At 33.6% G+C, this 288,358-nt stretch overlaps 1 pseudogene across 1 annotated transcript; it reads right to left on the bottom strand.

The window, feature by feature from the left end:
• Positions 1-138,479: 138,479 nt before the first annotated feature.
• LOC307053817 (multifunctional methyltransferase subunit TRM112-like protein) lies at positions 138,480-273,088 on the bottom strand (annotated as a pseudogene). The gene is made up of 2 exons: positions 272,996-273,088; positions 138,480-138,858 (listed from the first exon to the last, which is right to left on the bottom strand). The product of its transcript is annotated as a multifunctional methyltransferase subunit TRM112-like protein (transcript).
• Between the last annotated feature and the right edge of the window lie 15,270 nt (positions 273,089-288,358).

Raw genomic sequence — 288,358 nt, 5'->3', positions numbered from 1 at the left:
TTTTCAATTATTTTTCTGGCTTGATGAGTTGACAAACCAAAGTGAGATTGTCAGATTGTAGCTAATACAAACAGGTTTATGGCTGCAAGTATGTTAATTAGACACCCACAGATTTCTAGGTTGCATGTAACAAGTTAATTAGATACATTGTTCAAATAATATATAATCTTACACAGATTATACACAGACTATGAAAGTACTGAATATCTCCAATTTAAAGAAAATAAAATGTAAGCTAAGTGATATACCCAAGGATATTTTAATGGATACTACAAATTTAATGGATATTACATATCCCAAATCACTAATTGGCATACAGATAATGTTTTGAAATTTTGTCAGAAATTCATGAGAATTTTTTTTTAATTTGGAAGTAGAATTTTCTTTTTCTGATTACACTTTCACAGTCTCATGACTGCATACACTCCAACCTCCTTTTTTCAATGTGATAACTCACATAGAATTTTCTATATGACTAAAGTTATATTCCAAGGAGCCCATTTCATTAGGAGGTTTAGTAGGAAAAATAAAAGATAAAACAGTCTATACTTCCATGAAAGTACATAAAGTATATCCCCAAAATAAAGAAAGGCTACTGGAGGAATTACTTTGTTACTTCTACCTATTTAAGACTACTCAATTATCTTAATTATTTACTTCTGATCAGAATCACAGATTACATGTGATATGAAAACTATCTCTTATTAGTCAAGCCACTGGGCAAGTTGTAGAATATCAACTAACAAATACAAAAAAAAACCACTATCTTTATGGATAGTTGTATACTGTATATTTTGATATATACAATTAAGTGTGTGCATGATTGCTATACAGATGTACATCTAACTCTCTATGTGAAAAGAAAATTTGTTTTCTGATATACAAGGGAAGCGTACAACTGTAGTGTAACTTCACAATTTTCTCTTTTTTTCTTAGTTTGTCTGGTAATTTTAAAAACTGGAAAATGATGTTCTTGGTATAAAGAACATGAGGGAGTTAGCATCTGACCAATTAGGATCTCATCACTTAGGTTCTCACAGTATCACTGTGACCTGTTCTATTTTGAGAGATAATCAGTTCTTTCCTAATATAGTACTTGTATATCTAAGGAAAATTACATGGGTGAACCTTTATTTCTCATTCAGAAATAACCTCCAAATCATAAATATGATTAATGACACTTAAAAATTATACTTTTGTTTTGAATGAATAAAAATAAATATCTAAAATGTAATACCCACAGCCTTTAAATGATTCTATTTCTTGCTCTAGGAACAAAACATACACTGTGAATGTACTTATTATTATATAAATATACAACTGTGAAGTGCCATGCATTGGACTTAATTTAGTGAACTTGCTACAGAAAGAATTATCTATGTAATTTTTTTTGTTATTATTTAAAAAATTTGAGTCCTCATGCTGTGGAAACATAAAGGGGCATGGCTTAAACATTTGAAAAAATTAGGCAATATGACCAAGTTATTTAGCTAATGTCTCTATTTCTCTGAATAATTTTCCATTAGGAAACAGATTATTTCTATGGTTATAATTAATCTTGATATGTAATAGAATGTAATCAAAATATTGTAGTAGTTACTTAGATTATTTTTCATTATATTTGTGTTTTAAGGGAAGTCTTGACTAAACATCTGGAGAGAACCCTAATTTTTCCTGAAGAAGTAAGTATTGTCACATGTAAAAGAACCAGAAATCTTGACTCGAAAGACAAGATATTTTTTTAGGGATGCTTTGGTATGCATTGCAGTAGTGTTAATTCATAATAAAGAAAAAAGAAAAAAAAAATACTCATCCCCAAATTCTTCTCTTTATTGATTTTATTCCTTCTAATCTAGAATTGTGTGGACCACTTTCAGAATATATACAATTGAGTAAAACCAAATAATTAAAGTAAATCCATTTGATTTTGTGTATATATGTTTGTATTTCCTTGTGAATCACTTAAAACTATTATATGGTGATGTGCACGTCGAAAACTTCCAGGGTACATTAACCATAGTTCAATATACAGACTATGTATTTAATGTTGAGTTTTTGGTAGAAGTATTGGACAGAGATAAAAAGTCTTTAATACGTCATGTATGTTTATGGGGCAGAAATAGAAAATAGATTATCTGATGTGAAGAGGGAGAATGTAGAACATACCTGGTGTACAGCAAAAAAAGATAGAAATAAACCCAGAGAGTTTATATTTTACTGCTGAATAGGGGAAAGAGAAATATCCCTATCATAATTTAGCATTAACAAGGAAATATGTGAAAATTAATAATTTATAAATGTTATTAGTGTGTAGGGACCAATAAACACAATAATGTGGCCAAAGACTAATTTTAATAGATGTAGTGGAGTAAATTTTCCTGTAGGATATAAGCAAAGCATTTTTGTTTTTTAGCTTACACATGTTTCACTATCTGGTGAAAAGTAAATATAGGACTACCTAGCAACATAACATTATCTATAGATGCAGTAAAGGGACATTATTTTCTCTTTTACAATTTGAAGCATTATATACAGAGGCAATCTATAGAGCTTTCCATCGTATACTCTGTGTAAACTGCTAGAGGTATATTTTATTTTTTTTAAATCTTCTATGTATCTCCACTTACCAAAAATATTCTGTTGTGATTTATTATATTAAGTTTATTACTTTTTTCTGTCCAAATACATAGGCATATTTAAATAGTGAATATGAATCAGGAAAGATATATTATTTGAAAATAATGATAGCATAACTTGCATTGTACTATGTGTCTTGTTTTTTTCTTTTTTTTTTAATATATTTTTTTCTTGTGCTGTCCATACTGGTTTTATTTATTTATTTTTTAACTTTTACTTTATGTTGGAGTATAGTTGATTAACAATGTTACATTAGTTTCAGGTGTATGGCATATTGATTCATGTATACATGTATCTATTCTTTTTCAAATTCTTTTCCTACTTAGGTTGTTACAGAATATTAAGCAGAGTTACCTGTGTTATACAGTAGGGCCTTGTTGGTTATCCATTTTAAATGTTGCAATGGGTACATGTGAATCCCAAACTCCCAGTCTACCCCTCCCCCCCTTACCCCTGGTAACCATAAGTTTGTTCTTTAAGTCTGTGAGTCAGTTTCTATTTTGTAAATAAGTTCATTTTTATCATTTTTTTTAGATTCTGCATATAAGCAATATCATATGATATCTGTCTTTGTCTAACTTCCTTCACTTAGTGTGATAATCTCCATGTCCACCCATGTTGCTGCAAATGGCATTATTTCATTCGTTTTTAATTGCTCAGTAATATTCCATTGTTTATATGTACCATATCTTCTTTATCAATTCCTCTATTGATGGACATTTAGGTTGCTTCCATGTCTTGGCTATTGTAAACAGTGCTGCAGTGAACATTGGGTGTATGTATACTTTTGAACCAAGTTTTTCTCCAGATATATGCCCAGGATTGGGATTGCTAGATCATATGGTAGCTCTATTTTTAGTTTTTTAAGGAATATCCATACTGTTCTCCATTGTGGCTGTACTAATTTACATTCCCACCAACAGTCTTTGAGAGTTCCCTTTTCTCCACACCCACTCCAGCATTTTTTTTTTTGTAGATTTCTGATGATGGACATTCTGACTTGTGTGAGGTGATATCTCATTATAGTTTTGATATGCATTTCTCTAATAATTAGTGATATTGGGCATCTTTTCACATGCCACTTGGCCATCTGTACGTCTTCTTTGGAGAAATGTCTGTTTAGGTCTTCTGCCCATTTTTTTATTGAGTTGTTTGCTTTTATGATATTGAACCACATAAGCTGTCTCTAAATTTTGGAGACTACTCCTTTGTTGGTTGCATCATTTGCAAATATTTTCTCCCATTCTGTGGGTTGTATTTTCATTTGTTTTAAGGTTTCCTGTGCTGTGCAAAAGCTTCTGAGTTTAATTAGGTCCAACTTGTTTATTTTTGTTTTTATTTCCAATATTCTGGAAGATGGATTGAAAAAGATATTGCTGCAATTTATGTCAGAGGGTGTTCTGTCTATGTTTTCCTCTAAGAGTTTCATAGTATCTGGTCTTACATTTAGGTCTTTAATCCATTTTGAGTTTACTTTTGTATGTGGTGTTAAAGAGTGTTCTAATTTCATTTTAGTTTTTTACATGCAACAATTCAGTTTTCCCAGCACCATTTATTAAAGAGACTGTCTTTCCTCCGTTGTATAGTCTTGCCTCCTTTCTCACAAATTAATTAACCATAGGTGCATGGGTTCATTTCTGGGCTTTCTATCCTGTTCCATCGATCTATATTTCTGTTTTTGTGCCAGTATCATATTGTCTTAATTACTGTAGCTTTGTAGTATAGTCTGAAGTCAGGGAGCCTGTTTCCTCCAGCTCTATTTTTCTTTCTCAAGATTGCTTTGGCTATTCGGGGTCTTTTGTGTCTCCTTACAAATTTTAAGATTTTTTGTTCTAGTCCCATGAAAAATGCCATTGGTAATTTGATAGGGATTGCATTGAATCCATAGATTGCCCTGGGCAGTATAGTCATTTTAAAAATATTGATTCTGCCAATCCAAGAACATGGTATATCTTTCCATCTGTTTGTGTTGCCTTCAATTTCTTTCACCAGGGTCTTATAGTTTTCAGATTACAAGTCTTTTGTCTCTGCAGGTAGATTTATTCCTAGGTATTTTATCCTTTTTGATGTGGTGGTGAATGGGATTGTTTCTTTAATTTATCTTTTGGATCTTTCATTGTTAATGTATAGAAATGCAACATATTTCTGTGTATTAATTTTGTATTCTGCCATTTTACCAAATTCGTTGATGAGCTCTAGTAGTTTTCTGGTAGCATCTTTAGGATTTTCCTTGTATAATATCATGTCTTCTGCAAACAGTGACAGATTTATTTCTTCTTTTCCAATTTGGATTCCTTTTATTTCTTTTTCTTCTCTTATTGCTGTGGCTAGGACTTCCAAAACTGTGTGGAATAAAAGCGGCAAGAGTGGACATCCCTGTCTTGTTCCTGATCTTAGAGGAAATGCTTTCAGCTTTTCACCATCTTATGTGATGTTAGCTTTAGGTTTGTCATAGATGGCCCTTATTACATTGAGGTATGTTCCTTCTATGCCCACTTTCTGGAGAGTTTTTATCATAAATTGGTGTTGAATTTTGTCAAAAGCTTTTTCTGCCTCTATTGAGATGATCATATGGTTTTTACTCTTTAATTTGTTGATGTGGTGTATCACACTGATTGATTTGCAGATGCTGAAAAATCCTTGCATTCCTAGAATAAATCCCACTTGATCGTGGTGTATGATCCTTTTAATGTATTGTTAGATTCAGATTGCTAGTATTTTGTTGTGGATTTTGGAATCTATGTTCATCAGTGATATTGACCTCTAATTTTCTCTTTTTTATTTATTTTACTTTTTATTTTTTTGGTATCTTTGTCTGGTTTTAGTATCAGGGTGATGGTGGCCTCATAGAATGAGTTTAAGAGTATTTCTTTCTCTGAATTTTTTTGGAATAGTTTCAGAGGGATAGGTGTTAACTCTTCTCTAAATGTTTGATAAAATTCACCTGTTAAGCCATCTGGCCATGGACTTTTGTTTGTTAGGAGTTTCTTAATCACAATTTCAATTTCAGTGCTTGTAACTGGTCTGTTCATATTTTCTATTTCTTCCTAGTTCAGTCTTGGGAGATTGTATCTTTGTAAGAATTTGTCCATTTCTTCCATGTGCTCTATTTTATTGGCATATAGTTGCTTGTAGTAGTCTTTTATGACTCTTACATTGCAACTTCTCCTTTTTCATTTCTACCGTTATTGATTTGAGTTCTCTCCTTTTTTTTTCTTGATGAGTCTGGCTCAAGGTTTATCAATTTTGTTTATCTTCTCATAGAACCAGCTTTTAGTTTCATTGATCTTTTCTATTGTTTTCTTCATTTCTATTTCATTTATTTCTGCTCTGATCATTGTGAGTTCTTTCCATCTGCTAACTTTGGATTTTGTTTGTTCTTATTTCTCTAGGTTGCTTTAGGTGCAGCGGTCCCCAACCTTTTTGGCACCATGGACTGGTTTCATGGAAGACAATTTTTCCATGGACTGGGGTTGGGGAGATGGTTTCAGGATGATTCCAGCACATTACATTTATTGTGCACTTTATTTCTATTGTTATTACATTGTAAAATATAATGAAATAATTATACAACTTACCATAATGCAGAATCAGTGGGAGCCCTGAGCTTGTTTTCCTGCAACTAGATGGTCCCATCTGGGGGTGATGGGAGACAGTGGCACCCAAAGTGTGTTGCTTATGTCCAGTCTACTCTGTAATCTCATTTTGGTTGCTGTCACTGCAGAAAACCCTGCTTCACAAAGATAGGATGTTGGAAATGGAAGCAGGCTTTTCAATGCTTTTGCAGCAGTCTCAGGATATTCCACCTTGACTTTAATCCAGAACTTAAGGAGATTTGAAGTTGTCTCAAACATACTTTTAAGGCCACTGTCATTTGCGATCTCAAACAGTTGATCCTCTTCTAGCACAGACAAAGTTGATTGACCTGGCTTATTCACAAATGGGTTGTGGATCCATTCCTTCCCAGTTTGTTTTTTTGTTGTTGTTGAGAAGTAATGCTTAACAATTCTTTTGAAAGCTGAGATGGTGATCATGCACCAGCTGGGAGAAAGAAGGCCCTGGCTAAGTCTCTTTCAAAATCTCTGCTAATATTTGAAATATGTCAAAACTACCTATGTTCATTTGTCACCCCCATAATTCCAGTTTGACTTTGAACACAGTCACTTTATCTTCTGACTTGAACACAGTTGTCATTTTCCCCTGAAGTGACAGATTGAGTTTGTTGAGCAGGTTGAATATGTCACACAAGTAAGCAAGTTTTGTGACCCCCCCCCCATTCTGTGTCACTGAAGTGTGCTGCCAGTGGTGATTTCCTAAAATAAATCTCTGGAGCAGTTCTCATAACTCAAAAACTCTGGCCAGTGATCTACTTTTAGAAAGCCATCTCACTTCTGTGTATAAGAGAAGACTTGTGTGCTCTGCATCCATCTCCTCATGGAGCTCCTCACAGAACAGACTTGAGTTAAGGGCATGTACTTTAATGTGGTTGAGAATTTTAATCACGTCCTGCAAAACATTAAGTTCAGGTGACATTTTCTGGCCAGGCTGCATTTCTCTATGGATGACTCAGTGTGTAGACTCACATTCAGAAGCGACCTCTTTGACCCGAGTGGTGAAACCAAAAAGGTGTCCAGTCATGGCAGCCGCTCCACCCAGGCATATACTGACACAAAATGACCAATTCAGTTTTCTTGCTATGTAATCATTCAAAGACTTGAATAGTTCTGCAGCTGTGGTGCTGGTTGGCAACAAAAGTGCACATGACATATCCTCATGCACATCCTCCTGAAAAATATATCACAAAAAAACAAACATTGTTGCCTGTTGTCAACATCAGTATACTCGTCAACCTGGATTGACGTGACTCATTAGTACCATGGTGACTCATTAATCCTCTCTAAAGATTGTGCATCAGTATCCTCTGCTGTTTAATCAATTCATCTAGTTATGGTGCTAGCTGAAAGAGGAACATGTGTTACCTTTTGACTGAAGCCTCTCCTAAAAGTTCATGACAAATGTCCTTAGCAGCAAGCAGCATCAACTCTTCACCAATAGTAAAGGGCTTCTTAGCTTTAGCAATGTGGTCAGCCACTAAGAATGATGCTCTCAGTGCAGACACATTTGATGAAGTGGTGGCCTTCAATAATTGCTTCTGTTCTTTGTGTTCACGTTTTTTTCTTTTGAAAAACTGCTAAGGCTTGTCTTTTAATGCAGGGTGCTTTGTCTCCATGTGGCAAAGCAGTTTTGAAGGTTTCATGGCTTTGTTGGATAGCCAGTTGCCGCATATTTATACAAAGCGGGCTTGGAGAATGTGAATAACCTGTTGCAATGAACCCATAATTTAAGTAAGGCTCTTGATATTTTCTTTTAAATGAAGCTTTCTTTTTGTTGGAAGTCTTAGAGTCTTCTGCTGTCTCATCATTGGGTCTTGCCCCCTTTTCAAAGAAGCTCTCCAGTGATATTTGTTTTGTTTTGTTTTGTTTTTTACTCAGTTTGGCTAGGGTTAGCTTTTGGGCTTACCAAAACTGTGACTAAGACAAATACACAGTGAGGGAAAGAGGCACAGATGGAAGTGGTAAATAAAATAATGGGCGGGCCATGAACAGACTAATACATGTCAGATTCTGACTTAAAGCCTGCCACCAGATGCAACTGTACAGTTAAAGTACATCAACTCACTTGCCACTTTAAAGCCTGCCACCAGATGCAGCTTAATTGTCACTTGCCACTCACTGATATGGTTTTGATATGAGTCTGCAAGCAATTGATCTGTTATGGTCTCTGTACAGTCAAACCTCTCTGCTAACGATAATTTGCAGCTTCTCCCCAGTGCTAGCAATCACTGCCTCAACTTCACCTCAGATCATCAGGGATTACATTCTCTTAAGGAGCACACAGCCTAGATCCCTTGCATGCACAGTTCACAGTAGGGTTTGTGCTCCTATGAGAATCTAATGCCACCACTGATCTGACAGGAGGTGGAACTCAGGTGGTAATGCGAGCTATAGGGAATGGCTATAAATACAGATGAAGCTTCGTTAGCTCACCCACTGCTCACCTCCTGCTGTGCAGCCCAGTTCCTAACAGGTCACGGACCAGTACTTGTCCATAGTCCAGGGGTTGGGCAACCCTGTTTAGGTGTAAGATTACATTATTTATTTGAGATTTATTGTGTTTCCTGAGGAAAGATTATATTGCTATAAAGTTCCCTCTTAGAACTGCTTTTCCTGCATCCCATAAATTTTGGACCATTGTGATCTTGTTGTCATTTGTCTCTAGGCATTTTTTTAATTTCCTCTTTGATTTCTTCAGTGATCTATTAATTCTTTAGTAGCATATTGTTTACCCTCCATGTATTTGCGGGGTTTTAGTGGTTTTTTTTTTTTTTTTTTCCTTGTAGTTGATTTCTAATACCATAGCATTGTGGTTGGAAAAGAAGCTTGATATGATTTCAATATTCTTAAATTTACTGAGGCTTGCTTTGTGGCCCAGCATGTGGTCAGTCCTGGAGAGTGTTCCATTTGCACATGGGAAGAATGTGTATTCTGCTGCTTTTGGATTGAATGCTCTATAAAGGTCAGTTAAGTCCATCTGGTCTAATGTGTCATTAAATGCCTCTGTTTCTTTATTGATCTTCTGTCTGGATGATCTATCCATTGATGAAAGTGGGGTGTTAAAGTCTCAATATTATTGTGTTACTGTTGATTTCTCCCTTTATGGTTGTTAGTATTTGCCTTATATATTGAAGTGCTCTTATATTGGGTGCATATAATTTACAATTGTTATATCTTCTTGGATTGATCCCTTGATCATTATGCACTCTCTTTCTTTGTCTCTTGTAACAGTCTTTATTTTAAAGTCTGTTTTGTTTAATATGAGTTTTGCTACTCCAGCTTTCTTTTGATTTCCATTTGCATGGAATACCTTTTTCCATCCCCTCACTTTCAGTCTGTATGTGTCCCTAGGTCTGAAGTGGGTCTCTTGTAGACAGCATATGTTTGGATCTTGTTTTTGTATCCATTCAGCCAGTCTGCATCTTTTGGTTGGAGCATTTAATCCATTTACATTTAAAGTAATTATCGATATGTATGTTCTTATTGCTATTTTGTTAATTGTTTTGGATTTGTTTTTGCAGGTCTTTTTTCTTCCCTTCCTCTTTTGTACTCTTCTCTTGTGATTTGATGACTAAATTTAGTGTTGTGTTTTGATACCTTTTTATTTTTGTGTGTGTATCTATTTTAGATTTTTGGTTTGCAGTTATCATGAGGTTTTGATATAGCAGTCTACATATAAACAAGATTGTTTTAAATTACTGGCCTTTTAATTTCAAATGCATTTCCAATATCCTGCATTTGTTTTCTCCCCTTCTCACAACTGCTGGTTTTGATATAATTTTTATGTGTGGATGATTTCCTACCTTTACAGTCAGTGTATTTGCCTTTACAGGTGAACTTTTCCATTCATAATTTTCTTGTTTCTAGTTATGGCCTTTTCTTTTCCACTTAAAGAAGTTCCTTTAGCATTTGTTGCAAAACCGGTCTGGTGATGCTGAATTCTGTTAGCTTTTGTTTGTCTGTAAAGCTTTTGATTTCTTCATTGAATCTTAATGAGAGCCTTGCTGTGTAGAGTATTATTGGTTGTAGGTACTTCTTTTCATGACTTTAAATATATCATGCCACTCCCTTCTGCCCTGCAGACTTTCTGCTGAGAAATCAGCTGATAACCTATGGGATTTCCCTTGTGTGTTATTTGTTGCTTTTCCCTTTTTTGCTTTATGTGTCCTTTTTTAGATACATAGACTTAAAAGCAAAATATGCTCCAGGGAATTAAAATATAACATTATTTGCTAGGAATGTTTTCCTCTTTTTAAAATTTATTTATTTTTGGCTGAGTTGCATCTTTGTTGCTGCATGTGGGCTTTCTACAGTTGTGGTGAGTGGTGGCTACACTTGTTGTGGTGTGTGGGTTTCTCATTGTGGTAGCTTCTCTTGTTGCGTAGCATGGGCTCTAGGTGCATGGTCTTCAGTAGTTGTGGCTTGCGGGCTCTAGAGTGCAGGCTCAGTAGTTGTGGTGCACAGGCTTAGTTGCTCCACGGCATGTGGGATCTTCCCAGACCAAGGCTTGAACCTGTGTCCCCTGCATTGGCAGGCAGATTCTTAACCACTGTGCCACCAGGGAAGTCCCGTATTTTTTTTTTAAATATAAACAGGAGGTCTTATTGAGACAAATTTCAAAAGAATAATTTAAAATAGGCTCTTGCTTTTGTGTTCAATGTGACTGTAAAATTATTTGATTTCTAAGCTTTAATTTTCAAACAACTGAAAATATTCACTGATGAAATTAGTCTCTGAGTTTTATAGCATATACTTATCAGTGCATTTATCTAGTGTTTGTATTTAAATATTTTTTTTTATTTCTTTGTACATCTTTTAAATCGAACTCAACTCTACCAAGTGGGGTATTCTCTACTTTAAAATAATCCAAGAAAACTTGTTTAAATAATGGCTTATGGTAAATAAAAGTATTTATCATAGGAGACATTGTTCAAAGTCTTCTAGTCTAGTTTTTTTTTCATATTATAGATGAGATAAATTGATTCCTACAGAAGTTTAACAATTTTTTTAAGTCAGAGAATTAAGTGTTAATTAAGCTAGATCTAAGATCAAGGCCATCTTATTTCTAAGTTAATGCTCTTTCTATAACAGTAGCTGCAACAATTAAATAGTAATAAAACAACAGCAAGAACAATAACAACAAAAATAAGCCCAGAGCTAATATTTATTGTTTATTATGAATTGGTCAGTTTTTTGAATGTTTATAGTAGCTCATATAATCATATGCAACATTATTATGTAGGTATAATTAGTATCCTAATCTTAATTATTTAGAAGGTGAGACACCATTCCTCATCCTATATATACACATATCAGATTTTGTTTCTTATATAAAAGTGAAAAAAATATTTTAAGCAAATAAGTAAACTAAAGTAACAGTGTCAGTCTTAAGGGATACAAGGCTTAAAATGCAATTGAACTATCAGCAAAAAAGTTATTTTTTTCATAAATAAGTATAGGAAATACTACAAAATAAAATAATATAAAAATGTAAATACAATTTATTACTAATCTTGCTGTAACTAGCTGTGTAGCACAGGCAAGTTACATAAGAGATTTTCACTTTTCCCCCATCTAATAGTTTCTGACTCTATGAAAACTCTTTTTTCAATAATTATGTACCCTGTCTCTATAAAATTATGGCTTTGGAAAAAGTATTTATAGTAAAAGAGGAATGTGTTTATTGTAGTATAAGAAACAAATGAATTTTAATTTGGTATGTTTTTCTAATATTCATCTTAAATTTGAAATCACACAAATATCATTTAAAGTACTACAGTTGATCAATAAATATTTTTTTAAAGATCAGATGAGCAAAGCATTATGCTTATGAGCATAACTAGAGTTAGGATAAGTCAGTTTTCTATAGTTTTTAGCATAACATTTAAGGAAGAATTTCTGTCAGAAAGAACTTGCACAGAAATAGATTCAACAAATTATGCATATATGGAATTAGGACTCCTCTTTTCTTCCATTAATCTAGTTCATTTTATTGTACAGAGTTCTCTTATAAATGCATCTGTGCACTGTGGAAATGTCAGTGAATGTAATAGAGAAAATTCCTGGGAGATTTAACATGGGATGTAATTTTCAAATTACCCATATTTTTGTGCTGGGCAGGATCACAGCTTAAACTTATTTAAAATCACTATTTCTTAGATGATCTTGAAAAGCTTAAAAGGTCATCCACCTCCCTATTGTGACTGAAAGTTAAAACATAAGTTGGAATGTTAAAGAGAAATATTTAACCAAGCTATAACCATCCCTATTTTTTAATGTGTGATACCATTGCCTTCTGCTGAGTTTTTTTCAATTATAAAGCCCAGTTTACTTATTTTTTAATTAGCAACACTATAGAATGAAGGTGAGTATAGTGAATTGGTATGTTTAATCAAAACTACAAGTGCTTAGTCCAAAATGTTGACTTATTGAATATTGAATCCTATACAAATAAATGAAGATACATCCCTGCCCTCTGAGATATCAGTTAAAGGCAGTGGATAAAAGCATGTGAATAAGTTTTAAGATACATGAGGATAATACAAATATTTATAACAATTTAAATGAACTCGAGGATTACAGATATATAGGCTAATGAAGTCCTGACTGAAGATTATTTATATTTGTGTATATGTATACACAAACATTTGGTTGAGTGCACTGAGTTACCCAGAGAAACCTTAAGCCAAGCTTTCACTCCCTGAAGTAAGAATACAAATCAAGGTTATGGATAAAGCAAGAAATAGAGAAAACACTAAATAATGTTCTGAGAACAACTGAGTCTCTTTGCATGAATGAAAGATAAGCTTTTGATTAAGTTTAGTTGAAAATTTGGAAGTTGTTATTAAGGACATTTCATAAGTTTTCTTTCTGTAAATTACACCTAACTATGATATATTTATAAGAATGTAACCCTTAATCTTATTGTGTATTATTAAATTCTACTAAGTAATTATTAAATTTGGAAATTCATAAGAAATTTAACAGAATTGGGCAGGAAGTACCAGGAGAGGAAATTGATAAAAAAGGTTTAAATAAGAAAGAAAATATTACTCAGCAAAAACCAAAGTAGGCTGCTGTATTGCCAACTTACTCTTCTTCCCCTAGAAAAAGTAGAGATGGTTTAAAATCTATTTGCTTCTAAAGAATTAATGCATAAATAGATGAGATACAGTATCCAGTGTCAAGAGAAAAAATAAAATGCATTGTTCTATTTAAGATAGATCTTTTTTGAGTGAATGAATTTATGTTTATGATTACTAAGTTCATATTTATTTTCACATTCTGTTAAGGCTTGCTGAGTAATGTGTCAGTTGGTACCACCTATCAAAAACCAAGGGTATGTGCAAATTAAAAAGATAAAAATAAAAAAGTGTATCACTCGTATTTTACCAGAAAGCAGATATTTACATCCAAATAAAACTACTGTCAAACAAATATTCAGATTTTTCATTAGATTTCATTTTTTAAGCACTCTAATTGCCTGAAAGCTACAAAATCAGAAAAGAACAATAACAATGTAAGGAAAATTGTAAATGACATACAAACAACTATATTAGAAAAAGAAATAAACATGTATCAAGCTCTATGCACTATGGTAGATATAAAGTATTTGGAGAATAAATGTTCTTTTGTAAATGAAACAATTAAAATACAACTAAAATATCCTTAAATGTTTCTGAGAATGGCTGTTATAATGTATTTAAGAACAAAAAGTGGCCAAAGTACACTTTCTCTCAAAATTCCTGAAGAGTACAAAGCAGAAGGATTTATACTATTTTCTATATTGTAGTCTTCTCCAATAAAGTGAGTCTAATTCCTTTTTTTCCCTTACAGAACAAATATTAAAATTGTCAATGTAATTATCAATATTTGGGAAATTAAAATAATTTTTATGCTCAAAAAGTCTTCCAATGTTCTATTAAAGCCTGGTTGTTTTAGGTCTGTTTCAAAATCCAATAGTGGAAAATGATCATATAAATATAAGTGGAGACATTTGAGAGAAATACACTCATGCCCCCAACATGTGAAGGCAAGTCATCAGACAGCTTGGTCTATTTTTGTCTTTATTTGTTTTATTAATTGTGGGAGGCAGCTGTCCTCTGTTTAATGTGGAAATATGGTAGATATGATTATACTTGTCCCTTTTATATCAGGATTTATAGATTATATTGTACCTTAGAGATTTCCTCAGTAATCCCCTTGTGTCCAGTCTGTGCCGTATTTATGAGCAAATTTCTCTAAAGACTTCATTTCCTTTTTTGTCTTATGACTAATCTAAAAAAAAACTGCTAAAGCGAAGAACTACCAAAAACTTGAAGACATTTCAGCGACCAAATTTGTTTTTGTTTGTATCTCAGATAAGATCATGAGAGGATGGCCTATCTATCATTGTTGTTAGGGCAAATGAAACAGGTAATACAGCAAATGAATCACTTGTAAATATATCTAAGACTTGTTCTGCTCTGCCTAGAAAGTCTTCTTGCTCAGTCTTCAAGATTTATATTCTCTATCTATAGCTACATCTATCTCTTTATCAATGATTAAGATTCAGTTATTTTTTGTTGTTGTTCTAGAATTCTGATAGCAAAATAAGACACAAGAAGAAATACTCAGAACTTTAAAATATCAGGGTTATAAGGAACGTTAGAGTTTTTATTTTATGTATAATGAAATCAATACTGAAAGTTTTATGTGATTTTTCCAGGGCATAAAATTATTGATAGCAATTGCACTACAGCAGAAATTTCTTAACTCATTTTCTATGGTCCATTTCTCTAAGCCATAAACTCTCTCTTTATAAATAATATCACTTCTAATGTGCCATATACTATTCTGAATGCTTAGATATGTTAATTTATTTACCTTTTATAGCAACATTATAAAGTAGCTACTGATCACCGTCATTTAGCCAATGAAGAACCTGTGGGACTAGGTGTTACATGATTTTGCCAAGATCACATCAAAAGTCATAATCAGGGGCTTCCCTGGTGGCGCAGTGGTTGAGAGCCTGCCTGCTGATGCAGGGGACATGGGTTTGTGCCCCGGTCCGGAAAGATCCCACATGCCGTGGAGCGGCTGGGCCCGTGAGCCATGACCGCTGAGCCTGCGCGTCCGGAGCCTGTGCTCCGCAACGGGAGAGGCCACAACAGTGAGAGGCCCGTGTACCGCAAATCAGACAAACAAAGAAAAAAGGCATATTCAGAAGCCAGAGGCATGTACTTAATCATTAGGCCAGGTTGCCCCTCTTTTGCGGGTAATATTTTAAACTGAAAGCTAGATTTTTATGTAAAAAAAAGTCTGATCCCAAATTTAGTAGCAGAATAATTGACCATACAAGCCTTCTCTCTTTTTCAAAAGGCAATAATTTCTTTAAAATATTATAGGATCAGGAAAGCATAAGACTGAAGCATTAAATACACTGAGAGACTGAATATACAAATAGACAATGGCCAGGCCATATATAAAATTAGAAATTTGACCTGCAGCAACAAACCCAGGAAACCAACCACTTATCTACAGAGACTAGCCCAGAAATTAAGTCGGTTGTCTATAAGTCAGACTTGTAGGAAGTCAGATTGCTGTGCTTAGCTACAAGCACTGAGAACCTCTGCAACAGTCAAGCCAAAATGGCCAAGACTTGATTAATGACTGACAGCTTCTCTGATTTTTGTCTGTGTTTCCAACTTAGAACCTATCAGAGAAAGCCAAATATGTACCCTTAACCAATCATATAGGATGCCCCTCTTCTAATTAGTCCGCCTAAACGTTCTCTGTGCCGAAACCTCTGATCAGGATATACCTGAAGCTTTCTTCTTTTCCCTTACAAAGTTTTACCATTCTGTCTGCCTGTGACTCTCTGCCGAAACAGAAGTGACAGTAGCTGACTCAATTCTTAGCCAAGCTCTTTGTTTGTTCTTATTTTTGTGGTCTTTGTTTATTTCCATAATCCTATATTATTTGAACCTGACTTGACTTTACTTGCTTTGGGTAAGGTTGGTCCAGATTATGTTACAGTTAATACTATTCTTACTCTATGTGACAACCCATGCCAGACTGCATTTTTTAAGATAGTTTCTGGTATGTGTGGTTGCGTGTTTTATAGAAATGGAACAAGCAGTTTTGACGTGGGTGAGGTGACTGAATTTATGTTTAGACAATTAAAAACACAATTAAATAGTAGCAAATCGCAAGACTTTCTCATTATTTTTCCTTGTGATACCTAATTCCCTTGCATATTATTTTTTTTTTAATTTCATCATATTTATTTTCCCTTCCCAGCGTAACTCTGGTTACCAACAAAACACAGGACTGGAAATTGGCTCAGTAGTTCGGGAGGTTAGTCTTTCCCCTATGTCTGAGGTTAATCAATTACTTTTCTTGTGTATGGATGGATTATTTGAGATGAAAATTTTTTTCTTCATCCTCTCTGTTTTGTCCAATGATCCTTAAATTGTAAGACTATAGCCAGAATGTTGTATTTCTTTGATTCAGGGAAAGTTCATGGAACAGAAAACAAAAGATAGTTTGAAGTCAATGAATCTATAGGACTGAAGAAAAATATATGAATTTGAAGATGTTTCAATTGGTGCCTTAGACAAAGAGATGAAAAATAAGAATGCCTGTATGAGATGTGACAGTGGTAGAATAGATTCTCATGGTCTTAGGAGCTGATATACTCAAAGTTTCCTCAATGAGTTAAAACTGATTTTATACTCCAGAGCTGTGTCTGCTGGAGGTGATTGAAGCATGGGAGAGAAGCTGGCCTGGTCATCTGCAAATCTGTAGCAGACAATATGGATTTATAGAGTTTGTTATACACATGGGGAATCAAAGAAAAACCTGATATGCAGTCTATGTGCTAGTTATGTTCCTCAGTTATCAGTAACCAATTGAATTCATAAGACAGCAGAAAAGCTGATGTTTGGTACATTAAATGTCTTTCCTTGTTTAACCTTTTTCCTATTCTCTGGTATTCAATTGTTCTAATACTGAACTCTAGTCAGTCTAAAATCCTCACCACAATGTAGTTTTGTTTCCTAGTTGGAGAATTGCCTCTGCTTTCTTTTCTTTCCAAAGAATCACAGTTCTTGAGTGCTGCTTCAGCACTTTCCTCCAGTTACAGTGAGATAGATTATCAGGCTCATAGTAGATGAGCTGTCAAGAATATTGAACCTGTATTGTGCAAATAAGTCTCAAATACCAAAATGACAAAGATTGTTCCAGAAAAAGACTCACAGATTCAGTAATTTTAGGCACAACTTAATTATACTATAAATGAAAACCATAGTTATCTAAGAAACACAGTTGTGAGCATTTGATTTTACAAAATGAGAGTTGTATCTTGAAATGGGAAAATAGATTTTTTTTAACATTAATGATTTCTTTTTGATAAAACTGTGGTTATTTCTAAATAACATGAATTTTGTTACAGAGTCTGTAGATCAACAAAGTATTCTGATTTTTAGGAAAATGGGTTTAAGTTATTCTTATTTAACTTAGGCTTAAATGGTTTTCTTTTGACCATATTTGTAAAAATAAACTGAAATTAATAATAGAGAGTTCTTACAAAGCAATATCTGTCCTTTGCCATAGTGTAAATATCAAAGTCTCTAATGGATTTGTAAAAGGTTATTCCACTCATTTTGTTGAAGATGCTTATAGGTAAAAATTAATGATAAGAATAAATTTAATGTTAGCATTAACACGAATGGCAGTGTATAGCTTTCAATATTGCAGCAGAAAAAAAACCACAGTCAATGTGTATAAAAAGATAGGTTACCAGGATAAAGTTTGCCACTGTTGTCTCCAAGTCTAGATATTGAACTCAATACAAAGAATCCCTGTAATCAGCCACTACATAAGCATATTACATTTATGGAATTCCAGCCTAGCTCTGCATTTAAAACAGGCAATCTAAACATGTTCTCAGTGGATAAGGATAAGCCCTGAAGAGCTACTTTTTAACTTTATATTTTTCCACAGAAACTAGACTTCAAAGATACTCTGAAAAACCCATAACGTTTCGAACTTCAGGGCCTATAAACTTCTCACTTGGTTCCCATTGACATCAATCAGAATCTATGTGCATGGACTGAGGGTAAAGCCTAACCTTTTATATGGCTGACAATATGTTTGAAATGACTATAAAAATGTCTGAAACTTCAAGCACTGTTCTGACTTTACACTCTGAAAGGACACTTAGTTTTAAGCACTCAGCAAATGTCTAAATATGCTGGGTTTTACGAGTTTAATTTCAAATTTTAAAAACTTCAGGGGAATTTTCTTTACAATTTGAAAGTTGCAATTACATTTAACTGAAAACATCAAAAATGTTGAAGTAATTTATGGTGGCTTTTATATATCTTTTTGAGGAATTTCTTCTTACACAAAGTATTGATTTATTAAATATTTAATAATAGCAAAAGGAAATTCCTGCTCACTCATTTGGGAAAACCAAACCCACCAATAATAATTAAACACTGTGAAAGCAAGAACAGAAAAAAACATATATAAAGTGTAAGGAGATATTTACAAATAAACACAACATTTTAGGTACCATCAGCTAATCATTTGTATATAAACTTCATGAAATTTTAATGCCTCTGGCTCCCTGTGTTGTAGGTCTGTGCTTATTCATCAGATGCTATAAACCTCAAAGGTGGGCACTGTCTTCTCTAAGACATTTTTAGTGCTCTTCCTGTGCATAGAATTGTGTAGAATTCCTTTGTGTGTCGTATAAAGATTGAAGAGTTCGCTTTTAAGCATCTTTCTCATTGTTTCTCTCAGATCATGGAATTCCATATTCAATACTTTATGTTGGCTCAAAGGATCTTCTCATCTCCAAAACTGACTACTAAAATGCAAGTATTACTTGGAAACTCATTAGTGACGTTTAGTTGGTCTAAAGGAAAAAAGAAAATTATCTGAAACTGATGTCTCTTCAAGTAGAATATAAGATAAGGACGGGAGGTTTAGAAAACTTTGGAAGTAGAAAAAAGAGAGGGAAGTGGAAATAAAAGATCTCCAAAATGAGCTTTAACTACTATCTTGTTTCTTATCCTAACTTTTCATCTAATTAAAATTTGACCTGAGAGTTTTAACATGGGGTTTCTTGTTATTTACAGTTTTCTAACTGAGAAAACAAACTGCATGATATATTGACTTTTCATGTTGGTCTGGATTCCATTAACAACTCAACATAAGATTCAGGAAACAGGCTAGTGAAATTTGGAGGAAAGTTATATTTTATGGACTTATCAGGAAATCTTTTTTTATTACAAGAAGTATTTAAATAAAGACTTCAGTGGACAGTTATTCCAGGAGTTAGGAAATGTAATAAAGAAGCTTCATTCTGGGACAATAGAAAACTACTTAACAGTAAGTATAGGACAGTCACACTGCTCTGAAAAGATGCATGATCCCAGATATGGAGCTAAAGTAGACTTCTGGAATCCCTGTTATGCAAGGTTTTTAACCCTTTTAGTGACTTTAATTTGAGAGTTCCTGGAACAGAGGCTTAGCATCTGGGTTAGTGAAGGATTTGAGGGAAGATTGATGAAGCAATTACTTGCCAACAGTACTGAAGTGTTTCAACTTTCTTCAAACTGATTTCATCTTTATTGTACACTATAAAGAATATCAAGTCTCCATCACACGTGTAAAAATTTTACTTGGCATACAATTTCTATCTACAAGTGCAATAAAATATATTCAAAGATATGTTTTGTCCTTGCCCATCTGTTATCACACTACAACTCAGGTCAGCAATGTGCTATTATGCATGGTATGGAGTGAGTGTTTGTGTCCCTGTAAAATTCATATGTTGAAGCCCTATTGTGATAGCATTTGGGAGGTAATTAGGTCATGAGAGTGGAGCCCTAATGCTGAAAGTCTATAGTTTTTATAGGCAAGATTGATGCCTAGTAGGAAATAGGGCTCAGAGGAGCCTGACTAAGGTTTGGGCAAGGGGAGAACTTTTGTCAACATGCACTGCACTCAGTGCTGACATTGGTCTTACTTTTATGCAACGAAATGAAATCTTACTTTTTTCAAATCTTTCTAACACACATTGCTCCAACAAATTCTTTTTAAAAGTACCTACCCTAAGTTAATAACAAATAAGACTGGATCAAGAGAGATTTTTTTTAAAAAGTGAAATATTGCCATTGTGTGTGGTTTATGATTTATTATTGATTGTTTAGTTTTTTTACACAAACTGGGTTTTTAATATGTTCTGTGGTCTGTATTATATACAAATTTATGTAAATAAATGAATAAGTGAATGGTCACAAAATGCTTCAAAAATGTGTACTTTGTATTTTAAAATAATCAGACACAGATATAATAGTATCATGAATTTATAATAGTTATGGCATTCTGGAACATGCATTGTTTTACATAGTGCAGCCTTAGTTTAGATTTCCCTGAAGGCACACCTTGAGACAAGTAGAAAATTTACAAGGAATTCCCAGTAAACGTAGGTTTGATAGGGAAGTAGAGAAGTGAGATAGGGGGAGAAGGAAGCCAACCGAGGATACACATGTGAGCTTCAAGGGGATATTAGGGCTTAATTTGTGAGAACTTGCTGAATACTGAGAAAATATACCTTAAAATTATGGCTCTTGGACAGAGGATGCTGGGGTATCTATTCACCAACTATTTCCTTTCATTAATGTAGATCCCTCTGGGGTCATTTCCTCTTTGGCACTTTCAGTCCACCCACTATAAGGACCAAAGAAATTGTCTGTGGCCAAAGATGCACTTAGGCTGAGAGAGAGATATGAGTACATTTGTGTGTGTAGAAAATATTTGAAAGAGGCTCTCAGTGTTGAGCTAAATGTATACAGACTGGCTACTGACAGCATCTTCTTGAAATACTTTAAATTAGAACTATTCTGAGGTGTCCAAATGTAATTAATATTATATATGAAGCAACATTTTCACTTGTGCAGTTTGTAATAGAAAAGATAAAATGTCCAGAAAATTATCAGATTTATGGGCTAATTTTAAGACAGATGAAGAATGATTTACTAATAGATCCTGCACTTTCTTTTTTCTCTCTTACTGACCTTAAGGTAGCATTTACACAAACTAAGAAGCCTCTTAAGTCAGCAAAAGAGGGTTACTATATTTTGTTATACTCTCCTAGAATAAAAACCTTAGATGCTCAGAGATAATAATGCATCTGAAAAGAAAAAATGAAATGTTGAAATTGGTAAATGAAATTAGGTGATGATTATTGGAACAAAAACTGGCATTGTTGTGATGGAGTGTTACCAGGCAGCAGAACCAGATAATGCCAGTATGAAAATGGACCCATTAAACTTCAAAATCTATTTTAGTAGAGCCTGTATCTATAAATGAGTTGAAATGGGAACAAACATAAATAAATTAGCTTTCAAAATATTTAATACTATCAAAATATTTCTGGTTTTATCCCTGTTTATTTTTATGAATTATTTTGTATGCATTTCTGACCATTATTCTTAGTAGTCTTTTAATAAGGCAATGTGAAAAATTAATCTTGTTCTTAAGCCATATTTTTAAAAATGCCTTCATTTATGATATTTAGTCATACAATAATTATATTTCCAAGTTAATTCCGTGCATTGTTTATTACAGGGTTCATTCAGTACTATAAATGTCTGGATTAATATCTGGATTCAATTTAAAGAAAGCTGTTTATCCACATAATGGATGTTAAGTGAACAGGTAGCTTAAGATTTTCTCTTTTTTTCCTTGAAGAATGATACATAAATCACATGCTGTGGTCATACAATTTGGAAATATATGTAAAGGTTATGTATTACTATAAAATATTATTCCTTATATTAAATATAATCCTCTTTGACATGCTACCAAATGCATGTTCGAGTGCTCAATGCACAGTGAGGCCAAACGCTACTGAAACGTTGGAGTTTGGAGCAGAGAAAGGTTTATTTCAGGGCTATGCAAGGAGATGGGTGGCTCATGCCCACAAAACCCCAAACTCCCCCAAGGGTTTCAGCAAATCATTTTGTTGTTATTGTTAGTTAGTTAGTTTCTGCTTTATAACGAAGTGAATCAGTTATACATGTACATATACCCCCATATCTCTTCCTTCTTGCATCTCCCTCCCTCCCACCCTCCCTATCCCACCCTTCTAGCTGGTCACAAAGCACAGAGCTGATCTCCCTGTGCTATGCGACTGCTTCCCACTAGTTATCTATTTTACATTTGGTAGTGTATATACGTCCAAATATATACTACCACTCTCTCGCATTGTCCCAGCTAACCCTTACGCCTCCCTGTGTCCTCAAGTCCATTCTCTAGTAGGTCTGCGTCTTTATTCCCATCTTGCCCTTAGGTTCTTCATGACCATTTTATTTTTCTTTTAGATTCCATATATATGTGTTAGCATATGGTATTTATTTTTCTCTTTCTGACTTACTTCACTCTGTTTGACAGTCCCTAGGTCCATCGACCTCACTACAGATAACTCAATTTCATTTCCTTTTATGGCTTAGTAATATTCCATTGTATGTATGTGTCACATCTTCTTTATCCATTCATCTGTCGATGGACACATAGGTTGCTTCCATGTCCTGGCTATTGTAAATAGAGCTGCAATGAACATTGTGGTACATGCCTCTTTTTGAATTATGGTTTTCTCAGGGTATATGCCAAGTAGTGGGATTACTGGGTCGTATGGTAGTTCTATTTTTAGTTTTTTAAGGAACCTCCATACTGTTCTCCATAGTGGCTGTATCAATTTACATTCCCACCAACAGTGTATGAGGGTTCCCTTAGCAAAGCATTTTTAAAGGCCAGGTGAGGGAGTGAGGGTTGTGGAGTATGTGATCAGTTCATGCACAATTTTCTGGTTGATGGTTGATGTTGAGGTAACAGGGTGGTATGTGACACAGGGTGTCACATTATCAGTCCTTAGGAGCCAGTAGGTTGGGGCTATGTGCTCATGATCATCAAGTAGTTAATTTCTTCCATTTGGTGGTGATTTTAGCATCTGAAATACCCAGGAAATATGCATGTGATACTATTATCTGGGTACTTCAGAGAGAAGCTACAGCAGAGGATATGGGGGAGGGGTCTGTCCTGGGAATACCCCAAAGGGTCATGCTTACTTGCAGATAGGCTTCAAAACTGACTCTACTTTACAGTAAAACCTATATATATATAATATTACTATAGAAAAAATACAGGTCATTGGATATTTGAAATTATTTTATTGTAATATGTTATATACTAATATTTTTAGAACTTAGAAGATTAAAAATATAAATATTTAAAATATATGAAAAAAATAGAATAAGTTTCTTATCTCATACCTATGCAGAATTCATGCTTGGTAGATACTAAAAAATATTTTGAAATGAAGCATATACATATCTATATTCCTTTTAACCTCAAATTTAAAGGTAATCTTTTGTTATAAATATTTTCCGATAAATTTTATTTAGAATCATCAAGTGATAATTGATGCCGCATAGGTGGCCTTTATATTTAAATAGTGACATCTCATTATTAAATAACTAAATTTAAAAAAATGTCTGAAAATTATTTATCAATCCTGATATTATGAAAATGTATGTGTGCGTCTAAAGAAAGTTTTATTTCTTCCTTTCCAATTTGGTTCCTTTCTTTTTTTTTCTTCTACCTTTTTCTCCTGGCTAGAATCTCCAGTACAGAGTTGAAGAGAATTGGTGAGAGTGACCATCATTGTCTTGCTCCTGAACTTACCAGTAACACTGTTGGTTCAAAATTTTCTGGAGTTTCCTGGTGAAAGCTGAAATTAGCCATTGTGTACAGAAGGCAAGGAGAGATCAAAGAAAGAGGCAGACCACTCCAGATTGGTAAGTGTCATTTAATAAGCAAGAGAACTTACGTATGAGGCTTGTTTTGGGTGGTTGTAAGACAAGCAGATCTCTGCCCCTTCCCACCAGAATATTAAAAGTTTATATGGAGGCCATAATTTGGTTCATTACATATAACCTTCCCAATAGTCCAGCAACATGTTGCCCTCTCAAGGTTGCATCCTTCAAATGGCTACTACTGTGGGAAAGGTGGGCAGAACATACATTCTAAGGACAGGGGAGGGGTGAGGTTCCTCAGGTTGTCCATGTCCAGTTCTTGGGTCAACCGCAGTCAAGTCCTCTCCGTGACCTCCTTCAACAAACCCTTAATTTGATCACCACTAACTATTGATATTTTGTTAGCCATTGAGCCATGATAGATGGTCTACCATGTTGACAAAGTTCCTTCTATTCCTAATTGCTAAAACATTTAATAAGAAATAGATGTTGGATTTTGCCAAATGCTTTGTTTGAATTTTCAAATGATCACTTTTTTTCTTATGTTAATTTGATAAATTACATTGATTTTGTAATCAACCTTGCATTCCTTGGATAAACTTCACTTGATCATAATGCATTATCATTTTTATGATGTCTGAAGTCAGTTTGCTAAAAGGTTCAGAGTTTCTGTATCTATTTTCATATGGGATATTAATCTGTAACTTTAAAAAAATTGCTTTCTGTAATCTTATCCAGTTTTTTTGGTTCTGTTTTGTTTTTTAATAAATATATTTATTTATTTATTTTTGGCTGTGTTGGGAATTCGTTTCTGTGCGAGGGCTTTCTCTAGTTGCGGCGAGCGGGAGCCACTCTTCATCGCGGTGTGCGGGTCTCTCACTATCTCGGGCTCTCTTGTTGCAGAGCACAGGCTCCAGACGCACAGGCTCAGTAGTTCTGGCTCATGGGCCCAGTTGCTCTGTGGCATGTGAGATCTTCCCAGACTAGGGCTCGAAACCATGTTCCCTGAATTGGCAGGCAAATTCTCAACCACTGTGCCACCGGATAAGCCCCTTATCTAGTTTTAATATCAGGATAATAACTACTTCATAGGGTGAGTTGGGAAATATTTTATCTATTTAATTTTCTGGAGGAGTTCATATAGAATTGGTACCATATCAACTTTAGATATTTCATAAAATTCACTGCTTGCACTAGTGTGAACAGCTGGACCTGGAACTACAAAGTTAATACATTTCATAAATATACTACTAGTCATGTTACATATTTTTTCTTGAGGTCACTTCTCTAGTTTGTATTTTTTCAAGGAATGTGTTCTTGTCATATGAGCTGTCAAATTTCTTGGCAAAAAGTTGTTTATAATATTCCCTTTGTTAACCTTTGGTTATCTGTATAATCTGTAATGAAAGCACCTCTCTCATTTCAGATGGGTCATTTTAGCTGTCTTTTTTTCTTTCTTTTTCTTCTTTCCTCCCATCAGTCTAGTTAGAGGTTTATCAACTTTAGTGATCTTTTCAAAGAATTTGCTTTTGGTTACACCTATGTTGTCAGTTTTTTTTTATTTTTCTGGTTTCTATTATCTTGGTTTCCACCTTGATCTTTATTACTTTCTTCCTTTTACTTACTTAGAGTTTCATATGCTGTTTTTGTTGGGAACTCTACTGAGTTGGGGAGTAATGAGCTGCAAGGTGTCAGGATAGCTAATTAAAACAAGTCAAAATGCATGTAACAGTCAGGCATGTATTCACTTACTCCTGTAGTACAAGTAAGTGGCTAAACTGCAGAAAGCTCTGCTCCTCCACACCTGTTCCTTCTTTCTCCATTTGTGGCCCCGCCCCTGGAGGCGGGTTAGGTGGATTGGCAAGCAGGTGAAAGTCATCTCACTGTTGAATAGCCCAGAACTAAAGTCTGCTACAGTTTTACGGCATTAGAGGTGGGGAGGTACTTGAAGTGGAAAACGTATAAGTAGCAAGTCAGAGTAGAGAAAAGTATCTTCCAAGTTTCTCTCTCCTTCCCCCATAAAGGGGTCTCCATTTGAGCTTCCTGAGGAAAGCCTCAGCAGAAAACTCCAGATAACAAGGCCTCTAAATGGAGACACCTGAGCTAGGAGTTCAACTATATAAAAGAGCACAGCCTACCAGTGGGGCCTGAGTCTTTGAGTGCAGCTCCCTTCAGAGGCAGCAAGGCGCTGGTTGTGCATGCAGCAGGACTGCTGTGGGGTGAGTAGTATTTCCCCGGGTGTGAGGACTGTCAGGTAAGACTTTTGTAATTGTCTGTGGTTGGGCCTTATAAAAAAATCATACTTTGGTTTTTAACAAAGAGATGAACTCTTGGGTTTCCGGCCTCCTACATTTTGTTAGAAGCTGAAGTCATTTATTTGCAACCTTTCCTCTTTCTAATATGGTGATTAATTGCTATGAATTACCCCAATTACTGCTTTAGTGGCACTCCATAAATATCAATATATTTTGTGAACATTTTTATTCATACAAAATACTCTAATTTTCCTTTTAAATAATTTGAGCACAGATATTTCTTGTTCTGATTTTTAGTTTCATTGCATAACTTGAGTGATATTACATTTATGAGACTTGTTTTATGACCCAGAATATAGTCTATCTTGGCAAATGTTCTGTATATATTTGAAATAGATCTGTTATTAGCTGTGTGTTCTACAACAGTGTTAATTAGGTCCAGCTGCTTGATATTTGTAGTCACATTTTCTATATCCTTGTTGATTTTTAATCTATTTGTGCTATCAATTATTGAAGGTAAGTAATGAAAGCTCCAACTATATTTTGTGGACTTTGTTTCTCTGTGCAGTTCTATCAGGTTTTGTTTCTTGTTTTATGAAATTGTCATTAGGGTTGTAAACATTGAGAGTTTTTAATTACTCATGATAAATTAACTGCTTGTATAGGTGGTATTTTAAATTTAAAACATATTTAATTACCTTATTTTAAAATTTTAAAATGATAATCGAATATCTGAAGAAAGGAAAGCTGAAGAATATTCAATGCTTGAATACAGTTTTCTGCACGTTTTTGGTCTCAAAGCAGGGTGTCCTTTGATTTGAATAATTTTCCTTTCCTTAATTTTAAGAAAATTCTCATAGAGCATTGAAAGCATGAGTTTCTAGTAGTTTGCTATTTTATGTTGGATTAATTTGATTTGTCTGTTTGCTTAAGTAAGTTGCTTCAAAGTCCTTGAAATTCTTTTTGCTTTTACTTTGATGATCACCATCCTTTTCAATAGATCTGTGTTTTGATATTCAGTAGTGGTTTTTCTCCTTATTGTGGTTTCAGATTTATTAACTACTTCTCTAAATATGTTGTTTCATTTTAAAACATTTCCTTCAATCTATAGTTTTACTTTCATCTCATTATTTTGTGTATCCACTCTTATGGTTTTGCTTTACCATTTTCATACTTTTATTTTTTTTTTAAGAATGAAGACCCCGAGAAAATTGCCTTCCTTGAGTTTTCTTCTATACTCAACTTTTAAAAAAACATTTGTTATTTTTCTTTTATTTTGCTCATATGTGATGGTTTTCCTTGGCAATATCTTCTATCTGATATTGACTTGCTTTTTCTAGTTAATATTTGGCAACTGAGGTGTTTTTTGCTATTTTTGTTGTTTTTTGTTGTTGTTGTTGACTGAGCTGAAACATTGATAAATGAAGGAAAAAGACTGTAATAAGTCTCAGTCTTTGTTCTTTTTCTGAAATTTGATCAAGTGTTTTTGAAATAAACTAATAAGTTGACAACTAGAAACCTACACTTTTTTTTTTTAATTCCTTGAATGGTCATGGATCCTTTACATATGCAGTTTGGAGTCAGATATATTGTTCATATCTTCAATTCAGTGGTTTCTCTGTAAAAGCTATTCTCATTATTTATCAATCTGAAATAGAAAATGTTAATCAGCCTGTTTTATTGTTACAAAATCTGGGGACATTACCGAGAATTCTCAGGATCTTGCCAAGTTGCCTGTCCAGCTTCTGGGGGTTAAGCAGTAGTGGGGCATGTGGCCTTTCTGTTATGTGCTCTCCGTCTTTGAATCACCCACTAACTGTTCATTTGTTTGAATTTTTGAAGGATGTTATACAGTTGACCCTAGAACAACTTGGGGTTAGGGTGCCAACCCTCCATGCAGTTAAAAATCCAAGTTTAATTTAGAGTAGGCCCTTCATATACACAGTTCTCCACATCCACGGTTCAATATTCACTGAATCACTGATTCAGCCAATTGTGAATTATGCAGTACTTTCATATATACTATTGGGGAAGGAATAAAACCAAAACAAAAGAACTTTAAGTGCACTCCTGCAGTTCAAATCCATTCTATTGAAGAGTTGACTGTATAAGATTATGTCCCTTCATTTGTTTAGTTGGATGTTTTATCACTGCTTCATTTTTAGTTCACTCATAATTATAGATATCAGAGGAAGACAGTTCTTTGCAGTTTCATTCTGATATCCTAATCTATTCTTCTCATGCAATTGTATTTATTTCTTTTTTAGAGAAAACTCAACTGTAAAACCAGTGGTGATTGTTTCTCCACCAAAATTAATAATTCACCTACCTCTAAACTCAGTATATTCACACAAGATGAGAAAGAAAAAATGCACAGTCTATTTAGTTAATACTGGAATAGTGGTCAATGAAGGTGATTTTTATTATTTGAGGATTTTAACTCGTAAAGGTTTTTAACTGAAAAGAATAGTATGTTTCACTTGCAGTGTGAATTGAAACAGAAAAGATAACCAGTGTTGATTTAATTGTCTGTGATAATAGAATAATAAATAATCGGAATGCTGTGCAATTAGAATCTTACTTTATCAAAATGGTCTTAGAAAAATACAGCAGTTTCAAGCTCTGAATTTCAAAAATTGAGCTTCCAACCAGTTGTAACGTTTGATATTTCCTGTAACCTAACATTGCCAAGTATGATTAGCAATACATTCAATACATGAAAAAAAAAAGAATAATAAGGTAAGTTTTAATATATATGTATTAGTTTAGTGGGTGAAAAATTAAGTTCTACCAAAGACATGTCTCTAGATATTCATAAATCAAGGAATAAAGTCTATAAAGTGTGACCCTGTTATTTTCTCACCATAACCAATAATACATATAATGGTTCACTTACTGATAAATTAGTATTTTTCTAATCATCCGAGACAATTACACTACTTAACTTCTAAAAGGCAAAGGATACTTTACAAGTCTTCAATTTTTACTATCATGTAACTGATCTCTATTCACAAAATAATTTAAAATCAAGCTATATATGTGAAGTTTTTACCAACCTGATTTACTTGTACTTTATTTTCATGCCTAAGTTTTGGACCAAATAATGCATTTAAGCAAAATGAAATATTTTCTTGCTTTCTCGGACACACTATTTACCAAGATTTTCATATTCATACATTGTCTGTTTAGGTGAGAAAAAATATAAGGTACTCATAATGGAAGGTTGAGAAAATAATAACCTGGGAAGAGACAGCATTGTTGTAGCCATATGCTCAGTGGCTGTTACGTTCTTCAGTGGGCATTGAGATACAGCCACACTGGAGTGTGAGGCTGCCATGACTGGCTGCCTGTTTTCTACTATACCAGGTGTAATTTCTGCTGTTGTGTTCTGAAGGCTCTGCTCTAGAGGCATCAGTCTGACCTCAGGGAAATCTCGGCTGGTAGAAGTGAACGTTTTCCTCCACTTTTGAACCCGTGAGGGTGAAGTAATAATGTATTTCTGGTTCCAAAAGAGCAAGTTACACTGACTGAAATTCACACTTGATATTTACTCTAATTTACACATAGGAGCTTCTTAAGTTGTGTGAAATATGATGTGTTATGTAAAAAGTAGATAACTTTAAGTTGAAATTTTGGAAGATCAGGTAAGAGAATACAGGCACTCATATAAACTCAAAGAAAAATCATTCTCTATGTAGGAAGAAATCAAGAGATACAAACCCAGGTACAGTGATTTAAGCAATTAAATAATGTACAATTATTTGATTGTGAAATGTGAGGATATTAAATAAGAACTAAATTTATGCCACATGCCAGCCTGTAATTAACCTAGATTGAATTTTCAGGTACAGACTGAGGTAAAGATCCCTATACTTTTGGAAGTACGTATCTATCAAAGCACTATTTTTCTCTGATTTTCAGTGTCAGCTTGAATACACACAACTCGATACATATGGACCTATTTCTCAGTTTGTTCTTTGTTTCTACTTCTCTAAGCCTTCAATATTATCTTTTAAGCTGATAGGGGAAGGCTCACAGACTGTTTCTTTATGGACAATTATAGTGTCCGCTTAAGAAGAAATAGCTTCTTAAATTAACTCAAAATTGTGTAAGGATTTTGATGGGCATCTGTAGATCAGTTTGGAAAGTATTTAATATCTTTAAAATATTGATTTGTTTTATCCAAAAACATAGTATATTTTCATTTTCTCCAGTGAAGGACTGCATATATTTTGTAGACTTTTTCCTATATGTTTTATATATTTTAATTGCCAGCTTCAATTTTAATAAACTACATCTTCCAACATCCTGTTATCAAAGTAAAGAAAATTGCCTTTGCATATCAAGTATGTAGTGTGTGTGTATATGTGTGAATGTGTTTTATTCAGCCTACTGCTGCATTATCTTAGATTCTGTTACGTTATTAGTGGGGAGCAGGGAAGTATGACTCTATATGTGGAAAATATATAATTTTTAATTCCCCTAAGTATATGTAACTTTTTAGTACAAAATAGAATACGAACACTGTATTTTTTACTTAATGTACAAAGGCAGTCATTTCAATATTTCACAATGAGGTAACACAGATAATAGCTTTTTAGAAACCTTTCGTTAGATGTTTCCTTTCATCCATAGTATACAAAGGGTTTTTTCATTAATATATGTTAGACAATATCAAACACATTTACAGTATCTATTTAGATAAATGTGCTTTATCCTTTAATTCTTAATGTGATAAATTACATATGGATTTCTAATATTAAAAAGCAAACTTCTATTCAGGGGATAATCAATTTGGTCTTGATACATTAATATTTTTGTAAAATGCTGAATTCATTTTTGTAATTTATTTAGAAGCATTTAAAATACATCAATGTATACAGTTGGACCTTAATTTTCTTACCTACTTTTTTGTAAGAAAGTTATATTACCATATAAATTAATATGGAATATTAATGTTCATACATTAGTTTCAGGATATTATCTTTTTATATTCCATAGAAAAGTTTAAAATAAAATTGGCATTATTTCATGAATGCGTGATAGTATATTAACATCAAACTGACCTGGATGAGAGTTTTCTTTGTCAAAAATTTTTGAAAAGATTTTATTGACTCAAAAGTTTTAATGAGTCTGTTTTTCTGTTTTCCCAATATTTTGAGGTCAGTTTTGACAGCATCACAACTTTCCATGACTTCTACAGTTCTCAAAATTACTGTTATAGTTTTAGATATAATCCTTGTATCATTTAACCTTTACAATGCGTGTGTATATATATGTATTTTTCATATATATATATATATATATATATATATATATATATATATATATATATATTATTCCTAATTTTAGAAATGTAATATTCTTCTTGAAGTTTCAATGTTCAGGGTTATTCTTATTATATTTTAATATTTAATTTGAACAATTTTTGCTTTTATAATTTCTTATTCTGTTTGCATTTATTCTGCTACATTTTTCTAATTACTTAGGTTGGATTCTAAACTCCTGAAATTTGAGCTTTTCTTTCCTTTGTTTTTCCCTCTCTCCCTTTCTTTCTTCCTTTCTATTTTTAGTATATTAAGAATGAAGTTTTTACTTAAAGTACCAATTTCTCTGCATTTTTCGGTATTTGACTTTGCACAGAGAATTAACCTTATATTGATTTCAAGTGCAGTAGTACTGGTCTGAAGTATTGTGGATCCTAGTGATCATTCATTAAAATAATTAATATTTTGTTTTTGAAGGGGGAAATGTTGTATGAATTGCAGTAAAGCCAATTTATTAATACTTTTGTCAAAGTCTCTTCTCACCTTACTGAGTTTTATTCCTACTTGCTGTTTAAATTACTAAGAGACTTGAAATAGTTAAAAATCTGTTCTGGTTTTTGAATGATTATTGCTAAATTATTACTTAACATATTTTAAAGCTCTTTTGCTAGGCACATACACATTTAGTATTTTTTATAAAAGATCCTGCTTTAAGGGTTTCTGCTGTAACTTTCCTGTCTTGGTGTCTATCAAACAGGATAGAGTAAGGAGGAATATTTGTTTAAGGAATTTTGGGAATACTTGATATGTAGTTTATTTTTTGGGGGAAACTTTTCAGCCACTATTTTTTTTTCTTGTAGGTCTTCTACTCTCTAAATAATAAGCTTAACTGTATTAAATATCCATTTTAAATGTATAAATTTCTTTATATATTATTTTTTGTTGTTTGTTCCCAAGCTCCAACAAACACTATTTGACCTTAGTTGTATTACTGAGTATCTCTTTGGCTCAAGATCTTTATGTATAAAAGAGAATATATTTCTCGTAGTGTTTATATATTAGAATTAATTGCAATTATCCATATCAGATAATTAGAGGCATATTTATAGTAGATGGCCTTGATCTTTATCATTTGTTTATATTCGGAATAGGTGGACATTTCAGAATGATCTATAAAATCATTTGTCTAATACATAGGATCTAGCATGAACTCACTGGGATTAGCTGATATCAATAGATTGAGGTGGAATATTTTCTAACTTTTGTGCTATCTTCTGATAATCTTATTTTTAAAAAGTATGCTACAAAATTAGTTAGCCCTACTAAACATGGCTCTTCTTTATACTTATAATTCAAATAATTAATTATTTTATAAATCCCTTCATATTAATACAACACAAATCCCAACTTCTGTCCACTGATTCCTGGATTTGCTTCATATAGTTCTTTATGTGTGAATTATATTATAAGGGTGATGGGTAGAGTTGGAAAAAATAGCAGTCACAGTAAAAAAGAAAAAAAAAAACAATGTAACAGGGTTATGGTTATAGACATTTAGATAAATATAAGCTATCACCACTCTCAGTCTTGCATAATTTTGTATATTTATCCCTTTCAATGGTAAATATGTGTCAGTTTTGCAAGGTGTCTATTAACCTAATGCAAAAGATTTTCTATCAGTGCCATTTCTTTAAGTGTTGGGTAAAAATTTGAAGAAGTGTTTCACTTTATTATGGTTTTTAGTTTATATGTCTTCAAAAATATTTTAGTGAAAACAAATTATGTGTTTAGGAAACATTAGCTAAATCTCTTTCAAACTGGAAATCTTTGTTAGTTTTGAAATCATCTTGAACCTGGTTCCTCCAAACTGAGTGATTCATTGGTTCTCAGTTTTTTCTGTCTTAAATATGATAAATCACAATTTTTTATTAACAATTAAAATGCTTATACTAGAGTTTTGAAAGTCAATGTGGTTTTCTTTACTTGAGAAAATGAAAGGAAATATGCTACATGTATGGTTACTACATAGCATGTATGGTTACTAGTCTTTTCTAATTGCCTTAATTTGAAATTACTTTTCTTGACCTGAGTCCCTATTGGTCTCAGTTTGTTCAGTTATTTTGACTATCACATAATGAGCTCCCAAAATAATAATTTATCTGTAATTATAAAAGGTAGTTGAGAGCTATCACTGCAATGTCAGCAGAGGAGGATAACATTTTCAGATCATGTACAAATAGCCAGTTCTCTAGCATCATATTCTTACTTGGATCTGCCCTCTTAAAATCACCTCAGTTCCCACCATACTTTCATACCTACTGCTGTATTTCTTCAGAGGATTTATCTCTAAGTCAAATCAATTAAAATTGTGTAGCTAAGTTTTGGTGATAGTAGAATAATGCATTACTTTCAACAAATACCCAGTTACTATTATTTTTAAATGGTCTCCTTAGTTGTTATTATTTTTATTGAAGTGTTGTTGATTTACAATATTTTCAGGTGTACAGACTTAGTGATTTGAAAGTTTTGTAGGTTATACTCAGTTAAAGTTGTTATAAAACATCAGCTATATTCCCTATACTGTACAATGAATTCTTGCATCATATATATTTTATGCATGATAGTTTGTAACTCTTAATCCTCTACCCCTATAATGCCCTTCTTCTCCTCCTTTTCCCCACGTGAAATCACCTGTTCTTTATATCTGTGAGTCTGTTTGTTTTACAATACTCGTTCGTTTTAATTTTTTAGATTCCACACCTAAGTGATAACATACAGTTTTTGTCTTTCTCTGACTTATTCACTAAGAATTAATACCTTCTAGGTCAATCAATCTTGTTTCAAATGGCAAATTTTTATTCTTTTTATGGCTGAGTAGTATTCCTGGTGTGTGTGTGTGTGTGTGTGTGTGTGTGTATACATACACCAAATCTTTATAAATTCATCTGTTGGTGAACACTTAAGTTGCCTCATAACTTGGCTATTGTAAATAGTTCTGGTATGAACATTGGGGTGCATGTCTATTTTAAATTACTGTTTTTGTTTTCTTTCAATATTTACTCTGGTATGGAATTACTGGGCCATATGGTAGTTCTATTTTTAGGTTTTTGAGGAACCTCCATACTGTTTTCCATAGTGGCTACACCATTTACATTTCCACCAACAGCGTACCAGGGCATCCGTTTCTCCACATCCTTGCCAACATTTGTTATGTGTGGTATTCCTGATAATAGCCATCCTGACAGGTGAAAGGTGGTAATTCATTGTGGGTTAGATTTGCATTTTTCTGATTCATGATGTTGAGCATCTTTTTATGTGCCTGTTGGGCATCTGCATCTCCTCTTTGGAAAAATGTCCATTCATAACTTTTGCCCATTTTAAAATTGTGTTTTTTTTGACATTGAATTATATATGTTGTTTATGCTTTGGTTATTAACCCTGTATCAGTCATATCATTTGCAAATATTTTCTCCCATTCATAGGTTGTCCTTTTGTCAACAGTTTTCTTTGCTGTGCAAAAGTTTTTAAGTTTAATTAGACACTATTTGTTTATGTTTGGATCTTATTTCCTTTACTTTAGGAGATAGGTTTGAAAAAATATTGCTATGATTTATGTCAAAAAGTACTCTACCTATGTTTTCTTCTAGGAGTTTTATGATTTATGGCCTTATTTTTAGGTCTTTATTCCATTTTGAATTTACTTTTGTGTATGGTATGAGAAAATGTTCTATATTAATTTACATAGAATTGTTCAGTTTTCCCAGCATCAATTATTGAAGAGTCTGTTTTCTCCACATTGTATATTCTTGCTTCTTTTTTCAAAGATTTTTGTGACCATAAGTGCATGGTTTTATTTATGTGCTCTGTATTCTGTTCAGTTGATCTATGTGTCTGTTTCTGTGCCAGTACCATATAATTTTGATTACTGTAGCTTTGTAGTCTAGTCTGAAGTAAGGGAGCACATCTGTTATTTTTTTTCAAGATTTCTTTGACTATTTGGGATCTTTTTTGTTTCTATACAAACTTTAGAATTATTCTAATTTTGTGAAAAGTGCCATAGGTATTTTTATACAGATTGCATTAAATCTGTAATTGTCTTGGGTAGTATGCCCATGTTAACCTTCTTCAATCCACGAACACAGCGTATATTTCCAACTGTTTGCTTCACCTTCAGTTTCTTTCATCAGTGTCTTATAGCTTTCCAAGTACAGCTCTTTTACCTCCAGTTAGATTTATTCCTAGGTATTATTTTTGATGCAATGGTAAATGGAATTTTCTTAATTTCAAATTCTGATAATTCATTGTTAGTGTATAGAAATGCAACAGATTTCTGTATATAATTTTGTATTCTGCACCTTTACCTAATTCATTGAGCTCTAGTATTTTTTTTTTGTGTGTGGTGTCTTTAGGATTTTCTACATATAGTATCATGTCTTCTACAAACATGACAGCTTTACTTTCCAATTTGGATTTTTTTATTTTTCATGTCTGATTGCTGAGGCTAGGACTTGGAATGTTATATTGAATAAAACTTTTGAGAGTGAGCATCCTTGTCTTGTCCCTGATCTTAGAGCTAAATACTTGCAGCTTTTCACCATCCAGTATGATGTTAGCTGTGGGCTTATTGTATATGGCCTTTTTTTTTTTTTTCCTTTTTTTTTTTTTTTTTTTACATCTTTTTTGGAGTATAATTGCTTTACAATGGTATGTTAGTTTCTGCTTTATAACAAAGTGAATCAGCTATACATATGTATATGGCCTTTATTATGTTGAGGTATGTTTCCTCTATATCCACTTTGTTGAGAGTTTTTACCATCAATGAATGTTGAATTGCATTAAAAGTTTTTTCTGCATTTATTGAGATAAGATTTTTATGCTTTAATTTGTTAATGTGGTACCACATTGGTTTTTTTCTGGATATTGAACTGTTTTGCATCCCTGGGATAAATCCCACTTGACCTTGGTATATGATCCTTTTAAAGTATTGTTGGATTCTGTTTGCTATTTTGTTGAGGAGTTTTACATCTATGTTCATCAGTGATATTGGCCTGGAATTTTCTTTGTAATATCTTTGACTGGTTTTGGTTTCAGGGTATTGCTGACCTCATAGAATGAGCACTTAATATGCATTCCTTCCTCTGCAGATTTTTGGAATAATTTGAAAAAAATAGGTGTTAATTCTTCTCTAAATGTTTGGTAGAATTCACCTGTGAGACCTTCTGGGTCTGGACTTTTGTTTATTGGCAGCTTTTTATTTTTTTATTATTATTTTTTTAATTGGAGTATAATTTCTTTACAATGTTGTGTTAGTTTCTTCTGTAAAATGAAGTGAATCAGCTATATGTATACATATATCCCCTCCCTCTTTGTCCTCCCTCCCACCTGCACCATCACAACCATCTAGGTCATCGCAGAGCACTGAGCTGAGTGAGTTTCCTGTGCTTTATATCAGGTTTCCACTAGCTATCTATCTTACATATGGTAGTGTATATATGTCAATCCTAATCTCCCAATTCATCATCCTCCTCCCCTTCCACCCCTGTGTCCACATGTCCGTCCTCTACGTTTGTGTCTCTATTCCTGCCCTGGAAATAGGTTCATCTGTACCATTTTTCTAGATTCCACATATATATGTTAACATATGATATTTGTTTTTCTGACTTACTTCACTCTGTATGACAGACTGTAGGTCCATCCACATCTTTACAAATGATCCAATTTCATTCCTTTTTTATGGCTGAGTAATATTCCATTGTATATATGTACCACATCTTCATCCATTCATCTGCTGTGGGACGTTTAGGTTGTTTCCATGTCCTGAAAGCTTTTAAAATTACTGATTCAATTTCATTGCTGGTAATTGGACTGTTCATATTTTCTGTTTCTTCCTGGTTCAGTTGAAAGTGTGTACATTTCCAGGTATTTGTCCATTTCTTCTAGATTGTCAATTTTATTGGAGTATCCTTGTTTATAGTAATCTCCTATGATCCTTTGTATTTCTGTTGTACTAGTTGTAACTTCTCTTTCATTTCTGATTTTATTGATTTGGGCCCTCTGATTTTTTTTCTTCATGAGTCTGACTAAAGGTTTATAAATTGTGTTTATCTTTTCAAATAACCAGCTCTTAATTTCAATGGTCTTTGCCCTTTTTGTCTCTGTTTTGATAATTCATGCTCTGGTTTTTTACTTCTGTTTCGTTTGTTCTCCCAGTTCCTTTAGGTATAAGGTTACCAATTATTAAAGAAATCTATATAAAATTACTGCTTTGGAGAATGTAATACTTTGTCAGTTATTGAGCTTTAAAGTACTTTCAGATTCTAGCTGTCCAAGATCCTATCTTTCTTCCTGTGGATAATTTATACATTACATCCCATGGTTTTAGGTAATAAAAACAGTCATGCACACATTTTAAGTATAAACAACTAGCAAGTCTCCTATATAGTAGGTATTCAAGAGATGATAGCTCTGAAGTTTAAGATGACCTCTGACTTCAAGAAATATTTAACTCTTTTTTCCCCTGCAAAGCCCTATTTATCCTTCCAACTATTTTCTTTTGCTTTCCCTATATTAAGCACTACACTTCTTCTTTTAGACTGGTGGGTCCATTTTTATTTTACTTTATTATTTGCAAAGTGACTGAAGGGCACTCAAAATGAAGGGTGGTTTTAGGGACCCATATTTAACTTACTGCTCAAAGTAATGGGGAAAGTCTGTAATAGTTTCAGAAAAGCTCTGAAGATGTTAGAATTTAAAAAAAAAGAGCTCCATGATTTTCAAGAAAAAAAAATCTGAATTTTTGATATATTTAATATATACATTTGATGGTAACTTTAGAGAAAAGACCTGGAATAGTAAAGCAGAATGTGTAACAATAATGTATGAAATTAAATATACAAAGATTTGGGTCTGAAGTTAAACTCCAAATACCAAAAGTGATTTTTATATGTTTTGAGTGACAAAAATATTTCTTAATTAGGTAAAGTTTCTTGGTGGTTTAGTTAAGGAACTGAGACAAAAATTAAAAAAAAGAAAATAATAAAATATAGAAATATAGAGCTTAGGAAATAATACCAACCATCTGATCTTTTGGGACTTATGCCAAACCAAATCATTTGAATTTCCTTTCCCACTATCCTGCAATGAACATGCTAATGATAGTATAATACAGGCAGCAATAACTATATACTTTATGATTTAGTGCACTCTACCTGCTAATTTTGTGTCCAGACAGATGTATAAACAGTTGAAAATTACACTTTCAGAAGCAAAACTGGAAATGGATATATCTTGGAAGCAAATCTACCTAAAGAAAAAAAATGTTTTCCTCTTGATATAAGAAGAATAGTTTAGGAAGAAATTTAAAATAAAAGAATGTTTTTCTATGATTTAGAGAGCTTTTCATTAATTTAAGCTATTTGAGCCTCTTACTTATATCCAAAATGCCTAGAGTGATAGTCACCATATTGCAAATGCTCGGTTAGTATTTTTTGATGGTAAGAGTAGAAAAATACAGAAAAAAAATGTATACAATAAAATGGATAGTGCTAAAGTCTGCTTATACTACATGCTAACATAGTCAAATGTCTGTGATCTTATCTCTTAAAATATATAATCAGATGAGATATTAGCAGGGGATTATTGTGATAGAATGCAAACAGGTTGTTAAAGTACCATTTGCTGTTTTCTTGTTTGTTTGTCTGCTCTGTATGCATTTGTTTCTGTGTATATTGGGGGACATGTCTGAGAATTAAGATTCAGTAAGGGTAGGGACAAAAGTGAATTAAATAGACCTCTACTAAAACAAACTATCTGTTAAAACTGGTATACATTGTATTACTTCAGTTGTTTATATGTAAATATCTAAGTACTTATGTTATTTCTGTATGAAATGCAGAGGTGTGTATGTGTGAGGAGAGTATATGTATGAATTAAATTTTCAGGCAGGGATAGAATGAGTAACAAGGTAATAATGTATAGAACAAGTATAAATGAGAAGACAAAGTGGGGAGTTTGGAGTATTCATCACAGAGAAATGTCAGTGCGTTTCAGCTGGGGACAAAACATAGGCAGCAGATGGACAATCTAAAATCGTATAAATCAAAGGGGTGTAGATATTGGGGTGCATAGCTATGAATGATGTGGAAACAGCTCTACTGAGAATGTTTCTACCGTAGCTACGTCACCCTCAGCTCATGGATCAGTTGCCTCAGTGTAGGCATTAGTGTTTAAATCACCAAATCAACATAGAATGTTCACCTAATTTAGACAAAAATAACTTTTAAAAAGTGTAACTAATCACTCCAAGTATCCATTTCCCAGTAGTAATCTAGCTTCATGAGCTTTCTGAAGTACAGTTAAGAATAAAGATGTAATAAGCCATTTCCAGAGTGATTACCTCAGACTATATTAGGAGCGAGGTAGTAAAATGACTTCTAGATAAATATAAATTCCATCAATAAAAATATAACTAAACTAAAAGGGTATAAAGGTGAAAAATTAACTTTTTGTAATAGATTTCACATTTATATGTAAGTATTCTATTTATTTCACTTGAGCTGTTTACCTGAGTATAAAAAGCAAAATTCTCACAGGAAAAACTAAAAGTATACTTTTCTTGACAAAGCAAAATTGTATATTCCCCATGTCTTGAGCAGCTTGCCGAGACTCATCTTTGACTATACAATGTTTATGGTTCTGATTAGAGACATATGTTAAATTTATAAATTCATGATTTCCTGCCAAATGACATAACCGAGGAGGAATGCACCTGCCAGGAGGAAGGAAACTGGAAGCAATGCAAATGTGTGAATCTGCCCAGACAGCTAGAAATCTCAAACCCCAGACCCGTTCTATGTGTACATAATTGGCTGAGATCACAGCTTTTTAACCTGAAGTCGGTCCATTGATGATGGACACATCATGTTATTTTAATATTCATGACCAATGCCAAGAAGAAATTTTATCTCACTTTTATATGAGCATTTGGGGAAAATTTGATACATTCTAATCTCCTTCTCTACATATATATAGAAATGGTGATTCCACTGTGAAACAGATTCAGATCAGTTATGATGCCCTGCACAGCCTTCTGGAACTTATCTCTCCGTACAAGTAGGAGATGGGGTGGCACGTACCCAGTATCATGCTGGTAGATGCGTAATGTGTTTACCTAGACCTGTGAGGTGAGGTTCTATAGTATCATGAACATTTATCTTAAAAATCATAAACAGGCTGAGCTGAAAGCTCCTAGGCAACTAAGATTTATCAAAGCTCTTTGGGAGGCACATTAATGTCACTTTTAATTCATATTTAATATCTAATTGAGAAAGGTATAAAACTCAGTGGACATGTTACACACACATACACACACATACACACACATACACACTCACACAGTGGTCAAAACAAATTATTCTCTCTGAATCAGATAAAGGAAGAACTGCCCTGAATTGCTTTTTCCTGTAGTTCTACATGACTCAGTTTATTAAACCAGTAGTATGTGGGATTTTTATGTCCCACAGTAGGAAGGATTATTCTTTCCCAGTATAAAAGTAGTCATGTTGTCTGGTTGTTGTATAACTGAAATTAAAAAAAAAAAATCTCATTGAAGTAAGGAAAAGAGTCTAAGTGCAAGATGTTCCCATTCAGTCAGAAAAAGCTTTTGATTGCTTTATGCATGCAGCAATTAAGATATAAAAAGTTGGTCTATTGTTTCCTAGAGAAGTACTAAATAGATAAATAAAATTCATCCTTTAGGAAAGGAGAAACTACTAGCAGATGAGAACTTTAGCCATGAAATCACCCTTACACCATACTGCTTTTTGCAGTATGAAAGTAAAACTGAGAAACCATTTTGTGAGGGAGAATAAAAATTGGTAAGAAGAAGAAACAGAAATAGGAAAAAGTTACTTGGGAAACTATAATAAAACAACTCTTCTCAAAATTCTCCTTTTCATAAACGTCTGATAATAGTTACATCACAATTATATAATTACTCTACCTTAGGTTATATATGGGTAGATGTTATGAGAATATATATACTTGTGCACAGTATAAAGAAAGACAATAGCTAGCTTTGTGAAAATATTTATAATAGATTAAGTAAGAAATCGTGTCTGCTCCTTTCTTTTTAACCCAAGGTTCAAATATAACTTCATCAATAATATTAACTATTAAATATTCTATTTCTAAAGTGGGGCTTGAAGTTTGGATCAGAAAACAGCTATTCGAACTACTTCTGCAACCTAATTCTGACTCACTGGATGAAATCTATAGTAGGTTCTGTGAGATTTATCATCATTTAAAGATAATAAAACTTTATTCAGCTACTTCATTACAAGAAACAGTTTAGTAATTATTGTGCCCACCTTAGGGTAATATCAGAATTATGAACTTCAGGTTTTGAATTTTTCCTCTAAATCCTAGAATACTCTGTTCAAACAGACTGCTGAAAATGGGTGTTATTGTTCATCTTTAACTTGTCAGGACCTCCCCACCCAAACATGCCTTCTCTGGCTCCAACTTTTGACTGCTTTAGTTGGAGAATGGGAGAGTAGGGAGGTAAGAAGACAGGAAAAATCTATTCTAGAGTCTAGAGATACTGCAGGTAAAAAAAAAAAAGAGAGAGAGAGGGAGGAACAGAGTGTAAAATACCAGTCTAAAGTAGGCCTACAAGTTCCAAACATGGTGAGGAAGCCAGTGTGTGTGGAACACTTTCAGCTTGAGTGAAATGATATAGACAGGTAACCAGAGTCAGATTACATATAGGATGCATAGGAAAAAAGAGTGACTGGCCACATCCCCCAGAGATTCTGATATATATACCTATATATATAGGAGGGAGCTTTGCATTTGAAAATGTTTAAACCTTCCAGTGAGCTTACTGTATAGCCAAATGTGAGTACTGTTGTTCAAGGATGCTGCCAGCTATTTTCACTCCGAGAAAATGAAAGATTACTCAAGGGGCCTCAACTAAATTACATTTTTAAAGTTTCCTTCTGGTTACTGTTTTGGTGAAAGGCCGGAGGGGATCAGGGACAGAACTGTGATACCAATTAAGTGGCTATGGCAAAATTCTACATAAAGATGATGTGTTTGATCAAGATGATATGGAGAAGTAGGGAGAAGTTGACATGTTCTAACTGTGGACCTGACAGAATATTCTGGAAAATTAAATATCATGTATGAGTACAAGAAAGGAGTCAAGGATGATTTTAAATGTTGTGGCCTGTGCAACAGGAGGAATGAAGTTGCTGTTTCCTAAAATGGATATGCACTCAAGGGACAGGCATACAGAAAGTGATTTTGATATTTTCAAGTCAGACAGGCATGGATAGGTATTTAGATTATGGACAGTACCCTTAAAAACAGGAACACAGGTGTCCCTAACTTCTTCAGTGTTAGAGGTGGAGGACAAGGAAGGATTTCACTGGGAACACTCAGATATGTGGTTTCTTCTTGAATCTTGATGAAGAAGACAGGAAGTTTGAGGAGTGGCAGTTTAAGTGGAACACTCTGAACTATTGCTGATGAAGTTATGGAGGCCAAAGTAACTATAGCTAAATCAACCCCATGGAGACTCTGTCTCACAAAACTCTCATAAAACCTAGGCATGGTACTTGGGGGGAAAAAAGAGCTTTGGATCATTTCTTGGGAGTTAAGTTAATTTCTGAGCAGAACTGTCAATTTACATTCTGCCACAGGCAGAACTTCTCTATCCACAGTGTTTGGATTTAGCCTTAAGAATGAGTTGGAACATTTTTTGGTGCCCCCCATCCCCAGTATTTTTTTTAAATTAATTTATTTATTTACTTTTGGCTGCATTGGGTCTTCATTTGGTTGTGTGGGCTTCTCATTGCAGTGGCTTCTCTTGTTGTGGAGCACGGGCTCTAGGCTCGAGGGCTTTAGTAGTTGTGGCTCTTGGGCTCTAGAGCACAGGCTCAGTTGTAGCACATGGGCTTAGTTGCTTCCCGGCAAGTGGGATCTTCCCGGACCAGGGCTCGAACCCATGTCCCCCACATTGGCAGGCGGATTCTTAACCACTGCACCATCCCTGGAAGCCCCCTTCTCCCCCCCCACCAAGTTTTTAAGACATGCAAATAACTCTCAACTTTGTCTCCTTCAAGTCTGATTCAATTTTTTGAGATGAAGATAAAACCTTCCATCAAGAGCCACCCTTAATAGAGAGTGAAGGACATACATGGTCCACGTGTAGTACAAATTTTTGCATCTGCTATCCATGCAGACCCTTTAATACATTCTCTGTGGTTAAGAATAATAGAATTATGACCATCTAGAGGGGTGGGATAGGGAGGGTGGGAGGGAGGGAGACACAAGGGGGAAGAGATATGAGGATATATGTATATGTATATATATAGCTGATTCACTTTGTTATACAGCAGAAACTAACACACACACACACACACACAAAGTGAAGAAAAAAGTAATAGAAGACTCACTTTCATTCACCTTCTTACAGGTCAAGTGTGGTGGCATCATGGTGAATTTGGAAACTTGGAGTTGACACATTGATTTGGAAGCTTTGCCAAAACCAAAATTGCCATAGGTTTATTTTAATATATTGTTACATGAACATAGTTCTTTTATTTTCCTTATGTCACTTGACCTTCATAATGGCTTACGAGTCAAATATGACATATTTATTATCCTCATTTATAGAGATGAAAATTGGAGTCAGAAGTTCAGTGACTTGCTTCAGGTGATATATCAGAAAATGAAGAAATCATATTTGAACTCAGATTTTGTGATTTTAGAAAAAAAATCTTTAATAACACAGGGATGCTCTGTTTCCTACTTTTTTCCCTCAAAAGTGAGTCATATAACTATTCCTTTTAAAAGAAAAATAATCTTGTGTTCTTAGTATCTCTATATATTTCCTTTACTGCGGTGCTATTCAAACACATACACATATCCTAGGTGTTGTAAAATTTTAAAGCTTATATCTCTCAGATATTTATAAAACAAAAGTATAAAAGTCAAACTTAATGATATTTGGCATCTTATAATGACATATCAACTTTTATTTGACTAATTTTCTGCAATAAACATTAATAAAACCTGGATAAAATATTAAGATTTTAAAAATAATTAGTTAATTAATTTTTGGCTGCATTGGGTCTTTGTTGCTGTGCGTGGGCTTTCTCTAGTTGTGACAAGCAGGGGCTACTCCTTATTGTGGTGCATGGGCTTCTCATTGTGGTAGCTTCTCTTGTTGCAGAGCACGGGCTCTAGGCACGTGGGCTCAGTAGTTGCGGCTCGCAGGGTCTAGAGTGCAGTCTCAGTAGTTGTAGCTCATGAGCTTAGTTGCTCCATAGCATGTGGGATCTTCCTGGGACAGGACTCGAACCCATGTCCCCTGCATTGGCAGGCGGATTCTTAATCACTGCATCACCAGGGAAGTCCCTAAGATATTTTAAGTAATAAAATTTCATAAACTAGAAGTTAATATTGAAACAAAATGACCACTCTGGGTACAATTTACACATATAGCTTTTAGTCACAGGATACCACACAGAATGAGGTATGTAGGATCAAAGTCAGTCTTATTCGTTTCAGGAGTCAAATGGTAACTTTTGAGGCAAAAGGAGGAATGAAAAAATTAAAAATGAGATCCCATGAATGGGGGATTCATACAGGGAGAGCTCCAAAATCTGTTCATAAATCCTCTCCAAATTGCTGGTAGGACCCCACAATATGTATCTTCGAAGGAGAATCTAAGGTCCCAGCTAATGATAATGGCTGGGAAGATAAAGAAACTGAGACGTTTCTGCTGTTGCCATCTTCAGGAATCAGTTTGACATTTGAGTTAATTCAAAGTTAACTGCTTGCTAGAATAAAAACATTATTTAAAGGAAGATAACAATCTTCAGTGTATTATACATAACATCCATTACACAAGCAAGTGTTACTAGGCATACAGAGTATATCAAAATGTGACCCATTGGCAAGAATAAAAATATTGAATAGAAACCTATCATAGGATGATGAAACATTGTATTCAGGGGACAAATTTCAGGCATTTATTTTTCATATTTTCAAGAACTAAAAATTTTCCTTATATTCTGAGTCTCATGAGAAGATATTTTTTCCAGGTGCATACAATTTTCGTCAAGAAACATGAAATATAAGCTATCAATTTCAGAAGTAAAAAATGAAAAAAATCAGTTTATATAAACATTAAAGCATTTATTTAAAATATTATAAAAATTTTAGGCTGATAAATTCAACAATCTAGAGGAAAGACAAATTTCTAAAATAGCAAAGCCAAACATTATATAATCTTAAACCTATAAACAAGATATTAGCCTTCATTAAAAACCTTTCTGTGCGGTATTTCCAGTCCTATGTGGCTTCATTGATATATTTTACCTCTGTAAGAAGATTGTTATTCCTTTGTAAAGACAGTCATTTCCAAAGAAGTACTTGCCAGCACATATAAACAAGACTAATAGAAAAGCCTTAAAGACTAGAGTGGGAGAAATAAAACTATCTCTACTCATAGGTAACATGATTTAAGAGTAGAACTTTAAGAAGTTTACAAAAAAATAGTAAATTTAATAAGTAAATTTACAATGTCTGCAAAATAAAAGATCAACATAAAATCAATTTCATTTCTATACATTAACAGCAAACAATTGGAAAATGTAACTTAAAATATCCTTATAATAGCATAAAAAAGCACATTTTTGGAATAGACTTAATAATAGATGTAAGACTCTTCAATGAAAAACAGAAAATACTTCTGAGAAAAATTTAAAGAAAACTTTATGAAATGGAGTGCCATACAATGTATATGGGTTAGATGATTTGATGTTAAATTTTAATTATTCCAAAATTGCTTTATAGGTTAAAGTAATCCCCAAATTTCTACAGATTTTTTTAATGAAAATTGACAATGTGATCCTAAATTTATGTCAAAATTTAGATGTCTCTTTGCCTCATTTGGATATTTTGTTGACCTCTTTTCCAGTTCACTAATTCTTCTGGTGAATCCAAGACAACTCACCTCTCAAATTCTTAATTTTAAGTAATTTCTTTTCAATTTTAACATTTCCATGCACCTCATTTTATTGTATCATGAAAATCTTACTCTTTCCTCTTATTCCTGTTTCCTTTATTTCAGGGTTTCTCGGTTTCAGGAATAATAGTATTTGGGGATGAGTGATTCTTTGCTGTGGGGAGAGTTCTCCTGTGCACTATAACATATTTAGCAAAATTTGTAACCTCCACTAAATGGATGACATAGAAACCTCCTCCCCAATTAAGACAATCAAAACTCTCCAGAAATTGCTAAATAGTCCAAAGGGGAAAAAATTCACCCACTGTTGAGAACCACTGCTTTATTTTATTTAATGTATCAATTGTAATTTTTGAAATTGTGTGTATACATGTGCACTTATTCCAATAATTGGATCTTTTTTTTTTAACTTTTTATTTTATATTGGAGAATAGTTGAGTAACAATATTGCAGTAGTTTCAGGTGTAGAGCAAAGTGATTCAGTTATACATATACATGTATCTATTGTTTTTCAAATTCTTTTCCCATCCAGCTTGTTCCTTAATATTGAGCATAGTTCCCTGTGCTCTACAGCAGGTCCTTGCTGGTTTAAATATAGCAGTGTGTACATGTCAATCCCAAACTCCCTAACTATCCCTCTCTTACACTTTCCCCCTTGGTAACCATAAGTTCCTTCTCTAAGCCTGTGAGTCTGTTTCTGTTTTGTATATAAATTCATTTGTATCATTTCTTTTTAGATTCCACATATAAGCGATATCATGATATTTCTTTCTCTGTGTGACCGACTTCACTCAGTATGCCAATCTCTAGGTCCATCGATGTTGCTGCAAGTGGCATTGTTTCATTCTTTTTAAAGGTTGAATAATATTCCATTGTATAAATGTACTACATCTTCTTTATCCATTCCTTTGTCGATGGCCATTTAGGTTGCTTCCATGTCTCGGCTATTGTAAACAGTTCTGCAATGAACATTGGGGTACATGTATCCTTTCGGACTGATTTTCTCCAGATATATGCATAGGAGTGAGATTGCAGTATCATATAGTATTTCTATTTTTAGTTTTCTGAGGAAATCTCCATACCATTCTCCACAGTGGCTGTATCAATTTACATTCCCACCAACAGTGTAGGAGGTTCCCCTTCTCTCCACAACCTCTACAGCATTTATTGTTTGTGGATATTTTCTGATGATATGATAGTCATGTTGACTGTTGTGAGATGATATCTCATTGTAGTTTTGATTCACATTTCTCTAATATTTAGCAACGTTGAACATCTTTTCATGTGCCTCTTGGCCATCTGTATGTCTTTGGAGAAATGTTAATTTAGGTCTTCTGCCCAGTTTTTGATTGGGTTGTTTGTTTTGATGATATTAAGCCACATGAACCGTTTGTAAATTTTGGAGACTAACCCCTTTTCAATCACATTGTTAGCACATATTTTCTTCCAATCTGTGGGTTGTCTTTTCATTTTGCTTATGGTTTCCTTTGCTATGTAAAAGCTTTTGAGTTTAATTAGGTTCCATTTGTTTATTTTTGTTTTTATCTCCATTACTTTTGGAGACAGATCAAAAAAAATATTTCTGAGACTTATGTCAGAGTGTTCTGCCTATGTTTTCCTCTGGATCATTTATGCTTTTTAAAGTCTTTCTCTTGGTTTTAGCCATAACTTCCTGCTTCTTTTCTTGAATTCAGTTTACTCAGAATACTTATTAAATGAACTATACTACTGTTTATTTTAACATTCACCCAAATTTATATTTTTTATGTTCCTCTTAGAGGGTTCAGTCTTCACTTCCTTTTCAGTAACTTCTGTGTAATTTTAGCCTCTCTAGCCCCAGTTGCTTCTTGAAATCCCTTTATATTTTTAAATGTTTTTAAAAAATCATACTCTAAGCTCAGCAAAGATGGTATTCTGTTGTATAAGACTTCATCTTACATAGAGTCAGAGTAAATTTTGTTATTAGGTTGTATATATATTTTGATAAGACTGAGATCTGTAAATCCTGGTCCATGTATAAACTTTTCAGCTCTATCCAATATTATATTTACAACACCCATTCATTTTTTCACAAGTAGTCTGTATGTTATTTAAAAATCTACTTAGTTTTTTTTTCTTAGTTGGTTTTATTTCTGCTCTTCAAATATTTTATATTTCTTTACCTCATTAGAATCATATTTAAAAGGAGTGTTTAGCTTGTTTATAGTTTAGTGTTCTTGGGTTGCTAAACTAAACCTTACTGTTTTTTGTTGGGATTTTCCTTGAGGATTGCTGCCTTATTTTCAACAGAATAAATATCACTCCATCACACATAGTAGAGGAATGGGAATCACTGAACGAAGAGAAAACTTGCAAAGCCAATGACAGCAAGTGAAAAAAAAAAAAAAAGACATCCACCCTTAACCCCTCAGCCACAGAGTAGTATATCAGGGTTTGGATGATCTTCTAGATGGCGGTTTTGTTAAATCTTCCAGTAGAGAGAACATAACTGCTTGTGGGTATCCTTTTTAAATAAGGAAAAATTTAGGGCATAGACTTGTCAGTGATATCTTGGCTATGCTTATATTTAATACAGTGCATTGTCTTTTCCAAGCCTTAACTAAGTAAATCTTACTGATCATCATTTCTCTGGGTTCACCTCTGTAAAAATGAGGGGGAATAAAGTAGAATTCTTCAAACCAGGAGTTAGTCACATATTCCTGAAATAATTCAATATCATTTATGACAGTGAATGATGTCAAAGGATGTATTTTTATATTTGATAGTGATACTTCCAATTTACATTACATTGAATAACCTCAGTTTTTATTCACCTTCAATATTTTCAACTTTATCTTGGCTTTATTCTTTCATTATCTTTGAGGGGGACGTTGTTTGTAGTATAATTTTCCATACTGAGATGGAAAATAGTTTCTGAGATGTTTGTTGCCCTCCTATCTTCAGAGCTTTAGAATATGTCAAATTATCAAAGCTTGCACAGACCTATTAGAATTGCAATGGTCATTTTTCTGATTGACATCATAAATTTAAGAGGCCAGTTTTCTTTCTCTTAAAGATTTTATTGCTGACCACTTGTTTCTTTGCAAACAATAAAGTTACCTAGTTGCTATGTAGGGTTTGTTGTTAAAGTACTTCAATCACCAATATTTTATGGTTAATCCATGAAGAACTGTGTTTATCTAGGCATCTTTAGTAATGAGAGTTCTGATATTACTTTGGGTATTTCAAGTTCATGTATGCATTACCTCAATTAATATTTGAGTACATATTGCATATCCACTGCTTAGATAAACAAAATATCAATAGATCAAACTGTGAATTAATTTTATTTTATTTTTTAAATTATTTTTTATTGGAGTAGAGTTGCTTTACAGTGTTGTGTTAGTTTCTACTGTACAGCAAAATGAATCAGCCATACATATACATATATCCCCTCCCTTCTGGACTTCCCATTCAGGTCACCACAGTGAATTAAATAGAGTTCCCTGTGCTATACAGTATGTTCTCATTAGTTATCTATTTTTCACATAGTATCCCTAGTGTATATGTGTCAATCCCAATCTCCCAATTCCTCCCACCCCGCCTTCCCTCTTGGTATCCATACATTTGTTCTCTACTTTATGTACTGCAATAGACTTTGTTTTATTTGCCTTAAGACTCTTGATCTTTTTAAAGTTTTATATTTTATAAGGTTTACTTTTGTCATGAATGGCATTTTCCATTGTTACATCATTAGTGAGAATATGCCACTAATTTTTCTAAGTTGACTATATCCTTACATGTTAGAAAATTTATCTTGTTCCTCTCTTAAATATATTTTATTTACTATGATGTAACCAATTTTTTTAAATATTCTGGTTTTCCCTATTTATTCTGAAGAACCTTTATTGTGCCTTTTTTTATTAGCTTTTACCTCCAGGAAAATGTTGATAGGATGAATTCTTGGGTTTAATGGATGGTCCCTAAAGTTTTACCTTAACTAATATGTTTTACTAATGAAACATGTTTACTAATGAAACATATTTACTAATTTAATACCCTTTAAAAGAATAAGAGTTTTACATTATAAATTGTTATTTTTTATCAAAAGGTTTTTATATCTGTTCAAAACAGCATATGGTATTTTTCTTAGTGGATAGATCATATTATTGGCCTTTATGTTGAACCATCTTATTGATTGATTATCATGAAATTGTCATTATTACTGAAATTTTTGCAAAACAGATTCTTTAAACCACCTACAATTGTACTCTTCTGTAGTATGATATTTTTTTTTCACTAAGGCTTGGATATTCTCATATTTTATAGTGTTTCATATTAAAATTGATAGTTTTATAAAGAAATTATTTTTGTTTCCTTAGGATTTATTAAGGCTTGTCTTTTTTAGTTATTTAAGACACTTAAGTATGTGTTCCATTCTGACTATTTTCTATATTATCACATATGTGTCTTCTGCAGTGTTTTTAAAAATGGTTTCTGACCTCAGTATTTTGCACTCCTGTGAATTCATTTGTGTCACAATTTGCAAAGAGACTATCGAAGAGTTCTGAGACTAAGGAATCAGAATGGTCATAGGGAAGATTAAATTACAATGTTCAGTAAGTGGAAGAATCACACACAGATTTCTTGTTTAGAAGAGGAATAGACGATTGACAGAAACATACTCCTGGTGTTTTCTTCAAGTAATTTTTCCTGTTTCAGCTGTTTTTACTTGTCTAGTCCCAGAAAGCTACTCCAGCTTAAGCGGCACATTCAGAGAAGCCCCAGGGATCTGGAAAACCCTGGTTGGATACTTAAGCAGCAGCTGAGAATAAGGTTCCCATATAAAAGGGAAAGTCAGTACATATTAGTGTCTATTGCCATATACATACATACATATATATATATATATATATATATATATATATAGGAGCGAATGATCTAAAATTTGTAAGTTGAAATCTTTGACCTTAAATATATGTGAATTAAAGCTCACATCATCTGCAAATTGCCTTGGAGTTTAGAAACTGGATTCCTAGTCTGCTTCTCAAATTTGATTAGCAGTAGGGCTCACAACTTTGGTATAATGGCAGAGGTAGAGAACAAACCCAGGAATTGACTTTCTGCTTCAGTGGATCCTTAGAGAAATGATTTGAAGTGTGAGTGTCTCCTTCCGGAGTTCTAGTTTCTGGAGGCCATCCACAAGAAATTTGCAAGTCAATTTCAATGATAGTTGTAAGATATAGACTATATGACCATTACTTAAAACTGATTCTGATTAAAGTTTGCTGGAGATGAGAAAAATTGGCTGTACTCAGAAAACATAGCCCTTGTATATTCAGACTTGAGTCACCTGCTATGTATCTAGTCATAGCCATCCCTTCAAGGCTTCCTTCTTGATCTGTGTGGCAAAGGACTACAAAGACACTCCACTCACCTTCTTCCAAGGTGGTGATAACTAATTCATTTGAGTTTCTCATCCGAATTAATGTTGCATTTCACATGCATTCAATACTAACACTATAATTTGAAGTTCCTATCACTGGGGAAATTGGAATGGGTATATGTGCAGTTACAACTTTGACCAAGGCAGTGATCTCCAATTAGCAGGAATAATAAGGTGCTTTTGACTGTCACTGATTCCTGTGAGTAAAAGAATATAAATCATTCTGAATTTATTCTAGGTTTCTTATTTAATCCCCTTTCTTTCGGAAGGTCTGGGTTACCCCGGCTTTTTCTATTTACTAATTCAAGTTCTATTTCAGTTAGCTAATATTAATGTCTTGCCTTTCTCCTATTCAATATGAACATTCTTTGATCAATACTAAATCACATCATCTTCCACTCTTAGCTTCCTCACTCTTTTTACTTGGCCAATTATGAAAGTCAAATTTGTCTCCATTGCTCAGAATAACGTGCAGGATGAATACATATATAGAGGTTGGAGATAAAAATATGAAAGATGTTTTTTTCTTCCCAGTTTTCATTTTCAGCCAGGTTTATAAAGCATGGATTCTAATTTATTAAAGATATAAATAACTAAAATTGGTTGAATAGTTTTAGTAGAGTTGACAGGGTAGTACAAGAGTCTCTTTTAACAACTTATAGATCTTATTTATAATGCAATTAGTTAAAATCAGGAGAGAACAATATGAATTGCATGCATGGTTTAGCAAAGGCATATTTTGTATTCTTATTTTTTCCTACATCTCTAGAGTTTACAGATTCTGGATCAACTTTAAGCTTTAGCCTTCTACAGGGAATTTTTCTGTTAAGATTGTGTTGCTAATGTTTGAATTCTTCTAGAGAGAAAAAAGTCAAAATTTATTTTTATTTTTCAGTGTTTTATTTTCAATATAAAATCAAAATAATGTTAGTTCCTCCAGGGAGAGAAAGTGACAGAAAATTGATAATGTATCCTGTGAACAGTGCTGAAAAGGGAGAAGAAATAAATTATCCCTGACCATTCAAAGTCTAATTGTTAGGTGTTTTAAGTCAGTAAGTTCTAGTGAATCTATAAGATATTTTTATTCCTTTGGATGATGGAGCAGCACATCGGTACTCTTTCCCATATCATTTGTTCTGTTAAGTAGATATTTTGCAACAAATGAATGAACATGTTTTTCTTATGTCTATTGATAAAATTAGTCATAAATATAATCATTTAAATTGTTTCAAATGGTTTTTAGCCCCTTTAATTGTGACACATAATGATACTACAAATCCTTAAATATATTGCTTTTCTTGGATAAGAATTATCTTTTCTGAGGAGATAGACTGAGAATGTAGTAAGAACACCTACAGTTAAAACAGTAATTATGAGAATAATCAGATCATAGAAGCCTATACTTAAAACAATTTCCAAAAAAAGTCTTTTATAATACAAAGAAAACTTATTTCTCATAAACTTACCTTCATATTTATATAATTATGTCTTATGTTTTTTTTAATGTATGATTGTGGCAAATTAAAAAGTCTACCAGAAGAGTCTTCTGAGATTATGGTTGGGTTAAAAACGGTGGTGGTTTTAAAGCTCACTGGCAGCAGAGAGCTTCCTAGAGATGAAAAGTATTTTAGTTCTCTTGCTACTTATAGAAGCATCCCAAAATTTAGTAATTTAAACATTAGCCACTTAATCAGCTCATAGTTGAATCTGCTGGCTCGTTATGTCAGAGCTGAGCTGAAAGCTGCTGGACTTGCCCATGCAGCTGTTGTCAACTCATGGTGTGGCTTGTGTCTGGGTGCCCTCCTTCACACATATGGCTTTTGTAGGCTGTTGGATTGTGTGATAGAGGCACCTGACTTATAACCCAGCAAGCTAGCTTGTGTTTCTTCAAAAAGTGATTGAATGGTTACAAAAGCTGTGAGAGAAGACATCCCCAATGTATAAGTCCTTGTTAAGACTTTGCTTGTATCACATTTACTAGTAAAGTACAATAAATTCACCAAAGAAAGTCATATGGCTATTCCAGGTGCAAGAGACAGAGCAATATGTCCCACCTGCTCATACTGGTCACGTCAATAGAAAGGAAGGAATTTGTGGGCATTTGGTAATCAATCACAACCTTCCTCTGGCTGTAATTTATTCCTATTTCTCTCATGTGGAAACATGCTCAATCTTATCCCAGAGACCTAAAATGTCTCATAAAATTCTGCCCTTAGGGTGGAAGTACAAAATCTTGCTATCTAAAAGTCATATTTAAAAGGCAGTCTTAGATGTGTTTCTATTGGCCTAGAGAGACAAGTTACTTGCAAGGATATGTAAGGATATGGTAGACGTGTATGTTACACATGAGCTCCAACCTTCCAATTAGAGTGGGTGATAATTTTGCCAGCTCTTTTACTATAAAATAAGATGGGTTGTCCTTTTTCCAGCTTGTCATAATTTCCTTATTTTTTTTTTGTAGCCTCCATGAACAGATGATTCAACATTTTTCCAGTCTCACTTAATAGTTTCTTCACTGTTTTTTTTCCAGCCATAGCCACCTCTCATTCTCCAGATCAATGCCACTTATACATGCAGTATTTCTATTAATTATATATTGCTAAATAACAAACTGCATCCAAAATATCAGTGGCTTAAAACAGTAATCATGTGTTTAGCTAATTCTGTGGGTTGGCTGGGAATTCTTGACTGGACCAGGCTTGCTGTTCTCTGCTGGCAGCTTATGCAGCTGGCAGGGTTAGCTAATAGCTCGATGATTTGTGATGAACTAGTTACACGACTGGTACTTGACAGACTCTTGACAAATTGGAGGGGGCTGGGCCAGGTGTCTCTTGTTATCTGGAGGGATAGCCAGGGATTCTTTACATGGTAGTTGAAAAGTTAAAAACACCGTAAGATAAGGTAAACTTCAACGCTCAGGCACTTTCCAAGTTTCTGAGTTTATCATATTTGCTAGAGTTCTATTGGCCAAAAAATAAATCACATAACCATCACAGATTAAACACTGGAGAAAGAGACTCCACATCTTTAAGAATGAATGTATACCCACTCTTCAAATCTAGCATCAAAGATTACAGAAAATAGTATTTCTTCTTGTTCATAGTAACAGGGATACTTTCAATTTTTCTATGAGCACATATAGTCACAAAGAAGATAGGAAATGCAATACATCAAGTCTCATTCACATACCTGCCATATCAACTCTAGCTTTCCAATTCCTTGTTCTTTCATCAGTCATAAAATTTTTCTTCCTCCACACTCCATACTCTAGTGTTCTCATACTTCAGTGTTTATCATTGCCAGTTATTGCAGTCCTCCAGAAGTTTAGGTTAATGATTTTCTGCTATGAATTACAATGTCTGTGTTTCTAGCTTATTTCTTTTAATTCACACACTTATGAAAAATAGAACAAAATTTGACCTCATTTGAACTTTGTTGCATTAACTCTATCACCTTTTTCTACTCTTCATCCTCCCCTTATTACCCAGCTTAGATTTTGTGGTATATTAATATAATTACTATCTCTCAGATAACCTCAATCTTCTGTCCTTCACCTGAGCAAACCCCAAACTTGGATAAATGCATTTCTCCATAAACTGGTAACTATGTTGCTGCATTTGCATGGAGCCATACACATGCAGTACTCACAGTCATAAGGACTTGTCTCACTTTGAATTTGTGAACACAAACATCAAGTGTACCCTCAGGATTGTTTGCCAGCATTATTACATTTCCTGACTAATTCGCTTAGCCAATCAGAACTTGTCAAATTTTTTCACTTCCCCACTCACTCAAAGGTCACCTTATCTTACTAAGAATATAGAAACAATTAGAAGTGAATTCCCGATCTTGCCAATTTACCCCAATCTGTAGACACATCTATTCTTTGCCTTCTGTTACAACAGATGCATTGCTCTTTCTTCCATCTAAAGTCACTCCCCCTGTTTTTTTCACTGGATCTCATATCATCATGCCTAATCCATGTCTTGGTAGTTGTCATCTATCCCTCCTGCCATAACATATTTAAATTATTTATTGGATCATTTCTATCATTACTTAACTTGATGTTTATACTAATAAAATTTAAAATAATGTGAATGCTTGTCCTTACTTACTAAATGAGAATTGTAAGCAATATGTATGTCCCTGTCTCTAAGGCATAGACATACACACATATATATTCACCATCTCTATTGATGCTTCTCTCATTCTCTCTTGACCTCTGAAATTAAACATTCATCAGGGTCAAACCATGGAAATCAGTCTTGTCATTTTTTAAATTCCTACAGTAAATTTGACGCCTTTCAACAATACTCGAAAAAGTTGATTGTTGCCACCTCATTAAGCATTTTCTTGGTTTCTGAGATAGGGAAGCCTTCTGCTTTTCCATCAAATACACTGACTCATTCTATCATTCTCTTAGTATTTCTTCCAACCCATAAACACTAAGATTCTTCAAGAATATATTCTCAGAAATGTTCTTTTCTCCCTGTACTTACTACTTTCTAGTGATACCAAATTCCCATAACTTCAAGTAAGATCTATTTATTGACTCTTCTTAAATTCATATAGCGAATTCCAATTTCTCCTGAAGCTTTATTTTTGTATACAACTTTTTACCTTACATTTGCACTTGAATGTCAGTGAAATAAGCATCCTTCACAGGCCTAAAAAGAAAATTCAAATTCAACATTCCCATATGCCTGCCAGTCTTCTACATACTAGTAAATCAGTCCAACATCCATTTGGTTAATCGAGGGAGAAAAAAATAAAACCACCTCAGGGTCACTGTTATGAACTTACGTTCTCCCCACACCACATGTTGGCCCTACTTCCAAAATTCACATCACATTAAGTGGCTCTTCACTACCTCCACTGGTGCCACTAGTCATCCACTCATGTTTGGATGACTTATGCAGCCTTCTGTTGGTCTCCTTACTGCCACTTTTTATTCTTCACCCAGAGTTATATTTTAAGAATATAAATTGTGTCACTTTCCTGTTGACATCACCCCAAAAATGCCTTCCCAAAAAACTTCAAAAAATCTAAAATCCATTTGGAATTCTGATTTCTGGATCCACATGTAACAAGCTTGGGACGTCACCATTCCCCCATTAGAACAAGTATAATGCTGAACGGATTAAAAAAAGAAAATCAGCAACCCTTCTTGAATCCATAAGAGAAGAAAATTAATGACAAACCATTGTCCCCAAGATTTGAGAGACTGGGATAAATACAGAGCAGATTCATGACTAAAACCAGCTGTGGGAAAAAGTGCTGGCATAGGTAAACCAGAACCAGAGCTTAACATAAAGGGGTTTTATTAGAGACTAACTGACCTGGGGAAAGGGAAATAGTCACCTTCAGCCTACTCTAGCAATCTTGTCTCACCTAAGGAAGGAAAAAAAAATACTGAGAAACATCTGTGAAGTTCACTGTTCAGAGGCATAATCTCCTTAAAAGATTGAATCCCAATTATAGAACTATGGAATGTTTTCTCTTCCTTCTTCCACCTTACTACTACATTACAAAAGGGCTATTTATAGCAGTTTATTTTACTTAGTACATCATGTCCAGTGAAGGAGGAATAAGTAAAGATAACAAAAACTTTTTTCTTTATGGATCTAAGTAGATAACAGCACAAAATAATGGCAGCAGTGTATTCAATTATGTGTATGTGTGTATGTACCTTACATGTGTTTGTATACCTATTGTATATAAGTTAAATGAATGACAGCAGTGATACAAGGGACAGGAGGAAAACTAGAATTATTTTGATATAAGGTACTTAAACTACTATGAAGTGGTATAGTGTTCAAAAGTAGACTTGGATTAGCTGTAAATATGTATTGCAAACTCTAGGTCAACAATTATAAAATAGAGTATAACTGATATGCTAATAAAGAAGAAAAAATCATATAAAAGGCTCAATTAAAACTACAAAGGCTGAAAAATAGTGGAAGACAATGAAAGGGACAAAGAGCAAGGGCAACAAATAGAAACAGTAAAAAATATGGTAGATATTAGCCCAACAGTGTCAGTAATTATTTTGAACATCAGTGGTCTAAATATACCAGTGAAGACAGATTTTTCAGAATGGATAAGAAAATAAGACTGAACTATATGTTGCCTACAAGAAACCCACTTTAAAATCACATACAGACTTAAAGTAACTGGAAGAAGACAAATATACTATGCTAATGCCAATCAAAAGAAAGCAGGAGTAGCTATAGTTATTTCATATAGAACAAATTTCAAAGTAAGTAAAGTTTTCAGGGATGAAGAAGGTTATTACATAAATAATGATAAAGGGATACTATAAACATCCTAGACTTATGCCATAACCTGTGACCCATGGGGAGTGATGTTTATAATTAAGTATTCCTTTCTTCTAGCCCTTATTGGACAACCCTAAAGTATATTTTATACTATTCCTCAGAGGATCCTAGATGGATTATGCCTCAGTTGCCCCATTATGAAGAACAAAATTACTAATTCATCCTTGGATTGGCTTTCCCTCTTTCACTGAATCATTGTGACACTTTTCCTTGCCTCTCACTCCTACTTCACCTGCATGCTAACTTTTTATCAGGACCCTTTTTTTAGGGTAACACTAAAACAATTAGTAACAGTAGTAGCCCTTTTTGTTTAGGTGAGTGATATTCTATGATTCTCTAATTAGGTGCTAACTGTAGCATTATAATTACTAAGTTTTTGTGTAAGAGGTGGATTGGAATTTGGTACAGATAGAGCATGATGCATTGGTTTGTACAATACAGCACACTTTATCAATATGTGAGCAATAATAATATTAAGGGCTATACAATTAGCCAACCTTCATCAACATCTATTTTAGAAGCCCAGGGGACAAAAAATGACAGGTTTAAATCAGCCACCTATCAATCCTCTGGTAGAACAGAGGACATTGATGAAAATCAGCCCCAGGATTTAAATTACAGGATTTAAACTGTAATCCTTTGAATTACAAAGGATATAGTGAACAGCCTCCATGGGTCTCCTTATGCCAAAGAAGGGACTAACTTTGAAGAAAAGAAAGACTTAGAGACCCAGGGTGTGGGCAATTAGGTGAGGAAGCTTGATGATTCTGAATTTCTACATATATCTTAAATATCTTCTTAGGAAGAAGCAGCCCCCTCCTCCATGCTAAATCTTTTCCTCACTTAGAGCTCCAGGGGAGGCCTCATCTGGTTTGGGTGCCTTGCAAGATGATGCTGGATTAGTCAGTGTTTGAGATAATTTTCTCTTACTGTATCCTCATCTGTAAGTAAGGACAGGTGAAACCAAGCAAAGGCAAATTAATACAGTAATTTATCCAGGAGGAGAAAGAAAAATACACACAAATAACTAAAATATCTGATGAATAAGTACTAGAAAATATTGGGGAGTACATGTTGGGGGGTGTATTGGGAAGTTGGGTTTGGAATAGGACTACAAAATACATGGCTTACTGTTGACATGAGAGTACTCTGTTGTGGCTCAGTGTTTAAATGTTCTGACAGAGACACCTGGAGACTGTTTAGAGTTGCTTTTTAAATCTTGGAAAGAATGATGCTATATGGCGAATGAAATAAAGTATTTAGAACAGTGTCAGATGACTCAGGTAGGTGAGCAATGCAGAAGGAGTCCAATATGTGAGATCAAGTCATCCACTACTGAAATATGTTCTATGAGAAATCTAAGACTTTATTTCACTAACAGTAAGAATTAAACTGCTAAGGAAGACACTGACATGTCTGAACAGCTCATTGTTGCTTCCTTCTTTAGGCCAAAGTTGACATTAGCAGATTTGCCTTGGGACTGAGCTTCCTAGTACCACTGGGGGTGGATTCTGAAATTGAAGAGGCTAAGAGGTCAATATTTATCATCAGGGATCATCTCTAGGAAGCTGTCATAAGAATAATAGATGAGATATTTAACCAGGTGCCTTTATTCATAAGGATCTATAGTCATGACTAATAGATTATTATATTCCTAATGTTGAGGTAGATGGTGAGCTAACTAGAGTATTAATTGACTTCTATAATAAAAAATTGACAGCTGCTGAGCATATATCTAGCACAGCTGCCATAGTACAAATTGAGATCTATCGCCCAGTTTCAAGATGAAAGTCAGAAAATTCTACCATTAAAATGGAGCCTTAACTCTCTTAACAAGATACTGAGATGGTTCCTGTACAATGGTAGCAGGAAGAAGTATGTCTGAGTCCCAAGGCATCCCCGAGGGTGTTCATGGGTGCTTCATGGCCAGTGATAACAAGTTTAAAGCAACTGAAAACTCCAACTCCTTTATTGAAAAGTTCAGCACCACCCCACTTTGCCAGAAATATAGACATGTTCAAGTGCTGGAAAAATGTGATAAAACTCTAAAATGGGTGGTGGAAAAGAGGTGAATATTAAGTATGGTATTCGAATCCAGCTTTAACAAGCTTGTTTCACTCAACTGTGGTCATGGAATATTTCACAGATAATGAAGCCAGCCAATATATGGAAGGCTCTGGAATGTAACAAAGTTAACACACCGTTGACTTAAGCTGATGAGTACAAAAGATGGAGTGTATAAAACACTTCTTACATCCTATCCCAATCCTTCCCCAGCCTACCTTTGTACTCATGCCATTGCTTCAATGACCATCTGTACCCAAGTAGAAGTAGAATACATGCCTGATATTTGCTACATGTAAATCTTACAGGCTTCTCTTCTACTTCCATGTAGAAAGTGTTTGCCATCCTGAGAACTGTCAAACACAGAAATATGAAGGAGTTAATCCATAGGAGTGAATCTTGACCAATGAGACATGGGTGCTGATGGATTAAATTGTCTCTTCTGAATTCTTTTGTGGAAAATTCTGAGATCCATTTTACATGTTCATAAAAGACTCCCTAGTATGACTGAACTACATTTTTTCACAGCAATGATCATCTTGATAACATCCTTGAATTAGCTTTCTTTACTTGCCTGTTTCACTTTTCCTGACCTCCACTCTTGACCAATGGATCATTTCCAAAATAAAACTTACTAAGTTCAAGCCTTTGTCTTAGCGTTTGTTTTTGAGGAAACTCAATCTAAGACACTAGCATTTTTTAATGCCTCTAACACACACAACAAACTCCTTTCCACCTCAGTTGATGAGTTCTCTCCTCTCTGCCTAGTATTCTATTGCTGGAAAGATGCATTGCTTAATTATTCAACTTATTCAGAATTTCAGACAAATAACTATTTTAGAGAGTTCTTTCTTGACCTGTCCATCATATCCTATTCTCTCTTTACTCCAACACTGCTTTACTTTACATGTTATCTTAGTCATTTAATTTTAATATCATGGTATTTAAAATTTACCTAGAAAAATATCTAAATTTTTCAGCACCCAAGATCTTTCTATCAGCAAATAATTAAAAAATGTCCATTTAGACCAAGAATTATGAAGTCCCAAGTATCCTATTCTAATAGAATAGAACAAAAAACTGCCAAAAACTGTTAAAACTAGAATATGATCATATGAAGAATTGTTAAATAAGGCTCAAATGAGTCATAGATCTTATTACGGAAACCAATGCCAAATTTAATAATGAGATAGGCAACAGGTGAAAATTTCACTTGGAGAAATCTGAGACTCTCCTGTGTAGCTCCACTTTAAAGTTCCTTTCTCTACAGCATTAGGATGCTTCCTAGTTTCAGGCTTAACATGTGACATAAGTTTGGAATAATATATGTGCTGATTTGCTTCACAGGGTAAGCCATTTGGTTATGGAATACCTTTATCCTATATCGAGGCAAGAATTTCAACTCCTCAAAATCCCCAGCTCCAAGACTCTCTCCTAGAGAGAGTCTATCTAGTTTGCCAACTAGCATGTCATAAATAATCACTCTCTATTTCATGTTATATACCTGTTTGTGTGTCTACAAGGACATCTTCTTTTTAGCATGTTGACTAGGTTTGTTTAGAGTTGTTCCTTTTTTCCAGGAATCACTGAAAATAAGAAGAATTGAGTTACAGTATTACTCTTCAGTCTTTATGTGCCAGAACTCATAATATTCCAAGTATAAGACAGCAATGGGAAAGGGGAATAATAGAGAAAATAACAGAGTCGGCAGTCTTAACCTTATGTTACACGTTTTTTTTTTTTTCCATATTTCCATTTTCAGATGAGCTCTTGCTGCTTCTGATAACTAGCATCCATCCACAAGCAGTGAATGAGCTGAGTTATTGACTTCTTCAGTTTATCAATTACATCAGTTAGAACATGAGAAGCAGACAGGTTCAGACATTTTATTTTATTATTTGTATTGAACTACCACAAAATTCTATGTGATAAAAGGTTACCATTTCTTTGTCCTAATTTCTCCCATGAATACCTCATGAGATCTTCCTGACACAGATAATACTAAATCAGTCCTTCCCCACCTAATACTTAGAAACCATTTTCTATGTTGTTATTGGTATAAGGAATGACTCTGTAGTCAGCTACCAGTTAGTTCAGTCTGTGCCCCAGCTCTGCTTCACCATGCCTTGTGTTTGGGCTCTTATTTTTTCCTTTGGACACAGCAATGTGAAATCTGTTACATTTAAGAAGAGAAATATGCTGAAATTTATCATTTTCCAGAGATGTTGTGAGAATGCCGATCCTTACTGGAAGTTACTACTTTTGTTTCCAACCTAACATCATACTGTTCACTGCTCCTTCAATAATGTAAGTTTCCCTATAATTATTTTTCTCATGTTACAAATATCAAATCTATATGTAAACTGCAAAATGTGGGTGGTAACAGTAAAAGTATTTTATAGAGGGGGTAAACATTATTGATAATAGAGAAATATAGAAGAATACAATATTGATTATTAACATAACTTTACCTTTAGTTTTCTAATTTTTCACATAACCCTTCAAATAAGATATGATCAATAGAAATATATCATTTGTTTCCATAAAATATGCTTTCCTATTTGTATATAACAAGAACACCAATAACATTTGAATTTACTTTTTTTGTGGATTTTTTCCCTCTGTTCAAATGTGGGGAAACTTGAAATATCCTTATTGAAACCTTCCTTTCTGTCTTCATATATCTTGAATAATTGTTTAAACAAAGAATAATAAGAGAATAGATTTGGAGAATTAATATATTTAAGGGAAGACCAAATACTCTCTTTGAAATTAGAATTAATATTCCTAGGTCTTTGTCAATGTCACCATAGTTTTTGTATTGATTTCTTTCTCCTGATAGATGATTCTTATGTCAGTTCTATATAAAATGTTATATTCAGAATTAGAAATTACATTGCAATGGTATTTAAAAGTCTAAAACTTCTTATCCCCTTTAAGGAGTACAGACATATCTAAGTTCATATCTTATAAGAAATAGACCCTGAAACAAGGATTATGGTTCAATGAGTTTATTTAGTTAGTAATCCTATGAAAAAAGCACTGATGAGAGAGAGATGGACAGGAAAGGAAGAAAACAAAAAGTTTTGGTTAATGGGTAGGTTACTCATTAACCTTTCTGGCTAATTGTCCTGGGCAATTGATGCTCGGTATTGCTGGAATATTTATCCTTTCTCATTTTTGAAGGTGACTACAAAGAGTGTTAAATTTCACCCTTGAAATTCCAGTCCGTCCATCTAGACCAAAAGCACTTTCAGGAAGAGACCTAAGTGCTTGAGGTAAGAAGTCCTTTGCATGAATGGGAACAAGTCACAGAAACTTCTCGTGAACTCAGTTAAGTTAACAGGCTGTGGATGAAGCATGTACAGAGCTTGATGCCAGAGGGTAAAGTATAAACCTGAATGGTTCCTAAAATGAGTACTCCCACTATAATTTTCTTGTAATATATATTTTAAAATAAAGTCCTTGATGGGCATTATCTTATAGATGTGTTTTGCCTAAGCAGTTATATAGTACAAGCAAACTGCTAAGACTTGGGGGTGAACTAAGAAAGGGCTAGTTAAACAAGGAAACCAGGCATTCCATGGTAAAAGTTTGCAATTTTCTCTCCTAGAACATCTTCCTGTTGAGAACACCTATATTTGTAACTGCATTCCTACTCTGCCATCTCACACCTGCTCTATCTGCTACATATATTCGTAACAGTTTATTCATAAGAAGCAAGGCAGGCAGTGCAATAGGTTAGTGCTAATGGGATTCCTCCTTCAATTTTTTTTTTCATTTATTTATTTATTTACATCTTTATTGGACTATAATTGCTTTACAATGGTGTGTTAGTTTCTGCTGTATAACAAAGTGAATCAGCTATACATATACTTATATCCCCATATCTCTTCCCTCTTACATCTCCTTCCCTCCCACCCTCCCTATCCCACCCCTCTAGGTGGTCACAAAGCACTGAGCTGATCCTCCTTCAGTATTTTTATGTACATGCTTAAGATATTTGCTCTTAGTTTTAACTAGCTGCTCTAGCTAGCTGTTATTCTTAAAGATGAGGGGGAAAATTGTTAAGTTGTGAGGTTTCCTCATACTGAAATTGTTTTTTTTTTCACTAGAGTACTACTTTTTTTTTCTCCCTCATACTGAAATTTGATTTGATTTGTCTTTATCACCCAGGACTCTATTTGAAACAGCAAATAATTCTTAGGCTGAAGTATCAGGGTGATGTTCATATTCTTTGACTGGAAGAATCTATAGAAAGAATCACTAGCCAGTCAGTATTGACAATATTTTCACTCTTAATGGAGTTCTCAGGTGTGACTTACCATTAGTTCTACTTTCTTTCTTCTATTGTGACAATGACAGCAATGACGCTGATGATGATCCTAAGCATTGTCACTATCAGTCATGATCATGATATATTAAAATTTTTTATGCTACATTTGGCCAAGAGTGAGATTCATGGGCAGGTGTTTGCCAACTCTATATAATAGTTGATATATAATTTTAAAAAATAGACTTTATTTTTTAGAACAGTTTTAAATTTACTGAAATTGAGATGATAAAATGTCTCCACATATCCTACCTTCAGTTTACCCTATTATTGACATATTAGTATGGTACACTTGTTACAAATAATAAACCAATATCATGCATTGTTATTAACTGAAGTATGCTTTTTATTCAGAATTCATTAATGTCTAATGTCCTTTGTTTCAGGATCCTATCCAGAATACCACATTCTATTTAGGTGTAATGTGTATTACTTTTTAATAATTCAAGTAGGCATTTGTATGCTTCCACTAAAGAACTAAGGTACTGTTTTGTAATTCAGAAAAAATATATAGTAACTTTTAACAAATATTTTTCCTATTTTCCACTACGTTGTTTTGGGCACTTAGAAAGCAGAGTGGAGAAGCTGATGCATGACTGATGGGGTTACATGTGTCTGCCCAGACTGCACGTCTAGGCTGGACTGGACAGCATCTCTGGAGGGAATAAGACTGCTTTTCTCTACTTTCCAGCCCGCCCAGAATATCTATGCAACCAGCTTAATTTTTTTTTTTTGGGGGGGGCATACCACGCTGCATGCAGGTTCCTATTTCCTTGACCAAGGATCAAACTCGCCCCACCTCCCACCACCCCGGCACCTGCAGTGGAAGCGCGGTCTTAACCACTGGACTGCCAGGGAAGTCCCTATGCCATCAACTTAGATAAACTTTCTGGGCAGTCACCAAGTGAATTTTGTTCCCTCAATTCATCTGTTCAAACAATCCAAGGGTTAATCATCTGAATAATGCCATTTCTTCCAATTACTCTATTGGGAATGACAAAAATATGTTGAGTCTGTGTTCAGTATAGGATCTTCAGTAGCTGAGAAACTAGGGATATCTGTATTTGTGGTTATTTCCTATGTTCTTAACTATATTTATATATGTACCTAGATTTGTTAATGTATTTTTTCTACATTTAAACACATTTTATAGTCAAGTGTTAACTTAAAATATCATTGAGAGAAATAAAAATATAGAACTATACAAACTATACACATATATATATATATATATTATATATATATATATACTATACAAAGTAGTCCTAATCTTATAGAAAATCATTAAAATACTTTAAAATTAGCCTCATGGTCTTGCAGGGAAAACCAGAGGTTGATGTGAGGGTAATTACATTAAGAAATTAGAAAAATCATATTAAGAGACTAGAAAAACAATCCATTAGAATGGTTAATTATGTAGAAAAATAACAGTATCTTCATCTGTCAAAAGCTTTATTATTTGATGAAACTAACTCAATTGGCAATTAAAAACAAATATTTCTTGGATGTGAGAAATCACAGAGTAGGAAGTTTGGTCTTATATATTTGCTGAGAAATGATGTTGATAATCACTTAGAATAAAGTAAATGTGGAAGCAAAGATAGAAATACCTCATAGACTGGCTGGATGTTAAGCAAACCCACTTCTTATTCTCAAACATTTTCCAAGTTTTCTTGAGGTTAGGTATGGTAATGTGACTTACTTCTGTTCAGTGTATGTGTCTGGATATCTTGTGTAGTATCTTCATGCCCAGACCAAATATTCTCCCATAAACAATTCTTTGTTTTCCCCCAACACCGTGCTATACTTTGATATCCATACCTTGGAATCCTTGTGGCAAAGATGACAGACTCTATCATCTTATTGGATACCTGGATACTTCATGGAATTGAGGACTACCCCATTCCTATGTATTTTTAATTTATATGAACAAAACATATCTGTTTATTTGAGCAGCAGATTTTTCTCACTTTCTTTGTTAGAACAGCTATAATTCCCTTAACTAGTAGAAAGTGATACATTGAAGTTGATTGTAGCCATAAATAAAACCTGAAATTCAAGGCTTTGGTTTAGAGGTCAGAATAGTGGTCACTGAGGAAGATGATAGGAGATATTGGAAAGATGGAGAACCTAATGGAAGACAATTCTCCTTGTATTATTCAATGCTTATGTATTGTCTGGGCTTTCTGAGCAAAGGAAATAGATAAACCACAATATAGAGCATTTCTATACCTTCTCTATCCTGCTCTCTTCCTTTACCCCTGTAGACATGTGCTCACATTCCAGAATAATAAATTGAGTGATACCTTTTTTTTTTTTTTCTCACTCCTTTCTTGCTTACTTTCTAGAGCAAAAGATAAGGTCTTTATTTCCAGAAGGGAAGATGGGCAATTGTGTTAGAAGCTCTATACAAGAACTGACATCATTTGGGGGTTCCTTTTCTACTGTGCAACACTACTGCATACATAGGTACACGTCACCCTGTGGAAAAATGTGCATGGGAAACCAACACATGACGCTCTGAAAATGGTCAGTTTTCTGGTCCAGAGATCTGTTTCCTGTCAGAATATGAATATATAAATCGTAATAGCTCCATGCTGTGCAGTAGCAAAGTATCGGATTGGCCAAACATTCAGTAGGATGTTACAGAAAAACACGAAGAAACTTTTTGGCCAACCCAATACTTGGTAAAAGTATCCCTTTTGGTATTCAGCTAAGGTTTTATCGAGTTTGTTGCTTTGAAAATGGGGGTGGAAAAGAATATTAGAAATGTGTATTGATTATTACTGGCTGTTTTTAACTAAAGTAGAAAGAGATGAGCTCAGACAGTAAGAACTGGTTTATTTGCAAACTGAAAGGACAGACAGTAGAGCGTTCAAGATACTTGAAGCCTGAAAAATATGGAGAGTATCTATTGTTTTCAGAATCCAAAGAGTAGGAAAGAATTGGCTTTTCATAATAATAAAAACATGACAATGTCAAATTTTGAAAAGGATTTGTAAAGTTTGCTTCTTTGAGACTTCAAGTAGTAGAAATGACATTTTAAAAGCTTCTGAATGGCAGAGCCCCATTTATATTCAGCCCTGCCACGAATATAAGATTGTAGCCTTCCTATTCCATCTCGATACTTCAAGATTGCCATCATTAGATTGGGGAAGAAGGGGATGTTTTAGTCTATTTTGGCTGCTGTGGCAAAAGACCACACACTGCGTGGTTTAGAAACAACAAAAAATCATTTCTCATCGTTCTGGAGGCTGGAAAGTCCAAGTCAAGGCACATGCACATCAAGTGTGTGGTAGGGATCTGCCTTCCTAGTTCATAGACAGCTAGATGTCTTTCCTGTATCCTCATGTGATGAATGAGCTCTCTCTGGGGTCCCTTTCATTAAGGACACTGATTTCATTCATGAGGGCTCCCCTGTCATGACTTAATCACTTCTCAAAGGTTGGGCCTCCAAACACCATTACATTGGGGATTAGGTTTTTAGGTTTCAACACTTGAATTGTGTGAAGAGGGGCACAAACATTCAGTCTATAGCAGGGGGAACAAAGGAACAAAAACAAATGGAGACCTATGATTAGGAAATAACTTTGTGTGTAGCTATAAGTACATGGAACTAACTAGAAATGAAAAGAAGTCTAATACATTTTATAGGAACAATGTAAAAGTCAGGGATTAAAAAAGCTTTAACTGTTAGAAATTTAGAACATCCCTTTAATCCCCGAATTTATGTAAGGATAACATATAAGCTGTACTTATCAGAAGAAAATTATATTTCCAGAAACTTTTCCTAAATTTAAGAATCCATTATTGGATTTACTATTAGTTATACAAAGTATAGTAGTTTTGTAATGCATTAATCTTATCTGTCCATTTGATACCAACCTCCTCTTTATTTTAGTTAATTCTATAACTTATTTTTAACTACTTACAACACCTGCCTTACATTTTTCTTAGATTTTAAAATATTCAATATGTTTAACTCCATGATTTTTAGTTCTGAGCAGAGAGGAAGTTTAGAACTTGAAGAGGTTTTGAAGAATTGTTTTCCTCTTTAACATAATTGTGGATTGATCTTATTTTGTGTTATTTCACATTTATCTGCATTTTTGTTGCTTAAAACTTTATCAACTTCTTTTCCCTTTCATAATATTGTAACTTGATTATTAAACTCCTGTATGGTTTGATTTTCTTGATTTTTAAGCTTATAACGAGTCTTTCACATGACAATTCAATTGAAGTTTTTTTTAAGTGAAAGTGTAGGTCTCTGTAGATTTTGACTGATAGCATTTAAACTTATTGATAATTTCACTCAGTTTCTGACTGATAGTGTTTAAACTTATTGATAATTTCATTCAGTTTCTGTTTATAATTACTGATTACTTAAATTATATTACAAAGACCAAATGGTACTGTATCTGTCAATTCTTTCTTGCTTACCTTAGGATATGCTTATTTAGCTGCTATAGTGTTTACTGAATAAATGCTATAAACAGTCTGGCTCTAAAACTTATGCTTTTGACATTTGGTCAAAATACGATTTTAGATTATATTAGTATTGTTACCTTTGTTTTCATTTTAATTAAAATTGTCACCTAAGTATTTGCAAGGTATACATTTGTAAATATTTAGTTTTAAAATTCATGTGTCTTTTTTTATTCAGTGGCCTATATATAAAAAATTAAAAAAAAAAAGCAGTCCTACTTTGCATAGAACCATGTCAACTGAAACTTGGAACTGTATCCTCCAGACATCTCCAATATGCTCAAGTTCCAGTTAATACGGTTCTGTCCAAAATAGGGAATGCTTACAGTTGAATATGGCATTTCCTGTCAAGTACTGAACAAAAATCTTTTATCAGGGTGGGAGAGTCAAATGTGTTATCTTTTTATTTATATAATTGAAATAATTCCTCATTTATAGTGTATATTCACTGTTTTGTACTTTATTTTTTTCCCATTAACTTGTTCATTTATGGCTAACTAAATGAAATGATCTGTATCTTGTCAAATTAATAGGATTGTCATTGTTTTTAAAGGTGTTTGTAATATTTCTAATTCTACTAGAAGTTATGATTACATTAATAGTCACTTTTGAAATTGTAAATATATATCCAAAACCCAAAATTATTTAGACAATATTTACTTCAAATCCCATGAAAGATTTTTATCATATTTTGGCCTTACACTGTTTACCCCTCCTTCTAAGATTCTGATCATGGCCAATCTGATCTGGGATGCTTAACACAAATCAGCTTTTCCATTACCCGTAGACTAAGGGTGATTTATTTATTCAGATACTGAGCAATTATGCCCTTATTTATAGATGGAAAGTAGATGACTATTTGTGACACACTGACCTAAAAGCAAACAAACTGAACAAAAATCATCCACAGATTTATTAGCTACAAAAACATGCTGAAGCAAAGATGTGAGGAAAATGTAAATCTGACTCTGTTTATTTAAGAAAAAATTACAAAGTATTTATATGTTCATAATGCAAGCATCTTGCCTATAAACTCTAGAATTTTATAAAATATATTTATTATAAAGAATTACATGAATAATACATGATTTTTATCAGAAAGAATGTTACTTTATACAAGCTTATCCTCTGTCATATACATCTAGGTTTTTGAAATGTCATGCCCTTTTTAAAAGCATATAACCTAGAATATTTTTAAGCCTAACTTTTATACATGCGTATAATTTCTGAAATTTCCCTCCCATTTTTACACAATTTCATTCCCGTTGCCTCCCCCTGCTGGTGATAAAGTGAAGGTACAAAGAAAATCAGTTTTTTCCACACGTTGGTATCTTAGTATCTTGCCACCTATTTCTGAGCAAAGGGATTATGCATGGACTGCTAACTGTAGATTTCAGAAAAATAAGAAAACATTTTAAGCATGATTTTTGCTAGCCTGAATTCATTTTAAATTGACTTTTCCCACTACAACATAACAGAGTGATACAGTATATAGGAAAATTAATAGGACCAAAAATTCAAGTATTGTTTTCTCCATATAGACGGAAGCTAATCAGGAAATTAGGAGAGAAATTGGTCTCATTTCAGATAGTGAATGAGTACTTTACCTTGCATGACTTAGGGAGAATAAACAAATGACATGGTCTGCTTAGGGCTTCTTGAGACTTCAGAATAATTCAGTTTGAGTGTGTTATGGTTGAGAGTAGAGTTACAGTGTCTCCCTGGGGAACATGTAAAGTTGTTTGTGAACTGCAATAGTGGACTGCAGTAGTCTCCTAAGTCTTCTAATAGGGTCCCATTGGTCAGCCGTGCCAGCTCTCCTCAAAAGAAATTCCATCTCTTGAGAATAAAATCATAGAAAGACTTAATGTTCTGCAGGATTTAGGTTGTTTATATGGCTGATGCTCTCCGTATGTTTTCCTCTTGTACCCTGAGTAAAGACCGACGTGCAGAAAAGGATAGATAAATTCACAATTAGCTTGAACAGTGTCATGATAGGCCAGCCTCTGCTAGTGCAAACTTGAGCTTTATGAAATAATCTGAAATCCTCTCTACTCTCCAGTTCTTCTGAATTTACAAGAAGTGTCTGATGGGAAGCATTGCTATGTGTGCCGATATTAAAACTGTGGGTTAGGCCCTAGCAAATCACGCACTTTATCATCAGATGAGCTTCCTTCACTACATAATCACTCTCAACAGATGCCCATCCGTATTGGCTCTGTTAAGGAAACTCCTTGGCCAGGGGTAATATCATACCATATCATATTTCTCCATGAAACTCAAAATATCTCAAAACTATAATAAAAATACCCCTAAAATCTGAAGTGAAACTAAAAATTGCAAGACAGAAAATATAGTCTGCACACAGATCTTCCTTAACTTATGCAGGTATACATTCTCCAATGCCAGGAACTTGACAGGAGAAAAATTAAAATCCTAGTCCCAATCCCAGTAACAGTGCTACTCTTACCCTGGCCTGAGAGCTCTTAAAAGATGTTAGGTATGTGCTTTAAAGAGATTTGTGGATCTAAATTTATGTATATGTGTGTGTGTGTGTGTATATATGCACACACACAATGTTTGTATTTATTCATATGTATATATACTTTATAAATTAAGAGAAAAAAAGAAAGAAAATCAGCTATTTGAAAGAATAAAACGCTGTTTTGATAAACATTGAGGCATCAGCCATGGGGAGTTCTCCTGAAGCACTAATGTGTGTTTTTTGCTCTGATTTACTAAGATGCTAAAATAAAATCCACCTGATCAAGTAGCAGAGACACAAGTTATCTTATCATGTTAGTAATTATTGTACCTCTTGTTAAAATAATGTAAAAAAAACTCTGAAATAAATTCATGACTTTAGAGAATCAGAATTTCAAAACCTAAGAAAGACAAGGTGGAAACTTTAGAGGTATGAGAAATGGTCAGGCTACCCCAAAGATTTTATGATTCAAAATTAAAGGTCCAGAGCCTAGAGCCTTTTATGTCTCTGCAGAGGCAGTGTTTAAATTGTCAAAAGACAATTTAAAAGACATGTAAAAATGCACCCCAAAATTTAGTAGCTTAAAAAAGCCAACCGTATTTGCTCATGATTCTGCACTATAGGCTGGGTTCAGGTAAGGAGATATTTTGCTGGTCGTGTCTTGAGTCACCATGTGGTTAGTCATCTGGAAGCATGACTGTGACTTGAAATCCAAGTAAACATACTGGTCTATTTGCTGCCTCAATGGGAAAACCTGGGGGCTTCCCAGGTCACCCTCTCCTTTTTTGTCCTCTCCGCCCCCCCCCCCCCCCGAGGAAAGGCAACTCTCTTCACAGATAAATCACATGTCCAAGGTGAAAACAACAAACTGCCAGGACTCTTAAAACCCAGGTCCAGAACTGGCGGAGTATTGCTGGCACACTGCTGGACAAACTCATCACAAGTTCAGGCAAGACTCAAGTAAAAGGGAAAGAAACTCTATTTCTCTATGGGAGGACTAGCACATATTGTTATTTTAATCTCCAGTAATTTGCCTTCTACAACCTTTGTACATTGTAATGACATGCAAACTCATGTTTTCCCAAGATCCCCAAAGTTTCATCTTATTGTAACATTGATACTGACTTAAAGTTCAGATGAGGATGAGACCCTTGGGTGTAGCTTCTTAGAAAAATGTTCTAGATACTAAAAGAGATGTTACTCAACCTCCCTGCCTTTTCCACAGTAGACCTAACTTAAAATTGTGAGTGAAGGACAGGATAATCAAAGTAGCCCAGGTGGCTTATAAACAATAGAAATTGGTTTTCCACAGTTCTGGAGCCTGCGAATTCTAAGATCAAGGTGTGGACAGAGTTGGTGTCTGGTCACCTGTTCCCTAATGCAGGTACAGCCTTCTTCTCACTGTGTCCTCCCAAGGTGGAAGGAGTCTGGGGCTCTCTGGGGCCCCTTTTATAAGGACTCCACAATCATAACCTAACCACTTCTAAAGCCCTTACTTCCAAATACCATTACATTGGGGATTAAGTTTCAACATATGAACTTTGGGAGGACGAAAACAGTCTACAGCAAATAATGTTTTGGTTTATCTAGTGATTTCTTGTTTTATTTTTTTAGTAAAAATGGAGGTTCTTAACATCCTTCTATATTATAACCAGAAATAGAGCACAAATTGAACTGCATTCCATAGTGTGTGTATGTGTATCTATCTAATTCTAAAAATTCATTTTCTTAATATCCTGGGTATATTTTATTCACCTCTTATTTCTCCCTCATATTTCAATTCCTTATTTTTATTAAACAAATTTAAATCCATATCTGATTCTGCAAGCTTTTATTTAATCTATAGCGGCTTGCTTTCTCAATGTTTTTCAGTGATATGTAGTTAGGAGTTTATAATTCTTGGAATATTTACATATAACTTTTATTTGAGGATACTTTCTAAAATTAATTTCTTTTGAGGATTTGCACGTGATTCTGCCACGGGTCTGGTGGCACAGCCAACGATGGATTTTCACATGCAAAATCATCTTTTGACTCCCCACAGGCCTGTGAATTTTAGGTTTCAGTCTGAGTGCAACCCCAAATCAAGGATAGGAATTGAAAATAGGATTTCTGAGGAGAGCCTTAGTTTTTCTTTCTACTCAAAGCAAAAAGTGTTGTGTTGATGACGTTTGTTGGCTGGTTTGATTTTGTCTTTTATTCTGCATTGATGTTGTAACCCTTTGTTTTTCTTCAGGGGTGTTTTTGTCTTTGCAAAATTCATTTAGCCTCCTAACTTGGACTGCTTCAGTGTAGCCCAAACCCTGAGAAATTATGCTTTCTTTCTTTGCTTTGCATATCTGATCAGTTACTTTATCATAAGCCTTGTACATGCTTAAAAATATATATTCATTTATCATATTTAATGCAGTATTTTAGGTGTGCTTTACTAGATGTTTCTGTATGAATCTCATCAGATATTAAAGAGACAAAATTTCTCAATTTTGAAACCATACAAAACCACATTTTAAAACATCTCTTATTAAAGAAGTAACAAAATCATCCTGCATTAAAAAAAAAAAAGATTAGACCCCTGATCACTGTAGAATAGCATTCTTACTCCTTATTATATTCACGAAACTTATTTTGCTATTCCACCCACATAAATTATTCCCATTACCTGTACTTTCAGTTTTATTTTTTGTTCAGGTTATGTTATCACAATAAACTACATACCTCTACTTAAACATATTTCAATATATCTGAATTATGTCTTGATGCCCATGTGTCTAGTTGCTAAATCCTATTCCCATGACTCTAGAAGGCAGAATATATTTTGATATCAAAAATAGGCTTGAATGCATGTCTCATATTTTACTATAATGAATATGTCTTAGACATATTTAAGTGACGTGGCAATTTGACGGTGTATAAATTGCAAAATACTTTTATTTTAATGTTGCTTTCAAGCATACTCTGTTCTCCCAATATCCATGGTCAATACTAAAGCAAAGCCCCCAGTTACTTTTAGATATGAGAAAATGTATTCTAGTTGAATTTGTTTTTATTGATGTATAGTTGATTTGCAGTATTACGTAAGTTTCAGGTGTATACTATAGTGATTTGTTGCATTTTTCTCATCAAATTATATTCCATTATAGATTATTACAAGATATTGGGTATAATTCCCTGTGCTATACAGTAAATCCATGTTGCTTATATATTTTATGTATAGTAGTTTCTATCTGTTAATCCCATACTCCTTAATTTGTCCCTCACTCCACCCCTCTCCTCTTTGGTAAACATAAGTTTGTTTTCTATATCAGTCAGTCAAATTCTGTTTTGAATATAGATTCATTTGGATTTTTAAAATTCCACATGTGAGAAATATAGTATTTGTTTTTCTCTGACTTCTTTCACTAAGTGTAAATTCTCTAGGTCCATCCATGTTGCTGCAAATGACAATATTTCATTCATTTTTATGGCTAATACTCCATTGTGTATATTTGTGTGTGAGTGTGCATGTGTGTATACACACATATACATACCACTTCTTTATCCATTTATCTGTCAATGGATACTTAGGTTGCTTCCATATCTTGGCTTTTACAAATAGTGCTGCTATGAACATTGGGGTGCATGTATTTTTTTTAATTAGATTTTTAATTTTTTCTGCATATATCAAAAAGTGGGATTGCTGGATCATATGGTAGCTCTATTTTTAGTTTCTGAAGGAACCTCCTTACTGTTTGCCATCATGGCTGTACCAAGTTACAGTCCCACCAACAGTATATGAAGTTTCCTTTTCCTCCACACCCTCTTCAGCATTTAATATTCAGATTTTCTGATGATAGCCTTTCTGACTGGTGTGAAGTAATACCTTGTTTTGATTTGAACTTCTCTAACAATTAGCGATGTTGGGCAAATTTCATGTGCCTGTTAGCAATCAGTATATCTTTTTTGGAGAAATGTTTATGCAAGTCTTCTGCCCATTTGTTGATTGGATTTTTTTTTTTTTTTGACATTAAGTTGTATGAGCTGCTTGTATATTTTGGATATTTTACCCCTTGTTGTTTGCAGCGTTTACAAATATATTCTCTCCCATTCTGTATGTTATCTTTTTATTTTGTTGATGGTTTCCTTTGCTGTGCAAAGCTTTTAATTTGATAAGGACCCATTTTTTTATCTTCACTTTTATTTATTTTGCCTTGGGAGACTGATCTAAGAAAATATTGCTACAATTTATGATAAGCATGTTTTACCTAGGTTCTTGGAGTTTTATGGTGTCATGTCTTATAATTAGGTCTTTAAACCATTTTGAGTTTATTTTTGTATACGGTTTGAGGGAATGTTCTAATTTCACTGATTTATATATAGCTGCACAGCATTCCCAACACCATATGTTTTGAAAAGAATGTCTTTTCTCCATTGTATATTCTTGCCTCGTTTGTCAAAGATTAAGTTACCATATAACTGTGGATTTATTTCTGGTCTCTCTATTCTGTTTCATATATATATATATATCTGTTGTTGTGCCAGTACCATGCTGTTTTGATTACTGTAGATTTGTAGTATATGCTGAAGTCTGGGAGGGTTATGCTTCCAGCTTTGTTCTTTTTCTTTTCTCAGGATTGCTTTGGCAATTCTTGGTCACTTGTTGTTCCACAGAAATTTTAAGATTATTTTTTCTAGTTCTGTGAAAAGTGACATTGGTAATTTGATAGGGATTACATTAAATCTGTACATTACTTTGGGCAATATGGTTATTTTAACAATATTAATTCTTCCAATCCAAGAACACGGAATATCTTTCCATTTCTTGAATCATTCAATTTGTTTTATAGTTTGCAGCATATAGGGCTTTCACCTCCTTGATTAAGTTTATTCCTAGGTATTTCACTTTTTTTGATGTGAGTTTAAATGGAATTTTTTTTAACTTTCTCTTTTTGACATTTCATTATTAGTGTATAGAAATGCAACAGATTTCTGTATATTATTCTTGTATCCTGCTACCTCGCTGAATTAATTTATCCTAATAGTTTTTGTGGTGAGACTTTAGGATTCTCTATACAGTTTCATGTAATCTGAAAATAGTGAGTTATACTTCTTCCCTTCTAATTTGAATACCCTTTCTTTTTCTTTCTTCCTTCCTTTCTTCCTTTTCTTCCTTTCCTTTCTTCCTTTCCTTTCTTCCTTCCCTTGCTTCCTTTCTTTTTTGATTCCTGTGACTAGGACTGCCAGTACTATGTTGAATAGAAGTGGTGGGAGAGGGTGTCCTTGTTTTGTTCCAGAATGTAGCAGGAAGGTTTTCAACTTTTCACCACTGAGTATTATGTTGGCTATGGGTTTGTCATAAATGGCCTTTTTTATGTTGAGATATGTTCCCTCTATACCCACTTTGATAGTTTTTATCATTCATGGATGTTGAACTTTACTTTGTCATGTGCAATTTCTGCTTCTATCGAGATGTTCATGTGGTTTCTGTCTTTTGTTAATGTGGTGTATAACATTGATTTGCATATGTTGAACCATCCTTGTAACCCTGTAATAAGTCCAACTTAATGTGTGCGGTCCTTTTTATGTATTGTTGGATTCAGTTTGCTAATATTTTGTTGAGAAATTTGACATGTATCTTCATCAAAGATACTTGCCCGTAATTTCTTTTTTTGTAGTGTCTTTATCTGATATTGGTATCAGGGTGATGGTGGCCTCATAGAGTGGATTTGGGAGTACACCCTCCTCTTCATTTTTTTGCAATAATTTGAGTAGGATAGGTATACATTCTTCTTTATGTGTTAGGTAGAATTCTCCAGTGAAACTGTCCTGTCCTGAAATTTCGTTTGAAGGGAGTTCATTTATCACAGTTTCTATTTCACTTCTAGTCATCGATCTGGTCAAAATTACTGTTTCTTTTTGACTCAGTCTTGACATGATATATGTTTGTAGAAACTTGTCCTTTTCTTCTAGGTTGTCCTATTTGTTGGCATATAACTGGTCATAGTATTATTTTTTGTATTTCTGTAGTTTTGGTTGTTGTTTCTCTTCTTTGATTTCTTTATTTGGGTCCTCCTTTCTTCTTGGTGAGCCTGAATAGAGGTTTATCAATCTTGTTTATCTTCTCAGAAAACCAGCTCTTGGTTTTATTGATCTTTTATTTATTTATTTATTTATTTATTTATTTATTTGCGGTACACGGGCTCCTCACAGCTGTGGCCTCTCCCGCTGCAGAGCACAGGCTCTGGATGCACAGACCCAGTGGCCATGGCTCACGGGCCCAGCTGCTCCGCAGCATGTGGGATCTTCCCAGACCAGGGCACGAACCCGTGTCCCCTGCATCGGCAGGTGGACTCTAAACCACTACACCACCAGGGAAGCCCTATTTTGTATTTTTGATCTCTATTTTATTTGTTTCCTCTCAGATCTTTATTTTCTTCTGTTGACTTTGGGGTTTGTTCTTTTTCTAATTCTTTCAGGTGTTAGGTTAGGTTGTTTATTTTAATTCATTTTTGTTCTTGAAGAAGGCCTGTATCACTACGAAATTCCCTCTTAGAACGGATTTGCTGTATCCCATAGATTTTGTAATGTTGTTTTCATTTTCAATTGTTTCAAGGTATTTTCTTTGATTTCATCATTGACCTTTTTTTTTTTTTTTTTTTTTTTTTGGTAAACGGGCCTCTCACTGTTGTGGCCTCTCCTGTTGCAGAGAACAGGCTCTGGATGTGCAGGCTCAGCGGCCATGGCTCATGAGCCTAGTCACTCTGCAGCAAGTGGGATCTTCCTGGACTGGGACACGAACCCATGCCCCCTGCATTGGCAGGCAGACTCTCAACCACTGTGCCACCAGGGAAGCCCAATCTATTGTATTTTTTAGTAGAATGTTGTTTAGTTTCTATGTTTTCATTCTTTTACAGTTTTTCTTTCTGTAGTTGATTTCTAATTTCATACTGTTGTGGTCAGAAAAGAGGCTGGATAAAATTCCTATCTTCTTAAATTTGTTGAGGCTTGTTTTGTGACTTAGTACATAGTCTATCCTAGAGAACATTCCATGTGCACTGGAAAAGAATGTGCATTCTGCACTTGTTTTGGATGTAGTGTCCTAGAGATATCAATTAATTCCAACTGATCTGTTGTGTCATTTAGGACCTTCATTACCTTATTTATTTTCTGTCTGGATGATCTCTCCATTGATGTCAGTGTGGTGTTAAAATTTTCTACTATTATTGTATCATTGTCAATTTCTCTTTGTCAGTATTTGCTTTTTATATTTAGGTGCTTCTATATTGGGTGCATATGTCAATGAGTGTAATATCCTCTTCTTATATTGATCCATTTGTTATATGATGTCCTTCTTTGTCTTTCTTTATGGCCTTAGTTTTAAAATCTATTTTGTCAGATATGGGTATTGCTACCCTTGCTTTCTTGTTATTTCCATTTGGTGAAATACCTTTTTCCATCCCCTCATTTTGAATCTGTGTGTCTTTCGCCCTGAAGTGAGTCTTTTGTAGGCAGCATATTTCAGGTTCTTGTTTTATTATACAATCAACCACTCTGTCTTTTGATCTGGGCACTTAGTTTGTTGCCATTTAAAGTAAAATTATTGATAGATATGTCCTTATTATCATTTTAATCCTTGTTTTCCAGTTTTATAGTTCATTTCTTGTTTTTTGTATTTCCCCTTTGTGGTTTGTTTTGTTTTTCCCTTTGTGGTTTGATTTTATTTTGTATTATGCTTGATTTCCGTTCTTTCTAGTTTTTGTGAATGTATTGTATGTTTTTCATTTGTGATTATCATGGAGTTTATGCATGTTGACCCATAACTATATCTACTTACTTTAAACTGATAGTTATTCAAGTTTAAACACATTCTATAATATCTATATTTTTATACTCTACTCCCCTACATTTTGTGATTTTTTGTTCTATTTTACATATTCGTGCTTATCTTTTTACTGTTTGTAGTAATCACTTTTACATTTTTTTAAATTTTAATGTATGTACTGGCTTATATAAATGATCATCAATCATTTTATATCTTTGCCTTTCCTATTGTGATTTTCCCTTTCCTATAGGTTCTTGCTGCTTTTGTATATAGAGAAGACTCTTCAATATTTCTTCTAGGGTGGGTTTTGTTTTTTTCTTGTCTGAGATATTCTTTCTCTCTCCTTCTATTCTAAATGATAATTTTGCTGAGTAGAGTATCCTAGCTTGCAGGGTTTCTTTTCTTTTCAGGACTTAGAATATAACATGTTACTATTTTCTGCTTGCAGGGTTTCTATAAAGAAATCAGCTGATAGCCTTATGGGGGTTACCCTTGTAACTCTTTTTCTCTTATTGTCTTTAGAATCCTCTCTTTATATTTTACTTTTGCCATTTTAATTATGATAGGTCTTGGTGTGGGTCCATTTGTGTTCATCTTTTGTTGGGACCCTCTGTTCTTCCTGTACCTGTATATCTGTTTCCTTCTTTAGGTTTGGGAACTTTTCAGCCATAATTTTTTCAAATACATTTTTTATGCCCTTCTCTAGTCTCATTCTGGAACATCTATTATGCATAGGTTTGCACATTTTGTATTATCCCATAGATCTCATAAGTTTTTCATTATATATTTCATTTGTCTTTCTGTCTGCTCTTCTGATTGGGTGATTTCCAGTATTCTGTCTTCCAGATAACTTATTCATTCTCTGTGTCATTTAGTCAGCTATTCATTGCTTCTAGATTGCCTTTTACCTCAGTAATTGAATTGTTTATTTTTGATTTGTTCATCTTTATATGTATGATGTATTTTTGATGTGTTGTGCAGGGAGTTGAGTTCCATATCCTCCTACTCTGCCATCATGATCCCTCTGCTTAGTCCAGTTCCATTCAAACCTTTCATCTCTTATCCAATTTAAGCATTATATCTCTCCTCAACATTGAATTGGACTAATGACTGACTTGCAACCTGCAGTAGGAAAGGGAAGATTGATTCCGCCTTCTAATCTTGTCCCACCTTACACTTCTATACTTCTGTTTTCCTGTCTGCGTCTCCTATGGTCAGGGCATTGGGAGAGAAGACGAGTGCAAGATACAACAATGTGACATCATTTAGTGCTGCTAAATGGATGACAAATAGATTTCTCCAACTCTATTGACCCCAAACTGAACTCCAGATAGTCCCTCTCCCAAATCACATATATGCACTCATGCACACTTATCCCTCTCCATTGATAATTTCATCTTTCCAGTTGATGAGGTTCAAACTCTACAATAAAATTATCATTGACCCTCCCTTTTTCTTTCCCTCTCTCCCTCCCACACAACACACAGTTTTCTCCCTCTCATTCCACATCTAATCTATCATAAAATCATCCAATCCTGTCTTCAAAATATAATCAGAAATTTACTGCTTCTCCTCACCTACTCTGGTAGTGCAATCAACCATCATTACTTTCAGGGATGATTTAAATTGCATCTAGCAGTTTCTGTGCTTCCCCCTACCACCACCACCCATGCTTCCTATAATCTATTCCCCTCATAGTAAACAGAATTATCTACTTTAAGTAAGGGAAAATATTATGCTGCTCTACTTCCCCATACAACACAATGCAGTGGCTTTGAAAAGTAATAGCCAAAGGTCCATGAGTTTCTGCAGTACCTTGTGTCTGTTATTTTTTTACTCTCCTATACTTTGCTCCTCTTTACTTTTCCTCCTGTGGTCTCTGCTCTCCTTCATGTGGACCAAGCACTCCTGCTCCAGGACATTTACTCTAGCTGGTTATTCTGCCCAGGAAGCTCTTGCCTTGGATCTCTATTTGGCCACCTGCCTAACCTTCTTTATACCTTTGCTCAGATTTTATCTTCAGCCAGGTCTGCCCTATTTACTCTCCTTAATATTCTCACCTGCTTCTGCCCTATTTGTAACTTCTAAGTCCCCTTCTATTTATTTTATTGATTTCACGGCTAGGTAAGTTGCATGACACTTTGGGTCATGAATATATATTCTAGCACTATCTGCCTTTCAAATTAAGTATGGCTGTGAGTCTACATCTCCCAGCCAACACATTTCAAGAGGACTCCTTTGCTTTATTAATAAACTTCAGAAAGATACCTTTTCCTCTGTGATTCTTATAGCAGTCTCTATTATTAACATGGCACAAATCTAATAGCCAAAACTGATAAGTGTATTAAATAACTTTACAGTAGTTCATTAAATTTTTGTTTGGAAACTTGGGAAAAAATCAATTTATGAGTAATCCAAGAGCAATTTTTCCCCTTTTATTTTGTCAAGTAAATTGAAGACCTGTGACATAGATGTCTAATTTGTTATCAGAAACTGAACTATAAAATGGAAAATTTGATAGGACTAATTTTATCCTGTCACTTTCCATTTAGTAGGCATCTGGGGTGGGGTGTTAAAACTTCTCTTGATATACAAAACAAAAATTAATAGTATTGCAGTCACTGTAGCATTTTTGTTTAGAATTTAGCATTTTCATCATCCATCAAATACAAAAAGAGACATGAATGCAGACATTACAAAACCTGCTTTCTCCTAAGGCATTAGTTTTCCCAATCAGAGTCCGTTTTCCAAATCAATAGCATGACTTACTTTTTTAATAGTTCACTTCACATATTGCTTCAAAGGACACAATATATAAAAGCAGGAAGAATGTTTTGTTATTTTTCCCATCAACAACTGATGGAAAGGGCCAGAGTTTGTTTCTATAATATTTAATATCTCATATGCTTTGAAGCTTAATAAACTAACTACATGGAGATCATGTTTTTAAGATTTTTTCTGTCTATAGTAATTACATTGTATACTTCAAAAATGAAGAAAACAGAAAAAAACTTTCTACATGATAATACAATGGTAAGTGTAGAATTTCTATAATTATTTGGAGTCTTTCTAGATTTTTAAATCAAAGGTCAGAGGATACATAAATTGAAGAAAGAAAAGATTACAGTATTGGCTGGGATGGTATTACATTTCTTGAAATAGAAAGTGTCACAGATTGAATTGTGCCCCCCAAGCATATTTTGTCCTAATCCCTGGTACCTGTGAATGTGACTTTATTTAAAAATATGGTCTTTGCAAATGTAATCCAGTTAATATGAGGTCATTAGTAGGGGCCTTAATCCAATATGACTGTTGCCCTTATAAGAAGGGAAGACGTGTAAACAGAGACACAGAGGTAAAATAGCCATGTGAAGATCTAGAAAAAGATTGGAGTTACATAGCTGTAAGCCAAAGAAAGACAAGAATTGCCAGTGACACAGAAGCCAAGAGAAAACAGATTCTCCCCTAGAGGTTTTGGAGAGAGCATGACCCTGTCAATACCTTGATTTCAGACTTCTAGCCTCCAGAACTTTGAGAAAATAAATTTCAGTTGCTTTAAGCTACCCAGTTTGTAGTACTTTGTTATGGCAGCCCTGGAAAACTGATACAGAAAGAAAAATGCATTTTCACTTCTGTGAGAGAGAGAGGGAAAAGTTTTTCCATGTATATTTGGAAATATTTAAAAAATGACATTGAAAGCATACTAAATACCGAGTTTTTAATACATATCTCATTCAATTCTCATAATTCAGTGAACAAGATACAATTTCATCTTACAATTAAGTAAATTGATAACTATTCCAGAGCTAATAAATGACAGAGAAAATATTTGAACACAGATCTGTCAGACTGAAAAGCCTATGTGCCTTCCTATACTAAATGTATTACAAGTTTTTAGTGTACAGAATGTGTAAATGACAATGGCATTGTATGACAAGACATACATGGCAGAGATGCATTATTTTCCTACCTCGAGTAGAGCCATTTCTTAAGAATCAGTAAATTTTACTTAAATGGTACATATTTGGCTCCATAAAACTTTTAATTATATACCAACCTAGAATATTTAAAAATGTAACAAGAAGCCCTTCTTAAGATAAGGAATCTAAAATGAGCATAAAAAAACACTAATAATGGGGCGTTTAGCAATTATATAAAGTGCAGGTAATTTCTTTTACATGATTTATAAATGCATTTTACTGATAAAGAATAACATTTAGCTAGACTCAGCAGAATAGCTAATTTTATTTGAATTCTAAAGATGGCCTAAAAACTGAATCTATTTAGCAAGGAAAAATGTACTACAGCAATGTCTGAACTTCATTAGTGACCAAAAGAACTTGAAAAAAACTGAGAAAATGCCTTGGAAGATAAGAAAAAACAGTACAAAAGGGGAAGTAATTCATATTACTGTGTTTCCTTTTCAATGTTTTAAAGGTTTCATGACATTTTTTGAACAGCCAGGAAACTTCTAAATTTTTCCCCAGAGATGCTAATAATGTTATTTTTTTCTTAAAAAATATAAATACATATTTTTACCTTATTTGTCATCTTATTTGATGCAATAGTTTGTGCATGTGACATGTACGTTTGCAGGAGTTATGTTTTGTTGATCTCCCTTTTTTTTCCTCTTTAACCATCCAATAACTATGTGTTGAAAATGTAATATAGAACCCGATTTGGAGCAGCGGTGATAGTACAAATATGATACCTGATTTTTTGTCACAAAAATCTGACCAGCTAAGGATTAAATTTGGGATTCCCTAATTCTTTAAAAGATTCAGAAACTCTAAAGTTCATCATGGCAAAAGAAAGTGGCTAATGAACACAGAAGTTTAAAAGAGGAATTATTGAACATGTACAAATTATTTGATATGAGTCCATAAATGATAGTGTAATTCTAAATAACTTAAACAAGAGTGACAAGAAAATACACTATGTACAATAAAATATTTTAGGATTAATGAATTTCTGAAATAAAGATAGACAATGCCTTCAACAGATTATTTGTTAGTATAAATAATATTTTAAGAAGAATATGCTGTATCCACCAGAGACATACTACTGTTAATGCCAGTTACCCTACAAAGGGAAAGTATTTGAAATCTGAAGAGAATGACACAAAAATCATAACTAAGATTTCAAGAAATATTCAAGAAATAATTCAGTGAGGGATTACTTCACTATTTTAAGTGATGTTTCCAAATTAAAATTAACCCCACTTCCAGCATATCAAATACCTTGCACATATGCTTGCAGAGTGCTTCTTTGTAGTGTATTAATTGTGGAGTATTGTTTAACTAGCTAAAATATAGAGAGGAAAATATTCCACAGAGGGAAGAATACAGCAAATTCTATAAATTATAGCTCAACATGATGGATATTTAACTGTCTATGATGAAATATATTATTTAAATATATACTTAGAGGTGATTACTAAGATCCAGCAAAGATTGACTAATATATACATGTAATTTTACCACATACTATTGCAAAATGGTTACACTTGTAAAAATTATGTAGATATATATATGCATACATACAAATTTATCTTAATTTTACAGGATACTTCAAAATGATTAATGTGCTATAGTGGGTATGATCAAGTTAAAGTTGTACTTGGTTTATTGTAATATAGCTGGGAACACTTAAATATTATATAGCAGAATGTAAACTTGAAGTACAGATCTTAGCCACACTCTCAGATGTGCATTCACGGACTTTTTATTCATATATTTGAAAATAAAAGGTAAAGGGAAAAGATCTAAATAATGAAAGGATAAAATTAAAAACTAAATGTATAAAAATCTCAAAGACTTGAGTAATTAATTCAGACAATTAAAATGAATACATGCAAAATTCTTCATTTAGGGAAAAATATATCCAATTAACCATGTAGACTTGGCTTGATAGTATTCCATATAAGAAATTTAAAGAATATATTTTAACCTGAAGATATGTGCTAATTTAACACAACTTTAAGAATGGAAGTTGATATGACTACAAAGATAATTATAAATTCATGCTGCAAGAAGAAATGGTGTCATTTCAGAAGTATTAGATTCAATCTTCCATTCTAATTCATATTTATATTCCATAGCTAGAGGATTTCAGTTCTAATTTTGTCGATTTTAATGGATAAAATATTAAGATAAAGTGCAGTTAGGAGGAAAATAAGCAGGATATTGGGGTATGAATACAGTGAGGAAAAAATAACATGCATAATATAGAATACCTCTTCACAGGCTTGAATATGTAATACTTGTAATGGACAATTGCCTGGCATAGCTCCAGATTCAGAACAAAGTCTAATTGGTAGGGTTTCCTTAAATTTAAATGCCCTTTATTCTTATAAAGTTTGTAACTGTTCAGAAATGGAATGAGTTGGCTCAAACACTATTCATGAGCCATTATGGAGGATATTCATGCTGCCCTTTGACTAGAGCGCATCTCTTCTCAGAACTGCCCTTCACTTTGCTCCAACCAGGTGGGGTAAATAGGATGTACCAATTTCCTAACTACACAAACAGACCTAATCTTTGCTAGCGTTTGCTTACAGAGACTACCACAATTTAGAGGTCTTAGGTGGGTTTTAAATTAAACTAGCCAACAGATTTTTTCCCCCATTGGGATATTTTATTGTGAATAACAATATCACCAAATACTTCTGTGGTTATAGAAGTTAAATGATTTAATTTGGCACCTTTTATGTTCCCCAAGATATTGAGAATGCAAATATGCAGCAGAAAAGGAGTCAGATATATACAAAAGAGATGAGAGATGGAAAGCAAGACTACTGAAGCCAATACTTCTTTGATGTCCAGCTATTTTCCTTCACATCCTATGACTTGGTATTTAAATCCTTTGTTTCCTTTGGCTACACCTCTAACATTTCAGTAAAGTATCCTGTCACTAAGCTGGTTTGTGTTGTTTTTCTATGTTTTTCTTCCAAAGAGCATTGTCTAAAATACTCATCACGGAAGGACTGAAGTAATATTTCTCAGCCACAACTTGGCAAATAGGAGGATGCTATGGGACAGTAATTGGACACCCAAAGGACTTATTACTTTGTAACAAAAATTTCATTCCTGTGAATTCCATGCATGATTAAATCCCTGATCATGGAGCTCTAAATATAAAACCACACTTGTATTTTTCAGGATTGCTGCAATTCTTAGTTTAATATTTTTCTTTAAATGTAACAATGCTGGGCTTCCCTGGTGGTGCAGTGGTACAGAGACCGCCTGCCGATGCAGGGGACACGGGTTCGTGCCCTGATCCAGGAAGGTCACACATGTCACGGAACAGCTAGTCCTGTGAGCCATGGCCGCTGAGCCTGCATGTCCGGAGCCTGTGCTCTGCAACGGGAGAGGCCACAACAGTGAGAGGTCCACATACCACACACAAAAAAATAAATAAATAAAGTAACAATGCTAATATATAATTAAATGTGTATTTTATATTTAGGTTGCTATTTTCTTCAAATTATTTTGAAAATAGAACAGTCACACTTGCAATTGTTAGACAAAATTGTTTCATAACTAATTTATAGATATTCTGAAATGCTTCATTTTAACATGTGACAAATCTTCTTTGACTGACCAAACTTTAGTCAGGATTCTGAACCTTCTCCTAGGTCCATTTATGCACTGTCTTATAAAGTCACTTTTAGCAAAACCCCTGCTAAGTCAGTTTAACTAGAACCTGCACCCTTGATATCTGATCACCCTGGATATCTAACTTTGTCCCTCATCCTCTGCCATCTTTCAGGCGATGCCTTATCACCCTGGCCTATCTTCAAATAATCCTGTCAGGTTGGTGTAGACAGAATTTCCCACACCCCCTAGGTTTCCGCTTAGTAATCTTTCATCCACTGACCCCCTGACCCTGTTCTATGGCTTTAAATCTCAACTTGCTCATGCTATATTCAGAACTGAGCCCAGTTCTATTCTGAGATCTCTTGGTCCTCTATTACAATAGTCTTGAATAAAATTTGCTCTTACTGCTTTAACTACTGTCCAGGTTTGGTTTTTCTTTGACATTTGCTTAGATTTTAGAAATGGTATTTAAATATATTACCAACTATTTAAATATATTATCTTCATAAATGCACACGTATATGTGCATGTAAAATTTTAAGAGGTACACAATCAAGGGTAAACTTGCATCTAACATAGGTATACAGTGACCAACATCAGGGCTGCAATTGATCTCAGCTGTCACTAAGATCTCCAGGTATTTCTAACAGTCTAAACAGATAAATTTCAACTGCAGACAATTGGGCAGCCAAGCTCACAGTAGTTGACACCTAATGACAAGGTCATCCACGCCTTTGTATTTTAAGAAGGTAGAGCCATAGTGGGGGAGGGACTGATGGAGCATAGACCTATGCCCTTACCAGCAGTGCACAGGGCCTAGCTCTCCTGTCCACGGGGGACTAAGTGAACAGTGGCCCTCCATTTGCTTACCCTCTGCACTTGAATTCTGAAAATGTGAAACTGAGAGAAAAAGATTTTATGACTCTTAAAGGAAGAACCTTTTACATGTTGTCTGACCTAACCTCATTCCCAGTGCAGACATTCCCCTTTTGCCAAACCCATTGCTCCTCTTTATTATTTTTTTTCCCTCTCTCCAGTAAGCCTTCATTCTGAAACACATTCTCCCAAGATTTCATAGAAAGGAGATTTTTTAAAAAATTGTTAAGGAATTTGGTCCAGAAAAGTATGTCATGTTCTTCTTCATCCATTTAATTAACTTGTTTTCTCTCTCATGACCTCTTATCTCTTCACGAGGAAGAAATTTAAACTAGAACTGAAGATAAAATATATCCACTAGCCTCAAGACATTTACCTTCTGTCCTAGGCATCTAAGAACTTGAAACACGTGATCCAGATTATTTTTTTCCAGGTCATATTGGCAGAGTGGGCAGGAATTGATGAATCTGACAACTCTTGGCTTAATCTCTGTCACAATTTGGAAAAACATTCCAAGATGTTTCCATCTCCCAACTGGTCGTGTCATTATCTCCACTGACAAAAATATATGGTACCATCACTTGAATTATATTATTGATGTATAGGAAATGATTTTTCTGCTCACATGCTACTGCCCCTAACCTCTGCATTGTTCAAGGGTCAACTGTAGAAAAACTTTTCTGCTTAAAAGAATTTTGGGAGAATATGAGATAACAATCATACATTTATAAGAATGTATTTGACAGTTAAATTAAACTTAGCTAGAATACTCTATATTTGAGTTTCTTCACCAAATTTCCATTTGCTAATTTCTGTTTTCCTAGAAATTAAACTGCTTTATTCTTATCCTTAAATCTATTTTAATTATTAAAGGATTCGCCAATAATTAACACATCCATCGCCTCACATATTTATCTATTTTGTTGTTGAGAATATGTAAATTCTACTCACTCAGCAAACTACAATTATACAATATCAACTATAGTCAGTATGTTTTACAATAGATCCTCAGACCTTATTCATCTTAGAGCTGAAAGTTTATACTCTCTAACCAACCTCTTTTTATTCCCCCATCACTTAGCAACCACCTTTCTACTTTTTTTTATGAGTTTGACCTTTTTTGTTTTGTATTTTTTTTTTTTTATGATTCCACTTATAACTGATACCATGCAGTGTTTATCTTTTTCTGGCTTATTTCACTTAGCATAATGACTTCAAGATCCATCCGTATTATCACAAATGGCAGGATTTCCTTTTTTCTTATGGTTTAATAATATTCCATTGTATATTTATGAATTTATCTTTATCCATTCATCTGTTGACAAACACCTCTTTGAATATCTTGGCTAATGTGAATAATGCTGCAGTGAACATGGGCGTGCAGATATCTCCTTGATAGTCTCTTTTTATTTCCCTTTGGTATATACCCAGAAGTGTGATTGCTGGATCATATTCTAATTCTATTTTTAATTTTTGAGGAAGCTCCCTGCTGTTTTCTACAGTAGTGGCATCAATTTACACTTCTATAAACAGTGAACAAGGGTGTCCTTTTCTCTGCATTCTTGATAACACTAGTAATCTCTTGTATTTTTGATGACAGACATTCTTAAAGGTGTAAAGTGATACCTCATAGTGGTTTTGATTTGCATTCCCTGATGATGAGTGCATGTCTTTAGAAAAATTTCTGTTCAGTTTCTCTGCCAATTTTATAATTGGGTTGCTTGTTATTTTTGCTATTGTAGTATTCTCCCCTAATGCCATCTTTCTTAGCTCATCCTTTTGACTCCTTCTTTCCATAAATCACTTAGAAACACATGTACATAACTAATAATCAAATATGTTCTTCTAATGTCTATCTATTGCTGATAGACAAAAGAAGACAATTCTTAGCTCAAAATGATGAATTAAACCTAATGTAATTTTACATACCAATATCTTCAGCTAGGGTGGTTCCCTTGGTGCTAGCTGCTACACCTATCTAACATTCTTAATTTGCATAAATCTCTTATCTCTGAATTCATAAACAGTAAACTAAGAAATTCCTAACCTTTGTTTCTTAATTCTTGGTAAAGGTGAAAGAGAAGTTCTCAATTCATGGTTGGGGGCAGGAAGGAAAAAGTAACTGAAGACACCTTGTTTAACTGATATGATATTTATTTCCAGATCTACAGATAGTTTTATGATAATGACCTCATTATTTGGTTGACATAGTTAGGGTATTGTGCTGACAACTCAAAATTGATGAGCCTTTTCAAATTAAGAAAACATGTTCAAGTTTTGGTTTCCTTCTAACATTTTCCACATGCTTTGAACTCTGTTACAGTTAACTTATCCTGTCTAGAACCAATTTAATACAAGTTAATTTTTCTTTTATGATTGGTATAAACCTCTAGATTGAAGAAGCAGGGGTTTTTTTTGTTTGTTTGTTTTGTTTTGTTTTTTCCTTTGATATATACTAAACTTTTCACAGAAGACATTAACTGAAATGGGGAGTGTGGTCTTCCTAAGCTTTGTATACTTAAGAGAACTATGTTGTAAATATTATTTACGAAAATATGTTGCAGGGCTTCCCTGGTAGTGCAGTGGTTGAGAGTTTGCCTGCCAATGCAGGGGACACGGGTTCTTGCCCCTGGTCTGGGAGGATCCCACATGCCGTGAAGTGGCTAGGCCCGTGAACCATGGCCACTGAGCCTGTGCGTACAGAGCCTGTGCTCTGTAATGGGAGAGGCCACAACAGTGAGAGGCCCATCTACCGCAAAAAAAAAAAAAAAAAAAAAAAAAAAAGGTTGCTGTTTTTAGATAAGTGGCCCTAGCTGAGAAAAGTTACACAATCATTACTGAAAATTAATATTCTTACTTTATTTAACTTGACTGAATACTGAATATATTGTTGATACATTTTTATAAAATATAAACATCAAACTATGAAATGTACAAAAATAGAATTTATGCAATTAATCAATTTATGCGATTACTTAAATCACATAAATTTTAAAACTCTGTCTTTTTAAATTTAGGGAAATATAGATATATTTCTAAAAAATGCCAAGTAAAAGGGAGGTATACAAATCATAAAACTTATCTTTATTCCACTTGGGTGATTTTATGATAAAATAATAAAAATACAAAAGTGAAAATAAATTCCCTATTTAAGAAATAGAAATAAACCTCATACTTTAATTGCTATATTGTTTGATTCTATCACAAATCTGTGCTCAGACTTTTTTTGTTGTGATTATTGCCTCTTTTTTCCTAACATTTTTTGGGTCCTCATCTCAGGACTGTTTTATCTGTCTTCATATCAGAGTTAAAGCTATCTGAAATCAGTAACAGAAGACAGTTACCTTAAACCTTGGGTTTTGTTAACACTTAACCTGACATCTGTAAACAAATAACGTGCTAATTACCTGTCAAAGAAAACAGTGTGAATTATTAATGCTAGTGTAATGAAGTCAATGAAGATTATTTACAAGTTTTTGGGGAAAAAATTCAGGTTCTTCCAGTTTATTGATTTCATTAATAAATTGCTGCAAGATTGAAGATGGTTGCAAACTCTGATGCTTGCAATTTTAAAACCAAGCTTACCTGACGATTTTTTGTAACTATAATTAATCATGTAGTTGAGGTTTTACCTCAATGTAAACATGAGTTTGTAGCCCTAAAGCACACTGGTATTTAAGTTTTGTTGTAAATGAAATCAAGATGTGAGAGAGAACTTTGGAATTAGAGATGCCAAGTTTATAGAAATTATATGTAAATGGAAAGACAGAGTATAAAATCTTTTACCTCATATTTTTATTAACAGCATGCTTGTGGTTTGGGCCAAACAGCAACTGGTATGGGTTTTAAGCTAATGGGGTTCAATAACAGTGAATTCACAATGAAATCATTAAGAGGGTTGGGATAGGGAGTGTGGGAGGGAAATGAAAGAGGGAGGAGATATGGGGACATATGTATGTGTATAGCTGATTCACTTTGTTATAAAGCAGAAACAAACACATCATTGTAAAGCAATTATACTCTAATAAAGATGTTTAAAAAAATACATTATTTTTTCTCTTCTACTTCCCCAGAGTAACTGTGGGGCATACATGAATTTACTTCTGCCTGTCTCTCTTATCAAGTGAAACTAAATATACAGTCTCACTTATGGGAAATATATGACAAACATAAGAAAAAAATAAAATTACTCGTGCTATTATTCCTTCAAAATTGGGATTGTGTTGTATTATGAGATGCATCTGCCTTTCACAGCACCTCCTAATTTACCATTGTTTCCTAAAGGGGCATAATGATTAAAACCTCACCCTTTGAAACCAGAATTCTTGGTTCACACCTAAGCTATGAAATAGGCCAGTTTTATAGTCTTGTACATTTTGCTGTTTCTGTGTCTCAGTCCTACATATAAGATAAGAATGTTATATTTATAGGATTGTTTTGATATTACATGAGCTAATTCATGAAAAGGAAATGAAGAAAAGTGCCCAAAGCATAGTAGGCCTGCAGGGACAGTCGGTATCTTTTATCTTGGTCTCTGTACTCTCTGGAGACAATGAAGAATGGTATATGGTAAAAGAGTATTCTTTTATTTAATGCCTTGTGAACATTTTTATCTATATGGCCGTAATTGTTTTACATTTCCACTCTTCTGGCCTGTAAGATCATATCAACTACAATAGCATGCTCTTGTGTGACCAGCATTTTCTTGTATACCTTGTAATTGATAATATATGGGTGTTAATATTATAGCACAGGAAGAATGATTCTATTGAATTTCAATATTTGTAACACTTCAAATTTGCTCTGCTTTAATACTACCTAGAATATCAGGTAACCAATTAATAAAAAGTTTTTTTCTGGACAGACTAATTTTTTTAGGTGTCAGCCAATATAAAGGAATATAAAGAAGTTAGTATCATTTACTTTGGGCAGACCCTATTCTATATTATAAATGTGCTATATTCCAACCAGAAATTAGAAAGTTATGTGATGGCTTCTAATCAGATAGCTCTAACATTAATTAGGTTCTACTTTTGGTAATTGATCAAGACATATTTAAACTTCAAATCTGAAATACTTGCTTTGAATAAATATATTTTGAACTTAATTATCTAACTGAATTAATCATGGGGAAGGAATGCTCTTTGAGAGGTCAGTTCTCTGTTATTTTAATATTATATTACGTGAATTCTAAAGATACCAGAAAAGGAAGGAGGTAAAAGCTAAGATCCTCTGCATTCTCACGTTAGCTTTAAAAAAGTAGGTGAATATTACCTTTAAATAGTAGGCATTCACATGCCTACTATTTTGGTGAAGTTAATGTGGGTAAAGATGTTTGAAAATGACTGAACAATTATTATTGAAATAAACCCTAGATGATATTGTTATTTTATTTTTTTAAAAATGTATTTTATTATGTGCTTTGCCAGCTTTCAGGCAATGTATGGCTTTTATGTCAACATTTTTTACTTCATTCACTGGTTTTTGGAAGGCTATAAAGTGTAGGCCATAATTAAACACACAGAATCTGGAATACAGATTCTGCCACTGTATAGTGAAAGACTGCGGAACATTACTTAACCACTTCAGTCTCCAGTTGTCTTGAGGCAATTGTGTTGCAACAGTATGGAGAAAAATAGAATTTTCCCACATGGGAAAACCATTTTTTGAAAAGACTACTTCTTCATTGAATTGTCATGATAACCTTGATGACATTAATTGACCAGATATATCAGAATTTATTTCTAGACTTTCAATTTATACATTGTTCTAGAACTGGATTAATGCTGGATTTATAGAAGTTTTTTTTGTGGAATTCTTAGAATCCCAATATAAAAGATCATGTCATGTGCAAAGAGATACAGTTTTGCTTCTTTGTAATCTAGGTGTTTTCTCTTTTTTTTTTTCTAATTGCTCTGGCTAGAACCTGCAGCTCAATGTTGAATAGAAGAGTTAAAAGCAACATCCTTATCTTGTTACTGATCGTAGAGGGAAGATTTTTCAATTTTACTGCATTAAGTATAATGCTAGCAGTGGGTGTTTTACAAATGCTCTTGAAGCTGAGGAAATTCCCTCTTTTCCTTGTTTGTTGAGGGTTTTTATTACAGAAGGGTGTTGGATTCAAAAAAAAATTTTTTCTGCATTAACTAGACTGTATTTTGTCCTTTATGTTGTTTATATGATGTATTAGGTTGATTAAACATATGAAAATCAATGTTGCTTTCTTGTGACTTAGTCCACCTGGTCATGGTGTATAGCATATGTATGCATATGCTGCTAGACTCAGTTGACTGGTATTTTCCTGAGTTTTTTTTTTTCCTTGTATCTTAAGGTATAGGGTCCGTTTATTGAATTGAGGTCTCTCTCTTCCCCTCCTTCCTCCCATCCCTTTAAATAGTCATTTATAACTATACATTTCTAAGCAGTGCTTTAGCTTCATCTCACAATGTTTGGTTTGTTATGTTTTTCTTTTCATAAACTATGTTGTTTTCAAAGTGTTTTCTAACTTTCTTGTGATTTCTCTTTGGTCCATTGGATATTAAGAATAACATTGTCTAGTTTCACATACTTGTGACTTTTTCTTATTTCTTTGCTATTGATTTCCAAATTAATTCCTTTGTATTAAAGGACATACTTTGTCCTTTAATACAAAGAAAAATCTTTTAAAATTATTGGGACTTGTTGGAAGGAGAGAGGGAAGGAGGGATGGAACCAGTGATGATGGAGTTTAAACCTTAGATTATCATACTCCAGAGCATCTAGTTCTAACTAGTATGTTATCTTGTCTCTTAGATAGCTATTGAAAATCATCATGTTTTCTACCTCTCTTCCACTTCTGTAGTTCATACTAGAATCATGTTTTTTTCCTCTAATTCTTCAATCATCTCATAATTGATTCTCTTCCTACCTATACATTTGAATAAACTTTTAACTGTTTTGGTGTTTAAAACACACATAATCAAGGCACATCATTACATAATCACTAATTTCTTCTGCAGCCCCAAACCTCCACTCTCTCCTGCCTTAATATTATTCAACTACTTCTAGTTTCCTGAACATATCAAGTGCTTCCTTGACTACATTCCAATGCATGCAACATTCCACTTCGCCATCACCTGGGTCACACCATTTCATCCTTCAGATAATAGCTTTAGCATAACTTATTTTCAAATGCTTTCCTTACCTAAGAAAGCCTCGTCAGGTGCCAGTTTGTATTTTACAGATTAAGTTAGCATCTAGCAATCTTATGGAGAACACACAGGTTTGGTCAAAATTAAGATCATATAGACTGTTTCATGGAGAATAGCTGCCAGGCATGGGGCATACTTTATACTATTTTCTCAGTTCAGGAACCAGTTAAGAATTAAAGCTGAAATGCTTAAGTTCACTAGACCTCTTCAGTAGCAATTTCCTTTCTGTTAAGCTCAGTGTTTGGCCCTACCCATAAAATCAAATAAAGGATTAAATTAAAACATGAAAGAGTCATGACTACATTATGGATAGTTTATTCTAGGCCTCCTTATTTCAACGCATGGTTTATGCCAATTATCCATTCTTGAGACCTGGGCTTTTAAAATAAAATTCTATTCAAAAGGAGGTAGAGATAGAGGAAAGAGTGATTTAGCTTTCACATTTCCTCTTTCCCCACTCATCACTCAACATTTCACAGGCATGTTCAAGGCTTATTGCTGCAGCTTGAAAGGCATGTGAGTTCTCTGATGATATGTCAGGTATCTACGTATTAATTGATTTCAACCAGGTTCCTCATACTTTGCTTGGGAACTATGTCTCCAAACAAGACAGATGATATTATTTGTGATGCTCCTTGCTTCTAAACTGGCACAGAAAATACATTTTTATATTTGATTTCTTGATGTCAGAAATGGGAATAATTCTATAGTTAACCAGCAGAACTTTGAAATTATTTCAAGTTAATGGGCTGTGATTAGGGATTTCAAAGAGAAATGTCTTGTTAAATGTCATGATGAAGAATCAGATATTATTGGATCTTATTTTTGCTGGGCCCCATAAATAATGTAATTACTTATTAGTTACACCTCTTCTCTTATACGGCTCCAAAAATAGTAAATGGGGAAATGAAGACAACCCATGCTGAAATTCCCAAAGCAATACATGCTGTAAACTAGGCTTGGATATTGGCTTAGGTTGAAGAACCAAGAAAACCTCTTTCTTTACTACCAGTCATAATGTTAAACCAATAACTGTACAGAAAGAGGAGAAGTTATAGTGGATCAGCTTTTGGAAATTTGGTATTAACTAAATATCTGAAGCATACTATATTTGAAGGAACTGACGGTTGAATGGTGTCCCCTCAAAATATGCTAAAGTCCAATCCCCGGTACCTATGTGTGTGATCTTGTTTGGAAATAGTGTCTTTGCAAACAGTCAAGTTAAGATGAGATCATTAGTATGGACCACAATCCAGTGTGGCTAGTGTCCTTATCAAAGGGGGAAATTTGGCCACAGAAGCAGGTACACAAGAATGCCTTCTGATGATTTAAGTGAGGCTACCACAAGCCCAGGAACACCATACATTTCTAGCAAATCATCAATTGCTACAGAGAAGCAGGGAACAGATTTCCCTGAGAGTCTTCAGAAGGAGCCAACCCTTTAAACACCTTGATCTCAGATAGCCTCTAGAACTGTGAGATAATAATTTCTGTTGTTTAAGCCCCACGGTTTGTAAAAAAAAAAATTTTTTTTGGCAGCCCTAGCAAAGTAATACAGGTACTATGAATGATTTTAATTAATCAATGGACATAATGGGTAATAAAGTTATATTAAATATGGAAGATTGGAATAAATTATTTAACCAAAATAGATTCCATGACAGACATATGCTGCTTCTATTGAATTTATACCACAAATCAATGTGGTTTGATGATTTGAACATATATTACATAGAATCATTTTTCCTTCACAGCATTTTAATAGTTTAGATTCATTTTTGAACACAGTTGAGTCATTTCAAAATAGAGATGATAAATGGAAAACAAATAAAAATAGGACGTTTTATTATTTGCCCTTGGCGTAAGAGAATCAAGAGAGTGAAACCTGAAAAAAGTAATACAAAAACTTGTTATCCTGAGGTTAAAATGTGTTTGCCTAATACGTCATGTTGGATTGTTCAAAAATAGAATCACTTTATCGAAGTATGACTCTACCAATTTGTCATGATAAACCATTTATACTCAGCAATTTAAAATGTATTCAGTAATTAAGTTTTATAAAAATAAAACATAATTCTTTCATGAAAGATGTTGAAAATCTCTTTAAAATATTAATATATTCCTGTTCTTACTGGCATAAATAATTACTTCTAAAGCATAGGTTTTGGTGGACAAAAAATGCAAATGCTAGTTTACTGAATATAATTTTTAAATAAAACCTCAAATATGCATGGCAAAGAGTTTTTATACTTTAAATTAATGAACATTAATTACACTAGGAGGAGTAAAATGTATTCATAAAATCTCCAGAAAACTAAGCCATTTTAAGCATTTTTTCCTACCTACTCCCTAGGATTAGTTCTAAACACCAAGGTTTATCAAGTCAGTGGCATTATTGGAGAGGAGGTACTTACTCCTATGTCTTGATATGCCATGAAGTGGCTGCTAATAGGATCTTAAAGACCCCCTGTCTTTCTCAGGTATCACCATATCTCCATGTTGATAACTGTCTAAGGCCCTACTATAAGAATGGATGTCTGACTAAGTTGTCAAAACAATTTCAACGGAGGCTTCCCATCTTTGAAAAGTAAAAGACCTCTTCAGGCAGTATACTCACTTAGCTAGTTCTCAGGCCACTTATTGGGCATGGGAAGCTTCACTCAACCTTGCTTTTTCCTTAGGCTTATGAAAGAAATTGGGGATCACTCCACTTTTTTCATTCCTCCAAGGGGACTCTACTTTACCACTTTGTCAGACTCATGGTCTGGAAATCTGATGCCATACTGTGGCCCCTCAGAGGGTAACTGTGACATTGGTCTCTTAAATGCTTATTTCCCCAAATCTGTTTGCTGTATCTATGTCATTCCCCTTGAAGCTCACTTCAGGCAGTCAGGGGGAATGTTTTCTGCTCAGAGATGCTCACCAGTGGCAACGTTTTTGCTTCCTTTCTCCTCCAATTTTCTCTCACCCTTTCAACAACTGGAGTGTTTTTTGTTTTTGTTTTTGTTTATAATTTTATTGGTGTTTAGTTGCTTTACAGCATTGTTACACTTTACTGTACAGCAGAAAGTATCAGTTGTATGTATACATATATTCACTTTCTTAGATTTCTTTCCCATTTAGGTCACCACAGATCACTGAGTAGAGTTCCCTGTGCTAAGTAGTAGGTTCTTATTAGTTACCTGTTTTATACATAGTAGTGTATATATGTCAAACCCAATCTCCCAATTCATCCCACCCTCCCCTTCCCTCCTTGGTAACCATAAGTTTGTTCTCTATATCTGTGACTCTAGTTCTGCTTTGCCAATAAGTTCATCTGTAACATTTTTCTAGATTCCACATATGAGCCATATACGATATTTGTTTTTTCTCTTTCTGACTTACCTCACTCTGTATGACAGTCTCGAGGTCCATCCACATCTCTGCAAATGGCACTATATCATTCCTTTTTATGGCTGAGTAAAAATTAATTAGTTCTAATTAGTTTAGAACTAGTTCCATTGTATATATGTATCACATCTTCTTTATGCATTCCTCTGTCGATGGACATTTAGATTGCTTCCATGTCCTGGCTATTGTAAATAGTGCTGCAATGAACATTGGGGTGCATACAGCCCTTTGAATTATGGTTTTCTCCAGATGTAAGCCTAAGAGTTGGATTGTTGGGTCATATGATAGCTCTATTTTTAGTTTTTTAAGGAACCTCCATATTCTTCTCCATAGTGACTGTATCAATTTACGTTCCCCTCAACAGTGCAAGAGGGTTCCCTTTTCTCCACACCCTCTCTAGCATTTATTGTTTGTAGATTTTTTGATGATGGCCATTCTGACTGGTGTGAGGTGATACCTCATTCTAGTTTTGATTTGCATTTCTCTGATAATTACTGATATTGAACATCTTTTCATGTGCTTTTTTGTTTGTTTGTTTTTTATCTGATTTTGGACAACTAGAGGAAGTGATAGCTGAAGACATGGCAGATGTTTAACAGTAATATTCCCAGATTTTTTCCTTTTCTTCTGTTTCTATCATTCTGCCATGATAACTTTTTCCCTAAGCAGAAGTGACTAATGTTAGATACATCAACTAGAGACATAAGCATTAGTATCTTAAAAGAAAACAAAACAACTCACTGAAGTGTCAGAATAACAAACTCAATGTAGATTATCTTAAATAGTTACCTTGGAACCAGGCTGGCTTTCTAGTCCACAACTTATGTCATTGTATAGAGCCTTATGATCAAAAGGATGCTGCACTTGGCTTAACACTCTATTATCACTGTCTGGAAATTCTTATTTAGGAACAAGGGGGTCTCATATTTTCACTTGGACTAAACCCTACAAATTACATAATATTTGGCATACTAAGGATTACAAAATAACAGAGCAATTTTCAGGCTAAACTAGGATAAACTATGGACAATTATTACTATAAGTAAAATAACTTTTCTATTAAATGTGCAGTTCTAGAACTATAAATTGAACCCATCTAATTCATTGGAAGTGAAATCATCAGAAGGGAAATCATTGGAAGTGAAAAACATAGCTGATTGTAAACACAGCATAATATCAATAAAAGTGTATCCAAAAAACAATAAAGACTTTTATGTTTAAACTGTCAGGTTCACCATACACAACTGCTCAAGATCCTTCACCTGTATTCCTCCTTTATTTTTGTGGCACTTAACTCAGTTTTTGTTTCTATACTCACTGTTTCATTGTCCCTGGGAGATTTTAATGTCCATGTAGATAAACAAACCATTATCTGGAATCCTCAGTTTCTTAAGCTCCTTATGTCTAGTGATATTTTTCTCCATATCATCTTAGCCACCAACTTAAAACCCTACCCTAGACTTTATCATTCTTTGACACTTCTGTTCTTCTAGGTAAAATAATTCAGAAGCTCAAATCTATATCTGAAATGTATTTTGTTCAATTTTGCTTGCTCAATTACTCTTTATATAAATTAATTAATCAAGACATCAAAACATACCCATCATTATGTAAATGCTCTCCAATTAAAATCTAAATTAAAGTAGTTTTCAACTGGATTAAAAAGCAAATCTCAAGTCTATTATACATGTAAAATACAGACTTAAATTAATAAAACATTCATATAAAATCATGGGCAAAAGGATATTAAGTCAATCGAAAGAAAAAGAAAAATATATTTCTTTAATCACACAAGGTAGTATTTTAGAAAAATAAAACAGCTAAACAATCTAAAGACACATTTCATAGTGATAAAACATATAGTGAAAAAATATAAGCAAGACTTTTACAGATACTGAACAGCGAACATTTAAATTATAGTGAAAAAATGACTCAGTAGTAGAAGTAACTAACATTATTTGAAATTGCTCTTGGCTCAAAAAGGGATGATTATATCAAAATAAAAATGGTTAGAATAAAGTTAGAGTTAACATAGGAGAGATTTGATCATAATATCCTCTTAGCTTTTAAGAACTGAACATTCTAATTTTATTTAAAGAATTTCAAGCTATTGCTTCAGAAATACTGATATTTCTTGGACAAACTGATAAGATAGGAAAGAAATGAATGACTAAGTGTTAGGAAGATCATTTAACAATATTTGAGTAATTATTAACCTAAACTAAAATATTAAAAACTTTTCTATGAAAATCAGGAATTAGAGAAGGACATCTGCTATTGCAATCATTTGTATTATCAAAAAAATACAATCAATGGAATAAACTTAATAAAATTGTAATGACCATAAGAAAATTCAACAAAATACCTCTAACATTGGAAGAATATTAAAAAATATATATATATTGTATAAAAATACAAAAATACTAAAATTAGTTAAGGATTTTGGTTACATGGTTAAAGATAACTGTTCAAAAGTAACATTTTCTCCTCTTCTGATAACACACAACCACATATAATAGAAACAGTTTTACATTTTCAGTAGACAAAAGTAACTGCATTCTTGGATATAAATAAATAAGACAAAAATCCACATTAATAAAACAAAACTTATTAAAGAATATTACAAAAATAAGTGTGCGAAAGATGGAAACATACTGGAGGTTGAGAAGGTTTAATACCATAAAATGTTATTTTCTCCCTAAATTTACCTTTTAATATTTATTTCCAAAGAGTACTTCACTACTGCAGTACAAATTGGCCTCACTGTAAAGGTGTAAAGATTTGCATGCAAAGGCAAGGCCCACCAGGCAATCTACTTTACTCACTAAAATGTGAAGATATGCCTATCGCATCAAATCAGCTTAGAAACCTCCAGCAAGCACAGTTTTCTTATTTTTTTTCTTTTCTTTTCATTTTTTTTTAATTTTAGAAAAATTTTTATTTTTTAACATGTTTATTGGAGAAGAATTGCTTTACAATGGTGTGTTAGTTTCTGCTTTATAACAAAGTGAATCAGCTATACTTATACATATATCCCCATATCTCTTCCCTCTTGCATCTCCCTCCCTATCCCACCCATCTAGGTGGTCAGAAAGCACAGAGCTGATCTCCCTGTGCTATGCTGCTAAGCACAGTTTTCTGAAGGAGTCGTAACCAGTCTGGTAGTAAGAGATCAGAAGTTCTCAAGCTTTCAGATTTCAGCACTCTTTAATCTCTTAAAAATTATTGGAGCTCCAAAGTGCCCTTTTTATGTGAGTCATGTCTATTAATGTCATATTAATAATAAAAACAGAAATTTTAAAATATTTATTTAAAAAATTAACCTCATTATCAACATATTTTTAGGAAAATATATTTTCTATAATGAAAATTTAGTGTGAAGAGTAGCACTATTAAACATATTTGTAATACTATAAAATGGCTGGCACAGTAGAAACCAGCTGGATTTTCTTAATCTGATTCTGCATTCAAAATGTTGCAATATGCTATTTGTTTGAAGCATATGACCTTGAGAAAAAGTATTATTTAAAATTGAAATTAAGGTAATTGTGAATATTCCATTTTAACACTATAACAATACTTGACTAGTTGTAGTTTCTTAAGTGTTAGTTATAATGTGGAGCCTAAAGCCATATTAGAGCGTTTTGTACTTTCCTTAAAAACTGTTGATCTGGGCTTCCCTGGTGGCGCAGTGGTTGAGAGTCCACCTGCCGATGCAGGGGACTCGGGTTCGTGCCCCGGTCTGGGAGGATCCCACATGCCGTGGAGCGGCTGGGCCCATGAGCCATGGCTGCTGGGCCTGTGCGTCCGGAGCCTGTGTTCCACAACGGGAGAGGCCACAACAGTGAGAGGCCTGCGTACTGCAAAAACAAACAAACAAACAAAAAAAAAACTTTATCTGTCTTGCTCTGTGTGGTTCTTACTTTGTCTATGCATGGTTGTGTAATATTATGCATTTGTAATTAAAAAAAAAATATTGTTTACTGATTCTAAGTTCTTCCAAATGCTGACATATTTCATTAAACAACATCAAGATCACATTAATTAATCACAACCAATGTCATCAAAAATTTCTTTAAGTGTTGAGAACATGTCAAGCTTAAGATGGCAGATGCAAGTTTTCCAAAATGCTAATCTGTACTTGAAAGTTCACATGTTATTACTGGCAAGAAATTTGTTGTTTTCCTTAAAATGGCAGGCTCACTTCACTCATTTTGAAAATAGCTACCAAATACCCACTCTGAATAATCATTGTTAGTTATTCTTTCAAAAGTACTTTTCCTTGATGCAACTATTGTACATTTGTAGGAAGCAGAAGTGTGTGATGTGTATTTCTCATTTCATCACATGAAATATGAAAGCATTGACTTAAGAAAATTAATATTTACTGCTTCATCAAGGATATTTGTTACTGAAACTGGCTTTTTAATTTTCTTTTTTCCTGTATCTAATATTGAAGGTCACAGCTAGGTCAACTTGTTGTGATTGCCTTACTTTGGGCACCAGCAGTTTTGCCCCTTCCCTCCCCCATCCATTTCTTTTGCATAGTCAAACCAAATGTCAACATGGAGATAAAGGTAAATAATACAAATAACATCTTAGCCATATTATGAGATAGTTTTTTTTCTCATAGAACCGTCCTGATCGAGATATCTAAGGATAGTCACTACTTTTTCCCTCTTCTCCCAGTCCCATGATTTGCTTAACCCTAGTCTCACAAACAGTATTTCGTCAAACCTTGAACTCTGTTTATTCAGAAGGCCTGCCTTTTGCAGCAGTATGGAAAAGCAGCTATAAAATTCTCAATAACTGGATCAAAGGGAGAACCTGTCAAGCTAAATTAAAATTCCTCAGGTTAAGTATGTCAGTAGAGACTTAACTTTGGGGACATAGAGAACAATCTGTCCCTTCATTCTTTGGAGGCTGAGTTCAAAAACAGCATCTTGAACACAGTGGAAGATCAGGTTGAGTGACCACCTATAGCAACAGGTGTCATTACAGGTGTCAAGGTATTCTAGGGATCTGCTGCTGTGAGGGAGTATACAAGTGCTTAAGTAGGTGTTAATCAAGGGTAATATATTTTTCATTTCTGACCTGACAAGAGCAAGGAAACAAAATGGATATTCTATAATTATTCCCAGGGAAATTTGCTTTTATCATTACATTTTGATCTCATATAACTTTATATCTATTCTTTCGACTTTCTCAAGGATAGTGGCCAACTTTCTTAATTACTTTAATCATCAATCTGCTACCTAAAAATTGAGACCATAATGCCAAACAATTGTTCAGAAGTATCAATATTAATTTTAATCACATAAATTATTAATTTTTATCTTATATCAAGAAACAGTTTTTGGTATAGTTTTGAAACAGTTTTGTTGTCAAATTTTAATGTATTTCAGAGGAGAAATAATCATTATCTTAGCATACTTTACACAGAGTACATTCCTGCAATATCCATCTTGTGAGGAGAAACTACCTCACCATATATTCACTTATAGCCTATTAAGCTTAAAGTACCAAATTGACTGTTCTAATCTCTTTTGTTTCTAACATATAAGAAACATATTTATTAATGAATAATAACACATCCATTAAATTTGTTGAAATTTATATCTTAGGCAGTATATCTCTCTTGAATCCCTATTATCTTGAAAACAATTCCTTTTAATTTGATTTTTTTAATTAATTTGTCTTCATTCTGCTAGTGGCTAATTTTAAATGGTTTTAGCTGATTAAATACCTTTTATCATTTTTGCTGTATAATTATCATATATTTTCCATTTATCTACCTCTGCATGAAAAGCAACTAGGATAGTATACTATAATATACACTTTCTGTTGATTTAATTTACACATTATTGTTGTGTTTTAAGAGAAAACAACAGGCTTCATAACAGCAATCACTTTTCATAGCTGCTAAAATTTTCAAATATCTTTAATTTTTTGTATTCATCTGCAGGGATTCAAATACTTATTTTCTTCACGTTCCTTTAATATTTGAAATTCACATGCACTTCACACGAGGCATCAGTAATCTGATTCCATATTCAGACATTATAAGAAATATTTTTGGCTTTGCCACTTGGAAGTATTCTGTCCTCCTCCTCCAAAAGAATTTTCCCAAAAGATCAAGATGAAAGATCAACATGAAACTAAGTTTCCAATGAGGAAAAATTATAATGCCATTTTATTTTAAAAAATACTGTAAATAAAAATTAGTTCTTAGCATTGTAATCAATAGCTATCAATATGCATGTATTTCAACCTTCTTCCCTATAGGAACCATGTTCATATAATTATTTTATGCTTTTACACACAATTTGTCACTAACATATTTACATAATGATAGTTCTGTAAATAATATGTATTTTTGTTTTTATGTGTATAGGCTGGACTGATATATATATATATAGATAGATAGATAGAGAGAGAGAGAGAGAGAGAGAGATGAATTGTGCTGAGTTTTTGAGCCTCTCATTTACTTTGCTCAACACTTCTTTAGACCATTCAAAATTGCTCTGAGAAAAACTAATCAATTTAATTTTGAAAGCTGTAATACTAGATGGTGTGCATATGCCATTTTTTAATATATTTTTTCAAGAATTGATGAACATTTATGTTCTTGCATAAAAAAGTCTTCAATATCACACATAATACTGTAAAAAATATTCTCACACATGTCCTTTCTCATGACTATGCTAGAGTTTAATGCAGCATATTCCCAGGAGTAGATTTGCAGAGCTGAGGTTCACTAAACAATGACAAACTGCTCTCCAAAATGGCTATATCATTTGATGATCTTAGCATCAGTGCCTGAACTTTTCCACTGCAACATTTTCTGCAAATATTTATTTTAACTCTACTTTTCATTTGTTTTAATCAACTTATTTAAACCAAAACAAAGATTTTACCCATTTCACTCAACCCCCCACCCTGTGCCTCTGGTAATTACCAATCTATTCTCTGTATCTATTCCTGTATGTATGTGTGTATGTATTTAGTTTCCACATAAGAGAGATCATAGGTTATTTCTCTTTCTCTGTCTGATTTAACATAATACCCTCCAGATTTTAATGTAACATGCTATCTCACATTGTTTTAATTTACTTTTTGCTTCATAAGAAAATGTTCCTTTTAAAAACTTATATTCTAGTTTATATTCTTAAAATACTACTTTATTTGATTTTCCCAGATTTTTCTACTTGAAATATGTTTGAAATTTCAATTTCTCAAACCCATGTATTAAATAAAAATACCCTCTGCCAATTTGTTCACTGCCCAGATTATTTCTACCACCTCATGTTAGCCACATTCTAAAGAATTGTTTAGAAAAATCTGTTGCATTCAGAACTGTTTAGAAAACTCAGTCATATTTTATAATTATTGTCTGTCATCTTTAAAAAATATTTTCCAAAAGTTTTCTCCTGATATAGATCACACTTTGGATACAGGCCTTCAAGTTATTTATTTGGAAAGTTTACCTAGTTCTGTCATATGTTTTACTGTATATAGGACCTAAACCACTTTTTCACAGCTCTGTAAATGTTGCTACATTTCCTTCTATCTAGTGATGATTCTAATCCAATGTGTTTTTTGAACATCTTGATTGTGTGTAGGCAGTGTTTTTGGTATTTTTTTTCATTATATTGTTTTTGTCTGCAATATATTGCAAGCATTCAGTTTTTAAATTTTAAATGGCAAAGTTGAATCATTTTAAATATTTTGTTCATATCCCTTCTGTATAATCTTATTATTTATAGATTGGATCAACTGGTTTGGTCCAGGTTCTTACTTTAGTCATCTAACTTGTGATAAGGTTTTAAAATACCTTCTACTTAATTAATGCATTGGTTATTTTGATAGTAATCTATCTTACTAAGAAACAGTTTCAGGCTTTTTAAGTATAATTAAAATGAATAAAGTCATCAAAGCCAGGATCCTGTGTTCCAGGGGTAAAAACAAAACAAAACAAAACAATTAAGAGGCATTAAAAACTTTGGAATGTTGCATTCTGTAAAAAATAAATAAATAAATAAATAAACAAACAAATAAATAAAAATGAAAGCAAAAAAGAAAATGAGATGTTTGAAGAGTAACTTGGAGACCTCTTTTAGAATAATTACTTCATAATCACAAAAATGCAAAATAAATAAGCAATTATTAAGAAAAGAGCAAAAGATGGTCTGTTCAGTTCTGCATTGCAAAAATTGAGAGAAGACTGTGGGAAAAGACTGTGTCAACTAATTAATATGAGGAATGAATGAGGAATTATTTTATACACCACCTAAGGTGATCATATTCCTTTTACACAAAATTGATCAAAAAGTTGCCATTAATTTCCATTTTTCAAATTTACATTGGCTTCCCTGGTGGTGCAGTGGTTGAAAGTCCACCTACCGATGCAGAGGACGCGGGTTCATGTCCCAGTCCAGGAAGATCCCACATGCTGCAGAGTGTCTGGGCCCATTAGCCATGGCTACTGAGCCTGCACGTCTGGAGCCTGTGCTCTGCAACGGGAGAGGCCACAACAGTGAGAGGCCCACATACTGAAAAAAAAAAAAATTACATTGTCTCAGAGATATTACTCTTAAAATTGAAGTATAGTTGATTGACAGTACTGTTTTAGTTTCAAGTGTACAGCATAGTGATTCAGTATTTTTGTATATTATATTCCATTATAGGTTTTTACAAGATATTGAATGTAGTTCCTTGTGCTATACCATATATCCTTGTTGCTTATCTATTTTATATATAGTAGTTTGTTAATTCCATTCCAACAATTTGTCCCTTGCTCTTCTTTCTCCCCTTTGGTAATCACAAGTTTTTTTCTATATCTGAGTTTATATATATATATATATATATATATATATATATATATATATATATATATATACATTCATTTTTATTATTTTGTAGATTACACATATAACTACTATCATATAGTATTTGTCTTTCATTGTCTGACTTATTTTACTAGTCCTATATTCTCTAGGTCCATCCGTGTTGCTACAGATAGCAGTGTTTCTACAGATAGCAGTGTTTATTTTGTGGCTGAGTAATATTCCATTGTATGTGTGTGTGCGTGTGTGTACACCACATCATCTGAATCCAATTGACTATTGATGGGCACTTGGGTTGCTTCCACATCTTTGCTACCATAAATAGTGATGTTATGAAATTGGGATGCATGTAGCTTTTCAAATGTGTGTTTTTATGTTTTTCTGGTTATATATCCAGGAGTGGGACTCTAGGATCATATGGTGGCTCTGTTTTTAGTTTAATGAGCCTCCATACTGTTTTACAAGTGTCTGCAGCACCAATTTATATCCCCCCCAATAGTGTGTGAGGGTTCCCTTTTCTCCACATCCTCTCCAACATTTGTTATTTGTAGACTTTTTGACATTAACCATTCTGATCGGTGTGAGGTGATACCTCATTGTGGTTTTGACTTATGTTTCTCTAAAAATGTGCAATGTTGAGCAAATTCTCATGTGCCTGTTAGCCATCTGTATGTCTTCTTCAGAAAATGTCTATTCCAGTCGTCTGCCCATTTCTTGATTATGTTTTGTTAAAACATTGCATTGCATGATCTGTGTGTATATTTTGGATATTAGCCCCTTGTTGGTTGCATCATTTGTAAATATTTTTTTCTCATTTCATTGGTTGTCTTTTTATTTTATCGATGGTTTCTTTTGCTGTGCACAGTTTTTTAAGTTTAATTAGATCCCATTAGTTATTTATTTTTTAATTTTTTTAACATCTTTATTGGAGAAGAATTGCTTTACAATGGTGTGTTAGTTTCTGCTTTATAACAAAGTGAATCAGCTATACATAGCTGATCCATTAGTTTATTTTTGCTTTTGTTACTTTTGCCTTAGGAGACTGGTCCAAGAAAATATTGCTAAGATTTATGTAAAAGAGTGTTTTGCTTATGTTTTCTTTGGTGAGTTTTATGGTTTTATGTCTTACATTTAGGTCTTTAAACCATTTTGAGCTTGTTTTTATATATGGTATGAGCGAATGTTCTAATTTCATTGTTTAGTATGTGTTTTTCTAGTTTTCCTAGCACCACTTGTTGAAGAGACTGTCTTATCCATTGTATATTCTTGTCTCCTTTGTTTTAGATTAATTGACCTGTAGGTGTGTGGATTTACTTCTGGGCTGTCTATTTGTTCCATTGATCTATGTGTCTGTTTTTGTGCCAATACCAGACTTTTGATTACTGTAGCTTTATAGAATAGTCTGAAGTCTGGGAGGGTTATACCTCTAGGTTTCTTGTTTTTATCTCAAAGTTGCTTTGGCAATTTGAAGTCTTTTTCATTCCATATAAATTTTAGGATTATTTGTTCTAGTTCTGAGAAAATTGTCCTGGGTGTTTTGGTAAGGATTGCAGTAAATCTGTAGGTTGCATTGGATAGTATGACAATTTTATTATTAATATTATTTAATTAATTTTTGGCTGCACTGGGTGTTAAGTGCTGTGTGCGGGCTTTCTCTAGTTGCGACGAGTGGAGGCTACTATTGCGTTGTGTAGGCTTCTCATTGCAGCGGCCTCTTTTGTTGTGGAGAACTGGCTGTAGGTGCATGGGCTTCAGTAGTTCTGGCACGTGGGCTCAGTAGTTGTGGCTTGTGGGCTCTAGAGTGCAGGCTTAGTATTTGTGGCACACAGGCTTACTTGCTCTGTGACATGTGGGATCATCCCGGACCAGAGCTCAAACCTATGTCTCATGAATTGGCAGGCAGATTCTTAACCACTGTGCCACAGGGAAGCCTGGCAATTTTAACAGTATTAATTCTTCCAACCCAAGAGCATGGGATATATTTCCATTTCTTTAAATCATATTCAGTTTCTTTTATCAGTGTTTTATAGTTTTCAGAGGATAGTGCTTTCACCTCCTTCGCTAAGTTTATTCCTAGGTTGTTTTTTTTTTTTTTAATGCAATTCTAAAGGGGATTTTTAAAAACTATTCTCATATATTATTATTAATGTATAGAAACATGACAGTTTTCTGTATATTAATCTTGTTTTCTGCAAAATTGCTGAAATCATTTATTCTAAATAGTTTTTAGAGTTGTCTATATAGAGTATCTTGTTATCTGTAAACAGTGACAGTTTTACTTCTTCCCTTCCAGTTTGGATACCTTTATTTCTTTTCTGACTGTTATGGCTAGGACCTCCAATAGTATGTTAACTAGAACAGTGAGAGTGGGTATCCTCGTCTTGTTCTTGAACTTAGTGTGGAGTCTGAGGTTTTCACTGAGTATGATGTTGGCTGTGCATTTGTTGTAAATGGCCTTTACTGTGTTGAGATATGTTCCCTTAATATGCACTTTGATGAGAGTTTTTACCATGAAAGGATATTGAATTTTGTCAATTGCTTTTTTTGCATGTATTGAGATGATCATATGGTTTGTCTTTCCTTTTGTTAATGTGATGTATCAAATTGATATGTGCTTTAGAACCATCCTTGTGACCCTGGAATAAAACCAACTTCATCTTTTTCATGTATTGTTAGATTTTGTTTGCTTGTTTGTTGAGGATTTTTGCATGTATATTAATCATAGGTACAGAACTGTAATTTTCTTTGGTGGTGTCTTTGTCTGGTTTTGATAACAGGGTAATGGTGACCTCGAAGAATGAATTTGGAAGTGTACCCTCCTCTTCAGTTTTTTGGAATAGTTTGGGAGGGATAAGTATACATACTAATATGTTTTGTAGAATTTCCCAGTGAAGCTATCTGGTCTTGGGCTTTGTTCGTAGGGAGGCTTTTTTGTTATAGATTTAGATTTCTCTTCTACTGATCTGTTCAAGTTGTCTCTTTCTTCTTGATTTGGTCTTGATAGGCTGTATGTTTCTAGAAATTTGTCATTCTAAGTTGCCCATTTTATTGGTATATAACTATTTTTAGTAACCCCTTGTGATTTTTTTTTTCTTTGCATTTCTGTGGTATAAGTTGTTATTTGTCCTGTTTCATTCCTTATTTTATTTGGGTCTGCCCTCTTTTCTTATTAGTGAGACTGGCTAAATATTTATCAATTTATTTCTTCAAATAAAACCAGCTCTTGTTTTTATTCTATTTTTTATCTCTATTTTATTTATATCCTCTCTGATATTTATTTCCTTTTGCTGACTTTGGGCTTTGTTATTCTAATTCTTTCAGGTGGTAGGTTAGATTGTTTAAGATTTTTCTTGTTTCTTGAGAAAGACCTTTCCTGCTGTGAAATTCCCTCTTAGAACTGCATTTGCATCATCCCATAGATTTTGGAAACTTGTATTTTCATTTTGATTTGTCTCTAGGTGTTTTATGATTTCCTCTTTGATTTTATTATTGACCCCCTTTTTTTTCTTTTATTTTTGTTTATTTATTTTTTGTTTGGTTGCATGTTGTTTAGTGTCCATGTATTTGTTCTTCTCCCCTTGTCAGTTGATTTCTAGTTTCATACTAATGTGGTGAGAAAAGATGTTTGATATAATTTCCATTCTCTTATATTGAGGCTAGTTTTGTGACTTAGTATGTGATCTATCCTGGAGAACATTACAAGTGCCCTTGCAAAGAACATATATTCTGCTTTTATGGATGTAGTGTCCTATAGATATCAACTAAGTTCAAGTGGTCTATTATTTCATTTGGGTTCTCTATTGCTTTCACAGAAATTATTCTTTACCTCACAGGCTGCAAAGTACTCTGGTACTTATAATAGTGCTCTGGTATTTTAATTTGCATATAAACTACTTGTGAGTCTTTTTTTTTTTTTAAGAGGAGTTTTTGATTCTGTGGAGTGGAGTCCAAGATACTGCATTTCTAAGTAGTTCTTGGAGGAAACAAATGTTTCTTGTTCTGAACTACACTTGGATTACCATGGCTTTAAATTACCATCTGACCCTTTCTATTTTGGGGAGTGAATGCATGCCCCAGAATGGACATCATTAATAGTTTAAGGTTCTGCAGTGATACCTTTCTGTTCATTATCTTCATTATATTTGAAAGCAGAAAATGTGTTTTTATTTTTTTTTATTTCTCTGTAATCATTCCTCATTTAATTATTTTTTAATAAATGCTTGCTTAGGTTTCACATGTACAAAATCTTCCTGATTCCTTTGAATGTATGACTCAAATTTTCAGAACTTTTTTTTTTTGTTGTTGTTGTTACAATTAACTTCACAGTGAATTGTCTCTGATTTTCACATTTAATGGAATATTAAAAATTTAATATACTTATTTTTCTATTTGCTTAACTGTTTTTGAGGCAGTCTATGCATTCACAGTTGGTCCATATTCATTTAAATTAGATGTGAAATCACTCAGAACCCAAGTACAGCTACCACTTGAAAGTATCAAAATTTCTGTATGTCTCTTTTAAGTAAACTTTTATTTATATTTATATACACAACACATTTATTTTACATTTTAGATTTCAATAGTTTGGGAATTAAGGAGGGAGTTTTTACAGTATATTTCACAAAATAAGGTTTAGATCACATATTTACTTACCACTCCTTTTCATAGCCTGTAATGTATGCTTTTTGTTTTTTTCCCCCTGCTTGGTTTGAATTACAACAAGGTACTTGCTTTCACCTCACAGTCTTTCTAGTAAACTTAAACTTATATATGTGAGTTAGCTTAATTCTCTCAGACCCTCATAATCTGTCTTGCATGGAATCCTCAAAAATTTGTGGCAAAAATTAACTCAAATTTCCTCAAGATCATCTTTCACTTTTTTGATGAGTGAGCATCTAGATTACATTTAAATAATACAATTCCACCCACATTGTTAAAAGTAAAGTTTCCTCATACATGCAATATTACTAAATCTTATAAAACTCTTCCAGCATGCTTGCAAATTTTTCCAGATTTTATTTTCAGTTTTTCATTTAAAGAATATTATTTGATGGGGAGAGTGTACTGGATATCTGTTAACGTGCCCAACTAGATTCTGTTCAATATTCTTACCAAAGTGATTTTGAAGAAAGCACAGTGCCTGGAGGGTAGAGTTAATTTTAATCAAATTGCATTGCTATATTGAGCATACATACTGGTTATGTGTATTGTGAACACAGATAATTCCATTTTAAATATCAGAAATAACACACTGCACTACTATATTATACACATGTAATTGCCAAAAGCTCTTCTTGAATACTTCAACTGTATCATTTAAATTTTTTCTTATTACATTATTCTACTAATTTTAGACTATTACTGACCATGCTTTATAAGCTATTTCACTGAGTCTTTGCAAAGGCTTACATTTCATACTGCCACCATGATAAAGTAAAAATCTAGCCTAAGTTGGTGATTACTACTTCTTGGCTTTTCTTGAGCTATTCATGGTTGCTAGTGTGATTAAGAAATAATTGTTTGATTTATTTACGTGTCTATGCAGCTTATGGGAAATGCTGTGCATTTGGCTATAACGTCTTTCTTAATTTATTCATGTGAAAATGTAGACTACAGTATAATTAAATAACCTCTCTGTGGATGAAAATGGTAACTATAATCATTATATGTTGTTTGTCAGCCACAATGTAAAACAAATCTTCAGGTTAAGAGAATTAGAGTTTATTATTACAGTATTAATGACTGTATCTCAATTCCTTTATTTTTATAGATTGCCGTGGATCCTGTGTAACCATGTGTAAAAGGTTTTATAACTGATTATTCATAGTAATTCATGAAAAGAATGTTAAGTGAAGCACATATTTCTATGTTTGTATTAAGCAAATTAGTGTAGTAAAAAATATATGACCAATAGAACACCATAGACTGCTAAAAAGTTTACTAAAAAATATATAAGAAGTCACTATAGTTTGTCAATATGTTAATTATATATTACTGTCATAAATGTTTCTAAGTGTTAAAATCAGTTAAAATCAACTATTTTTCTTTCTTAGACTTGGCTAAAAGTTGAATTTATTATAAACAAATATTTACATTTTAGAGAACACAACTTGAAATATAAGGATATTTGCTCTCTATTCGTGTAGATGTAGACATAAACTCTTAAGTCAATATTGAGTTTCACCTATAAACTCCATAATTTTTATTTTCAATGCACTTTATGGCAAACTTAAAAAACCATATGGGTGCATTTTTGGAAATTTAAAATGTATGCATTTATAAATTATTGAACTGATTATTGATATAACTGCTTATAAACATCTTAATATTTACTAATTGAGTTACATTCATAATGATAATAGTTAAGTTGAATATTTTCCCCATTGCTTTCAATATATCAACATTAAATGTTTCATATAAACTTCTGAATGTCATTCTGTCATCCCCACAAAGGGCCTGATCCTGTCAATATAAAATGGGATAATTTTATAGTTTCTCCAAAACTATATTTTTTCACATGTGACTTGTATAAACACCTATCTCATTTTGCTTTATTTTTCTCATTTTGTATATTCTTTCACTAATAAAGTAATATAAACAGGTAATGAGTCATTAAATGTTTTCTCATTTATGTGCTTCTTTTCTTTCTATTACAATTTGCATGTTTCAGACAGAAATTGCCTTAAATATAGAGTTTACAATCTTTTCACTTGGGTTGAATTGTTTGGACAACAGTTAAAAACAGTGTCTCCAAATAATAAGCAGTTATAAATGGCCAACATCAATCAGAATTAAAGAATGGTACTTGAATATTTTTTTTTATTTTGCCAAATTGGCAAAGTTTAAAAAAGAATCATGTTAATGCATATATTAATTGACTTAAGTATGAAACAACTGGCAGTGATACACTGCTGGCAGAAATGTAAATTGGTATAAATTTTCTGTGTTGCACTTTAGAAAATTAAGTTATAAAGCATTAATAACCTTAATATCTGAAGATGGATAGTCATTTACTTCCCTCTTTCTGGATAATCTTCAAAATGAACAAGAACAAAAACTACATCTCTTAAAATCTGTAACAAGGTATCATCCACACTAAACATATTTGAGGATATTCTGGTAGATACAACATAGATATAATGATATTGAAAATTGATATGTTTTTGAAGTTTTTTAAATGAAGGGTCAGGCAAAAAGTCATGAAATGAAAAATGTCTGAATTCAATAAAGAAAAGCATAGTTTATTCTGATTTCAATTAGAAGGTATCACATACATTAATATCACTTCATCATTCTCATCATAATCATCATCTTTGTCATTTCATATTAGTTTTCTATTGCTACTGTAACAAATTACCACAATGGATTAAAACAAGACAAATGTAGGAAGAGATAGATAGGCAGAGTACAATGGGTTTTTAGGACAGTGAAGATAATCTGTATGATACTATAATATTATGTTATTATAATATAATAATATAATATTATATTATTATGTTATTATACATCTGTCCAAACCCACTCTTGGTGCACCAAGAGTGAACTATAACGTAAACTATGGACTAATAGTTGATGTGTCAGTGTACATTCATTAACTGTAACAAAGGTACCACTTGGGTGGGAATGTTGACAGTTGGGGAGGCTGTGCATGTATAGTGGCAAGGAGTATATGGGAAATCTGTTCCTTCCTCTTAACTTTGCTGTGAGCCGAAAAGTACTCTTAAAAAAATAAAACCTTTAAGACAAAAAGCATACAAATATATTAACTTCTCTATGCTGAAAGTCTGAAATGTATCTCATTGGGTTAAAATCAAGGTGTTGGCAGGATTGCTTTCCTTTCTGGGAGCTCTAGGAATCCATTTTGTTGTCTTTTCCAGCTTATGGAAGTCACCCACCTGCCTTGGCTCATTTTCCCCTTTCTCCCTCTTCATGCTAAATATTTATAGTCATCTGGGGAAGGTAAAACTTGAAATTCTAGTATTACAAAGTCTAGTATTAAGAGCTATTAGAGATCATAAGCAAATGGACCTCAAGTATTTTTTTAATTAAAAAAAATTATATATATCTTATTTTAAAATTATATATGTTTATAAGACTCATATGGGGGCAAGATAATCTATTCTGCTTCAGGTTTTGAAATTTTTCTGCCTAGAAATATTTTTGAAAGAAAACATTTAGAATTTTGATATTTTTTTATGGAGGCTAATATTTGACTTGAATAATAATAACATGCTTTTTATATTTGAGATGTTAAGACTATTAAATGATGGGTTTGAGATTGCAATTTGATTTACTTGTCTGGTGTTTTATCTACATATGGATTTCACAAGAATACTTACTAACAAAAGTCATTATCTATTTGACTATCACAAATTCCATGTTTTCTATTATTCAACAGCATATTATACTATTGCTTTATATATTGATCAGTTTACCTCCTAAAATATAGATTGTGAATAAGATTCATTGGTCTATGGTAATATTGATAGTCTTCCTGCTATGGATAATGTGGCAGTGGTCTTTTCTGAAACTCATTGTTAAACTGAATATAACATGATTAATTTTATTAAGAAATATATTTTACAGTAATTTCCTTTTCCACGGTCATGGCCATAATGTTAGTTCATGTCCTCATGAAATTTGGTTATTATGTCCATATTTATCCCCTTGCAACCAATTTTGACAATGGTGAATCTATTGTTCAGTGTTCCTGGGAAATGCTAATAGGGCCATATCAGACCTTTATTTTAGAGGTTCCATAATTCCCTTTCCTTTGTCATGACAAACAAAATTCTCATTTCTATGAGCCCTGTGTAATTTTTCATTTTGTCTTTTTTGAATTCTATTTAGAGTTTACATCCCAGAAATCTAAAATGATAGTCCTTTTTATCATCAGTAGCCTGGCAGAAGCAAATAGTTCATTCACATAAAGTAATGGAGATTTTCCTACAGCGATTATTGACAACAATGTAAGCAGGCTGAAGAGGAAACTATAAGAGATACTGAAACATGCTGCAGCTTTGCAACCATGGGAGGGAACAGAGCACTATGACCACTGGGCTTGAAAGGACAAGGGAGAAGAGTGGATTTTGGAACTAGAACCTAGAAGCAGACAGAGCTGTAGCCTTTTCCTTCACTAAGACCCACAGCTGAGCTCCTCCTAGGTGATCCTTTGTTAGAACTCTCCTTAGAATTTACAAGTAGAGTTACCACTCCAAGGACTCAGAACTTTAAGAGGATAAAAGATCCGGGGAGGCAAACAGAATATCTACAGTTCATTCTACATGGACAGAGTATTCTTCATGCTTTTGTGTATTCCTCTCCTTTTCTAGAAGTGTTTCCCATCTGTTCATTCAACATTTGCTTGGTTACCTCATTAAGAACTTTGAAACATTGTGTAGTGGTACTATTTCTTTCACTATCCTAGACAAAAGTATATAATATTTTTTATTCTCCCAACACTATGTATCATAATTTTTTTCCATTATTTTACATTTTATGTTGGATTGCAAAAAATAGGTTAACATTTATGCTTATTTTTGCTTTTCTGCATTTTTTAATGTTTCTGCAGTTGGTATAGTGAATAATTATTTTGATATCCTATTAAAATACTTATTGATGTTAAAAAATACTTTAAAAAAGTTTTCATCAAGCGTCCTTTAAAAATCAACCTAACACATCAAATAGAACATAAATGTCATAGCAAGTTAAAATTGTGCAATTTTCTTTTGAATGTGAAATGAGAGGAAACAAGAATATCAGTTTAAAGTGTAATTCACATTTGAAAAATATTAATAATATCCAAAATTACTTCAGATTTCTAAAGCATAGGAAAATAAATATGATTAAAGCTACAAACATACTTAACATAAATGGTTTACCATGTACCTTTTAAAGTCTTAATTTTAAATGGATTATAATGTAATTTTCCTCGAGAGAAAAAAGTGATGATACAGATGGATGTAACTCAGAATATATATAGATTTGAACTTGGCTGGAGAAATTTGACATACTATTTCTTGATCATGGGAAAATGCGAGTTCTGGAGAGAGTGCCAGGAAAAGATAATGTGACTAAGAAAATGAAAATATGACTGATGTAAAATAATATACTCTGATTACAGTTATCTTAGTAAAACTAAATTTTCTTAAGTGACATAAAATAGTAGTAAGACATGAGTAATAACTTCTTTGTAAAATATTCATACATAGCATCACATATAGGATACTATTGTTAATTGCTAATATTGTTTTCTGAGGAAGAATATTGGAAATATACAAAAAATGTCAAGGCTGTACTACAATGTTGGTGCAAGTTTGAGAAGAGAAGAAAATGAGGTGATACAAAATATGATATTCATAATGTGATAATCATGAATATTCTCTGAGTATTGTAATGTCAATATTATATAAGTCCCTGTAATCTATAAGCAAAAAATTTAGACATTTGTGTTTGAATGTCTCATGTATATCCATAGCCATACCTACTCACATATGGGTTATCTAGCTTTCACTTCTTTCCTGTGCAAAATACCTAGTTGCCTTGAATAAATTAATATTCTTACAAATAAATTTTAAAATTGAGTAGCATTTTATAATAGTCTACAATTTTATTCACTGAATAGATTAATACATACTTTCATGATATAATGTTGAGTTTCTATAAGGAAACCTATTTTACAAATGAACTTTAAATTCCCATTAGTAAGATATATAAATATTTGCCAATGAAACTAAGAAATTGGAACATTAAAAAAATCATGATTATATTCACAAATAAAAATTGATTGGAATTTTATAAAATTCAATTGAAAGACTAACACTTAGGAGGAATCATCAAATTATAAACAATATTTTACAAGTATTGAACTAATCCTTCAACTATTTTTATTTTGTACCTGAGACTTAATTATTTTGTAACTGGTGAAACTTGTACCTCTTGATCTCCCTCCCCTATTTCTCTTATGCCCTCAACCCCCTACCCTCTCCCCTCTGGCAGACACCTCTTTCTTCTCTGTATCTATGACGTTTTTGTTATATTTGTTTTTGTTTTTAGATTCCACATATCAGTGAAATCATACTTATTTCACTTAATATAATATCCTGAGATCTATCCATGTTGCCACAAATGATAAGATTTCATTCTTTTTTATGGCTGAATAATATTCTACTCTGTGTGTGTGTGTGTGTGTGTGTATGTGTGTGTATACCACTGCTTCATTATCCATTCATCTATCTATGGATACATAGGCTGCTTCCAAATATCAGATATTATGATTAATGCTGTAATGAACATAGGGTGTATACATCTTTTTAAATTAGTTTTTTTGTTTTCTTTGGATAAGTTTATTTATTGTTTTTATAAAAAAAAAAAAAGCCTGTAAGTTTTGTTGATATTTTTCTTTTTATTCTCTATTTCATTGACTTCTGCTCTAATCTTTATTTCCTTCTACAAACTTTGGGTTTTGTTTGTTCATTTTCTAATTACTTTAGGTGTAGGGTTAGGTTGATTATTTGAGATTTCTTATTTCTTGAGGTAAGCTTGTATCACTATAAACTTAGCTCTTAGAACTGCTTTTGATGCATCCCATAGATTTTGGATAGTGTGTTTCTGTTTTCATTTGTCTCCAGGTATTTTTTGATTTCCTCTTTTGTTTCTTCACTGATCCATTGGTTCTTTATTAACATACGTTTAGCCTCCACATATTTGTGCTATTTACAGTTTTGTTTTTCTTGTAGTTGATTTCTAGTCTCATAGCATTGTAGTTGGAAAAGACATTTGAAATGATTTATATTTTCTTAAATTTTCTGAGGCTTGTTTTGTGGCCTAGCATGTGATCTATTCTGAGAATGTTTCATGCTGTGCACTTGAAAACAAGTGTGTATTCTGTCGCTTTTGGATAAAATGTTCTCTATATATATCTATTAAGTCTATATTGTCTAATGTGTCATTTAAAACCAGTGATTCCTTATTGATTTTTTATGTTGATGATCTGTCCACTGATTTAAGTGGAGTATTGAAGACACCTATAATTAATGTGTTACTGTAAGTTTTTCTCTTTATGTCTGTTAATATTTACTTTATGTATTAGCAAGTACTATTCCATACGTGATGTTAAGGATTAAATATTTTGAATGCAATCCATTGAAATTTTGATTTATCCGGAGGTTAACCAATTTCTTTGTTAATCTTTTCACATTGAATTTCAGACATTCATTTTTGCAGGTGTTGCCTTTCTTTTCAAAATTTATTTACTGAGTTTAAAAATGAGCTTCTTATTGTACTAAATATTTTTTTTCTGAAATTGTTTGTTTTGTCCACATTTCCAAAATTTTAAATTAAATTGTTTACTGTAGTGTAGTTGATATGATTTAAGAAGACCTGCAAATGATAGGGAGGCCTAATTTTGATCAATTGTAGATACAAGTGTGCAACTGCACATTAGTAGAAAGATCATATATGATGACTAGAGCACCTGGAGTTGAATCTGTCATTCTATAAATGTGACATTTATTTTCTTGTGCATATGCTCATTAGTTAATGTCTGGAAGTGACTTTCAGAGGGTATCCTGCTTTTCGTACCTCTGCAGAATAATGTAGTGGGAATGGTGTGTCATGAAACTTTCACTGAATAAGGGAAGAAACTTTCCTGGTAACCCCAGACATGACATGCTTCAGTCTTCCTTCAACTCAACTATTTTCTGTCAAATAAAATGGAGTCTATAGAGATATTTGCAATTGTGCATATGTCGTATAGTAAGTTCACAGTCCAGTTAGATGAACTTTTTCTCTCTGCATCTTGAAGATATTTTCTTAACAACTTTTCCTTCTCTATTGTTGAGAAATCTGCTCTCAGTTTCACTATCTTTCTTGTAGATAATCCATACTATTATGTTCCATATGTTATTCCCTACTTTTATCTTAGTTACTTTAGTTACTGATAAAATTATTTTTATTAATACTGATGGGAGGGATATTGTGCTTTCTAAATCATGGGTTTCTTCAGTCCTAGAAAATTCTACAATACTGTATATGTAAAATGTTGGCTCTCTAATGGGTTGTTCTCTCATTTTCTACTTGACTGGATTATTATAATGCATACTTTAAAAAAATATTTTTTTTTTTCTTTTTGCTGTACATGGGCCTTTCACTGCCATGGCCTCTCCCGTCGTGGAGCACAGGCTCCGGACACGCAGGACCAGTTGCCATGGCTCTTGGGTCCAGCCACTCTGCGGCATGTGTGATCCTCCCAGGCCGGGACATGAACCCATGTCCCCTGCATCGGCAGGCGTACTCTCAACCACTGTGTCACCAGGGAAGCCCTAAAAAATATTTTTTGATTTAGTATTCCTTACCCCTTATTTTCTCTATCATATTTGCAATATATGACATAATCTAGGCAATTTCACATCTCAATTTGATTCTTTCTTTTTTGGCTTCATCTGTTTAATTTGCTGGTTAATTCTTCTGTTTGATGTCACTGGTAGCAAAAGGCATTGGAGAACTGTTGGTTGTTTTGGTTGATTGGTTTCTCTTGTTTCTTAATCATTATGATATCTCCAAGCTCTGCACTCTCCATGTAGCTCACTCATAGCTTCCCATAGAAGATACTACCTTTAACAATATCCATATCATGCAGTTATATATTGAATTTCCTCTGTCTCTCCTTAACCAGAACATAGGCCCCATAATGCAAGAGTTATTTTTCCTTTGTTGTTTACTATAAGATGCCTAGAATTTGGAACAGTATCTAGAATATAACTAGTGCTCAAATAATATTTGTTGAATTATTCTTGAATGTCAGCCTGTTTCATGGTATGACTTTTTTGTTTGTTTGCAAACATGCTTATTTGAACTTCATCTGGAAAAATTCTAACAAATCTGTTTGAGGACTTACTATTCCAGAGAATTTTTGTTTACTTTTTGAATAAGGTTGTGGATCATCTGGAACACTTTAAATAAATGTATCATATTGGTGTCCTTTGCATGTGCTTATAGTGTGAACTTTAACCTTAAACTCATATGAGTCTCCACCCCATTTAAGGATTCTCAGAGAAAACTTTCTCATTAACCCATAACCTGGTGGTAAGTGTCACCTTTCTATCACTTTGAATGTGTCACTTTTCTTTCTTTTTTTGATTTTGTTTTTCCTGGTAGACTTTCACTGAGAGCTTTGTTTGCATGGACCTACTGCTTTTTATACTTTTGGGCTTATGCCCCATCTCTTGTTTTCAGCACAACCATGAAAACTTTTCCCATTGTTACACTATAACTGGTAGTTGTCCTATGGTAGCCCCTGGATTCAGCACCCACTTTGGATTCATATAAACACCTCATTTTTGGCAACTGTGAATTTCCCATACTTTCTTGAAATCTCATGTATGCTTTTTAAATACTATTAAAAACAAGCAAACAAACAAAAAACGACCTTAACATTTCACCATTTATATCAGTAAACTTTTCAGATAGTTAACTAAATATTGCTGGAATTATTTTCCAAAATTTAAAATAAATAAAATTAAGATTAGAGTAAAAAACATAAAATTATAGAAAAATACATTAAGGGCCATTCTAGTTTCTATCTCTGCTCTTATCTGTATATTTCATTGTCATTATCTTAGACACATAGCACCAATGGAAAGAGCCAGCTTTCATTTTCTTCTATCACTTTCTTCCATTGGTAACATTACTAATATTTCCCATGATGTATAACATATGAAATATCAATAAAAATTAGAATACCACTTAATCATTAAAAATAAATATTCTTCTTTGGTGGGAGGCCAAGTTGTGTTTTCCTTGTCTCTCTTAGGATAGTGCTTAAATGCTAGAATACTTTGAGCATCTCTTCAAAGATAGAATTAATCTATCTTCTTTAATACTCAGCGAGTCCTGACATGACTTGACTCCTTGATTGGTTGTGAATTTTTGAAATTAGTTATGCTTTGGTCATGGAAATCCTAGAACCTGTTGTAAGCAAAATGATGGAAACAATGTTTCACTTTAGTGAATGCGATAATTCAGTTTTTCATAGGAGACAAATAATGTTAGATTTAATTGGATATAATTTTTACAGATCTCTCTAATAAGAGTCCACTGAGTTGTTAGAGTATACTTATTCCCTTTCCAAAAACAATGAAAGGCAAATAAAGGTAGCCAAATGTGTTCTACAAAGTTTACATTTAAAATAAATTCATTGTGAAATGTGTAGTCCACATCTTTTTTTTTTTTTTTAAGAGACATTTTACTCTTCACTGTGAATAAACTTCTGTTAGTATTTGGATGTTGCAGGTGAAAACAGATTTGTCTTTATTTTTATTCTCTCTATTTTACTTAATGTGCAAAGCAATGGAATAGAATATATCAGCAGATATTGTAAGTATAATATCTAAGAGTTTGGAAGTATAATTTTATTGAAATTTAAATTAAAATTTCAGACAGTGCTTGGACTCTTTGTTAATTAATTGTTCACTCTCTAACTGTCCACAAATTGGATGCCACCATTTTTAATTAAAAAAAATAACATACTCAAATTCAAATTAAAAACCACTTGGGGAAAAATTTCACTTGAGTGTGGAATTGTAGGAGGTAAAGATGTAATTTTTGATAATTCCTTCTTTACTGGTATTTCAGCAAGAAATTATAGGTTAATTTACCTCCTTATCACCTTCTTAGTATTGCTTGTTTTTCCCTCCCCTATTCCCTGACACTGTTGATTTCAGTCAAATTACAAAATGAAACAATTAAAACTAAAAAAAAAAAATTAAAAACAAATCTGTTTATGTATGGCAATATAGAATATGAATCAAAGTATGCCAGAATTACAGAAATAAAAAATTCACTCTGAATTTGCATGATTTCTTTGTAATACAACATTTAGATGATAGATTTATTTTTCCTACTTTAGCAATTCTAATGGACAAAAAGCTTGAGTTACTAATTGTTTGTGCTGTGATATCAGCAATTTCATAATTTGTTTTTGACAGAATTTCCTGCCTAGTAATAAATTATGATAGGAAAAAGGTAGAATAAAATTGTTAATATTTTTTTCTTGTAACACTGACCAAAACTTTGAAATAATAAGCATTTTTTCCTGATAAGTGTCTTTGCTTATTTTTACATTTTTTTCTTCCAATGCTTTATCAGTTTCTATTTATTCACTGTTCTTGATAATAATTTCTCCTAAAAATATTTTTTAAATGATAGTGACAGAATTTTCTAAATACTGTCTTGCCATGTATTTTAAAATTAGGGACCAGCTAAACTGTGAAATGTTAAACAAATGGGGAGAGATTGTATCTTGATTTTATGTGATATTTCTATAAAAAGTAAATATTTCTGTAACACATGTATGTGTATAAAAAACGGTAGAGTATAAATCAGTTTAAAAGAAAAATAAAGTGTGATTTCTCATTTTTAAAGAAACTATTAAAATCCTAGGGTCCATATGCCATATAAAAAGACCAAAGGAATTGCATTTTAAGCAGGAAATGAATATTGATAGGAACTTGTGATTGTCATGATTATTCAGTAGAAGAGGATATTACAAAGTCCATGGACTATCAATTTTTAAGAATTAATAATGTGAACACAGTATCTGCCAGCAGTGTTTTAGATTTGGAGAATATGAGGCCCAGTGAAGGCATCTGAACTTCCTCCTAAGTCTAGGATTTGATGTACACTTGGAAATAATTTCACACGCCAACTAAAAGAACTTCTCTGAACTTCTGTAATGGGAAAACAGCTGAATTGCAAAGGATAATTGGGCAACTAAATACAATTGTTCTGTTTGAAAGGTCTTTTGTCAAAATCAATACCACAAAGGCTGCTAGTAAAGTGAAGATGATAGTTTGTTTGACAGATATAATCTTTTATTTATTTTTTCCATTGTCAAACAATAAGGAAATCATCACTTTACTCATTACCCTTTTCTCTCAAGGGCCTAATGGAGCAATTTTAGTTAGTATCCCTCTATTATGGAAATAGTTCTATTATAGTGACTGCACTAAAGGCCGGGATATTATTTATTTTTACATGGACTTGGTATGAAAAACAATTCCACTGTTACAAAGAGATCATGAGATGACTGGACAGATAGATGAAAAAGTGAGAGAAAAGGTGAGTGGAAGAGTCAGAAGACAGATTGATTTATAATTATCTTAATTATAATAGATACAATGTTATAAAAAGTTAAACATTTTTTAAAAAGTAATGGTAACACATCTTTAAAAATGTGAATAGAACATCTGCCAATGGTTAGTTGGATTTAGAGAATTATTTGAGACAAGGTCTAGATATCTGTCGTTCTCTTCTAAGTTATTAACATTAGACATGAATACTTTTTTAAGAATATTATAATAAAATATTTTAAAACATGTCTCTGCAAAGGATTATGGGTGCTGTTAGTACTAACCTGCATTTTGTTAATCCCATTTGAGATACCATGTATACTGAAATTACTTAGTCTGGGATGAGAGTAGATATTTGTAGCTATTTTCCTAAGAAGTAAATCCAAATAAAATAAGAAAATTATTAGGTGCAAGTGAAACTACTATTGAAAACATCATTGAATAATATATTTTTAATAACTGTTTTTGAAATCTATCTTAAGTGTAAAAGTAAAATCACATGTACAATTAACATGCAGTTTTCTTCTGGCTTTGGACTAAATACTTATTTCTCAAGTACAAAGTCACTGTTCCTACCAAAATAGATTCACTTTCCTTAGATATGTCATCCTTTCCCATTTTATCTTTTTAGGATATATTCATTCACAGAGTCATTAATTCTGTTAAAAATATAAACACTGTTATCTTGTATAAAAACCCTTGAAGTTTTTCTATCTGTGGAAGTGTTTTGGTTTATAGAACTTGGTCTGCCAAGCTAAGACTCTTAAAATAAACATTTGGAGACATTTAAACATTTGTCACTGTCTTTTCTATATTATCATGGCTTAATGGTAGCAAGGAAACCCTTTGAAGGATGTTCAACAGAGGATCTTAGATGAAATCCAGTGTCTCATCACCCTCTAGCCATGCAACCACTAGAAAGCCTAAATATTTGTGATGCTTTGTGTATTAATCCTTCCAAAGGGTATTGTACTTCTTCCTTCAGGGGCCAGATGCAGATTAACTTAAAAATTATAATAAAATATGTTAGAGGTAATTGGGTAGATCAATTTTTTTTGAAAAGGACAAGCATAATTTTTTCTTTTACTTTTTTTTTTTTTTTTTTTTTTTTTTTTTGCGGTACGCAGGCCTCTTACTGTTGTGGCCTCTCCCCTTGCGGAGCACAGGCTCTGGATGCGCAGGCTCAACAGCCATGGCTCACGGGCCTAGCCGCTCCATGGCATGTGGGATCTTCCCAGACCGGGGCACGAACCCATTTCCCCTTCATCGTCAGGTGGACTCTCAGCCACTGAGCCACCAGGGAAGCCCAAACAAGTATAATTTTGACAATTTTGCACAATACTTTAAAGATTGATAGTGAATTAAAGGAATATTTATAATATGTGAAAATAAAGTTTCAGGAGCTCTGTTTCTGGTTATAGAGGCATGGAATTGGGTAATTCCTCTATATAGAAAACAGATAAAACTGGAGTGCATTATTTAAAACAATTATTTTAGTACACTGGATAACAGTAGAGAATTATTTACTCATGAAAAACTGCTACTGCTTCTGATAGATATGGCATATTTGTCACCTTTCCCCATCCCCTCCCCCACCAGGTTCAGATGTTGCAGATCAGCTCAATATTCAAAGAGTAGATTTTGGAATTGTGAGATCAATAGAGAGGTTGAAATAATCTCTGACCACTGATAGACTCTGCATGTTCATGAGAAAGCCCAGAGCCCAGTGAAAAATAGAAGGTCTGTGGGTAATTATGAATGTGACACAGGCTTGAATATGCTCCTTGCTCATTCTCAGTTGGAAGGGCAGTGGCCTGTAGGCTTAATGGTTCAAGGCACCACATATAATCACAGGCTAAGAGTAAACACTATAAAAGCATAGGAAATCTTTAGGGAGCTACACAGAGTGACAAAAGTTAAAGACAGATAAACAGAGACAAACTGAGCATAGAAATCAGAACCAATAGTTGCTCACAATGCTGTAGGAAGACTTTACAGTCTGACTGCAGTCAAGTTAATTACCTCCTAAAGTAAATTTAAACAAACAAAAAGAACCATCAGAGGAACAAAATAGAATCCAGAGCTGCAACATACTAGTATAGACTCTGCCCAATTTTCAAACCAAATTACTGGACAGGAAAAAACTGAGTGTTAAATACTTGGGAAAAAAAATTTAATAATTTTGAATCATTAATAATTGGTCCTTTTTTTAATTAAAATGCATATGACTTTTAAAGAAAACACTTTGATTGGGTTTATGTGCACTTGATGTTACAGCAACCGTGCAAAAATTAATATATGAAACTATACTATTAAAAATACAGATTTTAAAGCAAGTTGGTCAAAATCAATTTGAAATAGATTTTGATTGTTCCTACAAAATAATCACCACACTTTCCAGGTGGGTGTAGAAGGAAATAGATTGAGATCTCTCAATTTACTTGTATAATAGAACATTCACACAAATCCCTACAAATTTTATTTCCTACCCAAGGAATTGTTGCTATTTTCCTGCTTTCCTGAAATTTTGCTTGCTCTTAAATAACATTCCCTTTTTCATAAATTGTTTTTAGTTTTATTGATGTATAGTTGAATACAATATACTGCACATATTTAAAATTTGACATATATTTAGATATCCATACACTTGTAGAACCATCACTAGAATCAAAATGTCAACATTGCGGTTTTGGTCAGTCACCTAAAAATAATTCTCAAGTCCCTTGTAATTCAGGTAAACACTGCTATGATTTCTGCCACTGTCTTTCAGTTTGAATTTTCATACAATCTGTACTCTTTTTGCATAGATTCTATCACTCAGCATAAATATTTTGAGATTCATCATATTGTTGTATGTATCAATATTTTAATCATTTTTAATTTCTGAGGGATATCCTCTCATGGATAAATCACAATTTGTTTATGGTGGGATTTTTGAGATAATTCTACATAACTTAGCTGGATATAAAATTATTCCTTATGAGTATCCATTCTTTCATTTTATTTATCTAAACAGTTAAATAACACAAATTGGCAATGTGGATTTTTTATTGAATTAACCAAAGTGTCACATGAACAGGTTGATTCTCAAATGTTTACACAAATTAATATTGCCAGGGATCTGTTCTTCAGCTATTAGGTAGAAATAATAATTTTGTCAGAGTATTTTTATTTTACTTTTATTTTATTTTATTTTATTTTTATTTTATATTGGAGTATAGTTGATTAACAATGTTGTGTTAGTTTCAGGTATACAGCAAAGTGATTCAGTTATACATGTATCTATTCTTTCTCAAATTATTTTCCCATTTAGTTTGTTATATGATATTGAGTAGAGTTCACTGTTCTATAAAGTGTCCGAGTTTTTAATTCATGCAGATTATATTTTAGTTACAAAGTAGTTGCACATAATCTTGCATCAGGATCATTATTAATAAAACACCTATTTACACAACCAAATTGGCCAATAGAGATTGTGAAATCTGAAATTTGAATGGAAATGCACCTCACAATTCAGAACTGTTCCAAATACGGACAAGGATAACCTACTGGCAAAACTTACCTTTGGGTCATTAAACTAATTTGAATAATCATGAAATACAATCACTAATTGTGTAAAACAATAACTCCAGTGATATCTGAGGGAAGGGAATTAGTTTTATTAAGTTAATTAAAGCATTTGTGAACCCCTTTTTTTTTCTTCCCTTTTTTTTAAAAGAAATGTTTCGTCTCTTGTTCAGTTAATAGGAAAAGGAAAAAGGAGATAATTTTAGGTGGCTTTCCATAAAAGAAAGAGCGTGATGTGTGACCCAAGGTAGAGAGAAGGGATGGCAGCCTAAGTGACATGTCTAATATCAGACTGTTGTAAGTTACAGTGCAATTAAAATTCAAAATATCCTTTATTTCTTTATCTCTAAATGATTTACCAGGTTTTCTTTTACTATATCAAATATACTATCTCCTTTTTCATATCTAATAACTTTCTTGTTGAATGAACCATAGGCTATATCACTACCCATATATTCTATATACACAATATTATGTTTTCAGATACCTGGTAGAACTGCAAAGATATTAAAAGTTGAACTTTCCTCAATTTTTAAATCATGTAATTTATGTTTAAACTTGCCTTGTTTTATGAATGGAATATGCTTCATCAAAATTATCAACAAGTTCTTAGTTACTCCATGTATATAATGATGAACTTTATGGAAACAGTATAAATACTGATTCTAAATTGATACCTTTGAGAAGAAAACTATTTTAGATTAATTACTATTAAATTCCCTTTTTCTTTGCATAGTAAAACTATATGACCTCATTCTTCTATATAAGATTGAATTGTTTAATTCCATATTACATTTTAAGAGATATTCCATATCAGTACTTTGATGCATAAGAATTGGAAATACCAGATTTTCAATTGATTAATGTTTAATATCTCTATTGTAAATAAGTGTTTATGATTAGCATGAACATTAATCAGGCAGTTGTCTATTTCCTCAAGGTGTAAATTGCTACTTAAGGTTCATAAGTAAAACAAGATGTCTAAAAGTACTGGTTGGATATCATAATGGTGCCTTTTTCATATCGTTGTAGAAAACATGTCAGAAAATTATACCACTGTTGAATTTTCTAAACTTGATCTACAGATAAAGGAAGGTTGTCTCTCTTTTTTTATAATACTACAGCAATATTATTCACTTTCAAAAATATGAACCTAAATTCCCTTCAGTAAACATTCAGAGCAAATATACACTCAGGGGTATTTGAGCAGGCCCTAAGTCGTACAGTTAAGTGGGAGTGGCACAGGTGGAAACTGGCTCTCCCCTGATGTTAACCATATCCTATTTTTCTTTTATATCAGTCAATATTTTTAAGTATTAAACTTTTCTGCAGTAGCTTTGATGAAATACTCCTCAGTGATTCTAAGTAGATTAGCAAAGAAATACAAATATGTGTGTCTGTCCAACTTCTAACTTATTTTAGTCAGAAGAAAATTCAAATGTAAACCAGGTCCTGACAAAACCAAGAGTTTTTTTTTTTTTTTTTGCGGTACATGGGCCTCTCACTGTTGTGGCCTCTCCCATTGCGGAGCACAGGCTCCGGACGCGCAGGCTCAGCAGCCATGGCTCACGGGCCCAGCCGCTCCGCGGCACGCGGGATCTTCCCAGACCGGGGCACGAACCCGTGTCCCCTGCATCGGCAGGCGGACTCCCAACCACTGCGCCACCAGGGAAGCCCAAACCAAGAGTTTTTAAATAACTCAATTAATTCATTCTTAGTGTTCCCCCAGGGATCTACCCTCTTTACCATATAACTCCTAATTTGTTTGAAAACCACCCAACCTTTAGTTCCTAACTGCTATATTTCATTGCTGGATACAGCTGTGGGGTAAATCAAGCATCAAATAGACTATAATTCACCCACCTTTACATTAGTGTACTTTTACTGCAAGGTTATATAGATGTCATGGAATTACTTGATTAGCATTCTTTGAGGATGAGCAATACCTCAGTGCAAAGCCATGAAGCTGAACTAAATCAATAAAGTTTGGATGACATAAAAATGAACTTGATTGAATCCTATAGAGTAGTGCCTATGACAAAATTCAGAAAAGGAAATAAATGGAAAATATATTATTTTGTATTTTACTGTGAATAATATTATTTTGAGGTTGAATTTGTCATACCTTTTTACTGCAAAAGAAAATTCTTACCAGCCCTGGCATAGATTTCAGGAGGTAGTGGTGATTATGTGCCTGCAGTATTTGTGGAACATTTGAGGACCAAAACTCTTGGAGATTAGAAAAGCCAGAGAATGGAAGAATCATTTAGAATAAGAATCTCTAATTCATATATATATATATTATATATATATATTATATATATAGTATATATATATAGTATATATATATACTATATATAATATATATATATACAATATATACTATATATATATACTATATATATATATATAGTATATATATATATAATCTCATATGCTTGCTTTTCTTTGTATACTGGCTTCGTTGTCATTTCCAACCGAATTTGTCCACTGATGGGACTCAATGCTTCAAATTTTACATATTAGAAATTCCAACAGAGGCAATCTCAGCTTCAGTTTAGAAGTTTCCAGGAGAAGACTCCCACACCCTGTCAACTATCCCACACCTAATCAACTATCCCCAATAAAGAGACAGTTAAATCAGAAATTAGCAGATTATATAGGAAATATATTTGGAGCAGGAAGAAAGTAAAATTACCACACTGAAAATACTGCTCCTCCAGAGAAGAAGGAATATGGGGTAGAAAAAATAAAAAGCATTTGCTCTAAAAGGGGGGGGGGTAAAAAACTTAAACAGTTATGTACACCATTGCTACTACAAGTTGAATCCACAGCTCAAATATACAGTACTTGTCAATTCTTTCTAGTAACTTTTAATTATTTTCAGTCGACCTTTTGTTTTCCATTCTCCTCAAGAGATAAAGTTGAAACCTTTCCTTATATTCGTTCCATCTTTACCATTCTTTTTGGAGTTTTATTTGCATCCCTCTTTACAGAAAATGAGGAAACAAGCTAGAACAGTGTTAATCAAAAGTGTAGGGCTTCCCTTGTGGCACAGTGGTTGAGAGTCCGCCTGCCGATGCAGGGGACATGGGTTCGTGCCCCGGTCTGGGAAGATCACACATGCCACGGAGCGGCTGGGCCCGTGAGCCATGGTTGCTGAGCCTGCACGTCCGGAGCCTGTGCTCCACAACGGGAGAGGCCACGGCAGTGAGAGGCCCATGTGCTGAAAAAAAAAAAAAATAGTGTAATTGCCATTTGCCACATACATTGTTTCTTTCCTTCCAGTATACCTCCCAACATTAACCTGGTCCTTTTCAGTTGTAGAGGTTAATGAGAAGTTAATTTTCTTGAACCAAAGGAAGTAGTAAAATAGAGTGTACATCACCAAAATTACCTTAAAATCATTCTGCAACTGATAAGACCACTCTGAGAATCTGCGTCTCCAGATACAAATACCTGTACTTTTATTTGTCACTATCAGCCTCGCTTTTTGTTATGGTGATTTAGTCCATGTATCTCCTTAGCTACTTTTATTCTTCTCTTTAGATCCATGTGAGTGTGTGGGTATGTTGTTATGTACATGCTTTTTCTTTATCGCTCATGCCATTTCTAATCATAAAACCTTTAGTAGTTTGGTCTTGTGTTACTTAAAATATGTTTTGAGGAGCCACAGAATAGCAATCACCTGGGACCTTATTAGAAATGGAGACTATCAAGTCCTACTCCAGATCTACAAAGTCAGATTTTAATAAAATCCACTCATGAATTGGAGTTATGTTACATTAACAGCGGGGCTGAGGGAGGAGAAATGCCTACACTGCTCTATCACCCTCTCAAAAAGTTATCTATTAACAGAGCCCACTTGTGAATACCTATCTTATGTGATCCTGTTTCTATTTTCCAAGAGTGTATCTTTCTTCAAATCTTCAAAATTTCTTACCTGGATAATTATAGAAGGCATCTTAATTTCCTGCTGATAGTAATCTAAATTCCCCAAATCATTTCACACCATTAATTCCAGCATGATGTCACTAAATGTTATCATTAATTGATTGATGGATTACATTGTGAAAGTACAACTTATCATAATTAAAAATTATATTTTTCAGTAACTTTCAGGTGAAAAGATTGAATGACTTTTATTAGCAGACACATTCTTCATGATCTGACCCCTTCCTAACTTTTAAATCCCGTCCCTTTGATGCAATTTCCAGAAGGTTTCAAGTTATTTCATCCTGTGAATCTGCTTCTGCTAGTCCCATTACATGACAGTCTTTATTTCTCAAAGATACCTTTTTACCTCACTAATGCTCCCTAGTCCACCAGGATTTAATTCTAGTGTCACGTTAACAATGACCTTAGTAAACTTGATATACCATTGTCCAGTGTACCAATAGCAAGTTATTAGAATTTCTAAAGGATAGTATTTGCTTATTATATTTCATCTAGGAAATTCATATTTATTTAGAACAGAAGGTAATTGCATGGTTTTGTTTTCATCCTAAGTCACATCATAAATTGAGCTTATCACAAAATTGATGATCAGAAACTGCATGCATGAGTTAAAACATTTTTTTTTTAATAATAACTGGACATTGTTTTGTTCTGTGCTTGGGAACTTAGTCAGGTATTACTAGGTATACTTAAAGTGACTTTAACGATCTCTCTCGGTGTCCACACCTTTGTGTAATCTCCTCCTGTTGCAGTGAGTTGGGTTGGCTGTCCTTGCGATTTGCTTATAAGCAATAAAACATGGCAAGATGGATGAGATAGCATATCTGAAATTGGGTTACATAAGATTGTGACTTGTAGGGTGGCCGAAATAGCTCAGTTGGGAGAGCACTAGTCTGAAGATTGTGACTTGTGTCTTTCTAAGACTCCATATTGCTTTCTGACTACCACAGTTTGATGAAGCAAGCAGCTGAGTTAGAGAGGCCCATGTGACAAGGAACTGGGGGTAGTTCACAGCCAAGAGTCAGATAGAAACTGAGGCCAACAGTCCAGCAGTCTCTAGGAACTGAATTCTGTCAGCAACTATATAAACTTAGAAGTGGGTCCTTTCCCACACCAAACTTTCAGTTTAGAGTCCAGCCCTGGATGACAAACTCGTTGCAGCTTGTGAGAGACTAAAGCAGAGGATGCAGCTAAGCTGTGCCCAGATTCCTGACCCATAGAAGCTGTGACATAATAAATGTGTGTTTTTGTAAGATGTTAATTTTGTGGTATTTTGTTAATGCAATAATAGATGACAAATAAAAATTCTCTAGAGCATTACCTTACCTAAAAAGTGTGAGGCCCAAAATAATTCAGAAATGATACTCTAATGATATACAATTTTTCAGATACATTTGGAGTTTGGGGAAACTGTTATTTACTTTAATTCCAGTCATGGATGCCTTGGATCCTGACAGGAATTATGTGTTAAAACGTGTAGTCTTATGGTTGTACCTGGCATGGGCATAGATACCACTTCCCCTGATCTTCTACATTTATGAGACTTTGTTATTGCTCTTTAGGCATTAATGATATTTAGCCATTATTCTTACTTTGATATTATTGAATTATAAATTATAAATCTAATGATTTAAGTCACTTGTTCTCAAACATTTTCTTTTCATAAACTGTTGATTTCTCAAGAACCAGAATAGTTAAATATTATTGAGGATCCTGAAGCATTTATGTAGATTATCTCTAGCAATAGTTACTATATTAGAAAGTAAAACTAATAATTAAAATATTGATTTTTAATTTATTTAAATATAGCAATAAGCTTATTTCCTGTAAACATAGATAACATTTTTCTTTTCCTAAAGATGGCTGTATTTTTAAAAATAAATGAATTGATAATAGTAGTATCTCTTTACATTTTTCAGATCTCCCTTACATAATGCTTAATATAAGAAATATGGATTATCATAAGTATTTGCATTTCATCACATACTATTGCAGCCACTGTAAATGTTCACTGACACTACTGAGTGAATGAGAGCAAAAAGATAATGTCCTAGTATTATTATGTATATAGTTTTGAACTTTTGGACCCACTGAAGAGTCTTAGGGCCATGAAAGACTAACAAGACCACACTTTGAGAGCTATTGATCTAACTAATCATCTATATTCTATTTTGTTCTGAAAACAATAAAAAAGGATAATTACAAAAATGATAAATATTTTAGAAAATATTTTAGAAAATTATATCACCAAGTATAGAAACCTGTATGAAATAATAAAAGTCTCCTTTCAGTTTAATATTAATTGTCATGCTTTAACTAAACATCATACTAGTCTACAGTATTATCAACCAGTTTAAGCTTTGTCGTCTTGCTCTCCAGCATAGAAAGAGGAATCTTCAGATGTGCTGAAAGACAAACACAACAGTACTCTGTGGTCTCTTTTATTTTCAGTTTAGAAACTAGATTAGAAAAACATTGGATAAGTGATGTAGTTGGATGTGTTAAGTAATTCTAGAGAAACAGAACCAGTAGGATAGTTATATAGATAAATGAGAAGAGACTTGTTAAGGGAACTGGTTTATGGAGACTGAGATGTCCCACAATTTGTTATCTGTAACCTGGAGACCCAGAAAAGCTGTTAGTGTAATTCAGCTTGAGTCTGTTGGCCTGAGAAACAAGAGGGAGTTGATGCTGGACCTCCTAGTCCGAGGTTGAAGGCTTGAGAACTGAGAATGTGAGGGGAGAGCTGAGGGTGGAGGAAATGGTGTCCCAGCTTGAGAGAGAGAGAGAATTTCCCCTTTCTCCACCCTTTTGTTCTGTTTGGGCCCTCAACCAATATGATGATGCCTGCCCACTTTGATGAGGGTGAATCTTCTTTACTTAGTCTAATAATTCAAATGCTAATTTCTTCCTGAAACACCCTCACAGGCACACCCAGTCAGGTTGACACATAAAAATAACCACTACATTGGATAATAACATATATGTTATAGATGCTGGTGATTTCCACTTACATTTCTAAGTTGTTCTTTAAGACATAATTCTGGTAACTTGAATACTTAGTCTCATAATTCATACTTTAAAAAAAATTGAAAATGAGACATTACTGGAACATTCATCTTTGATAATCATCTAGGTCTCAGTTTTTGGTTTTTTTTTAGCTATTAACAATAGTTTTATTTTGAATGTCTGGTTAAACTCTCAGTAATTTTCTGTTCATGTATCTTGACATATTATTATTATTATTATTACTACCATACATAGCTCAAGGAGAAAGTACATTTATTTGAAGATTGTTTAAACTGATACTAAAAGTATGGTAAAGCCAAAATACAAACAAGGTTATACTACATAAAACATATTAGAGCCCACTGTAATTATCACTAGGGACCTAATTTGTTCTTGAATACATTCATTTAACTCACATTCAAACAGATTGGAAGATATTCATTTTCATACTTCTTTGTCCAGGAATATATTCTGCCAATTGTATCACTCATTTGTTTTCATACATTAGATTGAAAAGTTTGCTTTTAAGTAAAAAACATGAAATCTATGCTTATTACTTTAAATAAGGAATTTAAGTCCAATTCTTAATCTCTGCACTAAAAGTTTATCAGCTAGTGTGATTGATAATGTTCCTTTGATCGTCATTTTACGATGGAATGAATTACCTTGCTCTGGCAGTGAGAAACAATCTGCTATTCTAAAATATTGTACCTGAAATCTAATATACTTGTTATTTCTTTGGTTGCATTTCAGAAGTCCAATATGTTCTCTCTGTATAAAGTAATTAATGAAGTAAATAAATATCTCAGAACTTGTGTTCAAGTAATATAGACTGTTATGATAATATCAAAAGGATAATTACATAAACATTCACTAAGAGAATAGAAATAACTGTTCAAGCAACCCAGACACTTGTCAAATATTTATCTTAATTCACTGTGAATTATATACTCATAATTAAACATAGCCATGTTTATGGGTACTTCTTAGAGATGTAGTCCACAAATTTAAACATGTATTAACACAAATAAAAAAAATAATGACTGAAGGCAAATAAGAGAAACAAAATGAAAAAAAATGTGGGAGAAGCTTTAATAAGATATATCTTAAATATTGAAGTTGAAATTGCTATAAAGGGCATTTGCATTTTAAATACTTTTAATTTTTAAAAATACGTTTAATTTATAATTAGAGCAGCACTGGATTGTCTCCATGTTGAAAAGTAGACAAATTTAGGCTCAGTATATAATATCAAGTGTGAATATTTTATTGCCTAAGATTTTGATTAGTTCTGACATTGTTATCAAACATGGTCTAAATATGTTTGATTTTATGCATATTTCCAAATTATAATTTAAAATAAGGGAGAAAAAAATGACTATTGAATGAATCATATACTTAATTAATAAGGCACATTTCAAAATACCCATATGGCAAATTATGTGTATTTTATATAAAACCTTCAAGTAATTAAGTATATTTTCAACATTTATGTTTTGAAAATTAAATTTTGATTCCATTTCTATGAAACATATAACTCATGGTATAGGCTGTTAATCCATGTAATATGATGAAAGATATAATATTTTTCTATCTGTCTCCTCTCCTACTTTGTCTAGGCTGCAACTCAGAATCTGCATGAAAAATTAGGTTTTCATATTAGACAGATCTCAAATCCCCTATATCATAATAGTTATTGTTAATACTATGTGAGTCTAAATATGTTAGCCCTGCTATAGTTAAGAATTTTCATAATTTGAAAGTTTGGCATACAAATGTACACATAGAGAAAAATATTGAATGAAAATTACATAGATGCTGAGAATCTGGAAATGTCAGAACATCTGGAAGTTGAATCAGTATTTCAGTTGTACCAGTCTAATCAAAAGGATTAGGGCAGGAACCTCAGCTTGCCAGGAGGGCTTCCTCAGTAGGTGTTCCTCTCAGTAGGAGTCTTGCAGCAGCTCTTGTAAACCCATACAGCTCTGGTGAGCTCTCTTCCACCCCGGTAACAGCTTAGGTGGAAAGGAGATAAAATACAGAATCTACAGGTTTGGAAACTACCCTTGATTAAAAGCCTCACATTCCACAGGAGCCATAATCTTTTGTACCAACTCCGTAGAAAGACCTTTCATGGACTGTACAAGGTACATGCCCAATTATGAGTCTCTACACTCAGAGGAACCTCACAATAGGGCTTCCTATCAATTATTTATTGTCCCTTGGTTTAAGTCAGCCTTCAATTAAGCAGTCGTTTTACCGTAAGCAGTGTTGCTTAGTAACTTAGTTGACAAATAGTGTCCTTCCCCGTTTCTAGGGAAACAAAGCTAGGAAATTTAACTGAAAATAAAATTCTCATGCAGAAGAGGAACAATTGTGTTAACTCTCTGCCAATACCATGAAAATGTAGACACAAAAGCTTTGCTAACTCTCTTAATTGTTTAGCTCTTTCTGTGCATCAAGATAATAAGTTGGAAAGTCATTAGCAAACACAGAGTAACCACCGGCCAAGGCTTATGTAACAAACATTTATGTAGGGTTTCTTCTTAAAATTATGCAGTAGGTATGGTCCACCCTACTTCTATGTTGACATAAGACATTATGTGGTCAATTAAATATATATTTTGTCACACTGGATTCATACACATTACACTGTAGCCCTAAAAATCCCTATCAACAAGAGTTATTTTCATTGACATGAAAACCAAAGAAAGAAAATTTGAAGATGAAAAGTATGCTCAATGTGGAGCATCTGCTTAAAATTCAAATAAAGATTGGAAACAGGATAGAAGCAGGAATAAGAAACCACACACAAAAACATCGAAGAAGATCGCAAACTACTGATCCAGGAGGCTGTTGTGAGAATTATGAAAATGAGGAAGGTTCTAAAGCACCAGCAGTCACTTGCAGAAGTACTGACCCAGCTGTGCTCAAGATTCAAGCCTCCGGTCCCAGTAATTAAGAAATGCATTGACATTCTGATCGAGAAAGAATATTTGGAGCGAGTGGATGGTGAAAAGGACATCTACAGTTATTTGGCTTAACCCTCCTGGAAGGGTCTGACCACGGGTGCAGCCCCTCGTCCCATGGGAAGGATGGAGAGGAGTCGGCAGCGGCGGCACCTCCTATATATATATATATATATATATATATATATATATATATATATATATATATATATATATATTGGTTTTGAAACTTTAATATATATATATATATATATATATATATATATATATATATATATATATATATGCCAGTGTGTCACTGGCCCAAGGGTTGGGGATACACAAGATAGAAGTAGCAAACAGGATATACGTAAACAAAGATACGCACACTCACAGTGAAAAACCGGGGCCGGGAACGCTTTTAAGTCTCAGTTTCCTCATCACTCAGCAGCATGTTGGGGATCCCACAGCTGATGGGGAACAGACGTCCTGACTCTGGGCACTGTAGGGTGCCCTCCAGCACATCCACCTCCAGCCTTTGGGCACCTCGACCAGATGCAAGGTGTCGGCAGCCTCCAGAAGTGCCACCCACTCCACTTTGGGTACCCTAGGAGCCACGAAGTCAGGGTTGAACTCCACAGGGTTGATGAGGACCCCGGTGGCCTGGAGGCGTAGGGGGAAGCCACGAGGCCCCACCCCCACACATGCGAGCTCAGCAGGCATTTATTAGTGACCTTAGTGAGAGCTACTTCATTGGTAAAGTGGAATGAGATTGCAGTGGGTTGATATGTGAATGGGAACTGAGGTAGTGAACATTATGACAACAGGTATGTGAAGGTGATACGAAATAAAGCATAGTAAGCTTAAATTCAGTATTTTATAAGGGATGAAATCTGAGTCTTAAATTGATGGGAAGAATATCAGTTAAAACAGTGTTCAAAATAAAGATTAACTGTTAAGAATGGGGTAAATTATACTTTAAAAATTTGCAGATTATTACAAATCCCTAATTTGAAAATTAATATGGGGCATTGTATATAGGGGTTGAGCAAAGAGTGTAGATTTGATAGAAAGTGAATGCTTTGTGGATAGTTTTTAGTTTAGCTAAATTTTAATAGACATTGTTTAGTGTTAAATTCTAATTACATACAATTTCTAATTACATACATACATTAAAAACTTATTTACCATTTAACTCATAAAAGCGTCTGGGAAATGAATTTTATATTTGGTTCTTAGCAATATAAAAATGCTACAGATTACACACATTTAAATTTCTCAAGAAGTATGCAAGTAAGTATGAAACGTTATATACAGTAAAAAGAATGGCAAAACCATTAAATTTTGAATACATATGCAAATATTCTTTAATGAAAAATAATAATTAATGGTTTATGTATTTTTGGGTTTTATCTAGGTAAAGCTTTTGAAATGAATTTTAAGTACATTCACCTTGGCTATAAATAATCACCCAACTTTGAAAAATTTTTTTTATATATAGGATATAGGCATTGTTTAGTCTTAGAATTCTAATTACATACATATTTCTCAAGTCATTGAGTAAAATCTAGTTTTAAAAAATTAATATTTAAGCCACTGAATATTTTATAAAGTGATAAAGTCAATAGTAGGGGAGGCTGTGTATGCGTGGGGACAGGGGATTATGAGAACTCTGAACTTTATGTTCAATTATGCTGTGAACCTCAAACTGCTCTAAAACAACAAAATTTATTAATTAAAAAATCAATAGAAGATGGTAATGTAAGTGTGTTCTCATTGTCAGTGTAAAATGGAAATACTGTTAAAGGACTTATAAAGCTAAGTTGAATAACTTTCCATGTTACAAATACTGCTGAGTATCATGTCAACCAATATTTAAGAAGAAAAATTTTAGATAAATATCACAATGTATAAAATTTTAAAAACTAATTAACATGTATTGTTAAGAATACTTCTATGCTTCTATGCATATCATATGTTCAGTACTTATACTTAATTTTGTTATTCAAATTTCACACAAAATTAATTTTAAACACATCAAGGATACATTAAGAAACACATTAAAACAGATTATATACATGCAACTCTTTCTGTTGACTTATGAAGTCTGCACAAAAGCAATCATTTTAAAATTACTCTGTATGACTTTGAAGAGATCAAACACTTAGCCTAATTTAGAAAATCAAACCACTGATAATGAAGAAGCACAGTAAAGATCAGCTTAAGTAACGCCTCAACTTGGAAGTCTAGTCTGAATTCTCCAGGCAAACTTAAATATATTCTTATTAATTCTTTTTGTTTGTCCCTATAGATCTTTCCCTTAATATTTCTGTTAGAGAATTTTCAAAATATTAATATTTTGAAACAATGAATGTAAGACTGAAGACAACAAATCTGATTCGAAAATATTTTTTTTTGTTGCTGTTGGTAGTGGTGAATATAATTATACCTGCTTTTTTTAGTTTTCAAGAGAATGATGATACTGAAACAATAGTCAATATTTTGGTCCTAAATGTTTTCATTCAATAGAAAATAAACATAAAATAAACAATAAATAAAAACCCTAATTCTAATTACTACTCCTTCTAAAAAAAATAATGAGCTAGAATTTACATTCTTTTACAGAGATAGAAATGAATACTTATGTTAAGAATTCCTCTTTTTTAAATACTTTATACCATGTTTTCATTTTTCAAATTTGCTTCCAAAGTTTACAGGCTCTGTTTTATTAAATATTCTTTATTTTACTCAATTCTTTCTCAGTTGTATTTCATATCTACAAGAAAAATATAATAGGATGGCTTTCATCCTCATTAATCACTTTTATTTGAACTAACTCAATTCATATAATAGATGAGATACTGGTGTCTTTCTGAAGGAGGAACATTTTGTTACAACAAGATATAGTATCTTTCATGACAATCTTCCTATATCCCCTGTATTCACCTTATTTCAGGTGATAATTCATTGCAATATACTTGGGTTGATAGATCTTTAAATGTGCTTATTTTTGAAATATTTATATTCTTCTGATAGGAAAACATTCTTCAAACATATAATTCATGTTATAAAATAGAAACAATTACCTTGACCAACTTTGGTTTAAGAACAAAAGAGCAGGAATAGAATGAAAGTTTCTATGAATTTATTTTAGGTTTATTAGGAATAGTATTAGGGAAAAAATGTGGTCCACTGTCTAAAGGATGGAAAAATAATTGCTGTGATTTACTTCTAAATGATTAAATGTTATGCTCCGTATATTAGTTGTATCATTAGGCTGGTTTCTGCTTCAGAATTCATAGTATTTTGAACAGAAACGATTAAAGAGGTTATTAGTACATCTACAGAGAACAGGGCACACTGTGTTTAAACATTACCCTATCTGGGCTACAAATGTTCAGCATCATTATGTTTCCACAATAGCAATTTACTGTAACACTGAAGAGTAAGTAATCAATATAGGAAGGTAGGGATTGTTACAGTTACAGAAAAAGAGTACAGCCTCTTCTGTTCCAACTTTTGCAAAATCAGTAAGCAGTCCTATTTGTAAGGCAGCCTGTTAGTCTCATTCTCAGATGTCAGTGAAACGTATGAGCTACAATTATCAAGCTGAAATCTGTTCCAGTGTTCACCTTACTGTTTGCAAAATGTGATTTGATTTGTAACTCAATGAGAAATAAATTTAAGATGCATCACTCTAAAAGAAACATCACTTGAAATCCTGATTGTAAATATTAAAATGCTGAACATGTGTAGGTGCTTAAACTAATGCTGGAAGTATTAAAACAAGAAATAAATCATCAAGAATAAAATATATATTATCTAATGAAAAATATTCTAGTTTACTTTTTGCCATATCTTCCAATCAATAGAGTTGGTTTTCAGCTTGGAAACTTTCAACTGGATAGTTATATCACTTACACTGATAAATACCACTGTGTGGCATGATAAATAATGAGTCTAAAAGTCACTGCCCTGAAGCATAGAATGTGTGATTTTTATTTGAAAAGGTCTTGGAGATAATCAAAAACATATCTTCCTAGTACAGATGGAAAAATCTAAGGCCCTGAATACCTGAGTAAGAAGGGCAAGACCCATATTAAGTTTCTGTGTCTGGACTGCAGGCTGAATCTCTTGACTTCCTGTGTTTTCCCAATATTCTCAGGTTTTGTGGTGATGCCTCTCAAATTTTATTGCCATCATTGAAGCTGTAGTTGTACTGGGTATGGCTTATTCAAACACCATTTGTACATAGAAACATTGCTTTATCAGCTGGAATTATACCATGGGAAGTTCTGGTAACTGCAGAGGCTCTAGATTTTATACATGGTCTAAATACAGCCGAGAAGGTATGGCTTGGTAGAGACAAGACTGTACATGAGGGTGATTATGTTGAACTCTCTGCCCACAATACCAAAACTCCAGTGACCATTATTTTACCTATCACTATAGTGAATTTATCCTCTCTTGAGCCCTATTATTGCAAATAAATGTAGCTACCCTACTGTGGAATAGAAAATGGATGTTTCTAACTGGTGAAACATTTTCTACTCTCTTTTAAATCTTTCTTCTGCTTCTACAAGTCTATCATGAAAGCCTTATCAGATAAACGTCCTACAGCAGGATCTCCCCAACATAAGCACAATCTGTGATTAGGAGAATTTGGGAGGAATGTTCTTATGCATGCTAAATGATCAGGGGAGACACTATTCAAGGAAACTGAGAGATGACCAAAAGCCTTGAGTGAGGAAAGTGTAAATTATGGAAACAGGATAATTAGACTTAAGGATTGTTGTTCCTTGAGTTCATATTTTTCATAAACCAAATTTTTTTTTTTATTTTTGTGGTACGCGGGCCTCTCACCACCGTGGCCTCTCCCACCACGGAGCACAGGCTCCGGACGCGCAGGCCCAGCAGCCATGGCCCACGGGCCCAGCCACTCCGCGGCATGTGTGATCCTCCCAGACCGGGTCACGAACCCGTGTCCCCTGCATCAGCAGGCAGACCCCCAACGACTGCACCACCAGGGAAGCCCATAAACCAAATTTTTAATACCACAGCCAATTGGGTAATTGGTGGTAGTGAGTGTTAAATAGGAAAAACTGAGTGACAGTCTGATCTGTTTTTGCTTGTAGAGTAAGTTTTTAAAAGTGTTTTGGAAGTAAAATAGAGTGAACAGCAAACCAAATGATCCATGATAGTTAAGCTTATTTTCTGAAAATGAAATGTGAGCTTCAATGTGTTCATTTCAATTAAGTGTTAAGTACTAATTAATTTATAATGATTTTTACAGAGCAGTTTTTTCTTCAACTGAATGCAAATTTGACTGATGAAGTTCGTTGATTATATGTGTAAAACTATGCAGTATTTCCCATATAATTTTTAATGTAATCAGTGTTAATTAATAATTACCAAAGTTGCAAGGTTTCTTCACAAATTCCATTAAGCCTCTACTGTTAATGATGTTCTTTGCAGAGAAAATCAAATGTCTGATTCCTAGTACATTTCTATTTATAACAATATTTTTAATTGTCATTTTCTGAATTAATAAGGTCACATATTTTATAACAGATGGGATTTTCTAAGATACTTATCATGAAGCCATTGATACTTAAAACTCTACGACTAGACTTGTAGATTTATGTAAATAAGCACAATTCTGGCGTTTTAATGCCTTCTGCTAAGCCAAAGAATACAGATCAATGTAAAAGTGTTAATTGTCATTTCTCAAATTCACATTGTTTTGTTTAATATTAATAGTTCATATTTTTCCTAATGGTAATCATTTAAGTGACTGAATATATACTAATATGAAAAAGAAATAAAGCATGACAGAAAGAATATGAATCATAATTACTCATGGTTTTCAAAATATCATATAGGAAGCTAAAGGAATACTGATCGTAAGTTTGAACTCCATTTTAATTTCTGCAAGTAGGAGAAAGATCCAGTGGACTCAGTTCATTTTTTCTCTTATTAGATCCGTATTACTACTATTGCCATTATTTATCAGGAACAGCATGCCTTTTCAATACCTAAATGTATTTTGTTAGTTATAATCTCCTACTTGTATTACTCATATAAGATTTATTTTTATATTAAATAATGCTAAATATGTTTTATATCAAGCTTATTTATCTGAGTTTTCATTATTTACATATATAAATATTGAGTATGAATGAATTTAAATATGCATTTAGATTTTACTTATTAGTAAAATCTTACTAATTTACTTACTAGTTTACTTAGATTTCTTAAATGGAATGCATTTTGAAGGTAATCCAGAAGTAATCACTAAGCTATTTGGTTTACTTATGTAATAAAGTAGATAACATGTAATTGAAGAAGACTGGCCTTGGCACAGAACGTTTTGCAACCTAGGATGGTCACAAGTTTACTGAACCTCCATTTCCAGATCTACATAATGAGGAAGGGTGGACTCCATAATCTGTGGAAGCTCTTAGAGTTTTCACACTCTCAACAATTTGATTTCTATGAATAGCAGCCTTCTGATTCTTTTTTTATTATCAAAGTAGAAGAAATTAAAGTGTATAACTTGATGAATACTGAAAAACAGAAAATCTTATCAATATATACTCATTTGAAAAAAAATAGTGTCAATGATATACCATACCAAATGCTTTCCTATTTCTGGTGAAAACACCTTAGCTTCTTGTTTTTCTTTTAAATTTCTGTCTAGCAATTTGCTCTTCTTTTTATAATCAAATCTTTTGTTCTACATATGATCTTGGAATGTAAGTGTTTTAATAAAACTACTGACTATGAAATGTTATACGTAATTATTGTAGTTTCTACAGCAATATTAAGCCTTATCCCTCCCTTATTCTCTCTCTACCTCTATATTGAGACCTCTAGTCATTTCATTCTGTAGTCCAAGCAGACCTCATTTTATTGTGCTTCACTTAATTGTACTTTGCAGTTATTGTGGTTTTTACAAATTGAAGATTTGTGGCAACCCGTTCTTGAGCAAGTTTGTTGGCACCATTTCCTAACAGCATTATTTATAATTAATGTATGTACATTGACTTTTAGACATAATGTTATTGCACACTTAAGTTATTTTTACACTATGATATAGTCTTTTAAGTGCACTAGGAAATGAAAAAAAATAGTGTGACTTGCTTTATTTAAATATTCATAATATTTCCTCATTAACTTCCTTAATATTAATCAAAGATCCAGACTGTTGCTTGAACTAGTCTCCCACAATTCTGTTTTTTTTAAAAATTTTTCCTGCCTACAGATTGCCAATCTTTGATCAACAAACCACCTGCATAAGCATCTTTTTCCTCTGTCATTAAATACTGCTTAAGAAAAATATAATACCTTATTTATAGTTACTTAAATCAGTGGTTTTCCTTATCAGGAATATCTATACTTTAGTCAACAAAATGTTTTTTTGTTTTGTTTTTTGTTTTAGTGGTTCTGCATCATTATATTTCTCTCACACTCAAACTTCTCATGTACAGATGACTGCTATATCATATAAAATGGTAGTGAGACAATGTCTCTTAATTGCCTAGCTCACCACCTATTTGATACTATTGGGAAAAGAGCATGAGTGCAATTTTTTTTTTTTTTTTTTTTTTTTTTTGCGGTATGTGGGCTTCTCACTGTTGTGGCCTCTCCCGTTGTGGAGCACAGACTCCAGACGCGCAGGCTCAGCGGCCATGGCTCACGGGCCTATCCCCTCTGCAGCATGTGGGATCTTCCCGGACCAGGGCATGAACCCGTGTCCCCTGCATTGGCAGGCAGACTCTCAACCACTGCACCACCAGGGAAGCCCTTGAGTGCAAAATTAATCATATTTTATGAGGGGTGTATTATTGTGAGAATACACATATTTTAAAAACTCGCTCTACAAATAAACATATATTTGGTAGGCACTGTGAAGGAAAATTCAAAGTGTGATAATACTACGTAAATGATGCTCTATGAGAATCAGTAAAGGAAGGCCTTTTTGCCCGTGTGACTTTTGAGCAAAAACCCACAATAGAGTAAGAGTAGTAGACAAGTGACGGCTGAGGAGAGGAGACTCTCAAAAAAGTGATGTGGCAAAGGAAGAGGTCCTGAGATGGGCAGAGTAGTTTCTTAGCTCTTCTGAGTGATGTTCACTTAAATTGTATCTCTGAGAGTCATTCATGAGAATTCTGCATTTCTCTATCTGCAGAACGAAGGGGCAAAGAGGGAAATTATGGAGGACATCATACAAGTACATTTGGCCCTCTGTATCCATAGGTTCTGCATCTGAGGATTCAAACGGGGATCAAAAATATTCTGGGGAAAATTTCCAGAAAGTTCCAAAAAGCAAAACTTGAATTGTCCATGCTCCAGAAAATATTTAACATAGCATTTACATTTTATTAGGTATTATAAGTAATCTGGAGATGACTTAAAGTACATGGGAGGATGTGCATAGATTATGTGTAAATACTACACCATTTTATTTAAGAGATTTGAGCATCTGTGGATTTTGGTATCCATAGGGATCCTGGAACCAATCCCCCATGGATACCGATGGTCTACTGTGACTTTATGAACAGCCTGGAAATGCAACCACAAATGATGGTACATGGCCCAGACTAACTGCAAGGGAGGCCAGGACAGTTCAACTTCCAGAGTGTCCAGTAAGATGCAATTGGATGCATAAGCATCTAGAAAATTTCTGTACAAATCTGATGTATTCAAGAGAGTAAAATAAAACTAATGCTTCTGCCACCTAGAAATTAAATAGGACTGTAGCATGTTGTTAGCTGGGTGTCAGACAGAAATCAAATCATACCACCTTAGAATGAACATGACTGTATGTTTCAGTTTGACTACAACAGACCTAGTTTATGTCAGGGTTACACCATAGCACCTCCTTTATTCAAAAATGTGGACTTGCTTGATTAATAAATTATAGGATCCTCTAACCGTTTAGCAACCAAAATGAATTTACAATCATGGAGAATAACTTCCAGAATTTTCTGACATCATATTTTTCTAGACTCTGAGTATGGCTACAAGTTGAAAATATTGATTTGTAGATTTTTTGACACATTTACAGGAAAATCCTACTGTGTAAGAAATCTAATTCACTCATATTTTATTTGTTGTAAACAATACATTTCTGAGAAAGAAAAAAAATACTATTAGGTACGTCTTATATAGTTCCTGGGAACTATTTTATTTATTTAAAATAAATATATTTTAAAATTAATAATGCAAAAAATGTTTAGCTATAAGTAAGCCATTAGGAGCGCTGAAATCTCCCTAAGTAATTGAATGGAATTTATATAAAAATTGGCTTTTGAAAAGGTGGTCAATAAAGTAATATGGGGCCAAAGCATGAAGTGTGTTGTGACCATTCTAAAAAAAATGGTTTCTTCTCTCTGAAATAGGGACCACTGTGGAGCTTTAAGCCAAGGAATTATATTTTTTCCTGCCTTATATGTTTTAATTAATTAATTTTTGAGATAACTGTATATTCACATGAGGTTGTAAGATATAATACAGCAAGAGCCTATGTATCCTTTACCCAGTTTATCATTATGGTAAAATCTTGCAAAACTCTAATACATTTCACTTCTAGGATGTTCACTCTTTATAGTCAAATACAGAGCATTCACAAGGATCTCTAGTGTTGCCCTAGTCCCTAAACTGTGGTAATTACTAATCTCTTCTCTATTGCTAAAAATTTGTCATTTCAAGAATGTTATGTAAGTGAAATCAGGCAATATGTGGTTATCTATTTGAGATTGACTTTTCACTCAAAATAATTCCCTCCAATTGGTTGTGGGTATCAATAGTTTATTCCCTTTCATTGCTGAGTAATATTTATAGCACCACAGTTTGCTTAACCATTCATCCATTGAAGGACAACTGAGTTGATTCAAGTTTTTGGCTATTATGAATAAAGCTTTTGTGAATGATCATGTACAGGTTTTTTTGTGGACATAAGTTTTATTCTGGGATAAATGCCCAAGTGTGCAGTTGTTGAATCATACGGTATCTGCATATTTAGGCTCACAATAAACTGCCAAAATATTTTCTACAGTGACTGTAACATTTATATGCCTAGCAATATACAAGTGACCTAATTTTTCCACAACCTCACCAGTATTTGGTATTCTCACTATATTTTATTTTAGTCATTATGATACCTGTATAGTGACATCTTATTTTGGTTATAATTTGTATTCCCCTAAAACTAGTGATGTTAGGTATATTTTAGTATCCTCATTTGCCATCTGTATATCCTCTTCAGTGAAATATCTGTTCATTATTTTGGCCCATAAACAATTGCATTGTCTCCTTGAGTTTCGAGAGTTCTTTATCCATTTTAGTTACCAGTTCTTTGTTGGATAGAGGTTTGTGAATAATTTATCCCAGTCTTAGCTTTTCTTCTCATCCTTTTCTGAGTCCTTTGAAGAGTGAACTTTCTTTAATTTGAATGATGCCTAATTTACCAATATTTTGCTTATGTATAGTACTTTGGTATCAAATCTGGAACACGTTACATAGCTCTAGATCTCAAAGATTTTTCTTCTATATTTTTTCTAAAACTTCTACAATTTTACATTCAAGTCTATTTGACATTACATATTTTAAGTTGACTTTTATGTAAGATATGAGGTTTAAGACAGAGTTCTTTTCTTTCTTTTTTTTTTTCTTTTTTTAAACTTTTGGATGTTCAGTTGCTCTGGCACAGTTTTGAAAATGCTCTCTTTCCCCCCATGGAAAAACTTTGCAACTTTGTCAAAAATCAATTGGGTGTAGATCTATTTCTGAGCCTTGTTTTCTGTTTCATGCATGTGGTCTAGGTGTCTATCCCCCTACTACTATGGCACTGTCTTGATTATTGTAGCTATACAGTAGACTTCACATGAAGTAGAGTGATTCTTCCATCTTTGTTCTTTTTCAATATTATTTTAGCTATACTTTTTTTTTTTTGCCTTTTCTTATAAATCATAGAGTGAACTTGTTTATGTCTACAAAAACTTGCTGAGATTTTGTTAGAAGTTCATTAAACTTATTATTGAATTTTGAGAGGATTGACATCTTTTCTATGTGAAATATTCTAATTCATTAATGTGATATGTCTCTATTTATTTATATATTTTATTTCTTTCATCAGCATTTTGTAGTTCACAGAATATAAGCCTTATACATATGTTGTTAAATGTATACCTAAGGATTTCATTTTCATTAGAGCAGTTGTAAATTGTATTGTGCTTTTAACTATGATTTCCACACAATCATTGTGAGTATATAGAAATGAGAATGACATAATTGTGTTGATGATATATCTTGCAACATTGTTAAATTCACTTAGTTCTAGGAGATTGTTTTGTAGACTCCTTGATATGCGATGCACTCATGGCATCTTCAAATAGGGACAGCATTATTTCCTCCTATCCTATCTGTATGCCTTTTATTTCACTTTCCTGTTTAGTTGAGTGACTAGAAATTCCAGCACTAGGATAAATAAGAAAGGGGAGATGAGACAACCTTGCTATTTTTCCTGATCTTAGTGGGAAAGCATTTAATTTTTCACCATTAATTATAATGTTAGATTTAATTATATACTTTAAAATATATATATTCTTTCTCAATTTGATATGGTTCCCCTTTATTCCTAGATTGTTAAGAGTTTTTATAGAAATAGATATTGGCTTTTGTCAAAATCTTGTTCTCTGTCATTTTATATAATCCATTTTTTCTTCTTCAGGCTCTTGATATGGTGGATTACATTGATTTATTTTCACACGTTGAGCCATCATGGCATATCTGCAGTAAATCTTAGTTATGGTATATAATTATTTTTATATGTTGTTGGATGAAGCTTTTTAATATTTTGTTGGATTTCTGTACCTTAGATTATGAGAAATAATAGAGTACAGTTTTTTTGTTTTGTTTTGTTTTTGTTTGTTTGTTTGTTTTTGAGTACTACTTTAGGCTGATCTTGGTATCAGGGTTAACACTGGCCTGATAAAATAACCTGGAAAGCATCCCTTGTTTTTTTCCCTGCAAGAGTAATTGTGTAAACTTGGTGTTAATTACTTAAATATTTGTCAGAATTCTTCAGTGAAATCGTGTGATCCTTGAGTTTTCTTTTTGGGGGGGGACATTTTAATTACAAATTCAATTTCTTAAATGGTTTATAGCACTATTTCTATTTTGTCATGGTTAGATTTTTGTTGTGTGGTTTTTGAAAAACCTGTTTATTTATCATTGTTGAATAAGGTGGGTGAAATTGTTAGTAGTGTGCCCTTATTATCATACTGTTGGCTGAAATATTTGCAGTGATATCTCCTGTTTCATTCCTAATATTTATATAATTTCTCTCCCTTTTTTTTCTTGCCATTCTTTTTAGAACATTATCAGGTTTTTTTGAGTTTGTCTTTTTGAAGAACCAAATTTTGCTTCTTTGTCATCTATTGTTTTACTGCTTTCCATATTATTGATTCCTGCTTTTTAGTCCTTTCTGCTGGTTTTACATTTATTTGTTTTTTTTTTATGTAGAAACCCAGATTGTTGATTTCTGATAATATTTTAATGTAGCCAATGTTATCAACAGTGCTTTAGTCATATCCTACATATTTTGAGGTGTTGTATTTTTATTTTCATTTAATTCTAGTTATTTTTTTCTTTATTTTAATTCTCTTTGAGACTTCTTCATTGATATATGAGTTATTTAGAATTGTGCTGTGTTTAATTTCCAAGTTTATAGAGATTTCCTGTTTACTGTTTCCTAGTTTGATTCCATTATGGTTAGAGAACATCCTCTGTATTCTCTTTATGATTTTAATTCTTTTAAATTTGTTGAGGATTATTTTATGGTCATGAATATGAGCTATTTTGACAAAATTTTCTCCTATAATTACCATTTGGTTCTCTTCTATAACATCTATTTATGATGACATTGTCCCCCATTGGTTTCAAGATAATTTGTAATTCCTTATTAAATTACTTTTATCATGGTTGCTTTAAGAGTCCTTGTCATAAAATTGCAGTATTTAATTTTTCTCTGTGCTGTCCCATCTGATTATCTTTTCTCATTGAAGTTGTTATTTTCTTGGTCTTTGGTATAACAGGTAATATTTCACTCTGTCCTTGATATTTTGACTCTCATGTTAGGACACTCTGGGTCCTGTTTATTTTTCTGTTCTATTTGGCAGGAAGTCCACCAATTTAGGTTAAGTGCACAGGTTCTAGCCTACTTTTGTGAGCTCTGGTTATAATGCCACTTTTATTTTTATAGGCTTGTGATACTATTTGGGTCTCTCTATTTTATCTCCTGCTGATGGGCTTCCACTCTTCAGTAGTCCCTGCTGGCACTGCCCCAGAAGGCAGATGTGGCTTCCTCGGCCTGAATGCCTGTGACAGAGGAAGGGAGTCTTCAGCCTACAGAGAGGAGAAGTGCCTCCTGGACACTTTGCTGAGGGTGCACCCAGCCATGTAGTGTTTCTAGATCGAGGAGGAAAGTTTTAAACTTAGTTAAGTAGGAGAGACCTTCCGCTGGCCACTTATTTTGTAGGAGTCGTTATAATTGGTCTCCTTTGTCAATGCTGCTGTACTTTCCTGATACAGACTTGACTTCCCTTCACTGTGGGAGTGGAATGAACTGGGCCACTTTTTGTTGATAGGTTGGTAATCAGGAAATGCTGAGCCTCTGGTTGTAAGGTGCCCTTCTTTCATTCCTGGGGTTTCTAAAAGTATATATGTGTATATATACTTTTCAGATTATTTTCCATTATAGGTTACAAGATATTATAAGATATTCAGTATTACAAGATACTGAATAGAGTTCCCTGTGCTATACAGTAGGTCCTTGTTGTTTATCTATTTTATATGTAGTAGTGTGAACCTGTTCATCCCAAACTCTTAATTTATCCCTCCCCCACCCCCTTTCCCTGTTGTAACCATAAGTATGTTTTCTATGTCCATGAGTCTGTTTGTTTTATAAATAAGTTCACTTGCATCTCTTTTTAACATTCCACATATAAGTGATATCATATGATATTTGTCTTTCTCTTACTTACTTCACTTAGAATAATAATCTCTAGGTCCTTCCATGTTGTTGCAAATGGCATTATTTCATTCTTTTTATGGCTGAGTAATATTCCATTGTATATATATACCACATCTTTATCCATTCATCTGTTGATGGACATTTAGGTTGTTTCCATGTCTTGGCTATTGTAAACAGTGCTTCAGTGAACACTGGGGTGCATGCATCTTTTTCTATTAGTTTTCTGTGTATATATGCCCAGGCGTGGGATTCCTGGATCATATGGTAACTCAATTTTTAACTTTTTAAGGAATCTCCATACTGTTCTCCATAATGGCTGCACCAGTTTACATTCCAACCAACAATGTAGGAGTGTTCCCTTTTCTCCACAACCTCTCCAGCATTTATTATTTGTAGACATTTTGCTGATGACCATTCTAACTCTTTTTCCTTCCCACCACAACTTTCAGAGGAGTTATTTGCTTCTCTCTTGCATTATTCCCCGGGTTTATATTTTTACTTAATGTGGGCAAGCAGAGAGAAATGACTCTCTGACATCTTCCCTAGACTCAAAGGCTCTTGCCTTACATTTTGAAGGTTCACTCTGGTGGATATGTTGAGAATTAAAATAGGGCAAAGGAAGAAGTAGAGAGACCAATTACAAGAATATCATGGTATTCCAGTGGGAAATATTGGGGGATTGTAGTAGTTGCAGAAGCAAATGAATTTTGCATAATATTTTCAGATTGAGCCAATAATATTTTTTAATAGGATGAATAATGTGAACATGCGAAGTTAGAAAACAGAAGTAAAGGAAAACGGCTTTATGCTCTCATGACCTGAGCAGGAGGAAGAACAGAGATGCCATAATCTACTGTGATGTGGTGAAGAAGTGTCAGGGAAGTGTGGAGGCCTTGTTTTGGTCATGTTGACCTTGAGAGGGTCATTAGACTTTGAGGCATCTACTAGATGTCCAAGTAAAAAACCAGTTAGACAACTGATTTTATAAGTCTTGTCTTTAAGAGAGAGATCTGGAGTAATGATATAAACAAGGGACTATTTTTTTTTTTTTTTTTTTTTTTTTTTTTGCGGTACGTGGGCCTCTCACTGTTGTGGCCTCTCCCGTTGTGGAGCACAGGCTCCGGACGCACAGGCTCAGCGGCCATGGCTCACGGGTCTAGCTGCTTCGCGGCATGTGGGATCCTCCCGGACCGGGGCACGAACCCGCGTCCCCTGCATCGGCAGGCGGGCTCTCAACCACTGCGCCACCAGGGAAGCCCAACAAGGGACTATTGAAGCTGTTATTGCAACAACATATGTAAAAGGCTAGGTCTGAAAGACAAGAAGACCCACCTTGTAAACTACAATAACAATGCCAGCTTGATCACAAGCATCTCTATAGAAGAATTGTGAACCATTTCTATAGCAATATAATTACTTCACTTTCAATTTTATAAGTAGTTATGTATGACTGAATGGTCCAAGTGCATGAGATACTCATTGGGCAGATACCTAGCATGAATGCATACCCGAAGAAAACAGAAAACAAATGTATTTATTGCTGACAAACACACATGTAAAAGCATCCAGATAAATATTTCTATTCACGTGACTTTTATGTATCTATCACTGATGATCGTTTGGAATATTTTTTTTTTCTTTTTTAAACTTCATAGTCTCTTTGAGGGCTGACAATTTTAAATATCAGTTTTATTAGTTTCCTAGGGCCCCAGAAAAAAAGTGCGTAGATTAAACATGTAAACATTTATTGCATCACAGTTTTGGAGGCTAGAAGTACAGAATCAAGCTGTCATTAGGGCCACGATCCCTCTGAACCCTGAAGAGGAATCAGGCTTTGCCTCTCACTGGTTTCTGGAGGTTTGCTGGAAATCTTTGGCATTTCTTGGCTTACTGCTGCCTAACTCCAATCTCTGCTTTTATTGTCATATACTGTCCTCCTTGTGTGTGTCTCTTCACCTGTTATTTTCTTATAAGGACACGGCTCCTATTGGGGTTGGAGCCCACCCTACTCCAGTATGACCTCATCTGAACTTAACTAATGAAACTTGCATGACCCTATAAGGTCACCATCTGAGACACTAGGGTTAGGACTTCAACATCTTTTCTTGTGGGGGCACAATTTAACCTATAACACCAGTCATACTTGAAATAAGATACAGTTTTTCAATGAACAAAATGTGTAAACAGGTACGGGAAGAAATAGTTGGATTTTTGTGTTAATTTTCAAAGACAATTTATGCAAAAAATCCCTCAAGCAGTTTTGAATATTTAGACTGTTTTGATAATTTCACATTACATCTGCTACAGAGATTTTTCTCTTTCATTTGAGATGGAAAATTAAAATAACTTAATGACTGACTACTCACAAAAATTCATTTTAATTATGCTACAAATTGCAGCAATGTCCCTGAGTGTAAGAAAACTATAATACAATGTTCATATTTCTGTTCAGTATATTCATAATTTAGTGTCTCAACTAAATTAAGGGTTTTTTTCCTTAAAGACAATAAATATTAATATATCAAAGGATTTATTGATGACTGCAGCAAACATGTTGATATTTTAAAGTGCTTCATTCATAGTCAATGCTTTCTGAACTGACTTTTGACTCTGTGATGAACCTAGCTATTTTAGTTATTTTGATTATTTTTGTTATTTTAGAAGATAGCATCATAAAGGCTTTTATCCAATTAGCTTTCACTTATTCAAAGATTTAATTCCTTTTAATTTAGTGTACATTTTGTCTCTTGAAGCTCTAATTTTTGTTTCATTTTTGAAATAGAAAATGAGTTGAACTGTATACTACATAGAATAAACATCCTGTGTAATTAGATAATAATTGTGTTAAGCTATACACATTTAGACTAAAATTGTTTAATATCAAAGTAATTGTTTGTATCCAAGTTTGCAATAGATATTCTGTATTTTCAAGAAACTGTGGTGAGGACAGTCTTAATAATCACTTTAAATTTATTTTTTCTGTGAATATTTGGTTAACTGTACTCCATAATCTAATGATGCTGATCTTTATCTGTATCATTATTATAACAAATGCTGTTAGTTCAGGAATCAATGTTTGCAGCTTCAACAATCTGAATAAGGATCTGCTGAACTAATTTTATTTTAGTCAATTACATTGGGGCAATGAGGAATAAAATAGAGATGAAAAAGATTATGCAGTTTATGTTGGGAGTAAAATACTAAATCCATTTTGATAAGCCCAAGTGATTTAAAGGTTAAAAAGGGAAGTCGTTCTTCAAGGTAGTTATTTTTTTTTCTTTAAAACTGGGATAAGTAAAGGAGAAAGTAATCTCTTTAGATAGATTTCTTATATACACTTCCCATATGTTGAACATGCAATTTGTCAAGCACTTAACTCAGACAGAATTCGAAAGATAAAACCATTTGCAGAGATGTTTTGAAGAGAGCTCTCACTTGGAGTTAGGAATTATAGACTTTAATTACCTTTCCCTAAATAGAGAGACGATAATTTAAATATCTGGTCTTTATTCTCCCAAGGGATAAAAGAATTAGAATTAGACAAAACTATATTTCTTCAAGTTTAATCGCAGTCTGACATTCTATGAAGATAATCAGAGCATTTTTAGGCATGGGAATAGGTTTGTTTTATCACCTTTGTTTAAATCAATGTAAACACACATTAATTGGAGCAACTACCACCAACTACAAGCCAGTCTCTTCCATTCATTTCATCTTAGACTCTACACTTTCTCCTAGGAAGGTTTTGGATGTTCTTAAATATCTTAAAGATTGTGGCTGTTTTCTTAGCTTGAGATCTCTTTACTCTTAAAAGATTTCTCTAAGGATACTATTTAGACAGTAGCCAAAAAATTTCTCACCCTATATTAGCCTCCACAAGTATGGTGAAAGGGTGTACTAAATGTAAATAATTGGGCACAGATTATGGAGCAGTCCTTGTTCTGTCTTATTTATCATGCCTCAATATCTCTTTTATTCCTCCATGGAAATGATTTGTTTTTATTAACTCCATTATTTGAACAAAAGGCTGAAACTTCAAATAGTTTTAATGATCAACTCCTCTAGTCTTTTATCTGTGTGTATACATATATACACATATACATATATATGTATGTGTGTACTGGCAAACTTTAAATATTTTGTTCAAGCATTGTTAGTTATTTGTGATAATGCAATATCTTAGTTTCTTAGTCTGAAAAATAATAGAATGCACAATTACATTAAACTGAAGAATGGAAATACAAAGACATACAGTAATCAACATCATCTTTCAGAAATTAAACCAGGTTCAGGTATGCCTTGTTTAAAAAAAAAAGTATTATACCCTGTTTATGTGCAAAATATTTTGGAGTAAACCTGTATTACTACTTTTTTCTTTCGTTACTTCATACTCTACCATTTCTGTTGAGTCTCTGAGAATTTCAGTTACTTGTTCCCTGTGAGTGAAAAAGGTAGAGGCAGTTGCAATAGAAAGAGACAACTTCCTATAACATCCCACCAGAGCTGGGACATTCCTAGACGTGTAGTGTCACATGTCTGGGAATAACTGAAAAAAATTTCTCCTTCCAAACCCTGCTATCATTATGTATAAAATCCATAGATATTCCCTGATTCTTTAGCTTCAGGAGACCAGTGTTCACTTTAAAGTCAAATAACATGTGAAGAAAATTATGATTATGGAATAGCTGCAGGAAGAGGAACAGTCAGAGGTTGGAATGTTTTCTTTGTATCTCCATATTCCCCCTGGACTCCTCAGATACATAGCCAACGTGCATAATTATATTTTTGTTTCAAAAAGCGTTGATTTCAAATGTGAAAATACCATTTCTGAAATTGGTGTTACTTTAATAAATATTGTTATACAATAAATCCTATTTATTATTAAAAAATAGAAGTTAAAAAAGGAAAGACAGTAAAATCCAATTATATAGAAGTATGACTTTAAATCCATTGATAATGCATCCTTTAGACCTTTTACTTTACTACCCATGTATATAAATTTACAAACAAAGGTTTTACACTACCAGTTTCATGAAATAATTGTACATCTGACCATGCATCATGGATATCTTTGTGTGTAAGAAGAAAGTATAACTGATTGCTCTATATCATCCTGTGGAAATCATTACATAGATATTATTGTAATTGGTGAATTATACCTTTTGAATTTTTCTCTCTATAAGAATAATCATAAAAGAGAAGAAAAAGAAATAAAAAGAATCCAAATTGGAAAAGAAGTAAAACTGTCACTGTTTGCAGAAGGCATGAAACTATACATAGAGAATCCTAAAGATGCTACCAGAAAACTACTAGAGATAATCAATGAATTTGGTAAAGTAGCAGGATACAAAATTAATGCACAGAAATCTCTTTCATTCCTATACATTAATGATGAAAAATCTGAAAGAGAAATTAAGGAAACACTCCCCTTTACCACTGCAACAAAAAGAATAAAATATTTAGGAGTAAACCTACCTGAGGAGACAAAGACCTGTATGCAGAAAACTATAAGACACTGATGCAAGAAATTAAAGAGGATACAAACAGATGGAGAGATATACCATGTTATTGGATTAGAATAATCAACATTGTGAAAATGACTATACTACCAAAATCAATCTGCTGATTCACTGCAATTCCTATCAAACTACCAATGGCATTTTTCACAGAACTAGAACAAAATTTTTCACAATTTGTATGGAAACACAAAAGACCCCGAATAGCCAAAGCAATCTTGAAGGAAAAAGTGGAGCTGGAGGAATCAGGCTCCCTGACTTCAGATTATACTACAAATCTGAAGTAATCAAGACAGAATGGTACTGGCACAAAAACAGAAATATAGATCAATGAAACAGGATAGAAAGCCCAGAGATAAACCCATGCACATATGGTCACCTTAACCATAAGTGACACAAGAGGGAGGGGATATGGGGATATATGTATACGTATAGCTGATTCACTTTGTTATACAGCAGAAACTAACACAACATTGTAAAACAATTATACTCCAATAAATATGTTAAAAATTAAAAAGAATAATCATGTTTAATTTTGTATTGAATTATCTCCATTAAAATGACATCAACAAATTTTGAAATAGACTGCCATTAACATATATTAGCACAACAATTTATTAGGCTAGACCTCATGCCCTTCACAAAAATGAACTCAAAATAGATCACAGACCTCACCATAAAATGCAAAGCTATACAGTTCCTAGAAGATAACATAGGAGAAAATCTACATGACCTTGTGTTTGGTGATGATTTTTTAGATATATCATCAAAGGCATGATCCATGAAATAAAGAATGGAGAAACTGGACCTCATTAAAGTTAATAACTTCTGTTCTGAAAAAGAAAATATCAAGAGAATTAGAAGTCCAGTTATAGACTGAGAGAAAATATTTGCAAAAGACACATTTGATGGAGGACTATTATCTTAAATGTCAACAATAAGAAAACAGCCTGATTAAGAAACGGGCCAAAGATGCTCCACATCATAAGTCATCAGGGAAATTCAAATTAAAACAGTGATGACATACCACCACACACCTATTAGAATGGCCGAATTTGAGACCACTGGCAACACCAAATGTTGGAGAGGATGTGGAGCAACAGGAACTCTCATTCACTGCTTTTGGGAATTCAAAATGGCACAGCCACTCTGAGAGAGAGTTTGATGGTTTCTTATAAACCTAAACATAATTTTACATGATCCTGTAATCAGGCTTCTCATTATTTACCCAGAGGATCTGAAAATTTATGTTCACACACTAACCTGCTGACGAATATTTACAGTAGTTTTATTCATAATTGCCACAACTTGGAAGCACCAGTACTTGCTTCAGTAGGTGAGTAGATAAACTGCGGTACATTCTGACAATGGAATAATTCAGTTCTAATTAATGAGCTATCAAGACATGAAAAGACATGAGTGAAAGAAATCAATTTGAAAAGGCTGAACTCTGAATGTTTCCAAGCATAAGTTATTCTGAAAAGGCACTATGGAGATAGTCAAAAGATTGGAGGTTGCCAAAGAGGAAAGTAGAGGTAAGAGAGGTAGAGATTAATAGGTAGAGCACAGAATTTTTTTAACTCTGTGAAAATACTATGTATGATAATCTAATTATATATATATATATATATATATATGTATATATATATATATATATATATATATATATATAATTGTACATCTCTCCAAACCCATAGAATGTGTAACACCAAGAGAGAAACCTAAGGTAAACTATACACTTTGGGTGAATACAATGTGTTAATATAGGTTCATCCTTGGTTAAAAAAGGAAAAAAACCTGGTGAGTGATGTTGATAATGGAGGAGGCCATGCCTTGTGGGGGCAGGGTATACATTTGAAATATCTGTGCTTGCCTCTCAATTCTGTTGTAAACCTAAAACTACTCTGAAAAAAATTAAGTCTTAAATATGTGGGAAAAAATGGGAGGAAGAAAGTAACTATACAATGGAGAAATCTGGAAAATATTAATAAAGCTTAATTATTAAGGTTAACACTATCAGAAATGGAACTAGTTAACATTATGTGCCACCCAATGTGATGTGTTGGGAGGAACAGGATGACTCCTGTGATCTACTTGACAGAAATGCATACCTTGGACTTAGTCACGGGGAGACATCAAACAAATCCAAATTGAGGAATATTTTACAATGGCTAGTCTGCAGTGGTTAGAAATGCTTTGATCATGGAGGTTAAGAAAGACAGAAGAACTGTTCAAGATTAAAGAAGATGGAAAAACATAACCAAGTGTAGCACATTTTGGTGCAGACACTGTTGGAGCACTTTAACAAAACTTGAATGGGATCTCAGAGTTAGGGGTATATGAGAGCTCTTTTTGGTATTCTTGTAACATTTTTTCAGTAAGTGTGAAATTGTTTCAAAATAAAATTTGAAAAATAATGTCTCAAGCACAGGTCAAAAAAACCCTTTTTATTTGGGAAAATAATATGTGAAGGACCGTGTAGTATCAAATAACAGACTTTAACTCAGAGTATCTGAAGTAGCGGTAACAATATTTGTTAGGCAAGAATTCATGTGTTAGTGTTCAATAAAATTAAAATTTACATATATAAAAATAAAGACAAATGAACATTTAAAGTAAAATGCAATTATTCAAGAATAGATTTTTGTGCATTAAGTACTGAGTTAGGGAAATGTACAAGTAGAGGATCTGAAGACAACTTTAAATATGTAATTTATGTAAGGTTTTGGTAAAACATTAATTTGTTTTACCAATATTTTTACTGTTACTTTTTGCCACTCATTCTACTAAGCTTTATTGCATGTATTTCCATGTAATGCTCACAAGAATCATATCATAAAATATTAGTATCCTCATTTAAGAGAATTATGTTTCAGAACATTGACTTAACTTGTTCCATACAAACTTGGTGAGATTTATCCTAAACAACTTTAACCATTGTACTTAGTGGTAATTATCATTATTGTGTGGAAAACCACTGTATGAAAAATTTCAGTAACTTGAATTAACCTGTAATGACTGCTATTACATGACTTATCTGTATTGCATAGGTAATTGATACCACAATTATTTGAATAATGGCTGCTTTGAATTAAAATAAGATGGAAAATTGGCTAACCTCAGTGTTTTTTCAATAAGTGAATTGTAAAAGCTATAGATACCACTTCTAAACATAATGAACATATTAAATTATACTTTATGTATTTTAATGGGAGAATTAATTAGATAATTTATTTTATGTATGATACATCTTAAAATGATTTGAAAGCATGATCTCTTTGAGTATAGCAAACTAGTTCTATAATACAATAAATAGTTTTGGCCTCTGAGAAGAGTTATACCTGATAGTCTTTTATTTTTGTTTAGCATCTATAACTTTTCTCTCGATTTATCCCCCCATCCTTGACGTTTTTAATGAGTTTAAGATGCACATTTAGCCGTTGTATCTTACCACCTGCTCACTAGATTTCTGTCTTACATGGCTATTAGAATATTATCTGGATTCTTCACAACCTGTCACTACTGATATTGTCAATCTTTTCACAGAAGACACGTGAGTTGGCAAGATGTTTAGATGCACATGTTACTATGAGCAAGTTGAAGGTTTAGAGGAGACAGTAAATAAGGTAAAGTCTCTTGTTTCCATTGCAAAACATAAGGTACAATTTGTTTTTACTGTTAATTTATATTCAATTAATCTAGGTAAAATATATTTTCTTGTTAAGTTTATAATTGTTGACATTAAAAATGATAGGATCAATTGAAAAAGAGTAGATGCAAAGTCATGTAAGAACGATACTGTTTAAAATATCATAAAATTAATAGTATCTTAATATGCCAGATACAGTGTGAGAGTTTATGGATACTAAAATTTTCAGCCAGTGAGGAGCACATAAAAGATAATTATGTTACAGTGAGTGAGATTCAAATCACGACTTCTGGAAACAGAATGGTCCTCTCCCTCTACCCTCCTCTCCCTCCCTCCTCCCTCTATCACTCCCTTTCTCCATCTTTCCCTCTCTAACACACACACAAACACACACAGAATTTTTTGGTTTTTCCTTCCAAGTAATGTCATATGAAAATTCATGAAACTTGAATATACCAGATGATGTATTTGCTGCTGGAAACAAAGATGAGTACTTCATAGCCATGTTCTCTTAGAGCTATTACTGAATAGAGAAGATCTAACTATCTCAAGTCTACTGTTTTAGTTAGATGGAAGCAAATTTTTTTTCTTAGAAAATTCTTATTATTTAAAAATACAGACCTACTAATTATTTTTCTCCTTGTTTTTAATCTTTCTTTTTTTGTTCCCTTGACCCTGTAAATTGAGGGTAACCAGAAAGAGACCTGAGGTCAATCTATTTTAACAGATATTCCAAGAAAGCAACCAAAGAACCAAGAAAATAAAAACACCCTTTTTCATTGAAACCAAAATTGTCTATTTGGAAACTATATGGAGTCTATTCTTTTAAAGCTTTCTCTAAATTGAAACACCTGTTAATCATTTTGCAGATTATTTGTCTTTTTCTTTCCTTATGATCTTATGTTTATATAGATCTGTTCTTTGCAAAACCTATAGCAACCAAATTTTAAATGAATTTTTCTATTAAAAAACTAAAAAAAAATTAATGGGTAAGTATCCATAACACAGGAGGGGTACTGTCTTCAGTATCAATATTAGATATATAAAAATTTCATATAGTACTAATTAAAAGCTTATTTACATGTATTACTTTGAATTTGTGTAAAATGAGATAGTTATACAATTTTATTTTATATAAAATTATGCTGAACTCCTAACAAAAACTTTCAAGTGTTTATGAAAGTGTATTTGACAGAAGAGTTATTTCTGAAGATTATCCATACATATTAATGCCTAAACAAAGGGTCTTCTGTGAAACTGGCATAGGAAATAGAGCCTATTTACTAATATTAATTATAAATATTTGAGAGCTAGATACACTCAAAACTTCTACAAATGTTGCCTTTTCTTAGCAATTTTCTTTGTAATATGAAGCCACATGAAGCTAAATTATTGAAGAAAATTCAGTAAAGGAGGTTATCTATATCTGTATAGAGAAATAGATATAGAACATATACATAGATATACACATATATACATATCTATATCTGTGTATCTACGTATATTATATACCTAGAAGTACATATCATAATTTTAAAAAGTGTATTTTTTAATGAATCAAATCATGGTGAATATCCTACAGCTATAAATCATATTTGCTATATTGCTTGCCCCCAGATAAACTGATATCCTAAAGAAAGTTTAAAGAGACATGCTTAATCTTTGATTACTACAACAGAATATATAAAGTGTTAATCTTTTTGAATAGGCAATTAGAAGAAAGCAGTAAACAATGTGCTAATTAGACGTGTCTAAAGTGCTAATGAGAAGATCACAGTGTGGCACAACTAGTTGTGATTTAACAGAAAAGGAAAAGAAAGCCAGCTGAGAAAGCAAATGACTTGGTAATTGGCATGAAAGAATATCAAAAGTCGTCCTTTAAAGTGACAGTGATTTAGTTACTAAATCTGTTTAGAAAGACATATGTTCCATTTAATTTTTTGAAAAATAATAATTTGGAGTATAAAGTTTCCATATGTGAAAATCCTTACAAATTACAAATTCTAAAATTCTTTAAAAAAATGTTTAGAATAGTTAATAATAACAGTACACCAATTAAGAAAAAATATAGAAATACAACACAGGGTGATCTCAAGAAGAGTTACCTAAAATCTTAGCTTAGGGATATTTTGCACTGCCAATTTCTCTTTATTCTTCCTCCCTTTTTCACGATTAATGCTACCTCAATTCAGCAAATTCACTCATCCCAGCATATGTTCAACACCTCAAGAGACCTCAGTAACACTAAACAAATTTGGCTCTGCACCATATTCTTGTGCTTGTAATAAAAGTATTTCCATTTTATTCTAAAATCATTGGCAGGAAAAATTTCACTTATCTCTATGCTTTGGATTTCTTGTTAATGTTTTACATCTGTCATCTCAAGCAACTTAAGTTCTTTTAGAACTGTTGGAAATTTAGCTAGTGACAGATGAATTAGCCAATAAGACCCAGGTTGCTATCACTTTGGACAGTGAAAAAAGTTTGCTTTTGAGCCTCCAGTCTCTTAATAATTCTCCTTTCTCATTGTTTTCACATTTTTCCTCTTTCTTCTCTTAATTAGTCTTACCAGCCCACAACGGTTTTTCACCTCATCCCCCAAACAAAATTGCTTCAGTAATGGCTTATTTTCTATCTTATGTTGTATCTTCACATTAAAACTATAATATGTTGAATCTAAATAAGCAAGCTTTTTCTATGGAATTGTAAGCATCTTGAAGAAAGTGAAGAAGACGTGGGAGAGATTAAGTTTGTACAGGATATTCATAACACCCAATAATTTGCTCTTCTTACAAAGAAGCCAACTTGTGATTTCTATAGAAACTATGTGAAGTTGGTTGGTTTAGTGGTTACAAAAACACTTCTTTTCCTTGTTAATCCATATTTCATATCCAAGCATTGATTACTTGGCAAACTGAGTAGAGTGGGAAAAGAAGTACATGTATACCTACTCACACAGTTGGACATAATGCTCCAGTATACACCAACTAAGAAAATTTCAGTTGGTGTCTTTGTGAAGAATAATATTAATAGTACTTAATCATATGAAATAATGTATCCTTTGAATTATTATATATTACTTCATACTTCATAAGAATACTTCATAAGAATCTAAGATCTTTCTCCTATACTGCTAATTAACTTGTAGATCATTGGAAGGGTTTCTCAACCTCAGTCAATTTAAATGTGAATACATTTTGTTTTCTAATAGGATGTTGTAGGTAGCATGACGTGACAGTTCCTTCTTCAGTAACTAGAAATAAATGGAAGCACTGAAATATGTCATTCTTTAAAAAAACTTTGGTTGTCTGTGGAAGAAAGAGTATGTAGAGGAACTAAGGAAAGAGATTTTCCTCAGTGAGCTGGATTTTCAGCCATTTCTTTGAATGTACAATGTTAACATGAGGGAAAACAATAAAAGCAATCAGCAACTCTTTCATGTATTTCCTTTTTTATTTTGAGTGTTTAAACTTATTTAAAGATAGAGTTTTAAGTCAGAGATTTCCAAATGAGACAAAAATAGACTCACCAAGGTATACACTGGTTACAAGGACTACTATAAGAACATACATCCAAAAGAGCAAATACGTATTGTGGAGTTCTAATTTATAAATACTAATGAATGGAAGGTTCTTTCACTCTATTAATAACAAAAAAAAGCTTAAGAATACATACATTTGTGGGATAATGACTTAAGTTTCAATTAACAGAAGCCTACTCCTAAATTTACATGATCCTAATAATACAGGTTTGGATTCTCTAAAACAAAGATTTTGGTAGTATTAAAAGGAGAAATCCAAAAATCAACGCACAGAATTGAAAATTTTAACCAAACATTTTCAGCGACTGGTAAATCAGGCAGAAAAATATATTAATGATACCTAGTATTTGAATGCATGATTATGAACTTACGTCTTTATTTATCAATGAATTGATATATTTTGAATACTACATCAAAAACCTGCAGAAAACACCTCCTTCACTTATTAAAATTGTTTTTCATACCCAGTGTATGACCAAATAAATTACCATCATACAGCATATTCTCTGACCACAGTGGATTTAATTAATTCCTGTGTCAAATAAGAAAATGTAATACACATTAGAAAAACATTTCTCTGAAAATTAAAGAATCTAATGAAATATGCCATGTTCAAGCATTAAAAGATTCAGTATGGTTAATTAGTTTTTTAGAAAGCCCTTAATTTTCATTGTATTGATCTGTAGATTCAAGAAAATCTCAAGTCATCTGAAGGCTGATTTTCCTAATTTACAATCTGACTTTAAAGCTTATAATGTCAATTTAAAGAAACATATATGGTAGTATTACCAGACTGAAAACTTCAGTGAAAGTAGAGTCATTGGCTTGAATGAAATTTAAGGTAAATTGATCTAAGTAACATAGTAGACACACATACTTTCACTTTATTTGTAGTAGTGCTGCCATTGCAGTTTAGCTAGACAGTGATTGATATGTTCAATCAAGAATAAGTGGAGCAATTTGATATCCTCACAGAAAAAAACAAAATTAGCTTTGACCACCCAACATATAATTAACAAAGATTTTTCAAGATTCATCATAGTTAAACATGTGATCTTTTGGCTCTCTTCATTCCCAGGTTACACAGGTCAAAGGTTTATTTCAGTACATTTATTTACAATTATATATTTAATATTAACTTCTAGAAGTCAGTGATAACACACTTGACTTCCTGGACAAAATATTTTTCCTTGTTGGAAGTAAAAATGCTTGTCTGCTTTAATTAGAACTCTTTGGTAGTAACTGATAACTGAATTTTAAATAAGCTTGAAAAAAACATTGTCTTGCTTACAAAAATAAAAAGATTAGATATCGGATAGACTTTTGGTGACATGATATTGCTTTTTGCTGATCATTATTCTCAAAGACTAATAAACAGTATTGCCATTATTTCAAGTATACTTATTATTGTGGACAAGATTATATTAAGGCCTTCATATATATTGGACTGTGGTTCAACAAAGCAAGACTTAGAAAGAGTTTTAAAGAATTTGGAATTGAGAAAGTCTCCAAATCCTTTGTCTTGTTGAATTAGAAATAGATGGGAAACAATTTCATCCTCTTGTTTTCTACCACACAAAGCCTTCTTCTTCCTCTACCCAAATGTAAATAAGTTGGGATAACTTATTATGTCCACATTCCCCTTTATAACATATTGCTACTCAAAAAATCAAAAAAAAATTAGAGTTACTTTTGGATACAACATGTCAGATTTTACTAGAATAGAAATGTTGAGGAGTGTAATGTTGAATATCCTTAAAAAAAATAATCTGTTATGATGTTTCTGGTCATTTTCTTTTTCCTCTCAGATTTTGGTATCTATTTATCTTCTGGAAAAATTGTACCTACAGTTTTGTCTGCAAATAGGAAATTAAATGGGACACTTTTGTAATAAATGGGACTCATCTTTCTTTTCTTTTGACCTTGCCTCCTGTTCTCCAATGTGTGATGTTATTCCATGGAAGAAATTTTACTAAACTATAGTGTGCTATGCAACTAAACTTACTAGTTTAGTAGTCATCATTTCTGAATGTTTATAACATATCTGCCACCAGCTTACTGATTATTAGCATGCCATTTAAAAATATCTGATGTGTTTTCTCTACTGTCATAGGAAGCTAATTATTCCTGCCCAATAGTAGAGTTGAAAAGGCTAGTAAAATATATATAAAAGTATTCAGAAAAATTTGGCCCTATATAATTATTAATTATTAGTAATATAGAAAATATTTAATGTTAATTTTGCAATTATATTTCTTTACTTTAATCTTAATGGCATATATTTGAATGCATTTATATTTATCATATTGATGCACCTAGATGCTGCCTTTGTGTCAGTCCTTAGTATACTAAAGACATGTTCTGCAGGATGGGTGTTCTTGAGGCACACCTTTTATAAACTGTGCTAAGTAACATCTCTGGTGTGTTCTTAGAAGAAGAAAAGTTATACCATTTTCCTTGCTCTGAAAATTTATATCTTTATTATTAAAGTTTAAAGAACATTTTTCAGAATAAATATGAACAAAAGTAAATTTCCACCTTACTTCCTATTCTCCCAAATTATATCACCATGTGCACATTTGCTCAGGCCAAAACTCTAGGTTAATTCTTCTATCTCGATCCCTTAACACCACTTAACCCAAACAATGGCATGCCCTTTTTGTGCTACTTCCAAATATAGCTCCAACTCTTCCCTTTTTATTTTTTTTACTACTTCCCATCATACAAAGCAATTCTCCATCAACAGCCTCTTAGACATTGCCCCTTGCTGGAGAGACCTAACAATCTTCTTCCTTCCATTTTTGCCTGACCAAAGTTAATTTTCTACAATGCAGCAGATAATCTCCTCAAAATGTAGATGAGCTCTGACCACTTTCCTGCTCACTGGGACTTTCCAGTAAATTCTTACTGCAAACATCTTCCCATACTGTACATGGTCCTATACCAACTGGTTCCATCTTTCTCTTCATTCTAACTTTATACTTCTCTCTATGGCATCCTAAACCACATGGAACTTTGTTCTGTCTCCTCAGCTTACTGTGATAATTTCCATTGAAGCAAATTGTTTTCTTACATCTAAAATTCACTTTCTCCACATTTTTATATTGTTTCTTCTTTGTTTTCTAGTTCACATGTCACTATTTCAGACACCTCCTTTACTTTTTCCTTACCATTACCCTGTTCTAATTACTTCAGAGTACTTATATGTCATTGAAATTATATTAGGTTGTATACTGTTTGTGCTTATGGCCTTAACCACTGTGGCAAGACATTTATCAGTCGTGTTCACCAATGTATTAACTGTGCTTAGAATGATAGATGGTCCTTTTCAAAGAGTTAAATTATTTCAAGTATCATATTTGGTTACAGAGGTAAAAATACAATCCTAGAACTAAAGTGACCTTAAACAATAAGGATTAACTTCTCACTCTTGTTAACATTGTCCACTTCAGACAAACTAGGGGCTCTATTCCACATCCCCTGATTCCAGGCATCCAATCTATTGGAGGAGCCACTAAGTTGAATTTTTTCTGTCACTGAGACCGAGGGAAAGAGAAGTCACTTGGCTTTTCTATTGGCAATTCTTCTATCTGGCAGTGACCCACACCACTGCTTTTTACAATTAATTAGCCTAAACTAGTCAGATGGACCAAGCAAATATAATGTAATAAATGGTAAAATAACATCGAATAAGGAGGCAGAGAGATGAAAATATTTGGCAATACAGCACAGTAACTATTACAATTCATAACAGAAAACTGAGGGAAAGTTAGATTTACTGACACCATAGCCATAATCAGATATACAGTGGTATCTGGAAAGGTATTGTCAAATTTAAAAACAAATCTCCCTTAGATAAAAGTCAGGGAAAAAGAAGTGGGTTAGACAGAATCAAGGTAAAGTATTTTTATTCATATTTCTTATATTTTTATATTTCCTACTAGCAAACAGATTTTTTTACTTATCTCCTGCTAATTTAAGGAGCAGAAAAATTCTGGGAAGGTAGACAGGGAGTTATCTACCTCTTAATCATGCTGGTTTAGATATATTTTTGAGCTTATATAACCTAGCTTATTCTTGTCCTTCTGTCATAATATTGTACAGTCAGGATATGATTGACAGAAATTCATCTTTTTGTATGAAATTTTGAACTTAAATCCCAGACCTATAGCTTCTATCATTATTATCAAGTTAAAAAAAAAAACATAACAATGTAATGTAATGTAAATGTAATGCTAATGTAACTGCTAATGTAATGATTCCCTGGTTTACACAAAGGTGGCAGTCCATTTTTCCTCACCTCATTTAGGCATATTAGTTATTGATCAACTTCTTTTAAGAAAATTATTTAACTCTTTTGAATTTTCTTTAACAATCAGATAGTTACCGTAGGATAAAGATTATAAAAATGTTTACCTTTATGGAAATAGGTACTTACTATTTTATATTTTAATTTGTCTAATTTAAGAGAAATTTACATGTATAAATATAGGATGGATAAATAAAGGAAATATTTGAGTCTGAGTCCATTTTGAGAACTGTCCTAATTATAATGCTTATGTCAATCAATACTCATTTGAATGGAATTAAATTAATCCAAATTGCAGTAGTAATTAAATCCTTTGTCAGTACCTATTGAGGCTACAGAAACTTTACCTTCCCATGATAAACAAAGTATGATGGCATCAGAAAACATTAACAATGAAGCCAAAAATAAGAGGTTAAACATGTATTGAGAAAGACTAGAAATTGACTTTCCTTATATTTTTAATTAAACATGCATCATTTAACATTATATAATTTATTTTACAGACATCTAATCTCACAGTAATGAATGCATTTGATCTGCAATAAGTCACTTATTTATAAAACAAGAGATGCTAGGGCTGCATGGTCTAGAGCAGAGCTCACTGAAACCTTAATGTGCTGTGAAATGGTCATCTTACCTGGAGAGTGGGCGTTTAAAATTCTCAACTGATTTTCATGATAAGGCATAGCTTATGTTCTAAACTATATTCTGTTTTTGATGTTTCATCTTGTTATAAAGCTAAAATATTTTAAGTCAGTTTCTCAGGATATTTGTTCTTAGAGTGATTCTGTCTCATATATACATGTTTTTGAATGTACTATTGTTTCACCTCAAATGAGTTTCAGAAATGATCTAAAATTCTTGTCATATTTCTATTTGTGTCATATGAGCAACATAAATATAAACAGTTTCATTAGTTCTGAAAGAAATACAACTCAATGAGCTAAGGATCCCCATTTCTATTGAGACAGTTTTTTGTTAATGTCATACATGTCTTTGTGTTGTAAATATGTGGCCCCAGAAGAACTTTACCTGCATGTACCTGATGTTTCCTGTGGCACTACTGAACCCTGATTTGATGCTTTAATTAGACAAATTAAAATTGTAGAATTGTCTACATTGACATTCATTCATTCATTTGTTCAATAAATATATATTGAGTGCCTATCCTGTTCTCGGTGTCACATTAGGATCATGAGGTGTATTAGCAAACAAAACTGCCAAACGTGTCTGCCTCATGGTCAGCCTTATCTTTTGAAGGGGGGCATTTGAACAAAGACATTAAGTTGGAAAGGGACTTGACACAAGATGTGTGGGGAAACCAATTCCAGGTGGAGAGAACAGTTAGCAAAGAATGCCAAGGGAAGAAAATGTTTGAATATCATCCAGAGGATAGTGTGGCTGGGTGGTGATGTAAAGTGGGAAGTAGTAGCTGATGGATCCAAGTATGAATGGGACAAGTTTGTCTAAAGCCTTGTTGGGCATTGTAAGAATTTACATTTATACTCTGATTAAGATGGGAAGCCATTACAGGGTCTGTACAGGAAAGAGACAAATACTACTTATTTTTTAGAACAGTAACTCTGGCTTCTGTATGGAGTATGGACGTCAACAGAGTTTGGGGGTAGGAGTAGAATACAGGCAGGGAAAAGAGTGAAAAATAATTGGATGGTTCCACTGTTCAAAGAACCATGCAAGGGCTTCTCTCACAATTCTACCTAATAATTCTATGAAGTGGATCCTGTTATCACTGTAGAGACAGGAAAATGGATGCACAAATACTAAAGAATTTTCTCAAATTACTATAGTTCAATAACAAATAATGGTTTACATTCATACTCATCAATAGCATTTTAATCATTTTTATAATTAACAGATGCAAGGAATATACATTTTGAGAGACAGAGAGAGACAGTCTCCCAAATCCCAGTATATTCACACCAACTGTGAACCTTAGAGATCATTTCTGAGACTTGGATACTGCCCAGTTCCACATTCTTTCCACAGATGAATAAAGAATCATTTCCCAGAGAAAATATAAAATGGAAGGGGCAGGAATTTTGCTGTGGATTGGTGCAAATATATTGTCTACTACATACAGATTACAGATACATTAAAAACTAAAGAGAAATAAGTTAAAAGTGTAATTCATGGCAAGAATAAAAGGATGTAACTAATAATGAGGGAATAACATAATATTAGAAAGATGATAAAATGAAGAAATAGCTGACTTAATGTTATACTTAAATCTCTTAAACAAAACCAAAGCAAACAAGATGGGACATATGAGTCTTACTGGATTCTAATGTAAATGAATTACATGTTTTAGGAGTGTGTGTGTGTGTGTGTGTTTGTATAAAATGAAGGAAAACAATCTTTCCCCTGACTTTTTAAAAGGAAGCTACTGATACTCTATTAGCATAGCAAAATAATTATATTTGGTTTGTTTAATGGAATAGAAAACACCTGTTTTCAAATGGATTCACCCTCAGTACTCTTCTGAAGGATTCAGCAATGAGGATCAATAATTTTTCCATTAAAAAATACAAGTAAACACATTACTCATAATCTGTGCCAGGTGGTCACTAAATTTGGAAGTCCCACTGGTCTACTTCAGGAACCTCTGCAGAGGGATTCTTAACCCATTGTTTTCAGCTACCAGATTTAGAGCTGGGACTTTTTTCTAAAGAGTGTTCAGTTATCCTTTGTGTGTAAAGGACGTATGGGTCATTGATAATTGACCTATTTTTAATGAAAATTCTTTAATATTCTGCAACCACATATCATGTCCAATGGCCTCTTTTAATACTTACTAAAAAAAATGATGTTACTTTGTTTAACACCATTTGATTTTATGAATCAAATTTATTTCTTCACAATTTTATTTTAATTTTTTTCATGATATTTTAAATTGTAAAAAGCTCTGAACATTAAAAGATTTTTAAAAATCTTTTCCTATTTAATTAAGAGATTTAACTAAATGGATATAGATCAAGGCAGCAAAATTAAATTTTAAATCATCTGAAATTATTTAGATTTGATTTGGAAAATAAACTTCTATTGCTCTACTGACCTTTTATTTAACTAATGATTGTCCTTCTATTTATAAATGATTTAATATTAAATTAACAGATAAGTGTATTATGGAAAATAATTCTGATTCATATCTAGCCATTAGTCACTGATTTGATCCATGATGCCATGCTGTAAAATTTGCTTTAAAAAATATATTATGAAAACTGAACTTTTGAGTACTTCATATTATGTATATTTACCTTTGATGATTTGATGTTTACTAGGAAGATCAATACTGAAGATTCAAAATGGAGTTTATTTCTGAGTTATATTCTATAAAATATAGCAATAGAATTGATGTAATCATATTGGAAAAGACAGCCACAGAGGAAAAAAAAAAAAACTGAGTTTACTAATAATATAGGAGAATAAATCTGTTTAAAAGACACAATTATTATTTTTTTTATAAATCATCATAAATTGTGAGTCACATTTAACTTTTCAAAGATTCCTATATAACCAGGAACATTTTTAAAGATCCTGAAAAGTGACATTTTCAGAGTGGTGCAAACATCAGAGCAAATTATGATATATTACTTTTTATCTCTACTTCCTACTAGGACTCAAAAACAGTTTGTATACAACTGCATAGAAAAGTTTTACTCCTTTATCCAGAAATTTGTAAAGAAACATGTGGGCTGATTCTCTAAAGATGAGGAATTTATCAATTTTTAACACAGATTAACTGAGAATTACTCATAGAACTGCCCTTATATAGAGTTTGATGACAAAGATTATTTAACGTATGTTCTGGGCCCACATTTGATTTTTTTTTAGAATACAGTGCACATAAATATTGAAAAATATCCTAAGTATTTATCTGTTTAGCAAACTTGCTCAAGATAATCCATGAGTCGGATACATCAGACTGGAAATTGGATATTTTGGAGTGATTGATACTGAAAATGTAAATCTTGCTACAGTATAAAAACATGTGAGATAAAGTTAAAACCATGCTCAGAGAAATTTATCATTTAAAAGCATGTATGAGAAAAGAATAAAGGCCATAATCAATCATGCATACATGCATCCTAAGAAACTAAAAAGAATAGCAGATTAACATCAAAGATATTAGAAGTAATTGCATATAAAGATATGAGCTGAAATTAATGAAATAGGAAATAAATGTACTGTAGAGCAAATCAACAAAGCCAGCGTTTGGGAGATGGAGTCAAGATGGTGGTGTGTGAAGATGCTGATTTAGCATCTCCCCACAAATAGGGCATCTGCCGGCTGCTGGTGGGAGACCCTGACTCCCAAGGAGATAGGAGGAAACCCCTAGTGAACTGGTAAGGTGTAGGGGGCCTGGGTGGGGAGGAGAAGTGGAAGCCAGAAAGGATCAGTGCCCCTGAGGAGGGGTAGATCAGGAGAGGCAGGTGGGAGGGACACTCTGGGAAGTGTGGGAGAGGAGCGGAGGGTGTCTGCCCCACCCACTTGGGCACAGGGAGCCTGCTGAACTCCAAGGCCCGTCCCCTGCCCTCCAGAGCCCCATACAGGCTGTTTGGGTCCTTGGGGGCATTGGAGGGAGGCCAGGGAGATCAGGAGAGGCAGGCGGGAGGAGTCCTTCAGGACCGGAAGGAGCAGGAGAGGAGAGTAGAGCTCTTTTCCTCACCCACTTGAACCTGGGGAGCCTGTTGGGCTCCCAGGTGTGGTCCCCTGCCCTCTGAGACCAGGGCTGGGGTCACACCAGAACCGCTTCTGTTCATTGAACCTAAGCCCCACCACCCACAGCCCTCAAGGACTTTTCCAGCCCTGTGGGTCCTAAGCATAGGCCCAACCCACCACCCAAACCTTGCCCTTGATTAGGCCCCACCCTCAACAGCCAAGGTCTTTCCCCCTTTTTTTTAATTTCTTTTTTTTCCCTTCCAGTTGCTGATTCATCTATATTTTTATTTTTATATTCTTTTTAACATGTCTGTTAGTTTCCTAGTCTAATTTTATTTTTTTACTTTCTTATTATCTTTCCTTTTTCCTTTCACTTTTTTTTTTTTTTTTTGCTACCCCAAACGGATTGCAGGATCTTTGTTCATGAGCTGGTGGTCAGGCTGAAGCTCCTGTGGTGGGAGCTCTGTGTCTGAACCACTGGACTAACAGACAACCTCAGACTCCCCTGGGAGTATTCATTGAGGTGAGGTCTCACGAAGGTCCTCATCTCAGCACCAAGACCCAGCTCTAACCAACAGCCTACAGACTCCAGTGTTGAAAGCCTCAGGCCAAACAACCAGTAAGACAGGAACACAAACCCACTCATTTAAAAAAAAAAAAAAAAGAGACAACAAAGAAATATGTCACAGATGAGGGAGCAAGGTAAAATACTATAAGACCAAATAAATAAAGAGGAAAAAGGCAATCCACCTGAAAAATAATTCAGAGTAATGATAGTAAAGATGATGCAAATCTCAGAAATAGAATAGAGGCATGGATTGAGAAAATACAAGAAATGTTTAACAAATATCTAGAAGAACTAAAGAACAAACAAACAGATGAACAACACAATAACTGAAAAGAAGAATACACTAGAAGGAATCAATAACAGAATAAAACAGAATAACTGAGACTAAAGAATGAATAAGTAAGCTGGAAGACAAAATGGTGGAAATATCTGCTGAGGAGCAGAATAAAGAAAAAGGAATGAAAAGAATTGAAGACAATCTCAGAGGCCTCTGGGACAACACTAAACACACCAACATTAGAATTATAGGGGTCCCAGAAGAAGAGAAAAAGAAAGGGTCTCAGAAAATATTTGAAGAGATTATAGGGGAAAACTTCCCTAACATGGGAAAGGAAATAGTCACCCAAGTCCAGGAAGCACAGAGAGTCCCATACAGGATAAACCCTAGGAAAAAACACACCAAGACACATTAATCAAACTAACAAAAATCAAATTCAAAGAAAAAAAACAAAGCAAGGAAAAAAAAAAACATACAAAGGAATCCCCATAAGGTTATCAGCTGATTTTTCAGCAGAAACTCTGCAGGCCAGAAGGGAGTGGCAAGATATACTTAAAGTGATGAAAGAGAAAAACCTACAACCAAGATTACTCTACCCAACAAGGATCTCATTCAGATTTGTTGGAGAAATCAAAAGCTTTTCAGACAAGAAAAAGCTAATAGAATTCAGCATTACCAAACCAACTTTACAACAAATGCTAAAGAAACTTCTCTAGGCAGGAAACACACAGAAGAAAAAGACCACAAAAACAAACACAAAACAGTAAAGTAAATGGTAATAGGAACATACATATTGATAAAAACCTTGAATATAAATGGGTTAAATGCCCCAACGAAAAGACACAGCCTGGCTGAATGGATGTAAAACAAATTCTATATATGTGCTGTCTACAAGAGACCCACTTGAGACCTAGGGATACATATAGACTGAAAGTGAAGGGATGGAAAATGGTATTCCATGCAACTGGGAATCAAAAGAAATCTGGAGTAACAATACTCATATCAGATAAACTAGACTTTAAAATAAAGGAGCGACACTACATAATGATCAAGGGATCAATCCAAGAAGAAATAACAATTGTAAATATTTATGCACCCAACATAGGAGCACCTCAATACCTAAGGCAAATGCTAACAACCATTAAAGGAGAAATCGACAGTAACACGGTAACAGTAGGGAACTTTAATGCCCCACTGACACCAATGGACAGATCATCCAAACAAAAAATAAATAAGGAAACACAGCTTTAAATGACACAGTAGGCCAGATAGATTTGATTGATATTTATAGAACATTCCACCCAAAAGTGTCAGAATACACTTTCTTCTCAAGTGCACACAGAAAATTCTCCAGGATAGATCACATATTGGGTCACAAATCAAGACTTGGAAAATTTAAGAAAATTGAAATCATATCAAGCATCTTTTCTGACCACAACGCTGTAAGATTGGAAGTCACTTACAGGAAAAAAAAAACTATAAAAAACACATACATGGGGGGCTAAATAGTGCACTACTAAATAACCAAGAGATCACTGAAGAAATCTAAGAAGAAATTTAAAAAAATACATAGAAAAAAATGACAATGAATATACAATGACCCAAAACCTATGGGAAGCATCAAAAGCAGTTCTAAGAGAGAAGTTTACAGTAATTCAGTCTCACCTCAAGAAACAAGAAAAATCTCAAATAAACAATCTAACCCTGTACTTAAAACAACTAGAGAAAGAAGAACAAAGAAAACCCAACGTCAGTAGAAGGAAAGAAATTATAAAGTTCAGAGTAGAAATAAATGAAAAAGAAATTAAGGAAACAGTAGCAAAGATCAATAAAACTAAAAGCTGGTTCTTTGAGAAGATAAACAAAATTGATAAACCCTTAGCCAGACTCATCAAGAAAAAAAGGGAGAGAATGCATATCAATAAATTTTGAAATGAAAAAGGAGAAATCACAAATGACACTGAAGAAATATAAAGGATTATAAGAGATTGCTACAAACAACTATATGCCAATAAAATGGACAACCACAAAGAAATGGACAAATTATTGGAAAGGTACAATTTCCATGACTGAACCAGGAAGAATTAGAAAATATAGACAGACCTATCACAAGTAATGAAATTGAAACCATAATTAAAAATCTTCCAACAGAAGCCAAGGACCAGATGACTTCAGAGGTGAATTCTATTAAACATATAGAGAAGAGCTAATACCAATCATTTTCGAGCTCTTCCAAAAAATTTCAGTGGGAGAAACATGCCCAAATTTATTCTACAATGCCGCCATCACCCTGATACCAAAACTAGAAAAAGATATCACAAAAATAGAAAATTATAGACCAATATCACTGATGAACATAGATGCAAAAATCCTGAACAAAATACTAGCAAGCAGAATCCAACAGCACATTAAAAGGATCATACACCATGATCAAGTGGGATTTATCCCAGGGATGTAAGGAATCTTCAATATATGCAAATCAATCAATGTGATACACCATATTAACAAATTAAGGAATAAAAACCATATGATCATCTCAATAGTTGCAAAAAAATCTTTTGACAAAATTCAACACTCATCTATGATAAAAACTCTCCAGAAAATGGGCATAGAGGGAACCTACCTCAACATAATAAAAGCCATATATGACAAACCCACAGCCAACATCATACTCAATGATGAAAAACTGAAAGCATTTCCACTAAGATCAGGAACAAGACAAGGATGTCCACTCTCGCCACTCTTATCCAATATAGTTTTGGAAGTCCTAGCCATGGCAATCAGAGAAGAAAAAAAAATAAAATGAATACAATTTGGAAAAGAAGAAATAAAATGGTCACTGTTTGCAGATGACCTGATACTATACATAGAGAATCCTAAAAATGCCACCAGAAAACTAATAGAGGTAATCAATGAATTTGGTAATTTTGCAAGATACAGAATTAATGCACAGAAGTCTCTGGCATTCCTCTACACCAACAACAAAAAAAAATCAGAAATTAAGGAAACACAAGAATAAAATAAAAAAGAATAAAATACCTAGGAATAAACCTGCCTAAGGAGGGAAAAGTCATGTACTCAGAAAACTACAAAACACTGATGAAGGAAATCAAAGATGACATAAACAGATGGAGAAATATACCATGTTCTTAGACTGGAAGAATCAGTAATGTGAAAATGACTATGTTATCTAAAGCAATTTACAGATTCAGTGTAATCCTATAAAACTACCAATGGCATTCTTCACAGAATTAGAACAAAATTTTTCACAATTTCAAAATTCGTATGGAAACGCAAAAGACCCTGAATAGCCTAAGCAATCTTGAGAAAGAAAAACGGAGTTGGAGGGATCAGGCTCCTTGACTTCAAACTATACCACAAAGCTACAGTAATCAAGACAGTATGATACTGGCACAAAAACAGTAATATAGATCAAATGGTACAGGATAGAATGCCCAGAGATAAACCCACACATGTATGGTCACCTAATTTATGACAAAGGAGTCAAGAGTATACAATGGAGAAAAGGCAGCCTCTTTAATAAGTGGTGTTGGCAAAACTGGACAGCTACATGTAAAAGAATGAAATTAGAACAGTCCTTAAAACCATAAACAGAAATAAACTCCAGATGGATTAAAGACTTAAATGTAAGACCAGACACTGTAAAACTCTTAGAGGAAAACATAGGAAAAACACTCTTTGACATCGACCACAGCAAGATCTTTTTTGACCCACCTCCTAGAGTAACAGAAATAAAAACAAAAGTAAAAAAAATGGGACTTAAACTTTAAAAGCTTTTGCACAGCAAAGGAAACCATAAACAAGACAAAAAGACAACCCTCAGAATGGGAGAGAAATATTTGCAAATTGAACAACAGACAAAGAATTTATCTCAAAAATATACAAAGAGCTCATAGAGCTCAATATCAAAAAAACAATCCAGTTAAAAAATGGGCAGAAGACCAAAATAGATATTTCAGCAAGGAAGACATAGAGATGGCCAAGAGGCACATGAAAAGCTGCTCAACATCACTAATTATTAGAGAAAGGCAAATCAAAACTACAGTGAGGTATCACCTCATGCCGGTCAGAATGGCCATTATCAAAAAATCTAGAAACAGTAAATGCTGGAAAGGGTGTGATGAAAAGGGAACCCTCTTGCACTGTTGGTGGGAATGTTAATTAATACAACCACTGTGGAAAACATTATGGGGGTTCCTTACAAAACTAAAAATATAACTGCTATTTGACCCAGCAATGCCACTACTGGGCATATACCCTGAGAAAACCATAATTCAAAAAGGGTCATGTACCACAATGTTCACTGCAGCACTATTTGCAATAGCCAGGACATGGAAGCAACCTAAGTGTCCATCAACAGATGAATGGATAAAGAAGATGTAGCACATGTATACAATGGAATATTATACATAAAAAGAAATGGAATTGAGTTGTTTGTAGTGAGGTGGATGGACCTAGAAACTGTCATAGAGAGTGACATAAGTCAGAAAGAGAAAAACAAATACCGTATGATAATGCATATACATGGAATCTAAAAAAAAAAAATGGTACTGATTAACCTAGTTCTAAGGCAGGAATAAAGATGTAGACATAGAGAATGGACTTGAGGACACAGAGTGGGAGGGGTAACCTGGGGCAAAGTGAGAGTAGCTTCTACATATATACACTACCGAATGTAAAGGAGGGAGGCTCAAAAGGGAGGGGATATAGGTACATATGTATGCATATGGCTGATTCACTTTGTTGTACAACAGACACTAACACAGTATTGTGAAGAAATTATACTCCAGTAAAGATTTATTTAAAAAAAAAAGCCAAAGTTTGGTTCTTTATGAACTCTAATAAAATTGATAAAATGCTAGCAAGACTGAGCAAAGTAAAAATGAAAACACCTATGATTTTCATAAACAAAAATGTCTTGCACATATTAAATAAGTAATTATCTTAATTTTTTTAAAAACAAAAATATAAAGACAGGAAATATACCAACGTCATTGAATCTAATCCAGTATCACACGGATTCTTCTAGCCGTCTCCCAATGCTTGTCTGTAATCAACCTCTCAAATTGAGAAATGTAGCTCCCATCATTCACTTATTTTTCAATCCTACTATATATTCACAGACTTTTCAGAATTGTTACAACTTATTACTATGAGAAAATATTTTACCAACTAGAATATAACATGAACAGTTCCTTTTGTCTTTAGTCTCATTAAAACAGTGTTCTCCCAAGTTACTCCAAAGTTAGTTATGTCAGCACCTTTTTCCCCATCACCTTCGATGTGGTTATGTCGTGTATTTGTAGTACAGTTAGATTACATTGTACAGTCTGCTTTCCATTCTGAGATCCTCTTACATTCTAGCCAATTTTTTAAATATGCTGAAAGTTGTATGGGCTTTGACAAATGCTTAGCATCATGTATGCATACTACAGATTCATATATTGTCCATTCTTTTTATTCACAGTAGTTACATTCTATAAAGTCTCTGTAAAAACTGTACTTTTGCATACTGAACTGTTATTCCTAGGAGAAATAAAGGGTGAAGTTCCTATGTTATTCTGGTCACAATATTTTTCATCAACAAATTAATACATAACATTTTCAAGTGTGTGTTTCTATTTATAGAAACTATGTGTATATATATAGAGATGGAATATATATATATATGATTCACTACATTGAACTTGCAGCCAACAACTCTACAACTCATGCCTCAATGAAGCTTTTCTAATACACATTCTTTTCTTTTCCTTTATCATGCTTCCTGTTTTTAGGAATCATGAAAAAGATTGTTATTAGCTATTTATATACAGTTTTTGTGTGAAGAAGAATTTTTTAATTATTTGGGTAAATACTGAAGAGCTCAGCTGATGAATTGTATGATGTCTGTGTTTAGCATTGTTAGAAACTGCCAGACTTTTCTAAATTGGCTGTACCATTTTGCATTCTCCTAGCAATGAAGAAAAGTGCTGATAGTGTGCATATTTGCCAGCATTTGAACTTGTCAGTTCTTTGGGTTTTAGCCACTTAGATAAATATTAATTGGCATCTCCTTGTGGTTTTATTTGCCTTTGATTTGCATGTCTATTGATGTTAAGCATCTATTCATACACTTATGTGCCATCTGTCTATCTTCTCTTATTTATGTGAGTTCAGCTTTGTAGCTCATTTTAAAATTTGTTTGCTTTCTTTTTTTAAATTATGTGCTATTTGTTTATTCTGCATATGATTCCATTATCCATTGTATAATTTGCAATTATTTTCTTCTAATTTGTGATTTGCCTTTTCATTTTTGTAACAGTGTCTCTCACAGAGCAAAAGCTTTAGTTTTCAATTTATCATTCTTTTTTCAGATTGTAAATTTGGTGTTAATCTAAAAACCCTAAATTACACATTTTATCTTATAAATATTTTAGGAACTTTATAGTGTTGAATTTACATTTAAGACTGTGATTCAGTTTGAGTTAACTTTTGTGTAAGATGCACATGTTAAGATTTTTTTTTTTTTTTGGCATATGAACATCAAATTTTTCTAGCATCATGTATTAAAAAGACTATCTTTCTACAGTGAATTTTCCTTGTAACCTGTTCAAAAATCAATCTACTTTATTTTTGTTTGTCTATTTTTTGCTATCTTGTTTCTATTGATTTATATGCCTATTCTTTTGCTAATACCACTCTATTATTACTGTAACTTTATTGAAATCAGGTTATGTGAGCCCTCTCACTTTGATTTTCCTTTTTAGGTGATCTTTCAAAAGTTTATTTTTCTTTTGCTTTAGCTATTCTAGAACCTTTGACCTCCCATCTAAATTTTAGAAACAGTTTTCCAGTGTTTACAGAAAGCTGGGGTTTTGCTTGAAATTGCACGGAATTTGTAGATTAAATAGGGGATAATTGGAATCTTAATATTGAGTCATGTCCTCAATGAAAACAGAATACCTCTCCAATGATACAGACTTTCTTTAATTAATTTATGAATGTTTTCTAGTTTTCTATATGCAGATTCTACACGTTTTGTTAATTTATTCCTAAGTATTTTCTTTGGTGCTATTATAAATGGTATTGTTTTCTTAATTTCATATTTCAGTTGTTCATTGTTGGTATATAGGAAAGCAGCCAAATTTTCTATATTGGTCGTGTGTCTTATGATCTTATTAAGCATGTTTAATAGTTCCAGCAGTTCTTTTATAAATTTAAGAGTTTTCTAAGTAGACAACCATGTTGTTTATGAATAGTGAAGGTTTTTTCCTTTCAAACCAAAATGACTGTATATTACTTTTCTTTCCTTACCGCCCTAGCTAGCACTTCTCAAAATATTTTGAAAGTAGTGGTGATAAAGGGGGGCATCCTAGTCTTGTTCTCAGTCTTAACAAAGAATATTCATTTTCTCACCATTAAACATAGGGTATGTTTTTTTTTCACATATATATATTTTTTATGTTAAATAAGTATATTAGTTTGCTAGTGCTGCTGTAACAAAGTTATTTACACTGGGTGGCTTAAACAGCAGAAACATATCATTTCACAGTTCTAGGGACTGGTAATCTGAAATTAAAGTATTGCAGAATTGGTTTCTTTTGAATGTGATGAGGGAAGGATCTGTTCCAGGACTCTCTCTTTGACTAGAAGATGTGATCATCATGTTCGCATGGTGCTCTTCCTATATGTAGGGAGATTAGTCACATTGGAAAGGAGCTCACCTTACTCAGGTATGATCCTTATCTTAGGCTGACTGATTATAACTGCAGTGACTCTTTTTTTTTTTTGCGGTACGAGGGCCTCCCACTGCTGCGGCCTCTCCCGTTCCATAGCACAGGCTCCGGACGCGCAGGCCCAGCGGCCATGGCTCACGGGCCCAGCCGTTCCGCAGCACGCGGGATCCCCCCAGACCGGGGCACGAACCTGCGTCCCCCGCATTGGCAGGCAGACTCCCAACCACTGTGCCACCAGGGAAGCCCTGCAGTGACTCTTTTTATGTTAAGCTAACTATATTTTATGTACTTTTAAAAATGACTAGTTGAGATAATACTCTATATTAAAACTGCATACATTGTAAGCATACAATAAATTAGTTGACAAATGAATACAACTTTGCAGATACTGCAAAATATGCCCTCATGCCTACTTGCAGTTAATCACAAACACCAATCCAGCCTCAGGCAAACACTAAACTGTTTTCTGTTAGTAAAGGTAAATGTTTCCCATTCTAAAATTACATATACACTCCCTTTTGTCTTGTTTTTGATTTACCACATTGCTTTTTCATATTCATAAAATCTGTTGTAGATATCAGTAGTTTAAACTTTTTTTTCCTGTGTAGTATTCCATTATATGGCTAGACTACAAAGTATCCATTTAATTTCATAAGAAACTTCCATAAGAGTTTTCTATTTCTAAACTTTCTATTAAGAGTTTTCCAAAATGGTTATACCCTTTTAAACTCCTATCAACAATATATGGAAGTTTCCATTGCAATACATAAGGGTCATCATAAAATTCCTATTGTAGGAATTTTCAATATTAGCCATTATAAGTTGGGCATAACTCTATATATTTTTGTTATTCTTTGCATTTTCTAGATAACTGATAATATAATTTTTTATTGTTTATTGGCCATTTGTGTATTATTATATTAGCAAAATATCTGTTCAAATCTCTGGCTTATTTTTACTTTTTACCTTCTTTTGATATATTGATAAAAGGGAGGGAAAAAATTTGCAAGATTAACATATTGATGAAGACTTGCCTGGAATGTCATAATTCCAAGTATGTAAGTAAATATATCTTGCATTTACAGAAAAAGTAACTCAAAGGAAAAACGGCCCACATATATATATATATATATATATGTATATATATATACACACACACACACACATAGACAAATGTATATATATATATACACATATATATGTATACACATACATATACACACACACATATATACAAATATACACATACATATATATGTGTATATATATATATACATATATATGGCTAAACATTTACAATAAATTTTATTTTTTTATGAAGGGTGCTATTTATAAATTTATTTAAAACATAAATATTTTATATTTTATGTATATTTTAATATCTAATTTTAGAACTTGTTTATCATTCAGTGAAATATTACAAATATCTCTTTGTGTTGCAAAAGGCCAGTATTTTTAGGATATTTGCCATCAGGGTTGGAAAATTTGTGATAACCTCAGATAAGCAATTATAGGTGTCATCACATAAAGTACAGAATTTAAATGAAGCATAGCTAATTATCAGTGTAGTTATAGTTGTCATAGAAGTCAGTTAAGCTAGTACAGGCATTCTAATAAATATTAACACTGATAAATGGCACATCTGGTCCTTCTGTTTAACCTAGAATCATATTAATTTAAAAGGATTATATAAATAAATGGTTTTGAATGCATTTAACAAATACCAAGAAAATTTGTACCTATGTTCCAAAATCAACATGTTTTTGAAATAAAAAGTATTTTATTTCAACATCAAAGTCTAGATATCTGCTCAGGATAAACTGAACTTAGGGTGAAAATTAATTTCAAGCATGCCACATGACAGTTAGAAGGAATATAATTTGGTTATTCACATCTTCTCCTATGTCCCACTTTCTGAACATAATTCATGATAAACATAATTTATGATGTTTTATATTTATTCAAAACATTCAAAATTTAATGTAGAATAACATACTTTAATGCGAAATTACACATTAGAGTATTCATGTCACAATGAATTTGAAAAATAACCTAATTCCAATGTATAAAATTTTGAGACAGAATTGTTTTAAAGTAAATGTTTGTATAGAAAACATTTTATAATAGAGTTCCTATAAAAAGTGATGTAATAGTCATTGAATAGAGATTTCAGAACTTTCTTTCTTTCTTTTTTTTTTTTTTTTTTTTTGTCGTATGTGGGCCTCTCACTGTTGTGGCCTCTCCCATTGTGGAGAACAGGCTCCGGACGCCCAGGCTTAGAGGCCATGACTCACAGGCCTAGCCGCTCCATGGCATGTGTGATCTTCCCGGACTGGGGCATGAACCCATATCCCCTGCTTCCGCAGGCGGACTCTCAAACACTGTACCACCAGGGAAGCTCCAGAACTTTCTATTTTATATCAAAGGAAAAATTTATCTTTGTATGTTCACTCACTTCTTATAAAATAAGGAGGTAGACTAAATGCATCATTATTTTTAAACAGAGCATGTGTTTTTTCCTGGTAAATGTGCTTTTTGTGACATTTCCGTGCCTCACTTAATGGTGTCACCAACCTTACAATTATTTATATATGCAACATTGAAGTGATTATTTTTGGAGCACTCCTCTGAATATCCATCCCCCTACAGTCAGCTGTAAAATTTCTAGATTTATAACTTGAAAACATATAATTTTTGCCCTTTCTGTCTCTCTCATCTGAAATATTCTCACTCTGGAAAATCCTTAGGTAGAAATATTACCAAGCAATTGAAAATATGAGTCTAACACAGAGAATAGAAAACAAACTGGGTGAGAAAGATGACAGAAAGTAAGAGAGTAGAGAGGATGCTGTACTCTTGTTGGGAGCCTGGTTGCTCTACAGATAAGAGACACAAACACAGGATCACTTTCTGAGGAGATTTTAATCCATATCAGAAAAGAACAATGGACTCATGGAATATAATCAACAATCAGGATACATACAAAAAAATAGAATGACAATAAGTTACAATCTTAACATCTGTTTATAAACATAACATTAAATATATATTTATATAAATACCCAGTGTTAGCAAATTAAAAATTTTAAAGCAGTATATTTCAATGTGCATCTAGATAGACTCGTGTTTCATAAACAAGGAGGTAAATGTTGCATTATTTCTTCATGATTAGTATACAAATTTCATAGTTATAGTATTAAAATACAAAAAAATTCATGAGTGCCCATTTAATAAAAGAACACTGTTGAAAATAAAATGTATCTTTATTGATTAAAAGTTTCTCTGGAACATTATGCAAGTTCTACATATAAAGAACAATTTACTATTTTTTAAAGAAAAAAAAATATGTGTGGAGTATTTTTTCTAGGTCTCTTCTCATTGTGCTATATTTGAACTACACAAAGTAAGTACAGTCTTTGTTCTGGCATGAGAGTAAAGTTAATTATGCAGAGATTGGGACCTATAACTCTAAATCTTTGTGAAATTTGTCACTGTGAGTTGGAGAAAAAAGACCGCAGAAAAATTGTGTTGATACTCAATTTTTTTTTTTTTCGGTACGCGGCCCTCTCACCGTTGTGGCCTCTCCCGTTGTGGAGCACAGGCTCCGGACGTGCAGGCTCAGCGGCCATGACTCATTGGCCCAGCCACTCCGCAGCATGTGGGATCTTCCCAGACTGGGAAACGAACCCATGTCGCCTGAATCAGCAGGCGGAATCTCAATCACTGTGCCACGAGGGAAGCCCGATACTCACTTTTTAAAATAGTGTGAACAATAAGCTGGTTGGATGATAGGATAGTTACTCACTTATATATTCTGTTTGAATTCCAACATGTCCTTGTTAATAGGAGTCAACCAATATCGTGGAATTAATAATATATTCATCCATACATGCATACGAACTTTGAGTAGTACTTTGAGAAAGAAACAAGAGAGAAGGAAGTTATTTTACCCACATTTGTTTCTCCTCATGAAATTGTGAAATTGGTACACATGTCATGCGGTGGCACACCCTGTACTCCAAACCATGACATTTTTATAACTTTAGGAACCTTTAGTTGTGAACTGTAACAGTGGGAGATCTGACTTGTTAAACTACCAAGTTGTTTAATATGTCACTAAGTCTTCTTCAGCATCCTGCTTCTCACTTTCTCTTTATCAAGATATAACCTGTTTCTCTTAAAAAAAATGTTGCTTTAGTGTAGCTCAAGAAATCATTCACAGACTGACCTCATTTTTTGTTGGTCATTCCACTCCCTCACAATATGACATAAGCTTACTATAACACATTTATTACATAAAATGGAGATAGATGTAATTTATATTTGTATTAAACCCACAATCTCACTTTGAATGCAAAAATGATTACAAGAGTGATTCTTAAGAAAAATTGGTAGCTGCTTATTCTGGATTCCTCATGATGATTTCTATATCACTACAGAATGTTCTCAAGTTTGATGACGTGAAAATCACGTGTGAACTTTTTAACATACTGATACTCTGACTGCATTTCAGTCATAGTATTTTGTAAAGCTGTCTATCTAGTATCCTAGATATTGTCATTCTTGTATGTATAGATCTTTCCAGAGGTTAGTGGGTCGAAGACTTTTAAATGATGGGAAAATTGTGTTCATATTTTAGAATTTATTTTAAGATATTAGTTATGATATAATATGTGAATGGGTATCACGCACGTGTAATATGTCATATCAAATATTTTTTAATGAAAAGCATTATATTTGGGAGATGGATATATTTCAGCAGACGTTATTAAATTTATTATTTCTTACTATTACAATGCCCAATTTTCTGCATAAGGATAAATTTATTTCAATATTTATCAAGCTAATTTAGTCTTCATCAAGTCTGAGATATACTGTTTGCTGTGTTATAAAAATAAGATGGATAAAATGAATGTATGGCTATTAAGGCATATGCTTAGAGTGTACAAATTCTACTTATGATCCTAAGTTGTTTATGCAAATTCATAAGAACATTGAACTTAGAAAAAGGGAGAGGTCTGAATCAAGCCCATTTGAAATGTCACTGCTAATCTCTCTCTGTGCCAGCCTCATAAAGGTTGACCTTCCTGATTGCCTGTTACAGCCTGACATAAATTCAGTGCAACCACGCCAGTGCTATAATTGACCTTTAAACACAGTGCAGTCATGATTCCTTTTAGTGATCTAATAATTCCATGGCATGAATATCATGTATTTGTCTCAGTAATTACTGTGAACACCCTGTATTGTGTGTATCTTTAAAATAGGTTGAAGAAGAATATTTCATCAAAATGGTATTATTTAATGATAACTTTTTAATGTATTATTTTAAAATAAATAACATTTGTTTTTCATTTGTGCAAGGTAGGGCAAAATGAGGAGGTGTTTGAATGTCTCTGACTATATCTATTGTGTGTATGGTAAGAACAATTAACATGAGATCTACCTCAACTGTTATTAAGTGCACAATTTCAGTATTTTTAATTATAGTCAGTGTTGTACAGTGGATCTCTAGAACTTAATCATGTTGTGTAACTGAAACTTTATACCCTTGAATAGCTAGCCTCTGGCAACTGTCATTCTACACTATTTCTATGAGTTTGGCTTTTTTAGATTCCACACACAGGTGAAATGGTACAGTATTTGTATTTCTCTAACTTATTTCACTTGGCATTTGCATTCAGGGTCCATATGTGTTTATACAAATGGCAGGATTTCCTTCCTTTTATGGCTGAATAATATTCCCTTGTGTATCTATACCACATTTCTTTCTCCATTCATGCATTGATCCTTAGATCATTTCTATGTCTTGGTTATTGTGAATAATGTTGTAATGAAAATGGGAGTTCAGATATATTTTGATAATTTCTTTCATGCATATTTTGTGGTTGTTAGTGTACATGTTTTTCACATCCTTGGTTGAGTGTATTCCTAAGCATTTTGTTCTTTTATGCTATTGTAAATGGGATAAATGGAATTGTTTTCTTAATTTCCTTTCCGGATAGTTAATTGTTAGTGTATAGAAATTCCTCTTAATTTTGTATGTTGATTTTATATTCTCCAGGTTTACTGAGTTTGTTGATTAGCTTTAAACGGTTTTTTTGTAGCTCCTTTGGATTTTCTATATATAAGATAATGTCATCTGCAAAGAGATAATTTAATTTCTTCCTTTACAATTTGGATACATTTTATTTATTTTTCTTTACCTAATGGCCTTGCTAGTACTTCTAGTACTATAATGAATAGAAGTGGCTAGAATGGGCATCCTTGTCTTGTTCCTAATCTTAGAGGAAAATCTTTAAAGTTTTTGCCATTGAGTATGATGTTAGCTCTGGGATTTTAATCTTTATTTTGTTGAGGTATAATCCTTCTGTAACTAGTAGTTGAGTTGTTGTTGTTGTTGTTGTTTTGTGACAGGATGTAGAATTTTTTTAAATGACTTTTCTGCGTCTTTTGAGATGTTCATATGATTTTCATCCTTTATTCTGTTAATGTATCACACACCGCATATAACAGTTAATTTGTAAATGTTAAACCACCTTGGCATCCCAAGGAGAAATCCCACTTGGCCATGTTGTATGATCCTCTTAATGTGCGCTTTTATATTCAGTTTGCTAGTATTGTTTTGGGGATTTTTACATCTGCATTTATCATGATATTAGCCTGCAGTTTTCTTTTCTTATAGTTTCCTTGTCTGGCTTTAGTAACTGGGTAATGTTGGCCTTGTAGAATGATTTTGTGAGTATTCCTTTCCCTTTGTTTTTTTGAAAGAACTGAGAAGTATTGGCCTTAATTCTTCTTTAAATATTTGATAAAATTCACCTGGGAAACCATCCAGTCCTCCTGGCCTTTTCTTTGTTGGAAGAGTCTTTGATTACTGATTCAATCTCTGAACTGGTTGTAGGTCTATTCAAATATTCTATTTCTTCATGATTTAGTTTTGGTAGGGTGTATGTTTCTAGGAATTTATCCATTTCTTACAGATTTTCCATTTTTTGGGTGTATGATCATTGTATTCTCTTTTTTCTTTTTTCTGCCTCCTTGAAGTGTAAATTTAAATTGTTTGAGATATAATTTTTTTAAAATTATAATGAAGACATTAGGCACAATAAACTACCCTGTTATTGCAACTTTTTCTGAATCCCATCAGTTTTTGGTATATCTTGTTTTTGTTTTCATTTATCCCAAGATATTTTCGAATTTCATTTTGACACACTGGTTGTTCAAGGGTGTGTTATTTAATTTTCATATATGTGAATTTTCCAGTTTTCATTATTCAATTGATTTCTAGTTTCATTCTATTGTGGTCAGCAAAGTTACTAGTCATGATTTCAATCTTCTTACTTTTTAAAATAATTATGACCTAATGTGATTTATCCTGGAGAATATAGTGTGTTCACTTGAGAAGACTGGGTGTTCTGTTTTGATGGAATGTTCTGTATATGTGTGTTAGGTTTATTGATCTATGTTGTTGTTCAAGTCTACCGTGTCCTTGTAGATATTCTGTTTGAAAGTTCTATCTATTATTGAAAGTTGGGTATCAAAATCTCTTACTGCTGTATTTCTCCCTTCATTTCTATCAATGTTTGTTTCATATATTTAAGTGCTGTGATGTTGGGTGCATATATGTTTATAATTATATCCTCCCAATGAATGGATATTTCTATCATTATATAATGACCTTTGTCTTTTATGAGTTTTTGACTTAGTCTATTTCATTTTTTATAAGTATAGCCACCCCTTCTCTCTTTTGACTAGCATATGGATGGAATATTTTTTTCTATCCCTTCCCTTTTAGCATATATGTGTCCTTAAATCTAAAGTGGATCTCTTGTAAACAGCATAGAGTTGTTGTTTTTAATCCATTCAGTCACTTTGTGTTTTCATTGAGGAGTTTAATCCATTTAAGTTTAAAGTAATTTATTGATAGGAAGGAATTACTGTTGCCCTTTGGTTTTCTCTCTGTCTTGTAGATCTTTTGTACTTCATTTCTTCTCTTGCTATCTTCATTTTTCTTTTTTTTTTTGGTAGTGACATCCTTTGACTCCTTTCTCATTTTTTTTTTTTGTATTGTCTTCTTTAGGTATTTTCTCTGTGGTTACCATGGGGCTTACATAAAATATCTTATAATTATAGCAGTCTATTTTGAACTGATAACAACTGAAATCACATATAGGCAATCACTCCCAGAAAAATCAGAATGTTTCACATATGATCCAATTCTCTCCTCCCTCCCCGGGGAGAAACATGGCATAAGACCATAGGAAGGGATTATAGAAAGATGACATTTCAAATTTTCCTGCTGGCTTCCATGTGGCTGGTTTCATACTTGTCCAGGATGCAGCAACCTCTCAGGCAGTTTCTGAATTTCTCACAAAGGGAATTGGTCTCTGTATTATTGTTGAATTGGCATGTTCATGGAAGGAAGGATGGTCCAGAGCTTCCTATTCCACCATATTGCTGGTGTCACATTCTGACTATATCTTAATAAAAATAAATAACTGGTTGTCAGAATGAATTTTAAAAATACACATTAAATTATATAACATTTTGGATAAAATATTAAGACCCTAATGCTAACTAAACAATAAGACTTATTTAGGTAAAAATTAATAAAATGTTATTTATAAAACAAGATATTCAACTTAATTGTTCAGGTTCATTCACACTTTTGATATTGATTATCTACACTAGGAACTCTGTTTTACTCTTATTACCCTTCTCAGTCATAAACTTGAATATAAGAGTTGATTTACATGAGCTTTGCTGCCCTTACTTTGTTAAACCTGGAGAAAAATATTAAAATATATATTATGTCCAAAACTTATAACCACAAAGTAATGAGCACTCGAAAAGTGGCACTTTACATATTTTAACAGAATTTACTATGTTTCTTCTAACTAAAGATCTTTAAAAAAACCTTTGAATTAGCTAAAATCAATTTAACAAGATCTATGAATTTAGAAAATAGGCTCAATATTGAAGGTAAGGCATGGAAGAAAAGAAAGTTCCCTTGATAAACCTTTTTAAAAAAAACAAAATATAAACACACAAAAACCTATGGCATACATGTTTCATAATCAGTGAGAAAGAGCATGACTATGCATTTAACAACAGAAAGCAAAGTTAATATAGGAGTAGTGAGTTAATAGGATAGAAAAGACGTTTTAAGAACTCTGTTTATATCAGTTAAACTTGTTTTAATGAATGTTTAGATCCTTTCTAACTTTGTGTGTCTCAGTACTAGTCAATCAAACATTATAAAGTAGATTTGCAATTAATATAATACTTATATTGGGATTCTAAGTCATTTTTCTAAAAGCAAAGTTTGTTTTATAGTATAACTATTTATGATATATACTGTGTACTGTACTATATACTAGCATTTTATTTTTTCTTATGGTTTAGTATAAAATTATTTCAAATTTATGAAGGAAGAAAATTTTATTTTTCTAGTAATACTCAAGTAAAAAGATCCTAGGAAATGTATGTGGATTTATTGATATGACAAAAATATATACCTATAGCTATATTTTAATGTGCTTTTGGGGGGTGCATTTAGCCATATGTATTATGTCTGTTTTTCTCTTAAATTTTTTGTGGTTAAATAATTTTAATAATATATTCAAATAACAAATTTTAAAGTAGAAAATAGATTCTGTTCTCCCCTGTGTTAAGATGTGAAAACAGAACTGTCACAGAATTTTGATGTTTTCATTATATTGTCTTATATTTTTTTCTTAGCACATATCATCATAATTTAAATAACACTAACATAGTAAAGAAAAGTGTCAGATTAAGGCTTCATTTAAACACTAAAATATAGAGGAAGAAGACATGTTTCCTTTATGTAATGTGATGTGTTGATGCTACCAATTACAGATTTTAAACGAGTGTTGATGGTATCCAACATGGAAAAACTTTATAGACTACTTGGAAAGCTGAGGGGAATGCCGTGCTTCCGTCTTACCTAGTCAGTGCATTAATTCTGCCATATATATCTGATTATTTGTACTACAGGTTTAACTGCTTAGTTTTCCTCTTTGTCAGTTGTGTTTGAAGACTATAATGCTTTTCAGGAAAAGTAGCCCTAAAAGTCTCCTAAATTCTTCTATAGAAAAATAAACACTACAACAAATGGGAGCATTGATCAAAGGATTCCCCACACCACTTCTCTAAAGTGTTGATAACACCTCAGTCCCAGGACTATTTTTAAGGTTATATTGGATGATATCTATAACTTTGAAACAGAATTCAAACATCATTTTTATATTGCTTTGCTGGAGAATGCTTTGCTCTAGTCTTACAAGAACCCTGGCTAAGAGTGGGGTGGGGTTTGGGAGGCTAGGTGAAACTGAAATGAGATGAGAGAGGTAGTTCCCGGAATGCCTGAGAAGATGTGACAGTGCAACAGAAGTATAGCTGTACTTCAGTGGACAATCCTAGACTCTCTAAAGCACATTCCAGGTGGAGAAAATATATATATATATAATGTCTTTACTTATATTTGAAAACTCATGACAAACTGGAAAAATGACTTTCTCATTCTGTTTGGCAAAATAATAGTTACTTGGATGAGTAAACACTGTACTTGGAATACCAATTCTTTAAACACTACTTTCCTTTAATTTATTCATAATGTCCATTTATCTGATGACAAGACTACTCACTTAATTCAATGTGACCATAATTTTAGGCTTTTCAGTTATGGGTACATGACATCTGATTGCCAGGTAAATGCCCATGAAATCAACCTTCCATGCCTTTTTTAAACCATTTATGCAAGTTATCAGTTTATAAAATTATAATTTTTATGTTCACCTGTGTTCTAAATAAAATAGTCACTCCCTGAAGAATTGTTAGTTTTCAATTATAACAGTCATTGCTTGATGTTCAAGCTATATGCCAGACATACTGATGAGGAAAATTTGGTTTTCTTCTCCACTCTTTTTTTATATATGTTTTATATCAACAATATTTAAATCATTAAAAACATTATTAAGAATCTCTTAAAGGCAGTAAATAAGAGAAGGTCCCTGAATCTGGAAACGTATTTAAAAACTCAGAGTCAAACATAGCTCTACAAAATGCTTTCTGTATAGGATTTGTTTTGAGAAGTTATATATGAAGATTGCATAGAAGTGTGCCTGGAATTTAGTAAATACTATGAGTAATATATTTAGTAATTATTAATATAATATTTAGTAATTATTACATCCATTCACCAATAAGGGTGGCTCAAAGTGGTTTTGTATTGGTATATCCACATATAGAGGAGTGCATAAAGTAATGATTTTCATAATGCAGGTCATAACCTATTACTGGGTCATGAAGGCAATTTAATGAGTTATCTCTACTTTTAAAATAAATATGAAATAGAATAGACTGTAATTGAATAGACTGAAATATAGTGTGTATTGCTTAAAGCATGGATGTTGATTTTTTTTCTCCAGTTTTATTGATACATAATTTACATAGAACACTGTTTAAGTTTAAGGTGTACAGCATAATACATTATGATTATTTTAATAATATTAATTCTTCCAGTTTCTGAGCACAGGATAACTTTTCATTTGTTTGTATCTTCATCAATTTCTTTCATCAGTATCTTATAGTTTTCTGAGTACAGGTCTTTTATCTCCTTAGTTAGATTTATTCCTAGGTTTTTATTCTTTTTGATGCAGTTGTAAATGGGTTGTTTTCTTACTTTCTCTTTCTGATAGTTCATTGTCAGCCTATAAAAAGACAATGGATTTCTGTATATTAATTTTGTATCCCAAATTGTACTGGATTAAATCACTAATTTAAATTTTTTGTCATCTTTAGTATGTTCTGTATACAGTATTATGTAGTCTGCAGACAATCACAGTTTTACTTCTTCCTTTTAATTTGGATTAGTTTTATTTATTTTTCTTTTCTAGTTGCTGAGGCCAGGACTACCAATACTATGTTGAATAAAAGTAGCAAAAGTGGGCATCCTGGTCTTGTTCCTGATCTTAGAGGAATTTTTCCAGCTTTTCACCTTTGAGTATGATGTTATCTGTAGGCTTGTCATCTACGGCTTTTGTTTGTTGAGGTATGCTCCCTCTATGCCGATTTTGTTCAGAGTTTTTATCATAAATGGATGTTGAATCATGTGTAAAGCTTTCCTCTATCTATTAAGATAATAATATAATTTTCATTCTTCAATTTATTAGTATAGTGTATCACATTGATTGAGTTCTGGATATTAAACCATCTTTAAATCCCTGGGATAAATCCTAATTGATCATGGTGTATGGTCCTTTTAATGCATTGTTGAATTTGGTTTGCTAATATTTTGTTGAAGATTTTTACATCTAGGTTTCTCAGTGATATGGGCCTGTAAATTTCTTATTCTGTGATTTCTTTGTTTGGTTTTATTACCAGGGTGATGCTGGCATCTTAGAATGGGTTCAGAAGCATTCCTTCCTCTGCAATTTTTTGAAAGAATTTGAGAAGAACAGGTGTTAATTCTTCTTTAAATGTTTGGTAGAATTTACATGTAAAGCCATATGGCCCTGGACCTTTGTTTATTGGAAGGTTTTTTTTTGTTTGTTTTGTTTTGTTTTTTTTAAATTACTGATTCAATTTAATTACTGATGATCAGTCTTCATATTTCTCTTCCTGATTCAGTCTTGGGAGATGGTACATTTCTAGGAATTTGCCTGTTTCTTCCAGATTTTCATCTTATTGGCATATACTAGTTCCTAGTAATCTCTTATGACCCTTTGTATTTCTGTGGTGTCATTTGTAACTTATCCTTTATTTCTGATTTTACTTATGCGGGTCCTGTCTCTTTTTTCTTGATGAGTCTTGCTAAAGGTTTATCAATTTTGTTTCTCTTCAAAGAACCAACTCTTAATTTATCTTTTCAATTGTTTTTATTCTCTATTTCACATATTTCTACTCTTTATGATTTCAGTCCTTCTAACTATGGGTTTTGTTTTTACTTTTTCTACTTTCTTTAGGTGCAAGGTTAGGTTGTTTATTTGAGATTTTTCTTCTCTCCTGAGGTAAACTTGTATTGCTAAACTCTCCTCATAGAACTGCTTTCACAGTATCCTATAGATATTTGATCTAAATATTTTCTTTCAGATTATATCTATATCTGTATCATAGACATGTATGACATATATGGTTTCAGTGTAAAATATTTTTTCTTATTATGGTCAAATAAAGATCTAACCTTAGGAATCTTTGATATTTATCCTGAAACTTTATTCTCCTTAAAGTGGTCATTTAATTTTATTTTGAGAACATTTTTTCTAATTAGTTGATAATAAAGCATTGATGTCAAGAGAAATGGAAGAAAATTGAAGACACTTTTAACATATATCTTTACTTAGTAGTCTATTATTATTTATTACAATGATCATTTTCAAAAGAACTAAATAAATGTTGGGAGAGTAGCAATAGGAACAATTTATAAAACTTTCTGGTAATTCTAAAGGAAAATTTAAGAATATGCATTGCTTTCTCCAAATTCAAGAATTAGATTTCTATCTAATATGGTTTACATATTGTCAATAAGTTTATAATCTACGTCAACAACTTTTGCGTGTTTCAAAGTATTTGTCTTAATACGCTTTCATTTACCTTTGAAAGAATTTTCATTAGTAATATTTGAGAATGGAAGAGCTAGGGATCAATTTTTTAGGGTTGACTAGATTTTTTTGTAGGAAGAAATTATTCTTTTGATTGTCCCTTTAAATGGGATTATTGCTCTCTAAAAATGTGTGCAGAAAATAATGAGAAAAAAATTACAAATTATTAATCTATATTGTAGTATGCCTAATAAAATTATGTGAACCTAAAATTGTTCTAAGATATAAAGTTTGTTGATTAAAAAAATCCACAACTTAAAATGACCCAAGTGATTCCCAGTAACTTAATTGCATATAATTAAATATAAAACATTAAGCTAGGGCTTCCCTGGTGGCGCAGTGCTTGAGAGTCCGCCTGCCGATGCAGGGGACACGGGTTCGTGCTCCGGTCTGGGAAGATCCCACATGCTGCGGAGTGGCTTGGCCCATGAGCCATGGCCGCTGAGCCTGTGCGTCCGGAGCCTGTGCTCCACAATGGGAGAGGCCACAGCAGTGAGAGGCCCACATACCGCAAAAAAACAAAACAAAACAAAACAAAACAAAACATTAAGCTAGCACAACAAAACCCAACATCCAACAACATGAAATTTGATAAACAATTAAAAATTGCCAGGCATTCAAAGAGTAGAAGATTATTACCCACATACATGTAAAAAACCACTAGGCTTGATTAAGAAATGAGCAAGATAATAGAACTAGCAGGAAAGGACTTTAAACAACTACTCTAAACATGATACTTCTTATGTTCAAGAAGTGGAAATGTAAGCATAAAGAGTAATAGAAAAATTAAAACTCAGAGAAAACACTGTTTAAAACCACAATATCTAAAATCAAAATGTCACTTGATGCAAGTAATAGTAGATTAGACACTTCAGATAAAAAGATCAATGAACTTGAAGATACGGTGATAAAAGCCACCCAAAATTAAGGACAGAAAGACAATAAATAGAGAAATCAGTGATCTGTGTTACATTATCAAGCAGTGTTAAAAATGAGTAATGAGACTTCCAGGAAGGAGAAGTAAAAGAAGGGAGACTAAAAAAAAAATTGACGTGTGTGTGTGTGTGTATGTGTGTGTGTATTACAATTTTATAAAAAGTTACTAACTCAAAAGTCTAAAAGCTCTGTGAATACCCAGAATACACGAAGGCATATTAGGTGTATTCTATACACCTAGCTGAATATACCTCTGCTAAGGCTTATCACAATCAAATTGGAGAAAGTAAATGTTAACTTAAAAATACTATTAAATACAGAGAAAAATAACATATTTGAAGAACAAAGATGATTCACAACAAACTATTTGTCAAAAAAGTATAAGTAAGAGGGAGTTGGAAGTTTTAAAGCTCACAGAAAGCTGAAATAATTCATGTCTCTGTCTGCTCAGGCTGCTATAACAGTATAAAATACTGTAGATTGAGTGGCTTAAACAACAGAAATATGCTTCTCATAGTTCTGGAGGCTTGAATTCTGAGATAAGGGTGCTAGCATGATCTGGTTCTGCTGAGAAATTTTTCTGGCTTGCAAAAAGCCCACTTTCTCTGAACTGTCTTTATACATTTGATGGGGGAGGATGGAGAGAGAACTATGTTCTTTTACCATCTGATGCTAATACCATAATAAGGACTAACCTCATGACCTCATCTAAACCTAATTACCTTCCAAAGGCCCCGAAGTCTGACTGATGTATCTTGCTTTTTATATGATTAATAGATCTATTTTTGTTAATTTCCAGTATTACCACTTTAATCAAAGTCACAATCATGATGCCTTTCTAAACTCACTCACACTTTTCCTTTTACTTATATTATATTCAGATCATGCCAGGCTTTTGTTGTTGCTACTCAAACACCCAGAGTGGTCTGATTTAATGCTTTCTCCCCTCTGCTGGTGAAGCCCTTCCCCTGGATCTTGTCACAGTGGACCTATTCTGCTTAATCAGCTTATCAGCCACTTCCATTGATGGGTCTTTGTTACGAATGTTACTCACTTCCAGTCATTGTACATCCCATTTATAATAATTGCTACTAACTGTACATCTTGTTCATGTATTTACTTATGTTTCAGTCTCATTGTTTGCCCTTTAACAGGTACCAAGGTAACAACAATCTTGTCTATATTCCTGTATGTAGAAAAATACTTTGGAAGCAATTGTTGTTCAACAAACAATTGTTGAAAATGTTTCCTTGAATTACTTTCCTTGAATTACTCCAGCACTCTTTCTGCTGTTTCAATTAGTTTCTTTATTTTTGTTTTCTTTGTAGACTTGACTTTTCATTTCATTATTTAATATTTCAGTCAGACTTACAGGTTTTGAAATATAAATATGGTCATGTCATTATAGTGTCATTGGATTGAGTTGAACTTTCTTTGCTTAGAAAGCCCAATCTGATCCAGTACTCAGAGATGTGCATGCATGTGCATGCATGCACACACACACACACACACACACCTCACACGCACATATCCATGCTTATGTCCACATGCTATTGTAGATTATCATCTCATCTTCCAATTTAGACATCAGGAAATCCTTCCCTAAACTCTGCCTCACCAGCCTCCCTCTTAGCTCTCCTTTCCATATATAGATGGTCATTCTTTATGTTCTCCTGTAGAATACTCTGCTTTACCTTCCTGTAACACAAATCACTCCATAGCTTAACTGCCTCTTAATACACAACATTATGAGTTCCTTGGGGATGGATTTTTTTTTTAATTTTAATTTTTCCACATTATTCTTTGTGCTTTGCATGTTATGAGCAATTAATATATATCCAATGTATAAAAGTACTCTAAAACTATCTGTTCTCATCTCCTATTATTGATTATAAGAAAACTGCTTCTGTGAGCTCTGTTATCTTCTAAAGATACCTTACATCCTTCCCTCTTTGCCATCACTGATGTGATTCCCTACATAAAATGCATCTCTGTCTTTCCTCTCTGTTGTTCAGTCTTCTGATTTAAAAAAAACAAAAAACAAAAAACTTCAAGCCTGCATTGAGCCTTTTTTCCTTCCTTCCATGATCATTTACTCATCTATCTAGAGTGTCATGTTTCCTCCTCTGAATTCTTTACATAGTATTATATTCATCAGTTATAGTTGAAGTCTTCAGATTACAGTTAGATTTTATTTGAAATTACATTTGTTAATATGTGTGTATATATATGTCCTATTTCCCATATTTAGGATAAAAAACTATTATTCATTTTTTTAAACTTTGGTATTATCTAATGCACTACTTGTATAAAACACTCTTAATGATTATTTAACTGTGGTTTCCTAATTTTGAATAATCTTACCATTGACTGTGGTCCCTTAAAAAGAGATTATTGGGCGAACTTGCATATGGAATCAAAGTCTTCATGAGAATCTCTGTTTCCGACAAATACTTCAGGTGAATTTGAGGAAGAGAAAGGTTAGAAAGCACTGGATTATTATTATTCTGCACACCAGTCAATTCATATTCTCTTCTAATTACTGTTTTATACTTTCTCTTAGTTTCCCAGTACTGGTTCTTCATTTTTTATTCTTAGCTAATAAACCTACTTTTTTATTTCACTGAAAAATGGAAGCAATTAAAAATTGTGACCTCCTTTGTTCTTACCCATATATTCTTTAATTTTCTTCCTCTTACAACATTTGAATTGTCCATGCTGCTGAGTAAGGCCAGTATCTCCACTTGACCCTCTCTTTCCAGAATCATCAATTTCCCCTTCTCTAAAAACAAAACAACAGAAAAAAAAAACTGGATTATTTTATTTCCTGCTATTGACAGAGTGAAATATATTCATTTAAGTACAAAATGCACACAATATTCTACTTCATTTATAAGTGTTTGAACTTATAAGTATGAACTCTACTGAGAATATTACATTTTTAACTTTATTTGCTTTTTATACGTTGTATTTTTTCTTTTGATTCACTTGTCTGAAAATGTGCTATTTTAATTGTCAACACACATACCGCTTCTTTTTAGTGTACATCAAAAATGTTAAATTGAGCTCATTTGAACTATAAGTTGATATTTTGACTACTCATGGTAGCATAAAAAATTTTAAGTAATTTTCCAATTTTGTTTGCTTTTTTATTAATAAAGAACAGGATCTAAAAACATATAATACCTTGGTTTCCTGAACATCATTATTACATTATACCTTAATATTACTGTGATAATAGTGATGGTTTAATAGAAAGGAAAAAATAAGATTTCAAATAAAATTCTATTTTTTAGCTGTTCTTGTTTAGCACATTTTATTCAGAACATATGATACTATAAATGAAATAGCAGGGGTTTGTTTAAAAACAAGACACTGAATTTAATAACTTTGTATTCAAATTAATGAAAATTGCATCAAAGACAGCATTTCATTCTACTGCAGATGTTTAGTCCTTTCAAACTATCCATTAAAAAGATTGTTTAATTAACAAGTCTTTTGTTTTTTATCCATTTTTAAAGCTTTTAAAAAACTTTGAAACAAAATTTAAACAATAAAAGATACGTATCTGTATAGAATAATCTAGACTGGTAGGTACCATGCATTGCTTCTGAAATGCTTCAGCTGAACGTACTTAAGCAAGCACTCCTCAGGCTTGAAAGAACATCAGTTAAACCTATTGCAACCTCATCTGTCAAAATGATATCTCAGTTACACAAAAACTTCCCTCTACGTCAGAAATCCATTAACCACTGATCCCCAATAACAGAGCTAACATAATGGATGGCTGAATCTCTGGCTGGAATTAGGGTTGGCTTATAAGGCTGACTAACCAGGCATCATAAACTGAATGGAACCAAGAATAAGATAAAGTTTTATAATATAGACAAAATAGGCAAGACAGTAAAGGGTGAAATAGTACTTTAAAATTACAAACAATTTGTATTTTTACCTCAGAATATCTGGTTATTTTATATATGTGTTAAACTATTATTTGAAATACTATGGTATTTATTTAAAATACTACCAAAACCTGTACCATGCTTAGGACTATTCTAAGAGCTTTACAATTATGAACTAATATAAATCCCACAAAACCCGTTGAGGTGGTGACTTTTACTATCCTGTTTTTCCACTTGGAGGAACTGAGACCCAGCGATTTGAGTGATTTGACTTAGTTCACCCAGCTAGACAGTGGAGGGACTAAGATTTGTTCCCAGACATTCTGGCTCCAAAGACCATGCCCTTAACCTTGTCACACTACAATCTTTCAAATCAATCATTAGTAAAATGTGTTTGGTAAAACACACAGATTAGGTTTTATCCAACATAAAACATCAAACAGGATATTGTGTCCATGCTTTTCATAAGAATGAGCTAAAATTTTAAATCCTTGAAAATCCAAATTGCTGGTATCATATGCTATAACACGGCCAAGTTTGAGGAACATATGTAGTAGTAAATTTGGCAAATGAATATTCTAGCACAATTGAAATAAAAATGGTAGTTAAATATTTCCAAATGACTGCAAGTGAGCTGAGGATTTACAAGAACTACTGATTATTAAAGAGCCATTTACTGTGAACAGTTTAGCATAGGCTGTTATCCAACAGGTTGAGATCTCTGGCTCTGGAGTAAAACAGACTTCGGTTTGTTTCCCAGTACAGTCACTTATTGTAAGTCTAAAGAATTTATTTTCCATGTCTCAGCCTGTTTCATCACATGTAATTACCAATAGTCTTTACCTCATAGGTTTTCATTACTAAAAAAGTGAATGTAAAATGCATAGCTTAAGAGCTGGTACACAATTAGCAATCGGTAAATGCTAAACATTTTCTTGCTTATTAATTATAAGTTATTAAGCAGTATATGAGGCATCAACTCATATGTGGAATAAGACTATAAATTTAATGATTAGTAATCTGTATTGGTTTGATTCTGTGTATCATTTTATGTGTGCTTGAGTTTAAAATGTTTCTATACATTTACCCAAATCTTTTTACATATATCCAATATATTTTAAAGTGTATTTAGTCAAATTTCACCAAAACCTAATGAAATAATGACAAATTGGCAATGATACCAGTTAAGAAGTTAGGAAGCTTTAAGGTAATATCAAATGTCTATTTTTGGGAACACAGTTTTACTATAATCTTCTAGCAGCTGAGTCTACACATGTAATCAGGTTACTCTTAAGTCCCTGTATTAGTCAGTGTTCTCCAGAGAAATAAAACCAAAATAATGTGTACAGAGATTGTAGATTTATTTTAACTAATTGGTTCATGATTGTGGGCTTTGGTAAGTCCAAAATCTGCAGGGAAGACCAGAAGTCTAGAGATCCAGGGAAGAGCTACATTCTGAAGGCAGTCTGCTGGCAGAATTCTTTCTTGGTCTGGGAAGGTAAATCTTTAAACTGATTGGATGAGGCCCACCCATATTATGGAGGACAATTTGCTTTATGCAAAGTCCATTGACTGTAATGTTCATCTCATCCAAAAAATACCCTCACAGAAACAGCCAAAATAATGTTTGACCCGGCCCTGGAACACTATGGCTCAGACAAGTTGACACATAAAGTTCATAATCACAGTTCCCTTTAGATGATATAATCTTCTAGCCATCATTTTTAGTGTCATAGTATTGAAGTGTAAGGCATGTCTGGACATTCAGGGTAACTTCCTTTTTCTTGCAGTGAATATTTTTGAGCTCAACTTTGTTCCCCAAAGCCACTGGCCCTAAAATTTTTCCCATTAAGTAGATAATTTATAATGATGTAACTGGGTAAGATTAAGTAATATTTTAAAATTATATTTACACATTCACATTTGAAGTTATAGGTAAATATGGAATCTCACTGTTATTGAGATGATACTTTTTACATAAATGAATTAAAGTAATTCAAAATAGTATTGTCCAGCTTTAGCGAATGAGTACGTTATTTATTAATTACAGGTTTTCAATAATGTAGTTGTTCTGTTATGACTTTTGCTTAAGTTTACATTTTTGGTGAAAGCAATGTAATTATTTCAATATCAATGTGTGTGTGTGTTTCTTGTGTGAACAGGGAGCAACAAGTAACATTTCTGCACCTCAATGGGTAGCTCAGTGATTATGTCTTAGGTGCACAATATGCTTTGATGCTATTATATGCATTTATTATTTTGTGCATTGCCTGGTAAATATGTAGTAGACCAGTTCAAATAGCTAAAGGACTGGAACTTATAAACCTGTCGTTTCAACAAACATATGAATTCGTAACAAATTTGTGCTAGACAGTGTGCTGAAGGGAAGGATACAGTGGTAAATAAGAAAAAGTGCTATCTTCCAGAAGTTTACAATCATAAATTTACCAAAACTTGGTATACACTACATGCTATACTTAATATTTGCACAAGTAAATGTAGTAATATTTTCCAGAAGAAAAAAAAATCTATCTCTATTAAGAGAAAAGCTTCATAGAGGTATATAACTCTTTGCAAAAGCTTAAATGATAATTCCTCCAAAATTACAAGGGGTTGGATATGTCCAATAAATATAGAGTAACCTGACCTTTTTAGAGTTAAATCAGTTAAATGACACTGACTGGTGTGTGTGTGTGTGTGTGTGTGTGTCCTCTAGAACAAAATATTCTACAAAGCTTTTAAAAAAATTCTCAGCCTCTTGGGGGAATTCCCTGGCGGTCCAGTGGTTAGGACTTCAAGCTTCCACTGCAGTAGGCACCAGTTCAATCCCTGGTTATCAGGGAACTAAGATCCTACATGCCTTGTGGTGCAGCCAAAAATAAAAATAAATAAAACCAAAAAACAACAACAACAAAAATGCTCAGTCTCTATAGGTTGCTCTGTTTCTTAGTTCCCTGAGGAAGTTAAAGGAATACTGCTGTACAATATTAAACATGCATTTCATTCAAAGTATTCAAAGGAATACTGCTATACCATATAAAACATACATTTCATTATGTACTATCTTAATGAAAGGATAGTACACTCCTTTGTACTGTCTTCCAAAGGAAATCCCCAAATTGAGTGAATTCAGCACAAGATGAACCTAAACCTTTTGCAGCTGTGAAATGCTTCAGGATTTTTTTTTTTCCTTAATTTCAGAAGTGAAGAAATTCTGGATAGTCTTAGACAACATGATAGCTGAAAACAACAAACAACTGGGCTTTGAATAAAATTTATCTACAGGTATTCAGGAGGAAAATAACAAATGCAGAATTCATTATTATCTTTGGACATGGTAGAGTAGAGTGAGACTGCATTTAATGCTTTATTAGACATATAAAATTGATTTACAATGAGAATATATTTAAAATCTTGTGAATGATCATTAAAGTTTTATTTGACAAATTACATATTAATACTCTCTGCTGTGATCCATGCTAGAAATGGAAGCAGTGCCAAAACAAACTGCACTGGATTAGAAATTCAAATTGAAACCAAAATGTCACACAAGAGAGAGACCTGGTCTAGTATACTGGTGGGTTCTGAATTGTAATTATTGTAATTATAATAATTAATTATGTCCTATGAATTATAGTTTATTCAATATGTTTCCCTCCCTCTCTATTACATATGTGCGTAGATAGATAGATAGATAGAGCGAGTGTATTTTAGGACAAAATATTCAATGCCATCTTTTTGCCAAGTCTAAGTTATCACTGAAAGCCCAAAGAAGAGTTTGATGATGGGCTTTTACACATCATATAATGGTATTTTTTAACAACCAGTTTAAAACAAGAGTTCATTTGGTTTTTATTCCCATTTGTGTACTCCAACAAAATTGCCTTTCTGTATGTCAATTTATGTATGTGTGTTTGTTTACAGAAATAGTCAAATTGAATTAGAGTTGGGTGCATGTAATACTCATTCACAAAATTTTCTGTAGCTTCTTGATTAAATGAATTATTTTTCAGATTCAGTATTTTTTTTTTGTTTTTAGAATTTCCAACAGTCTAATTTGGTTGAGTTTATGTAACAAAGCAAGTATTTGTTGAATGGAATAAATTTTAAAAAAATGAATCATGTAAGAATATTTTTTTTTTTTTTTTTTTTTTTTTTTTGCGTTACGCGGGCTTCTCACTGCTGTGGCCTCTCTCATTGCGGAGCACAGGCTCCTGGACGCGCAGGCTCAGCGGCCATGGCGCACGGACCCAGCCGCTCCGCGGCATGTGGGATCCTCCCAGACCGGGGCACGAACCCGCATCCCCTGCATCGGCAGGCAGACTCTCAACCACTGCGCCACCAGGGAAGCCCAAGAATATTTTTATAGCAGACAACCTAATAATAATTTGAGGGATTTTGAAAAACATATCAAAATGTAAAACATATTTATGTGTATTTTCTTTATACAGAAATAGAATCCAGAATCTTCATTCTGGGTCTATGACAATGACAAACATTAAAAAACACTGTTAAACATTGTAGTTCTTGTAGGACATTCTTCTGTATGTATGCAGATCATGAAGATTTATTAGTGTGAAATGTGGAGGGAATTTTTCCTTTTCACTTGTGCCAATGAAAAATATATAAAAGACATAAATATGTGCTTTGAATGAATTTGAAAGCATTTAGACTGATATAATTTTAATAAGAATCAGCCAGGTTATATTTGAACAAGGATTGGGGAAAAAATTCTTTCCATATTGTTGATAACATCATTTACTTCATACTCTTAGATCCTAAGTTTACAAATCAAAAGGAGCAGTATCATTATATCATTGATTCTAGATAATTGTCATCTTTTATATAAATACGCTGGTTATCCATCTGGCTTCTAAATGAATTTTTGCCAAGAACTTATGCAGGTATTTAGCTGAGTTCCCATTTCTTTGCACAAAGCACTGATGGATACATGGTGCAAAAAACAAATATTATAATTATGTTACAGATTGGATTTATCCCCTTGTATATTAACAATTATTATAATAATGACAGAAACAAAATATTACATAAATTTAATGCACATGTGTAAATATACATAGAACTTTATGTAGAAAGCAAAGATAACCTATTATTAAAATCATCCATCAAATTAAAATTTCCTTAGCTCCAACTGGAGAAAAACAATTAGGTATTTTTTTCTACACAAATGCTTACCTTTTAACAATAATATAATTTCACTTTAAAAGGTACAAATAGCTTTCTCCTTTTTAAAATACCACCTGTAATATTTCAAAATGTTGACACATCTAAGCAGTGTTTCATATTGTGTCAAGTGGTGGTCCTATTTTGCTCATCTAATTCACATCTCTTTTCCTTAATAGACTATCTCTTATTCTAGGCCTCTCAGGCAACAATACTTTCATTTTCCACATTGTACATGATAAAAAATCAAAATTCTGGCATTTAATGGGGAGTGTAAGTTCAGACCTAATTCTGCGGTGATCAGGTAAAATGAAAGAGGCAGCAATTTTGAAAAATGAAATTGGAAAGTTAATAGGAATTTTGAACTTAAAATGTTTCTATATTTCTGTTTTGTACATCATGTAACCTTTGGCTCATCTGTTTATGTTGCATTTGGGAGGAAAAAGACAAGAATGTATTAGGACATGGTAAACACTGCTAGTAAAATGGTCATGACTTTCAGCTATAAAAACAATCAACAATAAATTTACAGGATATCAATGCACTCAAATATTTTGTCTTTTATTTACAAGCAATTTTTATTTATTAAATGCAATAATATTAATTAGTAATTTATTTTAAATTATGTTATGTATTGTATTATTTAATACCATTTAAATAATGCATGTTTCATTTTTGAATTCAAAGCTCTTGATATTGTATATTTAAAGGGAGGATGATTTTCTTTGGTTGTGCTATGTGTTATTCCTGCATTATAGCATTGTATTTTCTTATAAATATTTGAAAACATGATTAACACCTACCAACTGTATTATATTGATGCCACTTTATCAGAAGCTCAGGTTACCATTATATAAATGGCATAAAATCATAATATGACTGACAGATATGTAAGTATAATATGTAGCATAAAATTAAGACTATTGTTTAAAAATGGTGACATAAAAATTCTAGGAATCAAACACAACTATTAGGTCTAAATCACAACTTTTTTTATATTTCTAGAAAATTGTCAGACCATTACAATTTTGCTTTTGAATGTACCAACTACTTGAATATTTATCAAGCCCAAAATATAAATTCATTATCCCTAATTCTTTATTGAAGTATTATTATTATTATTATTATTTTTTTTTTCTGTCAATGCACTCAGTATTAAGGCAGTTATATAAAGAATCCTTTTGATCTCTGACCCGGAGTGTGTACAGCTATTTGGGAAGTAAAGCAGAAATGGAAATGTAGAAGCTGAAGAGGATCTAGGGTGATTCTGGAGGTTACATTGGAGAATATAACAAAGATTGAATGTCCATCATGTTGCAGGCATTTTGATGTAGTTTATCTCATTTAGATTTTAGTACATCCATTTGAAAACTACTATGTACTGTATAGATCTCAGGAAAAGCAACGTTGAGTGTAAGAAGCTGTTTATAGTTATTTAAATATACATAAAGATTAACTGAGGAAATTGACAAAAACCCACCAGGCTAATATGAACACATAAACTACAGAGATCAAAAATAACTCTAAGTGAATTTTTAGAAAGAGAGCAATCTCAACCTGGTATCGTATCATTGGACAATTGGACAATAAGGACAAGACAATAATATTGAGATTGAAATCTTCCATAAGACTTTAGAATCTATCTAAATCTAAAACTAGTTAAGACTCAAGCTTTCATTGGTACATAATCTATTTGACAAGGTTTTTCACTATTATAATTTTTCCACCATGGGATAGCTCATACACCCTTCAACAGCTAGCAATGCTACTACATACTACGTATATTACAATAATCATCATAATATTTTGTCACATTCTTGTTGTCAGATACTATGTTAGCTACTTTATCTTTCATTGTGTTTATTATTTTCAACTGCTCTGGAAGGAAGGGTTATTGCAGATATTTTATAGATGTTGATGCTGATGATCAGAGAGGTTGCTTAAAATATCATACCTATTTTTCTTTATTCATGACAAAACTAGAATTTAATCCTAATATGTTTAGTCATAACATCTGTGCATCTTTTTATGTCCATTTCAGAGTGAGTCTCTGAAAGCTAGTTAAGAAAACTAAGATAAAAAGTGAGAAAAATGCATTTTACTCTCCAGTATTAGTTACATTGACTCAGGGCAAAAAGTCCACTGCTAGAAAAATAAATCAAAACAATAATTGGAGCTTCCCTGGTGGCACAGTGGTTGAGAGTCTGCCTGCTGATACAGGGGACATGGGTTCGTGCCCAGGTCCATGAGGACCTCACATGACGCGGAGCAGCTGGGCCCATGAGCCATGGCCGCTGGGCCTGCATGTCTGGAGCCTGTGCTCCACAAAGGGAGAGGACACAACAGTGGGAGGGCCACAAAAGTGAGAGGCCCACGTACCACAAATAAATAAATGAATGAATAAATAAATAAATAAATAAATAAATAATTGAAAATGAAGTATGGTGAAACATTGAAGAAAATATTGCATCTTGTATTGAAGAGAGTGCTAACTCTATTTGATTACCTTGTGAACATCTCACTTTTCTTTATGTAAAAAGATAATAATGATGTTTCATTATAAGCTCACTGTTCAATGTCCTTATAATTTTTTTTTTTTTAGGAAAAAAGAGAGTTTGTATTATTTGACTACTGATTGTGTTCATCAGTAGTCACGTTTCAATATATCTAATGGAATATTGATTTTCAAATAAAGTGCTATGAGATGAGAATAATGTCATATTACGCTAGGAAGAAAACAAGAAAATGAACACTGTATAAACTGTTTTGATATATTAGAATTTATTTATTTATTCGGCTGCATCAGGTCTAGTTGTGGCAAGCAGATTCTGCATTGAGGCATGCGAGATCTTTCATTGTAACATGCGGGCTTCTCTCTAGTTGTGGCGTGTGGATTTTCTCTCTCTAGTTGTAGTGCATGGGCTCCAGGGCACGTGGGCTCTGCAGTTTGTGGCATGCAGGCTCTGTCATTGAGGCACAGTAGTTGTGGCACGTGAGCTTAGTTGCCCCACAGCATGTGGGATCCTAGATCCCCAACCAGGGATTGAACATGTGTCTGCTGCATTGGAAGGTGGATTCTTTACCACTGGACCCCCAGGAAAGTCCCTAGAATTTATATTTGAATCAAAAACTACTTAAGTCACCAAAAAGTATCAAGAGTTAAATCACGTTCAAAAATGCAAATCAATTAGTAGAGATGCCCCAAATTATACTTAATGTCAGGTCATTCATAATATTGATGGCAAAAATAAGATCAAACTTAAAAATAGCTACTTTGTATAGTCTGTTTTCATGATCTTAGACCCACTTATCCATTCATTTAATTATCTTTAGCAGATTTATTGAGGTATAATTAATATACAGTACTAGTCACAGTTTCAAACTCTCTAATGAGTTTTAGTATATTAACAGACTTGTGCAACCGTTACCATAATCAATTTAAAAATATTCTCATCACCTAAATATGAGAGCCTGTACTCATTAGCAGTTACTTTCTACCCTGCATTGCTCCGTCCCTAGGCAACTACAAATCTCCTTTCTGTCTCTATACATTTGTCTATTCTGGGCATTTCCTAAAATGTAGAGATTCAATAAATGGTCCTTTGTGACTGGCTTATTTCACTCAACATAACATTTTCACCACTCATTCATGTGGTAGCATTTTATCAGTACTTCTTTTTGTTGTTGAATAATATTCCATTGTATGCCTATACCACATTTTGTCTGTCCATTAATCATTTGATGGATAGTTTGGATGATTTTCACTGTTTGGCTAATATGAATAATTTTATTAACATTAAAGTACAAGTTTTTGTGTGGACATATGGTTTTATTACTTTGCAATATATAACTAATAGCGGGATTACCAGGTCATAGGATAATAGTATGTTTCACATTTCATGTATGCAACTTCCAATTTCTCCACATTTTTGCCAACACATTTTGGTTATAGGTATTCTGTGGATATAACATGATATCTCATGTTTTGTTTTGTTTTGTTTAAAGATTAAGATTTTTTTTAATTTATTTTATTTTATTTTATTTATTTATTTTTGGCTGCATTGGGTCTTTGCTGCTGTGCGGGCTTTTCTCTGGTTGCAGTGTGCAGGGGTTACTCTTGGTTGTGGAGCATGGGCTTCTCATTGTGGTGGCTTCTCCTGTTGCAGAGCATGGGCTCTAGGCGTGCGGGCTTCAGTAGTTGTGGCACGCGGGCTCAGTAGTCATGGCTCGTGGGCACTAGAGCACAGGCTCAGTAGTTGTGGTGCATAGGTTTCATTGCTCCATAGCATGTAGGATCTTCCTGGACCAGGGTTCGAACCCATGTCCCCTGCATTGGCAGGAGGATTCTTATTCTTTCTTTTTTCTTTTTTTTTTTTTAACCTTTTTACATCTTTATTGGAGTATAATTGCCTTACAATGGTGTGTTAGTTTCTGTTTTATAACAAAGTGAATCAGTTATACACATACTTATGTTCCCATCTCTCTTCCTTCTTGCATCTCCCTCCCTCCCACCCTCCTTATCCCACCCCTCTAGGTGGTCACAAAGCACCGAGCTGATCTCCTTGTGCTATGCGGCTGCTTCCCACTAGCTATCTATTTTATGTTTGGTAGTGTATATATGTCCATGCCACTCTCTTACGTTGTTACAGCTTATGCTTCCCCCTCCCCATATCCTCAAGTTCATTCTCTAGTAGGTCTGTGTCTTTATTCCCATCTTACCTCTAGGTTCTTCATGACCATTTTTTTTTTCTTAGACTCCATATATATATGTGTTAGCATATGGTTCTTGTTTTTCTCTTTCTGACTTACTTCACTCTGTATGACAGACTCTAGGTCCATCCACCTCATTACAAATAACTCAATTTTGTTTCATTTTATGGCTGAGTAATATTTCATTGTATATATGTGCCACATCTTCTTTATCCATTCATCCAATGATGGACACTTAGGTTGCTTGCATGTCTTGTCTATTGTAAATAGAGCTGCAATGAACATTTTGGTACATGCCTCTTTTTGAATTATTGTTTTCTCAGGGTATATGCCCAGTATTGGGATAGCTGGGTCATACTGTAGTTCTATTTGTAGTTTTTTAAGGAACCTCCATACTGTTCTCCATAGTGTCTGTATCAATTTACATTCCACCAACAGTGCAAGAGTGTTCCCTTTTCTCCACACCATCTCCAGCATTTATTGTTTCTAGATTTTTTGATGATGGCCATTCTGACCAGTGTGAGATGATATCTCATTGTAGTTTTGATTTGCATTTCTCTAATGATTAATGATATTGAGCATTCTTTCATGTGTTTGTTGGCAATCTGTATATCTTCTTTGGAGAAATGTCTATTTAGGTCTTCTGACCAAGAAATAGACTTTTTGTAGAAGTTATAATACTTCTAGCAATTTTAAGTTTTCTTCTTGAACTTATATTCTTTTCCATTTTTTCATACAGATATTTATTCTATTATAATGTCAGTTAATGCTTGAAATTATTTTTTCCCTCACTGTAACATATACTAGTTTATATTTTAATTTCAATGATGATAAAGATCTAAGAATATTTTGGGTGGGGAGTTGAGTTATCATTAACATAATTTACATGTAATTGGTTGAAGTGGTATAAATATAATGAACATTTTTGATAGATATTAAATCTAAATAATAAAAATATGTTCGAATTACATCTTTTGAAAGGGTGATGAATCTGCTATCTTCATTTAGTTGATATCCATAGAGGAGCAATATGTATTGCTGCAGTGATAAATAATCAGTAAGACTCAGTATCTTTTCATTTTTCTAATTTTACATCATCATTTTTCTTTTTCACATATATAATTTCTGAAACTATATTAACATAAAAAAAGTAGCGAAAATGGCATTTACTTTGGAGGTCATTCAGTTCTATGATTCCTATGAAGTCGTATACTGAAATTCACAGGACAGTCCTTCCTCAAAAATGACTTGCAGATTAGTTTAAGATTATCTGGTCATTCAGCAAAAGAAAAATAAATAAATAAATAAATAAATAATATAAATCTCACTCTAAAAAGAATTTCTTAGTCTTTAGAGTCTTCATTTCATGAGTTTCTGGAAGCATAAGAAAAATTATTTTTACCAAGGTATTTCAAGTGACATGTTCATGTATTATATAGTTTCAAAGACATCCCAAATAAGACATCATCCATTATTGCTTGTAATACTAATAAAGCAAAATTATGTGAATTAAAATAAATTATTTTTCCTAATTTTCAGTTAATGAAAAAAACTTAATTTTAGTGATGCAGAAACTGTGAAAAACATGTAGTTTAGAAGAAATAATAGAAATAGTTATATTACACTTTCACTTAGAGAAATACTGCTTAACACAATATACTTCTATTTTTAGAAAATGAAAATATATTTTAAATTTATATACCATGAAAACAGTATAGCTTATAAAACGTGTATGCTATCACATGCTTTAAATATGTACAATTACAGATGATTTCATTTGATCTGTGAAAAATGTCTACCTTATAAGCTAATTAGCAAACTACTGTCAAAACAATCAGACAGACTTACTTTCAGTCACGGAAAAATATTCTGACTTTATTCTTCAATTCATGTTATTGTGTCAGTCCACAAACAAAATCTCACCCATGAATTCTAATATTAAAATAAATCTTAAACACGTTTCTATTACATTTTGTTTCTTTTTCTCTTGTTACTAAATTCCTGGAAACTCGCACACTTGCAAACATTATGTCTTCTATAGTTTTCAAAAGAACAGAAAAATCTTCTCTTGACCCACTTCCTTTCCTGCTTCCCTTTGAACCAATTCTATCTAAAGAGTTGTCTGTATTAGTTGAATTTTTATTCTGTTAGTCTCTTGTAAGTCAACTCTAATCAGAATATTGCCCACCACTTCACTGAGGTGGACCTTGATCGAGTTAACTGTGACTTCTGTATTAAATAAATGCTCATCAATTTTGGGTTCTTATCTTACTTACTTGAGCATAATCTAATACTGTTGAACAGTTTGCCTTCTGATTATATTTGCTTCATTTGTCTTTCATGGAAAAAATCCCTAATAATTCTGATTTTATTTCAGCCTCATCTACTTCTCTGTATCTACCTTTCTTTACTGCACTTCTTTCATACCTCTTCCACAAGAAACATCAAGGGTTATTGAATTTCTCCCTTTGTCCAACTAAATTCACCACCATAGTTTTTCTCATCCAGTCTCATGTCTTTAAATACCATATAATTTCTGATGAGTCAAATGTCTACCTCCCAAGCAGAGATCCTTCTTGAAATTCTGTCTCCTATATTCAGTTGCTTTCCTAACCTCTCCATTTATGTGTCTAAAAACATCTCTTGTTACAAAATACATATTCGGTAACCGACCTTATTAACATGACTGTTACAACCTTTTCTAAGTCACCATCATAATTTCCATGGGCCATTGTTATAGCTTCTGTTTAGAAACTTGTATTTAAGTTTTATATGCCGCCTAACAAACAACTTAAAAATCTGTTGTTGTGAAATGATAATTCTATTATGCTTACTGGTTTTGTGGGTCAGGAAATCAGAAACATCTCAGTCGGGCAGTTATAATCCCTCTTTTCCTATCTATATGATGCTTTTTTAATGTCTTTTTGCGTGGGCTATGTATTCCAATATAATGTTGATTTGAAGTAATGAGTGTGAATATATTCTCTTTTTCCCTAAATTAGAGGTGTATCATTCAATATTTAACTATTAAGTATGGTATAAACTATAAGTTTTTGTTATGTATGTTTATTTAATTTAAAGAAGATCCCCTAAGTTTTTATTTTTCTAAGTGATTCTTATCATGAAGTATAAGAATGTTGAAATATATTTTTAGTCTTTTGACATGGTGAGTCATATTAATTGATTTCTAAATGTCATGTAAACTTTACATTCCTTCAATAAACTCCATTTAATTTTGCTGTGTTAGCCTTTTGTTGTTGAGTATTATATGCTGCAGTCAAATATCTGTATTTGTAAGAAATATGTATCTGTACCTTCCTTTTCAAGTAATGTCATTTTCTGGTTTTGGTATGCTAGTGTAAAAAATGAATGGGGGTGATTTCTTACCTTTTTAATTTTGTTAAATAGTGTGTGTAGAATTTATCTTATTACCTAAATGTTTAGTAAAATTCACTAATAAAGCCAGGTAGATCTGAGGATTTCTTGGTAGAAAGATATTTAGGTATGAATTTAATTTGTTCAATAAACACACCATTGTTTATTCGTGAGTGAGCATTTAAAAAATATTTCAAGGAATTTGACTACTTTCTATAATTTATGGACTACCTTGCCACACAATTGTTCATCATATTCTCCTGTTAACTTTTTAGAGTTTGTACTAGTTATAGTGATATCCCATTTTTAACTCCAGATCTTTAAACAAAATATTCTGAGTATGGCTAAAGATTTCTTTTAAAGAACCAGCTTTGGGTTTATTGATTTTTCTCTATTGTTTTCCTGTTTTCTATTTCAGTGATTTCTTTTTTCTTCTCTCAGTTTTATTGAGATATAATTTACAGCCTATAAAAGTTTAGGTGTACAGCAAAATGATTTGACTTATATACATCATGAAGTGATTACCACAACAAGTTTAGTGAACATCCGTCATCTCATATAGATAGAAAATAAAAGACAAAAATATGTTTTCATTGTGATATGAACTACTAGGATTCAATCTTTCATCAGCTTTCATATATAACATACAGCAGTGTTAATCATGCTGTACTAATGATAAGTATATCCCACGTACTTATTAGTCTTATGACTAGAAGTTTGTACCTTTGAAATAACTTCACCCAACTTCCGTTACACCTCATGCCTCAGGTAACCACAAATCTGATCTCTTTTTCTATGAAACTGTTTGTGTTTTGAAGTATAATTGACCTACAATACTATATTAGGCCCTGGTGTACAACATAATGATTCTATATTTCTGTACTTTACAAAATGATCACCAAAATACATCTAGTTACCACCTGTCACTATACAAAGATGTTACATTATTATTGACTATTTCCCCCACAGTATACATTTTACCCCAAGACTCATTTATTTCATGGAGATTGTACCTCTTAATTTCCCTCACCTATTTCACTCATCTGCAAGCACTCCTCCCCTCAGGCAACCACCTGTTTGTTCTCTGTATTTATGGCTATTTCTGTTTTGTTATGTTTGTTCATTTATTTGTTTTTTTAGATTCCCGATATAAGTGACATCTTATGATATTTGTCTTTTTCTGTCTGACTTACTTCACCTAGCATAATATCCTCTAGGTCCATCCATGTAGTCCCAAATGGCAAGACTTCATTCTTTACTAGGGTTGTGTAATATTCCTTATATATAAATATATAAATATAAATATATATAGATATAGTTATAGAGAGAGAGAGAGATGCCAGAACTACTTTATCCATTCATCTATTGATGGGCACTTAGGTTCTTCTATATCTTGGCTATTGTAAATAATGCTGCTATGAACACTGAGTTGCATGTATCATTTCAAATTAGTACTTTTGTTTTCTTTGGGAAAATAACTAGAAGTAGAAATGTTTGATCTTAAGGTAGTTCTATTTTTAATTTTTTGAGGACCTCCATACTGTTTTCCATAGTGACTGTACCAGTTTACATCTCCACCAATAGCCTAAAGTGTTCTGTTTTTTCCATATCCTTGACAATGATAATTATTTGCTGTTGATAATAGCCATTTGGACAAGTGTGAAGTGATACCTCTTTGAGGTTTTGATTGCATTTCCCTGGTGATTACTGATGTTGAGCTTAATTTCAAATGTCTGCTGGCCATCTGTATGTCTTCTTTGAAAATGTCTATTCATGTTCTCTGACCATTTTTAATCCCGTTGTTTGGTTTTTTGATGCATGGTTATATGAGTTATTTGTATACTTTGTATAGTAACCCCTTATCAGATACATTGTTTACAGATACCTTTTCTCTTTCAGTAGGCTGCCTTTTCCTTTTGTTGAGTTTCCTTCACTGTGCAAAAGCTTTTAAATTTGAGGTATTCCCCTTTGTTTATTTTTGCTCTTGTTTCCCTTGTTTTTCCTGACAGATGAAACAAAAGTATTGGTAAGAATGTTGTTAAAGAGTGTACTGCCTGTATTTTCCTCTAGGAGTTTTATGGTTTCAAGTCTTATATTTAAATCTTTAATCCATTTTGAGTTTATTTTATATATGGTGTGAGAAAGTAGTTCTATTTGCTTCTGTTACATGTAGCTGCCCAGTTTTCCCAACACCATTTGTTGAAGAGGCTGTCTTTACCCTGTTGTATATTATTGACACCTTTGTCATAGATTAATTCACTTATAAGAGTGGGTTTAGTTCTGAGCTCTCTCTGTTCTGTTCCATTGATCTATGTGTCCCTTTTTGTGTCAGTACCATACTCTTTTGGTTACTGTGGCTTTGTCGTATAGTTTGAAATGAGAGAACAGATTACCTCTAGCTTCGTTGTTCTTTCTCAAAATTATTTTGGCTGTGCTGAGTCTTGTGTTTTCATATTAATTTTAAATTATTTATTCTAGTTCTGTGAAAAATGCCATTGCTATTTTGATAGGGATTTCATTGAATCTGTGGATTCCCTTGGGCAATATGGTCATTAACAATACTAATTAATTAATAATTAATTAAAATATTAATTCTTCCAATCCATGAACAAGGTATATCATTCCATCTTTTTGTGTGATTTTCAGTTTCTTTCATCAGTGTCTTATAGTTTCTGAGTACAGGTCTTTTAACTCCTTGATTTATTTCTTGGTATTTTATTAGTTTTGATGTGATTGTAAATGAGAATATTTTTCTCAATTTCTCTGTCTGATAGTATTTTGTTAGTGTGTAGAAATGCAAAAGATTTCTGTATATTAATTTCATATCCTACAAATTTACTAAATTCATTTATTAATTTTATTAGTTATTTTGGTGGCATCTTATGATCTATATACAGTATTAAGCAATCTGCAGCCAGTGACAGTTTTAATTCTTCCTTTCCCATTTGGATACCTTTTTTCCTGTTTCTTTTCTGATTGCTGTGACTAGGACCTTCAACAGTATGTTGAAAAAAAGTGGTGAGAGTAGGCATCCTTGTCTTGTTCCTGATATTAGAGGAAAATTTTTCAACTTTTTACCATCGAGTAAGAAATTATCTGTGGGCCTGTCGTATATGGTTTTTATTATGTTAAGGTACATTCCCTCTATATACACTTAATTGAGAGGTTTATTTTTTTGTCATAAATGAATGTTAAATTATCTTAAAATCTTTTTTCGTGTCTGTTAAGATCATCCTCTGAGTTTTATTCAATTTGTTAATGCAGTTGATTGATTTGTAAATACTCTATGGGACTATTCTTGCATTCCTGGGATAAATCCCACTTGATCGTGGTGTATGATCTTTTAATGTATTGTTGAATTTGGTTAGCTCTTATTTTGTTGAGGAATTTTGCATCTGTGGTCATCAGTGATATTTCTTTTCTTGTGTGTTACCTGTTTCTGGTTTGGGTATCAGGGTGATGTTGCCCCCACAGAATGCATTTGGAAGCATTCTTTCATCTTCAGCTTTTTGCAGTAGTTTGAGAAGGATAAGTGTTAATTCTTTTTTTCCACGTTTGGTAGAATTTGCCTGAGAAACCCTCTGATCCTGTACTTTTGTTCGTGGGGATTTTTTTTTTACCTGATTCATTTTCATTACTGGTAGTTCATCTGAGTCCTGATTTAACCTTGGGAGATTGTACATTTTTAATAATTTATGCATTTCTCCTAAATTTTACATTATATTGGTGCATAATTGTTTGTGGTAATCTCTTAGGATTTTTTGTATTTTTTTGTTGTCAGTGGTAACTACTTTTTCATTTCTTATTTTATTTGGGTCCTCTCTTGTTCTTGACTGGCCTGGCTAAGTGTTTACCATCTTTGTTTATCTTTTCAACTCATTAGTTTCACTGATCTTTTGTATTGATTTTTGTGTCTATTTCATTTAATTCTGCTCTGATTTTTATTATTTCTTTCTTTTTAATAATTTTGCACTTTTAAAATTCTTCTTCCAGTTCCTTGAAGTATAAGTTTAGGTTATTTATTTGAGATTTTTCTTGTTTCCTGAGGTATGCTTGTATCATTATAAACTTCCCTGTTAGAACTGCTTTTGCTGCCTCCCATAGATTTTGTATCATGCTTCTGTAATTTTTGTTTCCAGATTTTTTCTTTAAATTTCCTCTTGGATTTCTTCAGTGTAATCCAATGGTTCATTGGTTGCTTAGTAGCACAATGCTTGGACTCCATGTGTTTTGTTGTTTGCAGGTTTCTTTCTTTCTTTCTTTCTTTTTTTTTTTTTCTTCTTTCTTCTACATGATTTCTAGTCTCATAGTGTTTTGGTAGGAAAAGATGCTTGGCATGACTTCAATTTTCTTAAATTTATTGGGGTTTGTTTTGTGGCACAACATGTGGTCTATACTGCAGAATGTTTCATATGCACTTGAAAGAATGTATATTCTGCTGCGTTTGGATTTATTAATTAATTTATTTTTTTTCTATTGTTATCCTGTTTTCTATTTCAGTAACTTATTATTTATGTCTTTTTGCTTTGGACTTAATTTGATTATGTTATTATTTATTCATTTAAGGATAAAAGCTCATGTTTTAGGCTGAGACTTTCTTTTCTAGTATGACTAGTGTAGTAAGCCCCCATATATGAACCTTCAAGCTGTTAACTTTCAAAGTGATGAACATGCATTTGCATGTCCAATCATGTTTGTTAGTTCTATTTGAGGAGGCATTGTTAGTTTTTGAAACACAGGACCCAAATGTGGAATGGTACACAAAGGTTGCAGCAGCCCTTCAGAATGCAATCCAGTGCTATGGTGTCATCTATGATGAGAAAAAATAGCTACTACAGTGACATCACTGGATCGTTTTTTCAAGAGGGTAGATAGAATTGAATCCAGTAAGGAACCAGAAACTGTGCCATCAACGTCAGGTGTGAGTGAAATTGCAGCTTGCCCTCCATCTCCTATTGCTGACAATCCTTCAGCTTTACCACCTTCCACCTCCTCTCCCTCCTCCAGTCAGTAACTCATTTTGCCTGTTCACTCGATGCTAGCCCCTGTATACCAGCTGTTGTACTGTTCTACTGTACTTTTCAAGATAATGTACTGTAAAATTAAAAATGTTTTCTTATTTTTTCTGTTTGTTTTTTATGTATTATTTGTGTGAAAAGTATTATAAACCTATTACTGTATAGTACTCTATAACTAATTGTGTTAGTTGGGTACCTAGGTTAACTTTGTTGGGCTTACGAATAAATTGGACTTATGGATGCACTCATGGAATGGAACTCATTCGTATATAGGGGGCTTACTGTAAATGCTATAAACTACTAAAAAATATCGATTATTTTATTCAATATTCTACATCCTTACTAATTTTCAGTTTACTTGTTCTATCAATTATTGATAAAGGAATATTGAAGTATCCAACTATAATAGTGAATCTCTCTATTTCTTCTCATATATCTCTCAGATTTATTTTATATATATTTATGCTTTGTGATTAGGCATACATATATGTAAGATTTTTATGTCTCTCACAAGTTGTTGAGTATTTTTCTGATTTCTTTTTTAGTTCTGTCAATATTTTTTTTTTGTTTTTTGTATATTAAAGTTTTAGTTTGTAACATACTCTTCTAGGATTATTTAATCTTCTCAATCTTTGGACCTCTTTATCTTAATACCTCACCTTTATTTCTGGTAATTTTCCATGTTTTGATATATAGGTTTTCTGATATTAATTTCTCCGGCTTTCCTCTGAAGAGTGGTTGCATACAATAAAATATTCTATTCTTTCCCTTTTAAACATTTTATATTTAAAAAAATATATATTTATTTAACCCAGAATATATTGGGTCTGCTATTTTATCCAGTCTAAAAATCTCTGAGATTTAATTGTATGTAGATCATTAGACTTATGGTAATTTTAAATATGGTTGTATTTAAGTCTATTATATTGATATATGATGTGATATACATTACTTTTTATTGAATTATAGTTGATTTATAATGTTGTGTGTCTGGTGTACACCAAAGTGATTCAGTTTTTATATATATACATATTATTTTTCATATTCTTTTCATTATGGTTTATTGCATGATATTAAATATAGTTCCCTGTGCTATACAGTGGGATCTTGTTATTTATACATTATATACATAATAATTTGTGCCTACTAACACAAAACTCCTAATTTATCCTGCGCCCACTGCCCCTTTCCCCTTTGGTAACCATAAGTGGTTTCCTATGCCTGTGAGTCTCTTTCTGTTTTGTAAATAAGTTTATTTGTGTCATATTTTAGATTCCACATGTAAGTGATATTGTATGGTATTTGTCTTTCTCATTCTGATTTACTTCACTTAGTATGATAATCTCTAGGTCCATCCATGTTGCTGCAAATGACATTATTTCATTATTTTTCTTATGGTTGAGTAATATTTCATTGCATATATATATATATATATATATATATATATATATATATATATATATATATATATCTCACATCTTCTTTATCTATTTATCTGTCAATGTTTGCTTACATGTCTTGACTATTGTAACCAATGCTACTGTGAACATTGGGGTACATTTATCATTTTAAATTAGAATTTTCTCTGAATATATGCCCAGTAGTGGGATTGCTGGATCATATGGCAACTCTGTGTTTTCATATTGTGTCTCTGTTTTTCATTTTTTTATCCACTTTGTTTGCCTTTTAGATGAATTGAATAGTTTTAATAATCTATTTAACCTCCACTATTACTTTATAACTTTACATTTTATTCATTTATTCATTTATTTTTCATATTATTTTTATGTTTGCCTAGGAATTTTAATATGTGTATTTAATTTATACACTCTAACTTGCTACTATTTCATGTATAACATAAATACCCCATAATGTTATATTTTTACTTCTCCTATGGTCCTTTGAACCATAGTGGAAATACATTTTTCTTCTACATAAATATGCACTCCACAGTGCATTGTAATTATTTTTAAGTATGCAATGTTTTTTGTCTATTAATGAAATTTATCAATAAAATTATTTGTTTTAATTAAGTTATACATTTACCATGTTTTGCTCTTTGCTTTGTGTGGATTCAGGTATCTCTAGAGTACCATTTTCCTTCAGTTTGATGGACTTTGTCCCACATAGCATGATCCTGCTTGTAACAAATTTTCTAAGGTCTGTTTGCTCAAAAAAAATCCTACATTTAGTTGGAGAATTTGGGGTTATTTTGAGTAGCGCTCAGTTTGTCTTGAACTTACCTATAGGATCCAAATTTTTACCTTGATCATTCCAACATATATTTGCATGATTATTAAAACTATATAGTCAGTAATTATATTACTTTAATTATTTTGAAATTTTGAAATAATTATAGATTCACAGGAAGTTGGAGAGAAATGTACATGAAGGTCCTATGAATCCTTTACCATACCTCCTCCAGTGTTGACAACTTTCATAACCATAGCAAAATCACAAAACCAGGAATTGAAATGGGTAGAAATCAATGAGCTTATTCAGATTTCACTTTTTATGCATGCACTCATTTGTGTATGTGTCGTGTGTGTGTTTGTGTGTATGTGTGTAATTCTATCACATATGTAGCATCATGGAACCATTTCCACAATAAGATCCAGAACTGTTCCATCACCTTGAGGCTCCCTCATCCTACCCTTTTATAGTCACAGTCATCACTACCTCCTCACCCCTCCATAACCCCTGGCAAACACTAACCTTTTCATTAGCTCCATAGTTGTGTTATTTCAAGAATGTTATCCAAATGGAATCATACAGTATGTAATATTTTAATATTGGATTTTTCACTCTGTGTAATGTTGTTGATGCTCATCCAAGTTAAGTGTATCAATAGTTTGTGCATTTTTAGTATTGAGTTGTATTGTATGTCATGGATGCACCAATTTGTTTAATTTACCCATGGAAAGATGCAGATGGTTTCCAATGTTTGGCTATTACAAGGAAGACTACTGTGAATATTTCCATATATTTTTTGTGTGGATATATTTTTTTTCCATTTTTTCTGGTATACATGCCCAAGATTGCAATTGCTGGGTCATGGTAAGTGTATTTTTATTTTAGAAGAAACTTTCAGTTTTCTACAATAGCTGTACTGTTTTCCAGTCCCACCAGAAATGTATGAGTGATCCAGTTTACCACAATTTTAAACTGTATTGAGAGGTGTGAATTGACATTGATCTTAATTTGCAATTATCTAATTATTAAAGCTGTGAAACATCTTTTCATATGATTATTTGCCATCTCTATACACTCTTAAGTGAAACATCTCATCTCTTATGCCCATTTTCTAACTGGGTATTTTTAAAATGTTGAGTATTGAGAGACCTTTAAACCTCTATTTTGAATTTTATTATTTGTCATCTGTTCTCTTTCTCAGTATTTTGTTTCCCTGTTTTTTGCCTTCCTTTAGATTACTTAGACATTTTTAAGATTCTGTCATTTGTGTATAGTATTTTCAAGTATATCACTCTGTAATTTTGTTAACGGTTACCCTAGATATTATAATATATATGTGTAATATCACAGCCTACAGTATAATGTACAGCATACTGTTTTACTACTTCAAGTTAAGTGTTAAAACCCTATTTCCTTTTAGGTCCCTATATCCTCTCCATTTAAAAAATATAATTGTTCTAAACATTTCCTCTATTTACACTGGGCACCACATCAGATAAAAGAATCTTTTGCTTTAAACATCTAATGTAATCTAAGAAACTCATGAGAAAATATATATATATATATATATATATATATTATATTTATCTTTACTTTTCCTTTTCCATTATTCTTATTTTCTTCTGAAGTTCTAAGCCTCTTATGCTATCATTGCCTTTCTGTCTTAAGAGGTTGCTTTAGCAGTTATTAATGAAAGCTCTCTTTGCAACAGCCCCACTCCCCCTACATCAGTGATTTAGGAATGCCTTGATATTCTTCTCTATTCTTGAAGAATAGAATTCTGGGTTGACAGTTGTTTACTTTCATTGTACCACTTTTTTTTAAATTATTTTTTTATTGGAGTATAGTTGATATACAATGTTGTGTTAGTTTCAGGTGTACAGCAAAGTGAATCAGTTATACATATACATATATCCATTCTTTTTTAGATTATTTTCCCATATAGGTCATTACAGAGTACTGAGTAGAGTTCCCTGTGTTATACAGTAGGTTCAGTACAGTAGTTATCCATTTTATATACAGGAATGTGTATATGTCAATTCCAATCTCCCAATTTATCCCTCCCCCTCCCCCCGACTGTTTCCCCCTTGGTAACCATCAGTTTGTTTTCTACATCTGTGACTCTATTTCTGTTTCATAAATACGTTCATTTGTATCCCTTTTTTACGTTCCACATATAAGTGATATCATATGATATTTGTCCTTGTCTGACTTACTTCATTCAGTATGACAACCTTTAGGTCCATCAAAGTCCCTGCAAATAGCATTATTTTGTTCTTCTTTATGGCTGAGTAATATTCCATTGTATATATGTACCACATCTCCTTTATCCATTCATCTATCTGTGGACATTTAGGTTGCTTCCATGTCCTGGCTATTGTAAACAGTGTTGCAATGAACATTGGGGCCCATGTGTCTTTTTGAATTATGGTTTGCTCTGGATATATGCCCAGGAATGGAATTGCTGGGTCATATGGTAGCTTTATTTTTAGTTTTTTAAGGAACTTTCATACTGTTCTCCATAGTGGCTGTACCAATTTACATTCCCACCAACAGTGTAGGAGGGCTCCCTTTTCTCCACACCCTCTCCAGCATTTATAGTTTGTAATTATTTTCTTTTTTGATTATAGCCATTCTGACCAGTGCAAGGTGATACATCATTGTCGTTTTGATTGGCATTTCTATAATAATTAGTGATGTTGAGCATTTTTCATGTGCTTTTTGGCTATCTGTATGTCTTCCTTGGAGAAATGTCTATTTAGATCTTCCACCTATTGTTTGATTGGGTTGTTTGTTTGTTTTTGTTATTGAGATACATGAGCTGTTTGTATATTTTGGAGATTAAACCCTTGTCAGTCCCTTCATTTGTAAAATATTTTCTCCCATTCTGTGGGGTGTCTTTTTGTTGTGTTTATGGTTTCCTTTGCTGTGCAAAAGCTTTTAAGTTTAATTAGGTCCCATGTGTTTATTTATTTATTTTTTTTCGTTACTCTAAGAGGTGGGTTGAAAAGATCTTGCTGTGATTTATGTCAGAGAGTGTTCTGCCTATGTTTTCCTTTAAGAGTTTTATACTATCCAGTCATACATTTAGGTCTTTAATCCATTTTGAATTTACTTTGGTGTGCGGTGTTAGAGAATGTTCTAATTTCATTATTTTTCATGTAAAATTTCATGAAAATTTTTCATTTTTCCAGTTTTTTTCAGCACCACTTATTGAAGAGGCTGTCTTTTCTCCATTGTATATTCTTGCCTCCTTTATCAAAAATAAGGTGACCATATGTGCATGGGTTTATCTCTGGGCCTTCTATCCTGTTCCATTGATCTATATTTCTGTTTTTGTGCCAGTACCATACTCTCTTGATGACTGTAGCCTTGTAGTATAGTCTGAAGTCAGGGAGCCTAATTCCTCCAGCTCTGTTTTTCTTTTCCAAGATTGCTTTGGCTATTTGGGGTCTTGTGTTTCCATAGAAATTGTAATTTTTTGTTTGTTTGTTTTAAATCTGTGAAAACTGTTATTTGTAATTTGATAGGGATAGCATTGAATCTGTAGATTACTTTGGATAGTATAGTCTTTTTTTACAATATTGATTCTTCCAATCCAAGAACACAGTATATCTCTCTATCTGTTTGTGTCACTTTTGATTTCTTTCATCAGTATCTTATATTTTTCTGAGTACAGGTTTTTTCCTCCTTAGGAAAGTTTATTCCTAGGTATTTTATTATTTTCAATGTGATGGTAAATGGGTTTGTTTCCTTAATTTCTCTTTCTGATAATTTGTTGTTAGAGTATAGAAATGCAAGAGATTTCTGTGTATTGATTAAGAGATTTCTGTGAATTTACTAAATTCATTGGTGAGCACTAGTAGTTTTCTGGTAACATCTTTAGTACCCTGATATCAAAACCAGACAAATATATCACAAAAAAGAAAATTACTTGCCAATATCACTGGTGAACATAGACACAAATATCCTCAAAATACTAGCAAACCAAATCCAACAACACATTAAAAGGATCATACACCATGATCAAGTGGTATTTATCCCAGTGATGCAAAGATTCTTCCATATACATAAATCAATCCATATGATACACCACATTAACAAACTGAAGAATAGAAACCATTTGATCATCTCAATAGATGCAAAAAATTGCTTTTGACAAATTTCAACACCCATTTATGATAAAATCTCTCCAGAATGTGGACACAGAGGGGACATAGCTCAACATAATAAAGGCCACATATGACAAACCCACAGCAAACATCATTGTCAATAGTGAAAAACTGAAAGCATTTCCTCTAAGATCAGGAACAAGACAGAGATGTCCACTCTCACCACTTTTATTGAACATAGTTTTGGATGTCCTAGCCATGGCAATTAGAGAAGAAAACAAAATAAAAAGAATCCAAATTTGAAAAGAAGAAGTAAAACTGTCACTGTTTGCAGATTACATGATACTATACATAAAAAATCCTAGAGATGCTACCAGAAAACCACTAGAGGTAATCAATGAACTTGTACCACTTTTTTTGGTCTCCATGGTGTATGATGTGAAACCTACTGTCATCTAACTCATTTTTCCCTTACAAATAGGGTGTCATTCTATTGCTTTTTTAAAGATTTTATCTTTGTCCTTCCTTTTAGATGTTTAATGATGGCATGGCATGTATTCTGTTGGGCTTATTCCATGTGGATTTTCTTAGCTTCAAAAATCTCTAGGATTATGTCTTTTGCCAAATGTGATGAGTTTTCAGCTCTTATTTCTTTCAGTAGCTTTTCAGCTTCGTTTTTTTTTCTTGTCATCCTAGGATGCCAGTGACACAAACAAGAGAATGTTAGATTTATTGCTATAGTCTCACATGTCCCTGAGGCTCACACTTCTCTTCCTTCCTTCCTTCTTCCTTCCTTCCCTCCCTCTCTTCCTCCTTTCCTCCCTCTCTCTTTCTTTCTTTTTCTTTCTCTCTGTTTCTTTCTTTCTTTCTTTCTCGTTTCTTCTTTCTGTTGTTCAGATTGAGTAAATTCTATTGATCTGTTCTCAAAAGTTGACTGATTCTGTTCTGTCATCTCTACTCTCCTAGGTAAACCATCCAATGAGTATTTTTTTTTAATATCTGTTACTTTATTTTTTTCTGTTCTGTATTTTCCACTTAGTTATTTTTTTATAATTTTAATTTATTGGTGGATTTTGTCTACTTTTTTATGTTTGTTTCAATAAAATTTGCAATTGTGTATTGAAGCAACTTCATCATGGCTGCTTTGAAATATCTGTTAGGTAGTTCCAGCACATGACTCATCTGATTCATCTCAGCTTGGGCATCAGTTGATTATCTTTTCTCATTCCATTTGTGATTTAATGGTTCTTGGTATGACACGTGGCTTTATAGAGTATCCTGAAAATTTTAGAAATTGTACTGGGAAACTGGCTCTTATTTAAATCTTGTTAGCCAGTGTTCCTGATCAGGTTTAGTATGTAGGTTCTAGAATACTTTTGAGGCTGTAATTCCAATCTGACATTCTAAGACCTGGCAGTGTTATTCTGGTCTTCTTTATTCTTGGAGCTTTACTGGAGCACTTGCTGACTCCATGCTGGCTCCGTCTATGTTGGTGGCAAGGTGCTTTCCTTGACCACCATGTTGTTGCTGAGAGATGAGATAAAAGCTGGACTTGGAAAGGATAGCATGTCCCCTGGTCAGTTACCCAAACTCCGAGTTTCTGTAACTTCTCACTTTGTCTATTCTAGTGCCTCAAGGGATGGAAGAAAATGCATAAGCTGCTGCCTGATACAAGGGAGGGAAGTGCCTGGCATGGGTGGTCTTAAGCTGCTGGGTTTATGACTAGGAGTATCTGGATCTAGAGAACTTTGTCACTGGGTGGAGGTCCATTAGTCACTGTGCCTGCGTAGTTCACCTTTTACTGCTGGGTAGAGGTCTGGGAGATGCTGGACCTAGGTTGCCTCTGTGCCATGGGATGGAAGGTCAGAAGAAACTAGGCCTTAAGGTAATCCAGGTTGAGTCCAATGTGCCTGCCTGCTTTTGTCTATTGTAGAATAAGTATGGCTTTCCACACCTGAGGTCAGTGGTTCTATGGTGACCATACATCAAGCCTACCACAGTCTCTATGTGTTGGCCACTTTTGTTGCTGGTGATACTGCCTGCCACTGAGAACATATGAGACCTTCCATAGTCATCTAGTATGAGGAAAAGGATGGGTTGGCCTGCTTGGACTCTACTGACTCTAAAGTTGTAGAATGATGGGGTTTAGTGCATCTAGTGCATGGAGGGAAGAGTGAGGCATCAGCCTAACTTGATCCAACTGATGTTGCCTCTGAGAGTAGGTTAATCACCTCTGCTGGTGGCTTTTCTGCAAAGGGGTAGGTCAGCCTAGCCAGCATCTGCTGGCACCAATCTATTGAAAGCTCAGGTTCACAGTTTCACTGGATATGGTAATAAAATGCATACCCCTTCTAGATCTACTTTGGGCTTTTTTTATTCTGGTCCTTAGGTCAAAGAGACTTGGCTTCTCTTGGTTTTGTTACATTTGTTTTTGTTTGTTCATTCTAATTTATTTTTATTGCAATGTAACTGACAAATAACACTGAATAGGTTTAAGGTTTACAGCATTTTGACTTGATACATTTATATATTATAATATGATTACAACTGTATTGTTAGCTGACACCTCTATAACAACACATAATTATCACTTCTTTTTCTTGTGGTGGGAACAATTAAAATCTAGTCTCTTAGCAACTTCAAATTTTATAATACAGTATTGTTATCTGTAATCACTATGTTGTGCATTAAATCTCTGGAACTCATTTATCTATTAGTTTCCAGTTTGTAGCCTTAAGTAACATCTCCTGCCTTCTCCCATCCTCAGGTTCTGGTAACCACCATTCTACTCTGTTTAACAAGTTTGGTATTTTAAGTTTCCATATGTATATATGTATATGAGATATCATACAGTATTTGTATTTTTCTTCTGACTTACCTCACTTAACATTATGTTTTCAAAATCCATCCACCTGTTGCTAATGGTTGAATTTCCTTCTTTCTCATGACTGAATATCATTCCATGGTATGGATGTGTGTGTGTGTGTGTGTGTGTGTTTATGTATATGATATATTATTTATATTTGTATACATATATACCACATCTTCTTTATCTATTCATCTGCTGATGAGCACTTAAGTTGTTTCTATGTCTTGGTTATTGTGAATAATGCTGCAGTAAACATGGGAGTTCATTTATCAATTCAGTGTCCCATTTTAATTCCCTTTGGATATATATCCAGGAGAGGGATTGCTGTATCATATGGTAGTTTTATTCTTAATTTTTTTGAGGAACTTTCATACTGTTTTCCATAGTGGCATATCAATTTAGATTCCCACCAACAGTTTACAAGTGTTCCCTTATCTCCACATCCTGGCTAACAATTGGCTTTTCTTGATGATGGCCATTCTAACAGGTGTAAAGTGATATCTCATTGGGGTTTCAATTTGTATTTTCCTGATGATTAGTGATGTTGAGCGTCTTTTCATGTACCTGTTGACCATTTGGTTGTCTTATTTGGAAAAAAGTCTGTTTAGATCCTCTGTCCATTTAAAAAAAAAACAGATTGTTTGCTTTTTTTTTTTTAACTGAGTTATATGAGTTTTTATATATTTTGGATATTGACCCCTTATCAAACATAGGTTTGCAGAACTTTTCTCCCATTTCGTAAGTTGCCTTTTCCTTTTGTTGATTGTTTCTTTTGTTTTGCAGAAGGTTCTTAGTTTGAAGTACTTCCACTTGTTGATCTTTGCTTTTGCTGCTTGTGCTTTTGGTGTAAAATCCAAAAATACATTGCCCAGAATTATGCCAGGCTATATATCTTTGTTAAGTATAGTTGATTTACAATTAATTTCTGGTATACAACATAGTCATTCAGTATTTTCAGATTATGTTTCATTTAAAATTATCACAAAATAATGGCTTTATTTCACTGTTCTGTATTTATTTTATATATACTACTTTGTATCTCAATCCCTTACCCCTATCTTGACAAGCTATGTTTGTTCAGGAGTTTATAGTGTCAGATCTTTTTTTTTTTTTATCTATTCTTGATATATTTTTCTGGGTTGGAGTACGTTCAGGGGCCTAACTTTGTGAATATGGAAGATGAAATGGGAGACAAAAAACAAGTGAAGACAGGAAAACCACCATAGTGTCACTCTTTAAGTCCTGTGCATCCTAGCCTTTTCCCCCTTTTTCCCACATCCCAGAGTCCTTTTATGTTTTTCTTTTGAATTATTTCCAGGGTACTTAATTCTATTAGTGGTTAGACACATGAGAAACTGAGTCTATGCCATCTGGTCTGAGATCAGACACTTAATCCAAATCTAAGTCAAATTAGAAAAGCCCTGACAATGTCCACTTGACTTGCTAAGAGCTAGTGACACCAGTTTTACCCCAGTTTTATGCAATCACCTCACTGACTGTGAATTCATTTTCTGCCTCCTACATTTTCTCTCTCCCCCGTGTTTTATATCAACAAATAAACATACAATATATATACAATTAGGAAAATTTAATAACATTGGAAAGAGGTCGGTGCTTGACTACTATTGTCTCCATGAATATTAGGCAAATGTGGAAGATATTAATATTATTTTGGATTATTTGTGTCTTAATGAGAGGCCTAGCTAGTTATTTTCTAATGACCCATTTTTATTAGCTGATCAGCCCTGATGAGAATATTAAAATGCTATGGTTTTAGTTTGAATGCTAATGTTCCTTTCAGATATTTGAAACACTATTTAAATTATCATTCCTATTTGTTCAGAATTACAACAAATAATCAGCTCATTCCTGAGCATGAGGGAGCTTTGATTTGTTTTTTTTTTTATTTTGCTCCTAAGTAGGAACATTTTTTATGATTAAAGGAAAAACAAACAAACAACAACAAAACCTATTGAGACATCACTAAATATGAAAATCTAGAAATGCAATATGAGATTTAGTTAATGTTTGTAACAATGAAATGAGAAAATCACTAATCAAGCCAATAATGGATACAGATACATTAAAAACATAGACATCTGTAACATCAGATTCTTCAAATGTGATTCTGTCCTTAATCAGCCACCCCTTGCCTCAAAATCCAAAAGGGACATTTGTGAACAGATGATGAAACATGACCACATTGTATCTTGTTATTTTACTCCAAAATTCAGTATAGAATGTGGCTGGCCTATAATTTTGCATGAAGATGCTTCATGTCACGCAGGCAATATTAACCTCAGTAGGCAGGTTTGCCTTTATCTGTTTCAGGCCCACAAGCTTAAAATGTGAATCAAATACCATCATTGTAAAGAAAACAAATCCTAAATATATCTAACAGCCAAAAAAAGCTTAGGAAAATGTGAGTGTAAACCACTTGCATTCAAAAGTCAACCTCAATTAAAAATTCATCTCAGACAAAGAATACCTAGTCAAGGCAAGGAGTAATACCCAGATCCTTGTCCATCACTGATTCTGAGTAATAAAAAAGAAGATACATAAAGTAGGAAACTTAACTGTAAGCTGCAACTTATCCTGACTGATTGATTGATTACTGATTTGTATGATTTTTTTCTCTTTTTCTTCTTTTGTAACCTTGATGGGATTATCATCTGAGCCTGTTGTCTTCCAAAACTGTGGCTAATTTCTAGGAGATGGGATGGAGTGGGAAGAATTACAGAGTGTCAGAGAATTGTACACTATTTGGAGCCATCTCCTTGTCAGAATCACTGTTTTTATTTGATTTAGGACTTTTAAGAATAAATTTGGATGTTGCTCCCAAAAGTCTATCAATGAATAACTGAATCATAAGGCTTATTTTAGACAAGACAGGCATCTCTTATAAAGAATTACATAGTGCAGGTCAGGAAAAAAAAAAAAGAGTCAATTTCTTTTCCCTACAGAGAAAAAAAAAAAATTTCTACAAAATGTTTCTCCCCTTTCTTATACAGGTAGATGTACCCTAAAAGTCTTCGTTCTCGATCTATCTTAATATTCTGCTTTAATAATACATTTCCTTCCTCATTTTCATGTTGTATTACTCTAGAACTGTCTCTCATTGTGCTTTGTTTTTCAAAATGCCGAAGAATTAAATGTACCTCTTTCCTCACCTGTCCTCAAACAAACTTCTTTAAAGAGTTGTTTTAACTACTCTCATTTTTTTTTAAACTCATTCCCTTCTCAAGCTACTGTACTTTGAGTTTCATCTTTCCCTTGTCACCAACATTATTTCTTGATCACCAGTTGCTTCCATGTTGACAAGTCCCTGTCACCTCCTTTCTGATACAATATTAGTCAATTTCCCACCACTGTTTATGCAGGAGATAGCTTATTGATCTTGAAATATTTTATTATATTTGTTTCCAAGAAACCAAAATTCTACCTTCCCTTGCCTTCCTTTTCATGGTTTTTTTTTATTTATAAAAACATTAAGCACTACTTTGCCATGACAGCTAAGCATATTTTACAACTCTTAACACTGTTCTATGTGGAATATAATAACCTTACAATATAGTATAAACCCTTATTATAATATATATCAATATTGCCCTTAGGTAATATATGTATATTAGCTAAGGTAGAATCATAAACACTGAGCTCAGTAGATACTCTACATTTGTCTTCTACCTTTACAAAATTAGAACCTGCTAATAATCTTAAGTAAATTGTTAAAGTAATATAGTTTTGCCCTGATGCCATTAACCATAACATCATAAGGTAACTGCTACTATTTAGTCTCAATTTTCCATTTTCAAGGTAACACTGGTGTTATCTTTGTTTTCTACTAAGTTTATAATGAAGTTGTAGGGATCTAGATTTCTCATTCACATTATTTGTGTGTTTTTTTTTTTTTTTTAGTTTGAGTTATTTTCATGTCTGAATATCTAACTTAAAGTAGTAAAAACAGAAAATGTTGATTTAAAACCTTAATCATGTTGCTTAGTTCATGTAATAAAAGGTAATGTAAAAAGACACCGTTTATAAACAACATTTGAATATTTTTGTTATATTCCTTTCCAAAATGAACTTTAAAGTCAGTGGTTTAAGAACCATGAATATCCTTACTAGAAGGCTTTTATTCCCTCAGAGTTTCCTTTGAGGGTTACTATGTTGTTTTGGATCTCCAGTGATAAACTTAGTCACTCATTTCCAAATGCTGTAAGGATGATTTCCCCAGTAATGGTATTTGGCTAAATTGGTCCAGCGTCTTAGTTGTAGATCATAGTTGGCAAGGTTCTTATGAACAGTCTCATTATCCAGTACCTTATCTGTTGGCAGACAGATATGAAATATTGTAGTTGGCTCATGTGTACATAGTCCTACAGAAAAAGACCCACTCTCTGAAGATTTGAGTAGCGTGGTCACAAAATGTAGAAAATAAAGCATGATGAGACTTACAATCTCCAAACTAAATTAATCTTTATATACAGAAAGAGCCTGTGTTTTCATATTTACACTTCATGCCTTGAACATTTGTATTGTGGCACCTTGGAAAGTTGTAGGGGATAGGAGCTTTGGTGGAAGTCATGCATATGGACTTGAGTTAGTAATTAAGTTCTTACAGTTGATCAAAAACTTTAGCAGTGTAATGGTGTTGACCCCTTTCACCAACACAGTAGACTCAAGTCTGTAATCCATGTTTCTCTTAGGTTGATAGAAAATATGTCTTGTTCTTAAATTTTATCTTTCACTCCCATCTCTTCCAGCCAGAAAAATCTACTTAACCTTCATCACTGAATGCTTGCACCTCCCTCCTCCTGTGCCCCAAGCTTTTTCCAGATGCTTTCTTTTTCTTATAGCCATTTTATTTTATTAAAGGCAGAGATAATTCAATACCTTCATTTTCTCATTGCTCTTCTTACACCTCTAGGTGTAGGAGATATGAGAGTCATGATTATGTCATGTCCTACTAATCCTGCTGTGCGAAATGTGATAGTAGACTGATAGGTACAAGCATAGACATGGGCAAAGTTCATCTCCAGCAGATTATATAGAGACGTACAGCATACAGACCAGTCACCAATTTAAATGTGTTGCAGGTTTTCATCATCTGACTAAGGTCTTGTCTCTCCAGCCATTTTTCTATCAACTTCAACACAAGGGAACAGTGGTAGCCAAGGCAAGGTGGCATTGGAGGGTATACCTGATAGGTAAGGCTCTGCTTAAGGTGCAGTGGAGCTCTGTGGGAGTTTGGGATTCTGTTTACGTTGAGACAAACTGTTGGGTTAGCCATAAAGTTCATTCGGGTTTTTCCATTAAGATGGTATGGAACAATCCAAATGAACTTTTTGGCCAACCCAATAACTCTGTTGCCCTACAAAGCTGGACAAGAACTTGAGCTACTTCCTATGCTTTCAAATGATCTGCTTAGGAAAAGAGTTGAGAAGGAGTGAAAAGGAGTCAAGTTTTAATACTTCAGCCCACAGGTAACTCAGTACTTGAAGATGGAATATCAGATTTGCAGAAGGATGTCTGTGGAGTCTGGAGCAATTCAGTAACTGTTTAATCTTCTGAGATCTATTTGTAAATATTGGGAAAAGGGAGGGCTCAATCCTTTTACTCCCTTTTTTTTTCTATCTATTTTCTTTCCAAAGGTCCTTCTATATGTCTCATGTTATATTCCAAGGACTTCACATTTATATATCAAACTCTGTAAAACTTATATATCCTATCCACTACTTGACATATTTAATAAGAAATTTTATTTTCACAGATCTCTTTTGGCAAATGTTCATTTTGGATAACTGTACCCACACTCAGCCAATTATCATATCTAAAAATAAAGCCATTTTGAGACATTATTTCCTTTCCCTCAGCAACCTATAGTGTCTTTAATTTCTATTCTAATTAGAAAACATTTCCTGATTATGTGTGTTTATCTCTCTATCCTTCTTTGCACCTAAGTCCAAGACTAAGTCAATTATGGATTGCTGTAATAGTCACCTAACAGGTGTCTCTCCTTCTACTCTTTATTCTTTATAGTCAGTTGTCCACCCAGTGGATAAAGAAATCTTAAAAATACATATGAGATCAATGTGACATCAAAGCCAAAAGAAGAATCTTTTGGTATAGAGGAAATTAAAAACTGCATCAAATGATGCTGACTAGCTGATAAAGATGTTTACAGACTAGCAAACACAAAATTCAACAATATAGGCATCATTAGTGATATGGATAAAAGCAGTTTGAGTGAAATGGTGTGGAAGGAAGTGGGATAAGAAGAGAAAGGAGGTGATAAACCAGAAATGTGGGTGAAAGGAATAAGGAAACAGATAAATAGCTGGAGAGAAATGTGAAGGAAGAGAGATGTTTGGCATGAGAGCATACATGCATGCACATGTGGTTGTGATAGATTTCATTGTAAAAGACATCCATGTATGTCTGTATAATGGTGGAAGAAAATCCAGAAAAGGGAGAAACTTGAGATGCAGAAGAGAGAAATGGGATGAGTAATCTGAGAGTTGAGTTCATGGTAGACAAAGCAGCTAAATCTAGAGGATAGAATCATGGAGAGGAGGAAACATTGATGAAATTAATCTCAAAGTGTGCCCGCTCTCCTTCCTTCAAATATTTGCTTACCTGTAAACTACTTGTATGCTAGATGAAGAATTACCAAGAATTACAGCAGAAAGAAGCAGAAGGTAGGCTAAAGGCTTAGCAAAAATAGCTACATGTAGGGCTTCCCTGGTGGCACAGTGATTGAGAGTCCACTTGCCTATGCAGGGGACATGGGTTCGTGCCCCAGTCTGGGAAGATCCCACATGCCGCAGAGCAGCTGGGCCCATGAGCCATGGCCACTGAGCCTGTGTGTCCGGAGCCTGTGCTCCACCACGGGAGAGGCCACAACAGTGAGAGGCCCGCATACCGCAAAAAAAACCCCAAAACAAACAAACAAAAAAAACCTACCTGTAAAACACTGATGGATCTCACAGATAGAATCTGGAATGGAAAAAAAGTAAGAAATCCCACATCAGGCATAACTAATCACCAGTGATAGAAATAAAAAGAGTCATCTTTGGGCTTCCCTGGTGGCACAGTGGTTGAGAATCTGCCTGCCAATGCAGGGGACACGGGTTCAAGCTCTGGTCTGGGAAGATCCCACATGCCGTGGAGCAACTGGGCCTGTGAACCACAATTACTGAGCCTGCGTGTCTGGAGCCTGTGCTCCACAACAAGAGAGGCCGCGATAGTGAGAGGCCCATGCACCGCAGTGAAGAGTGAACCCCGCTTGCCACAACTAGAGAAAGCCCTCACACAGAAACGAAGACCCAACTTGGCCATAAATTAATTAATTAATTAATTAATCAAAAGGCAAATCCTTAAAAAAAAAGTCATCTTTAATCAGGGAAATTGATAGTCCTGTATAAGGACCACAAGATAGGATTATGAAGTGCTTAAAATGTTATTTATTTTGATGCGGGGGGAATTACATGGGTATATATCAAACATCAAACAATACACTTAAGATTTTTATTACTTTCTGCAGGTATGCCACATAGTAATTGAAAAACAAACAAACAAAAAAACATTGCAGATTTTATAATCCCCTTGGATTAGTCAGGCTATGATCATTATTTGAATTAAGTGTAGCTAGATAAACTGGTTTATTCCTCCTTTCATCACACACAAACAAGCCATTAAATCCTGAGCCCCACGAGAGCAGGAGATATGTCTGATTTGTTCCTTGACATATTCCAGCTGTTCAGCAGTAAGATTTAACAGCTGTTATCAAATGATGAATGTTTTCATGACTCAGTATTTTGGGCAAAAAACTCTGCCTGTTAACTCCCACCCCGTTTTACTCTATATAGTATGAATATGAATAAGCCTGAAGATGTTTAAAAAAGAAATTTTCTCAAGAGTTCAAATTTATCCATTTATTAAGTCTCTGAATTTGGGGAGACACATGAAACAGAAATCCCAGCAGATACCTTAATTCTGGTTATATAACTGGCATATTATTGACTCATTTGGTAAACTGCCATCCAATATCAAAATTAGTATTTTTCATCATTTTGGGTAATTTGTCTATTGCAATATTAATATGTTTTCATGATCTTTGAACATTTAGTGATATAAACTTTATTTTCAGGAAATGTATAATTTGCATAAAATATAAGGCTGGAGATATTCAAGTTTGGGGCTATAAAATGTGGAGAATGAAAGCAAGAAGGAATTCTCAAAACTTCCCTAAATCCAACAGTCCCACATAAAGCAGGAACTCCAGACAAAATCCATAGATGTATGACAATGACTGGGGACAAGTCCAGGGCTCTTTTATACATCTCTTAAATCTTCCCTGAAATAGAGGGTGTTGCCCAGAAGTGTGAACCCTGAAACACCCACCAGTGTGACAGTTCCATTTTTACTTCTCCCAATAATGAGCTACAGAAAGAATATATAATAGGAATATAGAAGTCTATAGGTGGATGAGACCAAATTCCACATAAGTGAAAAAAAATCAGTGATCTTCCCTCTGATCTGTACAGATGCTACCATTTCTTGCCAAATCATGAGCATTTAATTTTTTCCAGTAACAAATCAGTGATTGGATGCAACAGCATAGAGAAAATGAGGCAAATATCATGTGATTTCCAGTAATTTATTTCTAACTCAGAAACTTTTGTTTATACACTATTCCATGTAGATGTGTCTCTGAGATGCTCTAACACAAGTGCTCTTTTACTTCTCATTTGAAAGTTTTCCTCCATCTTTTGATAGTAATAGTAGGTACCCTCTCAAACTTATATTCAAAATTAATATAATTGTAGACATAAAGGATGCTGACCCTAAAACTTTAAATCTTCATCTGTCTTGTGTTTCTCTCTCTGGGTTTCCTGACCTGAAATATCCAGTTGATATTTTTTATGTAGAATAGCAGGTGTATTATGTGTTCCTGTAATCTGCAGTGAGATTTAACTTAAAAGACCTATAAGCCTTCTCAGAGTGTCATTTAGTAAGTGTTTGAAGATGGGGGAATTATAAATGATACTTTGACCTATTCTGTCTCCTAGATTTCCTAACTTAATCATTTCACTTCACTACAGGTCACTAAACCACCTTATGTAACGGTAGTATTAATCATGTTGCCAAACCTACAGTTAGGGTATCTTGCTTTTCTATGACGCTAATATTCTTTAATTCAACATGTCTGGGACAGGGGATGTTTTTGGATATCTCAGTCCAAAACTTTATTTATGCCTTTTTCCTCACTGTCTCTTTGTATGCCTTAAGAGAAATGTGACTATCATTGCCAAAGTTTCCTTGGAGAGCTTGGGAGATAGAAAGACTTTTATCTCCCAGACATGTTCAGTTAGTCTCACAAGTATAAGAGTCTCGCCATAGAACATTTTCAAGACACATTATAGGTGTGTCATTCCTGTTCCTATCTGCACCTCTGCCTCACACCCAGATAACAGTCATACTCAAATAATTAAATCCATTTTTCATTTGTTTCCTTCTACAATGGTTTTGTTCTTGCAGAATTCCTCTTATATATTCTTTTTAATTTTTGCTTTAAAACCCCATCATATATAAAATTTGAATTTTTAAAATTTGTATATTTGTATAGCTTACTTTGGGCTTACATACTTAAAATTCCAAGATGATATGCCATTTTTATTAAACGTTTCTTATGTTTTTTTTTTAACATTTCCCATTTTCCATTGTTTTTCTTTTCATTTTATTTTATTATTATTTTTTTACATCTTTATTGGAGTATAATTGTTTTACAATGGTGTGTTAGTTTCTGCTTTATAACAAAGTGAATCAGCTCTACATATACATATATCCTCATACCTTCTCCCTCTTGCATCTCTCTCCCACCCTCCCTATCCCAACCCTCTAGGTGGTCACGAAGCACAGAACTGATCTCTCTGTGCCATGTGGCTGTTTCCCACTAGCTATCTATTTTACATTTGGTAGTATATATAAGTCCATGACAATCTCTCACTTTGTCCCAGCTTACCCTTCCCCCTCCCCATGTCCTCATGTCCATTCTCTACATCTACATCTTTATTCCTGTCCTGCCCCTAGGTTCTTTAGACCCTTTTTTTTTTTTTTTTTTAGATTCCATATATATGTGTTAGCATACGGCATTTGTTTTTCTCTTTCTGACTTACTTCACTCTGTATGACAGTCTCCAGCTCCATCCACCTCACTACAAATAACTCAATTTCGTTTCTTTTTATGGTTGAGTAATATTCCATTGTACATATGTGTCACATCTTCTTTATCCATTCATCTTTCAGTGGGCATTTAGGTTGCTTTCATGTCCTGGCTATTGTAAATAGAGCGGCAATGAATATTGTGGTACATGACTCTTTTTGAATTATGGTTTTCTCAGGGTATGTGACCAGTATTGGGATTGCTGGGTCGTATGGTAGCTCTATTTTTAGTTTTTTGAGGAACCTCCATACTGTTCTCCATAGTGGCTGTATCAATTTATATTCCCACCAACAGTGCAAGAGTGTTCCCTTTTCTCCATACCCTCTCCAGCATTTATTGTTTCTAGATTTTTTTATGATGGCCATTGTGACCAGTGTGAGATGATATCTCATTGTATTTTTGATTTGCATTTCTCTAATGATTAGTGATGTTGAGCATTCTTTCATGTGTTTGTTGGCAATCTGTATATCTTCTTTGGAGAAATGTCTATTTAGGTCTTCTGCCCATTTTTGGATTGGGTTGTTTTTTGTTTTGTTTTGTTTTTTTGTTTTTTTTCTTATTGAGTTGCATAGGCTGCTTATAAATTTTGGAGATTAATCCTTTGTCAGTTGCTTCATTTGCAAATATTTTCTCCCATAATAATGGTTGTCTTTTCATCTTGTTTATGGTTTCCTTTGCTGTGCAAAAGGTTATAAGTTTCATAAGGTTCCATTTGTTTATTTTTGTTTTTATTTCCATTTCTCTAGAGGTGGGTCAAAAAGGATCTTGCTGTGATTTTTGTCATAGAGTGTTCTGCCTAGGGTTTCCTCAAAGAGTCTTATAGTGTCTGGCCTTACATTTAGGTCTTTAATCCATTTCAAGTTTATTTTTGTATATGGTGTTAGGGAGTGTTCTAATTTCATTATTTTACATGTAGCTGTCCAGTTTTCCCAGCAGCACTTATTGAAGAGGCTGTCTTTTCTCCATTGTATATTCTTGCTTCCTTTATCAAAGGTAAGGTGGCCATATGTGTGTGGGTTTATCTCTGGGCTTTCTAACCTGTTGCATGGATCTATATTCCTGTTTTGGTGCCAGTACCATACAGTCTTGATTACTGTACCTTTGCAGTATAGTCTGAGGTATGGGACCTGATTCCTCCAGCTCTGTTTGTCTTTCACAAGATTGCTTTAGCTATTTGGGGTCGTTTTTATTTCCATAAATATTGTGAATTTTTTTGTTCTAGTTCTGTGAAAAATGTCATTGGTAGTTTGATAAGGATTGCATTGAATCTGTAGGTTGCTTTGTGTAGTGTAGTCATTTTCACAAGGTTGATTCTTCCAATCCAAGAACATGGTATATCTCTCCATCTATGTGTATCATCTTTAATTTCTTTCACCAGTGTCTTATGTTTTCTGCATACAGGTCTTTTGTCTCCTTAGGTAGGTTTATTCCTAGGTATTTTATTCTTTTTGTTGCAATGGTAAATGAGAGTGTTTCCTTAATTTCTCTTTCAGATTTTTCATCATCAGTGTATAGGAATGCAAGAGATTTCTGTGCATCAATTTTGTATCCTGATACTTTACCAAATTCATTGATTACCTCTGGTAGATTTCTGATAGGATCTTTAGGATTCTCTTAACTTTTTCCATTCCCTCACTTTCAGTCTGTATGTGTCCCTAGGATTGAAGTGGGTCTCTTGTAGACAGCATATATACGGGTCTTGTTTTTGTATCCATTCAGCCAGTCTGTGTCTTTTGGTGGGAGCATTTAATCCATTTACATTTAAGGTAGTTATCAACATGTATGTCCCTATTACTATTTTCTTAATTGTTTGGTGTTTGTTATTGTAGGTCTTTTCCTTCTCTTGTGGTTTCTGCCTATAGAAGTTCCTTTAGCATTTGTTGTAAAGCTGTTTGTGTGGTGCTGACTTCTATTAGCTCTTGCTTGTTTGTAAATGTTTTAATTTCTCTGTGGAACCTGAATGAGATCCTTCCTGGTAGAGTAATCTTGGTTGTAGAACTTTCCTTTTCATCACTTTAAATATGTCACTCCCTTCTGGCTTACAGAGTTTTTGCTGAAAGATCTGCAGTTATCCTTATGGGGATTCCCTTGTATGTTATTTGTTGCTTTCCCTTGCTTTTACTTTTTTGTCTTTTCATTTAATTTTTGAGTTTGATTAATATGTGTCTTGGCATGTTTCTCCTTGGATTTATCCTGTATGGGACTCTTTGAACTTCCTGGACTTGATTGACTATTTCCTTTCCTATATTAGGGAAGTTTTCAACTCTAATCTCTTCAAATATTTTTTCAGTCTCTTTCTTTTTCTCTTCTTATTTTGGGACCCCTGTAATTCGAATGTTGGTGCATTTAATGTTGTCCCAGATGTCTGTGAAACTGTCCTCAATTCTTTTCATTCCTTTTTCTTATTGTGTTCTGTGGTAGTTATTTCCACTACTTTATTGTCCAGGTCACTTATATGGTCTTCTGCATCAGTTATTCTGCTATTGATTCCTTCTAGAGAAATTTTAATTTCATTTATTGTGTTGTTCTTCATTGTTTGTTTGCTCTTTAGTTCTTCTATGTCCTTATTAAACGTTTCTTGTATTTTTTTTCCATTCTATTTCCAAGATTTTGGATCATGTTTCCTGTTATTAGTCTGAATTCTTTTCAGGTAGACTTCCTATTTCCTATTCACTTGTTTGGTCTGGTGGGTTTTTACCTTGCTCCTTCATCTGCTGCATATTTCTGTGTCTTCTCATTTTGCTTAACTTACTGTTTTTGGGGTCTCCTTTTCTCAGGCTGCAGGTTTTCAGTTCACGTTGTTTTTCGTGTCTGTCCTCAGTGGGTGAGGTTGGTTCAGTGGGTTGTGTAGGCTTCCTTGTAGAGGAGACTGTGCCTGTGTTCTGGTGGATGAGGCTGGATCTTGTCTTTCTGTTGGGCAGGTCTGTGTCCCGTGGTGTGTTTTGGGGTATCTGTGACCTTATTATGATTTTAGTTTGCCTCTCTGCTAATGGGTGGGGTTGTGTTCCTGTCTTGCTAGTTTTTTGGCATATGGTGTCCAGCACTGTAGCTTGTTGGTTGTTGAGTGGAGGTGGGTCTTAGCATTCAGATGGAGATCTCTAGGAGGGCTTTCACTGTTTGGTATTATGTGGAGCTGGGAGGTCTCTGATGGACCAATGTTCTGAACTCAGCTCTTCCTCCTCAGAGGCACAGGCCTGACACTCATCCACAGCATGAAGATCCTGTTAGCTACATGGCTCTGAAGTAAAGTGAGAAAAAAGAAAGAAAAATAAATAAATACAATAAAGTTATTAGAATATTTGTTTAAATTAGTAAAAACTAAAAAAAAAAAACTAAAAAGTAATAAAAAAAGAAAGAAAGAAGGGAGCTACCAAACCAAAAAACAAATCCACCAATGACAGCAAGTGCTAAATACTACACAAAGAAAAAAAATGGACAGAACCCTAGAACAAATGATAAAAGCAATGCTATACAGTCAAAATCACACAAAGAAACACACATATACACACTCACAAAAAGAGCAAAAATATATATATATATAAGCTATGTAAATCATTAAAAAAGTAGGAAGAGAGCAACCAAATCAATAAACAAATCTACCAATGATAATAATCTCTAAATTCCAAATTAAGAAACATAAAACCAGAAACAAATTAGATGCAGAAAGCAAACCCAAAGTCTACAGCTACTCCCAAAGTCCACCGCCTCAATTTTGGGATGATTTGTTGTCTATTCATGTATTCCAGAGTTGCAGGGTACATCAAGTTGATTGTGGAGATTTAATCCACTGCTCATGAGGCTGTTGGGAGAGATTTCCCTTTCTCTTCTTTTTTCTCACAGCTCCTTGGGTTCAGCTTTGGATTTGGCCCCACCTCTGCATGTACGTCACCTGAGGGCATCTGCTCTTCCCTCAGACAGTATAGGGTTAATGTAGCAGCTGATTAGGGGTTTCTGGATCCCTCAGGCCAGAGGGAGGGAAGGGTATGGAGTGCGGAGTGAACCTGCTCCAGCAGAGGCCTCATGAGTTTGCAACAGACTGAGGCGTGCCCTGTGTTCTCCCGCGGAAGTTTCCCTGGATCACAGGACCCTGGCAGTGAGGGGCTGCACAGGTTCCCATGAGGGAAGGTGTGGATAGTGACCTGTGCTTGCACACAGACTTCTTGGTGGCTGCAACAGCAGCCTTAGCATTTCATGTCCTTCTCTGGTGCCTGCACTGACAGCCGAGGCTTGTGTCTATCTCTGGAGCTCATTTAGACGGTGCTCTGAATCCCCTCTCCTCACACACCCCAAAACAATGGTGTCTTGCCTCTTAGGCAGTTCCAGAATTTTTTCCGGACTCCCTCCCAGCTAGCTAGCTAGCACTAGTGCCCTTTAGGCTGTGTTCATGTAGCCAACCCCAGTCCTCTCCCTGGGATCTGACCTCTGAAGCCTGAGCCTCAGCTCCCAGCACCTGCCCACCCCATTGGGTGAGCAGACAAGACTCTCAGGCTGGTGAGTGCTGATCAGCACGATCCTCTGTGCAGGACTCTCTCTGATTTGCCCTCTTCACCCCTGTTTCTGTGCTCTCCTCCATGACTCCGAAGCTTCCCCATGCTTCCTCCTCATCTCTGCCAGTGAAGGGGCTTCCTAGTGTGTGGAAACTTTTCCTCCTTCACAGCTCCCTCCCAGAGGTACAGGTCCGTCCCTATTCTTTTGTCTCTGTTTTTTTTTTCTTTTTCCTACCCAGTTACACGGGGAGTTTCTTCCCTTTTGGGAAATCTGAGGTCTTCTGCCAGTGTTCAGTAGGTGTTCTGTAGGAGTTTTTCCACATGTAGATGTATTTCTGATATATTTGTGTGGAGGAAGGTTATCTCTATGTCTTACTCCTCTGCCATCTTGAAGCACACCCACAAGAAAATCTTAAAATCATTAACACAGAATGCCACAGTGCCAAAATCAGAAATTATTTCTATCACTAAAATATTAGGAATATTTCAAATAAAGGAAGACAGTATATTATAATCAGGTTTGAATTCTAGCACCACCACTGACTGTTTGTCCTTAAAGTTAATTACAAATTCCATTCCTCATATAAAACGTTACTTCTGAAGGATGTTCTGATAATTGTCATATAATAAACATAAATTAATTAAAAGAATACTTGGCATTTAGACAATTTTTAATACTAATATTAATACTTGTTGGCTGCAAAATTAGACTGCCAGATATTTCTCCAGCAGGGATGGGTTTCTTCAGGATCAGCAGAGATTTTCAATTTGGGGTCTGCCAACATGGAGAGCCACATGTAAGTCCTGGCTCATCAGGGATGGAGAGGTCTTTTATAGAGAGAGAAAGGAAAGTGGGAGGGCTATAGTAAATAAACATAGCTTTTGATTGGCTGAGTCCTTGCCAGGAAAGATGAGGAGTCTCTCTTCTGCCTGTTGGCTTCTGCTATCATTGCAAGGTGTGGCAGCTCCTCCCTCTGGTTTCCCACATGTATTTAATTGAGGATTCTGCTTAGTAAACCTTACAAACCTATTATTGTATTAGTAGAATATTTCTATTACTTGTATTATTATCTTTCTTCCAATATCAAGAAAGAGTATGATGTAATGGATCCACTGTTATAATGTTTATTTTATTTATTTATTTTTTGCGGTATGCAGGCCTCTCCCATTGCGGAGCACAGGCTCCAGATGCACAGGCTCAGAAGCCATGGCTCATAGGCCTAGCTGTTCCACAGCATGTGGGATCTTCTTGGACTGGGACACGAACCCGTGTGCCCTGCATCGGCAGGAGGACTCTCACCCACTGCGCTACCAGGGAAGCCCTTATTTAATTTTTCATTCTGATTCTTCCAGTGGATATATTTCCCAAGAGCAATTCAATTGATTTTGCCTTGATTTTTTTTTATTTTTATAATTAACATTTATTTATTGCTGTGTTGCATGGCTTTCAGGATCTTAGTTCCCCTATCAGATACTGAACCTGGGCCCTCAGCATTGAAAGTGTGGAGTCCTAACCACTGAACTGCCAGGGAATTCCCACTTTTTTAATAAAATGGTAATACAACCTGAGAGAGTAATGAGGCCCTTTAGTCAGGTGAGAAAATTAAGGAGGAGTTATCTAATGAATTAAGGTACTATTTATTTATATGTATTAACAAAGTTGTGGTAATCATGTGTTGTACTGATCTTACAAAATGAAAATTTTAGTTTCAGTCTGTTTTCCCTGATAGTATGTTGTATTTAGAGCATTTTTATTTCACAGTTGTTTCCAGCTATATGACAGAGGACTGAATTACATCTTTTATATGTGATTTCCAGGTGTAAGTCTAAATACTTTCTGAAATGTAAGAGTGATTGTGTGTGTGTGTCTGTGTGAATTCCCCAAATCAGTAATTATATTACTATGGTCAATTATACCGAGAAGTTGCACTTAATTGTAGATGAAAATATTTAGGTTTTTAATTTAAAATCTATAGACAAAACAACTAACCAGTTCTTATTAGAATCATGGACCTGATGATACATTAAGGTGTTCATTCGTGTGGTTAGAATAGTAGGAAAAAAAATTCATTTTAATGGTTCAATGTTTTTCAGACCATATGTATTATCAACTTCCATTTGCCACTGCTGAAATATAGATTAGGAGCAGCAATTAAATTTTCAAGTTGATTTTTGAAATCTAAGTTAAAATGATCCTTGATAATATGTAAGTGGGAAACTAAACTTCATCTCTTATGAACTCTGTATCAGATGATGATTGCACAAGTCACCGATTTCCAAAAGCTGGTATTTTTATATATTGTAGCCCTTTTCTTTCTTTATGTCCAATGTCCGATCTTTCCCCAAATCACAAAATTCGTATAATTTTCCTTCATTATTGTCAATCACTCCCTCTACAACACCATTGCTGTACAGAGATTTGAATCCTCATTATTTCTTATCTGGATTCCTCCAGTATATTGCTAACTATTTTCTCATCATTAGTCTTAGATCTTTCAATTTATCTCACTGACCAACTGACAAAATTATCTTCATAAAATTAATTGCTTTTTTGATTTTGAGATATTCTTATAACCATAGCCGCACATGCAATGATTTACACTATTTCCCTTCTTAGCTATGCATCTCTAAAATATCCTTGCTTCATGATAATTGATATTTTTGTGGCCTCTGCCATAATTAACCATGGTCATTTGATATCATGAAAAATACCTGGAATGTCACTAACTTGTTACAAAAAGGGTTATTTAAGAACTTGCACTAGAATCTTCAATATTCCTTATTATATGTTTGTAAGAGCTTTCTATTCAGAAGCAAGTGGAAATTCACATTCATACAGAATCTCTAACAGTGAAAGAATCCATGCTGCCTGCTTCTAGCCATCTTTCTTAAGTCAGCTTTTACCACCTGATACAAGTAGGTGCTGATTCTTAGGTCAAAAATCTTTTCCTATGACTCCTACCAAAATTTCCTTATGAGATTAGAGCCAAATAGAGCATAGACTTTTTTTTTTTAAACATCTTTATTGGAGTATAATTACTTTACAATGGTATGTTAGTTTCTGCTGTATAGTAAAGTGAATCAGCTTTACATAAACATATATCTCCATATCTTCTCCCTCTTGTATCTCCCTCCCACCCTCTCTATCCCACCCCTCTAGGTGGACAAAAAGTACCAGGCTGATCTCCCTTTGCTATATGGCTGCTTCCCACTAGCTACCCATTTTACATTTGGTAGTGTATATATGCCCCTGCCACTCTCTCACTTCATCCCAGCTCACCTGTCCCCTTCCCCGTGTCCTCAAGTTAATTATCTATGTCTGCGTTTTTATTCCTGTCTTGTCCCTACGTTCTTCAGAACCATTGTTTTTTTCTTTTTTAGATCCCATATATATATGTGTTAACATACGGTATTTGTTTTTCTCTTTCTGACTTACTTCACTCTGTATGACAGTCTCTAGGTCCATCCACCTCACTACAAATAACTCAATTTTGTTTCTTTTTATGGCTGAGTGATATTCCATTGTATATATGTGCCACATCTTCTTTATCTGTTCATCTGTCGATGGACACTTAGGTTGCTTCCATGTTCTGGCTATTGTAAATAGAGCTGCAGTGAACATTGTGATACATGGTTTGGCTTGTCTGAAAAGATGAAAATTCACTGTAGAGATCCAGTCAGAAGTATGATGTATTCAAAACAAACATCAGTTAGAAGGTCACTGCAATGTTCTAGATAAGAGGTAATATGGTTAGTGTGCTAACAATGGGAAGGAAAAGTGTTTGCATAGAGGTTATAAATATTGTAAGTTTTAGCCAAAAGAAATCGGTTATACTAGATATAGCATACAAGCACAAGAAAAGAGTCAAGACTGACTCAATTTTTGGCCTAAACTGCACATAAAATGAGGCAACACTGTGGGAACAACCTATTATTTGGAAAAAGTGAAAATCAAGAACTAAATTTTGGTTATTTCAATTTGCAGCTCCTAATCAGGATTCTAAGAGCAGAATTTCAGATGATAGATATGTGTGTCAACATGGGAGAAAAGTATGAAATTTTATATATATTTATATTTGGCTACTGAATTAAATCCCATATCTCTGTGTCTTACAATATTTTTTCTTAGATCACAGTTCAGTACATGTTGCATGACTCTCTAACAAATGGCACTGTGTTATTATCTCCTGTCATTCTGTTTTGCTGTCATTTAGACACATGACCTACGTAGCCTTCACAGAAGGAGAGACATAACAGAATAGCATGTAAGGGTCTTTATGCCCAGGACTGAAGGGTTCCAAATACAGCCATCCCTCAGTACCTGCAGCGGTACATCTAGGACCTCCCCACATCTAAAATCCTCAGATATATAAGTCCCATTGTTAGCTCTCTGTACCTGTCATTCCACATTCACAGATTCAATCAACCTTGCATAGTGAAGTAATATATACATTTATTGAAAAAAATCAGCTTAAAAGTGGACCCACACAGTTCAAGCCCAAGTTGTTCAAGGGTCAACTCTACTTCTTCCCACACAATCCTGACCAGAATGCAGTCATCTGGCACTGAACTAATTGCACAGCAAATCTGAGAAAGATTTTTATCCTATCTGCTCGTGAATATCAAGTAAACAAGAAATACTTGACAGTCTCTGACACAGTGGTTATGAGGAATTAACGAAGGGTCTCTTTACAAGATAACACTTCATTGTAGTTTGATGGGTCTTATTTACTGTCTGGGGAGAGGTACGTTTTTAATACAGGTGAGCTTGTGGGCAGAGTTACATTGTGCCATAGAACAAAATTAGACATATCTCATACCATAAGAGGACTTGGAAAGGTAATTTGGAAAATAAATCTTGTGCCACAATGCAGTAGTAATTGAACAGGAATATCTTGAACCACAAGGCAGGTTTGAACACAGGCATCTTGTTATAAATGGTTGTATTCCCTTAAGTGGGAGAATCAGTTGTTTCAAATGTTGCTCGCAGGCTAAGATGACTTTTGAGATATGATGATTGGATTCAACATTTAGAGGTTAATAGCTGCTTGAGAGGAATGGTGGTGACAAAATCCTTTCTTGGATTCAAGAAAGAATAGAATATTATAGCTGTGAAAATGAGCAGAGAAATTAGTCATAGTTGAACACGATATAGGATCATTAGAAGGATTTGCTTTTTCTTCTTTTCATATACTGGCTTGTACATTGACAGGACTAATTCAATAAAGCTGAAATAGTCAATCATGAAAAAGTACAAAGGAACAATTGCATATGTAATATGATCAAATAATCAAACATACACTATATCCTGTATACAAGAGCACCTCTCCTTACACAGGACAACAGATGGTTCATCATTCAATCAAGTGGGGAGGAAGACAGCTAAGAATTATTGTACTTTCATGTGTTTGAGTGTGACTACATTTTTATCCAAAAACCTCTGGAATTGAAATACTACAGGGTTAGAGTACTGGAAAGTCATGAGTTCAGCCTGAAGTTTGGGACACTTGGATACTCTGGAAAGTGTTATTACTGGTAATGATAAGATCTAGGATTTCAGCATGTCATGATGGTTGGGTAGACAAGAGGAAAATATATTTGGAGATAAATTCAAGGATTTGAGAATGCATAATCTCTGAAACTGTATCCTATGTAGATTTATTTGCTTCTATTTTGCTTAGAGTGAATTTCCTCCCAGAAGATTCCCAAGCCCCTTATAAACATAAACTGGAGTGATCAACATGGACCCTTAAAGCATAAACATCACCCTAGATATTGTAAAATCTTGCTTAATGACTTTAAAGAAAATTATCCTGCTGTTCTATCTCACAGTAAGATGGAAAATCGAAATTTAACTAAATTAAAACTAAAATTCAGCATAGGTGTGACTACCTAAGTTTTTTTTGTCAATTTATCATTGGTAATTATGTTAGAATTAAATGTAAAAATTAATTTGTTATTCTCGTCCTCAAGGCATGAACATCTAGCAATCATAAAGGCAAAAAAGAGCATTAAAGAATAGGGTTAAAGAATAACGGCACATAAGTATGCCATGATGAAACAAAACTAAACATAAAGCAACATTGTCTTTTGGAGGGAATATTAACTTGACCTCAAAACTCACATTTCATTAAATTACTAAACTCAATTTTTTTTCAGTCAGTCTTGAAAATACATTTATAGAGGTGTTTTAGTTTATAACAAACAAAAAGTCAATGTCATATTTTAAACACATTTAATAAAGAAGTACACTTAAATTTTAAACAATATCCATTTATGAACTAATATGTGTAATTATTGAAACATTGGTCAGGAATTAATATTAAGACTTGTGCAAATAAAAGTCCAAGTTTTGTATATAATTTAGTCTTTATAAAAACTGCACTCTAAAATATAACAGGAGAGAGTAAGGGAGTGAAAGGGGTTGAAAGAGAAAGAGAGGAAAAGAGAAATTAAAAGAAAAATATCCAAGAATATGTTTTTTGTTTTTCAGTTCCAAGAGAAATGATGATTCAGTCAAATATATTTAAAATTGAAGGGAAAAAACCTCAAGTTCACTGCTTTCCTGCTACTCTTCTTTCCAGGACTGTGCCAAATGTCATTATTAAGGTGGCTATTTACAAATAGTACCATAATATGGGGAGCTTAAAGGTTAAAGTCAGTAGTAGAAAGAACTTTATTCAAAAAGCCACGTTTTAGAAATGGGAACATCTTTTTACAAGTAATGTGAAATGGGGAATTAAGGCAATGACCTAAATAATTAAAGTGAAACAAACCCTCTGCATCTAAGAGAAAAATAGAACTTCCAAACTTAAATCATCACAAATTACTGTCTACGTTCATCACATTAATGGGGTAATTGTTCAGCATGCACTTTAAAGAGGCTACATATCTTCAAATTAAGTCATTTCTATATGCAGACATTGATTTACTGATTTGTGTTTTATTATTTCCAAAGTCTTAGTGATTGATTTCTTTTGATACAATGAGCTAATTTCGATATTAAGACGGGAAAAAATGTGTATAGTCTATACTAAATAGTGCTTATTTTTTTATTTTTTGAAATCCATACATTATAAGGGTCAAATATTAAACTTGTATTGTGGCAAAGGTAGACTACATAATAAAATGTTATCTTTTCATGTTATCTAAAATATGCAAATTGGAATCACATGACCCTTACAGTTCTGCATACTTATTATTTCCTGAAGTCTTTTAATTTATTTATTTAAATTAATTTCTTTGGAGTATAGTTGATTTACAATGTTGTGTTAGTTTCTGCTGTACAGAAAAGTGAGTCAGTTATACATACACATATATCCACTCTCTTTTATATTATTTTCCCATATAGGTCATTACAAGGTATTGAGTAGAGTTCCCTGTGCTATAAGTAGGTTTTATTAGTTATCATGCTACATAGTAGCATGTTACATAGTAGCATGTATATGTCAATCTCAATCCCCCAATTTAACGCTCTTCTCCCTTTCCCTCTTGGTAACCATTAGTTTGTTTTCTACATCTGTGACTCTATTTCTGTTTCATGAGTAAGTTCATTTGTACCATTTTTTAATCCATGTGTAAGCGATATATGACATTTGTCTTTCTCTGTCTGACTTACTTCACTCAGTATGAAAATCTCTAAGTCATCCATCCATGTTGCTGCAAATGGGATTAGTTCTTTTTTTATGGCTGAGTAATATTCCATTGTATATATGTACCACAATCATCTTTATCCATTCATCTGTTGATGGATATTTAGGTTGCTTCCATGTCCTGACTGTTATAAAGAGTGCAGGACATATAACCAGAGAAAACCATAATTCAAAAATACACAGGCACCTCAATGTTCACTGCAGCACTAAAGTCCTTTTAAAACCAGTGCAGTCAAAGTCCATTGTCTCATTCATGTCACAACCATCAAAGGGGTTTTACAACTGATACGCACTGTAGCATGGACCTCTTCCTGCTTCAATTGTATCTTGTCTCCGCTTCTTTCCACTTTTCCTTCATCTATTCCTACCTCTCGTAATCTGTGGTTCTTTCTTTCTTTGCCATTTGAAACAATAGAAATTGTCTAGGCAGGAAACACAAGAGAAGGAAAAGACCTAAAATAACAAACCCAAAACAGTTAGGAAAATAGTAATAAGAACATACATATCAATAACTACCTTAAATATAAATGGATAAAATGCTCCAACCAAAAGACATAGACTGGCTGAATGGATACAGAAATAAGACCCATATATTTGCTGTCTACAAGAGACCCACTTCAGAAATAGGGATATGTACAGACTGAAAGTGAGGGGATGGAAAAAGATATTCGATGCAAAAGGAAATCAAAAGACAGCTGGAGTAGCAATTCTCATATCAGAAAAAATAGACTTTAAAATAAAGACTATGACAAGAGACAAAGAAGGACACTACAAAATGATCAAGGGAACAATCCAAGAAGAAGACATAACAATTGTAAATATTTATGCACCCAACATAGGAGCACCTCAATGCATAAGGAAAATGCTAACAGCCATAAGAGGAAAAATCAAAAGTAACGCAATCATAGTAGGGGACTTTAACACCCCACTTTCACAAATGGACAGATCATCCAAAAATAAATTAAATAAGGAAACACAAGCTTTAAATGATACATTAAACAAGATGGACTTAATTGATATTTATAGGACATTCCATCCAAAAACAACAGAATACCCTTTCTTCTCAAGTGCTTATGGAACATCCTCCAGGATAGATCATACCTTGGGTCAAAAATAAAGCCTTGGTAAATTTAAGAAAATTGAAATCATATCAAATATCTTTTCTGACAGCAATGCTATGAGACTAGATATCAATTACAGGAAAAAATTTGTAAAAAATACAAACACATGGAGGCTAAACAATACACTACTTAATAACCAAGTGATCACTGAAGAAATCAAAGAGAGAATCAAAATATACCTAGAAACAAATGATGAAAACATGATGACCCAAAACCTATAGGGTGCAGCAAAAGCAGTTCTAAGAGGGAAGTTTATAACAATACAATCTAACCTCAAGAAACAAGAAAAATCTCAAATAAACAACCTAACCTTACACCTAAAGCAATTAGAGAAAGAACAACAACAACAAAAAAAAACACCTAAGTTAGCAGAAGGAAGGAAATCATAAAGATCAGATCAGAAATAAATGAAAAAGAAATGAAGGAAACAATAGCAAAGATCAATAAAATTAAAAGCTGGTTCTTTGAGAAGATAAACAAAATTGATAAACCAATAGCTAGACTCATCAACAAAAGAGGGAGAAGACTCAAATCAATAGAATTAGAAATGAAAAAAGAGAAGTAACAACTGCACTGCAGAAATAAAAAGGATCATGAGAGATTACTACAAGCAACTATATGTCAATAAAATGGACAACCTCGAAAAAATGGACACATTCTTAGAAAAGCACAACCTTCTGTGACTTAACCAGGAAGGAATAGAAAATATAAAGAGACCAATCACAAGCACTGAAATTGAGACTGAGATTAAAAATCTTCCAACAAACAAAAGCCCAGGACAAGGTGGCTTCACAGGCGAATTTCATCAAACATTTAGAGAAGAGCTAACACCTGTCCTTCTCAAACTCTTCCAAAATATAGCAGATGGAGGAACACTCCCAAACTCATTCTACGAGGCCACCATCACCCTGATAACAAAACCAGACAAAGACGTCACAAAGAAAGAAAACTACAGGTCAATATCAATGGTGAACATAGATGCAAAAATCCTCAAAAAGATACCGGCAAACAGAATCCAGCAGCACATTAAAAGGATCATACACCATGATCAAGCAGGGTTTATCCCAGGAATGCAAGGATTCTTCAATATAGACAAATCAATCAGTGTGATAAACCATATTAACAAATTGAAGGAGAAAAACCATATGATCATCTCAATAGTTGCAATAAAAGTTTTTGACAAAATTCTACATCCATTTTTGATAAAAATCTTCCAGAAGGTAGACATAGAGGGAACTTACCTCAACATAATAAAGGCCGTATAGGACAAACTCACAGCCAACATCATTCTCAATGGTGAAAAAATGAAACCATTTCCTCTAAGATCAGGAACAAGACAAGGTTTTCTACTCTCACCATCACTATTCAACATAGTTTTGGAAGTTTTAGCCACAGCAATTAGAGAAAAAAAAGAACTAAAAAGAATCCAATCAGAAAAGAAGTAAAGCTGTCACTGTTTGCAGATGACATGATACTATATATAGAGAATCCTAAAGAGCTCGGATCAGAAAACTACTTGAGCTAATCAATGAATCTGGTAAAGTGGCAGGATATAAAATTAATGCACAGAAATCTCTTGCATTCCTATACATTAATGATGAAAATTCTCAAAGAGAAATTAAGGAAATCCTCCCATTTACAATTGCAACAAAAAGAATAAAATACCTGGGAATAAACCTACCTAAGAGACAAAAGACCTGTATGCAGAAATCTATATGACACTAATGAAAGAAATTAAGGATGAAACAAACAGATGAAGAGATATACCATGTTCTTGGATTGGAAGAATCAACCTTGTGAAAATGATTTTACTACTGCAAGGAATCTACAGATTCAGTGCAATCCCTATCAAACTACCAATGGCATTTTTCACAGAACTAGAAAAAAAAATTCCACAGTTTATATGGAAACAAATAAGACCCCAAATAGCCAAAGCCATCTTGAGAAAGAAAAAATGGAGCTGGAGGAATTAGGCACCCTGATGTCATACTATACTACAAAGCTACAGTAATCAAGACAATATGGTACTGGCACAGAAATAGAAATGTAGAGCAATGGAGCAGGATAGAAAGCCCAGAGATAAACCCACACACATATGGTCACTTTATCTTTGATAAAGGAGGCAAGGATATACAATGGAGAAAAGTCTGCCTCTTCAATGAATGGTGCTGGGAAAACTGGACAGCCACATGTAAAAGAATGAAATTATAACACTCCTTAGCACCATACATAAAAATAAACTGAAAATTGATTGAAAACCTAAATGTAAGACCAGACACTATCAAACTCTTAGAGGAAAACATAGACAGAGTACTCTATGACATAAATCACAGCAAGATCCTTTTTGACCCACCTCCTAGAGAAATGGAAATAAAAACAAAAATAAAGAAATGGGACCTAATGAAACTTCAAAGCTTTTGCACAGCAAAGGAAACCATAAACAACATGAAAATACAACCCTCAGAATGGGAAAAAAATATTTGCAAGTGAAGCGACTGACAAAGGATTAATCACCAAAATTTACAAGCAGCACATGCAGCTCAATATCAAAGAAACAACCAACACAATCCAAAAATGGGCAGAGGACCTAAATAGACATTTCTCCAAAGAAGATATACAGATTGCCAGCAAACACATGAGAGGATGCTCAGTGTCACTAAACATTAGAGAAATGCAAATCAAAAGTACAATGATGTATCACCTCACACCGGTCAGAATGGCCATCATCACAATACCTACAAACAATAAATGCCGGAGAGGGTGTAGAGAAAAGGGAACCCTACTGCACTGCTGATGGGAATGGGAATTGATACAACCACCATGGAGAACTGTATAAAGCTAAAAATAGAACTGCCATACAACCCAGAAATCTCACTACTGGGCATATACCCTGAGAAAAAAACGCAATTCAAAAAGAGTCATGTACCACAGTGTTCATTGGGGCTCTATTTACAATAGCCAGGACGTGGACACAACCTAATTGTCCATCAACAAATGAATGGATAAAGAAGATGTGGCATATATATATATATATATATATATATATATATATATATATATATATATATATATATAATGGAATATTACTCAGCCATAAAAATAAACAAAACTGAGTTATTTGTAGTGAGGTGAATGGACCTAGAGTCTGTCATACAGAGTTAAGTATGTCAGAAGGAGAAAAACAAATACCGTATGCTAACACATATATGGAATCTAAAAGAAACAAAAAGTGGTTCTGAAGAATCTAGGGGCAGGACAGGAATAAAGACACAGACGTAGAGAATGGATTTGAGTACAAGGGGAGGGGGAACAGTAAGTTGGGACAAAGTGAGAGAATGGCATGGACATATATACACTACCAAATGTAAAATAGATAGCTAGTGTTAAGCAGTCACATGACACCGGGACAGCAGCTTGGTGCTTTGTGCCCACCTAGATGGGTGGGATAGACAGGGTGGGAGGGAGACACAAGAGGGAGAAGATATGGGGGTATATGTATATGTATAGCTGATTCACTTTTTATAAAACAATTATACTCCAATAAAGATGTTAAAAATATTAAAAGAAACAAAGAAACAAAAGTGAAAGCTGGAGGAAAAAGGAAGTATTAAGGGAGAACCAAGATTATCTGGATAGAGAGGTTCAAGGAACAAGTCTGAGGAATAGGAGCAAAAACGATTTCAAGCATGAAAACCATATTCCACATTCTATATACTACAAAGTTTGGGCAAAATCCAACTAATAATAAATCCAAAGAAATGACATGTTGTCATTTGTATTCCAAGAATGGCATAAATGATACACAGACAAATATAGAGGAGGAAAAAAATAGATGGCAATCCAACTAGAGAGGAACTAGAACTTGATATCTGGAATGAAGAGCTCCGTCGGGTATCATTGAGAATGCAAAAATAACCCAGATCCCATATCCAGTGCAGCCTGGAAAGAGAAAAATTGTTTGACTCCACCCTCCCACATTTCTTGTTGGATACTTGAGCATTGCCTCAAATACCTCCACAGTGGTTCTGAGGATGTGTGAGAATAGCTATGAATGAGTCATACCTATTTCCTCTGCTCAAGCAGCAGTGGGATGTCTGCTGTGACTGGGTCTCAAAGCTCCTCAAGTGAGGTGTCCCTCAAAGGCTGCCCCAGCTCATCATCAAGCCCATGATTTGTGCCATCACTCAGACCAAGTGTGAACAGTGCCCTACAGCTCCTTGTGCCACATGTGATATACACGCTGCAACACAATCCTGACTTCTGCTTGCAGCATCTTAGTGCCCCTGGTTCCACTTTTGACTTGCTCTTATTGCACTGCTCCTCTTGAGCCTAAGGCAGAAGTCCCAAGGCTTGGGCTACAGTACAGCCCGTGTGATGGACACCATGCTGCAGCCAGAGTCACCCTTTGGACAATAATCTCAAACCTACCCTTCTCCTCTGTTGGTGTAAATTCTACCTGGGAGGACCTCTGCACAGACCCTCCTGGTAAGTCTGAATAGTAATGACTTCTGGGTTTCGACTTCTCTGTTTGCCAGCACCAGATTTTACGTGAGTTTTCTTAGTCAATCAACAATCCTTTGGGGTGGAAATCATCCCCCGCATTACACTTGAGGAAAATTGAAGCTCAGAGAATTAAATGCCTCACCCAATACTTGTCAGCCAGTATATTAGAGTCAAGATTTCTGCTCGAGTATTCTGCTCTCCAAGAATAAAACTCTTCAAAGGTAGACAAAATTCATCCCAGGGGTAATTCAGCTTAGACAGGGGTTCCCATATACTTGGGGCAAGATGCAAGGCTGTCTCTTGCCTAGGTTTAAAGCCACTACATTCCTTTAAACTGAATATCCAAGGAGGAGGACATGATAAAATAATTTCTTCTGCCTCAGAGCTTACGGCATCCATTAACGAATATTGATTCCTACGAATTAGTCTCAATCACATTACATAGGAGAGGTAAAACGGCTTCAGGTTAACAAAAATTTTGTATGAAGTAAAAAGAAATAGTATATTTCAAGTCTGAAAAATCCCAAAGATCTGCATTAACACAATGCATATGTACCTGCAATATGTACTTTAACAGAGTAATAGTGTGCAATCATATCAGAAATGTTTCTTTAAATATTTCGGTTTTACAAGATAATTAGTGACAAAGAACACAGCCATAGGAAATTAGGTGTCATTGTTTGACACTGCCGTATGGAGTGGAAACGTTGTAAATTTTAATTCCAAGACCCAAACGATTCTAAGTAAGACAGCAGAGAACAGTCATTCTACCTGATGTTCAGAAGCAACTAGATAAGTGTAGGAGTGTATCTGAGTTTGTAAGAAACTGAAAATGACAATCAAAGCATGTTCAAATGTTTGTCTTATATGTATAGGGGAAAGAAAGCTGGCTATGCAGATTCTAGGTATAAACTGGCAGGGCCAGACATAGGGAAATAATAAAATAAATATATTGTGAAAAAAAAAAGATGCAAAATATGTCTCACAGATTTTTGTATTGCTATTTAATTGTTCTTTCACACATGTAAGGCAAATGGGAATCCTGACTCTTGTGACATGGCTGACATAGTTCTGACATCCTATGTTTTGTTTTATCTACTAAAATGATGCCCAGGCCCACTCCCAGAAATTATGATTCAGTTTGTTTGGAGTAAGACTTACACGTCGGGTGGGTGGTTTGTGTGTGTGTGTGGTGATAAATGGTATATTTTTAAACTCCAGATAGTTAGTTACATACTTAATAATACATATTATATATACATATTAAATTATATATAACAATACATAAATTATATGTAATATACAGTATACAGTTACTAATACAGTTTAATTATAACTATAAATATATAGTTAAATTACCAGATATTAATTAGCCAATATTGGGAACCATTGATTTAGAGGTTTATTTGATTATTTGTTACACTGCTTATATTCTGGTAACAGGGTAAAGGCAATAAGTAAGAAAGGGATAATATAAATATCAGAGAGTGACATTGGTGATTTACAAAAATATTTATATTCATAAGAAACTCTCATATGTCTTTCCAAAATGTTTGTAAATTTTTACAATTCCACCAGCCATGTATGAGAAAAAACATTGTTTCTTATCCTTACAAAAAATAGGTATTTTCAGTCTTTTGAATATTATATATCCTGTAGAGTGTAGTGGAATCTTCCTGAAATTTAACTGGCATTTTCCTGAAGCTGAAAGGCAATGAGCATACTTTTATGTGCTTATATTTCTCCATATTTAGTGATATGCCTGTTCAAAACATATGCCCGTATTTGAAGTTGCTTGTCTACTTATTACTGAGTCATAAAGTTTTTTTTAATATTTTTGATACAAATTATTTATTAAACATACATACTTCAGTTACTATCTCTACAGCAAAAGGCAAGTATATTTATTATCTAGTATAATACATGTATTCCTCAAGAGCAAAGGGATGGCATGTTTAGAGTCCATTGTAAAAGATGCAGATTCCCTAAGCTCAGTTTTCCTCTCCTATAATGCTACTCCATGTGGGTGCTGGTAATCATCTGACTCACTTTACCATCTCCCTGTAGGAATTTGGACTTGGGAAGTAGGTTTAAAAAAATGCTGATATTCTGCCCACTGCTATTTTCATGAGGAATAAACTTTTCTTCATTTTTGACTCAGGAATTTCCTGTGAACTACCAACATTCTTGAAACCATGGCAGCCTAACTTGTTAGCTTGCAACTAGTTTAAAATCTCAGACCCTATACAGTTCTTGACACTGACTTCATCCGCTGGACAGCTATTTATGATGTATTTAGATCTCTCCATTAACCCTCTCTTCTGGTCTTATAGTGGTTTCCAAAGAAATTTTGTCTGAGAAAACAAACAAACAAGCAAATCTCAATCTTGTTTCTTAAAAGATTCTGGTAAGAGTTGACAATGCCTGTCCTGCATTATAACCCTATACATGTGATTATGTAAGAAAATTGGAGAAAAAATCCTCCCATTGATTAGAATGTCAAAAGTGGATCTTGCTGTTTACCTTCCTTGGTATATAATATGACCAGGGATAAAATATACATTGATTTATGCACAGTAAGTAATGGTTTGGTGTATGATCATGGACTTGTTTACTTGTAGATTTGTGACAGGTTTATATTGATAGCAAAATTGGTATTTCAAGCATATTTTGTGTCCTATTTGAATGTGCACCAAATTTCACCATCATAGTGGAATATCTTGATAATGAAGGGTACCACGTAGCTAGTTGTTTATATGATTGTCAGCTTGCTTTCTCAGCCATACTATACTTGTTCATTGTCATAACTAGCCATGACATATTTCTGAGTACCACTTCTGTCAATGGTAGAGAACACTGTGAGTTACCAATATGCTACTATTTCATAAGAGAACAAGCTAGCTATCTGGTAGCAAATTGATTACACTGAGGTTTTTTTTTTTTTTCCTCCAAAATTAACAGTGCAAGTATTTTTTCTTTATTAGATAAGTGAATTAATCTTAATATTGATTTACCTTCCTTTTTTCTGAGGCTTCTGTCCACATTTTCATATGTTGATTTAGTCATTATCTTCTTCCCTGCCACCTCACACAACATTGCTTTTGACAAGTCAATAACTGTATAACAAAAGAGGTAACGAGAAACACCTCAAAGAAGTTTGCAGTCTTACTACATACATGACATTTGGAAAGATTTGTAACAGAATATTGAAATATCATTTATACTGCCATCTATGTAATAAGAGCTTACATGTTTAGGTACTATCTATAAAAACATACCATGCACTTGAAATCTGCATCTAAAATAGAGCACTTTATTGCAAACCAGAACTCACTTATAAGAACCAAGAGATGCAAGGCAGAATACTCTCTCACTACTACTACTAATTACATTCTCTGTTGTCCTAAATTCTTATTTCCCCAACTTTACCCTCTTGTGATTTAGAGGTATTGTTTTTCCAAGGTAGTAGTGTTTCTACCATGGAACACAGTAATGGTTCCACTGAACAAGAGTATGATACTATTGCCTTTCCATTTTGATTTCTTCATGCCATCTGGCCATTTTGGTTTCTGAGACATATGCTACTGACGCATCACCAGTGACTGTGGTAATTGATCTTAATTATCATGATTAAGAAGAAATGAGACTGCTCTCGGGTAAGGGGTATATATTTGGAAGACAGAAGATTCTGTTGGGCACCCAGAAATGGCTCTGGTGATTGATGGATTTTGTGCTTTCCCTATGGGGGAAAAGGGTGGCCGTCTGTTCATTTGTACAATATTTACAACCATACAGTGTGGAAACATGTTTTTGGTTATTATTGTTTCTGTACTTTAATTTGTATAGAAGGGTGTATTTGAAAGTTGAGCATCCAAAGGGGCAGATTGTGTGGGCTGTTTTATTTTTGTATTAAAAACTACCATAGGGCTTCCCTGGTGGCGCAGTGGTTGAGAGTCCACCTGCCGATGCAGGGGACACGGGTTTGTGCCCCGGCCCGGGAAGAACCCACATGCCGTGGAGCAGCTGGGACTGTGAGCCATGGCCACTAAGCCTGCGCATCCGGAGCTGTGCTCCACAATGGGAAAGGCCACAACAGTGAGAGGCCTGCGTTCTGCAACAAAAAAATAAAATAAAAAAATAAAATAAAATAAAATAAAATAAAACTACCATTACCCATCTAATATCTTGCTGTGTAGCAAGGGCTAGAAACCTAGCAGCTACATTTCCCAGAGTCCCTTGACTGCAGGATTCCAAATTAAAAGCACATATGTGAGGTTTAGAAATTAGAAAAAAGCATAAGTTATTATGCTACACCTGCAGAAATGGCTAACTGCTTGGGCAGTTAGAAGAAATGTTGTTGGCAGTGGCTTCCAGGACATCTACAGTGAATCACCTTATGTGATGCAGGCAGCTAGACCACTGGAGGTAGCTGCCCATGACTTCTATACCACCAGATTCCCTCCTGTTGGTCCTCATGATATTTGTTCCCCATCCATTTGTAATGGTTTTGAGGGCAACACATTTCTTCTGTAAATTATATTTCAATAAAATACCTGCAGTGTTTTCTGTTCTCATACAAAACCTGGATTTACATATCAATCATCTGTCTATTTTAGGAAATTAATAGTTAACTTTTGATTAATGCATCAGTTCTTTTGAGATTGCTTAGCAGAGACAATTATTCTTAATTCTGATGATCTCTGTTAAGGTATAATTTAAGTTAAATAAAACAACAAATGAACAACAAATAAGAGCCTGTCTAGCCTGCAAAATTTGCTGAGTGGCACGCTGAATATGCACAAAATTTATATTCTATATATCAGTGATTTTTAAACTCTTGAGGAGATTAGAGTCAATTGCAAGAATCATTAAAATAGATTTCTGGGCCTCACCCTCAGATTGAATTTCCATAGGTTTGGGATAGGATATAAGAATTTGGATTTCTAACAAGTTCCCAGGTAATGTCCATGCTACCGGTTTATGGACCATACTTGTGAATAGCTGCTCTCTCTTTATTTTAATACTTCACTGGTTTCTCCTTCTTTGCAAATACATATTTAATGGATCAGTTTACATTTTTCAGCAGACCTTATATTTTATTTTTCTTTTCTAATGTAGACTCACTACCTGTCACTAATTCCTCAAGATTTTCTCAGTTAGCTTATTGGTCCAAGCCTAATGGTCTCTGATAAATCTTTTCATTATCAACCAGTTATTTTTATAAAACATATTGCAGACATTCAAAAATATGAAACTCATGTTAATAATAAATTTTAAAATGATTTGTGATGAAAAAAATTTAAGCATAAGAAAACAAAACAGAAAACTCAGGTTGGAAATCGTATGTATGTGTACTTCTTTATATGTAGGACAATTTTCAAATCTGGCACTAATATTATTTCATCCTCTCCCCTTAAATCTGGGCTTTGTGACTGTTCTTCAAAGACGTATTTTCAGGAAGACAAATCGACTATTTAAATTGGTCAATTCGGTCTAACAGTCAGTAAAGTTGATTAGGTGGTCCTATGAAGAACTGATTTATTCTATGAATGTATAATCTGTCCTAGAGCAGTTCACCATCATTTAGGAACATTTTCTAATTGATACTTTCTTTCATACACTTTATTTCATTTCAGAGTGGAACAAAACAGCAACAGCTTTGTTGGTCAGAGGCAAGATAGCATGGTGTTTAAAATATAATATTTGACACTCTGATTTACCAAGTTGCCCATTGTCATACAGAGAGTAAAGTTAGTCAATGTATCTATTTTCAGTTCTCTTGTCTAAATGATAATGATTTTAATAATTAATAAGTATTAATCATGTTCTGATGATCCTATAAGTGTGTAGTTATAAAATTCTTAGGGGATTCAATAAACATTTTTTGCTAGGTAAAATCCAACCTAACCAGATAAGACTATAAATTTAAAATATCATCTGGACTTTATAATTTATTTTCTGATTATAAAAAGGAAATACAGAAATTTAACAGTGGAGCCTGCATGCCATATTACCTTGTATATGTTTTATCTCACATAATATAGCTTTTTAATTGAAGAATTTGTCAAATTTAGCCATCACATGCTTCACCCAAATTAAATATTTTCTGAATCTTTTTAAAAATAGACATCTGAGGCTTCCCTGGTGGCGCAGTGGTTGAGAGTCCACCTGCTGATGCAGGAGACACGGGTTCGTGCCCCAGTCTGGGGAGATCCCACATGCCGTGGAGCGGCTGGGCCTGTGAGCCATGGCCACTGAGCCTGCACATCCAGAGCCTGTGCTCTGCAATGGAAGTGGCCACAACAGTGAGAGGCCCGCATATGGAAAAAAAAAAGAAAAAGAAAAAAGAAACAATAGATATCTGGGAAAATTGAGTCTGGATGCTGAATTTACACCTGGCTGCATTCCCCTGTAACTGCTGCCTCTCTAAGAGGTCCTCAGTTCTGTAGTTCATTATCTGCAGTCAATTTCATTTATTTTCATTAGTGTCTCAATTTTCCATGTATTTGCATTTTGAAAATGTGGTGTGAGAAGGTTAAACGTTTTAGGCCAGGTTCTATTAAAGCATAGCCTGAGACAGGGATCCAAGTGCGTATGATTTGTTGGGAGAGGATTTTTCATGGAATGCGTACAAGGGAAGAAGTGAGGCAGAACAGGAATCTAGGAGAGAGCTGAACAAGGATTTGGTTTCAGGTGAAGCCGTAGCCTTGGCCTTACCCACAGAGGGACTCCCTTGGAGCATCAGTTGTATCACAAGGCTAAGTCTCTAAAGGTCTGATCTAGCCTTTGTAACCACAGGTCAGGCAGGCATTGACTGAAGGTTGCTGTTGGGAGTGGAACTTCCCTGGTGAGGCAGCTCCATGTAGCAGAGGACAGCTCTCCAGAGAAGAGGTACCTGTGAAATTTAACAGCTGACAAGATGAGAAAAAATAAACTATCGAGATAATGTTTGTTTCCTGATTGCTTTCATAGAATGCTTTGTGGTGATGACAGTTCAGTGTAGTAAGACTATAAATGCTGAAGCAAATGCCTGAATTAAAATTCAAACTCTAACACTTAGGGATTGTTTGGGGCAAGTTAATTAACCTTTTGTGTCATACATTTTTGAATCTGAAAAGACACAGATGATATTGGAATAATATCTTTATCATAGGGCACTTGTAAAGGTTAAATACAAGCATAAATGTTAAGATTTCCAAACTGTGTTTGACCCGAATTAAGCCGTACATGAATGTATTCCATTATCATTATTATTTTTAATTCTTTATGAAAATATGTGGGAAGATAGGTCGATAACTAAAAAGTAAATGAGGTACTCTCACTCCCCAAAATAGGATAACACTGAGAATGCTTTCTTGCAAACGTCTTTTATAATTAAGAATAGCTATGTCAGGTGACTTTTCATGTATACATAAATATAATAATTTTGGTTAATTTCCCATAGATGTTTATATTTCAGCAATTTTTAACAATGTTGAAATAAAATATTGTATACAATTATTGTAGAGATATAAATTGTTGTTTTTAAATACCTAGAAGTAGAATTTCTATGTAAAAAAAAAATAAAGTTTTTGATGAGTTTTATCAGGTATTCTTCTGGAATATTTAACAGTATTTTACTATAAATAACTGTATCATAATGCTTGTTTCTCCTCAAAATATGCACTTTTCCTCCAGTATACACACTGTATATATTTTTTTCTTTTTGCAACTCTGGTATGTTAAAAATATATTTGACATTCAATATTGTTCTTAATCATTTTTTACTATAGTAATACTAAATATTTTTCTATGGCTTTCTATTCTATTATCTAAATTGGTAAACTTTCTGGTTCTGTTGTCCTGATTATAACTAATCATTCTGTTATAAATTTATAAGAAAGTCTATCTACTAATACGTTGACTATTATATATCCATGTTGTAATGTCTCCTGTAATTTTGAGAAACAAACAAAAAACAAAAACTTTAGTCACATCACCCCTACCACCAACCATTTCTCTTTATTTAGTGAACTGAGTATTTATTTAATATTTCTTTTCATACTCACTATTTTAAGTTTCTCACTTCCATTCTCTCTCTCTGTTTTAAGTATAATTGAATTTTCACTTTTTTATGGTGAAAGAAAGTACAACTTACTGTATTTATTATCAATTAAACGCATGTAATTACCACATGGAAAAAGAAATAAAATATTATTAGGAACCCAAAGCATTCCACATACCTCTTGCCGATTTCACTTCTTCTTCAGTGTAATTAATTAGCTTTTCTTTAGGGTTTTCTCACTTATGTACTTACACCTAAAATAACAGTTTAGGTTTGCTTGTTGATAAAGGAAAGAATGTTTGATGCTTGTTGCATCAAGGAAAGAATGAAGTTTGTTTCTCTGTGTCTGGCTTCATTGATTGCATTACATCTGTATGATTTATCTTTTAAATAACTTGAAGGAGTTCATTATTTTTAATTACTAAATAGAAGTCCATTTCATGAATATATCTTAATTTACTTTTACATTAAAGTATTGATTGACATTCATGTTGTTTCCAGAATTTAGCTACTATGGTTAAGGTTTGCAGAAATTTCTTGTCCATATTTCTCAGTGCAAATGTTGATACATGTCTGAATACACGTGTTCAACTTCAATAGATACTTCTGAACTTCAGTAGAGATTTTTACAAAGCAGTTGTGCCAGTTTACTCTTTCACCAAAAGATCTATTGATCCATATCCTTATGAATTTTTTATATTTTAAATCTTTGGAATTTCAGTAATCAGAGTAGGTTTGCAGGATTTTGTTTTTTAATTTTAATTTTCCTTATAAATAATAATGTTAAGAACTTTTTCATATTAGAACTTGGAATATGCTCTTTTTAAAAGGGGATGATAAGATCTCTTGCTGATTTAATTTAATATTTTCCTCATACAGTTAGATACCTGTATATTTTATTAACAATATTTTAGTTAAGCTCCATATATTTTCAAAGGTTTATATTCATTTTTACTTTCTTTTTTCTTTTGATTATGTTTTTAATAAGGATATAATTTAGTTTTTAATCATTTCATTTGTTGTGAATTTTTGTGTATTGTTTAAAAATATTATGTACAAACCAAGAATGTATTTTCACATTATGATATGCAATTAAGATCTGAACTTAGACATATAATTTATTTAGAATTTTGTGCAGAGAGAAGAAAGGAATCAGATTTTATTTTCATATGTATATGGATATTCAATGGTCCCAGTACTATTTATTGAAAAATATTCTGTCTACTGTTGTATTCAACATTTAAAAAAAATTATCTTATATCCCAATCTACACTGTCTTAATTACTTCAGATTTATAATAATTCCTGATGTCTGGAAAAAACTATTTTCTAATTTCCATTTTTAAAGAATATTTTGACTGTTCTTGTTCCCTTTTCCCCATATGTGCTTTAGAGTCTACTTGTTAGATTTTTTGTTTAGATTGAGTCAAATCAGAATAATTTTGTGACAGTGAGCTTCATTCTAATATTGAGTCTTCCAAACCATATACATGATATATCTTTGCTGTTAACTAGTTATCTTTTTCTTAATTTCCTCATTAGTCTTTTATAATTTTCTTTGCATATGTCTTGCACATTTTGTTGAATACTTTCTGGGTGTTTTATATATATTCCTAAAATTAGAATATATATGCATTTACATACCCAAGTGTGTGTAATTTTATATAAACTCAATATAATTTTCTTTCTTCTTGTATTCTGTAAGATTTCTAAACCCAGTTTTAAATCCCTAAATTTATCTTCAGTCTGTTGTGTGTCCCACATCTTCTTGGAAAATGTGAGATTTATTTCTTCCTTTCTGATTTTTATAACATCATTTCTTCTTCTTGCATTACTGCCTAGAAACTTTAGTTCAATACTGAATCAAAGTGATGGTACTTGGTATATTTATCTTTATTATTTTTTCATGGCCTGTATCATTTTAGTCTTTTAAAAGCCTTTAAAAGTAAACATTTGAAATTAACTTCTCTAGTATAGTTTATTTCATTAGTTTCTGTTTTTATCCTTTTATTTTCTTTCATCTAATGTTTCCCCAACTTCTTATTATGAATGAAATTTCATGAAATTAAAACCATTTTTTCTTACTAATATTTGCTTCTAATATTATACAATCTCTTTTTATAACAATGCACAAGTGTTCATACATATTTCTTTGCTTATAATTCACTTAAATATTCTGTAGTTTCAACTAGGACTTTTCCATAAAGGTTTATTTAATAAGTTATTTTCTTAACTTACCAAATCATAGGTATTTTCTAGTTATATATTGGATACTAAGCTGTTTTTTTTTAAATTGATATATAACATTATTTTAGTAACAGATATAAAATAGAATAATTCAGTATTTGTATACACTGTGAAATGATCACCTCAGCAGGTCTAGGTATCCTTTCCCATACAAAATTATATTATTTTTCTTGTGATGAGAAATTTAAGTATTTACTCTCTTGGAAACTTTGTATGCTCTACAATATTACTGACTACAGTCACCTTGCTGTACATTGCATCCCCATGCCTTACTTATTTTATAATTGGAAGTTGGAACCTCTTGACTCCTTTCACCCGTTTCACCCAAACTCATCCTACACCCAGCAACCACTATCCTGTTTTCTATATCTCTGATTTTGGGGTTTTTTTTATTTTGTTTTGTAGATTCCACATATAGGTGTAATCATACAGTATTTTGTCTTTATTCTCTCTGACTTACTTCACTTAGCGTAATTTCCTCAAGGTCCTTCCCATGTTGTAGCAAATGACAAGATTTCTTTATTTTTTATGGCTAATACTATTCCATTGCATATGTATACCACATCTTCTTTATTGACTCATCCATTAGTAAACACTTAGGCTGTTTAATATCTTGGCAGTTGTAAAGAGTACTGCAGTAAACACAGGGATGCATACATCTTTTTGAATTAGTGTTTTTCTTTTCTTCAGATAAGTACCTAGGAGTAGAAGTGCTGAATCATATAATAGTTTTATTTTTAATTTTTTGAGGAACCTTCATACTGTTTTCCATAGTGACCTCACCAATTTGTTTTCCCACCAATACAAACTGTGCATGAGGGTCCCCTTTTCTGCATATCTTTTCTAAGACTTGATATTTCTTGTCCTTTTGGTCATACCCATTCAACACTTGTGAGGTGTTATCTCATTGTGATTTTGATCTGCATTTCCCTGATAATTAGTGAGGTTGAGAAACTTTTCATGTGCTTGTTGGCCATTAGTATGTCTTCCTTGAAAAAAAATGTCTATTCAGATCCTCTGCCCATTTTTGAATGGACAGAATTTTTTTTTTCTTCTCTTTTTTTTTTTTTTTTGCTATTGAGTTGTATGATTTCTTTATACATTTGGGACATTAACCCCTTATCAGATACCTGGTTTATGAATATTTTCTCCCACTCAGGAGATTGCCTTTCCGTTTTGTTGACAGTTTCCTTTGTTATACAGATGTATACTATGAAGTACTTCCATTTGTTTGGTTTTGCTTTTTTGCCTTTGATTTTGGAGTCAGATAGAAAAAAATCATCACCAGGACAGATGTCAAGGAGCTAATTGGCCATGTTTTCTTCTGGGAGTTTTATGGTTTCATGTCTTACATTCAAGTCTTTAATCCATGTTGAGTTTTTTGTGAATGGTGTAAAATAGTAACCTATTTTGTTTTGCATGTGGTTGTCCAATTTTCCCAACCCCATTTATTGAAGAAACTGTCCTTTCCCCATTTTATATTGTTGCCTCCCTGGTTGTAAATTATTTGACAATATATATGTGGGTTTATTTCTGTGATCCCTATTCTGTTCCATTGACCTATGTGTCTATTTTTATGCCAATATCATACTCTTTTGATTACTGTAGCTTTGTAATATAGTTTGAAATCAGGTAGTGTGATGCCTCCAGTTTTGCTTTTGTTGCTCAAGGTTGCTTTGGCTATTCAGGACCTTTCATGTGTTCATACAAATTTTAAGAGTTTTTTTTTTTTTTTTTTGCATTTCTGTGAAAAATGCCACTGAACTTTTTATACAGAATACATGAAATCTGTAAGTTGCATTGGATAGTATGTATGTTTTAACAGTATTAATTCTTCCAATCTATGAGCATGAAATATCTTTTTTTTTTAATGTCTTCATTTTCTTTCATCAGTATCTTACAGTTTTCAATGTACAGGTCTTTCACGTCCTTGGTTAAGTTTGTTCCCAGGTTGTTTTTTTTGTTTGTTTGTTTGTTTTTGAAACAGTTGTAAATGGGAATGTTTTCTTAATTTATATTTTTGATAGATTTGTTAGTGTAAATAAATACAACAGATTTTTGTGTATTGATTTTGTACCCTGTAAGTTTAATGAATTCATTTATTAGTGTAAAAAGTTAGTTGATGGAGTCTTTAGGGTTTGTGTACACACACACACACACACACACACACACACATATATATAATCATATCATTCATATAGAGTTACAGTATTACTTCTTCCTTTACAATTTAGATGTCTTCTATTTATTTTCTTCCCTAACTTCTCTGACTAGGACTTCCAATACTGTGTTCATTAAAAGAGGTGAGAGTAAGCATCCTTCTCTTATTCCTGATCTTAGAAGAACAGCTTTCTGCTTTTCACCACTGAGTATGATGTTAGTTGTGGCCTTGTCATATGTAGCCTTTACGTTGAGGTATGTTATCTCTATACCCACTTTGTTAAGAATTTTTATTATAGATAAAAATTTAATTTTGCCAAATGCTTTTTATTCATCCATTGAGGCAAATCATTTTTATCCTTCATTATTTAAATGTAGTGTAGCATGTTGATTGATCTGCAGGTGTTGAAAAATGTTTGCATCCTGGAATAAATCCCACATGATTTTGATGTTTGATCCTTTTAATGTATTATTGAATTCAATTTGTCAGTATTTTTTGAGGATTTTTACATTTATGTTTATTAGTGATGTTAGCCTATAATTTTTGTGTGTGTGTGTGAGGTGTCCTTGTCTGGTTTTGGTATCAGGATAATGCTGGCCATTGTAAAGTGAGTTTGGAAGTATTCACTCCTCTTCAATATTTTGCAAGGAGTTTGGGAAGGATAGACATTAAATCTTCTTTGAATGTTTGGTAGAAGTCACCAGTGAAGCTGTTTTGTCTTGTGTGTTTGTTTGTTGGGAAGTTTTTGATTACTGATTCAATATCCTAACTAGTAATCACTCTATTTAAATTTACTTCATTTTCATGATTCAGTTGTTGAAGATTGTATGTTTCTAGAAATCTATTAATTTCTTCTAAATTGACTATTTTGTTGATGTATATTTGTCCATAGTAGTATTTTATGATCCTTTATATTTCTGTGGTATCAGTTGCAACTTCTCTTTTACTTTTGTTTGTTTGTTTGTTTGTTTTGTTGTTTTTTGTGGTACACGGGCCTCTCACTGTTGTGGCCTCTCCCGCTGTGGAGCACAGGCTCCGGACGCACAGGCCCAGCGGCCATAGCTAATGGGTCCAGCTCCTCCGTGGCATGTGGGATCTTCCCAGACCGGGGCACGAACCCATGTCCCCTGCCTCAGCAGGCGGACTCTCAACCACTGCGCCACCAGGGAAGCCCTCTTTTACTTTTGATTTTATTTATAAAAGCCCTTTCTCTTTTTTACTTGGTAATTCTAGCTAAATATTTTTCAATTTTTTTTTCTCTTTTCCAAGAACCAACCATTAGTTTTATTGATCTTTTCTATTTTCCTTTTTAGTCTCTTTTTGTTTTATTTGCACTGTGATTTTTATTTTCTTCCTTCTAGTAAACTGGCCTTTATTTGTCTTTCTTTTTCTGGTTCAGTTAGGTGTAAGTTAGATGGCTTATTTGAACTTTTTTTTTTGTTTCTTTCTTTAGGTAGGCCCATATCATTGTGAATTCCCCTCTTAGAACTTCTTTTGCTGCATCCCATAGATTTTGATATGTTATATTTCCATTTTCATTTACCTCAAGGTACTTTTTGATTTCTCCTTTGATTTCTTCATTGACTCATTTGCTGTTCATTAGATGTTGTTTAATCTCCACATGCTTGTGATTTTTTTCCAGTTTTCTTCTTGTAATAGATTTCTATTTTTATATCACTGTGGTCAGAAAAGATACTTGATATGATTTCAATTTTGTTGAATTTACTGAAACTAGTTTTGTAGCCTCACGTATGGTATATCCTGGAGAATGTTCCATGTGAACGTGAAAAGAATATTTATACTGCTATTTTGGAATGGAATGTTCTCTGTCTGCCTGATCTAATATGCCATTTAAGGCCAATATTTTCTTATGTATTTTCTGTCTAGATAATCTATCCATTAATGTAAGTGGGGTATTAAAACCCTCTACAATTATTGTGTTACTATTTCTCTATTTATATATATAATATTTGCTTTATATATTTAGGTGGTCCTATACTGAGTGCATAAATATTTACAAATATTATATCCTCATGTTGCATTGACATTTTACTATTATGTAATGCCTTTCTTTGTCTTTTATTACAGTCTTTGTGTTAAAGTCTATTTTGTCTGATATAAGTATAGTATTCCGGCTTTCTTTTGTTTTCCATTTGCATGGAACATCTTTTTCTATGCCTTCACTTTCAGTCTATGTGTATCCTTACATCTGAAGTGAGTCTTTTGTAGAAGGCATATAGTTGGGTCTTATTTTGTTTGTTTGTTTGGTTTAACCCATTCAACCACTCCATGTCTTTTAATTAGATAATTTAGTCTATTTACTTTTAAAGTAATCATTGATAGGTGTATAGTTATTGCATTTTTGTAACTTGTTTTCTGATTGTTTTGTAGATCCTCTACTTTTGTTTTCTTCTCTTGTTGTTTGATGACTTTCTTTAGTGTCATATCTACATTCCTTTCTCATTGTCTTGTGAATCTATTATAGGTTTTTCCTCTGTGGTTACCATGAGACTCACATATACCATACTCTCTCTATATATATATGTATAGTATGCTTCTTTCTCTCTTCTCCTTTTAGGACCCCTATAATGCAAATATTAGTCTGTTTGATGCTGTCTCATATGTCCCTTAGGCTATCTTCACTTTTTAAAATTATTTTTTTCTTTTTGTTGCTTTGTTTGGGTGAGTTTTACTTCCCTGTCTTCTAGCTCATTCATACTTTTTGCTGCTTCATCTAATTTACTCCTAAACCCCTCTAATGTATTTTTCAGTTCAATTATTCTATTCTTCATCTCTGTGACTTCTGTTTGATACTTTATATTTCCTATCTCCTTATTGACATTCTCACTGTGTTCATCGACTCTTCTCCCAGTTTGATGAGCATCTTTATGACCATTACTTTGAACTGTTTATTAGATAAATTATTTCAATTTTGTTACTTTTTTCAGAGATTTTATCTTACTCTTTCATTTGAAACATATTCCTCTATTTCCTCATTTTACTTGACTCTCTCTGTTTCTGTGTATTAGGTGAAACAGCTGTCTCTCCCAGTCTTGAAGGAGTGAACTTACGTGGGAAATGAGTATTTTTTGTTCAACTCTGCTCTAGATCTTGGTTGTCTCTTGAACCTTTGTGATTGTCTAAGCAGCCTGATTTGTTCTTGGTAAGTTCCAGTTGTTGAAGATATGCCAAAAATCTGTTAGTGTTCCAAAAGGAGGAATCTCACTCAGCACCTAGTTGCAGGCTGATTGGAAGCTGGATACTCAATCCACAGCTTTTAAAGTGCAAATATATACAGTCCTGTGGGACCAGCATCATAAACTCTAGTGACTTCCAAACCAAGTGATCTGTAGATGTCCCCTGTGAACATTTGCAAAAATCAGGGTTCCAGATGAGTATAAGCCCTTTTCTGGTAGGCACCAACTAGCTGTAGTGAGACCTAGGGAGAGCCCAAAGATGGCTTCTCCTGGCATATGTCCCTGAGAGCAACACTATAGCCTCTAGATGTGTGGAAAACCTGAAGCCTGCCACTCAGGCTGAAGCTAAGGAAGATGCGAATTGGCCTTTTTCACAGGAAGACTGGTGCTGTGTTTCAGTCTGCTGTCTGTGTGGTGCCATGGGGTTAGTAGCCTGTCAAGAACTGTCTCCAGTTGTTACAGATCTGTGAGATGTAGGAAAACAAGCCACTCTGACCACCAGAGTCCGGCAGTCAAGTCTCCTTGTGTGGTGTGAACATGACCACTGGATTTATCAAGGCAGCGGGAAAGTGCAGGAAGCATGGAAGAACAGGAGAGTGCATGTCTACCAGCATCAGCAGAGCAGCTAGAAAGTGCAGGGATGGGGCATGCCTGCTGGCATTAGCATGGCAAGTGGGAGATTGCAGGAAGTGGGTACACCTGCTTGCACTAGCAATGCAGGAGGAAAATGAAAAAAAATGGCACCCACCACTGCCTCTCTCCAGGAGAGATTTCCAACAGGCCCTGCCTCCCCCAGCACACCCCACACCCCAAAAGGCTTTTTAAGTTTAGCAAATGGATGTCCTTCACAAATAGTTTAGATACTTTTCAAACTGCTGCTTTTGCACTGGGCCCAGGGTGACTGAGTCTGTGTGTAAGCCCCATAAGAGAAATATCTCAGTTTCCTGCAGCCCTTAGGGTCTCCTGGACGAAGACTCCATTGTTTTTCAAAGCTAGGTGGTTGGAGTGCTTTCTGGTACAATTCCCAAGGCTTGAGGTACATGCTGTGGTGCACAAACCCCGTACTCCTCAGAAAGAAACTTCTGCTTTGTAATATCCCTTTTAATTTTGTGCTGCTGCTCTGAAGGCGGAGTTTTTGGTGAGACCCACATCTCCGCCTCTCCAACCCATCTCCAAGTGGTCCTTTTATACTTTGTTGTGGAAGAGTTGTTCAACTAGTTTTCAGGTCTTTTTCAGAGGGAAGTGATCCATATATAGGTGTAGACTCTGTGTCTGTGGGAGGAGGTGTGTTCAGGATGTTCCTACACTGCCATCTTGGACTGCCTCTTCCTATGATCTCAAACTAATTGTTTTCTCTACTAAAAAATATTCTGTATGATTTTGGCTTTGGGAAATGTGTTTAGATTTGCCTTATGATTACTATATGAGCATACTTTTTGCAAATATTCTGCATTTTATTGAAGAGTATGAACCTGATGATCTTGAATTTATATCTCCATGAGTCTCCATGTAGTTTTTGCTGTAAATTTCTGAAACCATGTTAAAAGGCATATCCAGATTTAGACTGTTTTACCTTCTTGTACTATTACCAATATGATTTTGTTAAAAATTACATCATACCTAAATAACCCAAATTTAACAGCTCTACATCTTAACTGGTATTTTTAATATATTAGCAAGCATGGAATTAAGCTTTGGACACTCTATCTCCATTATCCTCATTCTTACAAATACCCTATTACTGTCCTACATTTTATTTAAATACATAATCTACATCCCATTTAAATTGAAATCATCTTCTTATTGCTCATACCATCATAGTGATGATTTTATAGATGTATGTTTTCTTAAATGTTATTTATTTATTTATTTAACATCTTTATTGGAGTATAATTGCTTTACATTGGTGTGTTAGTTTCTGCTGTATAATAAAGTGAATCAGGTTTACATGTACATATGTCACCATATTTCCTCCGTGTGTTTCCTTCCAACCCTCCCCATCCCACCCCTCTGGGTGGACACAAAGCACTGAGCTGTTCTGCCTGCACTATGCAGCTGCTTCCCATTAGATATCTGTTTTACATTTGGTTGTGTGTATATGTCCATGCCACTCTCTCACTTCATCCCAGCTTACACGTCCCCCTCCACGTGTCCTCAAATCCACTCTCTAGATATGCTGCTTTATTCCTGTCCTGCCCCTAGGTTCTTCAGAACATTTTTTTTGATTCCATATATAACTGTTAGCATATGGTAATTATTTTTCTCTTTCTGAGTTAATTCACTCTGTATGACAGTCTCTAGGTTCATCCACCTCACTATAGAAAACTCAATTTCATTTCTTTTTATGTCTTAGTAATATTCCATTGTGTGTGTGTGTGTATATATATACCACATATTCTTTATCCATTCATCTGTTGATAGACACTTAGTTTGCTTCCATGTCCTGGCTATTGTAAGCAGTGCTGTGGTGAACATTGTGGTACATGACTCTTTTTGAATTATGGTTTTCTCAAGGTGTATGCTGAGTAGTGAGATTATGGAGTGATATGGTAGTGTTATTTTGAGTTTTTTAAGGAACCTCCATACCATTCTCCATGGTGGCTGAATCAACTTACATTCCCACCAACAGAGCAAGAGGGTTCCCTTTTCTCCACACTCTTTCTAGCATTTATTGTTTAAAGAGTTTTAATGATGGCCATTCTGACCGGTGTGAGGTGATACCTCATTGTAGTTTTGATTTTCATTCCTCTAATGATTAGTGATGTTGAACATCCTTTCATGTGTTTGCTGGCAATCTGTATATCTTCTTTGGAGAAATGTCTATTTAGGTCCTCTGCAAATTTTTCGATTGGGTCATTTGTTATTTTTGTTATTGAGCTTCATGAACTGCTTGTATATTTTGGAGATTACTCCTTTGTCTGTTGCTTCCTTTGAAAATATTTTCTCCCATTCTGAGGGTCGTCTTTTCATCTTGGTTATGGTTTACTTTACTGTGCAAAAGTTTTAAATTTCATTAGGTTCCACTTGTTTATTTTTGTTTTTATTTCCATTTCTCTAGGAGGTGGGTCAAAAAGGATCTTGCTGTGATTTATGTCATAGAGTGTTCTGCCTCTCTATTCCTCTAAGAGTTTGATAGTGTCTGGCCTTACATTTAGGTCTTTAATCCATTTTGAGGTTTTGTTCTTTGTGTGTGTGTGTGTGTGTGTGTGTGTGTGTGTGTGTGTGTGTATGGTGTTAGGAAGTGTTCTAATTTCATTCTTTTACATGTAGCTGTCTATTTTTCCCAGCACAACTTATTGAAGAGGCTGTCTTTTCTCCATTGTATATTCTTGCCTCCTTTATCAAAAATAAGGTGACCATATGTGTGTGGGTTTATCTCTGGGCTTTCTATCCTGTACCATTGATCTATATTTCTTTATTTGTGCCAATACCATACTGTCTTGATAACTGTAGCTTTGTAGTATAGTCTGAAGACAGGGAGCCTAACTCCAACACCTCCATTTTTTCTTTCTCAAGATTGATTTGGCTATTTGGGGTCTTTTGTGTTTCCATAAAACTGGTGAAATATTTTGTTCCAGTTCTGTGAAAAATGCCATTGATAGCTTGATAGGGATTGCATTGAATCTGTAGATTGCTTTGGGTCGTAGAGTCATTTTCACAATGTTGATTCTTCAAATCCAAGAACATGGTATATCTCTCCATCTGTTTGTATCACCTTTAATTTCTTTCATCAGTGTCTTGTAGTTTTCTGCATATAGGTCTTTTGTCTCCTTAGGTAGGTTTATTCCTAGGTATTTTATTATTTTTGTTGCAGTGGTAAATGGGAGTGTTTCCTTAATTTCCCTTTCAGTTTCTTCATCATCTGTGTATAGGAATGCAAGAGATTTCTGCACATTAATTTTGTATTCTAATAGTTTATCAAATTCATTGATTACCTCTGGTTGTTTTCTGGTAGCATCTTTAGGATTCTCTATGTATAGTATCATGTCATCTGCAAACTGACATTTTAATTTCTTTTTCTGTGATTTGGATTCCATTTATTTCTTTTTTCTCTCTGATTGCTGTGGCTAAAACCTCCAAAACTATGTTGAATAATAGTGATGAGAGTGGACAACCTTGTCTTGTTCCAAGTCTTCTGGAAATGGTTTCAATTTTTCACCACTGAGAATGATGTTAGCTGTAGGTTTGTCACACTTGGCCTTTATTATGCTGAGGTAACTTCCTTTTTTGCCTACTTTCTGCATGGTTTATATCACAAATGGGTGTTGAATTTTATCAGAAGCATTTTCTTCATCTGTTGAGATGATCATATGTTTTTTCTCCTTCAATTTGTTAATATGGTGTATCACATTGATTGATTTGTGTATTGTGAAGATTCCTTGCATACCTGGGAAAAACCTCACTTAATCATGCTATATGATCCTTTTAATGTGCTGCTGGATTCTGTTTGCTAGTATTTTAGGAGGACTTTTTCATCTATGTTCATCAATGATATTGAACAGTAGTTTGTGTGTGTGTGTGTGTGTGTGAGACATCTTTATCTGCTTTTGGTATCAGGGTGATAGTGGCATTTTAGAATGTGTTTGGGAGTGTTCCTCCCTCTGTTGTATTTTGGAAGAGTTTGAGAAGGAGAGGTTTTACCTCTTCTCTAAATGATAGAATTCCCCTGTGAAGGCATCAGGTCCTGGGTTTTTGCTTGTTGCAGGATTTTTTTATTTTTTATTTTTTTCAGTACGTGGGCCTCTCACTTTTGCAGCCTCTCCCATTGTGGAGCACAGGCTCTGGATGCACAGCCTCAGTGGCAGTGTCTCATGTGCCCAGCCATTCTACAGCATGTGTGATCCTCCCAGACCGGGGCACACACCCACGCCCCTGCATCAGCAGGCCGACTCTCAAGCACTGCACCACCAGGGAAGACCCTGTTGCAGGATTTTTAATCACAGTTTCAATATCAGTGCTTGTGATTGGTTTGTTTATATTTTCTATTTCTTCCTGATTCAGTCTCAGAAGGGTGTGCTTTTCTAAGAATTTGCCCATTTCTTCCAGGTTGTCCATTTTATTGGCATAGAGTTGCTTGTAGTAATCTCTCATGATCTTTTGTATTTCTTCAGTGTCAGTTGTTACTTCTCCTTTTTCATTTCTAAGTCTATTGATTTGAGTCTTCTCCCTTTTTTTCTTGTTGAGTCTGGCTAATGGTTTATCAATTTTGTTTATCTCCTCAAAGAGCCAGCTTTTAGTTTTATTGATCTTTGCTATTGTTTCCTTAATTTATTTTTCATTTATTTCTGATCTGACCTTTAAGATTTCTTTCCTTCTGCTAACTTTGGGGTTTTATTGTTCTTCTTTCTCTGCTTGCTTAGGTTGTTTATTTGAGAGTTTTCTTGTTTCTTGAGGTAGGATTGTATTGCTGTAAACTTCCCTCTTAGAACTGCTTTTGCTACATCCCATAGGTTTAGGGTCATCGTGTTTTCATTGTCATTTGTTTGTAGGTATTTTTTGGTTTTGTCTTTGATTTCTTAGTGATCTCTTTTTTATTTAGTAGTGTATGGTTTAGCCTCCATGTGTTTGTGCTTTTTACAGATTTTTGCCTGTAATTGATATCTAGTCTCATAGCGTTTTTCTCAAAAAAAGATATTTGAGGGCTTCCCTGGTGGCACAGTGTTTGAGAGTCCGCCTGCCTATGCAGGAGACACGGGTTCGTGCCCCAGTCTGGGAAGATCCCACATGCTGTGGAGTGGCTGGGCCACTGAGCCTGTGCATCCGGAGCCTGCATTCTGCAACGGGAGAGGCCACAACAGTGAGAGGCCTGCGTACAGCAAAAAAAAAAAAAAAAAGATATTTGATATTGTTTCAATTTTCTTAAATTTACCAAGGCTTGGTTTGTGACCCAAGATATGATCTATTCTGCAGAATTTTCCATGAGCCCTTGAGAAGAAAGAGTATTCTCTTATTTTTGGATGGAATTTCCTATAAATATCAATTAAGGTCATCTTGTTTAATGTATCATTTAAAGCTTGTGTTTCCTTATTTATTTTCATGTTGGATAATCTGTCCATTGGTGAAAGGGGGTTGTTAAAGTGCCCTACTATGTTTGTGTTACTGTCAGTTTACCCTTTTATGGCTGTTAGCATTTGCCTTATGTATTGAGGTGTTCCTATATTGGGTGCATAAATATTTACAATTGCTGTATCTTCTTCTTGGATTGATCCCTTGATCAATATGTAGTATCCTTCTTTTTCTCTTATAATAGTTTTTATTTTAAAGTCTATTTTGTCTGATATAAGAATTGCTACTCCAGCTTTCTTTTGGTTTCCATTTACATGGAATATCATTTTCCCATCCCCTCACGTTCAGTCTGTATGTGTCTCTAGTTCTGAAGTGGGTCTCATGTAGACAACATATATACGGATCTTGTTTTTGTATCCATTCATCTAGTGTATGTCTTTTGGTTGGACTGTTTAATCCATTTACATTTAAAGTAATTATTGATATATATGTTGCTGTAACCATTTTAATTGTTTTTGGTTTGTTATTGTGGGTCTTTTACTTCTCTTTTGTTTAGTGCCTAGATAAGTTCCTTTAGCATTTTTTGTAAAGATGATTTGGTGGTGCTGAATTCTCTTAGCTTTTACTTGTTTGTAAATATTTTCATTTCTCTGTCCAATCTGAATGAGATCCTTGAAGGGTAGAGTAAACTTGGTTGTAGGTTTTTCCCTTTGATCACTTTAAATATGTCCTTCCACTCACTTCTGTCTTGCAGAGTTTCTGCTGAAAGATCAGCTGTTAAACTTATGGGGATTCCACTGTTCATTATTTGTTGCTTTTCCCTTGCTGCTTTTAATATTTTTTGTATTTAATTTTTGATAGTTTCATTAATATATGTCTTGGCATGTTTCTCCTTGGATATATCCTGTTTGGGATTCTTTATGTTTCCTGGACTTGATTGACTATTTCCTTTCCCATATTAATGAAGTTTTCAACTATAATCTCTTCAAATATTTTCAGTTCCTTTTTTTTTTCTCTTCTTCTTCTGTGGCCCCTAGAATTTGAATGTTGGTGCATTTAATGTTGTCCCAGATGTCTGTGAGACTGTCCTCAATTCTTTTCATCCTTTTTTCTTTATTCTGCTGTGAGATAGTTATTTCCACTATTTTGTCTTCCAAGTCACTTATACAGTCTTCTGCCTCAGTTATTGTGCTATTAATTCCTTCTAGAGAATTTTTATTTCATTTATTGTGTTGTTCATCTTTGTTGTTTTTGTTTAGGTCTTCTAGGTCCTTATTAGACATTTCTTGCTTTTTCTCCATTCTGTTCCCAAGATTTTGGATATATCTTTACTATCATTACTCTGAATTCTTTTTCAGGTAGACTGCCTATTTCCTGTTCATTTGTTTGGTCTCGTGAGTTTTTACCTTGCTCCTTCATCTCCTGTGTATTACTCTGTCATCTTATTATGCTTAACTTACTGTGTTTGGGGTCTCCTTTTCACAGGCTGCATGGTTGTAGTTCCCACTGGTTTTGTTGTCTATCCCCAGTGGTAAAGGTTGGTTCAGTGGGCTGTGTAGGCTTCCTGGTAGAGGCGACTGTGCCTGTGTTCTGGAGGATGAGGCTGGATCTTGTCTTTCTGGTTGGCAGGATCATGTCCGGTGGTGTGTTTTAGGGTGTCTGTGAACTTGGTATGATTTTAGGCAGGCTGTCTGCTAATGGGTGGGGTTGTGTTTCTGTCTTGCTAGTTCTTTGGTATAGGGTATCCAGCACTGTAACTTGCTGATCATTGAGTGGAGCTGGGTTTTAGCTTTGAGGTGGAGATTTCTGGGAGAAATCTTGCTGACTGAAATTATGTGGGGCCTGGGGGTCTCTGTTGGTACAATGTCCTGAACTAAAATCTCCCACCTCCGAGGCTCAGGCCTGACACCTGGCTGGAGCACCAAGACTCTGTCAGCCACATGGCTAAGAAAAATGGGAGGAAAAAACACTCTATGACATAAATCACAACAAGATCATTTTTGAACCACTTCTAGAGAAATGGAAATAAAACACATATAATCAAGTGGGACCTAATGAAACTTAAAAGCTTTTGCACAGCAAAGGGAACCATAAACAAGATGAAAAGACAACCTTCTTGATGGGAGAAAATATTTTTAAATGAAGCAAATGACAGAGCATTAATCTCCAAAACTTATAAGGAGCTCATGAAGTTAAATATCAGAAATACCAACAACCCAATCCAAAAATGGGCAGAAGACCTAAATAAGCATTTCTGCAAAGAACATATACAGATTGCCAACAAACACATGAAAGAATGTTCTGCATCACTAATCGTTAGAGTAATGAAAATCAAAACTACAATGAGGCATCAACTCACACCAGTCAGAATGGCCATCATCAAAAAAATCTACAAACAATAAATGCTGGAGTGGCTGTGGAGAAAAGGGAATGCTCTTGCACTGTTTGTTGGAGTGCAAATTGATACAACTACTATGGAGAACAGTATGGAGTTTCCTTAAAAATCTACTAATAGAACTATCATATGGCCCAGCAATCCCACTACTGGGCATATACCCTGAGAAAACCATAATTCAAAAGGAGTAATGTACCACAAATTTCATTGTAGCTCTATTTACAATAGCCCAGATATGGAAGCAATTTAAGTGTCCTTTGACAGATGAATGGATAAAGAAGTTATGGCAGATATATTCAATGTAATGTTATTCATAACCAGAAACAAAATTTAGTTATTTGTAGTGAGGTGGATGGACATAGATTCTGTCATACAGAGTGTAGTAAGTCAGAAAGAGAAAAACAAATACTGTATGCTAACACTTATATATGAAATATAAGGGGAAAAAAAGGTTCTGAAGAACCTAGGAGCAAGACAGGAATAAAGACGTAGATGTAGAAAACGGACTTGAGGACTGGGGAGGGGGATGGGTAAACTGGGAGTGGTGAGAGAGTGTCACTGATATATATACACTACCAAATGTAAAATAGATAGCAAGTGGAAGGCAGGCACACAGCACAGAGTATCCTCTTGGTGCTTTGTGATCACCTAGATGGGTGGGAGGGAGACACAAGAGGGAGGAGATATGGGGATATATGTATATGTATAGCTGATTCACTTTGTTATAAAGCAGAAATTAACACACACTTTTAAAGCAATTATACTCCAAAAAATTGTTTAAAAAAAAAGTAGGGAAGTAAATCTAATAAGGTAATTCAGGGTCTAAAGCACTGAAATCCTAGCCCTGATTATCAGCTGGTACAAATCCATATGTTGGTACCAGCTATAAAAATTCTTTAAAATACCATATCAGTTGGGAAATAATAAAATAGTAATGACAATAAGCAATAACAATTGATAATAAAAATTCTAATTTGACTTTATTAGTTCAAGCTAATATTTGAAGGCCGTCACAACAGCCATTTGTAAATCAGTCTTCTGTCACAGCAACATCTGAGACACCTGTCCACCTGTCCAGCCAAGGTCACAGAGCCTGAGTGAACTCCTGAGCTTTTTTACAAGACTGTACTTCATGAGAATAGCCAGTTTACCATCATCTGCTATAACGCTATTGCCTCTGCTTTCAAATGGCTTACTTTTTCCCTGGGTTATTGTCAATGGCATAGGTTGTACACATGCACTTTGCAATTCTTCTGTAGACCAAAGATGTACAATGTTTTAAAAGTTACAAATTTACATACATAAGCATTTAAAAACAAAAAAGAAGATGAAATAAAAAATAAAGGTATTAAAATAAAAAATTAAGGAAAAATTATTAAAAATAGAAAAATAAAAATGTAGCAGAAAAAAAGAAAGAAGAGAACAACCAAACCGAAAAACAAATCCACCAGTAACAAGTGCTAAAATCTATACTAAAACAATAACTAAACTGACAGACAGAACACTAGGACAAATGGAAAAAGCAAAGCTATGGAGAAAATCATACAAAGAAGCATAAACATACACACTTATACAAAGAGAAAAAGGGGGATATATATATATATATATATATATATATATATATATATATATATATATATATATATACACACACACACACACACAAAGGAAGAGAGCAATCAAATCAATAAACAAAACTACCTATGATAATAAGCTCTAAATATTAAACTAAGATAAACATAAAACCAGAAACAAATTGGATGCAGAAAGCAAACCCAAAGTCTACAGTTGCTCTCAAATTCCACCACCTCAATTTTGGGATGATTTGTTGTCTATTCAGGTATTCTAGAGATGCACAGTACATGAAGTTGATTGTGGAGTTTTAATCCTCTCCTCCTGAGGCTGCTGGGAGAGATTTCCCTTTCTCTTCTGTGTTCACACAGCTCTGGGGTTCAGCATTGGATTTGGCCTCACCTCTGCATGTAGGTTTCCTGAGGGCATCTTTTGGAATGTCTGAGGTTCTCTGCCAGTGTCCAGTAACTGCTCTGTAGAAGTTGTTCCACATGTAGATGTATTTTTGATGTATTTGTGGGGAGGAAGGTGGTCTCCACATCTTACTCCTCTGCCATCTTGAATGTCCCACCATATATAAGTTTTTAGGGCAGTATTACAGTGGCAGTTCCTCTGTTTTTGTTCCCATATATTTGGACAAAAAGTTGATTTATAAGTTGTTTATTTATGTTGTAGTGTGTCACAGGGGCCACTGAATGTCCTAATTTAGTTTTTATTTTTCAAATTTTTAGAAAACTTTCATCTCCTAGCTCTCATGCTCTCATTAAAATACTTCCACCACATTCTCTATTCTATTTCTTACTGGCAATCCAATTCCATCTATATTAGGTTTTCAATAACTTTCTGCCTTCTCATATCTGTATCACCATCAAAAATGAACTCAAATTATTACCTTTAGAGAGCATTCCTCATACTCTTATTTATATCAGCTCTTTCCTTAATCTTCCTAAGATGATGTCTCATTTATTTTCGTGCTTAAAAGATCTTAGCTCTAATTCAATATCAGTTCTATGAGAACAAAGATTTAGGTTTTGTTTTTCAGTGTATCCTGAGGCCCTGAGAAAGTAATACATACTTAATATGCACTAAATAAATATAGGTTGGGTAAAAAAAAAATACATAATCAGTATTGTTAAAGGGCAGGCTAGTTTTAGATCAAATAGGCAGTGAAGTGCAGTATATTTCAAGAGACTATTTCAAATCCCAGCTCTGCTACTTAATAAATTTGGGCCACTAGCAAATCACTTATTGTTTGAGCTTCACTTTATGTGTAAGATAAAGATTAAATAATAACTACATCATATATGGTGATAAACATTATATTAACTTATGTTCATATATTATTTAATATAGTCTACCACACAAGTAAAGTTTCACTTAATTTTGGCCAACACTAGAAAAATATTATACAAGCATACACTGAGGCAAAATTGACATTTAATAAATTTGGAGATATGATCAAAGTTTACATTCCTAATCCTAGAGTTGTACATTATTTTTTAGAATAATTAGTTTTAACCAGTTCATTCAATTCTTATTCAGGCATATCTTTATTTGAGACTCACTTTATTGTGCTTTGCAAATACTGTGTTATTTAATTGAAGGTTTTTGACAACGGTTTGTCCAGGAAATCTATCGTCATCATTTTTCCAACAGCATTTGCTTCTTTGTGTCTCTGTGTCACATATTGGAATTCTTGAAATATTTCAAAGTATACTATTATTATTATATTTGGGATAGTGACCTGTGTTCAGTGATCTTTGATGTTACTACTGTAACTCATCGAAGGCTCAGATTATGGTTAACATTTTTTAGCAATAAATTATATTTAATTAAGATCCATGGAGTACTCGGTGACTCCAACCAAGCAGTCAGAGTTGACATTGACCAGGGACTGACAAAAAGTTTGATAGCTGTGAGGCTGGGTATTGCAGCTCTTGGATTTACAGACCACTACAAATTTCAAATCTTGAAATCTCTAGGACCAGTAATCAGAGAAACTGTGAAGATTTTACTCCTACATGTGGCTGACAGGGTCTTGGTTTTCTGGCCATGTGTCCTGCCTGAGCCACTGACATGAGAGAGCTGAGTTCAGGACATTGGACCACCAGAGAACCCCCAGTGCCACAAAATATCAATCAGCAAGAGCTGTCCCAGAGATCTCCATCTCAATGCTAAGACCCAGCTCCATTCAGTGACCAGCAAGCTGCAGTGCTGGATAACAAACAACTAGCAAGACAGGAATACAACTGAACCCAACAGCAGAGAGCCTACCTAAAATCATACTAGGTTCACAGACAGCCCAAAACACAGCACCAGATGCGGTTCTGCCCAACAGAAAAACAAGATTTGGCCTCATCCACCATACCACAGGCACCAGTCCCCTCCAACAGGGAGCCTACACAACCCACTGAACTTACCTTACCAACTGGGGGCAGACAACAAAAACAATGGGAACTACGAGCCTGCAGCATGTGAAAAGGAGACCCCAAACACAGTAGGTTAAACAAAATGAGAAGACAGAGAAAGATGCAGCAGATGAAGGAGCAAGGTAAAAATCCACCAGACCAAACAAATAAGCAGGAAATAGGAAGTCTACCTGAAACAGAATTCAGAGTAATGACAGTAAAGATGAACCAAAATCTATAAAATAGAATGGAGAAAATACAAGAAACATTTAATAAGGAGATAGAAGAACTAAAGAGCAAACAAACAATAATGAACAACAAAATAAATGAAATTAAAAATTCTCTAGAAGAAATCAACAGCAGAATAACTGAGGCAGAAGAACGGATAAGTGACCAGGAAGATAAAATAGTGGAAATAACTACCGCAGAGCAGAATAAAGAAAACAAGAATGAAAAGAATTGAGGACAGTCATCTGGAACAAATTAAATGCACCAACATTCAAATTATGGTGGTCCCAGAAGAAGAAGAGAAAAAGAAAGTCCCTGAGAAAATATTTGAAGAGATTAAAGTTGAAAATTTACCTAATATGGGAAAGGAAATAGTCAATCAAGTCCAGGAAGTTCAGAGAGTCCCATACAGGGTAAATCCACAGAGAAACATGCCAAGACAAATGTTGATCAAACTAGCAAAAATTAAATACAAAGAAAAAATATTAAAAGCAGCAAAGGAAAAGCAGCAAATAACATACAAGGGAATACCCATAAGTTTAACAGCTGATCATTCAGCAGAAACTCTACAAGCCAGAAGGGAGTTGCAGGACATATTTAAAGTGATGAAAGGGAAAAATCTAAAACCAAGATTACTCTACCCTGCAAGGATCACATTCAGCTTCAATGGAGAAATTAAAACCTTTACAGACAAACAAAAGCTAAGAGAATTCAGCACCACCAAACCAGCTTTACAACAAATGATAAAGGAACTTCTCTAGGGAAGAAGCACAAGAGAAGGAAAACGCCTACAATAACAAACCCAAAAGAGTTAAGAAAATGGTCACAGGAACATACATATTGATAATTACCTTAAATATAAATTGATTAAATGCTGCAACCAAAAGACATAGATTGGCTGAATGGATACAAAAAGAAGACCCATATATATGCTGTCTACAAGAGACCCACTTCAGACCTAGGGACACATACAGACTGAAAGTGATAGGATGGAAAAAGATATTCCATGCAAATGGAAATCAAAAGAAAGCTGGAGTAACGTTTCTCATAGCAGACAAAATAGACTTTAAAATAAACACTATTACAAGGGACAAAGAAGGACATAATGATCAAAGGATCGAGGGATCAGTCACAGAAAAACATATAACAATTGTAAATATGTATACACCCAATGTAGGAGCACCTCAATACATAAGGGAAATGTTAACAGCCATAAAAGGGGAAATCGACAGTAACACAGTCATAGTAGAGTGCTTTAACTACCCACTTTCACCAATGGACAGATCATTTTAAATGAAAATAAATAAGGAAATATAAACTTTAAATGACACATTAAACAAGATGGACTTAATTGATATTTATAGGACATTTCATCCAAAAACAACAGAATACACTTTCTTCTCAAGTGCTCATGGAACATTCTCCAGGATAGATTATACCTTGAGTCACAAATCAAGCCTTGGTAAATTCAAGAAAATTCAAATAGTATCAAGTGTCTTTTTGGACCACAATGGTATGAGACTAGATATCAATTACAGGAAAAATATCTGTAAAAAATGCAAACATATGGAGGCTGAACAATATGCTACTGAATAATCAAGTGATCATTGAAGAAATCAAAGAGGAAATCAAAAAATACCTAGAAACCTATGAGAATGAAAAGACAATGGCCCAAAACCTATGGGATGCCACAAAAGGAGTTCTAAGATGGATGTTTATAACAATACAATCCTACCTCAAGAAACATCTTAAATAAAGAACCTAACCATACACCTAAAGCAATTAGAGAAAGAACAACAGAAAAACCCCACAGTTAGCAGAAGGAAAGAAATCATAAATATCAGATCAGAAATAAATGAAAAAAAATGAAAGAAACGATAGCAAAGATCAATAAAACTAAAAGCTGATTCTTTGAGAAGATAAACAAAAATGATAAGCCATTAGCCAGACTCATCAAGGGAAAAAAAAAGGGAGGAGACTCAAATCAACAGAATTAGAAATGAAAAAGGAGAAGTAACAACTGACAGTGCAGAAATACAAAGGATCATGAGAGATTACTACAAGCAACTACATGCCAATAAAATGGATAACCTAGAAGAAATGGACAAATTCATAGAAAAGCAAAACCTTCACAGACTGAACCAGGAATAAATAGAAAATATGAACAGACCAATCACAAGCACTGAAATTGAAACTGTGATTAAAAATCTTCCAACAAACCAAAGCCCAGGACCAGATGGCTTCACAGGTGAATTATATCAAATATTTAGAGAAGAGCCAACACCTCTCCTTATCAAACTCTTCCAGAAAATAGTAGAAAGGCACTGAATAGCCAAAGAAATCTTGAGAAAGAAAAATGTAGCTGGAGGAATCAGGCATCCCGACTTCAGACTATACTACAAAGGTACAGTAATCAAGACAGTATGGTACTGGCACAAAAATAGAAATATAGATCAATGGAGCAGGATAGAAAGCCCAGAGATAAACCAACACACATATGGTCACCTTATCTTTGATAAAGGAGGCAAGAATATACAATGGAAAAAATACATCCTCTTCAATAAGTGGTGCTGGGAAAACTGGACAGCTACCTGTAAAAGAATGAATTTAGAACACTCTTTAACACCATACACAAAAATAAACTCAAAATGGATTAAAGACCTAAATGTAAGGCCAGACACTACCAAACTCTTAGAGAAAAACATAGGCAGAACACTCTATGACATAAATCACAGCAAGATCCTTTTTGACCCACCTCCTAGAGAAATGGAAATCAAAACAAAAATAAAGAAATGGGACCTAGTGAAACTTCAAAGCTTTTGCACAGTAAAGGAAACCATAAACAAGACGAAAAGACAACCCTCAGAATGAGAGAAAATATTTGCAAATGAAGCAGCTGACAAAGGATTAATCTCCAAAATTTACAAGTGTCTCATGAAGCTAAATATCAAAAAAAAGAAACAACCCAATCCAAAAATTGGTAGAAGACCTAAATAGACATTTATCCAATGAAGATATACAGATTGCCAACAAACACATGAAAGAATCCTCAACATCATTAATCATTAGAGAAATGCAAATCAAAACTACAATGTGATATCATCTCACACCAATCAAAATGGCAATAATCAAAAAATCTACAAACAAATAATGCTAGAGAGGGTGTGGAGAAAAGGGGACCTTCATACACTTTGGTGGGAATGAAATTGATGCAGCCAGTATGGAAAACAGTATGAAGGTTCCTTAAAAAACTAAAAATAGAACTACCATACGACCCAGCAATCCCACTACTGGGCATATACCCTGTGAAAATCATAATTCAGAAAGAGTCATGTACCACAATGTTCACTGCAGCACTATTTACTATAACCAGGACATGGAAGCAACGTAAGTGTCCAGCAAGAGACGAATGGGTAAAGAAGATGTGGCACATATATATATAATGGAATATTACTCAGCCATAACATGAAACGGAATTGAGTTATTTGTAATGAGGTAGATGGGCCTAGAGTCTGTCATACAGAGTGAAGTATGTCAGAAGAGAAAAACAAATACCGTGTGCTAACACATATATGTATGGAATACCAAAAAAAAAAAAAAAAAAAAACATGGTTGTGAAGAACCTAGGGGCAGGACAGGAATAAAGGTGCAGATGTAGAGAATGGACTTGAGGACATGGAGAGGGGGAAGGGTTAGCTGAGATGAAGTGAGAGAGTGTCATTGACACATACACACTACCAAATGTAAAATAGCTAATTAGTGGGAGTCAGGTTCATACTACAGGTACATCAGCTCAGTGCTGTGTGACCACC

The sequence above is a fragment of the Hyperoodon ampullatus genome, assembly GCF_949752795.1.
Source record: "Hyperoodon ampullatus genome assembly, chromosome: 5".
Classification (NCBI taxonomy): Eukaryota; Metazoa; Chordata; class Mammalia; order Artiodactyla; family Ziphiidae; genus Hyperoodon; species Hyperoodon ampullatus.
The sequence above is the reverse complement of the archived record's forward strand: the minus strand, read 5'-3'. Positions and strand labels throughout refer to the sequence as shown.